Below are 282,701 nucleotides of genomic sequence, written 5' to 3'. Positions count from 1 at the left end.
GACAATTACTAAAGTCTTGGTGATAAGTAGATACTTATCCTCAATCAACTCAAAGATAGGCGCTCAACAGTTGCTAAAGGTTTTGCCTTTCTTAATCCCTGAATGATCGAATTTGAATAGATCCAAAATCTTAGTGTATGAAAAGAGAGGATTCATAAGTTCACATGCATTAAGTCATAGCCTGAACAGCAACGTATAGTCAAGAAGTTATTAGTCAAGAAGTTATTATTTGAACCCTTTTGGAATGCTCGCAAAAATTAACCATTGACTAAGTGGAGTAGGATCTTTTCCTAAGCTTGACTAAGATCAACCATTGACTAAGTTGAGTAGGAACTTTTCCATTCACAACGAGACGGGCATTCTAGCATACATCTAGTAACTAGAAAATAACAATTCGGCTTGTGAGCTTACAAAATACAATGCAAAGACACCGACAAAAAGGACAAATGCAAAAATTCTATTGTTGGAATGTAAGAACAAATCAACTATAGCAAAAGAGGGAAACATGGAAGTCTAGTGAAAATATATTGCTTTGACGAGAGTTTATGGCTTAGGCTTTTTGCAATCAATACAAAAATGTCAAGATTGGAAAGTAACGATAGAAATAACATGGCCAAAAACAGAACATGGAGAGTAGAATAAGAACAAATATCTTGAAAGAAAGTTGCAAGTGTTGAGTGTTGCGGCATAGTCTCTCAATGATTAGCTCATCAAGATGCTTGGAGAGATTGATTGAAGAGGGTGAAAGACATCGATTGCAACATAATTATGTAGTACAATAAAAAAGCAACCACCATAAGAGAAAATTATTGTAGTTATTTACTTGTGTAACATTTGGATGAATACGAGATCAACTTTCCAAATCCTTGCTTATAGTTGATTGCATAAAGGATAGGTTTTCCATGAAAGCAAGGTGCACAATTGAATTGAAAAGTACAATCCTCATTTCCAATGGACTAGTTTATATGAGTAGTAAAAGCAACAAATAATTGCAAATCCCACATGAATGTTAATCATGTGTTCTTTTACAAAGAATTTTTTAAGTTAGAAGTAAGAGTTTGTGTGTGTGCACCTGAAGGCATGTGCAATATAAATGTGTACATGCATATATTACATATACGTGCAGAAATAGACATAATTGTAATTTGATATAAATAATTGTGCGCGTGCACGGCGCACACGCTTTTACACCATAAAAAAAGTGTTTGTGTTTACAAATACCCAATTCCAAAAAATAAAAGTATACAAATAACTACCTACCTACCTACCCACACACCCACACACACACAAATGCATGCACATACATACCTACATACATACATACCTACCTACCTACCTACCTACATACATACATACATGTATGCATGCCTACATCATGTGTGTGCACACACATCTTTTTAGTGGGTGGATATAGCTCCTGAACAATTTCGTCTACATTGTAATAAGAGCTTATCCGATACATCATTTCCTTAGCCTTTTTGTGTGTAAATTGCATCATCACGATTCCTTACATGGTGCATCATGTCTTTGATGCTTTTCTTGTTTGGTGGGTACATTAACAATCAAGCAAATGTGCACATAGTTCAAGAGGTATGGAGAAAAGCGGTTGATTTCTACGTCCATGTCCTATGCCTTTTTTCGTGGGCACCATGACCCCTCCCCCATGGGGTCCATGATTCCCCTTTTGAGGTATGGGCTCATGTATGTAAAGTACTATGATTGGGTGCATGTGCATCCACATGCACGCGTGCGTGGACGCGCACACACACTTGCCCCACCAAAGTGAAACTGGGGGTATGCTTGAACATTATTGTAATATTATATTGAAAGGGCCTTTGATAAGGTACTAAGGCTTGGTTCAGACCGATTGATAGACATGGTACTCATTCAGGTTCAGTAGAGCGCCAGGTGTTTGTCTTCATCATCATGAGGTGGCCAAGATGTGTGGAGAGAGCCAGAGTTCTCCAAATTTCTGATAGCCTTCTTTCTCTTTCGACCAGCATAGGCATGATGGCATGGTAGAGCATCTTGATAGGTTTTTGGGAATCTTGCCACATGCATAGGGAGGACTTGGCATTATTGGCCCCAAGATGTAGAGGAAGCCCTTCCGGGCAAGGGGTACGAGGTCTCATCCTAGGCTTTGAGCCCTAGAAGCTCTTGGTCCAATGAGGTCTTCTCAAGAACACCCCCTGCAAGGCTGGACAGTGGCAAGAGTCCCATAGGTGGATTTTCTTAATCAGGGAAGGGCTTCCTGTTGATGCGGAGCCTTCAAAGGGTGTAGAAGCGGTTTTTTGGAGGTGTTTGAGAGGCAGCCACTTGTATGGCATCTGGAGGTGCATGATTGGGAGGAACTTATGCTAGGGCACGCAGTGGTTGGGAACAGTGGGACAATGGCCAAGCTAGGTCTTTTGGAACTTGGAGACACCTGCCGGTGGAGGTAGAGGCATGAGGGCATGCACTTTCCCATCTGAGGGGTAGGCACCCGAATGACAGACCTTGAGGCGGCGATCCCATAGGCATGGTGGGAGGGATTGGATAATGCCTCAGCCCCCACCACTGGTATAGTCAGTTCTTGAGACTGGAGTGCTCTCGAGATCCAAATTTTGTGGCAGTCCTGTGGCTCTTCTCATTGCATATTTTAGGCTGGGGGGCCTTCTCCAGCTTGAGACTATGAGAGACCTTGAAGCAGACAGGGTTTTAGATACGCTCAAGTGGCAGGGTGAATGAATATTGTGTGTGTCACTGCAAAATGATGATTGCTCATATGCATGCATTATAGTTTAATTACAGTCAACGAAACTGCTCAAGGACCAAAATTTATGGAAAGAGAGAAGAAATCACTTGCGATTGCAGAGATTTGGAGTGCCTAAACTCATGTCTCAGAAAGCACCGTATGTTTGAGAGCAACCCAGAATAAACATCAATTCAAGGAGTGTAAATAGATACATAGAGCCTTGAAGAATTCCACATCTCAACCTCAATTAATCTGCGAGTGCTCTACAAAAAGGTCAACATAATTACTCTGCAAACATGTGAAAACAGTTTTGATGGCAGCTTTAAACAACCTGCAAAGGTTATCCGGATCTGAGAAAGTTCACATTCAATGCCTTGACATAGGTGTGTGATCCTCTACCAGTGCTTGGGGCTCTAACTCACCTGAACTTGCCACAAATGCACAGCGATGCACAAAATCCTTCACATAGCGATATCAAAAACAATGTTTTCACAAGCACACTCTGGGGGGATCACAGTGGCATTTTCTTTATTACTCCTAGATACTAAACTTTATTACAAAGAATGAAGTAATATTTACACAATTTAATATTCTCATTTAGTCCTTATTGCAGATGGGATAGGCATAGGTCACTTTTACATGCACATATTTCATGAATATGCAATACAGACAATTATGTTGCCCAAGAACTCAGGTCACGTTTTTGTGTGGAGATCACACAGCTCATCAAGTTTCATCAAAATTTTATTCAGTATTTCTCCCAGCCCATTCGGTTGTGATGCATATGGGGCTGTGATCTGCATTTTTTAATCCTTGCACCCAAACTTGATGAATCTATTTCAAATCGTTACCAAAGCACAAGGTGGCCTCCCTTCATCAGCCATGCAACCATCCCCCAAGTGAAGTCTTGCTCCATCCTCTGCGTGCTTGGCCACAATGCAGAGGGCACCCAACCAAATCCTCTGGGGTGTCGGGCAGCCCCAAAGACAATGTGGAATCGTCTCCACATGCAACGATGACATCTACCATCTACCAACATCTATTCCAGCCACAGGTCAATGGGTAGTCCTCCATGTGCCACCAACTACAAGAAACAAGAAATATTCCAAGGCTTGTGGCTGGTCCACAATTGTGACCAAAAGCGGAAAATGACCTCCAAGGGAACCTGCTGCATGCCGCTCTCTAGATGGGGACCAGGATGCCGCCTCTAGCTATAGACGCCACCCAATCCGAGTTGTATATGAGAAAAAGGGCACCTCCTCTACCCTGTCTGACTGCCCTATCCATAGTGGCCAAAACCACTCCCCCAGATCCATCCCATCCTACCCCACTGAGACTGGGACGGTGTCAATGATCTAGCCCTTGCTCAAGCGGCCTATTAATCTGACCCTCTGCCACTTGAGCGTATCTAAAACCCTGTCCGCTTCAAGGTCTCTCGTAGTCTCAAGCTGGAGAAGGCCCCCTGGCCTAAAATATGCAATGAAAAGAGCCACAGGACTACCACAAAATTTGGATCTCGAGAGCACTCCAGTCATTGCGTAATGCCTCAGCCCCCACCACTGGTACAGTCAGTTCTTGAAACTGGAGTGCTCTCGAGATCCAAATTTTGTGGCAGGCCTGTGGCTCTTATCATTGCATATTTTAGGCTGGGGGGCCTTCTCCAGCTTGAGACTATGAGAGACCTTGAAGCGGACAGGGTTTTAGATACGCTCAAGTGGCAGAGGGTCAGATTAATAGGCCGCTTGAGCAAGGGCTAGATCATTGACCCCGTCCTAGTCTCAATGGGGTAGGATGGGATGGATCCGGGGGAGTGGTTTTGGCCACTGTGGATAGGGCACTTAGACACGGTAGAGGAGGTGCCCTTTTTCTCCTATACAACTCGGATTGGGTGGCATCTACAGCTAGAGGCGGCATCCTAGTCCCCATCTAGAGAGCGGCATTGGTTGGAGCAGTAGGTTCCCTTGGAGGTCATTTTTCGCTTTTGGTCACAATTGTGGACCAGCCACAAGCCTTGTAATATTTCTTGTTTCTTGTAGTTGGTGGCACATGGAGGACTACCCATTGACCTGTGGCTGGAATAGATGTTGGTAGATGGTAGATGTCATCATTGCATGTGGAGACGATTCCACATTGTCTTTGGGGCTGCCCAACACCCTAGAGGATTTGGTTGGGTGCCCTCTGCATTGTGGCCAGCACGCAGAGGATGGAGCAAGACTTCACTTGGGGGATGGTTGCATGGCTGATGAAGGGAGGCTACCTTGTGCTTTGGTAACGATTTGAAATAGATTCATCAAGTTTGGGTGCAAGGATTAAAAAATGCAGACCAGAGCCCCATATGCATCACAACCGAATGGGCTGGGAGAAATACTGAATAAAATTTTGATGAAACTTGATGAGCTGTGTGATCTCCACACAAAAACGTAACCTGAGTTCTTGGTCAACATAATTGTCTGTATTGCATATTAATGAAATATGTGCATGTAAAAGTGACCTATGCCTATCCCATCTGCAGTAAGGAATAAATGAGAATATTAAATTGTGTAAATATTACTTCATTCTTTGTAATAAAGTTTAGTATCTAGGAGTAATAAACTGTGATCCCCCCAGAGTGTGCTTGTGAAAACATTGTTTTTGATATCGCTATGTGAAGGATTTTGTGCATCACTGTGCATTTGTGGCAAGTTCAGGTGAGTTAGAGCCCTAAGCACTGGTAGAGGATCACAAAACTATGTCAAGGCATTGAATGTGAACTTTCTCAGATCCGGATAACCTTTGCAGGTTGTTTAAAGCTGCCATCAGAACTGTTCACACATCTTTACAGAGTAAATGTGTTGACCTTTTTGTAGAGCACTCGCAGATTAATTGAGGTTGAGATGTGGAATTCTTCAAGGCTCTATGTATCTATTTACACTCCTGAATTGATGTTTATTCTGGGTTGCTCTCAAATATACGGTGCTTTCTAAGACATGAGTTTAGCCACTCCAAATCTCTGCAATCGCAAGTGATTTCTTCTCTCTTTCCATAAATTTTGGTCCTTGAGCAGTTTCGCTGACTGTAATTAAAGATAACACATGCATATGAGCAATCATCATTTTGCAGTGACACATACAATATTCATTCACCTCATTCTTTTCATATGTATCTTTAGATTTGATTCTATGTGCACTTTATCTCTTGCTGTGTGAAATCTACTCTATTATCTAGAGTGGAATTTTATGTTGTATTGTATAAATGGTGGAAGGGTTGTCTAATCAATAGCTAGAATCCATGTGGGTGTTCCTGTCAGAAGGGCTTGTGAAGAAGCATAGTCTTTTGCATCTTCCGAGTTAGCTCATCATACTCAGTTTGGTGCTAGAATGCATGTGGTAGAAATGCCTTTTAGTGGAGTTTTATTGATGTTTCTTCTCTCAATTTTTAAAGGAGAATGCATGGAACATGTACTAGTTTCTCAACCATGTGGAGGTCCTTGGCTTATTTTTTAATTTTGTCAAAAAAATCTACACAAAATGTAGTTTCCTGAGTTGAATGTCTTATGGGAGGATGATTTCTCAGATTGATGCTTAGTCCTTGCTGTTCTGCCTTTATAACAAGCAGGAGGCTATATGAAGACAAGTGCAGAAGCTATAGCAAACTCCATAAGGAACCTATCACTCAAAAACTTGATTTCTCTAGAATCTGCAACTCTGGGAGGGCGATCTGATGAGGCAACGCCGACTCTGTGTTCAATGCAGCATTGACTATCCCCAATGCAGTTGCCATATGCTCAGATATACTGGTCGATTGAAACTTGGATATTTTGCTCAATTGAATACCTGATACCAGCTAGAATCTGCAAGCTTAGCCTATTTATTTTTGAACTGCTCGTTAACTCTTCAAATCTTTTCTAGACATCTACAACTGCCAAACATTCTACTTTGACATGTTTTTAACGTCCTCATGGCAATGGTAGTTCGTACCATTGGCGATGCAATTGGTGTCTTATGGATATAAGGGAGTATAATGACATGAAATACGGGTGTTCATGAGATAGGGGGCAACTGAAACTGCTGGCTGACAGTAGGTGTAATATTGTGAATTTTGAGGGTCAATAACTTGGTCTGCACAAGCATTTAGATTTTCCAAAGATTTGTAATGTGTTTTAGTATGCTGCAAGGCTATAAAACATGTAGGGATCTCATATAAGGATTGCTCTGTCGTCTACATAGAAAAGAATAGATATTGTAAAGTTAAAGTCTCTCTCTCTCCCAAGGGGTTCATATACAAAAGATCCTATTGCAACTCATTCTATGTCTCTATATGCCAAGAGGATAGTTTGAGACCATGCCTATATGGGTCATTTTATAGCGTTGTATAATGCCACTCTTGAACTAACCCAAAGCATATGACTGTATAAGCATTTGACTGTCATGTTCTATGTAAAATTAATTTTGGATGAATTTAAGAAAGTTGACTGCTTTGAGATCCTCTAGTATGCTGTGAAAGCACATAGGTGGTCTCAGCTACATGCTATATGCTTTTCAATTGCTCATAGTATCATAGTCAATGCGCTTCGCAAGATATAAAAAGAACCGCATTACTAGCTTGAATGGAAGACTAAGGTGGGAGATGTATAACAAATTTACACAACTCACAACTTGCATGAGTAGCAATTATGAGTAAAGATGGAACAAGCAGATAGCAAGCAATGTGTTGCAAAAGACATATTAAAAACACTCAAAGCTAGCAAACCTACATACACAACCAATGCAATTGAAAACAAGAATCCCACCCAATTGTGTGACAATTACTAAAGTCTTGGTGATAAGTAGATACTTATCCTCAATCAACTCAAAGATAGGCGCTCGACACTTGCTAAAGGTTATGCCTTTCTTAATCCCTGAATGATCGAATTTGAATAGATCCAAAATCTTAGTGTATGAAAAGAGAGGATGCATAAGTTCACATGCATTAAGTCATAGCATGAACAACAACATATAGTCAAGAAGTTATTAATTGAACCCTTTTGGAATGCTCACAAAAATTAACCATTGACTAAGTGGAGTAGGAACTTTTCCTAAGCTTGACTAAGATCAACCATTGACTAAGTTGAGTAGGAACTTTTCCATTCACAACGAGACGGGCATTCTAGCATACATCTAGTAACTAGAAAATAACAATTAGGCTTGTGAGCTTACAAAATACAATGCAAAAACATCGACAAAAAGGACAAATGCAAAAATTCTATTGTTGGAATGTAAGAACAAATCAACTATGGCAAAAGAGGGAAACATGGAAGTCTAGTGAAAATATATTGCTTTGACGAGAGTTTATGGCTTAGGCTTTTTGCAATCAATACAAAAATGTCAAGATTGGAAAGTAAGGATAGAAATAACATGGCCAAAAAGAGACCATGGAGAGTAGAATAAGAACAAATATCTTGAAAGAAAGTTGCAAGTGTTGAGTGTTGCGGCATAGTCTCTCAATGATTAGCTCATCAAGATGCTTGGAGAGATTGATTGATGAGGGTGAAAGACATCGATTGCAACATAATTATGAAGTAGTAGAATAAAAAATCAACCACCATTAGAGAAGATTATTGTAGTTATTTAGTTGTGTAACATTTGGATGAATACGAGATCAACTTTCCAAATCCTTGCACATAGTTGATTGCATAAAGGATAGGTTTTCCATGAAAGCAAGGTGCACAATTGAATTGAGAAATACAATCCTCATTTCCAATGGACTAGTTTATATGAGTAGTAAAAGGAAAAAATAATTGCAAATCCCACATGAATGTTAATCATGCGTTCTTTTACAAAGAATTTTTTAAGTTAGAAGTAAGAGTTTGTGTGTGCACACGTGAAAGCATGTGCAATATAAATGTGTACATGCGTATATTACATATACGTGCAGAAATAGACATAGTTGTAATTTGATATAAATAACTGTGCACGTGCACGGCGCACATGCTTTTACACCATAAAAAAAGTGTTTGTGTTTACAAATACCCAATTCCAAAAAATAAAAGTATACAAATAACTACCTACCTACCTACCCACACACCCACACACACACAAATGCATGCACATACATATCTACATACATAAATACCTACCTACCTACATACATACATACATGTATGCATGCCTACATCATGTGTGTGCACACACATCTTTTTAGTAGGTGGATATAGCTCCTGAACAATTTCTTCAACATTGTAATAAGAGCTTATCCGATACATCATTTCCTTAGCCTTTTTTGTGTGTAAATTGCATCATCACGTTTCCTTACATGGTGCATCATGTCTTTGATGCTTTTCTCGTTTGGTCGGTACATTGACAATCAAGCAAATGCGTACATATTTCAAGAGGTATGGAGAAAAGCGTGTGAGTTCTATGTCCATGTCCTATGCCTTTTTTCGTGGGCACCATGACCCCTCCCCCATGGGGTCTATGATTCCCCTTTTGAGGTATGGGCTCATGTATGTGAAGTACTATGATTGGGTGCATGTGCATCCACATGCACGTGTGCGTGCACGTTTACAGACACTTGCTTTGAGCCCCACCAAAGTGAAACTGGGTATGCTTGAACATTATTGTAATATTATATTGAAAGGGCCTTTGATAAGGTACTAAGGCTCAGTTCAGACGACTTGGGAGACTTGGTACTCATTCAGGTTCAGCAGAGCACCGGGTGTTTGTCTTCATCATCAGGAGGTGGCCAAGATGCGTGGAGAGAGCTAGAGTTCTCCAAATTTCTAATAGCCTTCTTTCTCCTTCGACCAGCATAGGCATGATGGCATGGTAGAGCATCTTGATAGGTTTTTGGGAATCTTGCCACATGCATAGGGAGGACTTGACATTATTGGCCCCAAGATGTAGAGGAAGCCCTTCCGGGCAAGGGGTACGAGGTCTCATCCTAGGCTTTGAGCCCTAGAAGCTCTTGCTCCAATGAGGGCTTCTCAAGAACACCCCCCGCACAGTTGGACAGTGGCAGCAGTCCCATACATGGATTTTCTCAAACAGGGAAGGGCTTCCTCTTGATGCGGAGCCTTCACAGGGTGTGGAAACGGTTTTTTGGAGGTGTTTGAGAGGCAGCCACTTGTATGGCATCTGGAGGTGCATGATTGGGAGGAACTTATGCTAGGGCACGCAGTGGTTGGGAACAGTGGGACAATGGCCAAGCTAGGTCTTTTGGAACTTGGAGACACCTGCCGGCAGAGGTAGAGGCATGAGGGCATGCACTTTCCCATCTGAGGGGCAGGCACCTGAATGACAGATCTTGAGGCGGCGATCCCATAGGGATGGTGGGAGGGATTGTGTAATGCCTCAGCCCCCACCTTTGGTACAGTCAGTTCTTGAGACTGGAGTGCTCTCGAGATCCAAATTTTGTGGCAGTCCTGTGGCTCTTATCATTGCATATTTTAGGTCAGGGGGCCTTCTCCAGCTTGAGGCTACGAGAGACGTTGAAGCAGACAGGGTTTTAGATACGCTCAAGCGGTAGAGGTTCAGATTAATAGGCCGCTTGAGCAAAGGCTAGATCATTAACCCTGTCCCAGTCTCAGTGGGGTAGGATGGGATGTTGGATCCGGGGGAGTGGTTTTGGCCACTGTGGATAGGGCAGTCAGACAGGGTAGAGGAGGTGCCCTTTTTCTCCTATACAACTCGGATTGGGTGGCGTCTATAGCTAGAGGCGGCATCCTAGTCCCCATCTAGAGACCCATCTAGAGAGCGGCATTGGTTGGAGCAGTAGGTTCCCTTGGAGGTCATTTTCTGCTTTTGGTCACAATTGTGGACCAGCCACAAGCCTTGGAATATTTCTTGTTTCTTGTAGTTGGTGGCACATGGAGGACTACCCATTGACCTGTGGCTGGAATAGATGTTGGTAGATGGTAGATGTCATCGTTGCATGTGGAGACGATTCCACATTGTCTTTGGGGCTGCCCGACACCCCAGAGGATTTGGTTGGGTGCCCTCTGCAATGTGGCCAACACGCATAGGATGGAGCAAGACTTCACTTGGGGGATGGTTGCATGGCTGATGAAGGGAGGCCACCTTGTGCTTTGGTAATGATTTGAAATAGATTCATCAAGTTTGGGTGCAAGGATTAAAAAATGCAGACCAGAGCCCCATATGCATCACAACCGAATGGGCTGGGAGAAATACTGAATAAAATTTTGATGAAACTTGATGAGCTATGTGATCTCTACACAAAAACGTGACCTGAGTTCTTGGGCAACATAATTTTCTATATTGCATATTCATGAAATATGTGCATGTAAAAGTGACCTATGCCTATCCCATCTATAATAAGGAATAAATGAGAATATTGAATTGTGTAAATCTTACTTCATTTTTTGTAATAAAGTTTACTATCTAGGAGTAATAAACAAAATGCCACTATGATACCCCCAGAGTGTGCTTGTGAAAACATTGTTTCTGATATCACTATGTGAAGGATTTTGTGCATCGCTGTGCATTTGTGGCAAGTGTAGGTGAGTTAGAGCCCCAAGCACTGGTAGAGGATCACAAAACTATGTCATGGCATTGAATGTGAACTTTCTGAGATCCAGATAACCTTTGCAGGTTGTTTAAAGCTGCCATTAAAACTGTTCACACATGTTTGCAGAGTAATTGTGTTGACCTTTTTGTAGAGCACTTGCAGATTAATTGAAGTTGAGATGTGGAATTCTTCAAGGCTCTAGGTATATGTTTAAACTCCTTGAATTGATGTTTGTTATGGGTTGCTCTCAAAGATATGGTGCTTTCTGAGACATGAGTCTAGGCACTCCAAATCTCTACAATTGCAAGTGATTTCTTCTCTCTTTCCATAAATTTTGGTCGTTGAGCAGTTTCGCTAACTGTAATTAAACTATAATACGAGCAATCATCATTTTGTAGTGACACATACAATATTCATTCACCTCATTCTTTTCATATGTATCTTTAGATTTGATTCTATGTGGACTTTATCTCTTGCTGTGTGAAATCTACTCTATTATCTAGAGTGGAATTTTATGTTGTATTATATAAATGGTGCAAGGGCTATCTAATCAATAGCTAGAATCCATGTGGGTGTTCCTGTCAGAAGGGCTTGTGAAGAAGCATAGTCTTTTGCATCTTCCGAGTTAGCTCATCATACTCAGTTTGGTGCTAGAATGCATGTGGTAGAAATGCCTTTTAGTGGAGTTTTATTGATGTTTCTTCTCTCAAATTTTAAAGAAGAATGCATGGAACATGTACTAGTTTCTCAACCATGTGGAGGTCCTTGGCTTATTTTTTAATTTTGTCAAAAAAATCTACACAAAATGTAGTTTCCTGAGTTGAATGTCTTATGGGAGGATGAATTCTCAGATTGATGCTTAGTCCTTGCTGTTCTGCCTTTATAACAAGCAGGAGGCTATATGAAGACAAGTGTTGAGAAGCTATAGCAAACTCCATAAGGAACCTGTCACTCAAAAACTTGTCTTCTCTAGAATTTGCACCTCTAGGAGGGGGATCTGATGAGGCAATGCCGAGTCTGTGTTCAATGCAGCATTGAATGTCCCCAATGCAGTTGCCATATGCTCAGATATACTGGTCGATTGAAACTTGGATATTTTTCTCAATTGAATACCTGATACCAGCTAGAATCTGCAAGCTTAGCCTATTTATTTTTGAACTGCTCGTTAACTCTTCAAATCTTTTCTAGACATCTACAACTGCCAAACATTCTACTTTGACATGTTTTTAACGTCCTCATGGCAAATGGTAGTTCGTACCATTGGCGATGCAATTGGTGTCTTATCGATATAAGGGAGTATAATGACATGAAAGAAGGGTGTTCATGAGATAGGGGGCAACTGAAACTGCTGGTTGATAGCAGGTGTAATATTGTGAATTTTGAGGGTCAATAACTTGGTCTGCACAAGCAGTTAGATTTTCCAAAGATTTGTAATGTGTTTTAGTATGTTGCAAGGCTATAAAACATGTAGGGATCTCATATAAGGATTGCTCTTGAATTGTCTACATAGAAAAGAATAGATATTGTAAAGTTAAAGTCTCTCTCTCTCCAAAGGGGTTTATACACAATAGATCCTATTGCAGCTCATTCTATGTCTCTATATGCCAAGAGGATAGTTTGAGACCATGCCTATATGGGTCATTTTGTAGCGTTGTATAATGCCACTCTTGAGCTAACCCAAAGCATATGATTGTATAAGCGTTTGACTGTCATGTTCTATGGAAGATGAATTTTGGATGAATTTAAGAAAGTTGACTGCTTTGAGATCCTCTAGTATACTGTGAAAGCACATAGATGGTCTCAGCTACATGCTATATGCTTTTCAATTGCTCGTAGTATCATAGTCAATGCGCTTCGCAATATATAAAAAGAACCGCATTACTAGTTTGAATGGAAGACTAAGGTGGAAGATGTATAACAAATTTACACAACTCACAACTTGCATGAGTAGCAATTGTGAGTAAAGATGGAACAAGCAGATAGCAAGCAATGTGTTGCAAAGACATATTAAAAACACTCAAAGCTAGCAAACCTACATACACAACCAATGCAATTGAAAAAAAGAATCCCACCCAATTGTGTAACAATTACTAAAGTCTTGGTGACAAGTAGATACTTATCCTCAATCAACTCAAAGATAGGCGCTCGACACTTGCTAAAGGTTATGCCTTTCTTAATCCCTGAATGATCGAATTTGAATAGATCCAAAGTCTTAGGGTATGAAAAGAGAGGATTCATAAGTTCACATGCATTAAGTCATAGCATGAACAACAACATATAGTCAAGAAGTTATTAATTGAACCCTTTTGGAATGCTCGCAAAAATTAACCATTGACTAAGTGGAGTAGGAACTTTTCCTAAGCTTGACTAAGATCAACCATTGACTAAGTTGAGTAGGAGCTTTTCCATTCACAACGAGACGGGCATTCTACCATACGTCTAGTAACTAGAAAATAACAATTAGGCTTGTGAGCTTACAAAATACAATGCAAAAACATCGACAAAAAGGACAAATGCAAAAATTCTATTGTTGGAATGTAAGAACAAATCAACTATGGCAAAAGAGGGAAACATGGAAGTCTAATGAAAATATATTGCTTTGAGGAGAGTTTATGGCTTAGGCTTTTTGCAATCAATACAAAAATGTCAAGATTGGAAAGTAAGGATAGAAATAACATGGCCAAAAAGAGAACATGGAGAGTAGAATAAGAACAAATATCTTGAAAGAAAGTTGCAAGTGTTGAGTGTTGCGGCGTAGTCTCTCAATGATTAGCTCATCAAGATGCTTGGAGAGATTGATTGAAGAGGGTGAAAGACATCGATTGCAACATAATTATGAAGTAGTAGAATAAAAAAGCAACCACCATAAGAGAAAATTATTGTAGTTATTTAGTTGTGTAACATTTGGATGAATACGAGATCAACTTTCCAAATCCTTGCACATAGTTGATTGCATAAAGAATAGGTTTTCCATGAAAGCAAGGTGCACAATTCAATTGAAAAATACAATCCTCATTTCCAATGGACTAGTTTATAGAGTTTGTGTGTGTGCACGTGAAGGCATGTGCAATATAAATGTGTACATGCTTTTTTTACATATACGTGCAGAAATAGACATAGTTGTAATTTGATATAAATAACTATGTGCGTGCACGACGCACACGCTTTTACACCATAAAAAAAGTGTTTGTGTTTACAAATACCCAATTCCAAAAAATAAAAGTATACAAATAGCTACCTACCTAACTACCCACACACCCACACACACACAAATGCATTCACATACATACCTACCTACCTACCTACCTACCTACATACATACATGTATGCATGCCTACATCATGTGTGTGCACACACATCTTTTTAGTGGGTGGATATAGCTCCTGAACAATTTCTTCTACATTTTAATAAGAGCTTATCCGATACATCATTTCCTTAGCCTTTTTTGTGTGTAAATTGCATCATCACGATTCCTTACATGGTGCATCATGTCTTTGATGCTTTTCTTGTTTGGTCGGTACATTGACAATCAAGAAAATGCACACATATTTCAAGAGGTGTGGAGAAAAGCGTGTGATTTCTACGTCCATGTCCTATGCCTTTTTTCGTGGGCACCATGACCCCTCCCCCATGGGGTCCATGATTCCCCTTTTGAGGTATGGGCCCATGTATGTGAAGTACTATGATTGGGTGCATGTGCATCCACATGCACGCATGCGTGCACATGCACACACACTTGCTTTGAGCCCCACCAAAGTGAAACTCGGTATGCTTGAACATTATTGTAATATTATATTGAAAGGGCCTTTGATAAGGTACTAAGGCTTGGTTCAGACCACTTGACAGACATGGTACTCATTCAGGTTCAGCAGAGCGCCGAGTGTTTGTCTTCATCATCAGGAGGTGGCCAAGATGTGTGGAGAGAGCCAGAGTTCTCCAAATTTCTGATAGCCTTCTTTCTCCTTCGACCAGCATAGGCATGATGGCGTGGTAGAGCATCTTGATAGGTTTTTGGGAATCTTGCCACATGCATAGGGAGGACTTGGCATTATTGGCCCCAAGATGTAGAGGAAGCCCTTCTAGGCAAGGGGTAGGAGGTCTCATCCTACGCTTTGAGCCCTAGAAGCTCTTGCTCCAATGAGGGCTTCTCAAGAACACCCCCTGCACGGTTGGACAGTGGCAGCAATCCCATAGGTGGATTTTCTCAAACAGGGAAGGGCTTCCTCTTGATGCGAAGCCTTCAAAGGGTGTAGAAGCGGCTTTTTGGAGGTGTTTGAGAGGTAGCCACTTGTATGGCATCTGGAGGTGCATGATTGGGAGGAACTTATGCTAGGGCACGCAGTGGTTGGGAACAGTGGGACAATGGCCAAGCTAGGTCTTTTGGAACTTGGAGACACCTGCCGACGGAGGTAGAGGCATGAGGGCATGCACTTTCCCATCTGAGGGGCAGGCACCCGAATGAAAGACCTTGAGGCGGCGATCCCATAAGCATGGTGGGAGGGATTACATAATGCCTCAGCCCCCACCACTAGTACAGTCAGTTCTTGAGACTAGAGTGCTCTTGAGATCCAAATTTTGTGGCAGTCCTGTGGCTCTTCTCATTGCATATTTTAGGTCGGGGGGCCTTCTCCAGCTTGAGACTATGAGAGACCTTGAAGCGGACAGGGTTTTAGATACGCTCAAGTGGCAGAGGGTCAGATTAATAGGCCGCTTGAGCAAGGGCTACATCATTTACCTTGTCCCAGTCTCAGTGGTGTAGAATGGGATGGATCCAAGGGAGTGGTTTTGGCCACTGTGGATAGGGCACTCAGACAGGGTAGAGGAGGTGCCCTTTTTCTCCTATACAACTCGGATTGGGTGGCATCTAAAGCTAGAGGTAGCATCCTATTCCCCATCTAGAGAGCGGCATTGGTTGGAGCAGCAGGTTCCCTTGGAGGTCATTTTCCGCTTTTGGTCACAATTTTGGACCAGCCACAAGCCTCGGAATATTTCTTGTTTCTTGTAGTTGGTGGCACATGGAGGACTACCCATTGACCTGTGGCTGGAATAGATGTTGGTAGATGGTAGATGTCATCGTTGCATGTGGAGATGATTCCACATTGTCTTTGGTGCTGCCCGACACCCTAGAGGATTTGGTTGGGTGCCCTCTGCATTGTGGCCAGCACGCAGAGGACGGAGCAAGACTTCACTTGGGAGATGGTTGCATGGTTGATGAAGGGAGGCCACCTTGTGCTTTGGTAACGATTTGAAATAGATTCATCAAGTTTGGGTGCAAGGATTAAAAAATGCAGACCACAGCCCCATATGCATCACAACCGAATGGGCTGAGAGAAATACTGAATAAAATTTTGATGAAACTTGATGAGCTGTGTGATTTCCACACAAAAACGTGACCTGAGTTCTTGGGCAACATAATTGTCTGTGTTGCATATTCATGAAATATGTGCATGTAAAAGTGACCTATGCCTATCCCATCTGCAATAAGGAATAAATGAGAATATTAAATTGTCTAAATATTACTTCATTTTTTGTAATAAAGTTTAGTATCTAGGAGTAATAAACAAAATGCCACTGTGATCCCCCCAGAGTGTGCTTGTGAAAACATTGTTTCTGATATCACTATGTGAAGGATTTTGTGCATCACTGTGCATTTGTGGCAAGTTCAGGTGAGTTAGAGCCCCAAGCACTGGTAGAGGATCACAAAACTATGTCAAGGCATTGAATGTGAACTTTCTCAAATCTGGATAACCTTTGCAGGTTGTTTAAAGTTGCCATCAAAACTGTTTTCATATGTTTGCAGAGTAATTGTGTTGACGTTTTTGTAGAGCACTCACAGATTAATTAAGGTTGAGATGTGGAATTCTTCAAGGCTCTATGTATCTATTTACACTCCTTGAATTAATGTTTATTCTAGGTTGTTCTCAAATATACGGTGCTTTCTAAGACATGAGTTTAGGCACTCCAAATCTCTGCAATCGCAAGTGATTTCTTCTCTCTTTCCATAAATTTTGGTCCTTGAGCAGTTTCACTGACTGTAATTAAACTATAATACATGCATATGAGCAATCATCATTTTGCAGTGACACATACAATATTCATTCACCTCATTCTTTTCATATGTATCTTTAGATTTGATTCTATGTGGACTTTATCTCTTGCTGTGTGAAATCTACTCTATTATCTAGAGTGGAATTTTATGTTGTATTGTATAAATGGTGGAAGGGCTACCTAATCAATAGCTAGAATCCATGTGGGTGTTTCTATCAGAAGGGCTTGTGAAGAAGCATAGTCTTTTGCATCTTCCGAGTTAGCTCATCATACTCAGTTTGGTGCTACAATGCATGTGGTAGAAATGCCTTTTAGTGGAGTTTTATTGATGTTTCTTCTCTCAATTTTTAAAGAAGAATGCATGGAACATGTACTAGTTTCTCAACCATGTGGAGGTCCTTGGCTTATTTTTTAATTTTGTCAAAAAAATCTACACAAAATGTAGTTTCCTGAGTTGAATGTCTTATGGGAGGATGAATTCTCAGATTGATGCTTAGTCCTTGCTGTTCTGCCTTTATAACAAGCAGGAGGCTATATGAAGACAAGTGTTGAGAAGCTATAGCAAACTCCATAAGGAACCTATCACTCAAAAACTTGATTTCTCTAGAATCTACAACTCCAGGAGGGTGATCTGATGAGGCAACACCGACTCTGTGTTCAATGTAGCATTGACTGTCCCCAATGCAGTTGCCATATGCGCAGATATACTGGTCGATTGAAACTTGGATATTTTGCTCAATTGAATACCTGATACCAGCTAGAATCTGCAAGCTTAGCCTATTTATTTTTGAACTGCTCGTTAACTCTTCAAATCTTTTCTAGACATCTACAACTGCCAAACATTCTACTTTGACATGTTTTTAACGTCCTCATGGCAAATGGTAGTTCGTACCATTGGCGACGCAATTGGTGTCTTATCGATATAAGGGAGTGTAATGACATGAAAGAAGGGTGTTCATGAGATAGGGGGCAACTGAAACTGCTGGCTGAAAGTAGGTGTAATATTGTGAATTTTGAGGGTCAATAACTTGGTTTGCACAAGCAGTTAGATTTTCCAAAGATTTGTAATGTGTTTTAGTATGTTGCAAGGCTATAAAACATGTAGGGATCTCATATAAGGATTGCTCTTGAATCTTCTACATAGAAAAGAAAAGATATTGTAAAGTTAAAGTCTCTCTCTCTTCAAAGGGGTTTATACACAATAGATCCTATTGCAGCTCATTCTATGTCTCTATATGCCAAGAGGATGGTTTGAGACCATGCCTATATGGGTCATTTTGTAGCATTGTATAATGCCACTCTTGAGCTAACCCAAAGCATATGATTGTATAAGCGTTTGACTGTCATGTTCTATGTAAAATTAATTTTGGATGAATTTAAGAAAGTTGACTGCTTTGAGATCCTCTAGTATACTGTGGAAGCACATAGATGGTCTCAGCTACATGCTATATGCTTTTCAATTGCTTGTAGTATCATAGTCAATGCGCTTCGCAATATATAAAAAGAACCGCATTACTAGTTTAAATGGAAGACTAAGGTGGAAGATGTATAACAAATTTACACAACTCACAACTTGCATGAGTAGCAATTGTGAGTAAAGATGGAACAAGCAGATAGCAAGCAATGTGTTGCAAAAGACATATTAAAAACACTCAAAGCTAGCAAACCTACATACACAACCAATGCAATTGAAAAAAAGAATCCCACCCAATTGTGTAACAATTACTAAAGTCTTGGTGATAAGTAGATACTTATCCTCAATCAACTCAAATATATGCGCTCGACACTTGCTAAAGGTTATACCTTTCTTAATCCCTGAATGATCGAATTTGAATAGATCCAAAGTCTTAGTGTATGAAAAGAGAGGATTCATAAGTTCACATGCATTAAGTCATAGCATGAACAACAACATATAATCAAGAAGTTATTAATTGAACCCTTTTGGAATGCTCGCAAAAATTAACCATTGACTAAGTGGAGTACGAACTTTTCCTAAGCTTGACTAAGATCAACCATTGACTAAGTTGAGTAGGAACTTTTCCATTCACAATGAGATGGGCATTCTAGCATACATCTAGTAACTAGAAAATAACAATTAGGCTTGTGAGCTTACAAAATACAATGCAAAAACATCGACAAAAAGAACAAATGCGAAAATTCTATTGTTGGAATGTAAGAACAAATCAACTATGGCAAAAGAGGGAAACATGGAAGTCTAGTGAAAATATATTGCTTTGACGAGAGTTTATGGCTTAGGCTTTTTGCAATCAATACAAAAATGTCAAGATTGGAAAGTAAGGATAGAAATAACATGGCCAAAAAGAGAACATGGAGAGTAGAATAAGAACAAATATCTTGAAAGAAAGTTGCAAGTGTTGAGTGTTGCGGCGTAGTCTCTCAATGATTAGCTCGTCAAGATGCTTGGAGAGATTGATTAAAAAGGTGAAAGACATCGATTGCAACATAATTATGAAGTAGTAGAATAAAAAAGCAACCACCATAAGAGAAAATTATTGTAGTTATTTAGTTGTGTAACATTTGGATGAAACTTTCTAAATCCTTGCACATAGTTGATTGCATAAAGGATAGGTTTTCCATGAAAGCAAGGTGCACAATTCAATTGAAAAATACAATCCTCATTTCCAATGGACTAGTTTATATGAGTAGTAAAAGCAACAAATAATTGCAAATCCCACATGAATGTTAATCATGCGTTCTTTTACAAAGAATTTTTTAAGTTAGAAGTAAGAGTTTGTGTGTGTGCACGTGAAGACATGTGCAATATAAATGTGTACATGCATATACGTGCAAAAATAGACATAGTTGTAATTTGATATAAATAACTGTGCACGTGCACGGTGCACACGCTTTTACACCATAAAAAAAGTGTTTGTGGTTACAAATACCCGATTCCAAAAAATAAAAGTATATAAATAACTACCTACCTACCTACCCACACACCCACACACACACAAATGCATGCACATACATACCTACATATACATACATACCTACCTACCTACCTACCTACCTACATACATACATACATGTATGCATGCCTACATCATGTGTGTGCACACACATCTTTTTAGTGGGTGGATATAGCTCTTGAACAATTTCTTCTACATTGTAATAAGAGCTTATCTGATACATCATTTCCTTAGCCTTTTTTGTGTGTAAATTGCATCATCGCGATTCCTTACATGGTGCATCATGTCTTTGATGCTTTTTTTGTTTGGTCGGTACATTGACAATCAAGCAAATGCGCACATATTTGAAGAGGTATGGAGAAAAGCGTGTGATTTCTACATCCATGTCCTATGCCTTTTTTTGTGGGCACCATGACCCCTCCCCCATGGGGTCCATGATTCCCCTTTTGAGGTATGGGCTCATGTATGTGAAGTACTGTGATTGGGTGCATGTGCATCCACATGCACGCATGCGTGCATGCGCACACACACTTGCTTTGAGCCCCACCAAAGTGAAACTGGGTATGCTTGAACATTATTGTAATATTATATTGAAAGGGCCTTTGATAAGGTACTAAGGCTTGGTTCAGACCACTTGACAGACATGGTACTCATTTAGGTTCAACAGAGTGCCGGGTGTTTGTCTACTTCCTGTGCACTTTTGGTCTCGTAAGTTGCCACAACATTAGCTTCATTTAACGACTATCCATTTGTGACAACATATCTGCATCTATCGAGTATTCATCTCTCTATACACACATGTTTGGGTGGCAAACATGGTCTGCTCTAAATTGATGGTTTCCTGAGTAACTCATAAATTAATATTGGTTAGCACAGGTGTCTTTCCCTGTACACATTTTTGCAGGTCTCCTTTTGTTATGGCTTGTTCTTTGCACAGGGCTTCACTCTCTCTTTGTATATATTTGATGGTGTTTTGTAGATAATTGGGTTTAAACCTTGCATACGTAGAAATTTGATGGTATTGGGTTTACATATGCAATTGTTATCTAGAACTTTGATGGGTTTTCCTTCCGTAACTTCTCTGTTACACACATAATCATGTAGAGGCAAATTATAGAGAGGCAGACAGTATCTTTATGGAGACCTATTAGGCATTTCTTTACGGGGGGTTTTGTCGCATTGCTTCAAGATTACACATTCACCTCTTATCATTATTGTCTTGTAGTTAATAGGCTACATGTCAAAGTAATTGTTCTTCAAAAAGGATGGTTTGAACGATTTACAATCCTATAAGGCAGAACCGTTTCTAGGCAAAATGATTTTTGTATTAAGATTGATTTCTAGAATAACAATTTTGCATTACAAATTTGTTTTTTCATTTGGAATTTCCTCACTTAAAGTCTAAATATATTGTCTTCTCTAAGGCTTGCATTATAGTTCATTGGTTCATTTTTGCATTAACAATCTTTTGTTTCTCATGCGGCTTATTAGGTTCTAATGTGGCAAGAGTGGCTTATTAGGTTTTGATGTGGCATACCCTTGTAATATTCTTGTATATGTCTAAGTGCATTTTTTGTTGATCCACGGTATGTTGGAAAGGAAAAGTCCAAATGAAGGATGGATATGTCTTGTATTAACAAGGGCAGCAATGATATTCATGGAATCAATGCTAGTTTAGAAAGGGACACAATGAATGAAACATGTCCTTTTACAATTCTCAATATGGCTAGATAATTAACATGAAGGTTGGAAAATGGGAGAAATAGCAATGCAAAACATATGTGTGGAACTATAACAATGATAATGTATACTTTAGAAAAAAGATTCCTTTCAAGATCATTAAAGGTGGTTTTGAAAAGAAAATTATGCTTGAGAATACTATAAGCACACACAAACTTTCATTGCTTGTTTTTTTTTTCTAAAACGGAGTAGGAAATTGTTTGTGATAGATGCATTGTGTTCCATAGTGAGACCTACTTTCAATATGCTTGACTACACAAAGATGAGAATATATTATTCACAGAGAAGAAATCAACTCTTAAAAAAATATTCTAGAAACTCAACACTAACCACCACAAAATCTAGTTTAGAATTTTACATTTGGGGAGGTGTCTTATACTCTCTTTTTTTGGGCTTTATTTATGTAGATTTGCAACTTTTAATATGGATGCAAACCACTCTCAATACCAAGTCACTCAAAATGAGGACTTCTAGTGCTCCCAAATGTTTGGTTACCCATCATTCTTTGGTTTCACTTTGTCGCATGCTAGCCTACCCCTTTCATTAGCCACATATAACTTCAGTGTAATGTTGACCACTCCATTATCAAGATCCTCTATGATGTTTCATCCAAATATGCTAGTGGGTGGATAAAAGCTTGCAAGTCCATGCTATGTTGGCCATAAGCCCCTGGTAATTTAGGGGTTGATTCGGCAATCTCTCTACCCTTGAAAGGGAGCAAGGCCTCAAGGACAAAAGCTTGACTCATGGATAATAATGTGGTGGAGGTCAAAAGCAAGATCCAAGAGTGTAAAAGAAATCCAAAGCCTCTTAAAAGAGGGTCTCAAAGGTAAATCTAGATGAGGACATTGTGGACAAAGACAACAAAGGGTCTAGTTTTTGGAAAGACTTTTGGTGAGTAGATCAACTAGTGAACATAGGGGTGGGATGCATAAGGAGTTTAATAATCCCCGAAAACTAAGGAGTGGATCTATGGAGCAAGGAGTGGATTTATGCAACACAATTAGCTTCTACGTACTATGATTTGGACAAAGATAGTGAGGCTCATCGAAAGAAATTGGGATGATTATACTAGCTTATAAGCAAGGCAAGGCACATAATGTAGCTTTTGGCAATGATAGGAATTACACATGTAAGTGGTATGATGTTTTGGACAAGTATATGCATGACAGAGCTCACTTTGTCTGTGTTAGCCATGATTCTTCCATGATAGATTGAGTGGTCCCTGATGGCTAGACACTACCAAGTGGAGGTGGTGAAAATGAGCATGCCAAATTTTCAAGTCATCCAACATCTAGACATTGGGAGAGCACACATGGGGGATGTGGCAATCACGACGAGATGACTCGTTGGGACAAATGGCAAAAACTAGTTGTGCACCTTTAGATCACCTTAAGGATTCCTCCACTCAACAAGAAGCATCAGAGACAAGGAGGCTATATATTTTTGAGTCCATGCACTCAAGAATGGTGGCATTTCTTGAGCATGCATAACAATCTTTTGATTTTCTTCATCTTCATCACATTGTTGTAACTTAGTTGGGGGATTGTGACATTGCCTCTACATGGATGTTGGTGTCACAGTTGGGATTGCTCATTTCCTTCTTAGTGTTTAATGAAGATATTGCCTCATTGATGTTAGTGCCACAATTGGAATCGCTCATTTCCTTCTTGGTAGTGCTCAATGAAGATGCTACGGAATTGTATTTTCGATATTTCTTGCTATGGAAATAATTTTATTTTAGTCAAGTGTGACTATGGCAAAGTATTCCATAGGAGTGCACTAGACGCGATGGGGGTCCTAGTGGATGCTTTGTGGGATTTAGTTGGGGATGCCTAACTACTTGTGTTTGGCCAGGCTATATGGTTAGTATTGTGGGTGATTCCATGTTAATACTAATGTCGCTAGTGTTACTGGTGTTATTGCAATTGGTCGCAAGGTGTGTATTTTGATGTCTGTATATCAAGCATACAATTGTGTTGGGATTAGTCGGTGTGATGATTCATCAATTGATTGTAACAACTAACACAATTGGCTACTTGAGTACAGATGATGAGTTGGATAACGAGGAACCGAGATGGTGAAGACGATTTGCATTAATCGAAGTATCTAATGGCTGTCAAAGGCCATGGGCCATATTGTAAAATAATAAAATTCAAGCCGTGGGCTAATTTATTTTAATTAATTGTGGATGAGGGCATATTAAGCCTTGTGATACTTTAAGCTCGTGAAGCTATGTTGAGCAATCCCTCTAATTATGGACAAGGTATGCTTTTGGATGTACTATTGATGGCTCTTTGCTTTTTGGAATTATAATTATAAATACTCTAGATGGGAAGCAAGAGCCACCATCTAGGGGAGGTAGATTGGACCCCATGCAGTGTTGCTCTCTCTTCCTATTCTCTCCCACTTGTTTCCTTGTTCTTGGTTTCTATGGTTTTGGTAAATCTTGAATTTGTGAGCATGTTTGACTTCAATTTTTGTAATTGTGGTATCAGAGCCTAGCTATGCTCTAGCTGACTGCGAGAGGCAAGTGACATGAGTTTCTGCAATCTGATGACATAATCGTTCTCAGAATGTTTTTTTTGATTATTTAGACTACTTGATCACTATTTTTTGAGTTTGTATGCAAAAGTTATCAAAGATGCTTTGAAAATCAATGCTATAACTACGATTGACAAAAAATGACCTGTGATGGCTTGTTCAAAGGGTATGCGCCGATTCTTTTGAGTGGTTGGATCAATGTATTCTGACTTTAGATAAGAAATTTATGGATGTTTCTTTTCAGTGCTTACTATTAATGAATTGGTAGAAGCATTCTTTGGATAGAAAGATGAACAGCCATGACCACAGATGACTTAACCTTAGGACATGAGGACTAAAAACATTCATATGGTGAGGTCACTATGAAAGAGAGGCTCTGCAAGGAATCTCTTTTGAACCACAAAGTTATAAGACTGATGATTTAATGAGAAGCGAAAGAAAGTTGATTGGGGCTGAACCAAGCAAGCAAAATTTTGGTATATGTTTATTTTCTCATATAGAGACAAGAAAGAATGGTATGGCGATGGAAGGGAACAATTTTATTTGAAGAATAGTGTTACATCAAAATAAAATAGCATGAAAAAGGGAATAAAATATGATAGCCTATATGGGATCTAGGATAATCTAGGTGAGCTAACAGTTTGTTATGATTAAATAAGCATGATTATGTGAGCTAAGAGTTTGTTATGATTACATAAGCATGATTATGTGCATTAATAAGGATAAGAAGATGTATATCCTGTGGTATGTATGAAATAAGAAATACAATTACTTAGAGGGCTTGTATCCTCATAGCTTTCTTGAGTAGATGCCAATCCTAGCTTAATTGTAGATAACAAAACTATAATTATGTAATACATATGGAATGCTTCGATAAAGTGTTATGTAAAAGTGAACTGAATTAGACAAAATTAAAGAGAAGAAAAAGCATATGACATTTTTGCTAAGCAAGAGGGAAGGCGTGATTGTTGGATGACAAGCTTTTTGCTTCGATAATTTCTTTATGGAATTACTTTTATAGATAATGAAAAACAGTTGGTATGTCGGATAATATCTTCTATGTATTTTCTAGTAGCTGAAGAAAATACATATTGGATCATTACTAGCTACTAAGTTAAATAAGAAACTTTGATGTGTGATTAGACAATGACGTATATATGCCTTCTGTTGATCATAGAATAGTATATGTCACTTATTGTTACTCACATCAAAAGGAAAAAGAATTATGCTTTGTATTTTTTATTATTTCTCAATATCATATTGGTATGGGAAGGTATAGATATTGAGAAATATGACAAATATAATGCTTGGACCTATAACAAAATAACATAAGCAATGAATAGATGTGGTATAGCACTTTCTCTTGGTATAGGATAAGAATACAAGTAATCTTTCATGAGTTTTGAACTGGCTAAATTCATTATCTCTTGGTTAATGAGAGCTTAAGATCTCTTGAAGAATTTTTTTAATCATGATGATACTTGATGAATATCCAAGAGATTACTCTTCACATCTCTACTCGTTGACTTGGAAATTCAAATACACAACTAAGGTCAGTTGCAATCCAAGCAAGAAGGATGTTACGGAATTGTATTTTTGATATTTCTTGCTATGTGTGACTATGGCAAAGTATACCATAGGAGCACACCAGACGCGGCGGGGGTCCTAGTGGATGCTTTGTGGGGTTTAGTTGATGACACCTAACTACCTGTGTTTGGCCAAGCTAGATGGTTAGTATTGTGGGTGATTCCATGTTAATACTAATGTCGCTAGTGTTACTAGTGTTATTGCAATTGGTCACAAGGTGTGTATTTTGATGTTTGTATATCAAGCATACAATTGTGTTGGGATTAGTTGATGTGATGATTCATCAATTGATTGTAACAACTAACACAATTGGCTACTTGAGTACAAATGATGAGTTGGATAACGAGGAACGGAGATGGTGAAGGTGATTTGGATTGATCGAAGTATCTAATGGATGTCAAAGGCCATGGGCCATATTGTAAAGTAATAAAATTTAAGCCATGGGCTAATTTATTCTAACTAATAGTGGATGAGGGCATATTAAGCCTTGTGATATTTTAAGCTCGTGGATGAGAAATCCCTCTAATTATGGACAAGGGATGCTTTTGGATGTACTATTATTGGCTCTTTTCTTTTTGGAATTATAATTATAAATGCTCTAAATGGGAAGCAAGAGCCACCATCTAGGGGGGGTAGATTGGACCCCATGTAGTGTCGCTCTCTCTTCCTCTTCTCTCCCACTTGTTTGCTTGTTCTTGGTTTCTATGGTTTTGGTAAATCTTGAATTTGTGAGCATGTTTGATTTCAATTTTTGTAACACAAGAATAATGCTTGTCAAGGCAATGTCATAATTTTATGATCCTTTTTTATCATCCTTACAATCAATGAAACATTTTATCGTAAATAGTTTATTATGTATTGCAATGTTGCTTGGACGATGCAGATTGACATGGACATATCCAGGGAACTTTCTTTGCATTGTTCATGGATGTGTTCTATTGTGATGGTTGAATTGACGGAGACAAGCTATGACCATGACGAGGCCATTTTTCACATGGATGCAATTGATTCAATACATTGTTCAGCCATTGAAGTGCAAGAAGACAATTAATCATCAGAGGGGGCATGGTAAATGTGTTTGTTGGCTTTCCCCCAACCACAACATTGTCTAGGGCATTACTTGCTAGGCTCTTATTCAGCATATATGTTCAAGAGGCATGTATAAGAGAGCAGGGAGACATTTCATTACATTTATGGAAGGCTTGATCCACATATTCAACCAAATACCGAGTGAACCATCATGGAATAGTGAGCTTGAAGAACCAAGTTAGCCTTTCTTTACATAGGCTTGCATCCGGTACATCATTCGAGGTTCTTGTGGATTTGTATGGATACACTAAGTGTACAGCTTGCAATATTGTTCTAGAGTTCTGCTGGGCAATCAAAAAGTTAAATTAAGGTATTTTTACATAAGATGTCCTATCAAATCCTATAGAGTGACACTTGGAAGATAACTTGAGTCACTCTAAGGCATACCTTTTGTAATTGGTGCAATTGATGGTTCACATATACCAATCATTGCACCAAAGGTAGACCATGTGGACTACTCCAATCGTAAGGGATTTCACTCTATTATATTGCAATTGACTGCATCTATAAACTCTTTGGTTTTGAACTATGATATGGGATGGCCTGGCTCAATTGATAACTCTATAAACTTCTCATGAAGTGACATTGGTCATAGGTGTGAGAAAGGTGACCTTGGAGATTATTGTCTCGTGAGGGATTATGTTTATTCCTCTCACCATTACATGTTGGTGCCATAAGGATGGTTATCACCTATAAAGTGCCATTGGAACTTCGTACAATCAAGCACCAGAATGCTAGTGAGGCAAGCATTTGGAATGCTAAAATCTAGATTCCGATTGCTACTTAAGAGATGTGACATGAATCTTCACAATGTTCTTGATGTCATGGCAGCTTGCCTTGTGCTATACGATATCTGTGTAGCCCATGGTAATGCCTGTGACTTAGATTAGGTGTATGAGGCTAAGGCTACTCTACAGATTGCTTCTTTGGAAGATGAAGATCAAAGTTGCATCAAGCTCAATGGTGTAATTATGAGTTGTCAGGCCAGTCCCATAAGATGAAGCAATTAAAGGTGACAAGAAGTGGGAATCCATTAAGGAGGAATGATTTTGCTTTGGGTGCCAATCGTCGTGATGACAATTTGGCAAGAACAATGACATTCCAAAAAGATGGTTCTTGTGGTCTTGGGAGATAAAAGCTCCTCCTCATTGGATACATCATAAATTGGTTAGGTATTTAGATTGTTTTGCAACATGTCTTTGGTGGTCCACTTCTATCATCCATTATTGTGGTTACAATATTGAAAGGTGTGTTTCTTGCCAATAAAATTGTGTAACAGTTTAGGAGTCTTCGAATTATTGAGAGTTCAAAGTATTGTTGTAACTTGTTGGTGACAATCGTAGTTTAAGAGATTAAAAATTATACAAGTTTTCTTAACATGACATGTCAAGTTTAATTACGCTTATTAGATTTTTAATATAATTAAGCATGTTCACTATTTGAACTTTTAATGAATTAACGAAGTACGTTCAATGTTTGAACTTTTAATATAAGTTTTGGAATGAAAGTTTTAAACATGTAGCTGAAACAAATTAACAATGAAGGTTTTGCACGAAAGTGCCATTTCAAATAGGAATGAACAGATGCTAGAATCAACAATGCAAGGATGAAGAGACACTGGAATGATAGAAAGTGCCATTTCTACTCGAGAAAGTGCCATTTTTGAATTATAAGTGAGGAAAAAAGAAAAATTTGAGGTGTGAGAAGAGGTAAAGTGCACCAAATGATTGGAGACTGTTCATATGGGTAGGCACTTGGTGTGAATGGACGAGCGCCCGAATGTGAATGTGCGATATGCAAGCAGGTGGAAAACCTTGGGTGCCAACTTGGTTGTCTGTCTGATGATGTAGATCCAATAAGAAAGACATCTTCTATATATATATCTGTCTATCTATCTCATTATTGATCTACATTCTCTATCTCCTATCTATATCTATATCTATATCTGTATCTATATCTATATCTATCTTATTTTCTGAAAGCAAAGGCGCCAAGCCCCTCCATGTTCCACCTTTCCTTGAGTTACATTGCCTTGCCTAATACGACAAGCCAGTAAATGATAAAGGAATGTGTTTTCAAAAAAATGCTCCTCACGTGGCAACATCTCGGAAGCCATTGTTAAGCCCCCCTCAATTGCTAAGCCCACCTCAATTGCATTTGCATGTTAGCCAACAACTATATAGTAGAGATATGTTGCTCCTCTGTGTGTGTCATCTGAGTTTTTAGAAATCGAAGCTCAACCTACACATTTTCTTGCTACCAAGAGTAGCAATAAAGAGTGCCCATATTACAAGGTGGAACAGATCGATGACTTCTCCCATTTTTGATTAAATCAAGTGGTGTGCTAAAGGTCGCATGACGCCTCATCATCAACATGGAAGACATCCAAAAGTCAGACCATATCAACATGGACAAAGCTTTATCTTATGATCCTAGTGAGTCTCCAACCATAATTGCTAGCAAGACACCAAATAATTCAAGCACGATGGATTTGAAGTTCAAGGGGTTTGGTTTCAAGTTGAAGAGATTGAATTTCAAGCTCTAGATCTCGAGGGCCTATTAAGAGATGAGCTGAGAGGGTGAGCAATGATGATGCAATTTTGGGATATGTTGAGTAATAAGGAGATAGTGGATGTAATCTAGGAGGCTCCAATCAAGACGATTGTAGGGAGAGGCATTGGTGGAGATAGTAGTGAGAGCATGGAGGCTCAAGTATCTATGCTCTAAGGTGGACAATTGGGCTATAGTTTGCCTCTATCTAAATGAGAATCCTTGCTAGGACCTAGTACAAAGGAAAAGAGCAAGAAGACAGAGATGGAGGATGATAAGATGGAGATGGATGGGGAGGAATGGACCCTGGTTGTAGCTCTCTAGATGTCCCTCGATCCTAACATGGTTACATATAGGGAAGTTCAAAAAGATGCACCACCCTTCAAGCACAATGCTGCGACATCGTAAGCATGAGCCACCATATGAGATGTTGAGAAGGAGCCAAGTCAAATGCGAGATTGCTTCTTCTTCTTCTAGATTTATGACACCCATTTTCTTCATCTATATAAAGGGTGGCTCCTTTAAATAATTCATCCCTCATGAGCCACACTCTTTGCAACTCTCTTCCTCTTTGTGACCCCCCACCTCTAATGGCGTTGTAATATGTTGTTTCCTATAGGAATCATGATGTTGCTGACTAGGTTTTCTCTTCTTCATCTGTGGTCCTATATTAAGTTCAGGAAGGACATGTTGCCCCATAGTGCTCATTCAACCATTATAGTTGGACTACCTACAAAAGTCAACATAGTGGAAGAATTTGATCTTAGAAACATGGAAAGCAACAAAGGGGAACAAATCAGATAAGAAAAATTTGTCATCACCTTCATATCTTTGATGAAAGATGGAACTCCGATGGACATGAAGCTCACAAACCCAAAAATGAAGGAGCCACATGATCCTCAAGCCAATGAGTGTTGGTGAGCCTATCAAGAGGGTCGAATGATTCATGTTGCTACATAATAAGGCCATTGTTTGTGATCTAGAAAGTCAACAAATCATTGTTGCTGTAGTTATAGAATGCACATACAAGAGAGCAGAAGACACGATCATGCATAGCCAAAATGATCCTTTCAAGGTGGCCTTCACTAGATTGAAATCAGAATCTATGCATTGGTAGAAGTGATTAGAGTGGTTCCTAAGCATTGAAAAAGGAAAGTCAATAGAGACAAATAACTACAAAATGGAAAGAATGACAACCATGAAAAACTCATAAGGAACTTTTTACCAATCTCTATATAGTGAATTGCTATATAGTGAACTTTTAACCAATCTCTATATAGTGAATTGCTACCAAACTAGGAAATTCATGATGCATATTTCCTAGATAGAAGGATTTTATCCTCTTTATCTAGAGAATTATATTTCCTATATAGCCCACATTGTGCTATTTAGGAAATGTGAGTTTTTTTATGGATAATGAAGTGGATTGCAAGTTTCCTGCTATGTAGGGAATTGTATTTCCTATATAGGCCAAGTATATTGCTATCTAGGAAATGTGAGCTTTTATATGGATAATAACGTGGGTTCTATGTAAGAAATGAGTCTTTATCTAGTAGATTAGCAAGAACGTATCTTTTCCTATGTAGTAATTGTAATTATATACATAGGGAACTAGTTGTATATCTAAGAAATAAGTAAGCACATTGTATTCTTCATGTAAGAAAACTTTTTGGGGAAAAAAAGCATTGAAAATTGCTATATATTTAGCATAAATAATAATCTTTCATATGAGAGAGAGAGAGAGAGAGGGAGAGAGAGAGTCTTTGAGAGACTAGACTAGTCTTACTCTAAAGAGAGATAGGCATCTATTATAGATTTTCAGTACTCAGCTGACCAATGACCTCAATAAACAACCTGCAATGGACTACTATGATATCAATGGGCTATAGAAGCAAGCTGCAACCTAATGCTTAACCCCACAGCAAGCTCAGTGGCCTAGACATGAGCACATGTAGCTGATGCACTATTGATCTCAACAAGTAAGCCACCAATCAAAACACAGTAAGCACTCAAGTGACTCTATGCAATAATACAGAACTAGATGCTAATTCAAAGCAGAATTCTAACAAGGCAAAGACTCAACAAACTCAAATAACAAGTAAGCAAAGGCACTTAGTACTACTTAGATGCCTACAGCATCAACACAACCACAACACATGACTTAACACTAAGATTAAGGTGGATACATAAACAAGCCCAACAAGAAACCGAACACGGGCTACATGTTGGGATTGCAAGCACACTACAAGCAAGAACTAATTTTAAGCACTCATGTATAATGCATGTTGGGAAATGTGGAAATATGCATGTCCAACCATACAAATGATATCCAATCCACATAAAACTTTGTAGGCAGAAGGATCTTAGTCTCATTAAAGTATGTGCACAATATCGTATCCATTAGACATATGCACATATGCTAGAAGCACACGAATGCATAGTGTTAGCACTGTGGATGTCGGATCATAAGAAATGTGGAAGCATCTAGACCCAATGATGTAAATGATGTTTGATCCACATCCATTCATATTTTTGTACTAAATCTATTTCAAAAGTACACTTTCTCTCTCATGAAGCTTGAATCCAATGATATGAAGAGATCATTGTGCTAGAAATGAATCTTTGCAGAGTGTATCCCATAGCAGAAGACTGATAGAGTATCCCTAGGAATTACACGCTAAAGTGTTTGACTACAGAATCAAATGCTTCTTTACTTGTGTGTACTTCACAACCGTAAGTGTGTATGCGAGCTAATAAATAGACAGAGATCCAAGAGAGATATAGCACCAACAAATGTATATTTTGGTCAACAAATGGCTATAATACAAAAGAGGCCTGAGTCCCATCAAACCTTAGTCCTCAGTCTTTACCAAAAGCTATATTACTATTACCTTGGCACTCCTACTAATCTTATGTAGACTCTCCGTTTAGTGATCTCTCCACCTTACTACACGAGTAGTCAGCCTAGGTGAGCATCTTTCCAAGTTCTTTGTTTGTAACTATTGGTTCCCTCCTTGACCTCCTAGATGTATGCCCAAGGTAAGGTTCTCTTGCTGCTCCAATCTACTAAGGATTGCTACTCTAGATGATGCCAATGAACGCCCCAAGGAACCCCTTTTATCAGGTTGTTACCCCTCCATATCACCCAACTAGCGTGTCCCAAATGGGCTGACCTACTAGTCGACTGCGTGGTTTGTAAATCCCATATGGGGGTACACATTTAGAGGGTTGAATGGCTCAACCTGGCCATGTGGCAGGCTATCACTAGACCAGGCATGTCTAGCCCTAAACCAGGCTATCACTAGGCCAAGCATGTTTAGCCTTAAACCACCCTTGTCCAAGGCCTATAACCTACCCAAAATTACTATGATTGAAGAGCCTTCCTACTGCCATAATTATGCACCTATCTGGACCTCTACTAGGCCCTAGATTGGTGGCTCTATGCTCAGCTTGTAGGTACCTGTACAGTGTTGACATAATCTGCCATCTCATTGCTATCTTTTCCTTATGGAATCCTTGTGCAATTTTGTCTCTCTATCCATGGATAATCTTTGGATCTTGTTGCCTCATATCCACCCACCTAGAGATGCCCTCTTTGCCAAGTACATCCCTTCTTGTCTTGTTTTTCTTTGTTTAACTACTCCACACATGGAAGCCACTATACTACCCATGTGGTAGCCTCTCCTCAAATGCACTCCTCATTTGGAAGGAGAGGTGACTTATACAAATCCAACACCCCCTCTCATCGACCCATCTTAGCTTGATCCCAATCCATCAGTGAAGATACTTTAGTAGCTCCCATGCCGTAGCCCTCTAGAACTCGGTCCATCTTTGGTAGCACATGATGGCACCACTTTCTTCAGTCATGAACCCACCCTTAAATTCGAGCACTTTGGGTACCAATATCCTCAAATTGTCCCCCTCATGATGGGTGAATAGCTTGACGTTCTCTAGGAACCATGCTCTTAGGGTCTGTCTTCTATCTATAGCACTTTCTTCAATCATAAACACGCCCTTAAATTCGAGCACTTTGGGTACCAATATCCTCAAATTGTCCCCTCATGATGGGTGAACAACTTGATGTCCTCTAGGCACCATGCTCTTAGGGTCTCTGTCTGGCTAGGTCTATAGCCAAATAACATACTCAAGATGTTATATTACAAGTGTGATTACCTAAACCATCAGTATCCTAGAATCCCCCTCCATGTCAGCAACATCAGCCAACCACCTAGATGGGTTTGGGAACTCATCACTATCTATCACCTTCACAAAAGTTTCCAACTCCTCTTTTGACCATCTCTCAATGTCAAACATCTTAACAGTATCACTGGGGTTCAAATCCCTAATCTCAAGAACACCCAAAGATGACACCAAGAAAAGTTCCTCTCTGGCCACCAACTGAGCTAATTTTTCTAGCATCCTTCTTCTTCTAATTAGCCTTTTTTTTCAATAGTCCTTCGCAAAATGCCCTGGCTCATCACAATAGCATATATTTTCTTTCTTTCTCTTTTTCTTATTCTCTCCATCTAAAGAGTCCACTCCTTTGTCATATTTGTACTTGGGCTTTCCTTTGCCAAGCTTACACATACCCTTGCCTTTGCTCCTATCCTGAGCTATTAAAACTTTCTCGTTGGTTCCATCATACTTCTTTCCTGAACCTCTTCTTATAGTAACAATGGAGCCAACTCCTTGAATATCACTAGAGGTGCCCTTTGCCTTGCAATCATTATAGTAACAAAACTAATTTAGCTTCAGGGAAGCATTCCTAGCGATAGCCTTGCCATCCTCATCGAGCTTATCGTTTGACCAACTGCCTTCCCAACTTATCCTGCAACACCTTTACCTTGGTGATGTGGTCTTGTATTAAATCCCCTTCATCCATGCTCATGCCATATAGCTCCATCTTGAGGTCCAAGATCCTCGCCTTGTTGTTAAGCTCATACATGTCCCTCAATGTTATCCAGGCTTGGAAATAAGTGTTTACCGTCTATATGTGAGGAAGCAACCATGGTACCCACAATGATAGCCAATACCTCCATATCATAGATCTGTCATGCTCTCACTAATATAGGGAATGTAAGTGTTAGCACTACTATTGTAGTTAATGTGGTTGGAGTAGTTACAGTGGCTTGAGGTATCATCTCTCTCTCCATCATCACAATCTCCCATGACTCCTTTAGCACGAAGTGGCTTCAAAATTCATTTTTCACAATGGGTAATTGGCTCCACTGAGCTTATCCATCTCACCAAAATTAGGGATCTGATAACTGTCAGCCATGATAATGAGCTTAAAAAGGATAAATTTAGAGTGACATAGAACTCAAGCCTCCCTTAGAGAGTACAATCCTTTAGATGTCACGAGGACGTCACCTGCCTAAACTTAAGCCTCACTCCATGGGTAGCCATGGGTACGATATCGAAGTCGATTTCCTCAAGTAATGAATCAACGTCGTCCTTGAGAAAGGCACTTGCCTTCAATGTCCACTTCCTGTGAACTTTTGTTAGGATTTTGACACCATGTTAGAAACAAATACCTCTAGAGGGAAACTTGCAACAGAATACTAATAAAGCATCCCCAAGGATTACATGTGAAAGTGTTTGATTATAGAATCAAATCCTTTTGTACTTGTGGATATTTCATAACACTAATAAGTGTGTGTAAGCTAGTAAATAGACAGAGACCCAAGAGAGATATAGCACAAGTAAAAGTATAATTTTGTCCACAAATGGATACAATACACCAGAGGCCTGAGTCCCACCAAACTGTGGTCCTCACTCCTCCTCACAAAGGTTGTTCCACTATCACCTTTGCACTTCTAGACCCTTGAGCCTGTGTGCTCTTACTAAGCTTATGTAGACTCTCCATCTAGTGATCTCTCCATCTTACAGAGACTGGTAGTCAGCCTAGGTGGGCAGTTACTACTACTAGTTCTCTTCTTCACTTCCTAGGCATAAGCCCAAGGTAGGGTTCTTTTGCTGCTCTAATCTACTAAGGATTGTTGCTCCAGATGATGCCAATGGAGACACCAAGGGACCCCTTTTATAGGGTTGACTACTTTGGGACACACATTTAGAGGGCTAGTTAACCCAACCTGGCCATGTGATAGGTTGCCACTACTATTGAGTAGTAAACCACCCTTCTCCAAGGCCTATAACCTACCCAAAACTACTGCAATTGAGGTGCCTTCATGTTGTCACAATTTCGCACATGTCTAAACCTCTATTAGGCATGGATCAGCTTTGTTCTCAACTTGCAGGTGTTCATATAGTCTGTACCCTTTGTTGATGTCATTTGCCATTTCCTTGCTTCCTTTTCTCTCTGGAATGCCTACAAAATTTTGTGGATAGCCTTTGGACCTTGCTTCCTCATATCTGTCTGGAGATTCCTTCTTTACTAAGTACATCCCTTCTTGTCTTGCTTTGCTATCTAACTACTGTCCACATGGTAGCCACTATGTTGCTCATGTGATAGTCTCTCAAACCCTAGGTACAACCCCTTGATGCACTCCCCATTTGGGAGTAGGGAGGTGATGTATACAAATCCAACACATTTGGGAGTAGGGAGGTGACATATACAAATCCAACACATTGATGTTAGAGTACTTCAAACATGGCCTCGATTTCTTAGTAGATATTTTAGACCTTTTAAGATAGAAGAAAATCAAAAGTTTGTACAATAGTGCCTAACTTACATCTGATGTGTAGTAAAGAGCATATTTACACTTACATAATCTTAGTCTTTTATAGATTGACATTGTGCATGCATTTTACAATTTTAATAAGAACAATAGATGGGTAAATGACACTACCAAAGTGATCAAGACTTTGATACAATGCTTGAGAGTAAGATCCAAGTGATCATTGGGATCAAACGTGTCTCTCTTAGAACATGTAATAGGTGAGTTTCACAGATGGAAAAAATTCTCAATACGTGAAATTCATTTACAATTCTTTAAAAAGTAAACCAATAGAAGCTAGAGACCTAACTATTTTTTCTAATGCTTGAATGATAGGTAGTGGAAAAAATGTTTGATTTTGTCTATAGACATGATTCTCATAATGAGTATTGGTGTTATGGATTCAAGCATAAATTGTCAATGTATGTGAACATAAAAACCAATAAATTTGAAAATGAGATATCATATGTTCACTATCATCAGAAAAAATGCTACAAAAGTGAGTGATTCAACAAAGATGAATAGCTAAATATGGAATAACAAAATATCTTCCTTTTACATGAAAATCAATATAAAGGATAACAAGCTATGACTTACCATACTTTCTACCTCTTACAAAAAAACTAGCCTTGTGAAGTTTCGTTGAACATATTTTATATCAATTCTATGTTTTATTTAAAAGGAAATAATGTATCTTTGAATTCCTTTTACAAAAAATCAATTTAAAGAACAACAAGCTGTGAGTTACCGTACTTTTTACCTCTTACACGAAAACAAACCTTGTGGAGTTGCATTTATTATCAATTTTATGTTTGATTTAAAAGAAAAAAATGTATCTTTCAAATATTTCTTGTTATGAAATATGATTTTTTAATTCTTTTCTAAAAGTTTTTGTTGTATTTATGACAAATTATTTGAAAAAAAAAACATTATGAATAAAATCTAGCTCTTTTGAATGAGATTGCAAAATTCAATATTAATGTGTCATTAATGTTAGAACTCTTATAAAAAGAGCTTCAAACAAGACCAATAAATTAAAATTGTTAATGTGAACACATTGCAATCTAGAAGAGTAAGTACCAACATATCACAATTCTCCATGCTTTCAATAGAAGAGATACCTTCTGAACAACGTTCCTTCATTGCTCTAATATTGGATACATCTTCTTATGAGCAAATTTTTAGTATTCTAGAAAAGAGGGATCATGACAAAAATATCATTTATGAAAAAAAATGTCAGCAAAGCACTTTGGTGATAAACACAAAATCTTTCTTAAAAATTATAGTATTGTCAAAGAATGATTTAAAGGACGCTCTTTAAAAGAAGAAAAGACAAGAAAAGTTAAAATGAGTTATTATGAGAATCATCATAAGAATTTTACCATCGATTGTGTGTGTATTTTAATAGTAAAATCACATGATGCATTTTTAGCAATGTGTGTATTTCAAGTTACCCTAGGAATTTCAATGATAAAATCTCATGATGATTCTCATGAATGATGCATTTAAAATTTCTTATTCCTCCTTTTAGTGCTATAAATTAAACCATCCTTTAACAATACTAATTTTTTTAGAAGTGCAGGATGCTGATCACCAACATGCTTTGCTATTGCTTTTATTTCAAGAATGATATTTTCATTAGGACCTCTATTTTTAGAGCATATTTTTTTTTCTCATAATAAGGTGTATCCACTATTGGAGCAATGAAAAAGCATTGTTCACAAGGCACCTCTGTCATTGAAAGTACAGAGAATTATGACATGTCCATACTTATGCTTCTAGACTGCTATGTGTTTGCATCAACACTTTCACTTTGTTGGTCTTGTTTGAAGCTTTGAGATAAGGTTTCCAACATCAATGACACATCAGCATTGGATTTTATGACTTATCAAAAGAGCTAGAATTTTATCCATAATGTCTTTGTATTCAACTAATTTGCCATAAACACAATAAAAACTTTTATTAAAAAAACTATTTGATAAGAAATAACATTTCAAAGATAAATTCTTTAAAATAAAATAAAACATGAAATTGATATAAAAAATATTACATGGAACTCCACAACATCAGAAAATTTATTTAATAACAAACAATATTTGAAAGATACGTTTTTTTTCTTTTAAATAAAATATAGAATTGACATAAAACATGTTAAATGAAACTCCACAAGAACTATTTTTGTATAAGAGATAGAAAGTATGGTATCTTACATCTTGTCATTTACATTGATTTTCATGCAATAGGAAGACATTTTGTTATTCCATCTTCAGCTAGTCGTTTTTATTGAATCACTCTTCAATTAGCAAGTCTTAAGGGATATGGGAGGCTAACCATGAGCTACTCGCACATAGCGATAGATGGAGGCAGCTGTGGACTGCGTAGGAAGTCTACTATGAGGCTAGAGCTTTGGGTTTAGAGCCTTAGAGATCGAGTCGATGAAGGTTCAGCTAAAGGCCTTGGAGCTATAGACCATGGCTGAAGCGTTGATGGTCTGCTTGGAGACTCAGGGCACTGTTTGAGAATGACGAGGGTGTCATCCAATATTTTGAGCACTTTCTGATGCAAAAACAAATCGCATCATCTAGAGATATTTCCATGGCTAGATAGTCTTTGATCAAAGATAGTCTTTGAGAATAGAAAAAGAGTCGACTTCTCTCAATATATCACATGTGTTGCAAAGTGTATCTTTACACATTTTTTTCTATCACTTCATGTGCACACAAGTGCCACCCCATAGGCACACCCTTTGCTAGGCACAGTCACTGCATGTGACCCCTTGAGTGCCATGTCATCACTGACCACATTTGCACCCTTTTTTGTCCCACCACCTAGATCAATCCGTATTTCTTGATCCAGGAAGAATTTGAGAGTGCTCTAAAAAGGAAAAACGCTTGATTTTTTATGCTCTACGCGCTCATCACATCATGCGCACATTTCGGTACAAGTATCACACACTTTTGATCTTCGCTTACAAATCCACTTCCTTCACGCACATCAGTCTCTACATTGATGCATCTGATCCAGCACCTAAAACTAACAAAGAAAAGGAATTATTTGCTGCTTTTTCATCGCTCGATGGTTGGTCTAGATCTAGTCCAGAGTAGATTAGATCATCCATAGTGGAGAGAACTCTAAAGCAGCCAATTAAAGCTAGGCAAAAAAATTCCTAAAAATAGTTCCTACTTGGAGTCAGTCCTAGTCCTCACATGTGGTTTCACATCATCACATTACCTAAAACTTGACGTTCCATAGTTCAATGAGCAGACTTCAAAGTGTTCAGAAACATTGACCGATTCTTCAGTGGGCAGATTGCACATGATTTGATTTCAAACACACATGCCATCATTGTAAATCCTATTTGGCTATTTCATAGCATTGTGCACTTTATGCAAGCCTTGTAAAGCCTCTTGGCTATTCCCAGCATCATTTGCCACAAGCCTTGTAATGGATTCTTACAGTTCTACCTTCATTGACAGTTTAGATTTCACTTGACACAGTCACTGTTTTGCAGTTGATTTTGACAGTGATTTCACAGACATGTTGAGTACATTTCTTGTGCCATGTCTACAAGTAGTAACCTCAATCTGGAGGCATCTGCTAAGCTAGACAACAATTATGGCACATGGAGAAACCGAATGGAGAACATTCTTGTACTTCAGGATAAATGGGAGTATGTCGATGGGTCTACACCTAGACCATTAGACGACCTAGCCAGCAGTAGCTCTACTCCACTTGTTGTCACAGCACTAGCATCAGCGGGATCTACAGTGGGATCTCCAGCTAGACCCAAGAACACTTCCAAGATTCTCACATTGAGAAACTAAATCAATCAGATTTTTTGCAATAGCAACAACCCGATCATGCTTACATACTCAGGATACAACAATCAACTTGCTAGCAACAGGAAAGACCATGAATCCAGCAAAAATGGTTCAAGTTATACCTGAATGGACTAGGAGAGGGATATGATAATCTAGTCTAGAGTATTGCCATCCAATGGCAAATTCCGACACTGGAAGAACTTCAGTCAGTTTTACTTGGTGAAGAACTCAGGATCCAAGCCATTCATGCACACAAAGGTTATTCCAATGATCAAGCACTCACAACTTTAGATAGAGGCAGAGGTAGAGGCAGAGGCAGATCATTCCAGCAAAGTGGTCATCATCAACAACAAAATTAGCATCAAATTCAGAATCAGCAAAAAGGAAATCATTCCAATCAAGAAAGATTCCAAGAACGAGGGAATGCATCCACCAATGTGTCAAACATTCAGTGCAACTACTGTCATAAGTTTGGACACTATGAAAGAGATTTCCGCAAGGCAGAATCTAGCACCAATCGAGGGAACTTTCGAGGAAATATGTGGTCAAATTATAGGTCTATCCACTGTCTTAAATAATCCAAAGGCAAAAGGCTTCATCCAAATTGACTAAGGGCTATAATGTTTTCAATAACTTTAAAATTTTCCGATTCACACCTACTTAGGTAGGGATATTTTGGGTGTCTAATTGGTTCTAACTTAAAACTCACAGTCCTTCCATCAAAACCCTTGCGAAAGAAAAGTTTGGTATTGAATATTTTATGTGCATTCAACTTGTAGCTTGTGTGCCAACATAATATTTAGCCAATTCCATGGTATGTAATAGGAGAGACATGCAACCAATGAATCAAAATGGCATAAATTAATTTTCCATGAGCAACAAAGCTCTTCTCCTATGCCATATGTAACTTTTTTTCTTATCAAGACAAAATGTTATGCAAAATTTGTTAACATATTGATTATAGCATAAATTAGTTTCCATGAGTAAAAATGCTCTTCTCCTATGCCATATGTTTGCACAGCCTCTTAAACCACTACAAGGAGGGGAATATATGCAACAAATTATAATACACTTTTTAAACCTACTATATTTCCATATAACTACATCATTGAAATTCTACCTTTGTATACCATCCCATTACAAGATCCTACAAGCGTACAATTTAATTTCTCGAGTACTTCTAAGTATAACCCATCATGAGACATCACATATAGACATGGGAAAAAAAGAGCATAGAACTCTAATTGGATCATAAGACATTCATAAGATTTAGTGTTGCTTAAAACTAGAAATATTGCATGAAAAAAATGAAAAATAATATTCCTATGTAGGTTGTGCTCATTATAATTTTTTATTCTAGAAGAGTGCACAAGGAATTGAGTTTTCATTCTTGTTGATATGTCTACATAGGTCCCTAAAACTAAATTGAAAGCATGCTCATAAAAAGAGAAGGACTATTATTAAGAAAAATTATTAGGCATGATTAGCCAATCAATGGTACTAGTGGGTATAGATTTTAAAATATCTTGAATACAAACACTTGCCTAAAGGCAAGGCAACTTAGTATCAAATTAATTACCTTTACAGTTGACTTCAACTTGAATCTTTGTACTTAACCAAAAATTAAGGCATCATGTCACTACCTAATGTTTCATCATGGGTTGTGGAAAGAACGAGATAATTAAGCATTGATGATGATATGACTGTCGTAGCAAAATATAGTGACTTAAGAAGATCCACCCAATGGGGTGTCGAAACCCCCCGGCCCCCTACAAAACACACACGTGCATCTGTGTGTGTGTGTGTGCATGCACGCGCATATATTGTACATACACACACACACATGCGCATGCGTATATGCACACACACACGCACACACACATAGGATGCGTCAATTTTACAAGCAAAAAGCTATGAGCAGTTTTATCCGAGTGTGTTTTTCAAGGGATTTAAAAAATTGTATTTCTTTAGGAAACATGGTTTTTAAGCTTTTATTTTCACTAGAACTAGATCCCTTCGTCATAAAAATATATAGACTAGTCACTCATTCATTTTTACATAACATAAATTTTCTTATTCATAGACATCCCTTTGTACCCCTTTTATTACCTAAAATAAGTGTTGAAAAATAATTCCTTTAAGAGACATCCATCATAATCACTCTCAATGTAATAATATTATACATATATAATTACTTATTAAACACATTTATATCATATGACATTATCTTTCTAGTGTTTTTATAGCATAAATAACAAGATATTTATGGACATGTTTCTAAAGAAGTTTAAATTATTATAAATAAGTATTAACTTGGGCTTATATATCACTCTCATAAAATAGATGTAATATTCGATACTATATGTGCAAGATTTTCCAAAATATAATTCCATATATGTGCTCAAATGGGGTTTTTCGATCAATTTGAGTGGCTGAATGACTATATTTGGACATTGGATGTGAAAGTTGGCACTTTTAAAAGTGTTGTCCACCTTGGAATTTAAAGGGGTTTCGCTGGCAAAACTACCTTGATGGCTTGCTTTAATGAGTTTTCTTTGGAGAAACCCTTTCATGAAGATACGTTGACAGAGGTTTTTCAATGTGACCTCCTATTAAGTAAAAGTTATAAGAAAGATCATAAGGGAATTTTCATAGAGAAGTTTACTCTACATGTGGGTTTCTTCAAAAGCCATCCCATTATGTTACTCACCATTCCCAAAGATTCACGTAAAGATTTTTGGATAAAATAGACTTTGCTATAATACTTTGCATATTTCTAAGTGAAACTATGTTTTCTTCCGATCCATTTTTGCCATATTTTTACATAGTTGGAAGCTTTTTTTTCCCTTCGCTTGGACACTCGGAAGATTTCACTCAGAAAATGCTCGTCCCCACACACACACACACACGTGCATGCGCACTCATACACACACACATGGAGAAAGAGAGAGAAAGATTGACTTTAAAAAAACCATTCTTATGCTAAGTAGAAAATGCAAATCTTCTTAAAAGCAAAAAAAAAAAACAATTTTAAAGCCTTTGCTAGTGAGACAATGCTAAGGAGGGAGAAAAAAGTTAAAAGTTTTCTCAAACACTCCTTGAAAAATCTTAATAAATAAAATTTAAAATCCTCTTTAAAGAATGGTTAAAATAATAGGAGAATATGAATGCTTGTAAAGTAGTGCCTCTTGAGAGAGAGCGAGAGAGAGAGAGAGAGAGAGAGAGAGAGAGAGAGAGAGAGATGGGGGGAAATGGGAGGGAGAGGTTAAATCATATTTTTAGTAGTGTTAGATCTCCATAATTGGCAATTGGAAAATACAATTTAATCAATATGTTTAAAAATAACACTTGGAAATTCACAACTAGAATGCTTGGCCAGCTCGGATGTAAACATGCACACAAATCCTATTGAATGGTACTAGACATGAGTGGTATGGGTTGTGTTCTTTACTAAAAATATGGTTGTAAATGTATGAAAGTAGAATAGTGATGAATATAATCTCATTTGATGTGTATCTTCCAGTGATCAATGTGACAAAATATGAAGAGGGGAGAGGAGAAGAGTGGAGATGAGGAGAGAGGGCACATCTAGAGAAATATGGTTGTAGATGTATGAAAGTATAATAAGAAAGTGTGACATGATGGATATAATCTCATTTGATGTGTATCTTCCAGTGTTCAATGTGACAAAATATGAAGAGGGGAGAGGAGAAGAGTGAAGATGAGGAAAGAGGGCATACCACAAATGACTAGTTAACTATAGACTAGATTTAGTTGAAAATATAGAATATATACAAACCCTCTTTGGGTTAGGGTTAGGGTATCTAACCCTTTCCTTTATAGCACTCTATTGGTTAGCGTTATGCACAATATTATCACATGATGTTGAGCATGATCTCTCAACACCTTCCCTCAAGATCAACATCATGAAGTAGGCCTTCCCTCAAGATGATTATATTTCTAGGGAATCGAAGAAGGACTGAGCATTACATTCCATCACACCCCTTTAATGGGAATGTCTTTCCTCTTCGTCAAACTAAGAGCTTGTCGGTGTTTCTCAAAAATGTCTTTACCGAGTGGTTTGGTAAAGATGTATGCAACATTCTCTTTGCTATCACAATACTACAGTGTGATGTCACCAAGTAATACTCTTTCTCTGATGAAGTGCTCTCTGACATCAATGTGCTTTGTCCTAGAGTGATATACTGGATTCTTGGCCAATGCTTGAGCCGATTGATTATCACAATATATCGTTGTTGGCTTTGATTCATCAAAGTAATCTATTTTTGACAATAGTCTTCTTAGCCATATAGCCTCACATGCAAGTGTAGTGAGTGCCCTATATTATGCTTCAATTGAAGACAAAGAGACAGTTGGCTGTTTGTTTGACAACCATGCTATAGCACCTTGACCATGGAAAAATGCATATCCCTGTGTCAATCTCTTGGTCTCATGATCTCTGACATCGTCATCATTGTCATAGTATCCACGCATATCCCTATGTCGATCTCCTGGTCTCATGATCTCTAGCATAGTCATCACTGTCACAGTATCCATGCAACCTTCGATGACTTCCTTTGTATTCTATCCCAAACTGTTTCGTACCTCTGATGTATCTCACGGATCTTTTGCTTGCATTCCAGTGAGATTGTTTTGGACTTGCCATAAACTGTACTAGTGAACTTACTGCATAACAAATATCTAGCCATGTGATAGATATATAAGAGATCCGATGAGCTGCCGATAGTACGTGTCATTGACTATAGGCTTTTCTGAATCTTTAGGAAGTTTCAAACTCTATTCCATGGGAGTGGCTACAATCTTGCAATCTGCCATATGAAACTTCTTCATGAGACTATCAACATATTTGAGTTGACTTATAAACATGTTGTCTGAATCTCTCCAGAACTCAATACCAAGACAATAATGCATAAGTCCAAGATCTTTCATGTCGAACTCTGCAGAGATAAGTCTTGTTTCAATTTCTTGATAAAGCTATCCTTGCTTCCAATCACAATTAGATCATCTATGTACAAAAGTGTAATAGTAATGTCTTCCCCTTTAACTTTGTAGTAAGAGTATGATCTGCATTGGATTTCATGTATCTAGATGAGCAAAATACTCATCGATTCTGCTGTACTAACTTTTGGATGCTTGTTGCTTTAAGCCGTAGAGACTTTTCTTGATATGGCAAACCTGATTCTCCTTTCTTGGTTCAACATAACCTGCTGGTTGTTGCATGTAGACTTCCTCATCCAAATAACCATTGAGAAAAGAATTCTTGACATCGAGCTGGTACACATTCCATCTGCTGAGTGTCACTAGTGATATCAAGAACCATATGGAATCCATCTTTGCTCTACTGCAGCATAAGTCTCATCATAATCGTAACCATATTTCTTTGCAAATCATTTTCTTTCAATCCTTCCATATGGATTGTACTTCACTTTGTATACCCATTTGTTTGCTATGGCCTTCTTTCCTGGTGGAAGGTTGCATAATTCCCAAGTATTATTCTTATACAAAGCTTTCAATTCTTTATTCATAGCAGTTTGCCATTCTAGCTTCTCAACTACATCTTCAAAGTACATTGGCCCTTCTGTAGCCATGATGATAGTCATAAGAGCGTAATTGGTGGTTTTAACCTAAAGTACTTTGCCTTTCTGAGCATACGTCAATCTGGCTAGAGGTTTGCTTTCCCTAGTAGACCGTCTGAGTTGTTGTGGTTCTTTTTGGGCTGCTTCTAGCAATTCTTACTCTTCTTCATCAACCTTTTCTATAGATGACTGAGTAATTGGTGCATTTATCTCCTGTGTATTTGAGGTTTTCCACTCTGATTCCTCATCAAATATTACATCTATGGAGATAATGACCTTTCGGTTGATGGGATCATACAACTTGTATGCTTTGCTTTCTTCACTATAGCCAACCATGATGCACTTACGTGACTTTGCATCCAATTTCCTATGATGATCATCATGTATGGGGGCATATGCTACGCAACCAAATATGCAACGATGCCTAATGTGTGGCTTGTGTCTAGTGAATGCTTCATAAGGTGTCATACCTTGAATCAGTTCGGTCGAAAGCCGATTAAGCAAGTAGTTTGTAGTGCTATTGCTTTTGCCCAATACTGATTCAGAAGATGTTTCTCACTAAGCATTTCTCTAGCACTTTCTGCTAAAGTAGCATTCTTCCTTTTAGCTCTTGCATTCTGTTGAGGAGTATCTGGACACATGAATTGTCTTTAAATGCCACGACTTTTGAAAAATTTCATGAATACTGAAGACATGTATTCACCTCCTCTATCTGATCTCATGACTTTGATCTTTTTGCTTTTCTGGTTTTCTACCATGGCTTTGAATTCTTGAAATTTGGAAAAGACCTTAGATTTCTCTTTTAGAAAGTAGACCCAATAATATTTGTTGTAGTCATTGATGAAAGTATAGTAGTAAAGTGAACCATTGATGCTGCAGGTCTGGGCATAACCCCATACATATGTATGAATCAAATCAAGAATACCTCTAGCTCGAGAGGTGCTTCTACCAAAGTTGGTTCGCTTTTGTTTACGAAAGCAGCATGCTTCACAAACTTTTCCTTGGAATTCCAATTGCCATATTCTAATTTTTGAGCTCTATCAGGCTTTTGAAATTGATATGTCCTTATCTCTTGTGCCATTTTGTGGAAAGTGGCATCTGTTACAATTGAGCTGACATAGCATGCAAATCTGGTACTGTGGCTAGCATTCTGAAAAAGCATCCTTTCTTGACTGCTTTTCCTACTAGCTGATATCCTCTGGATTTGTCTCTGATATTGCAATCATCTTCGTTGAAGATGACTCGGTAGTTGTGTTCCGTCATTTGACCTACTGACAAGAGGTTCTTGCTGAGCTTTAGAACATAAAGTACATCTTTCACCAATACTTTCGTACTAGTGAAATTGTTGATAGGGACAATTCCTTTCCCTTGAACTAGATTCGGTCTATTATCTACCGTGTAGATGATATTCTTCTGACCTTCTAATGGTTTCATCTTTGTGAACCATTCCTAATGCTTTGCCATATGAGATGATGCACTACTGTCGATGTACTAAGGACCTTCATCTGCTTGGTCGACTCGATAGCTAAAATCCTCTTTTGAATTGCAATCAGTGTCAAGATATACTGTGTCAGTCTTCTGCATATCCTCGCTTGCAAGGAACATATTCTCAGATTCATTGGCATAATGACTGTGACTAGAATGTCCACCACGATGATTCAAACATCTCCTGACACGACCCAAAAAATTGGTTGAATATGTTTAGATCCATCACACTCCTCCATTACCCTTATCTATTTGCCTAGCTCATATATGGTGTAACTTCTAGACCATGGAGTGTGTTGGAAGCATGATTTGTGCTTATGTAGTATGTATTGGCATTTATCCTACTATGTACAGGCATATTGTGGAAGTAGCATTGAACCATCAATTTTTTGCCTATCTTTAGATAGTTTATCCCTTCCCACGTTCACCTCAAGAGCTTTCATGATATTTCAACTTTCACTAACAACTTTGTAGGTTTAAGATTGCATGCAACCTTAGCTTAAATCAATGCATGTGCCTTATGCTTTTGCTAAACAAGGTTCTTCTTTTGCTAAAGAACCTCACAATTATCTCAATAATTTGGATGTTGGGATTCCATTGGGAATGAGAACCCCTTTCTTGCAAGAATAATATTTTTATATCTAAATGCTTGTCTCTTCTCACATTTCTCTATCAAATATTGTGACTAGTTTCACCTTACTTTGTTTTTGCTTGCTTAAAATTTGTGGTGTCTTTGATACCCTCCATCCTAATTTATGCAGAGGATGTATGTGGAGGTTATATGCAATAGATTTTTTAGACTATTATGGTCCATCAATTATGTCTACCATGTGGTTGTTCATGTGAGTTTGTGCTTGTGGTTCTACCACATGGTCTAATGATTATTTATTAATGTGGATTTTGCTTTTTTAATGAATGTTTCGTTGATGTGGCTTTTGTTTTTTCCATATTCATGTGTGGTCGTGTATTTTTAGAGTCTACTTCATCAAGAGTGTATCTACCATGTGTTTATTCATGCGAAATTGTGCTTGTGGTTCCTGTCTATGCTTTGTGGGGTGTTTAGTTGACGTGGTTTTTGTTTTTTCCATCTTTTTATGTGGTGGTGTATTTATTCTTGTGCATGTAGCTAGCTCAAGTAGCATATTTCTTGGTTCAATAATAGATTGTAATGGTAGCTTTTTCAGTTTATTGCACCAACCAAGCACTTTAAAAGGCTATGGTATAAGAATAATTGACCATTAAGCTATTTTGTCTTACTTTGTTTTGTTACTTGAAATTTTGCAACATTATCTTCTTTCACCTTATAGGATATCTAGTTACAACTTAAATTATTTAAATTTCCATTGTATTAGACTTGTTAGAGGCCTACTTGGCATAGAACTTAGTTTGAATTATTTAGCATAAAAAACTTGCTCATTATAGAAATTTATTGAGGAGAAGCATTTTTGAACTATTTAGCATAAAAAACTTGCTCATTATAGAAATTTACTAAGGAGAAGTGTTTACTATTCAAAATTATTATACACGTCTTGTATATTTGAGGTCAAATCTTGTCTCTTGACATAATTTATACTTATGCAAATACCGGTTTGGCTTTTTATCCCAAAAATTTTCTTAAATAATACAATTTTTATAATCACAAAGCCTCTTGGATTATTGAGTTTCCTTTCCATGAAATAATAACGAGTAATATATTTGTATTCCAAACTAACGAAAAATTCATGGTAATGGCTTACTATCACTTTGTAAGCAAAATCCTTGGTGATTCCTACTAGCACATTTTATTGCAACTTCTATAAAGAGAAATGTTTGCTTTATTAGACTTATGCCAAAATATGTAATATAACAAAGTAAATCCTAATTCTTGCATTTTTCTTAATGGTTTTAAAAGTCTTTTCTTCCCCATGCATCATGTATTGTACTAATCTAAGAGCACGAGAGACACATTATGATTGGGTAGATTTTTTGTGGAGTGGAAACCAATCTCTATGTGACTACAATATACACCAATTTTGATTCTTATTTCCGATGCTTTACATTGATTCCTAAAAATAAGCCATTTTTCAACTTGTGCGTCATAATAAACATTATTTCTAACAAAAGTTTAAAATGAATAGGTCTAAATAGCCTAAGGTAGAAACATAATGAGATCATCCATGACTTTGAAATTATTAGTTGAAAGTTCCACAAAATGATCTATCATTAAGGACATGGTTGATGAGAGGATCGAGCATTCTTCTCAAATAAATATGATAACAAGTCCACAAAAACTTATGATGATTTAATGATGGTCATCTTAATAAAAAGGAAAAGAATGGAAAATATGAACATAAATATAAGAAAAAACAAAAAGAAACAAGACAAACTTGATGATGAAGAAAAAAGACACTGCCACTCACTTGCCAAGAAGTGCTAAATCAAGAATGTAATGAAATATTTGAAATGGGATGCAATCCAATGAATAATGACACCTATTGTATGATGTGTAACAAACAAGATATAAAGCCCTTAACTATTAAAAGTTACCATGTAATATAGCTTATGTGATTGGCAAGATTAGAACTTAGATGATTATTGTATAAGAAGTATAAGACCTTGAGCATAATCTAGTTTTCCATCAAGGTGAGAGCCTCTGCATAGAAGCAATAAAGAGGAGCATGCCATTAATAAAGAAGACACTGATGATGCGATTATCCAAGATGGGTATCTTGACCCTTCTTCTCTTGAGGAAGATGACTATAAGCCACACAAGGACAAGACACGAGAGGATGAGCCCCATCATCCCCATGAGGAGAGACTAAAAGTAGAGGCAAACACTATGCTCTATGAAGGGGCAAGTGGGTTTTGTATTGCAACCATTCTTTGATTCTCATTTGCAAGCCAATGAAGATGGTCAAGAACAAGCCTAATTTTTTGTTAGACTTTATTTCCTTACACATGTGCCTTTACCTTGCATTTTGCAACCGTGTGTTGATAACAAACTACAAGTTACTTCAATATTGACTTCAAAAAGCAATACCATCCCATCATCAAGATATGAGATGAAGAAAATTTCAAGCACATCAAGAATGGCATTAACAAAATTCATGCATGTCCTAATTATTGCATCCTTGATAAGGGTGCATATAAGCATGCTTTAGTTTATCCAAAGTGTGGTGCATAATGCTACATGTAAGATACACAAGGTGAGGATGTATTGGAGAAGGCATTGCGGCACATGGCCATCTTGACATGCTTTAACACATGTGATATGCATCTTTGGATCAACTTACAATTTTCCATGCTCATAAATGTTTTAAGGATAAAAAATTAAGAACACCTATTGACAAAAAGGCATGGATATAAGTGAAGAAGAGGGACCAGAATTTAAGGATGAGAATTCCCATCTATATTTTGGATTGGCTAGTGATCTATAGATTGGAGTGGCGACAGATGGTGTGAATCCATTTGGTCATCTTGGAATCATGGTATACTTGACAACAAGTGGTGGTGCTAGACTATAATATTCTTGCATGACATGCTATAAAGAAGAGACCTTTGATGTTAACACTCATCAAGCAAACAAGCATAAGGTGAAGAGCATATTGTTCCTACCCTTTTGGTGGAGGAGCTCCAAAGTTTATGGAATATTTTCAGGTTTATGGAAACTCAAAGCTAGTTTCCTAATAAAAAATTTAGCTAAATAGAAATTTATTGTGGAACAAGCATTATAGTCTTAGCTTGCATTATTTCCAAGTTAATTACCTGCATTATTTCCAACTTAATTACTTTGGTCTTCAATTCTTGGATCATTGACATTGATATCTTAGATCTCATCGTCTTTGAATATTACACTTGTCATTCATGTGGATATTTAAACAGTTAGCACTCCAAAAGGCTTAGCAATGTTGTTATGCAAATCACATAAATTTTCCCTATCAGCTATGCATATCGCATTCATGCAAGCTTTAGTATTTGAATGAATTTGATATTCCTCCAATTATAAAATATAAGGATTGCACGAGAATTCGGATAGGCCTTGGCAACACATACCTCCCCTTGGCATTAGCAAACTCTCCATGCTTTATAACCTTCCTTCTTGGAAAAACTTAAAAGTCACATCATTTGGATGTAATGCATATTGTGGCTAAAAGTGGGCTAAAACCGTATGCAAGTATATGATTGATGATAGAGACACTATCAAAGCACACACAAACTTAGATGGGAATGTTAGCGAAGAGTGGCAGCTAATGGCACCGCTAGTGAACGTGCCATGGGTGTTTAAGGACATAGAAGAAATATGTGAAACGTGTTATAATTGCTATGAATACCCTAATAGGATACTAAATTAATTAAAGGATGCTTTCATAATGAATTAAGAACTAAGCAATCTGAAGTCACATGATTGAAGGGTGCTTTTATGATGTATAAAAATCTCAATGATCTGAAGTCATGTTATCCTCACAAACTATGTAGGTCTAATATTCCTTATAACCTTGTTCTTATTTAAAAATAATATTGGGCTCTTAATTGCCCATATTGAGACATTGGTCATGCAATAATGTGTACCCTCAATGGTGTTTCAAGGCTAGAGGGCATCATAAATGCCATCAATAAGTTGAGCATTTTTGTGAGGTATCATGTTGATATTATTTGGCGTATAATATTTTTAAGTTCATTATGCGGTCGTTCCACCTTGTCTAAGCTAGAAGAAATCATTCCTAGAGTCCCCACATTAACAAATAGAATCACACATGTGTAAGAGTTATACCAGAAAACTTTAACTTATTATGACTTTTGACTTAGGGAACAAAATGAGATCATTCAACAATCAAATTAAATGACATGATCTATTCAACTAACTCCACATGAGTGTTAAAGGAATTTTGAACCTTTTATCTAAATTTACTTCACTTCAAGGTGATTATTTATTGGAAAATATGATCAAAATCTCTATATTTTGAGATTATTTTGGGCATATAATCATGATGGCTACAAACAAGCATGGTGGTTGACCATTGATAAGTGTAGTGGTTGACATTAAGGAGTGCGGTAGTTGAGCATTGACTCAAACAACCGCATTGGTCCTCAATGGTTCATGGTGGTTCTTGCTGGTTTGCAATGGTTGACAATTGACCAAAATCTGCACAATGGTATTTAAGTATGCAGTTCAATTGAGAAAATATTTTGATACAAAAATTGCATTCTTCAATATGTTAGAGAATTGGGAATCTCCCAAGTACCACTTTCAAATAAGGGGTTAAGATTTGACCATGTGGCTGTATCTTAACCCTTGATTTGAAAGTGGGACTTGAAAGGATTCCATAACATAGTGTTTAGGGTGGATTCAACTTTCAAGTAAGGGGTAAAGATTTGACCATGAGGCCAAATCTTATCCATACTAGGAACTCCCAAATTCACTATACTATTCTCGTTCTTTGAATTTAGAGTCTCCTTTGTCTCTAATTCAATTTACATTGCAAGAGATTGTACTGCTAGGTTGTCATTCATAGGTACAAGCGCTCAAAAAGAGCAAAATTTAGGACTTTTTCACTCCTTTCTCCATTCTTTTACCCTCATCCCAATGGAATAGTTGTTTGCACATGTATGCTTAGCTTGGGCATAATAAGTCAAGCATTGGCTTGTTGGGTTAACGGTATTTTGTTGGTGTAGGTACCATACATAGTAGTAAGTGGAATTTGTGGTTAGATTGTACAATAATGGTTTAGAATGATAGATTTTTTTGTGGACCTTTGTCTTAATAAGACAAGATGGATCGTGTTGGGATAAGTGTGATCAAGGGCTTGCTCTATGGTGCATGTGTGTATCTAGGGGAGTCACATGTGTGTGTGTGTGTTATAGAGGCACATCAAGTGCTATGGTGTGTCTAGTGTGTGACCTAAGTGATGATGTAAGCCAAAGGCTCCCACATGGGAGGTTCCTTTGATTTAGGCCAATCCCATTTGATGTAGGGGCTGATTGCCACTGATGTAGGGAAGGTGCCTTTGATCTAGGCTACCTTCTCCCCATTTCTATAAGGGAGAGTCACCTTTCTCACAATCAATAGTGAACAACATTTTTTGTTACATCTTGTGCTCTCACTCCTCTTCCAAGATGCATCTATTCTATCCTACGTGTTCCTACAGATGGCACCAATTACTCCTTATGAAGTTTCTCGATTCAAAAATATGCTATTCTGCCAAAGTTTTATCGAGATAAACCCTATCTTACTCCTAATACACTAGCCACACCTAGCAAAAGCCAAGCTAAAGTGGTCGTTGGACCTACACGTAGAGTAGTGGCAATGGTTGTGGAGCTAGTAGAGAAGGTGGGATGCCTACAAGCTCTAGCCTTGATTTCTTCCCACGTTAGGTCTTACAAACTTCTTTAATATATGGCATGTCTTGTAGACAATATATCAGACTAAGAATGAGGTAAGGGTATCATTTCTCAAGAAGGATCCTAAGAGCTTGAATATGCATGAGAGAGACAATATGTCAGAGCATCTAACTCAAGATGGCATCTTCCTTTCTTCTTCACTTTGCTTGGTTCGTCTTTTACCTTGTCAAATGGCTATCTAGAAGCAATTTATGCACACCACTTTTACGCTTGCTTTTACTCCTGCTTGATTACTACCACGCCGATGAGGAAGACTTTTTCTTACTTGTTTTTTCCTCTTGCAATAACCTTACTACCCACAATTCGTATATGCTTGAGGGTGACCTGAAAGCTACTTTTCATTTGGGTGGTGAGTTCAATATGGTGATTCTTGTATTTTGGTTCCTTAGTCTCTAGTTCGGTAAACATGTAGTTGGTTCTAGAGAGGGAGTCATCTCACTTTGCCACTTTTCAACTTATGTTTTATTAATGCATTTTTTGGGATATAAGTTTGTAACAATTATAATCAATTTACTTTCTAATAAAGCCACCACTCCCAATATTTATGGGGTTAAGTGTAGCACCTTGTGATCATGTTTATTGCTTTATTCATGGGTGCATTATTAACAATGCAAAAAATGCATTGTATGTTCTAAGTTTAAATCTCTTTATCAATGATGCAAAAAAAATGTTATGATTTAACCATGTGCTTCAAGTTTCAATTTACTTAAAACTCAAAGGCTATAGAGCTCATATGTTAAATAATCATAAAGAGTATTTGCATTATTAGTCACTCAAGTTCATATGGTCTATTTCTTACCTCATTCAAATGAATGTAACTAATCAAATGAAAGCATTTTATTTCTACAAACTATACATGTGAACCAAGCTAGTGTGCTCTTCTAAAAGTAAATTATAAAATCAAGAGAATGTAATTCTTATTCTCAAATATTGCTGCTATTTACTCAACGATTTCCAACCTTCATTTAATGAAGGTGCCCACACATATCTACTTTTCGAATTGCCATGAGTAATGTTCACAAGCAAATGCGATGACACGAGGGTGTGTTGCCCCTAGTCTCATCCATATTGGAGTCACTAAGGGGGGATATAACACCTTGAGAATGTGAAGTTAACCCGCAGCATGAGCTAGACTGGACCTGAATGCAATCTAAGAGAAATGTGCGTAAAGGACTCTTAAGATGTCTGTGTAATGTTGTAGCAAACTTACAGCAGTCTGGAGATGGCTGACAGCACATAGTCCCGCTAACTCAGATGCCAATGGAGAGTTGAGTAGGTTTTCCACTTGCATTCCAAGCGAAGCGATGTTGCCCACCTTGATAGTGGGCGAGCCTGGAGAATGTGACCGATCAAGACTAGCCTGAAAGAGAGCGCTTTGAAAGAGAAGCAGGATAGGGATCGGGACACTTACAGTCCGCCATCGCCTTTGTGCAGAATTCGAGCTTGTCCAATCTCCAGGCGAAAGTCTCGGCTGTGTCCGGAGGACCGCAGATCCCAAGGATTTTTCTCAGGATGCTGCGATAGGATTTATTAGAGCAGGCCAATGTCCACGTATCACGGGCAGGTAGCCCCATCTGTGACTTCATGAATCGGAGAAGAATCGAAGCCTGCTGCAGCACCCGAGTTTTGGCGAAAAGGGGGAAAAAAACAGCTCTATCACGGAGGATCGAGGCCTCTTCTACGAACCCAAGGTGATGTATATCCTCTATGAGGCCAGCTCTTTCATAAGTTGCAATGCTCTGGAGAAGATCTTCGACACATGCGAGGACATTAGGGCGTTCGGGGTTGCTCTTTCGACTTATTTTAATCACCATCCTTTTGAATCTCGAGACATCCCTTAACCAATGAGGAAGGTTAGTCAGTCTGGCCTTTACGTTCTCAACGTATTGGTCGAACAGCTTTGTGGCAACGATGGAATTCCAATCGCTCGGAATGGTTTGTGGAAAGATGAAACATAGATCAGCTTTCAGATGTCCCAGAAGTTCCGCGGCGTAGAGGAGGCCATTGCTTGCCACTGTTAGCGGGCACAAAGTAGAGTTTGGGAGGCCCTTCTCAGCGGACGGTTCATCAGGAGTCGGAGTGGAAGGAGTGTCACGGTCTTTCGACTCTACGCTTGTACGCTCCTCGCATTCACAACGCTCCGTTGGGGCACAGGGAGGCAGTGCGTCCGTTAGCACCACCTGCGAGAAGAAAACTCCAAAATATGGGATCGGAGGCTGCGTGGGTGGTGGGCGAAGCCCGAGAGAGAATCTACATTTGCTGCGAAGGCGATGGTTGGCGCGACAGGCTTATGCACACGTACCTGTTGCTGAAGGGAGGAGGAAGAAGAGGGGCAGGCATGGTTGATGATGAGAGCGGGCGGGGGAAGGGAAGGATGATGGGTGGAGGGGAGGAAGGAAGCACAGCGAGAGCAGGAGGTGGAGAGAGTGAAGGCGGCGGAGGGGTGGGTGTGGATGAGTTTACGAACGGCGGCGAGGCGGGGGAAAGAGGAGGCGTCGTGAGGAAGGACGCTGCATCTCACAACAAGCTGTTTGGCACCATGGCTGTGGCTGCGGCTATGGCGGCAGCAGCAACAAGAGCAACAGCACGCCAACCTGGTTGCATCCGCGTCATCCTGCTCTTCCTCCTTCATCATCTTTCCTCGTCTCTCTCACCTTTTTTCCGTTTTTTCTTTCGCCCCCAAAAAATGCGTCCCCCCGGGGTCGCGAGTCGCGACCACTCATTTTGCCTTCGCATTTCGCTGACTCGTGGCCTTCTTGCGGGTACGAGGAATGCCTCGAAATGCTTGAGCTTGGGACATTCCCACTCTAGTGCCCTGTCCCAGACTTGAAATCGCAACCTCTAGTAGCTGAGAGGCATTTTGGTGCTACCTCCTTACAAACCTGTCAGAGACCCGCATCTCCAGGTCCCGTCATCTTCTCCTAACCTCCTTTTTGGCAAGGAGCATTGAGAGCTCCTATGACAAACACCTTCTAAATCCATTAGAAGGACTCCGGTTAATTGAGGAAGGTCACATTCTTTCCAAAAAAGTGGTTTGATTGGACAGGTGAGATTTAGACGACCTTAAAACTTTAAGGGTCAATGCACATGAGATCAAAAATGCGAAGCTGGTGCAACTCTCAAGTGAACTAAATTCAAGATGCCTTTAATGATCTGACTGAGCTCACTGGAGTGTCTCACCATCTGTAGGGAGCCTTGTGTGAGCTACATAGTGATGCAAACATGTAGGTGGCAAGAGTTCATTGGATGGAGAGAGCAAGCTATAAGCTACAAGAGCATTGAATGTAATGCTCAGAGCCACATGGAAAAAGCTAATTGGTTGGAGGAGCAGTGGCGCACCAACGCTCGAATTTGCACCCTACAAAATGGAGGTGCCAATTTGAGCATCAGTGGTGCTCAACATTGACCTTGGGAGATGTGCCAGACTCCAAAACGAGCCTCCAACCACACATTGCATGCTTCGTGTGTATTGAGCCTAAGATGCATTTGGGAAAAAAATGTAAACTGCTTTGTAAGATGCAAAAATAAATGCTAAAAAATCCAAAGAGGTGAAATAAAATTTCTAAAAAATGGAATTGCTAAAGATAAGGCTAATCATGAACGACGTTATCTAAGAACATCTTCTAACTTTCATAAAAGATTTACAAAGGACTATGCCTTGACTAATGAGTGAAAGGAAAGACCTTCACATGGCATGAAGTTGGGAATGAAATCTTTGAGGCTATGAAATGTATTTAGTCACTACATAGATGTAAAAAGTGGTAGATTCAAATTTACCCATTAGTTATGGAATCTAGCATTGGTGATTTTTATCATGAGAGTAGCTTTTATCCAACATGTGGTATCTAACGTTCGTGATTTTATTGTAGGAGTAGTGTTGATCTAAGGAGGGTGGCATGTAGCTTTTGAAATTGGCTACTAGATTCAACACACAAGGGTATTCTGCTTATGAGGAGGAGCTTTTCTTTTTTACCCATGATTTGAAGATATGGAGGCATTTGAAGGCAAATTATTGATATGGTCCTAGGTTTGATGAGGAAAGCATTCAATGATAAGAGTTACCATAAAAAATGGTGTCATTATTTATATGGTGCAAGGTTTCATGAGGAAAGCATTCAATGATAAGAGCTACCATAACAAATGGTGTCATTATTTATATGGTGCTAGATTTCAGATTCTTCAATAGATTAGAAAACCATCAAATGGTTCAAGATACCATAAGACTTCCTTGAAGACATAAATTAAACCTTGGAACATGATCAAGAAAGTATTAAATGAGTGCAAGGCACTGCCAAGATAATGAACATTACCACCGGTAATGTTAGTACTACCGTTAGTAGTGTCTTGTGTACCCACAGTGTTGTGGGTTGCAAATTCCTAGTTTTTGCATGGCCCGAGGCTATATATTGGTGGAAATGGTGATAGAGGCTCATCATTCAATCCGGTTGTGGTTCATATCTTGATAAACCCTTCGATAAGTTGGGAAAGAAAGTGAACCACGATTTGGATCTGAATAGTTGTAAGGCTAAGTAGGGGAGAGTGAGTCAGCATTCATCATACTTTTGAGTGTGGTTTGCTCCTTCGATTCCTTGCATCTTGGGGAAATTGTAGACCATGAACACGAGGGCTAGTGGATGCGAGTGTTTGTTGTGTGTTCTTGAGGCTGGTCTATACTCCGAATCCTTGCATTTTGGGGAACGTGTGGACCACGATCAGGAGTGCCAATGAATGAGATTGTTAGTGAGCAGAGAAGGGGGAGACGAGATGGCAATGCTTTGAGTAGAAATAGGGCATGTGTTGCGACTACAAATGCACGATCAAAAATGCTTGAAATTAGAAATGCTCATCCACAATCTTCAAGACGAGTTGTGACTAGGCAAACTATGGATGCATCGAGTCATGCCCATGCCAGTATTCATATGCCTAAAAATGTTCCCGGGGTTGAAGAAGGAGTTGCAGAAGAGGACCTCATTGTCAAAATAGGCACTACCCCAATGTTGATCCACCTTGTTGTTAACCAAGATACAGGGAGAGGATTTATACAGGTGTCCAATCCTCTCAAAGAGTTGTTTCACATGCACAAAGGGAGAAACGTAAGTCACATGGTCCAAAGTGGGACTTTTTTATTAATGTTCGTGACTACGTTGAGTGGAAATGCAAGTATTGTGGAATACAACAATCTGGGGGAGCACCTCGCATAAGGGGCCACTTGCTTGGTGACTCAAGAAAGAGCATTCAGCACTGTGCAGCCCTAGGAGCTACTATCGCACCTTGATAGAGAAGTTGCAAGCTTCTAGAAAAATACGAAGAAGATCAATTTGGGAAAGTTAAGGTATACGTGGAATAGAGTCTGTAAGCATACATGGTGATGGAAGTACAAGTGTTGTAGGCTCCCATGCCAAAACTCCTTGTGTGGACACTAGCATGCAAGATAGATCGCCACCTATGGCTCGTGAAGCTAAATCGGCAACTGCGACTCTTAACTTGAGGTAACCCACAATAGTTGAGAGCATCCGGATTCAAGATTTGGAGAATGCATAGTATGTACTTGGTAGATCAATCTTGCGGCCAGATATCCACCACGTATGGTCGATAACGATGATATGAGAGCTGCATGGAATTGCATTGCTATCTATGGGTCAGGCTTCAAGCCGCCTTCTTACCACACATTGCATACGTCATTTTTAGACAAGGCATATGCTGAAGAGAAAGAGCACATAAATCGTACCATATTCGAGCAACTGCATAACACCGGATGCGCAATTGTCTCAGATGGGTGGACAAGCATAAAACTCCATGCTTTATTGAATGTGATGGTTATATTGCCATGTGGGGAAGCCTTCCATACATCAATTGATGCCTCACATGTAAAGAAGTTGAGGACATATACGGCTGGTGTATTATCAAAGGTTATAAGAGAGTTAGGCCCTAAAAATGTTGTTCAGGTCGTAGAATATTGCAAAGGGAGTATACCAATCTATATGCATCTGCGTGTTGTACACATACTTTAAACAAGTGCCATGGTTCAAAGAGAAGGTTTGTGAGGCTCGAGAAATCGTGAAGTTAATACAATCAAAGCAACATCTCGAAGCAATCTTTTATGTCTTGTGATGGTTCTACCATGTTGCAATTGCCAGCAACCACGAGATTTGCTATGTACTTCTACACTTTGCAATCTCTGGTGAAAAATAAGAGTTTTCTTATAGAGACATTTCATTGTGATGCATTTGAACGATGGATGTTAGAGTTGATCGATAGTGCAACAAAAGAGAAAATGCATGACCTGAAAGAAACATTGGGATCCCCTACATTATGGAAACAGTTTGAGGATGTCGCTAATGCTATAAAACCTATTTTATATGTGCTTAGTGCTTTGGACTCAAAGTCTCCAACAATCGAAAAAGCATTGATGCACATTTGGAGTTTGGAGTATTGAGCAAGCTCTTATTTGTGGCAATTGTTAAGGCTATGAAGGGAGCAAGCTCATAATCCATTGCATAGTGTTGGGTACCTTTTAGACCCCGAGTGGTGGAATATGAAGCTCAAAGAGATCCCAATTGTTATGCATGACTTTCATAAGGTTGTGCGATAGTATTATCCCCACAACCATGAGTTTGCAAAGTGTTGTAACGAGTTAGCCAAGTATCAATGCAAGGAGGGGTTGTTTGCATCAAGGCGGCGATGTTCAAGCATTGGTAGAAACTACATCTACTTGGAAATGGTGGAACGTGTGAGCTTCTATGCCCGATTCCAATGAGGGTTCTTTCTCAGACATGCTCAAACTCGGGCTCAGAAAAAACTAGAGTCATTACAAGTACATTCATAGTACTTTACAAAATAGACTTCTAGAGGATCGAGCTGAGAAGTTAGTGTACAACTATGCCAATCATAAAATCCTGGAAACATTAGGAGATGTGGGATATGGGGAGAAAGTTCCAAAATGGACCCACGATATCCCGCTTGATGCTATACAACTTGAAGCAGTCCCATCGTTGCAGATTCTAGAACCCCAAGAAGAGGATGTGAAACTGGGATTGATGGTGCAACATCAAGGAGGATAGCGATGAGGAGGATGAATTTGATGAAGATGAAGGAAATAATATTTGCCTTCCACATGGGTCTGAAGATGAGGACATTGATGAGACGAACATGATGAGGATAGTGACTCATGAATTGTGGCAATGATGGCAATAGGGTTTTGAATGTCTCATTGTATTCTTAATGTGTTCTTGTTTTTTGATTGCAGGTTGCAGTTTAGGGTTGGATAAGAATTGTCTTATTGTGCATTGTAATTATCTTGTGTTTAGGGTTTGGGCTTTGTTTTTTTCGTGTCGCCATCGCATAGGCTTTTAGGTGGTAATGCCAATTGTTGTGCTCTTGACCAAGTTCAATTGATCAAGAGCATGGCAACTAGCATACCACTCTATCTCATATGTAATAGAAGGCTATGCGAGGATGTGTGAAAGAAGCATGGGCAAAGTTTAATTTCTTGTCTTTGGTAACATTCTTCTTTAATGACTTTAGCGATAAGTTTTAATTGAGAGAGAGAGAGAGAGAGAGAGAGAGAGAGAGAGAGAGAGAGAGAGAGAGCTTGTGATGAAAATGCATATAATTATATTTCAATGGCAAATAGAAAATGCTTTTAAAGTTTACTTTATATAGTTCGTCATGATTAAATTTTACTTTATATAATTTGTCTTTGATAACATTCTTTTTTAATGACTTTAGAATTTAATGTGATGGACTTAGGGATTGCATAGTGTTTTAAATTCCAATTGATGCATGGGTCTAGGTTTTAAGTATTAGGATGGATGCAAATGAATATAACCATTGGATTTTTTTTTTTTCTATGTTAAGTGTCAATTGACCATAGCCTTCCTTAAATTATTTATTATGAAATAATCTATTGACACTATTCTAAATGATGACTTTAGGATTGCATGTGACGGATGCATGTGACTTTAGGATTGCATATGATGGATTTAGGGATTGCATAGTGCAAAATGATTATGAACATTGGATCCATATAAATTAATCCCTAAGCATTTAAATAAATGAATTCCACTAGAACATATAGTACACCATCATAGAACTTCAATGAACTTAAAACAAAGGCATGTATTTTCATCATAGAGAGTATATACGTATATATTTCCATCATAAAGAGAATGTATAACTTCATTCAATGTCATGGTCCTGGATACAACTCAACACCATGTACAATGCCATTGATAGTTGGGCTTTACAAAGTGGACAAATTGATCTAGTTGTTGGCAAGTAATCTACTAGACAATAAAGATGAAATTTATGGTTGCAAGGCAGAGAGTAATAGCCAATACAATGATCAAGCAAACATTGGCATATTGGGCACAAGAAATTGTGTGGGCTATCAGAGGGAAGGGGTTGCACAACATATGGTTGTGAGGATGGATGATGACAAATAGCTAACCGTGCCTACACGCTTGCATCTCCGATTAGTGTTGCACATGCTTTGTGGGCCTCTTATTGCAACCACATGGTGAGGTCCTCCAAGCTCTTCAATTGAACACGTAGAGCAATAATCTCATTCTGCAGCTCTGGCTCAATTTGTGGTCTTTCAATTTCTAGGCATTGGACCTGCTCGAGCCATGTTCTCTATGGGAAGTTGCACCACTTGTTGCTCCAGTGGGCCACGTGCACCCTCCAATGCCCTAGACAATTGTGATTGGGTGATTGTCACTTCTATACGACCATGCGTATGCTTGTCCTTGTAAGAGGAAAAGTCCACCTGTATACCCTTAATGAAGTGCATGTACAAGAATTTGGCGAAGTACATCGCCACTTCATTATGGTATGGGGGCCTTCCATATAGCTCAATGTAGATTTGCTTGGCATTTTGCTGAATCCATTCATCGTGGCAAATGGCTATCTTCCACCTCTCATGCTGGTCTAAAGCTTGGGTTGGGGTGCTTCCATCTCCCTTTGTTCTTCTGCGTCTCCTCGCCTGGCTACCTCTTCATCTGCCTTTAAGGGCCAGATTGCCTAGAGCTCTTGTTTGGAGACCAGCTTGTTTACTTCTTTCCATTGCATGCTTGCAAAACTAATGCCCATGGTGTTGATTGCTAGTCAGATACTTATTGACAATATCTTCAAACAAAAATTGAATTATTAAACATATAGACCTCCAGGTTGAGTGCACATGGATGTACGTGTAATAGTCTCTAGCACATGCTCAGGCGCTACACTGGCATCCCTGCATAGCCACTCGAAGTATAACCGTTGATGCTTAGCATGGCTAGCCTCCTCTTCAGCCTCCTCTTTTGTCAATGGATGCTTGCTTGCTCTTTTGGACACTTCCTCCTCCTTGTCCGGAGGAGGAGTATACTCTCCTTGTGACATTAGTGTGGATACAGTAGTTTGGATAGCACAGTATAGATAAATGCTCAAAGTGCAGTATGCAAAGTCTGCATGCATCAAATTCAACATTTGTGAGTTCATCTTGTGTGAGATAGGACACAAGATGCAAATGTCATGCAATATCTCGATGAAAGATGAAGATGTTACATATGCTATAGAAAATGTACATGTTGCAATCTTGGATAAATGCTTTCAAATGTTGCAATCTTTCCATAATATAAATGGCCGTACATCCACAACATAAATGGCATCTTTTTGAATTATAAAATGCTTTCAAGCCCAATATTTTTTTTTTTGAACAAGAAGTTTTTCACGATAAGTTTGACAAACACATGGTGTCCCAAAAATTTTACACGGCAAAAAATGTGACTTATGTTGCAAGCCTAAAGGCGAGAGTCATCTCTTCCATAGGCCTCATAGCCAATTCTCCCTCACATTCTACTCTATTTAAGATATCATTGGTCTCTGCAGGTGGCTTTCTCTGATTGACAATAGGATGCATCATTTGTTCATGCGCATGATGCTTAATGGCATTAATAACATGAGAGGGAGGCATTTTTTGACCATTCTCAGGATAACCCCAGGCATATTCAAAAAATTGAATCATCTCAACAATGATCCATCCCAATGCATAGGTATCTGCGTGGCATGGATCTCTGCCTCTTAAGGCTACTTCTTGTAGCTCGGGTGTAAGCCACTTTTTTCACCCATGCTCTTCCTCTTTCTTGCAAACTCTCTCAACAAATTCGGCATCTATCTCGAAAGACTACTTCTTCAGATGCTTGAATGCCTTTTGACTCTTCGAGAAGTCCATGGCCATCCCCTAGTCTATGATGCCTACTTGGCATCTAAAATTTCCAACAAAATCCAATAAGATGTTGCCTGGGTGTAGGTCTATGTGTGACATCAAAAGAAGCATGGGATATGTTTGTAGCTCTCTACGAGTCCAAGAACACTTCCAGGATTCTCACATTGAGAAACCAAATCAACCAGAGTTTCTGCAATAGCAACGATATCGGCCATGCTTATGTACTCCAGATCAAAGACTACAACAATCAACTCGCAGCAACAGGAGAGACTATGAATCCCACAAAAATGGTTCAAGTCATCCTGAATGGACTAGGAGAGGGATACGAGAATCTAGTCCATAGTATTGCCATCCAATGGCAAATTTCGACATTGGAAGACTTCATTCAGTGTTACTTGGTGAAGAACTCAGGACTCAAGCCATTCATGCATGCAAAGGTCATTCTAATGATTAGACATTCACAGCTTCAGATAGAAGCAGAGGTAGAGGCACAGTCAGAGGTAGATCATTCCAAAAAAGTGGTCATCATCAGCAACAACAAAGCCATCAGCAAAGTCAGCTTAGCCTCAACATTAGAATCAGCAAAGCAAAAATCATTCCAATCGAGGAAGATTCCAAGGATGAGGGAATGCATCCATCAATGTGTCAAACATTCAGTGCAACTACTATCTAAGTTTGGACACTATGAAAGAGATTGCCGCAAGAATCAGTACACCAAGGTGGTCAATCTAGCAGTAATCGAGGGAGTTTCTACCACAGAGGAAAACATCGTGGTGGACATTCTAGTTAGAGTCATTTTGCAAATGAACATGGGAATATGTTTCTTGCAAACGAGGAAATGCACCAAACTAATACACTACAGTGATTGCAATCCAAAAGAGGATTTCAACTATCAACTTGATCAAGCAGATCAAGATCCTTGGTACATCAACAACGATGCATCATCTCACATAACAAATCATCTCAAGAATAGTTCACAGAGATGAAACCATTAGAAGGTTAGAAAAATGTCATCTACACGGCATATAATACACTGAATCTAGTTCAAGCGACATGCATTATCCCTATGAACAATTTCACTAATACAAAAAGATTGGTGAAAGATGTACTCTACATTCCGAAGCTCAATAAGAACCTCTTGTAGGTAAAATGATGGAACACAACTATCGAGTCATCTTTGATGGAGATGAATGCACTATCAGAGACAAATCCAGAAGATTTCAACTAGTAGGAAAAGTTGTCAAGGAATGATTAGCTACCTGCCACACCAACCTCATTGCCATGTCATCATATAGCTCATCAATGCCACATCAGCAAGCTACCACCTCATCACTCTGCTATGTGGCACTCTGACCCCCTGACAAGCACTCTTACCCCCTAGTAAGCACACACAATCCACTGCATGTGAACACAGGTGCCAAACCATTATAGAGTGCGGTTGGAGCCTTAGATAGCATCGCCTTGTAGAAGATGATACGATTCAGCCCCCTACAACTGGTTTAAGCAGAGCAGGTGAGGATAATCAGGCTACCAATGGGGCCTGGATCTCTGTTTAGCGAGGGGCTACCACCATTTTTGGCGGGGATCCCCAGGTCCACTGGTCCATGGGGTGTACTCATTAGTAACAAAGTATGAAGAGGGGAGAGGAGAAGAGTGGAGATGAGGAGAGATGGCATAACTAGAGAGCACACCACAAATGACTAATTGTACACTAGATTTAGTTGAAAAGTAGAATATATACAAACCCATAGGGCTAGGGCATCTAACCCTTTCCTTTATAGCACTCTATTGGGTTAGTCCTATGCACATATGATCACATGATGTTGAGCATGATCTCTCAACACCTTCCCTCAAGATCAACATCATGAAGTAGGCCTTCCCTCAAGATGATGATTTTGCGGAATTGAAGAAGGACTGAGCATTATATTCCATCACACCCCTTTAATGGGAATGTCCTTCCTCTGCATCAAACCAAGAGCTTGTCGGTGTTTCTCGAAAAGCTCTTTACCGAGTGGTTTGGTAAAGATGTCAGCAACATTCTCTTTGCTATCACAATGTTGTAGTGTGATGTCACCAAGTAACACTCTTTCTCTGAGGAAGTGCTCTCTAACATCAATGTGCTTTGTCCTGGAGTGATATCCTATATTCTTGGCCAATGCTTGAGCTGATTGATTATCACAGTATACTATTGTTGGCTTTGATTCATCAAAGTAATTTGTTTATGATAGTAGTCTTCTGAGCCATATAGCCTCACATGCACCTGTAGTGAGTGCCCTATATTTCGCTTCAGTCGAAGACAAAGAAATAGTTGGTTGTTTGTTTGACAACCATGATATAGCACCTTGACCATGGAAAAATGCATATCCCTATGTGGATCTCTTGGTCTCATGCTCTCCGGCATAGTCACTTTCACAATATCCATGCAACCGTGGATGACTTCCTCTGTATTCTATCCCAAACTGTCTTGTTCCTCTAATGTATCTCAAGACTCTTCTGGCTGCATTCCAGTGAGACTGTTTTGGATTTGCCATAAACTATGTAAGTGAACTTACTGCATAACAAATACCTGGCCGTGTGATACTCAGATATATAAGAGATCAGATGAGCTGTCTGTAGTACCTGTCATTGACTGTAGGCTTTTTGAATTTTTAGTAAGTTTCAAACTCTGTTTCATGGGAGTGGCTACAATCTTGCAATCCGCCATATGAAACTTCTTCAGGAGACTGTCAAGATATTTGAGCTGACTCATAAAGGTGCTATTTGAATCTCTCCAGAACTCAGTACTAAGACAATAGTGCATAAGTCCAAGATCTTTCATGTCGAACTCTACACAGATAAGTCTTGTTTTAGCTTTCTGATGAAGCTATTATTGCTTCCGATCACAATCAGATCATCTACGTACAAAAGTGTAATAGTAATGTCTTCCCCTTGAACTTTGTAGTAGAGAGTATGATCTCCATTGGATTTCATGTATCCTAGATCAACAAAATACTTGTTGATTTTGGTGTAGCAACGTCTGAGTGCTTGCTTTAAGCTGTAGAGACTTTTCTTGAGATGGCAAACCTTATTCTCCTTTCCTGGTTCAACATAACCTACTGGTTGTTGCATGTAGACTTCCTCGTCTAGATAACCATTGAGAAATGCATTCTCAACATCGAGCTGGTACATATTCCATCTGCTGAGTGTTGCTAGTGATATCAAGAACCATATGGAATCCATCTTTGTTACTAGAGCATAAGTCTCATCATAATCTTGACCATATTGCTGTGCAAATCCTTTTGCAACTAGTTTGACTTTCATGAATGCTGAAGACATGTATTCACATGCACATACATATCTACATACATAAATACCTACCTACCTACATACATACATACATGTATGCATGCCTACATCATGTGTGTGCACACACATCTTTTTAGTAGGTGGATATAGCTCCTGAACAATTTCTTCTACATTGTAATAAGAGCTTATCCGATACATCATTTCCTTAGCCTTTTTTGTGTGTAAATTGCATCATCACGATTCCTTACATGGTGCATCATGTCTTTGATGCTTTTCTCGTTTGGTCGGTACATTGACAATCAAGCAAATGCGTACATATTTCAAGAGGTATGGAGAAAAGCGTGTGATTTCTATGTCCATGTCCTATGCCTTTTTTCGTGGGCACCATGACCCCTCCCCCATAGGGTCTATGATTCCCCTTTTAGTAGCAAAAAATAATAACTTATTCAAAAGTCCATATGTTTCCTCAATGCTAGAAGGCTAAATATGCATATAACTTTATATAGCCACTAACACTAATTTCACATCATCCATGAGATAGTTTGTATGTTCAATTTCCAATTCATTGTTTGTATTTAAGACAAACAATAACTGCAATCAAGTTCTCTCTTTCCACTACAATAACTACAATCAAGTTCTCTCTTTCCACTAGAGTAATTGAGATCATCAATGCAACCTTCCACATAGATGGGGTGTTTCAAAGGACTCCTTGCATGGATTAGTCTAGATTCCATGCATATGTAAATGCTTAGCTTTTTTAACTCGGTTCACTCTTGGAATGAAACCCATGTTTCTTTGTTACTACAAAAATATCCTTCCCTAATTATTTATTCTTACCTCCCACTAATCTAACCAATGCAACAAATTAACCACAAACTCATAGTTTGGTACATTAAATTTTACTAGATGGTGCACAAAGACATGATAATCATCTAAAGTATGCCTTGCCATTTGATTTTGATATGTAACATGACCCTGTTTGGACTTGTAAATCAAAAGATACAAGGATGTGAAAATGTCCTCTTTTGGGCCAAAACAGGGACCGCATTCACATGTCCTCTTTTGGGCTGAAACAGGGAGTGCATTAACACGCTCCCTGTTTTGGCCCAAAAGAGGACATTTTCACATCCCTGTATTTTCGCAAGATGTCAACATATGATTTTTTTCGCCCAAAAGATGAGTTTTTAACATCCCTACATCTTTTTATTATCAAATATAAATGGCATAATGTTACATATCAAATCAAATGACACACATCTTTAACATCCCTACATCTTTTTATTGTCAAATATAAATGGCATAATGTTACATATCAAATCAAATGACTGTGTGTCATTTGATTTGATATATTTGACAATAAAAAAAAGTAGGGATGTTAAAAACTCATCTTTTGGGCCAAAAAAATCATATGTTGACATCTTGCAAAAATACACGGATGTGAAAATGTCCTCTTTTGGGCCAAAACAGGGAGCGCGATAACTATTTTGGCCCTATTTTGGTCCAAAAGAGGACTTTTTTGGCCCAAAAGATAAGTTTTTCCTCTTTTGGGCCAAAACAGGGAGCGCGATAACAATATCGTGCTCCCTGTTTTGGCCCAAAAGAGGACATTTTCACATCTGTGTGACAAAATATGAAGAGGGGAGAGGAGAAGAGTGGAGATGAGGAGAGAGGGCACAGCTAGAGAGCACACCACAAATGACTAACTGTACACTAGAATTAGTTGAAAAAATAGAATATATACAAACCCTTTTAGGGTTAGGGTTAGGGAAGCTAACCCTTTCCTTTATAGCACTCTATAAGGTTAGTGCTATGCACATATGATCACGTGATGGTGCTATGCACACATGATCACATGATGTTGAGCGTGAACTCTCAACACCTTCCCTCAAGATCAACATCATGAAGTAGGCCTTCCCTCAAGATGATGATTCTGGGGAATCGAAGAAGGACTGAGCATTACATTCCATCACACCCCTTTAATGGGAATGTCCTTCCTCTGCATCAAACCAAGAGCTAGTCGGTGTTTCTCGAATAGCTCTTTACCGAGTGGTTTGGTAAAGATGTCTGCAACATTTTCTTTGCTATCACAATGCTGCAGTGTGATGTCACCAAGTAACACTCTTTCTCTGATGAAGTGCTCTCTGACATCAATGTGCTTTGTTCTGGAGTGATATACTGGATTTTTGGCCAATGCTTGAGCCGATTGATTATCACAGTATATTGTTGTTGGCTTTGACTCATCAAAGTAATCTGTTTCTGACAATAGTCTTCTGAGCCATATAGCCTCACATGCACCTGTAGTGAGTGCTCTATATTCTGCTTCAGTCGAAGACAAAGAAACAGTTGGCTGTTTGTTTGACAACCATGATATAGCACCTTGACCAAGGAAAAATGCATATCCCTGTGTCGATCTCCTGGTCTCATGATCTCCAGCATAGTCACTGTCACAGTATCCATGCAACCGTGGATGACTTCCCCTGTATTCTATCCCAAATTGTCTTGTACCTCTGATGTATCTCAAGACTCTTTTGGCTGCATTCCAGTGAGACTGTTTTGGATTTGCCATAAATTGTGCTAGTGAGCTTACTGCATAACAAATATCTGGCCGTGTGATTGTCAGATATATAAGAGATCCAATGAGTTGCCTGTAGTATCTGTCATTGACTGTAGGCTTTTCTGAATCTTTAGTAAGTTTCAAACTCTGTTCCATGGGAGTGGCTGCAATCTTGCAATCTGCCATATGAAACTTCTTCAGGAGACTGTCAACATACTTGAGCTGACTCATGAATGTGCTATCTGAATCTCTCCAGAACTCAATTCCAAGACAATAGTGCATAAGTCCAAGATCTTTCATGTCGAACTCTGCAGATAAGTCTTGTTTTAGCTTTCTGATGAAGCTATCCTTGCTTCCTGTCACAATCAGATCATCTACGTACAAAAGTGCAATAGTGATATCTTCCCCTTGAACTTTGTAGTAGAGAGTATGATCTGCATTGGACTTCATGTATCCCAGACCAGCAAAATACTTGTCAATTCTGCTGTACCAACTTCTGGGTGCTTGCTTTAAGCCATAGAGACTTTTCTTGAGATGGCAAACCTTGTTCTCCTGTCCTGGTTCAACATAACCGGCTGGTTGTTGCATGTAGACTTCCTCGTCTAGATAACCATTGAGAAATGCATTCTTGACATCGAGCTGATACACATTCCACTTACTGAGTGTCGCTAGTGATATCAAGAACCGTATGGAATCCATCTTTGCTACTGGAGCATAAGTCTCATCATAATCTTGACCATATTGTTGTGCAAATCCTTTTGCAACTAATCTGGCTTTGTATCTTTGAATACTGCCATCTGGATTGTACTTCACTTTGTATACCCATTTGTTGGCTATGGCCTTCTTTCTTGGTGGAAGGTCACATAATTCCCAAGTGTTATTTTTATACAAAGCATCCATTTCTTCATTCATTGCAGTTTGCCATTCTGGCTTATCTACTGCGTCTTCGAAGTACACTGGCTCTTCTGTAGCCATGATGGTAGTCATAAGAGCATAGTTGGTGGTTTCCACCTGAATTGCTTTGCCTTTCTGAGCATATGTCAATCTGGCTGGTGGTCTGCTTTCCCTAGTAGACCGTCTGAGCTGGTGTGACGCTGATTGGGGTGTTGCTGGCAATTCTTGCTCTTCTTCATCAACCGGTTCTGTAGATGACTGTGAAGTCGATGCTTCTATCTCCTGTGTAGGTGAGGTTTTCCATTCTGATTCCTCATCGAAGATTACATCTCTGGAGATAATGACTTTGCGGTTGATGGGATCATACAATTTGTATGCTTTACTCTCGTCACTGTAGCCAACCATGATGCATTTGCGTGACTTCGCATCCAATTTCCTGCGATGATCATCATGTATGTGGGCATATGCTATGCAACCAAATATGCGGAGATGCCCAATGCGTGGCTTGTGTCCAGTGAATGCTTCATAAGGAGTCATTCCTTGTATCGGTTCGGTAGGAAGCCGATTAAGCAAGTAGTTAGCTGTAGCTATTGCTTCTGCCCAATACTGATTCGGAAGATGCTTTTCACTAAGCATTGCTCTAGCACTGTCTGCTAAAGTCCCATTCTTCCTTTCAGCTATTGCATTTTGCTGAGGAGTATCTGCACATGTGAATTGTCTCTTCGAATGCCGTGAGTTTTGCAAAAGTTCATGAAGGCTGAAGACATGTATTCACCTCCTCTGTCTGATCTCATGACCTTGATCTTTCTGCCTGTCTGGTTTTCTACCATGGCTTTGAATTCTTGAAATCTGGCAAACACTTCAGATTTCTCTTTCAGAAAGTAGACCCAACAATATCTGCTGTAGTCGTCGATGAAGGTCAAGTAATAAAGTGAACCATTGATGCTGCGGGTCTGGGCATAACCCCATACATCTGTATGAATTAAATCAAGAATACCTCGTGCACGAGAGGTACTTCTGACAAAGTTGGTTCGCTTTTGTTTGCCGAAGCAGCATGCTTCACAAACCTTTCCAAGAAACTGTAGCTTCGGAATCCCAATTGCCATATTTTGATTCCTTAGATCTAACAAGTACTTGAAGTTGACATGACCATATCTCTTGTGCCATTTTGCAGATAGTGGCATCTGTTGCATTTGAGCTGACATGACATGCTTATCTGGTACTGTAGCTAGCATCCTGTACAAGCGTCCTTCCTTGACACCTTTTGCTACTAGCTGACCTCTTTTGGATTTGTCTCTGATAGTGCATTCATCACCGTCGAAGATGACTTTGTAGTTGTGTTCCGTCATTTGACCTACTGACAAAAGGTTCTTGCTGAGCTTCGGAACATAGAGCACATCTTTGACTAAGCCTTTTGTACCAGTGAAATTATTCATAGGGATAACACCTGTCCCTTGAACCGGATTCGGTGTATTGTCTGCTGTGTAGATGACATTCTTTTGACCTTCTAATGGCTTCATTTCTGTGAACCATTCCTGATGATTTGTCATATGAGATGATGCACCGCTGTCGATGTACCAAGGATCCTGTTCCACTTGGTCGACTTGATAACTGAAATCTTCTTTGGGATTGAAATCAGTGTCTAGGTGCATTGTATCAGTCTGATGCAATTCCTCACTTGCAAGAAACATATTGCCATGTTCATTTGCAAAATGACTGTGACTAGAATGTCCACCACGATGATTTCCTCTTCCTCGGGAATTCCCTCTATTACTGTTGGATTGACCGCCTTGGTCATATTGCTTCTTGCGGCAATCTCTTTCATAGTGTCCAAACTTGTGACAGTAGTTGCATTGAATGTTTGACACATTGGTGGATGCATTCCCTCGTCCTTGGAATCTTCCTCGATTGGAATGATTTCCTCTTTGCTGATTTTGATGTTGCTGAGGATGCTGCTGATGCTGATGCTGATTCCGACTTTGATTTTGACCACTTTTCTGATATGATCTACCTCTGTTTCTGCCTTTGCCTCTGCTTCTGTCTGAAGCGGTGAATGCTTGATCATTAGAATGACCTTTACGTGCTTGAATGGCCTGAGTCCTGAGTTCTTCACCAAGTAGAACTGACTGAAGTTCTTCCAGTGTTGGAATTTGCCGTTGGATGGCAATACTCTGGACTAGATTCTCATATCCTTCTCCTAGTCCATTCAGGATTACTTGAACCATTTCTGCGGGATTCATAGTCTCTCCTGCTGCTGCAAGTTGATTGTTGTAGTCTTTGATGCGGAGTACATAAGCATGACCGGTTTCATTGCTGTTGCGGAAACTCTGGTTGATCTGGTTTCTCAAGGTGAGAATCCTGGATGTGTTCTTGGACTCGTAGAGAGCTGCGAACATATCCCATGCTTCTTTTGATGTCTTGACTGTGTTGAGCTGTGCTAGCATGACATCTTGCACATTCTGCTTGATCAGGTGATAGGCATACTTGTCTTTCTTATCCCATTCTGCTTGAGCTCGGGCAATGGCAGGATCTGCTACTGGTGCGGAAACTGTTTGTGTAGATGTAGATCCCGATGTAGATCCCATTGCTGGTGCTGTGACAACAGATGGAGTAGAGCTACTCGTGGCTGGATCGGCCAATGGTCTAGGTATGGAACCATCAACATACTCCCATTTGTCCTGAAGCACAAGAATGGTCTCCATTCGGTATTTCCATGTACCGTAATTGGAGTTGTCTAACTTAGCAGATGCCTCCAGATTGAGGTTGCTAGTCGACATGGTGCAAACAATGTACTCAAAAAGTGTCCTGAAGAAACTCTGTATGAATCAACTGCAAATACACTGAAGATGCCAAGTGAAATCTCTGTACCGTCGGTGAAGATAGAACTGCAGTAAATAAGATCTGACCTGTGTTACAAGGCTTGTGGCAATGATGCCGGGAATAGCCAAGAGGCTTTACAAGGCTGAAAATGATGTGCACGATGCCGTGAGATAGCCAAATAGGCTTTACAATGGTGGCATGTGTGTGTGAAATCAAGTGCTATCTGCCCACTGAATCAATCTGCAATGCCTCTGAACTCTGAAGTCTGCTCACTGAACTGATGAACGTATGGTTTCAGGTAATGTAATGATGTGAAATCGGATGTGAGCGTATGGACTGACTCCGAGTAGGTACTAGTCGGGAATTTCGGGCATGGCTTAGATTGGCAACTTGGGGAATTCAAAGCGTCCCCTCTATGGCGATCTAGTCTACTCTGATCTAGATCTAAACCAACCGTCGATCGATGAAAGAACAGCAAATAATTCCTTTTCCTTTGTTCTTTTTAAGTGCTGGGTCAGATGCGTCGATGTAGAGGCAAATGTGCGTGAAGGAAGTGGTTTTGTCGGCGAGGCTCAAATGTGAGTGTAACTTGCGCCGAAATGTGCGCGTGATGTAACGAGCGCGTAGAGCACGAAAAATCGAGCGACTTTCCTTTTTGGAGCACCCTCAAATTCTTCCTGGATCAAGAGATATGACTTGATCTAGGTGGAGGGGCAAAAGGAGTGCAAATGGTGCTCAATGATGATGTGTCACTGTGAGTCACATGCAGTGATGATGTGGCACTGTGCTTAGCAAGAGGTGTGCCAGTGAAGCTCTGTGCTGAGGTGGCAGTGCTGAGGTGTCACTAATGACGTGGCAATGATGACGTGGCAATGATGACGTGGCACAGGTGACGTGGCAGATGACGTGGCACAGATGACGTGGCAGTGCTGACGTGGCTGATGACGTGTCACTGATGACGTGGCAGGTGACGTGACTTGATGACGTGTCACTGATGACGTGGCAGTCGGTGATGACGTGGCAGATGATGTGGCAGTGATGACGTGGCAGGATGAGCTGGCAGAGGTGATGTGGCAGATAGGATTGACACGTGTCAGGATAATGTAGTGACGTGGCACGGGGATAGGATAAGGTTGCCACGTGGCACAAATTTGGCCAACCAAACCCAACCCAAGGAAACTTGACTATACCAACCTAGCAAGGTTACTTTAATCTAACCGTAGGTAAATGTGATCCGCCACGTGTCGCAAGGAGGGAGACCGGAATCGTTATCAGAATGTCTGAAATGCCGACGGAATCTCGAGATTCCGTCGTCTTCTCCGATGGAGGCTCTTCTGGTGTACACAGTTGGATGGCCGCCGATTAAGAAGAGCTTCCTGGGTCTCGCATCAAGTTCTTGTGCAGCGATGGCGGCAAGATCTTGCCCAAGGCCGATGGACAGCTGCGCTACGTGGGTGGCGACACAAAAAACAACATTAGTTTCTCAGAGCTCATGAGCAAGCTGGAGAAGCTCTTTGGATCCAATCTATGGCTCAAATACCAGCTCCCCAGCGAGGATCTGAATGCTCTTATATCCGTTAGCTGCGATGAAGATGTGGAGAATATGATCGAAACGAGGCTCGAGACGGAGCATCCAGACTGCGTGCTTTCCTTTTCCCGCGAGTTGGAATGCTTTCCAGAGGTGCAGTTTCTTCTTCAGATTTGTGTGCGCCACTGCCGCTGCTTGCCGCCAGACACCAGTTGAGGCAAAAAATGCTGCAGCTTGCAACAAAACTGCACCAGCTCAAACTACGTTCCTACCATGAGTTTGGGCTTGTGGATTTCCGCCACGCAAGAAACGGATTGCATCCAGCAACAACAAGCAGTAATGTCGGATGCCAAAAGGGAGAGATTGAGTCTCTATTGCAGCTCCATGAATTTAAAGAGCCGATTCAATAGCATCAACCATTGGAGCGGGCGATTGTTTTTGCTATTGATGATTGCGTTGAAGCTTGCGTGTAGTGCCATAAAAGAATTCGATGCTCTGGATAGACCTTTGCAGCAGAGGGGTATGTTGGAGCCTTTGAACTCTCTCCCTCTCACTCTCGGAATGCAATAAATCCAAAGTCTCTCTCTCTCACGAGGAGAATGAACGGAAGGAGGATTAACAAAAAATCTCTCTCACAGAACTAGTTCTCTCATAATCTCAATGCTCACTCTTTCTCACAAACACTCAAGAGAAGGAACTAAAATCTCTCAAGAATGAACGGAATTCCCTTAAGGAATGACAGAAATTCTCTCAAATGGACGGATGAAGATCTCTCACCGGAAGTGGACTCTCGCGGAGAACACTCAAGAGAACTCTCAATCTCACAATCTCTCTCACACTCTCAAGAATCTCAATGTCTCAACGGAAGACAAGGGAGCTCTGATACCATGACAAAATATGAAGAGGGGAGAGGAGAAGAGTGGAGATGAGGAGAGAGGGCACAGCTAGAGAGCACACCACAAATGACTAACTGTACACTAGAATTAGTTGAAAAAATAGAATATATACAAACCCTTTTAGGGTTAGGGTTAGGGAAGCTAACCCTTTCCTTTATAGCACTCTATAAGGTTAGTGCTATGCACATATGATCACGTGATGGTGCTATGCACACATGATCACATGATGTTGAGCGTGAACTCTCAACACTGTGTATTTTTGCAAGATGTCAACATATGATTTTTTTGGCCCAAAAGATGAGTTTTTAACATCCTTACATCTTTTTATTGTCAAATATAAATGGCATATATACAACTCCATTTAGGATTAGGGTTAGGGCATCTAACCCTTTCCTTTATAGCACTCTATTGGGTTAGTGCTATGCACATATGATCACAAGATGTTGAGCATGATCTCTCAACAATTAGAGGTCATTCCCTCTCATTGCCATTGCAACGAGCTAAGGAGGAAAGAAGGAGATCACTAGGCAATAAGGTAAGGATGACTAGCCCACAGTGGCAAATCTGGAACCCATGTCATCCAAAATCTATGGAGGGTGAGAAATGATTTGGTATTCTGCCATATTCAAATCCCAAGTTCCATACAGTCGAATCTTCGAGGGGATTTAATTAGGAGTCTTGACTCAAACACTCTCACCTATGCATGCCATTGCAGTTTCTTTGCACTCTTGTATAATTCTTTTCATTCTTTTTGGCCTACCCCGATGGGGTAGGTCTTATTGGAGTTGTCGCTCCCTAAGAACCTAAAATTGGAGGAAATCAATTGAATTGTGATCGGTGTAGATCATGCCATGTGTTTGCAATACATGCGGACTATGTGACACTTGCTGCTTTGTTGTTTTGTTTGGGTGTTGGTCTTTGTTCCATGAATCGTGCTACTCCAACCACCTTGTTTTGTCGATTTCGTTGTCTCTTGCTTTGGTCATGAATTTCTGTACGCCAACCAATTTTGTGGTGCTATCCTTCAGTGTTACCTGTGGTGGTTTCCAAGTTTGTGGTGATGAAATCGATCATGGTTTCGTGTTGGTTTCGGTGGTTTTGGCTATGATTCTTTGCATTTCTTGAGCATGATTACATCATTTGCTAATTCTACATCGCTCGATGGGACGTTCAGTGGGATTTTTGTTGTGATGGAGTCGAGGGTGTTTACCAGCTATATAGGTATTCATTGTCCTGGATTTATTGATGTTGCTGTTGTTGCCTTTGTCTTCTCTAATTGTGTTAAATCAACAAAAGCATTGATGGTAGAGTTCCCAACGGGTACGCATTCATGCATGCAAGGTATCCATGGACACGAAGAGTTCAAATTTCCAGAAGTGTGCATAGATTTTCCATTCAGTTTTCAATTCTTTCTTTCATTTTCCCCTACTGACAGTTAGAATGTTGGTATTTAGAGCTGTTGAAGTTTGGTGATACTAAGAAACAAGATGTTATGGCTGACAACACAATTTGTTCTCTTGAGGGTATGCTTCTTCCATTTGTGTTCATGTGTTTGGTTGCTAGAGGCCCATTATTATGTCATAATCCCATGTTCGTTGAATAGGTCCAATGGATGTTGTTACTGACACTAAAAAGCAAGAGCAAGGAGAGAAGCTTGCTATGTTGGATTGAGAGTCCACCTAGTATGATGATGTCTTGTTTTGGGTGATGGTTTCATGTCTTGACGACTACGTTGTTGATTCTTTCATCGATTTGCAAGACACAAAACTGTGGTAGCTACCTCAGGTACCTATAACATTCAGACCTCCACTCCTCTGCCAAGCTTAGCTTCCCTCTCAAGCTAGTTAATAGGAAATGAGCACTGAAGTATGGATCTTCGATGAAGAGGTCTGCCCTAAAGAAGAAATACAATAGATCCCTTAGGAATGCTTTCAAGACGGTGGCACAACACGCATATGCAGAGGGTCAGCTATTTTGCATAGTTGTTCATTGTGTATTTTCATTGTCACACATAATTCTTTGTAAATAATGTGTTTGCATCCTTCAATTCGGAAGGTGTTGCATGATAGATCAAGAAGCCAAAAATGTGACTACCAAAATCAAAATCTACCTGAAACGAAAAACTCCAAAGGGACAAATCCATTGAGGAATTCATGCTAGAGCATTGTGATCGTGTTCGTCCCAATTTGCAGTTCCTTTCATGAAGTTTGGTGGATACTTACAGTAACGAACGAAGATTCAAAATGCTGCATTCTATGTGTAAAGTTTAGATTCTTCTAGATGCCTTTGCTATTGATAGGCTTTGTTTTGAGATTTGCAGGTTGTTTTCCAAGTTTCCAGTGTAGTTTTGTATAGATTCTGCTTCGATCATTATTTTTTGACAAAATTCCTACTTCGTCAGAATTGTCACAGATATTATGCAGAATGTATTGGTTTCCTATGTGAGGGAAAAGGGAAGGTAGACCATAGTCTAGTAAAATCTAGAGCAAGCTCCAAAATGTTACACCGGAGCAATCTATTGCCTGTTTTCATGGTGGGGGTTGCTTACGAAAGAGAGAGACAGAGAGAGTTGGAAAGTTGATTTTTCCTTGTGTTCTTCTCCCTTGCTTTGGCAATCCAACAGGTTCGAGTAGGATTCAAGCAAGTTGGTAGAGAGTTAAACTGTATCTATGTCAAGGTTGGAGGTCGCAAGAAATTAAATCCCAACCGTTGATCTACACTACCTTCTAAATCTACGACAGGTAAAATAGCTAGTCGAAAAAGTAAACTTCGATTTCAGTGCCCGTCAAAAAATGACACATAAGCAATTACTGAACAAGAAAATGACAAGTGACTCAATTACCAATCGCCATTTGTAATCTCCAACACAGTAAATCAAAAAAATTACAATAGTACAACAAAAGTAACTTTATTCATAAACCGGATAACCAGTTACATCACTTAACCAACCAGTCACAAGTTCATGTTACATGACTTAACCACCCGTTTACAAAATAAAACATCCAGGCATCGCAGTTACAAAAAAAACCACTCGGTTACATATTCGATTGTGCACATCTAGCTACAGGCATCGCAATGCCCCCTTCCACAATGAGATAGCAACTATGCCGCCATCCAACATACTACTTCTTAGAATAGGCATTGGAATGCCAGCAAAGAAATTAAAAACACAGTTCAAGAATGAACCAAAAACATTAACCAAATCCATCGAATCTGCAATGCAGTGTCTCTTGAAACCATTGCCTGCAACACATTGAGCCAAAGACTTCAAAAAAAAATCATCCTCCTGCAATAAAGCACCAAAATCTCTCACATCTTTCAAACTTCCAACATGCTGCATACCCAAAGGAACTGATACGTGAGCAACAGAATTTCTAGCACAACCTGAACCAGCACTGACTACCACAGCAAAAGCATTAGAATGAACAGCACCACAACAAGAACCTCTAGCACCATAAACCCCTTCAAATTCACTACCATACAAACCTCCAATAGAGCTTTGAAGAGCTCCAGAACTAACTGAAGCAAGCCCACCACTAGTAGTAGAAATAGGACAAGCACTACCCACAAATCTAGGAACATTTACTCTTGAAATAAAACCCTGAATATGTCCAAACATAGGAGCAGAATAAGGCATACCAACACCACAACCAAAATTTGTGATACCAGAACCTGCCATAGATGCAAAATCAGCATGAACAAAAACATGGGGGTCACTAGAAGATACACCACCTTGAATTGAACCTTGAAATTCACAACCCAAATAAGTAGAACCAAAAGCACCAAAACCCTTATCAAGACTACCACTTGAACAATCTGAAGAGCACATAGCACCTATAGAACGTGAAGAAACACCACAAGAAGAATCCGTAGACACTGAAGCACAAACACCATCAACTTTTCAGCATAAACCTGTGCACATTCCACAAGAACTTCCTCCCACATCCTCCTACTACCATTCTCATGATAAGGGCACGACACAATTGACTCACAAGCTGCAACCTGCAAGCTACCACTAGCATCATACTTCTGCAAACTAGACACACACTTGTGCTCAGTAAATTGCACAACAACCTCACTAGGAACACCAGCCATAGACAACCTAGTAATTGCGGTAGATCGAAGACTTTTATTAGTTAACTTCACAATAGAACCTCCAGTAGCACTCTAGACCATAGTAGAAACCAACCCCTTGAGTGTCTTCTCGCTAACACAATTACGGTTATACCAAACCTACCAAAACAAAACAAAATTTGAATACAAAAACAAACATTAAAGAAAAAAAAAACATCAAAATAAAAGCTCACCACAATACGAGGACTATTAATAGGCTGCAAGAACACATACAATAAATTCTCATCACCAGCTACAATAGGAGGCATATGCCGACAAAGTTGATCATATGTAAACACCAAATCCTGCTCATAAATCTTGACAAGCTTCCTCAAATGCTCAACAAAATATCACTTAAGGTTCAATTTATGATTCTTAGAAAGACGTTCATGAAACCTACAACATCAAATCAAACACTTACAAAACAAAACCAAACAAAATACAAAACAAACATAAAAGCTAAAAAAATACTTACTCCACAAAACCACCAAAAGCATCTGCACCACGAATAAATTGAGCTCGTTGAATACCATATAATTCAGAGCCACCACGAATAGCAAACCGCAGAAGGCAAAAAAATGAAAACTTCTTCTACAAGCCGCTAGGATAAAAAGGCATAAAATGTGGATCCTTAAGAACCATCAAGTCATCTCTCAAACCTATCACCTTAGACTTCTTTACATCTTGCAAACCATCCCTCTAAACTGTCCTATTCATTGCAATACCCAAAGCAACCTAAGACTTCTTGAACAAAGGACTTTACGAAGCATTAAAAGGCACTTCATCCACACTAGTAGAAGCAATACAACGCTCTTGCTGATACCTCAGAATTCGGCCAAAAGCCTTAAAAAGAGCCATAATAGTAGGAGGAATATAAAAACTACCATCATTTTTTGTAATCCACACAATGAACTTCTTCAACATAGAATCAAACACACGAACATCCAAATCTTCAATAGCAATAGATGTGTCAAAACCATTTGATCTTCTCCACAAATCAAACCTATTTCTCGCCCAAGTCTCCTTCTCCCTACTACCACCACCCCCATCCTCAATCTGCTTCTCAATCTCAGGGTCCAAATCAACAAATGGAGGAAAAATCCCTGCACCAAGTTTCCTAACACTCCCACTAACACCCCAACCAAAAGACTAACCAGACTGACCACCACCACAACAACCAGGACCAACACCATGACCATGCTAAGTAACACCTGAAAAAAAACAAAAACAAAAACAAAATCAAAATACACGACGCAAAAAAGTATACACAGCTAAAACACAACCTTTATAAAACACACAAAGAAAATACCTACCAAAACTATAGACTGACATCCACCAACAACTTCAAAACTAGCAGAACCACCACCAATACCACAATTAACTGCCACACTTCCTTTCTCCAAATGCTCCAACTCAACACTGCCCCCTAAACGAATAGAAACATAAATATTGCCACCACCATCATTTTCCAAAGAAGCATCCAAACCATTAACATGACTGTTAAAAACATCCACACCTTCGACAGTAGCTACATCAAAAAACAACAACTGCATTAAAAAAAGAATCAATAAATTTACACTTCTCAACTCATAACCATCGAAACTCCAAACTCCAGTCATCAACAGTACCAGGAATTTCAACCGTACATCTTACAGTCAAGAAAACCTCTCGTCAACCTCAACAGAAACCCATCTCAATAGCAGCATGCAACTCCCTACACTCCAAAGATGAAGCAGAAAAAATCTGTCTCGACCACATTAATAGAAATCAATCTCGACTGAAGCCTATGCAACTCCCTACACTCCAAAGAAGTAGTAGAAATCCTTCTCGACCACAGCAGCAAAAGCCAGCCTTGATCGCAGCATGCAACTCCCTACACTCCAAAGAACTCCAAAGAAGCAACACCACAAACACTCCACCGTAACAGCAGAAACCCGTCTCCACTGCAGCATGCAACTCCCTACATTGCCACAGTAAAAACTCAAAAATGTAAGAAACAAGTTACTAACACAAACTAACCCACTACTCGTGTGCAATTACAAGCCACTAACCCAAGCCGCTGTGCGCAATAAAACTTACCTCCATGTGTCAGCTCCATGATGCCATGTTGTGAAGATAGTGGGAGAGAAGGAAGGAGTCTCACTTGTGGCTCTCTCACATACACAATGGGGGAATACACACAAAGGTGGAGGCTGAAAACAGTTTTCCTCTTCTTAGTTGTGAAAGCCAAAAGAACTCTAGTACAAAGAAATAGAAGAACCCTATATGTGGGTCTCAAACCAAACTCAGCTAACTAAGGTGGCATACTAACTGAGCCACGAACTAGAGTACATAAGGATAGCTGTCATCCAGCTACTATTCATGGGCGGTGTACCAACCGCATCTGCAGCTAACAAGTCAGTGACATAAATGCACAACTGTCACCCTGGCATATCACGAGTGGAGCTCGATATCTCAACACTCCCCCTCGAGCTCAATCCCAATTCCTGCACACCAAGCAGGTCTCTGAACTTGTGCAGCTTCTCTGTGCCCAATGCCTTCGTGAATATGTCAGCTACCTGATCCTCTGTGCTGACATAAACTAGATCAATAAGACCTAGTAAAACCTTCTCCTACACATAGTGATAATGTACCTCAATGTGCTTTGTTCTAGCATGATAGACTAGGTTATTTGCCAAGTGTATACTGCTCATAATAAATGACAACTGGCCCATGTGTAGATTGATGCATATCATAAAGTAGCTTATGCAACCAAGCTACCTCACATGCAGCCATTGCTGCACCCCTGTACTCAGCCTCTGTGCTCGACAAGGCAACTGTAGGCTGTTTCTTGCTGCTCCAAGTGACTGCAGCACTCCCAAAAGAGAACACATATCCACTGGTAGATCATCTATCAGAAATACTACCAGCCCAATCAGCATCAGTGTATCCATGCAATTGTATCTGAACCCCAGTCTCATAAAATAGTCCATACTACAATGTGGACTTCACATACCTGAGTATGCGTCTAGCCGCATCCAAATGCGGTTTCCTTGGAGCCTGCATAAACTGACTTACCAATCCAACAGCATAGGTCAAATCTGGCCTAGTAATAGTCATATAAATCAAACTTCCTACTATGCGTCTGTACATAGCAGTGTCTTCCAAAAGCTCACCTGCATCTGCGCTCAGCTTCACATTCTGCTCCAAAGGAACTGAAATAGGCTTATAGCCTATCATCCCATATTTGGATAGCATGTCCAATCCATACTACCTCTGCAAGAGCCATATCCCACTTGGTGATCTAATCACCTCAATGTCCAAGAAATAACGTAGCTCTCCCAAATCCTTCATCTCAAACTTCTGCTTCAATAGCATTTTCACATGAAGGATATCTTCATCATTATCACCTGTGATGATCAAATCATCAACATAAATGACAAGCAGCATAATACCTTTCTCTGTTTTTCTCACATAAAGTGAGAAATCTGCCTTGGAAATCTGAAAGCCAATAGTGACAAGATATTGTCCTATCTTGTTAGACCATTCTCTAGGTGCTTGCTTCAAGCCATACAAGGCTTTCTTCAACCTGCAAACAAACTCAGGATAAACAACATGAACATAACCTGGTGGCTGCTCCATAAAGACCTCTTCTTGCAAATCACCATGCAAGAAGGCATTCTTTACATCCATCTGATGTAAAGACCATTGCTTTGATGCAGCCATAGCAATGACTGCTCTTACAGTTGCCATCCTTACAACCGGACTGAATGTTTCTTCATAATCAATGCCATATGTCTGTGCATACCCCTTGACAACTAATCTTGCCTTGTATCTGTTCATAGAACCATCTGCATTGTGCTTCACCTTATAAACCCACTTACATCCAATTGCATTCTTGTCTTTAGGCCAAGGCACCAATTCCCATGCAGCATTTGCTTCCAAGGCATCCATTTCTTCATCCATGGCTTTCTCCCATTTTTCTTTTCCCATGGCTTGCTCAAAAGAAGTGGGTTCTGGTTCTTGTATCACTTTGACCATATAGGCATAGTGAATGGCTGTAAATCCATCATATTTCAACCTATCCACAGGATACTTGGTGCTCTCAAAACATCCTTGGTCTTCCTTACTCTAGGTGTAACAACAGAAGGAATACCCAACTCATCATCAATGCTCTGTTCTAAGCCACTGGATTCACCATCCACATAAGAGTGACCTGCATTCACATCAAACATGGGCTGATCTACCTTCTCTTTTCCTTTTCGTGATACCTGCATACCACTATCTGCATTGCTTTGAGGAGATTCTCCTGATCTCAATCTGCCTGTCCATAGCGAAGTATGTGAACCACTGCTAGAGGACACTGCAGGTCCACTAATATTTTGTGATTACTGTTGTGAATTTTGTGCATCATTACCATTTTGTGCATCTACATCATCAATCACATTTACTAGTTTATACCAGCTGCTCATCTCATCAAAAACAACATCTCTGCTCACTGTAAACTTACGAGTAGAAGGGTTATAGCATCTATACCCTTTCTTCTGCAGAGAATAACCAATAAAGATACACTTCTCAGCTTTTGGATTCAACTTGGACCTCAACTCATCTGGCACATGAACATAGACAATGCAACCAAAATTTTTCAAATGAGAAATATCTGGTTTCCTACCAGTATACATCTCCTCTGGCGTCATGCCATGTATTGCTGCAGTGAGCGTCCTGTTCATTATGTAAATTGTTGTAGCAACTGGTTCAGCCCAATAATAATCTGGTAGGTCTTTTTCATTTAGCATGGCCCGAGATACCTCTCCAATATGCCTGTTTTTCCTTTCTGCAAGTCCATTTTGATGTGGGGTATGACTGCATGAATATTGCTACTTTATACCATGCTCCTGCAGGAACCTTGCAAACTCATTTGAGAGGTACTCTCCCCGTCCATTTGACCTTAGGCATTTTATTTGTAGGCCTGTTTCTTTTTCAACCATAGCTTTAAAAGCTTTGAAATGCCCAAACACTTCACTTTTCTTTTTCATAAAATACACCCAAACTTTTCTATTGTAGTCATCAATAAAAGTGACAAAATAATGACAACCTCCAATAGATGTAGCTTTAGTAGTCCACACATCAGAGTGGATTAATTCCAATGGCTTCTTACTCTCTTGAACATGTCTAGGAAATGGTTTCCTTGCCTGTTTTCTAAATTGACAGGCTTCACATACCTTATGCATTTCTGCAACCTTGTATTTAGGCAATCCTGCAACAATATTCTGGGCCTGCATTGATTTAAGTCGATGTACATTAACATGACCAATGCGTTTATGCCAGATATCAATATCTGCAACTACACCGGTCCCATGTGCAAACATTACTGCACTCAATTCAGGCATGTCCGCATCCAACGTAAACATCATGCCCTTCTTCTTTCCTTTTGCTATCAAGCGACCATTATTTTTCATATCCTCAACAAAGCATCCATGAGGATTAAATCTGACCTACAAGCCCTGCTCAACCATTTGGCCAATAGAAACCAAGTTCTTGGTGATATTCAGGACATGAAATACATCAGACAGGTATTTCTTTTTCCCATCCTGCATAGACAAAGGAATTTTACCAATCTGCATAATAGGATGTGCAGTATCATCACCAGTCTCCACAAATCCTAGTCTTTCCATTTTCCTTGCATCCTACATCCATTCTGCATGACCTGTCATGTGGTTTGATGCACCTGAGTCAACATACCACACATCATTGCTTCCTTCTGCACTTGTCACAGAATTGGTCATGTGCTGCATCATAAACAGATGCTCATTTTTGCCATCACCCTATCTACTAGAAGATGCATAATTCCCTTGCTACAATTTTCCATTCATGATGTCATTCTGCTTTTTATAGCAGTCTTTAGCCATATGACCCATTTTACCACAGTAGTAGCATTTAGCATTGCTGTTTGCATTTTGTCCTCTTTGCCATCCACCACGACCTCTTTGGCTCCCCCTGCCTCTAGAATTATCACGTCCTCCTCCATAGGACCGGTTTTCTTGAGTTTGCTGCATATTCTGATTTCTACCACGGCCTCCAGATCGGCTTGCTCTACCTCTGCCTCTACCTCTTCCACCATTTGAGTGGAAGACAGTTTCTTTTGAAGTTCCTCCTGAAGAAGATGCACCACCATTTCTCTGCTCTTTAGAAATTAGAAGAGCAAACAACTCCTCAAAATCAAGAAATTTTTCACGGACAGCAATGGATGTTCGAAACTGTGCATAATCCTTTCCTAGACCATTCAAGGTCACAAAAACTAAATCATCATCTTCCACTAGCGACCCAATGGAAGCAAGTGCATCTGCAATTTTCTTCACCTTCATGTGGTAGTCATTGATGCTCATATTTTCTCTCTGTACATTGTGCAACTCCTGCTTGAGCTGCATTTTCCTGGCTTGCGTATTTGTGCTGTACATTTTTGCCAAAGTATCCCATGCTCCTTTGGCGTACTTGCATCTTGAATATGCACAATCATAGAATCTGAAATACTGATAGACAGCCAGTACATAACTTTTTTGGCTCTCTCATGCCATCCTTTAAATGCCTGCATTTCGTGTTGATTGGGAACATTAGGAAGAACTGGTTCTTCTTCATTTCCTGTAATAAGGAAATTCGTGATTCTAAACTTCCATGCTTGGAAGTTGTTCTTGTCAAGCTTTTCAAGGACAATCTATGAAAGAGAATCAGACGCCATTACAGAACATTGCAAAATATTCTGTCACTGCAAAAAACCACAGCTTCTGCCTCACAAAGGGCAAATCTGCAAAACTGACGAAAGTGGTATTTGACCACACAGTCACTTCCTAGTGATGATTTTGCATGAACAGGCAATAAGGATGATTCTGTAACTCCCAATATCTCTACGCACAGGCATACGATGCAATTTCTGCGGCAACTTTTCACTTACCTGTAGAGCAGTGGTCGCACAGCAAAAACAGGGCCTTTTTCTCAGTGCTTGTGGAGAACTTCCGCCTCAAAAACAGGCCCCGAAATGGCCTCGAATCAGAAAAATAAAGTCACCTAGGGCTTCGCCCTATGCCCGTAGCATAAACTGCCCTCTCGCCACACTGCGAAGGCGTCTCAATCTGAGACAATGCACTCTTGCACTTTCCAGCTGTGCTACCTGCAGAGATTTGCTCCCAAACTCGAAAAAGGAAAGCAACACGGGTCCTCTTACTAGGAGACCGCAGACTTGGTTTGCTTTCTTGAGCTCCTTACCACGAACCAGGCTTTAATACCATGTGAAGATAGTGGGAGAGAAGGAAGGAGTCTCACTTGCGGCTTTCTCACATACACAATGGGGGAATACACACAAAGGTGGAGGCTGAAAACAGTTTTCCTCTTCTTAGTTGTGAAAGCCAAAAGAACTCTAGTACAAAGAAATAGAAGAACCCTATATGTGGGTCTGAAACCAAACTCAGCTAACTAAGGTGGCATACTAACTGAGCCACGAACTAGAGTACATAAGGATAGCTGTCATCTAGGTATTATTCATGGGCGGTGTACCAACCGCATCTGTAGCTAACAGGCCGGTGACATAAATGCACAACGGTCACCCTGGCATATCACGAGTGGAGCTCGATATCTCAACACACGTGTCCATCGTTCGCTGGTGAACCCGTTCCCTCCAGCCCTCGACGGCTGGGAAAGGTTCTTGGTCACCCTTTCTGGGTCAAGAAGTCTTCCCGTTGCTTCCCTCCCAGGAAAGGGCTCCCAAGGCCCTTTCTCTCCAATCTTTCCTACCCAGCAAATCATGAAATCAGTTCTGTTTACAGAGCATGCCTGAACTTCGATCGAGCAGCTTAGGCCAGGGCTATTTCGCTATTGGTTATAACAACAAAAACACTCACCCTCGAGATCAAATCGACGATGATTTGTGTGTCATAGGACAATGGCCTGATGATGTTACGGCAACTGCAACAACACTTAGCTCGATGTAGGACAGCCTTTGTTGCCTTGTTAATGATAGCTTGAATCTGTTAAGTTGATCTCTCATCGTGAGGGGGCGGGTGTTCTCTGTTGAGTGCCTTTCAACTAGCAGCATTGAGAGTTGTGATTAAATGCACAGTGTGGTCTTTGCAAATGGTTTTCCTACATAACATCATTAAATACCTCCTGTTGTAAACGTCCATACTCATACTCCCCGAAAATTTACTAGTAAGATGTGGAAATGTTTTCTCATACATTACAAAGGGTTCCGTCGTGACCGCATGAACCTATACTTGCTTTCAGAGATACAACACAAACATATCAAGGTCGACGAATTGATATTATAAGAAATAAGTCGTCTAAACACAACGGTCCCTATGGACATTCAATCGGGTTCAATTCCACAACCACCACATGAATGATTTCATCATACAAAGCCTCAACACAAGATCCATGAAGTCCCATTCTACAAACTTGCTAGCTTGTAAAAATATTTAAATATCATCAATACTATGCCTGCAAGAGACACATGTCTAGCCACAACAAGCTGTTCATTTACTATGATTCCAAATGGTTTCAACATCCACAGGCATTGGAATCACTATATATTTAAACCATAGTATGAAGCCCAAGAGATTTGCAGCAACGATTCAGATTGCCTTCTCACCATTATAAAAAACAACACGAAACACATAATCTCAATACTGAATTTTTACAAGTCACCAAGAGCTAACACAACATTCTTACAACATATAGAATCCTTGCTACACTCTTTCCCTGCTTCAACTTCAACATATATTGTAGGAGACTTCAAGAATAACTACAACCACCCCTAAACAAATAACACAAAACTACAATCCTTCATGTCCCTAAAGCACATGCAACAACTCATTAACATACCCACAACAATTCACGAGTCCACACTCAATCTCATTTGGACAAACAACAAAAATAACATCATTGATGGCACAAACTTCATATGTCGGTACGACCACTCTTCACTATATGCCATTGCATGCGCCTCCTCAATTTAATTCCACATTCAATCTGGTGTAGGCCTTTTGAATCCAATTCACCTTGTTTCTTCTTCTTTTTTTCTGCCACATAAAATGCCGGCTCATATTAGACGGGTGTCAGGCTCAAAAAGACCCAGTTACAAAAGTTGACCCAAAATGGGCAGAGCCCGGGCAATTCTTTCCTTTTTTTGCTCGCAAAAAGGATTCAAAATGTAAGTGGAAGCGAAACTTCAATCAAAGATCCCGATTACAGGCCGAAAATGGAAATAGCATTGTCATTCACGCTGTCCCCCGTCACACGTGGGGCTGAAATATCTGATCAGATTCCAGCAACGTGTAAATGTTGGGTGTTTCACTGAGAGTGGGGAGAAAACAGCAACAGCATGTTTGGCGGAGGGGAGGACGGGTGACGGCGGAATCCCGAATCGCCCGCGTCGCAGCTCCCGAATGACGTGCTGGTAGGATATTCGATGACGTCGTCGCGCGCATGCGCTTATATTAATACGAAACGAACAACGCGTAGGGCCCCGGATATCCATGGTCAACCGCCCTCGTGGCTTCAAGCGTAATTCAATGGACCCTGGATAATCCATAGTACAAATTTCAAAACGAAAACAGCGTATCATTCTCGTTTTTTCAACTAAAAGGGCAGCCAGTGGTTTAAAAAAATTTGTACAAATGCAATGTTAAAACTAGAAGCTCTAGCTACTAGAAAGTTGCTAATTTTGGTGCCCTTTGAAGTTTGAAAGCCGAACAACAACACTCACTTGCAGGAAGTGCTCTAGGCACGTGCGCCTTTTGATTTCGACCTTATGTACTTTTCAAGCTTTTCATATTCATTAATTAACAAGGATACACTCCCACCAAGGCGTTAGCAAAAAAATTGTTGAGCATATGAGAGGTCTCCCATTGCTAACCTTGAGCTTGTCTGTTTTTTTAGATGGTGAATTCAATCAATATCCTTTGGATCATTACTTAGAAAGGTATGCATAATTCAGTCATCCTTCAATACGTGCTAAAATGACTCGGACGCTTCAACTAGTCCATTGGGACCGAGCATTTTATCATACTCTAGTTCCTTGAAGGCAATCAACAACTTATCTTCATTTCAATTAACCCTAGTTCACCTTTTGAACATGTTTCAAAAAGGCACAAGACTCCTCGATCCATTATGAGTTTGCAGTAGGCGTCAAGCCAACAATGTTTTTCAGGTGGGAGAGAAACTCTTGAGTTGTTAATAAGTAATGGTGATCCCCTTATTTGTTCCCAAGCTCCATCTTTGTTAATGGATTGTAAACAGAGTTGAGAGGAGATGTCTCAAGCTTTCACCCATTTTATAGCTATCTTGTTCTTAGCCCTTGGGCAATGTGGAGCTCGTGCCAATACATACAACTTTCCAAGTGCCTTAAGAACTAAAATACGCTTGCATTATTAGACCTATTTCTAACATTCTTTAGATTGCACATATTTCTCCTTTCCAACTGCCTTAAGAACTGAAATACGCTTGCATTATTAGATCTATTTCTAACATTCTTTAGATTGCACATATTTTTCCTAAGTAACAAGCATAACCCTTGAACCCTTTGGTCGACATATGACCAATAGAAGAGCCAAACTTTATGATTGCATGAATTATTGCATCTATCTAGGTTGAGGATTAGCATTGCCTATAGGTGCCCATGATGTTGGAAAATGCCTATTAGTATTTGTAGCGAGATGGGTGAGAGCCAAATTAAGGTAAGGTGAGAGGCCAAATGAAGATAGGCTATAGGGATTAATGACATCTAAAGATTGATCAGAGGCACTAGAAGCCTCCAAACTGCCTTTGAATTCTATAAAGCCTCCTCATAGCTCATGAACAAATTGCCTTCGAATGCTATAAATCCTTATGACCACCTTCGATTTGATACGCCCAGCCCCAGTGCGAAGGAAAGCGCGCACGCACACACACACACACACAGATGTCTCCCTCTCAGTTATCAGCCTCCGACCCAAAGCTCTCAACACCTCCTAAAGTGATCTATTGATACATGAATTTTCTTCCAAAAATTAGGAATTCGTTAGCATTGCCTATAGTTGGGTGTTTCCAAGATATTGCAATCCCTTTATCAAAGTAAAGGAGAGAGCCACTAGCATATGATCTAAGACCATGCTTGTAGCATGAATGTACCTTTGACCAAGGAAATTTAGGGGGTCTTGCTAGTTATTCCACATAAACCTAAAGCCATGAAGCATAGTTAATCAAATCATACTTATCCACCTTGCACACCCAGGTGCTTCTAATTCAACCCTTCCTCAAATATAGATCATGGTTGAGACAAATCTCTCATAGACTTTCCCATGTTCTAGTCACCAAGCATCAACATGTTTTCCTATAGATTCAGTCATCCTAGAAAACCCTACCATCTTACTCTTTACCTAATTATATTATGGGCAAACATAAAGATATCAAGAAACTGGGAATTGTTGAATTGTACTTTGATTGTCATGACCCTTCCTTCTCGACCTTTGGTAGTCATATTAGCTTGCCGATTCTTCTTAATCGCCATTGTGCTCGTGACTCCTCTAGACCCTTGGAGAGTTATGTATAAGGACATGATGTCAAGGGACAAAGCATTGTGGCCAAATTATCACCTTCATCAATCTTAATGTCTTATAGGCATAACACAATGAATCTCATCTCTTTGACAACTTTTGTAGGAGCTTTTCAATTTTCTTAGCATAGCATACCATGCCTATCCAAAGGCCCTACATGCATAGTAGGTAGCTTTTCAATTTGCCTCTCCAAAGGCCCTAATTAGTGAGGATAAATCCGGCTAAATTGGGTTTCATGTAATGATGATTACAATCAAAATGCCACCTATGCATGATGAAGTCACCACTTTGGATGTTGATAGCATGCCGTTCTCACCGATTTTAGGATTATTCTTGGAGGGCAACAATTGAGTTGAGGAGCTATATTTGAGGACATTGGATTGTGCTAGATCCAACAAGATTCAATTTGGTCAATAAAGGTGCCACTCTAGCTAGATCCCTTGAGTCCACCTTGTGGCCAAACAACATAAACAGACACTCATGCAAATAATTTGTAGTCGTCCCCCACTAAGGATTACCATTTCATGGGAAAATAGTGAGGCTTTATGAACTCTAAATATTTAATATCCTTTGGGTCAACCTCTTAGAGCATAAATCGGTGGCAACATCAAGGGGGTGGGCTAGGGACAACAATTTAGTCATTGATCCCATCCCCTATCTCCCATTTACCTTTATGAAGCCCAATGCGTACTTTGCACATGTAATAAAGTCACTATTCATGGTTCTAGAATGGTATTAAAGACACATGCATGTGTCTAAAAGAAAGCAACAAGGTGGAAGAAGCACGTCCTTTGTGGTAGATAGATACATAGGCAATTGCAAACTTGATGTATCAAAGACAAATTTAAACAAGGTAGCACAAATTTATAGTAAGGTGAATAACAGTCAATTTGAGGGCTTTGGGACTTTGATGTTAAAATGGAAGCTTGCACCCTAAGACTCATGTAGCATATCCAACAAATGCAGTGAGGTCAAGGAGACAAAAGATAACGTTATTGCAACCATTTAATATCTGTATGAGGTTGTGCTATACAGTCAAACTTTTTAATTTTGAGAGAGAGAGATTAATAACGAGTCTCTAAGACTTCAAAATTCATAAAACTATGCATGATTTTTGGATCAAATCAATTGATTCAAGCTAAAGTCCAATTTTTCAAAGAGAATTCACAAGTACTAAATTTGTAACTTCATGACAACTATTTTTGAGTATGTATATATCTGAAATTTTCAGCTCAAAAGCAACCATCCTTTCCTTAATTCTCATAGTGTCCCTAGCCATCAGGTATACCAAAATCATGTGATAAGGTGTGCGATAAGGTGTGAATCGATCTTTATGATAATGTGTCTCATTGGCTTTTACTTTATGTAGATCTATAAAGCATGTGATAAGGTGTGAATCGGTCTTCTTTTTGCAGTCTACTGTCTCTCATTATAGTAAGAATTGTAATCATATATGATGAGATAGTAGGGCAATGTACTTAAAGTATTCCATCTAGCAAGTGCTTATGTTTTTTTGCATTGGTAGAAAAGGTTTAAGAAGTTGGGAGAATCTTTGGCATTTGTCGCATGTAATTTGTGGCTAATTGTGTACATTAAGTGGAATTGTAAGCTTACTAAGGTGGGCTTAGCTTTACTTGATAGGGCCCATAAAGATGAAGGGGAGTCTTGGCCCCAACAACACTGAAGTGCATGGAATTTGGAAACTTCTTGGGGTCTAAAGTGGTCAATATGGAAAGAGGCATAGTTTGGGAAGCTCAATTACTCATCTAGAGAACACAATGGGTAATTTCTCCATGAGAGACAAATAGAAATTGTTTCCACCTAGTGATATGCACGTGTAACCTTCCACCAAGGTGATTGCCCACTATTGCATGCTTGTTGTTGTGCATGCTTGTGGTCTCCTTGCAATTTGTCCGTGCAAGAATGAGATTGTGTTGAATAAGCTTAGAACTAGTATGATTATCTGATGTGCTTATAAGAACTAATCCATGATGCGACTACTTAGATCAAGGGCAAACTCGTTCTACCTTGAGTGGTGGCCAACATGTTCTACACTAGTAGAGTAAGGTCAAGCACACTCTTGCCCCATTTAGTTGTACCACCCCTCGTTCCCCTAAAAAGAGATTGCAAAACATGAGAGGTTGAGAGTCTGCCCCACGAACACCATCTCCCACATTCAAGTCCACTATCAGCTCCATAGGTTGCCAAATTTAGATGGTACCACACTCTTGCCCAATTTTGGTGTACCACCCCTCATTCCCCCCAAAAAACATTGCAAAACATGAGAGGGTCTTCTCCATGAACACCATCTCTCACATTCAAGTCCATTATCGACTCCGTGGGTTGCCAAATTATCCTTGTAAGTGTAGACATGGTGGCTGTAGGTGAATTGTGACCTTCCTTTAGCCAGCTCCAAAAATGTAGAGTTTTGAGGGTGCTTGAGAGCAGAACCATGAACCCTTAGTTTCCCTCTCTGAATGTGGAGGCTATGCAATAGAACATGTTGAACTCCCATTTCTCTAGATATGAGTGGTATGGGCCAGATGCTAGGATGAACCTAGGGCCCTCATCGTTCTGACTCTACACCAAATGGCTATTTATTCTTGTGTCTGTTGCTTAAATTCTATATCCTAAATACTTACTATGATTGAAAAACAATTTTATTTCCACACTCCTTCATTTTATAACCTAAAAGGCCTATGATGCGAGCAAAAGGCCTATGTGGGATCTGCTATAAGAGCCCATGCACATGAGCCCAATAAATAAAGTTGTTTCCCCCCCACCTACAACCTAAAAAAAGATGGAGGTTGACCATATCAAAATTATTGAGATGAAGTGGGAAATGTGAAAATAACTTGTCTCGCTAACTTAATACCTTGGGCTTCACGTTACTCAACAAACCACTTAACATCATTGCCCAAGGGGCATTAATGCTTCTGGCAACTGAGATAGTCTAGCTAGGGCAATCTATTTCTCTTTTGGAGGTGGAACTCTCAAGCCCCTCACACCTCAGCTAGCCATTTCCAACTATGCCACATAACACATAATTCTCTTTTGGGTGGGACTTTGAGGCCCCTCGCATCTCGACTAGGCAAAATCCTATGCCATGGTATATAATATAGCTTTCTCTTGCTAGTTTATTCTTGCCAAAATATCACCTAAACATTTTTTCAACCTACTTCTAGGTTGTGTTTGCACAAGACCAGATGCTTTTGGAGTAGACAACCTTAGAGCTTGAGCAATAAAAGTTTCCAATCCACTCGAGTATTCTATCTTGCCATTTTTTATGTTTGGCAAGAATTCTATTACAAACCTAATCAAACCACTGCTACATGGTAATGTCAATTTTGAGAAGGCACCTAGTTGCCAGAATATATTCCCATAATCCAATCAAATCCATACCTAGATAGCCAACCAAGTCAGTCCTTATTCGGCAATCGCATCACATTACAATAAGTGAGTCCAAGTTAAGCCAAAATTTGCCAACCTTTTCTTCATTTACCATTGAGAGTGCATAAGTATCATCAAGAGAGAGAAAAAAAAGTATCGTCAAGAAAAAATTGTAGGCCCATTGTTATCTTGATGGTAGTTATGTTTGTTAAGCACTTTTCACTCTCTCTTGATCGTTAACTAGACATATCAATGTCCTAGGCATGCAATCGCCAACCATTAAGTTGTTCATCCTTTTGGGAACAATTCTACTAGATCTCCATTAACATATCTAGGAAGAGAGTTCTCCAAGCATGCTTCATCAATTGGCTTGGTCAAGTCTCCTTTTAGCACATGCCAAAAGGCCATTATTATTGTAAGACCATCTAAACAATCTAAACACAATGTTAATCAATATGAACATCTTGACCTATTGCTGATGTAACATTCCACTAAACTCTCTTTTTTTTGTGCAACAAAAAAGAAATTAAATTTAGAGACAATAAGTACAAAATAAAATGAAGCAGCTTTATAACCTGAGGTTACAAAGCGGCCTCTAAGGCCTTGTATGCAATCTTTGGCTCAGTTTTCTTAGGACCAAATTGATTGATTAAGTTAATTAGCTCCATCTACATACTTTTAGAAAATTCATTCGATAACTTCCCATGATGAAACACTAAATAATTGTGCCATCTCCAAACATGCTGAATTGACTCTGCTCGGCAGCAAGTAAACCTTGTTCTCCCAAAAGTGCCATTTTCCATTTGGAAGGCATATGGATCTATGCTTTCACCATCAAATGATGATTATTCTCCACATGGAATGCACTATAATGGATGACCGGAAAATATGGAGGTGCATCTCTAAACAAGTCAAACACAAAGGGCATATAGGGGAGGTATCCTTCCATTTGTAATGCAATCTTTTGTTGGAAACTTGGCCATTGTCAACCTTCTAACGTAGAATCAAGACGATTCGAAGGCGTAGCATGCCAGATATAGTTCAGCTATTACGTAGCCCTAATACATTATGAATTAAGAGGGCATATAGGGGAGATATCCTTCCATTTTGCAATGCAATTTTTTGTTGGAAACTTGGCCATTGTCAACCTTCATACGCAGAATTAAGATGACTTGAAGACGTAGAGTGCCAGATTCGGTTCAGCTACGTAGCCCAAATACCTTGTGAATCATTAGGCGCATATTTTTGCAAGGTCGACTGAGTGATGTGAGGGACGTTAGCCGAGCAGGGCAAGGCAAAATCTTGGAGAGAGAGATGACAAAGCTCCTTCAAGTTGCCCTTTAGAGTATACCACCCCGGCAAATCAATATGACGTATCAAAACTGCACTAGTAGGCCAGCTCAATGACAACTTGTTAAAAGTGCATGAAATTTTTCTCTCAAATACAGAGATGAAATTGTGCGACAATTTACCCTCCATTGACCTTTTTGCTTATCCTGTGAGCTCTCCCATGTGTAAAGATCCCTATCATTGAGTTACTTGCATTGGGGCATGGTTGATAAATGGCCATCTATTGAGCCATATGTTCCACCTTAAAGAACCATCTCTACTAAGGTGAGAATGCCAACTAGGCAATGGTGAACATCACCCGATTTCGATTCTAGACATGCTCCTGGGTTTTTCGGTGCTTGAGCCTCGAGCCTCGAGCCTTCTGTTCATGAGCGACGCTCCCCGTTCTGATGTAGAAGAATGCTGGTCGAAGCACAGAAGGGCTCATACTGAGCTATTCCTAGTGTCTGAGGCTCTAAAGGTAGTTGGTGAGTGTTCTAAGGGAGCAGGAACCCCAAGGGGAGTTGCATCTGAGGCAAGCCCAACCGGTTGTTCGTCGTTGCTCCCAAGTTCCCCCCAGATTGTCCAGCCTCAACTGTCCCTCGGTGTTAATGTGACAAATCCTCAGGTGGAGAGACAGTCAGAGGATTCTTTTTCTGCCAAACTGAAAGGGGGGTTCTCCCCCTTGTCCAACGAAGAAGCTTGGAAGATCCTTCGTCAAGACGTGCAGGGTCGAGAGAAAGAACAAGCTAGGAAAGAACTGCGCGAGAATGGTAGGAAACATGCTTCTGTTTGCCGTTTGGAATTTGACACTGTAAAACCGGAGCTTGAAAAGCTTGTGCATGGAGGTGTTTATTTCTTCTTCATGGGTCGGGTGGCGTCTCTCCATGATCTGCGAGAGTTTATGGTCTACGAGTGTGACACATCGGCGGACTGCTATGCTGCGAGGTATCTAGAGAAGGGGTTCTTTCTATTGCATTGTGTGTCCGAGAAAGTCAGGGACTCACTCTTGGGTCGATCTTTCATGTTCCAGGGTGCTGCTGTCCTCTCCATTCCTTGGAGCCTGTCTTTCAATATTGACCAGTTCGTTTTTCACGAGTGCCCAATGTGGATGGATTTCCCTGGGTTGCCGGCATGGTTGGTTAGCTCTCTGGATCGCCTTGCTACCACCCTGAGGAGAATTCTGGTGATTCTTGCCTCAGCCTGCTTAGAGTTCGGCCTGAAAAGAGCATGGATCCTCTGGGACCGAAGTGCGTCGACCCTTGACTTCATCGAAGTCTTGTTGACAGACAACATGGTCTTCACTCAGAAAGCTTGCTTCGGCCCCATTCCTTGATGCCTGCTTCAACTTGCCTGCTTCAACTGTAAGAAAACGGGGCACTTCGCAAGAGACTGCCCAGATCGGGTGGTTAACACTCAAGAAGCTATTAGCCCAAATCAGCCCCGGAAAGATACATTTGAAGACAGCCTGGTGGAGATCGAGCTCCCTCTAGTGGGGGAACCGCAAATCCATAAGCAGCACCCTTTGGAAAGCAGCTCTACCCCACATGCAGAGGGACATAAGGGTCCCAAGAGAAGGGAGCCCCCTCCCGCTCATTCTCCCCCTAAAAAGGGTCTGGATCGTGAGATGAAATGAACGTTTGGCAATTGGTTGGCAGAAAAGGGAAGGCACAAGTGGTGGTTTTGCAAGGTGCGACATAGAAGATGCGGACGGTATCTAAAGCGCACAATGGGCCGTTGCAAGACATTGACGGGGAAGGTGATCTCTCCGGAGCTGACGATCCCCCGGTCGAGTCTCGGGATGAAGAACTTCCAGAGGCTAATCACAAGAAGCCCATCTTGGACGAGTGGGTGCAGAACTTGCACGTCAAGATGGCGAAGCAACAACCAAGAGGCAGCCTCCCTAAGCGTCTTAAAAATCTAGCAAGAAATGTGGGTAAGGATAGAAAAGAGAATAGCTTCAATTTTTTGCATGATGCTTACAAGGTATTTGGCCAATAATGGTAGCAGGTCTGCCACACTCACCAAACTCTCTGTGGTTTCATGGAATGTAAGAGGCTTATGTAGCAAGACAAAGCAGAAAGCCTTTGCCTTGGTGGTGAAGAGATGGAATGCGGAGGTCATCCTCCTTCAAGAGCTCAAGACAGGCTCGGATAACAGTTTGTGGATGGTGCTTAATTTGTAGGGATACTCCTCTTTAGTAAACTGTCCATGCAGAGGTAGGGGCGGGGCTATTTCGACCGTTAGTCGTGTGTGCTGAGATCTATTGGGATGATTTGGGCTCCCTGTTAGCTATGGAAATCTCTTATAAGGGGTCTGTTTTCAAGTTAGCCAATGTCTATGCCCCGAATTCGGGTGCTAAGAGGGCGGAGTTGTGGAATCTGATGGGAGAACAGTTGTCTGGTGATAAGTGGGTGTTGGGGGGGGGACTGGAACATGGTGGATCACTTGGAAGATAGATCGGGGCAGTCAGGGGGGATCCAGGGAGGTGAGGTTGAAGCTTGGGACTCTTTAGTGTTAAGTAAAGGCCTGGTAGATTACAGGGAGCTGGTGGACTTGGACACCCTATCCGGCTTTTCTTGGTATAACAAAAGAAAAGGAGAGGAGCTCCGAGCTGATAGACTCGATAGATTCTGTGTCCGAGGAGGCTTGGTGGATGTGTGCCCCAATGACTGGTAGATGGCATGCTCATGCATGTCTCTCCAATCACATCCCTGTGGAATGGAGCTTTTCCTTACCCGGTGCTGTCGGTCGGTCGTTTGACATCCCCTTCAAGCTGGACAAACGGTTGCTAGCTTCTGATCATTTTCTGTGCTGAGGTGAGTCGAACATGGAAGTCTGCCACTGAGGGGACCCTGGATCCTATCGGCAAGTGGGACCATGCCATCAAAGCAATGATGAGGTTGGCCAAAGTACAAGAAAAGCAGAAAAGAGGTTGGGTGCACAGTGTGACTAGGTAGGTCAAGGCTTGCTGGGAGAGTTTGAAGAGAGTAGTGGATGAGAATTTGGCCGATCCTTACCTGGCCACCCTGATGTTCAAGGCTGAAGAGGTCTTAAGAATGGTTGAGCTAGAGAGGGCAGAGAAAGCCAGAATTCAGAGCAGACTGACTTGGTTGCAACATGGTGACTACCCCTCCAAAGTTTTCTTTCAGGCAGTAAAGAAAAAGCAGACCAGGGAATGCATAGACAAAGTGGTGGATAAAGAAGGTAACCTAGTTACTGATTACTAGCACATCGTGCAAGTCTTTATTCGGTAGCTATCCAGTATAGTGGGGGAGCAGTCCATCTCGGACCAGCCCTAGCTGTGCAGGTCTCATGAGTTCCTTTCCCAAGTGATCCCTTAGTTGTTAGGTGCTAATAGGGCAATATTAAGCAGACCTTTCTCAGTACAGGAACTTAAGGAAGCACTGGACTGCCTCAAAAATGAGAAAGCTCCCAGCCCTGATGGCTTACCGACGGCTGAATTCTTTCAGACTTTCTAGGATGTGACTAAATTGGATTATACTGCCATGGTTCAACAGGCTGTACAAAGTGGGTCCCTCTCCTATGACGTGAATGTGGGTTTAGTAAAGCTATTCCCTAAAAAGCAATCCAGACTTCGGGTGGGTGATTGGCGGCCCATCACACTGCTGAATACCTCCTACAAGATCCTGTTGCCCTCAGAATTAGGGACAGTTGCTTGAGAGTGGTGGACAGGGAACAGAACGGGTTCATTAAGGGGAGAGACATATTTGAGAACATCTTGAACGTCTCCAAAGCGTTAGATTTTGCACAACAAACGGGAAACAAGACCTTGCTCCTTGGCTTTGATTTTGACAAGGCTTATGATCGTATGAGGTGGGATTTTATGCTTAGTGTCCTGCAAAAGCTTGGGTTCGGGGCAGTTTTCTATGGCTTCGTTCAGGCCCTCTTTGGCAATGCCTCACTTGTGCTATGTCTAAATGGTGGTGCTGTTGGTAGGTTCGACTTGCACAGGTCAGTCAGGGAAGGGTTTCACTGGCCCCTCTGTTGTACGCATTAGGCACAATCCCCTTAATCAGGGCCATCAAGGCCAAACTGGTCTCATCAAAGGCCTTTGTTTACCCTTGGGTGCCCAAATGTGCTCCCAGTTCTTCGCCGATGACATGATAGCCCTCATAGCAGAGGAAGAATCTTCACTCTCTACCCTAGAAGGGGTGCTTGAACAATTCTGCGAAGTTTCGGGCTCACAGTGCAGTTGGCCAAAAACATTCCCACTGAAGTCCCACCCAGATGCTCCTCCAAGCTGGCTGGAGAGCTTTAAAGGGGAGTCAATACCAAGGGGTGTAGTAACCAGATACTTGGGGGTCTAGGCCTGGGCCTCATGCTCAAGCACAGATTTTTGTGGTTCCTCAATAAGATCAAATTGAAACTCTTAGCCTGGGGTAGCCTGAGCTAGAATTCAAGGTTTATAATTCTAAAGCATGTCTTGTCGGCGTCAACCACTTACCTTGCCTCAATCTGGCATTTCAACAAAATGCAATGGGCCATGCTAGAGAGGTTGTTCCGCGCCTTCCTCTGGGCGAAAAACACTGAGAGACGCCACTGGCACTATATTCCTTGGGAGGCATTGAAGACTACGAAACTGGGAGGCGGGGTCTAGGGCTACCGGATGCTGAGAAGAAGAACACCGTACTGCTCTCCAAATGGCTCCCTCGTCTATTTGAATGCTCAACCCCATGGGTGGAACTTACCAAATGGCTCGTTGAGCACAGGTCAAGCAGTTCAGAGGGCAACTAGACTGGGTTGTCTTGGTATGTAAAAGTCTGCTCATCCCTTCCCTTCAAAATCCGGGGATCTAATTTGATTGCAGGGCTAATTAACACCTGGAAAGTTTGCGGGTCCCGGTTTAAATGGAAAGGGTGACCTGGGCTTTGTGGGGATGCAAGCCTCCATGAAAATATATGGTGGAGTCGCACAATGTCTTTCAGGAATGAACCGCTGGCACTCATGGATCTCCCAACTGCCAGGAGACTGAATAACCGGGGGCTGTCCACCTCGAGCCCACTGGAAATCCCTTGGTGAGGTCTCTATTGAATTTAACCTTAATGCTCGGGAGAGCAAGCTGATCTATGATGTTTTGTCTAGCTTGCCTGAGGGTTGGCCCACGAACACCATCTCTTTTGAGTCTTGGAAAGTAAACCAATGGTGTGTCAAAGCAGGCAATCTGAGGAAGGTGATAGCTAAGTCGATGTATAGAGAACTTGTCATGGGTAAAACTGTGTTCTTACACCTTAATACTAAATGGGGACTGAGGAGGTCTCCTACGTGGTGGTGACTGAAAAGCAAACTGATATGGAAAGGGAACTCTTTTGGCAAGTTGTCATTTCTCTTGTGGAAAATTATGCACCATTGACTCCCACTCAGAACCCGTTTGGCTAGATGGAAGGTGGTCAATACAGTGTGCCCCCTTTGCAATCGGCACACGAAGGATGTGCATCATGTTTTCTGGTCCTACCTCATGGTCAAAGGTATTTGGCTACGTGTTGCTCACGTTGTCTGCCAGGTGGGATTGTTTAGCAGTTTTCATATCCACTCGCGTTGGAAACTAGCCCTACTAGGCGACACTGAGTCTCTCCCCTCCACACTCTCGGCATGTTGGCCGTTCATCCGGTCTGCACTTCTACTGAGCATCTGATACATTCGAAATGAAGTAGTACTTGGAAAAGGGCTTAGCTGGGCGCACAGCATTGGCCACCAGTGTTCAAACTTCTCTTGCAGATCTTGGGTCGCTCCTTAGCCTTTCAAACTCGCTTTTGAGCCAAGCTCTTCTAGATATGCATAGGGTCCTGTAGCACTTGTTTGCTACAAGGTAGCGTAGGCTCTGTCAATCGGCCACCCCTTTTTGTATCCGGTCTTTTTTCTTAATACAAGTTGGCATTTTATTTTATTTTTTAGGTGAGAATGCCAACTCATGCTTTGCATCTATTTTGACTTGGGATGCTTAGAGTTCATGCAAGTGGAATACTATGAAACTTGTTACGGTAGGCAGCCTAGAGGGAAGTTTTGGATTTTTGATCTCTCCTTGAACCACGTGTTCAATTCTAAGCCCTTGATCTTGGATATCTCAACGGCCACAAGATTCTTCCGAATTTGTGATGCTTTTCTCATGAGAAAGGAAAAGCTTTAGATTTAATCCTCTTAGGATCCCGTCTCTCTCTCTTTTCTACGGCATCGTTCGCTCTCACAAAGCTTCAGAAGAACATGTACCACTAGCAAGGAGTATTCGCAAAAATGACATAATTGAGGTTCACTTGGCACGCAGGGGCAAGGCTGGCCACACGAGAAGGCTTGAGAAGTAAAGTTCCAGAGTTTTGATTGATGCACTTGCACGCTATCCGCCTGTTCCTTGGATTGTTATGCATCATTCCATCCAAATATTTCACACCTCCACAACAGCTCTTATATGGCTTGAGACCTGCACCTTGGGAACCAATGAGCCATGGGAGGCAAGGGGCTAAATTCTGTCGAACAGTATTTGCAATCAAGGGCAACAGGAATAGGAGACAATTGAAGAATGATGGAAGAGGCAAGGACAACGATCAAGAAGGCAGCAAAGAGTTTGAGGAAGGCCATAGCTACTGGTACAAGGCGAGAAGAAGATAAGCGAGAAGGCAATGATGTAGAAGATGGAGTTGGGGCAGTGCGGAATTTATAGATAGCTCCTTCACATACATTGGCATCATATCACGAACAGACTCACAAACAGACACCATGCCACAACTTCTGCTTTCTTCATGAGATATCAACGCTGTGTGGAATTGAATTTTGGGACTGTGATCGTGTGCCCGTGTCCAGAATCCATTTTCTCTACACTGTCATAGAGTGCTCAAAGAATAAAATGCTTAGGTAAGGAAACAAACGAATTAACAGCCGCAAATCGACAAAGGGAGCATCGAAAAGCGAGCTAGGGATCTGCGGCGGCGATCTCAACCCATCTCCAGCTTCACAAATTCCTTATCCCATCGATCGCGAGCCAGGCAGTAGCATCAATGTATGCTAAAGATTGGAAGTTTGCAAGCAACTTCGAAAAACATCCAACGTCCGACCTTGATTGTCATGTTGAGCTAGCTACAGATTTTGGAATGGGCAAGGAAGCTTTTCATTTTCTCCCAGTTGCTAGCTTTGTCGACCTGCTTTTGCAACCAGGAGGAGTAATTGCCTAGATGGTATTCCTTGAAGTGTGCATCTATGACGGTATGTCCCGTTCCTTTGTTTGTCACAACGAACGCGAATATGGTGAAGCAAAAGAGAAGCACGATGAGAAGGAACATGACAGTCAGGTACGTCCAGAGCAGGCAAGTGACCTGGTAGCAGGAGCCAAAGAGGCTTGCGAGAGAGACGAGGAGGATGAAGAGGCTGATCATGATGACGAGACCTTGCAGGAAGCGGACACAATCGGTGTTGTGCTCGATAGCGAGCACAATGCCAGCAGCAAGGACGGGGATAGAGAGAAGGACGGTAAGGAAGTTGAGGATGGAGATGAGGTGGTTACTGAGGCCCATATTGGAGAGGCAAAAGGGGGGGGGGAGGGAGAAAGCAGGCGATAATGAGGTAGCGCACAGGTGGAGGACGTGATGCAGTTGGGGATGAAGAGCTGGAGATTGAGCGGAGATGCAGATGAAGAAGATGAAGAGTGTGGCATTATATAGTATAAACGAGAGAGACATCCAAAAACGCTAATCCAAGTAAGAATAGATGATTGGGAGAAACCGAACGGCTCCCCTGATCGAGACGAAGAATCAACACATCAACTGCCAGCACCTCCTAGAAAGATGTTGCCTTTCTGCGGGCTTGAGTTGATCAACTTCATGCTGGAGACCAAGACAGAAGAGGCGGTCGCCGATCTGCAGATTGAAGAAGAATATGTCAATCTTTCAATTATGCTTTGTGCTCTCCCGCTCCCTCTCTTCCCAGGCCGCTGCTCTCCCATCACATGTCCTTCCTTCATCTCTTCCCACAGGGCAGTGAACGTCCTCTACACCGAAGGTATCAAGTTTCCCTGAGGCATGCCTCTGTTTCCATCGCGTCTTTGCCCTACCAAAGGACGGGAGAATGCAATACATGTGTGCATGTGGATACAGAGGACAAGGTGTGGGCGATGCTGGCATCACTGCATTGGTCCGATCTTGCAACTATCTCACCTATTTGGATTTGGCTCGGTGCAAGAGACTCACGGATCGAGGATTGGAGGAGGAGGAAGCAGCTATGACGAGCCGCGAAGTAAGGGCAGTGGACAACGGACGGGAGGCATGAATTGATGAAAGAATGGAGATGGAGAAAGTCAATGGGAGACATATAAAGAAAGGGAGCAGATGGGTTATCCATTCGTAGCAATAGCTACCCAAGAAGCAGCTGCCCAACAGTGGCTAAGTGGCGCAATGTAGAAGAAGAAGGTGGCATGCACCACTAGCAAGGTCACACAAACGGCCCCTACGATTGCGAATGGCCCCAAGAGCCAAAAACAGGCAGCAATAGAGTACTATAGATGTCAACTCTCACTAAGACATGGTGGAAGAAGGTGGCATGTTCCACTTTGATATTGCTTGCTTTGAAGAAAAAGAGATGCTTGCTTTGAAGAAAAAGAGAACTAGCCAATGCCATCGATTTTATGGAAGAAAGAGAGACGGAAGGAAAAAAGATTGGGGACAAGTGGTTGTAGATTGAGGAGGTAAGGTAGAGAAGTCCAATAGAGACGTAGTGATCGAGGAAGACACTTTGTTGAGGTACATAGTGGAGACTCAAGAGAGATTAGTTCAAATCAGAATTAGGGATTTTGATTGAGACACATGTTTATGACCTTGCCTCGAAAATGTCATTACATTCCAATACTACATGTAGCAATTTATATATATAAATTTGATAAAATCGAGACTAATGATTTGTTTTTCAATATACCATATTTTAATACTATTTCCATTTCGAGACGTGTTTTTTGCATCTTTTCAGAAAGTGAAGCAGACGTACATACTTGGTGCGTACACGAATTTGGATATTCAACTTAGAAGACAAACACGTCCATTGAGATTTAGGTAATGTGTCAATCTCTTACATATTTGCGATACTCAATCTCGACGCTAATATTCTCGGCGATTCTAATCTTGGCGCACAGGAAGGGCCCGTTCCCTCGAATTATAACTCTTTGGGGAAGGAAGCGCGTCGCCTCTCCGCCCACACACTGTGTGGTTATATAAAGTATATTATATATATCTATATATGTGTTTTGAATTCACCTTGTTTGTTGACTTTTGCTTTTGCATATTCTAAATTCTTGTCTGTTTCTGTGTTGAGATACTTGCAAGAAGGGAACACTTACACACGCGACATTTGCTCAGACCTACTATTGCTTGCTTAGTTTATAGTAAGGTATTTCCCTTTCTTGACTTTCAAAACTTACAAAAATTCTTTGGTTTTCTTCCATCTCCTTGAGTCACGTGTAGTGAATATGAACCCCTAGATTGATTTTAGCCCTTAGAATGATGAGCCCTTAGATTGATTTTAATGAATTTCAATCATGAAGGTTTTATTCAAATAGCATAAAAACTCGTGGGTAAAAGCATATCTTTGCTTTTTAAACGCAAAAAAGCAAAAAGCATACAATTTTGATATTATGAGCTTACTTTTTTCATTCCAATTTAAAACATCGTTAATTTAAATTGACTTATTGTAAATTTCTTAATTCATTCCATCTTCCCTTTAGGCGTCCTACTGCACCCTAGTTATGATTCATCATATGTATTCTCATGATAGTCTTCAAATAGCTTGTGTTTAGACTCGACTAGGCATAGCAAATCATCTAGCATATTGACCAACACATATTCAACTTGAAGACTTCTTTCGTAGGATCTTTTGGAATTTAAAAGAAATTTAAAGAAATGAAAAAAATCGCCTGGATGCAGTGAATATGTGGGTGAATCCAAGCATAGATACCATCACCCAAACTCGAGGCGGAATCTAAAGCCCATTTGCAATTGGCAATTTGGCACCTGCCCGTCCCTCCTACTTCTTTCCATTCTCGCTTCTACTTCTCCTTTCTTCTCCTCTTCTCCTCTCCCCTCCCTGCCCTAACTTCCTCTCCTGCTCTGCTCTGCTCTGCTTCCATTGCCAACCCCCCCTTCTCCTCTCATCCATTTTGCGCAAACCATGACCTCTTCCCCTTGCTCCTTGATCGAAGATGTATAGCAGCAGCAGCAGCCGCCGCCGCAGTAATTCCAGCACGGGGAGCTCCCACTATGGCCGCATCCAGCCCCGGGTTTAGGATTCCTCGCCCCTCTCTCTGAATCTGTTTCTCTTAGCTTGATTTCTTAACCTCCAGAGGAGATATGATGGTCTCGTCTCCCATGGAGCACCCTCAGCAGCAGCAGCACACTCAGTGTCCACCCGTGTGGCGCTCCCTCGAGACAACGGTGGCCTCTCCTTCCGACTCTAAATTCAGCGTAGACGAGAACCTGCTTAGCGAGCTCATGGATCTGGATGCTTTGGTGGCCGAGCCTGTGCAGGAACCTTGGTCAGCTGCCGGTGCCCTGGATTTAGGGCTCCCTTACTTCAGCAGTTTCTCTCCTTCGGCGCCTTCTCCTTCCTCGCAATCATCGCCTTCCCTGCCATTCTTCGCTTATCAGAGTCCCCCGCTTCCCTTTCCCACCGGACCTTTCACGTTAGACTCCCCTGTTGGAAATTCCCTCTTCCGAGCAGATCCTGATCAACGAGATCGATCGCCTGAGGATGTAGATGATTCGCAACAACAGGGGACTCTCTCTCTCGGACAGATGTACCCTGGGACACCCGCAAACCTATCCATCTTTTCACAATCCCTCCTTCCGCAAGAGTTGCAGGTGTCCATGGCCGATGCCGGCGCTCCTATGAGCTTTGTCCCCGCTACTTCAAGCACATGCAGGGAACAGAGGCTTGGAGGTAGACTAGACGAAGATACCTGCAATTTGGATGGGACGCACCATGGAGAATCGCTTCATCTTACAAGACCAGTAAGCATGGATCTGGTTGGTGGTGGCAGAAAGAGACCATACATCCATTTTCAAAAGGGTGGGAGATATGCCATGGACAAGGGCATGCCACAGGTCTTTTCAGGTGCTCTCAACGAACGTATTAAGCTGGCTCTGAGTCACTACCTAGGGCTGTCAAGGGGAGACGTGCTTGTTCAGGTTTGGTCACCTAAAAGGAGTGGCAATAAAGCAATTCTCACAACTTATAGGCAACCATTTCTTCTCCGTCACCCCACTGAGAGTTTATCGTCTTACAGAGAGCTTTCTACCAAGTACACATTCTCAGCGGACCAAGACGACCCGGAAGCATTTCCCGGACTTCCTGGCCGCGTTTTCCTGAATAAGACCCCCGAGTGGACTCCTAACGTCCAATTTTACCAGAGGAGCGAATACTTGCGTGTCAATGACGCTGAGCGCTGTGACGTGCGTGGATCGCTTGCCGTGCCGGTTTTGGAGAGGTCGACAGGGAGTTGTGTGGCTGTCATTGAAGTCGTCATGTCCCTAGAGAAGACTGAGTACAGATCGGAGATCGAGAGCATTTGCCGTGCTCTTGAGGTGATTTTCTTTAGAGGCTATATGCTATCTCCAAGGTTTGACCGTTACTTGTGGACGACCTTTACTAAATTTTTACCTTTATTGCAGGAGGTCAACCTTTGTAGTTCTGAAAGACAAAGTTTTATTCCATTGCAGGTAAATACTGCTGCTGGCTTTGCACTCTTTTTCTTACGGCATAGAAAATTGCGTTCTTTTGGTCTCGTCAAAAGTTAAAATTGTGTGTTGCGTAAACTAACCTGGTTGGTGATTTGCATCAGATTCGTACAGCAGGTCGACCAGCTGTGCTTGCTGAAATCTCAGAGGTTTTGACAGCAGTCTGCGGAACTCACAAGTTGCCGCTGGCTCAGACCTGGGTTCCTTGCCGTTTGAATAATAGCAACCAAATTGGATTGTGTACTGGGGATGGACCCTATTGTGTTAGCGATAGGGAAGTGAGTGGATTCCGGCAGGCATGCTCTGATCATAGTGTGGAGAAGGAACAGGGTGTCCCAGGTAAAGCGTTTGTCTCCAACCAGCCCTTCTTCTCCAGTGATATTAAAGAATACAGCAAATCAGACTACCCTCTTTGTCACCATGCCCGGATGTTCCAGCTGGCTGCAGCTGTTGCCATACGGCTACGAAGCGTGCATACTGCTAGCGATGATTATGTCTTGGAGTTCTTCTTGCCAAAGACATGTTCCGACTCTGCAGAGCAGCAATTAATGCTGAACGCCCTTTCCATAACAATGCAGCGTGTTTGTAGAAGTTTACGTACTGTGACTGATGGGGAATTGGAGGAGGTAGTTTCTTCTCTGGACCACTCCAGCAGGACTTGTGGTTTGGGTTTGCATCCCTGTTTTAACAGCACTAATGAGGTCCTTCCTGAAGTGCCAGGACCCCACATGCCTTCTAGATGTGATCTTGCTAGCCAACCAACGCTAGTGAAAGAGTCAATTGGGCAACAAGATCAACAAGAATATTCACAAAAAAACACCTTTGTGGTACAATCAGATGAGGCAACGAGTCAATCAGTACCCCACTACAGCCTTGGTGAACAGGAAGCACTGACAGGGCAGGAACAAGCAAGCACACCATATCAGGAGAGATTCTCAGGACCTTCGGGAGTTTACGGGAATGATGAGATAACCACGCTTCAGTCCGTACAAAATTTACAGGCTTCTGGCCAGGAGAACAATAATAACAAGAGGAGGCCTGATAGGAGGCGAGGCACTATGGAAAAGACTATCAGCTTGAATGTTCTTCAGCAGTACTTTGCTGGTAGCCTGAAGGACGCAGCCAAGAGCATTGGTGGTATGCTAGTCTTGATCTTTTGAATGATATGGTTTGGTGTGGACGATTAGTATGCTTGTTGTCTTCCCAGGGCATCATTTCTCTCTTTAGGAACAGAAACGTTGATCAATCTGGACAGGAAATGGTTTGCCTTCTTCTAAAGGATTGTTCTGACTGTGCAGTGTGCCCAACTACTTTAAAGAGAATCTGTCGGCAGCATGGCATCTCTAGGTGGCCTTCTCGCAAGATTAATAAGGTTAGCCGGTCTCTAAAGAAGCTTCAGGGAGTAATTGACTCCGTTCAGGGTGCTGATGGCGCGCTGAAAATTAATGCCCTCACAGGTGATCTTGCATCTGCTGCAGCCGCCGCAAAGGGAGTGCAGGTAGGTGGTGTCATGCCAGCAGTCAAAGTGGGTGGCTGGGCTGTCTCATGGGCAGCGGCAACAGCTAGTATCCCTAGTCAGCCTACTTCCAGTAGCTCTCAGGATCTTTCTTTGGGTCCTATGCTGCCAGCAAAAGAAGAAGAAGTCAAATGTGTTGCCTCACCACAGAGGTCACAACTTCCTCGGATTCCCTCTGCAGCTAGTTTCGGAGCCAACTCCCCTTTGATAGGTACCTCAGAGGCTGAAGCTGTTGGAAGCACTAACATTGAGAGTGTGTGTGTGGAAGCCAGTGGTCAATTGGTAGAGAATGTCAATGGTGAAAGTATGGTCACAGGTACAACGCTTCTGTTTCTTTCTGAAGCAAATGAGCTATCAGATAGAAACAGCAACCCCTTTACAGAACCTAACTCTGTGTTTCCACTGGTAGCACTGCAGTCGGGCAGTGTTCCGTTGCCAAAATTTGTGCAGAGCCCCCAAAGCAGTCCTCCAGGTGTGGTTAAAGTCGAACCCAGTGAACAAGCAAGTTCAGCTGCCTATGATGGGGAAGCACATGGTGGGAGACTTACATCAGAGTTTTGCAGTGGTGGTAATTCATTGTCTTCAGAAAGACGTGGGAATAAGTTAGACTACCGGGTCCATGGAGGCTTGGAAGCATTTGCTGCATTAGGCAGTATACCTGCAGATCATATTGTTCAATGCAGCAAGAGGGATCGGTCTTGTGGTCATGCTCGTTGTGTGGAGCTGGAGACAGATCCTGCAATTCAGACAATGGGACTTGGAGAGGAGATGTCATACCATGAAGGAAGCCAACAAAGTTCTCATGGGCTGGCTGTTTCTTCTCCCCAGTTTGATTCTCCACCATTGCAAGGTTCAGATTTTGGATCTCCGTCCTTCAGTGCGGTTGCCAGCTCCCAGAGGGGAAGGCAAGCATTGGAAGAAGCGGTATCAACAATAGTCAAGGCAAAATATGGGGATGATACTGTACGGTTTAGATTAGGTCTCAGTTCTAGCTACCTGGATGTACGAGAAGAAGTTGCGAAGAGATTCAAGCTGAAGGTGGATTGCTTTGATCTGAAGTACCTGGATGATGATGAAGAATGGGTCATGCTCTCCTGTGATGCTGATCTGATTGAGTGCATTGATATTCTCAGATCTTCAGGTGCTAATCACATAAAACTGACAGTACGCGATTCTACTACTCATCTTTCCAGTTCCAGTGGAAGCACAGGAGAATCATAATCATGAGCTCTTCTGCAAAAGAAAAACGTCACTGTGCTCTCTCTCTCTCTCTCTCTCTCTCTCTCTCTCTCCCCCCCCCCCCCCCCAACAAATACCTCTGAATCCTCCCTTGGTGTATCTAGAGGCTATATTTCATTGAGTGAGAGGACAATGAATACAGAAGTCCTTCTAGTCTCATTTGTAACATTTTTCTTGTAATTTACGCCCATATCTATCAAAGCTATTATGGAGGTCATGCCCCACAGCATTTCTTGATAGCGTAGTCAAACTTGCATCATCATGGTGGAGTATTGCAGAGCGAAGTTACTGCCATTTGGGATGGTACATTTAAAGTAGTGGACCAGCTTTTAATTCTGGGATGTTTGCCTTCGTAAGGTGCTCTGTGTGTGTGTTTTGGGGAAGGGGGGGGGGGGGGGGGGGATGTGGGGGGGGAGAGAGAGAGAGAGAGAGAGCCATTTTGGATCTGTGAGGCAGCCAAATTATAGAGAAAAGCTGCTTTCTGTTAGATCACCTACGAAGTACCTGAGAAGTTGTAGGTTCCCAGCAGCTTTTCCCATGTACTAGATGCTTCCGATGTTCTCTGTTAACTTTTTGCAAACCATGTTGTGTTCCTTTACCTGTGCGTGTGTCTCATACCGTAAGCCTTTGTGAAACTCCAAATTCTGTTCTCATTGTAAACCTTTGAATTATTTCTAGTTTCTCTTGCAATTTAGTTGCCAGAGACTGAGCCAGCTGGTCCATTTGTTCACCCATCTCCTTCTTGAGATTGGATACTTATTATTTGAAAGCTACATGCCCATGGTCAACTTGAGCTTGCATGGATGCTTGAAAAACCTTGATTTCTTGATATTAAGCTACATATTGAACAATTTTTAGTTCTTGGAAGATAACAAAACACCTCAGGGGTGGAATGAAGGAGCAAGAATCGGCTCAAGAGGAGTAGAACATTGTTTCTATAGGATAGGGGACCTCCTACTGTAGCAAGTCATCCTACACCTCGTGCCCCCCATGCTTCTTCTGGATCCCTGCCCCAACCCCCCATGCTTCTTCGGGTAAGGGCAAGGTTGTTCCTGCTCCCCCAGCCCCTCCCATGCTTCATTGTTTCCATAGGATAGGGGACCTCCTACTGTAGCAAGTCATCCTACACCTCGTGCCCCCCATGCTTCTTCTGGATCCCTGCCCCAACCCCCCATGCTTCTTCGGGTAAGGGCAAGGTTGTTCCTGCTCCCCCAGCCCCTCCCATGCTTCATCAGCCCTCTTCTCCTTTGCAGGACTCAACCTCTTCACGAGCACCAGGGGGAGGGGGCTCGTCCTCCTAGTCTTCTTCTTGGCGACTTCGTGGTGGACGCCCTCTTATCGAGGGACTTTTGGAGGCTCAGGCCGTGGAACTACCTTGAGGATTCGGACCTGTATCTTATGCCTCTAGAGCTGACGGTCTTGATATTGCAGCCCTTAAAAGGGGGCTCGATTAGTGTGGTTGGTTCTCGAACGCATCCTTTTTGGATTCATCAATTTGCCTCCATAGGTGGGAAGAAGTGGACGTTGATGATATTCGATGCCATGATGCAAAGGGCTCGTCCTCCTAGTCTTCTTTAAGGACTTTGTGCTGGACGTCCTCTACTAAGGGAGTTTTGGAGGGTCGGGCCATGGAATTACCCTAGAGGATCCGGAGGTGTATCTTATGCCTCTGACAATCTTAATGTTGCAACCCTTAAAAGGGGGCTTGATCAATGTGGTTGGCTCTCGCACGCATCCTTTTTGGATTCATGAGTTTGCCTCCATAGGCGTGGAGAAGTGGACTTTGATGATATTCGATGCCATGATGCAAGACCAGTTGTGTTAGTTGATGGATAAGTGGATGGTCCTATAGGGGTTGGATCTATGGCTTACTCATGGTGGTGCTGTTTCCTCTTTGATGTTGGTTGACTTTCTTTTTTTTTTGTTGATGCTAATATTGTTGTTGAAGTTGGCGTCCACCCTTATGCCATGAGCTACCTCTTCCTCTACTTCAGTTTGAAGCAGCAAATACTTGCTCAATTATTTGATCTTTTTGTGCTTGGAAGGACGGGTTGAAACAGACTCTCAGAGCATGGTGCTTGGAAGACTCCAGGTTGTTCACTCCTTATGAGGGGGACAACTGGAAGATCGTGACGGCTAGATTGCTCGAGCTCGAAGGTGGGAACGAGACTGAAGGGGAGGTGGTGCGAGGAGGTGCTACCAGAGATGGATCTATGTACCAGGATGGTGTGCGGAAGCGGAACCAGACGTAGTGGAGCAGGAGCCACTGGATGAAAAGCCAGGAAAAGATTTCGACATCAAAAAGTTCCGGAGGACGACCAGGGAGTTACTGGAGCATCATCATCGACGTGTTGGCATTGGGCCTAGATGTGTCAGTGAGAGGGGGTGTTGGAATGGTCACCTCCCCATCTATAAGCCCCCATATGAGGAGAGCATGGGGGGGTTGGACCTAGGGATGTATAGACTGCCACATGGGTAGAGAATGGGATTGCCACATGGGCAAAGAATGGGGCTGCCACATGGGCAGCACACAAGCTGCCATGTGGGAAGCAAGCAAAGGAAACACACTTGTAGTCAAGGTGGTTGCAACAGATGGTGCCATTAACAGGAGCAGATGGCAAGGCATTTAGCATCAGGATCTGGCCTAGAAGAGGTGGATTTGGAACAATAGACATGGCGGGGTGTCCCAAGAAAGAGGCACGATGATGTCAGCAACATTACGGACGGGTAAGGGCAGGACATCGAGCCGGTAAAGGGCTCCAGCATGGTGGGGATCTGAGGGCAGGTATACTGCCTAAAGAGGGTCTCCAGCAGCATCAAAGGGAAGCCTAATAGCAGCCTAAAAGGGCTTGGCTAGGGTCCTTATATAGGGCTGGTTGGCCAACCAAGCCGGGCAGCAAGCAGACTGGTCGGCCACTTTGGTCAGATAAAATGAGGCTGGCTGGTCAGTTTTATGACAGCCCCTTGGGGGCCTATAAAAGTAGGGCCTCCATGCCATCATTCCACATCTTCTAGAGCAGCAAACCTGCAGCAGACAGGTGCATTCTTGGACCTACTCCCAAGAGGTGAAGAAGACCTACAGAGAGCTGCAGACTGAGCTAGCAAGGTGCTGCCCACCTATGCTGATTCACAGGAAGTAAGGTGGAGAAGAACAGTCTAGACATAGAGTCTACATTTGCTCGCGGTGGAGCATGCAGGTTCAGAGATCTAGAAGTGCATGACATCTAGTAGGAGAACCTTTTGGTATTGTATCTTGTCCTACTTTGTGGATGGGCGGAAATATATAGTATTGCTTCTATACTTGTCTCTGAGCATTGTCTATTTACTAGCTTGCACATTTATGCACATTAAGTTAAGAAGTTTGTGATTCCATACCCCACACCGAACTGTGTGAGCTCTTGAGCAATACTATCAATCTTCTACTGTGTGTATCCTCTATTGGGTAATTTCTAACACAGATAAGGGTACACTTATTCAAAAGAAGCAGATTCAACCCTTGGCAGGGATTGAAGCTATGCTTGCAAATATGTTTGAGGATGATTGGAATGAGCTGGATGTATTAGCAAAGTCTAATGCTAGACTTCATCTTGCAAAGTCAGTCTATTTTACAGTGGTAAATGAGCAGACTACGGAAGATCTATGGAAGAAATTATGTGTCACTTATGAGAAGGAAACTGCCTCTAATAAAATTTTCCTCATGAAGAGGTTGTTTGAGTTACAGATGAAGGAAGGGGTCTCCAATGCTTCCCACTTGAATGAATTCAATATTATTTTCAGCCAGTTTCAGGCTCACAAGATGAATTTTGATGTAGAGACTAAGGTAATATTCCTCTTTTGTTCATTGCCATCCTCATGGGATACCTTCCTTACAGTTGTCAATAACTCTGCACCCGGTGGAGTATTGAAGTTTGATGATGTTGTGGGTAGCTTGTTAGTCAAGGAGATTAGACGAAAGTCTATGGATGGCAACAAGCAAGATGCAGCCTTAAATGTGTAAAGGGGCAGATCACAGTCCGGGGGGGAATTCCCAAGAAAGAGAAAAGTCTCGTAGCAAATCCAAGGCATGGAACATTGAGTGTTACCGCATATTCTCAGGATTGGATTTTGGATTTTGTTGATTCATTCCATGTTACTCCCCATAGGAAATGGTTCTCCACTTTGTGCGCTCCCTTCTTCCTCAAGGCCACAAGTTTTCAACCTATAAAAGTGGAAAGACAGGTTGTGTGCATCTTGGAAATAATTTTGCATGTGACAGTGTGGGAACAGGTGACGAAAAGTTTTCTTTTGCAAATGGTTTGCATTTGTTTGAAAAATATGACATATGTGCCTAAGCTAACCAAGAGTCTTATTTCAAGGGGTCAGTTAGATGGTGCTGGTTTTTAGACTTCCTTTGGTTTTTAGAGTTGAAAATTTCAGAAGGGCTCTATGGTTTTGGCAAGACGTGCCAAGTGTGAGACATTGTATTTCTTACATGCTTGAGAGGTATCTGATCATGTTGTTGCAATAACCAAGTAACCAAGTACTTTCTAGCATTGTCGGTTGGGGCACATGAGTTAGAATGAAATGAAACTCTTATCCCGTTTAGGTTATGTATCGCATTTTCAACTTTGAATTTTGTGAGCATTGTCTCTATGGAAAGCATACTAAATAAGCTCATAAAAGAAGGGAAAAGAAAGAGCTTGATTTGGCGCATTCAGACGCATGTAGTCCCATGCCTACACGGTCATTAGGCGCGGTTGAATACTATGTGACGGTCATTAGGCGGGGTTGAATACTATGTGACATTCATTGATGATGTAACTAGGAAAGTATGGGCTTATGCTATAGCTCGGAAGGATCAAGAGGGAGTTCACGTCCCCTCATACTCCAGAGCAAAATCTAGTTGTAGAGAACAGATGAAACGCACCATTCAGGAATGAATGCAATGTATGCTTTCCAATGCAAGTCTTTCTGGTGGTTTTTAGCCTGAGGCAATGAAGACTGTATTGCATGTGATCAATAGATCACCTAGTAAGAGTTTGGATGGTAGTTCCTAAAGAGGCATGGAGTGGCAAGAAGCCCTCTTACTCTTATTTGCGCATATTTGGATGTGATGCATATGCACATGCCAAAAGAGCTTCGAATGAAGGTAGATCCTAGGTCTAGGAAATGCATCTTTACAATGAAAGTGGAGAGATGGGCTATCGTCTTTCGGATCCAGAAGCAAAGAAGGTCATACAAAGCCATGATGTGATCTTCAAGGAGAAGAAGATGCATAAGACACCCATATGTGTTGTGAAAATAAGAATCACTTTCCAAGATGTGAATCCAGTCAATTATGTTGATAGATAGCAAGTTGTCCATGCACCAAATGTGTAGGAAATGGTTCCATCAAGTACTCCCACAGATACACAATCAAGGGCAGATGATGGATCATCTATTATTAGAAATGATGAGTCAAATGTGACTGATATACAGGCGGTACAGCAAGTTGAAATGCCCTTGAGAAAATCATCTAGAGTCCACGAGACTGCTTGAGAGATTTGTTCCAGGGGTAGACTATGTGATGCTTATTGATTTCAGGGAGCCTTCTTGCTACAAAGAGGCTATGATGTGCGAGGATTAGCACAAGTGGGAGTGTGCTATGCAATCAAAGATGAATTCACTCATGAAAAATAAGACTTGGGACTTGATTTCTTTGCCACATGGAAAGAAAGCATTGCTATGTAAATGGATCCACAAGATGGAGGTCACAGGTGATGATGTGCCTAAGTACAAGGCTCGTTTGGTTGCTAAAGGGTTCAAGCAAGAGAAGGGTGTGGACTTTGATGAGATCCTCTCTTTGGTTGTGAAGATGCACTTAGATGTGTACTTGGACTTTTGGTAGTAGAGGAAATGGGGCTTATGTAGATGAATGTCAAGACAACTTTCTTGCATGGGGATTTGCATGAGGAAATTTACATGGTATAACCGGAAGGCTTTGAAGAAGGGAAAAGAGCATTTGGTTTGCAAGCTAAAAAAGAGTCTCTATGGCCTTAAGTAAGCGCCTAGAGAATGGTATGAGAAGTTTGATGCTTTCATTTAATTGTATCCACCCAAAAAAAAGTTGATAAAAAGAATGCATCAAAACTATAACTTGGAATAGTATGGAGCAACCAAATATAAAATTGGTAAACTGGTAAACCTCTTTGGATCTATCTATGAAGGAATAAAACATAGATTGAAGATGAGGTGGATGAAGTGTCACAATGACTTAGTCTTCTAGTTAAGTTAAAAAATAATTAACATTTTTTGGAATTGTGCTAGCAAAGAAAGGTTCAAATGAACAAAACATAGATTGAATATGTTGATGATCCCAGTTGGAGAGAGGAGGTGACATGGGGTGGAGTGAAAAGGGGAGTCCTCACCTAGAGAGAGAGACATGGGAGTGGAAAAGGGAGGTCCTTAGTGAGAGAGAGAAACTGACAGGGTGAAAAAGGGAGGCTTCACTTAGAGAAAGTGATACCGGATGAAAAGGAGGTCCTCAGTGAGAGATGCATGGTCTACCATACCCCCATCATAGATGACTGCATGATCCAATGGCCTGCTTGCTATCACCCTATGCATGTTTTTTGCTTTGGGGTGGGCCGCTTGCTACCACCCTATGCATGTTTTTTGCTTTGGGGTGTTTGTGCATGCAAAATCACTATGTAGAGAATGCCATTTGCCATTGCCCAAGTCATGGACAAATCAAATGTGCCTGCCTGCAAAGCTATCTTACGAGGAGAGAGTAGATGCTGCAGCTCAATTTGCCATTTGGGCAAAAAATGCAAAAGACAAGGAGCTCAAATTGAAGAAAGCCAATTGATTGCGAGGAACCAGCCCCCTTTAAGAAAGGAGCAAGAAGGGCCGAGCCAACCCCCTTCAAGAAAGGAGCCATTAGTTGTCATGGAGGCATGTGCTAGCAGATTTGGCAAAATCATACTTTGATGTTCAATGTGTTGAATCTGTGCTAGGAGGGTTACTACCCTAGCTGCCTTAGCAGTGCTGCATTCTAGATCAAGCTGATAGGGAGCCCACCCCTATGAATTTTTGTATTATATTCAACCAGTCCAGTGAGCCATTCATCCATTCATCGGAGTGTTGCATAGGGCTTGATAGGCATACTATTTTGGCTATAAAATGATAAAAATGATATTCTCCATCCACATGGAGCCATCCGGTAAAGCTAGAAGAGTTGTTGTATATGTGAACAAAATCAACCACTTGTCTCGCCGGTTCAAGTGGCAAGGGAATCTATTTGCAACTGTGTGTAGGCCCATTGCCTAAATGTAGGCAACCTGGGAATGAGAGGTTGCTTGGGCTCTCTTCCTGCGACAATTGGCCCATTGTCATCAGCTCTTTGCAGCCCACTTGCTTGGTTTCTTTTTGTTTTTGCCACTTTTGTCCATCTTCCTTTGGAGGGATACACCTAAGGATCTAGGAATCCTACTGCTACTACTTCTACATGTGGGGGTTGTTGGGTCTTGTTCACTTGAGGCTCCCTCTACTATCTCTGTCCATCTTGCAGAGGGGGGGGAGGGGTCCTCTATTGCACTCCCTATCAAGGTGGCCCATTTGTAATAAAGGAATTGTCCTAGTAACCCAAATACCTCTATCCTCTGTCAAAGTGTTCCCCCCTCAAGGGTCTCAAGGAGAATCATCTCTGGAAAAGACCTTGGGTCCTCTACATCCATCCTCAGCCAGGGGACATTTTCATCTACCACAACTGAAGCTGTAGTCTCTATGGGTGACTCTAGTACAGTCCCAAAATCCCAATTTAAGGAAGGAAGGATGGCTCTATGCTCTCATGGGAGTCTTGGGAATCAAAACATCACCAATAAACAAGGGACATGGTGGGTTGAATCCATGTACTCCGCTGTGAAACTATGGTACCAAGGGAAGACATAAACCAAGTGGTGCCAAGGAGAATGGGGCTCTACTCCACAAGTTCCAAGGTGGTGTTGGGGGAGCTCCGTTGGAGGAAGGAGATGCCCCCCTCGTAGATGGTGATCTTCTAAATGTGGTCTCTTCTAGTGCCAAGCTTGCTTAGATCCAATGTCTCACCTATCTCCTCATGGGTGTGAGCTCGACTATTGTGCCCACTACTACCTAGTCCTAAAGTGACTGCATTTCTTGCTTCACCTGTTGCTTATCATTCATAGAAAGGAGAACCTTAATGGCTTGGGGATTCGAGGGTGCTACCATAGAGCCTCTTTGGCCAAACCAAAGGTCACCTCCATTAACCAAGAAAAACCATGCCTTGTATGGAGAGGAAAGAGGAAAAGGAAAAAGAGAGGAAAGGAAGGGAAAGGACATTGGCACAAGCCTTTAGCTTTTGATCAAAGGAAAAGCCCAAAAAACAAAAAAAAGACAACCTCCAAAAAACGAGCTCGCAGTGAAGAACACCCTGGCCGGCAAGCTCTTCACTGAGGGGGCCTGAGAAGGGACCCTATAACTCATAGCAAGAAGAGGTCATGCAAGAGGGGGAAATAGTTCTAAAGATATCTCAAGAGGCAAACTAGCGAAGCCAAGACTTCACGAAGAGGTACGACCTACAAGAAGCCAAGTGAGAGCTGCCACGAACCAAGCCTAAGCCTTGAGAAAAAGCTCCAACTAAATTATGCTTTAGTCTCTACCCCTCTCTGGGTCTGTAGAAGGAGACTTCACGTTCACTTTCTCCTTGAATCCCTTTTCAGATTGAGATTTCAAAACATGAATGTTTCACCAACTCATAACTTTACAACAACATGTTGCTATCAACCTATTGCTTTACTAATGGGTCTCCTAAACACACTAACTGATAACTTTATAGCAACATATCCAAATGAATCCAAACCACTTGCAAATGAAAGCTAATTTTAAGTACAAAATTCACAAACAATCACATTTTTTTTTTTCAAAGAACAAACAATCACATTTCATAACACCAGCTTTACAAAATGGTAAACCCATAGATGCATTTCTAAAAAAGTATTTGAGGCGCACATCTGCAACATTTCTGCCCTCCTGAACTGATACGTCTACTCTACATCTATCGGGTCTGGCGACTTCACTCTTGGAGCAGAAACCGCCTCTCCCATATCAAAGTACCTGCCCCTTGATTCAAGCACTCCCCTTATAAGCTTGTCTGTATGCAGATGTCCACAATCACCATCCATACAAAAGAAGATTGACCTCATATCACTTGGCATAATAGACACAGGAGACACAGGATCCACTATCACCCTCCATAAACATTGTGCTTGTTGCATGTCCATCCCACGTCTATGATAGGGGATTATCCATGATGCACACGGGTAATATTGACCACTTTCGAGCATTCTCACTAAACATTTACTGAACGGCATACCCAATCAACATTGTAGTTAGTATTTCCAAAAGAGAAAAGCCCTATCAAAGACATTTCCACTACTCAAAGAGACGATTTTTCAATTTCTTAGCACCAAAATGCACATAGAATTCCATGCCAGATCGTAGATCCTATGCGTTGATGTTCTTAGAGACCATCCAAAAAGTGTCACTGCCCCATATCCTTCAAACAGTACGCGAGCATACCGTGAAACGTATGCATGTTTTTTTGCCTTAATCCTTTGCACATGATCATTCCACCCACGGGCTTCTTCTTATCTCACCCGATCAAATTTTGAATTGCCTTGTTAACGGACTGGACACTCTTTGGAACCACCTTGCATACCATCTGGAGATGCAAATGATAGAGTGATCCTCCTCTCTCCATCGAACAAATACCACCATTGCAAAAAGTCTCCAAAAACTTATGGGCACCTTCTAACAGATTCGTATCAATATCTTCTCCATCTACGCCAATCATCACACTAACTTCAAACACTTTTGACCCTCCTACAACCATTCGTGGCATTCCTCTCCCTCCGTTGACCACTTGAAACCTGCATGCAACAACCAAACATAGGGCTAGGCAATCCCGCACTCTCCTTTGATACTAAAACCACACACCTTTCATCAAATCGCAAATTCCCCTCACCCACGCCATTTAATCATCCTCGCCTCCCTTCTCTACCGTGCACACAAGAACCTTGGCCTTCATCAGGGTGACATCCATATCCTCTCCATCTGCCATCCCTCTGATGAACTACGTTGTAACGTGTGCATATCTATTAATGATCAACCATCTATTAATGAATCTACCAAGGGGGCGTGCTAGCTACATGGCCACGTGTTGAAGATTGTGTGGACTTCCAGCGCTTTCTACCAGATTCTGCCTAATTAAGCCCCTAACCTTATCTAATTGACCTCAAATAGCCACTACCCTTTTACCACTCCACCCCGCCTTTCCCCCCCCCACTTCCACTAATTGGCCTGCCACATGGGTGGGCCTTAGTGAAGCTTGTAGGATGGAGATGGGAAAAATATTTTTGGGTTTATTCCTTCGCTGTGAAACATATGATCGGTCCACGTCGGCTCTGCATTCATCACTTGGCGGCTCTCAAATGTGGTGCCATTGTTATCGAGAACAACTAAAGTGCTGGGCATATTTTTGGCATTATGGGTCTGAGTGCGAACGACTTTGCAGATACTTATTGATGACCAGCCTGCAAAATTCCCTTGCTAGCCGTGTTGCTAGAGATGTCTTCTGTGGATGGGAATTCGTTGTGAATTCACAGAAGACATCAATTGGGTTGCATGCATTAAAACCATAATCTTGGAATTCGTTGTGAAGATTCTGGCGTTAATGCGATCGACATGCTCTGCATGCAACGCGATCGTGAGAAGGGTTCGTCTCATCATCATTCGCTATAAAGGGACGATCAGTGTAGATGGACGAGTGCATTTGAAATCGTTGTTTCTTGCTATGGTGAATAGCATTATAGCTGACTGTGAAGTTGTTGGCGACTCTGCTGGTGATCCTCAAATCGCAGGAGATTCAATGGCTAGAAGAGAAGGCTATCCTGTGTCGATGGACACAGGGAATAATACATTCCATGGGGGTTGACTCCTCCTTCTGAATTCTCTGTTCCCTTCATGTTCTTGATTCGCAATTCATTTTGGACCTTTATTGTTCGCTAGTAATGGTTTGAAACTCAATTCCTTTGCATTCCGCTCTGAATTTTTGAATCTCGGTCGATTCCTCCAGAAATGCTGAAGCGCATCAGTGGAAAAGCTCTATTGGACACGGACGATGACGCCATGTCCATTGTCAAAGGTAGTTCTTCTGGTAGTATTTGATGCTGTGCAGATTATCGATTACTCGCCTGAACGTGTAGAGCCAGGGCCTCACGTTGTTTTTGTACTAGGAGAAATATCTCTTACTCGCATTGCATGCATAGAGGCAGGGCCAGAGAACGTACGCGAAGCGAAAGTCTCTGCGACAATGTTGAGTTCGCCACTCATGTTGATGTCTGCTGCTGCTGGTAGGCCGCCTATGCAATCTGATCACTTGCTAAATAATTCTGCGATCAAGAAGAACCCTAAACGCTCACTCCGCAAAGCCTTTCAAGCGGGCAGTCGGCTGATTCAGTCTTCTGTGTTTGTTATTGTTTTTGTGTTGATTCTAATTTTACGTGCTTGTCTTTCAATAAAATTTTACGTGCTTGTGCAAGAGTTTTATATGGCAATGCTAGACTGTGTCGCTATTGCTGCAAGTACAGTGCATGATGCAGAGAGTTTTTGCTTTCATTTGATGACTCGAATTAGAGTGCGAAGAGAGTAGATTGTTTTGCGGGTGAACATTTGCAGTATCAGCCAATGATACAGTAATTTGGTCTACCCGCACAAAATTGTTTGCTCGTCAGTTCAAAAGAATCTTCTTTTTCTGCGCGAAGGCAATGAGCGGCGCACAAGATTGTTTGGTCATCCAACCAAAGAGTCATCCTTTCTTGCTGTTTACATGTTTCGTAATTGCTCATAGTCACATGAAGAAACTACATAGATTCTTTTTCTTTTCTTTTCTTTTCCTATCTACTTAAAATTTGTTTAAATGTTGGATTTATGATTTCGCTCAAAGATAGCTTTTTCATGGAGCCCTCTATACTTTTACACATTACTAAAAATGACAATGTCGCACCACATTGCTTGCCATTCACTTACTAATTGCAAATTTTATGGCATTTTACCCTTTGTATTTAGTAGTGTTGATTATTTCATATTAAGGCAAGAATTGTCAGCAAATTGAGCTCTGTACAAACTAGACTGTGGTGCTTAGGTCAAGTTAGTTTAGAAATTTTGCAATCCGTTGTAGTTGTCAGCAAATTGAGCTTTGTACAAACTCATGGTGTTTAGGTCAAGTTAGTGTAGAAATTTTGCAATCCATTGTAGCAGTGAAAGCTTGAGAAAAAAATTGAATAAATGTCATCTTTGTAGAGTTGCTACATTCTTATGGTTGTCAAACAAAACGAGACTTGTTGCACTTACACATTGTAAGTAAGTTGAAAAGAAAAGACACTAAGAAACCATGACAAATACCAATGAATTGCAATTCAAATCAAAGAAATGTACATTGCAAAGTAGTGCAACTTTAGTTTTGATAAGCACATGCACTTTTGGAAGGACAACTTTGACGTAGTGTGCATGCCATCAATTATTGCAGCAAGCAAGGCATCATCCTTGAAAAAAACTACATGCAACAAATTGGAGCAACCTGTGGATGCAAATGAGGTGACTTTAAACAAAGGCCATGAGTTTGTGGTAGACCCAAGGCTTTGGTGCTCATTCCAGGCAAATTCATAGGAGGTGAAAACACTTTGCCTATGCTTTACATTAGCAAGATCGTTGATGCCATCCCACATAGATTCGCATTTGAAGGAAAGCTCCTTGTGAAGTACAACACTTTCAAGGATAAGAAAGCTAGTATGCAACACGCTTGTGTGCTGATGTCAATGATTTGACTGACACAACTATGAGACTATTACTTTGATTAGCCCCCTTGCATTCGTCCAGCAATACAAAGACATGTCGTTGCCCAATTCTTTCTATAGAATTGAAGGTGCAGTGCCATGCAAGAAAGGTCAAGGCGAGGCAGGTAGTTGCTACTTTTATTTGCATGTTGATGCAATAACCTTAGTGGTGAAAGCTGAAGAGTTCGAGGGCGATGTCTCAGAAACATCAATAGCCGAGTTTTCACCTTTCGCATCTTGGGTGATAAGATGAAGCAAGGCATGATTTTAGCAATAATGGCCACTATAAGTATTGTTGTCATAAAGATGGACAGCAAGGGTAGTGTGGTGGACCAAATAGTTGTGGCAGATGACCCATGTGATGAAGACCGTGAACCAATAAGCATCTTCACTCCTTTTTGTCTTTTGAATGTTGATGACTACATGTTTCTAATGCTTTCTTTTTTGGTAGCTTTCCTTTGTCACAAAGAGGAAAAACATCCTCACCCGCCTAGTGCAAGAGTACAATGACGATAGGCTTGTCATGTACACCCTGAAAAATGTCTCCTACATGATGTCAAGAATGCTTTGGGTTTCTACGCCTTTAGCATCCTTGCAAAAATCCCAGGTGGTCAAAAGAAAGAGGAACTATGGTCAAAGAGTAAGCTCATGTTCCTTTGTGTGCTTCATTGCATGCACAATTTGTTATGATGACATTGTTTCTTTTGGCAAGTCGCTAGCGTACTACATTTTATGAACCTCCATGCTCAACTTGTGGAGATTTAGTGCAACAATTGTGGTGGCATGCATGTTAGTCATGATCCTACACATCCTATTGCTACACTTGTGCGTCCATCGCCAAGGTTCTACTTCTCAAAGGACAGACCTACCTTCATGATGGCTCGGATTTGACGGTGATGATCCATGGTGCACACGTGGACACTTTGCTTGGGTCCAAAACACCCTTTTTAGAGTTGTACGCTGAAAGTGTTTTGCACATGCGCTCAATGCTCGTAGGTATTAAGCCAAGCGGGAGCTCCATAATCAACAATTCTAGGCACTTGGTGGTGTTCGAGCCAAATGCATGAAAACCTTTTGTACCGGCCTAGACTTTTCAACAATGTGATTGTGCACTTTCATGGTTCCAATCTAGTAGTTGTTTTGCTCAAGATTATTTTGTTGCCATGCTTATGCGACAAGTAGGCATTCACATGATGGGTAAACAAGTCAACATACAATCCTACGGAGATAGCTCCACTAAATAGGCAAAACCATAAGTGTTCTTATATTCTTTGGGATGCGGAGCACAAGAGCTCATTGCAATCGTTGGTGCGAACAATGCTACACATTACCACAAAGGACATTGCTGCTCACTGCTTGTGCATGTTTCCCAAAGTCCAAGCACTTTGTGCAGGCTATTGTGAAACGAATGTACAAAACTGAGAAAAGACTTGGCATCCAAGATGGCATTATTCAGCAACACCCCCCTTGACGCCCAAGCACCCTGCATGCCTCTACTGCAAGCCCAACACATCCAAGAGCACTCAAACAATCACCAAGTAGCTTGCTCTACTGAAGAGGTAGTCCAAAGTAGCATCGTCACAAGGTACTTGAAGAGAATTGAAGATACACCTTCATTCCTTGTCTTTGTTGTGGAGTCCTAGAGGTCAACAGAAAGTTTATTTTTCAAAACAATGAAAGTGATGGTCGTGCATCCTCATCTTGGGTTTGCATGCAAAAAGGCCAACTATGCGGCCAAAGATTACATGTCAGGGAGGTTGCGCAAGACACAAACATTGAGCGGCTCTTGCAATCCCATATTGGCTTTTGCGACTTCAAATGCCTCCGCACTTTAGCTAACTACAAGCATAAGCTCAAGGAAAACCTCTTTGTGATGCTAAGGCAGTTAGGCCCCCCTACCTTTTTCTTAACTTTTTCGACTACTAAAAAAATGGGAGCCATTGCTCCACTGTCTTCACAAGGTCAAACCAGGAACCAAAGTAGCGCCATCAAACGTTGATAATTTGTGTGAACTTGTGTGTTCTAATCCAATAACAATTGCAAGGTATTATGTTCACAAATTTCAAGCAATGAAGCATCTCAATAAACAAGATGCCACAATATTGGGCACATACTTGACTTCTTATTTGTGATGTCTGAGTTTCAAAATAGGGGAAGCCAACACGATCCTGGACTACTGTGGATTGAAAATGCTCCTGTTTATGGCAAGTTCTTGGACTTTGAAGTTGAGGTCTTTGTGGACAAGCACATATGCATAGACATTTTGAAAATTGCCTTGGAGAAAAAAGACACAAGCATAAGAAAGTTTATTTTTCAAAACAATGAAAGTGATGGTCGTGCATCCTCATCTTGGGTTTGCATGCAAAAAGGCCAACTATGTGGCCAAAGATTACATGTGAGGGAGGTTGCGCAAGACACAAACATTGAGCGGCTCTTGCAATCCCATATTGGCTTTTGCGACTTTGAATGCCTTCGCACTTTAGCTGACTACAAGCATAAGCTCAAGGAAAATCTCTTTGTGATGCTAAGGCAGTTAGGCCCCCCCACTTTTTTCTTAACTTTTTCGACTACTAAAAAAATTGGGAGCCATTGCTCTGCTGTCTTCACAAGGTCAAACCAGGAACCAAAATAGCGCCATCAAACGTTGATAATTTGTGTGAACTTGTGTGTTCTAATCCAATAACAATTGCAAGGTATTATGTTCACAAATTTCAAGCAATGAAGCGTCTCCTTAAACAAGATGCCACAATATTGGGCACATACTTGACTTCTTGTTTGTGATGTCTGAGTTTCAAAATAGGGGAAGCCAACACGATCCTGGACTACTGTGGATTGAAAATGCTCCTGTTTATGGCAAGTTCTTGGACTTTAAAGTTGAGGTCTTTGTGGACAAGCACATATGCATAGACATTTTGAAAATTGCCTTGGAGAACAAAGACACAAGCATAATAAAACATGTAAAAAAAGGAGGGAGTTCATGTCGCTTCCATTTTCCACACCCTCCCATGAGGGCAACAAAAATTTTGACTCCACTCGAAGAGCCAATGAGGTTAAACTTGCACAAAACAAACTACAAAGAATCAGCTCTTTCATGGATGAACACTACACTAAAAGCCTTGACTTTGACAGCTTCTTGGGTGCCCTCTGACTAACAAAAGAAGAGTACCTTTCAACATTGTAATGCAGCATTGGCCAGCCAACACTTTACTTGCAAAGACACATGAAAGATGTCTACATGAACAATTTCAAGGTGACCATTTCCAAGCTATGGAATGCAAATACTGATGTGAAGTTTGCTATGAGCCCCATGTAACTGCATCCTATTGCACTTTATACATGACAAAAGTCGATTGTGCCCTTTAAAGTCATCATGCAAGCTTTGCACCAATGCTTGCAAAAGAGCGCACTAGTGAATGAGCGTATCCCATAAAATTGGCAATGCCATCTTGAACATACAACACATCAGCTCACAACAAGCAGCGTACTTATCATTATCCCTACCATTGACAAGCAGTACAAGGGAGTTTTTCTACATAAACACAAGCCCCCCTAAGGAATGAACTATGCTATCAGCTTGAGATGATGGATCTCCAAAGCACTGATGTTTTCTTCCTCGACATAATTGGCAACCAAGTACAAAACCAGGCCAAATGTATTGAATGATTTGTGTTTAGCTGAGTACACCAGTATGTACACTGTGTCTGCTCACACCATGAAGAAACAAAAATGCCCTAAGATCGTGTGATTCAACAATTATACTAAAGGCAAAGACCCTGAAAATAACTTTAGAGAGAGCATAGACTTTAGAGAGAGCTATGCTTGCTATTTTTATCATTCGGTGCTAAGGAGCCTAGCACAAGTGAAAGCTTCCCAACATGGCTTGACTTATACTATTATGAAAAACAAACAATTGACATTAACAAGAATAAATTAAACAGAGACGTCTTGCCTCACGACTACACCAATGCCACAACTCCACTCTCATTGTCCATGGACACACTTGATAACCAGCTGGATCATGACAATGACTTCGATTTGCACACTGAACTGGCAAGCCCTGTCAAGCAAAATCATTGCCACAAGGCAATCGACTTTACATACGTGTTCATGCCTAATAACCAATACCACCATGAGCTATGCAAAAATACATTAGGCAATGCATAAGAAAAACTCCTCAAAATGAGGTAGAAAATTACCAAGGTTGAGGCTAAAAATGCCACCTCAACACTATGGTAGTCTTGAGAAGAAGGGGGAGTCCCTGCAGTCTCGCTGAGGATAATAGCCCTGCTAGCAAAAGCTACCCAAGAGGATCCGTGCATACTCATCTAGATGGCCATCAATGCATGTATAGTGTCTACCCATATACTAGCCAAAGTGTGAGAGGGGTGAACCTGGGACCCATCCAAGCTTTTGTGCATCTGGCTCTCCAAATATGCCACATTGAAATGCTCACCAGTATCTTCCAAGAAGAGTCCACTAAGGCATGAACAGCCCTGAAAGGTAAGACTAGAACATCATCTAGAGAACATGACATGACCAAGTGTCGTCTTGCGATGCAGAAACAGTCAAAACATTCACGTTATTGCTATTAGTACAAGCCCTATAATGACATTACTCACGTGAGCTAATGGCCAATGCCGAGTTGCAAAAGGTTTTTCTCTTGGCCTACACTAGAAAGGCTACATATAACACAGGAGTTACAACTATACATTCAACCCTTCATTCGCCTTGCAACTAATTGTGTTCGATGAGATTTCCCTAATAGGGCGAAACACGTTCATTGTAGGAGACATGTGAATTCGTGAAATTAAACACAATCACTTGCTACCCTTCAGAGGAGTTGACATCCTCTTGTGTGGGTACTTGTGCCAAGAAATCCGTACAAAGGATAATTGGATATTCTCATGCAAATCTTCAGCATTAGCAATGTCGCCTTCTGTTTGGAAGGACAATGTTATGTACTACAAGCTTAACATGACCAATTCCAAATCCTGGAAAATGTTTCCAACATTTATTTTATTAGGACAAATAAACTTTCGACACCAATATCAATTTTTTATTTTAACAAAGCTAACAAGAAAAAATCATCCATGATTAAACTCTTCCTTATAGGCCGATAGAATACACTGTTAAGGTCAGCCTTGGTTTCACCCCATTCCAACCAGTGTATGGTTTGGATGTAGTAGTCCCATTGGATTTCATCATCCCCAGTCTATGGGCAGCCATATAGCAATGCCTTGCTGACAAAGAATCCATTGAAGCATGAACCCTCAACTTGAGAAGCACACAAAAACTTGATTAAGAGGAGTCTACCATGATATGAAAGACAATAGAAGTCATGGATTAAAAAACGCTGCATTCTCAGCCAACTAAGCTGCTTGCAAACAGGCACCCACACATTGGGCAACATCAAAACAATTAACATCTTGTACTATCGCCGACCACCTATTAAGGAAGAAGTGCCCCATCTTTTCTACACAAACGCAGCACAGGACATATATAACCATGACATCTCCTAAAAACTATCAACACATCCTCATTGCATCTCAACAAAAAATGTTAGGCATAAGACATGCAGGAAAACAATAAGGCTTTCATCATAACATTTGTTACAAACCTTTGAAGGAAAATTATTTTAGTAATGTGAAGATACTAATGCTTTGCTTTGGTGTATGCTCCCTTTTTTCAAAATTGAAGACCTAGGCCTATTAGGCTTGAGAGGAAGAAAATGTCGGATGACCATACAATGATACATATTCTTGAGGATGCATACATGCCAAAGCCAATAATCACATAAATGAAATCAACATTTTATTTTAAATGATTTTTCTTTTGGGAAAATAAAGGAATTATTTGTATTTAGAAATTACATGATTTTAGCTTTAATTACCAATTTATATTTATAAATATTCACACAATAGTACATTGATTTGGTTTAAAGAGAGGGTCTAAATTTATTGAAGAGCATTTTACGATGGAAATTGCAACTCTAGAACCAATTAATGAGTCATAATGCAAAGGAGTCAAGAGATGCAAACCCAAGAAGGTATGTTAAAGATATTAGAGCAACTAGTGAAGGCATTGCAATAGATTGCAAAGATATAGGATGCACAAGATGGAATGCATTCTTCACTTGCTAAGTTTTTATTGTCAAGGACCTACAAGAATGTGAATAAATACATGCCCAAAATGTATTGAGTCAACTAATGAAAACCCTAAAATAATGTCCCCTCTTGTAGCCAATTGCATGTAGAACTACCAATGCACTACATTGGGAAAAAGGAGATGCACCTTTGAGACCTAATGTGAATGTCCCCAGTCATAGCCAACTATGCACATAACTATTAAAGAAGGAAAGGGAGATGCACCCTTTAGCCCCTTGAGCAAGGATGTAAAAGAAAATTAATTGAAAACTTGACAGTTAGCACCATGATTTCTAGGATCCTAGTTTTGATTGCAAAAGTCAAGAACTAAGAATCAAAGGCTGGATCTATTGTGGTGCATAGGGTCACTACATTGGCAACGCCTTTCACGATGACAGTGACAAGCAGAGAGGACAAAAAGGAAGAACTAGGACTAAGGGTTCTCAAACACTTATTGTCGATGGTCATAAGGGAGATTGGACTTTTTGATGGGGGCTGTGATCAATTCTTGTGATGCATTTGGATCTATCTATGGTGTACAACTTACAATTGGGCCCTTTTAGAGAGGCCTTCATGGAAAAAAAAGTATGGTTTAACTGGCTAGAGAGGTGGGTAATGCTCAAATATTGGGGTTACCTTATGGGGGTGGGTATTCCACTGTGACTAAGGTTTGATTGGTGCTTCAAATGATAAGAGGTAAATTGAAAGTCTAAAGAGGTGAGATGTTAAGCTGGGGGCAAGGGTTATTATACTAAAGCACATCTTAGTAGCTTTGACAATGTTGACGCTTTGAGTATGGTTTAATTGGCTAGAGAGGTGTGGAATGCTCAAACATTCGGTTTACCTAATGGAGGCAGGTATATAATTAAAACTAAGGTGTGTGTCACATGATAAGGGGTATATTGAGATGTTAAAGAGGTGAAATGTTGAGTTGGGGGCCAAGGGTTATTGTACTCAAACACATCCTATTGGATTTGAAGGTGTTGATTCTTTGGGGAGACAAAGTAGGGGTGCTTTAGGTGTTTAGGGTTGAAGACCAAGGAAATAGGACAATGCATGTAACTAGCTACATGGCTGGGTATGGTACCACAGAAAGAGGAGGGATTTTATTTACCTAATAATGAGAATGGTATATTCTATGAGATGCAATGTGGGCTACTCCCAGGTACCATACAGGGGTGGTGGGTGAGAGTGCTTTCAACGAAAGTGGAACGGAAGAGGGTGAGAGAGAGGGAGAACCACACAAGTTTTGGTGGGTGCAGAACACCCTAATCTTTTATGTCATCCACATATATATATCCTGCACCGACTCCCTTTAGTAAGAAAACCTATCAAAATCTTGAGTATGAGATGAATTTAACAATATGCCATCATAGTGTAATTATTCAACTTAACATGACTGTGTTCTATACTAAAAAAGCTTCAAATATGTCTTTACACCTTGAAATTTGGGTAACACATGAAAAAGTTACATTAATTTGAAAGGAGATGGGTTTTCATATTTTAGTATATTTTTTGTTTTACCCCCCCCCTTGGGCCTCACAAATTATGAAAAATATGTACAAATCTCAAAATCTTGCATATTTTTCCCTTGCATATTTGAATTTTTTAAAGGAAATACATGCATATTATATATGGACCGTGTCCCCCCATACCCTGGATTTTGGACGAGGGTAGTAACATATTTCATATTGAGTTGGCACCCTAGGATATGTGTGTGTGTGTGTGTGTGTGTGTGTGTGTGTGTGTGTGTGTGTGTGTGTGTGTATTGTGCATAATCGGGGTTAAGGCACAGTGGCCTTTAACCCCCACAACCTCCCACTTAAAGGCCAACGTGCCTTTAAGGGACAGCAACCATTGGACATACTATCCAATACACGACAATACTCAAACTACTGACTAGGTAGACTCTTCGTCAACATATCGACAGTTTTATCATCTGTATGAACCTTGACAAGCTCTATGCGCTTGTCTTCAAGTACCTCCCTGATGAAATGGTACCTGACCTCAATGCGTTTGGTCTTTGCATGATAGACCGAATTCTGTGCTAGAAAGCTGAATAGCACTCATGGAATCACTATGCAATGTTGGCACACCTGTATGAATCCCCAAATCTCCCACTAGCCGATCAAGCCATATAGCCTCCTTGCAACCCTATATGACTGTAACATACTCGGACTCTATGGTACATAAAGAAACACACTTCTGTGTGTGAGACATCCACAACACTGCACCACCTGCAAGGGTGAACACATAACCAGAAGTGGATCTCCTACTATCCACATGTGCTGCACAGACTGAATCTCTATTCCCAAGTACACACATCTCTCCTCCGCCAAAGCAAATGCACATCTACTTGGTACCCTTTATGTAACTCATGATGTGCTTAACTCCCTCGCGATGCCTCTTTCCTAGATTAACCATATACCATCTAATAACTCCCACTGCAAATGCAATGTCTGGTCTAGTAGCTATCATAGCATACATAAGAACCTTGGCCATCATGGCCCTCTCCTCATCTGATTTGGGACTATCTGCCTGACTCAGTTTTACATATGGAGGCAATGGAGTACTTACTACCTTCCCCCCCTCCATATTGAAATGCTGCAACACTTTTGTAACATACTCCTTCTGTGAAAGCCAAATGAGTTTCCTACTCCAGTCACGCGTGATGTGCATACCAAGAATATGACCTGCAGGTCCCTAGTCCTTCATGTCAAAGGCCTCATGCAACTTGGCCTTCAATGCTCCTAGCTCAGAAGTATTCTTGCTAGCCAATAGCATATCATCCACTTGAAGTGCCAGGAGTATCAAGCTATTATCCTTAGCCTTTTTAGTGTAGTGGGCAATGATCAATCTCACTTCTTTTGAAACCCTGGGACCAAATGAAAGCATTAAACTTTTGATACCATTCTCTAGCCGCTTGCTTAAGGCTATAGAGACTCTTTTTCAGCTTGTAAACCAAATGCTCTTTGCCCTTTTCTTAAAAGCCTTCCGACTGTACCATGTAAGTTTCATCATGCAGATCCCCATGCAAGAAAGTTGTCTTGATATCCATCTGCATAAGCTCCATATCCTCTGCTACCACAAGTCCAAGTACACATCTAAGTGTGGTCATCTTCACAACTGGAGAGAAGAAATTCACACCCTTCTCTTACTTGAATCCTTTAGCAACCAAATGGGCCATATACTTAGGCACATCATCACCTATGACCTTGATCTTGTAGACCGATTTACATGGCAATGCTTTCTTTCCATGTGGAAAGAAATCAAGTCCCAAGTCTTATTTTTTATGAGTGAACTCAATCTCTAATTGCATAGCATCCTCCCACTTGCACTGATTCTCACGCATCATAGCCTCCCTGTAGTAAGAAGCCTCCTCACAATTAGTAATAAGCATCACATAGTCTACCCATCGAACAAAATCTATCAAGTAGTCTAGACACTCTAGATGATCTTCTCAAGGGCATTTCACTTTGCTATACCACCTGCATGTCAGCCTCATTGGGCTCATTGTTTCCATCAATAGAGGATCCATAATTGGCCCTTGATTGTGTATGTGTGGGAGTACCTGGTGGCACCATTTCTTGCACATTCAATGCATGGACAACTTGCTGTCTATCAACGTATGCGAGTGGATTCACATCCTGAAAAGTGATTCTTCTCATTTCCACATCCCTCATGGGTGTCTTATGTATCTTCTTCTCATTGAAGACCACATCATGGCTTCATATGATCTTCTTTGCATTTGGATCCTAGAGACAATCGCCCATCTCTTCACTTTCACCATAACCACTAAAGATGCATTTCCTAGACTTAGGATCTAACTTCTTCCGAATCTCTTTTGGCACATGCATATGCCTTACACCCAAATATACGCAAATGAGAGTAAGAGGACTTCTTGCTACTCCATGTCTCTTCAAGCATACCACCATCCAAACTCTTACTAGGTGATCTATTGATCACATACACTACAGTCTTCATTGCCTTAGTCCAAAAACCACAAGAAAGACTTGCATTGGAAAGCATACATTGCAACCTTTCCTAAATGGTGCGGTTCATCTTTCCTACAACATTTGGATTTTGCTCTGGAATACGAGGGGACGTGAGCTTCCTCTTGATCCCATGTGTATCACATAAATGCTGAAAGTCATGAGAGAGATACATAGGCATTTAAGCATTCTACCTGACTCATTTTCAATGAAAGCCAACCATTTCTAAAATACTTGGAACACATCACCTTTCCGAGCTATAGTAGAAGCCCACAGTCTCCTAGTTGCATCATCAATGAATGTCACATAGTATTCAACACACCTAATGACAACATAGGGATGGGACCACATACATCTGAATGCACCAAATCAAGCCTTTCATGCTCTTTCTTTCCCCTTATTTTATGGGCTAATTTAGTATGCTTCCCATAGAGACAATGCTCACCAAATTCAAAGTTAGAAAAACTCAAATGCGATACATAACCCATACAGGATAAGAGTTTCATTCCATTTTGGCTCATGTGCCCCAACTGGCAATGTCACAAAGAAGTACTTGGCTGCTCGGTTATTCCAACAACATGATCAGACACCCCTGATACATTTAAGGAATACAATGTCCCACACTTGGCACCTCTTGCAAAAACCATAGAGCCCTTCTAAATTTTCCAATTCTGAAAACTAGCATCATTTAGCAGACCCACCACGCTGAAATGAAACACTTAGTTAGCTTAGGCACATCTCTCACATTTTTCAAAACAAAAGCGTACCCATTTGCAAAAGAAAACTTTATGTCAATTGCTCCCACTATGTCACATGCATAGTTATTTCCAAGATGCACACAAGATGTCTTTCCACTATCATAAGTGGAGAACCATTCCCTATAAGGAGTAACATGGAATGAAGCACCAGAATCCAAAATCCAATCTTGGGAATATGCATCATCTGAAGTGGTAAGCCACTCTACAGGTATATTAGACATGAAGAGAATGTCATCGTCACTATCATTAGTAATTGCATTGATCTGCTCGATCTTCACTTTTCCTTTGTCCTCCCTTGGGCTCTCTTCATTCTTATTTGCACCCAAATTTGCATTCTTTTTCTTATCCTTTTGCTCTCTTTTCTGCTTGTAGCAATCCTTTTTCATGTGGCCGTTCTTGCCACAATGGCAACACTCAATGTTCTCTGCCCTGGATTTGCTACGAGACTTCCCTCTTTCTTGGGACTTCCCCCTAAACTGTGATCTTCCCCTTTGCACATTTAAGACTACCTCCTGCTTGTTGCCATCCATAGACTTTCGTCTAATCTCCTCGGCCAACAAGCTACCCACAACATCATCAAACTTCAGTACTCCACCACATGTAGAGTTACTGACAACTGTACGGAAGGTATCTCATGAGGATGGCAATGTACACAAGAGGAATATTGCCTTAGTCTTTGCATCAAAATTTGTCTTCTGAGCTTGAAGCTGGCTGGAAATAATATTGAATTCATTCAAGTGAGAAGCAATGGAGACCACTTCCTTCATTTGTAGCTCAAACAACCTCTTCGTGAGGTAAACTTTATTAGAGGGAGTTTCCTTCTCATAAGTGGCACATAATTTCTTCCACAAATCTTCCGTAGTCTGCTCATTTACTACTGTGAAATAAGCTAACTCTGCAAGATGGTCTAACAGTAGACTTTGCTAATGCATCCAACTCATTCCAATAATCCTCAGACATAGTTGCAAGCTTAGTTGTAGTCCCTTCCAAGGGTTTACCCTGCTTCTTTTGAAGAAGCACATCCCTTATCTATTTTTTTAAAAGAGAAAATGTGTCCCATCAAAATTTTTAATGCCAAAAAACTCCATTTCAAACATGGAAGAGGATGCCATGATGGAAATAAAGCAAAATCCCAAATGCTAGTGCTTGCAAGAAAGAATCCCACCAAATACCAAGTGCATAATATCACAAAAAAACTCTAAGCTCAAAGCGTCAAAATGCATCTGACTCATGTGCATATAACTATGCATCCATATGAGCAATTCTGGCCCAAAAGAAAATGCCAACTTATAATGACAAAACAATGGCAAACCCAATGCCAATAAGAGCTAAATGCCTCAAGAATAAACACCATTCATGGGCATAAGCATCAATAATGTCTCATCCAAGAGAGTATAGCACTATTAGTGCATCAACTGCTGCAATGTGTCAAAGTTATCCCTCAGTATAAAATAGCATCTGTGTGCTAATAAACGTCCATCAATAAAGCATCCCACAAGGCAATCTGGGCCTATCAGCGCATGCAACAAGGATTAAATGCATCCAAATGGCCTATAAAGCATCCACTATAACCCAATGCAAACCACAAATGAGTGCGTATGGCTCAAACTACAACTAGAGTGATTTGCATAAGGTATATCCAAAAAATTACGGTCTCACAGTAATGACTGCTATTGAAAATAGAACATGAGATGCCTCAAAACATGAACGTTACTACATGTTTGAACTCAATGATGCAATGTGCACATTTATCCTTTCTCTCGCAACTCCAAAATCTTATCCGATGAGAGAGTAAAAACCAATCAACCCTTGCAGTTGACTTGAAATTCAACCTTCGAATGATTTTCCAACACCGAGAAAAATGAGACAATTCGACTCTCAGAGAGATAGAGCTTCTCCAAATCTCCACGAGATCATGCATGAATTGATAGGTAGGGGTTTTCAGGCCTCCAGAACACAATGGAACAGACGGTTTTGGAAATCGTGCTCCAAATCACTGGATCCAACAAACAAATTGAAAAAAAAAAAAGTAGATTGATATGTTTGTAAACACCACCGAATTGAGAATGATGAGTAACACAGAAGTTTTATGACCTCTTGAATCCATCGAAACTTACAAATATACGAATGGTTGCTTCAAACTTGAGTTCCAACACACTGGCAGAAAAACGTTGAAGCAGAGACATTGAGTCAAAAATCTAATAAAATGACCCTAAATTCAATAATAAAGGGGTTTTTAAACTACCAAAGTGCAATGGACAGCAAATGCAAGCAATCATTGCCTCTGCAAGTCATTCCAGACTCTCAGTCACATCATCAAAAGAAATAGGGGAATCGTCCAAAAACGTCTTTTTGCTCCAAAACCACCTGCAAGCTTGCAAAAAGCCACTCAGAGACTTCCAAAAGCCACTTGTAGGATTCTACAAGGTTCACCTAGGAAGCTTAAACAAGCACACACATGCTTGCTCCATCCTCCCACAAAGCTGCAGCAGTAAACTTCAAACTCCGGGCACACACATGGGCTCAGCTAGAACACAACAAGCATCAGATAGACCACCTGGGCTCTGATATTAGTTGAGAGTGCTCTCAACGAAAGTAGAATGGAAGAGATGAGATAGAGGGAGAGCTAGAAGAGAGCCACACAAGTTTTGGTGGGTGCAGAACACCCTAATCTTCTCTGTCATCCATATATATGTGTGTGTTTGAGTATTATACATAACTAGGGTTAAGAGACAATGGCCTTCAACTCCCACACTAGGGTTGTGAGGGGATGTAAGCTTAGGAGAGGTATCTAATGGGGAAGAGCATAAGATCTCAACGGTTCTCCTTGTTTAAAAATGGATGATCATATAATCCATCCTTAGTCATCTAAAAGATTTAACATGGTATCAAAGCAGATAGAGGGCTAGGAGAGAGAGAGAGAGAGAGAGAGAGAGAGTCTCTTCTATGGAAACGAGAGAGAGAGAGAGAGAGAGAGAGAGAGAGAGAGAGAGAGAGTGTGTGTGTGTGTGTCTCTTCTATGGAAACTCCTCACTTGGAAGGAGAGGAGGATGCTCATGAGTGGGTCAAAATCTTGCTTTCTTCTATGACTTTCGTCGTAGTAAAAGGTGTCAAACTTGAAAGCTTGTTCTCTTTGCAAGCAAATATTTTATATTTTAAACACCACCGAATTGAGAATGATGAGCAACATAGAAGTTTTAGACCTGTTGAATCCACCGGAACTTACAGATCTGCGAATGGTTACTTCAAACTTGAGTTCCAACACAATGGCAGAAAAACGTTGAAGCAGAGACATTGAGTCAAAAATCTTGCCTCTGCAAGTCATTTCGGACTCTCAGTCATCATCAAAAGGAATAGGGGAATCGTCCAAAAACGTCTTTTTGCTCCAAAAACCACCTGCAGGCTTGCAAAAAACCACTCAGAGACTTCCAAAAACCATTTGTAGGCTTCTACAAGGTTCCAATACTACCTAGGAAGCTTAAACAAGCACACACAGGCTTGCTCCATCCTCCCACAAAGCTGCAGCAGTAGACTCCAAACTTCGAGCACACACATGGGCTCAGCTAGAACACAACAAGCATCAGATAGACCACCTGGGCTCTGATATTAGTTGAGAGTGCTCTCAACGGAAACAGAATGGAAGAGATGAGAGAGAGGGAGAGCTAGAAGAGAGCCACACAAGTTTTGGTGGGTTCAAAACACCCTAATCTTCTATGTCATCCATATATATGTATGTGTTTGAGTATTATACATAAGTAGGGTTAAGGGATAGTGGCTTTCAACTCCCACACTAGGGTTGTGAGGGGATGCAAGTTTCGGAGAGGCATCTAATGGGGAAGAGCACAAGATCTCAACAGTTCTCCTTGTTTAAAAATGGATGATCATACAATCCATACTTAGTCATCTAAAATATTTAACATGGTATTAGAGCAGACAGAGGGCTAGGCTAGTCCACAGAGAGAGAGAGAGAGAGTCTCTTCTATGGAAACTCCTCACTTGGAAGGAGAGGAGGATGCTCATGAGTGGGTCAAAATCTTGTTTTCTTCTACAACTTTCGTCGTAGTAAAAGGTGTCAAACTTGAAAGCTTGTTCTCTTTGCAAGCAAATATTTTATGCACTTGGATGCTCAGCATGGTTTTTCCCATGGCTAGAAGGATTTCTATTGTGAAGGAGTGTTCCTTCTCCTCATACTGCAGTAAGTTCTTTTGAAACTTTGAGAAGAGGTGCGCCATCTTTGTGAAGAATTGCAATCAAAGGGTGCTTTCTACAACTGGGTAACTTCCTTTCTCATATAAATTGATGGACTAGTCCATATTTGGTTTAGGTTGTTTCTCTATGTGATGGGAAAGAAACAGTGAGTTCTCTTTTGGGTATCGTTGCACTTTAGCGCCATTCTTTTTGCAACTAAGTACGTGGTACGGATGCTTCATCAAGAGAGAGTGTTGTGACATGGATGATCATAGCATCCGTACTTAGTGATTCTTTGTGGGAGATACATTCTAAGTGGGTGTCTATGTTCTAGTCACATGCTAGGCTTGAGACACCTGTCAATGCTATGTGGCAACACCTTGTAATCAACTTCTTGCATGTGATACAGTTGGAGGTGGAGTGCTTAGTGTAGGACAAGTGGACTCCTCCATTTGCCTATTTAAGGTCTTGTACATGAGCGCGTGAGACATCTATGTGACTTGTATTCTCTTTATGAAGATAGTTTTAGCTTGGTACTCTCAAATTTTTAACACTCCTTGGTCCTAGTGTGTTTACAAAGGGTTAGGAGGCTGAACAATTGAGGGGTTGTCCATTGGAAAGATTTTTGGTGTGAAGATGGTAGCCTTTTAAGGTTAGACAAGAATAAAGAATTTGGATAGAATATTGTTGGAGTGGGCAATAGCAAGGGTGAGTTGATGATTAGCCCGCAAATATCGTGTTTAATGGAAGATGGAGTTTGCGTGGGTGGAGACTACCATTTAAGATATTGATTCATAAAACTAAGGTTTTAGATGTGTATAGGAGCCTAATAGCAGATGTTGCATGTTCACAAAGGCCGACTAACATATGGTTGACCAGAGACGACGTCATAGTTTGGAAGAGAAGATGCCAAAGGGTATTGCATTCAAGGTTTTGTTTCGAAAGCTATAGCATCAATAGCTATTAAGGTCTAGAGTAGATTATATTTTTTGCTGTGTGTGCTTTTTTTGTGTGTTATGTGAGGGGCAAGATGGAGGGACTCTTGCATAAGACAAATCCTATGTTCTCATAGAGGGAAGTGGAGGTGCGTCTTGTTTGGGGATATAAAGGGGTTTGTAGCGGAGTTGTGGCTAGTTGTTTGTGGATGTGTGATGAGCTCCATGGCTTTTGTGCAATAAAGTGGTATTTCCAAACACTTGGTCGAGGGGTAGGGATGTTCAGTTTGCTTGCGACTCTATGTGAAAAATTTTAAATGATAAATAGTTGCAGGAGGAAAGTTTGCAATTCAATTAATGGTGGCATGATTGAGAGGTGTCGAGAAGTTATCGTGATGAGTTTGCTTAAGAAGACTTTATGTGTGGCTTAGTAAGGTAGATTTTAAGGCTTGAACCCCTCAAAATAAAGTGTTAGAATTGTCCCCTCCCTTAAAAAACAAGATAAATTCATTCATGTGGTTTGCTCGAGATGGTGCATGAAAAGGGGGGAATTGAAAGTTGAGAGAGAGAGAAGAAGAAGAAAAAGAAGAGAGAGAGAGCGAGAGAGAGAGAGAGAGAGGGGGGGGGGGGGAGGGGGGAGAAAAAGGTGGAGGATTTAAAGGGATACAAATAGCAAGTGGAACTAAGCCCAATCATAAAAAATCAAATGAAAATAAAATAATTCCAAATTTTAACTTTCTCTAATGTGCATGGAAGATTACTATACCCTACCCATTAAGGGAGGGTGCTTGATTCATTCCTTCTCACTTACTTATTTGATATCACTCTTTTTGGCCTACCTTAGGGAATAGGGGTAGGCTTTTTGTGATGGGCTACTTAGGAGCTACTATTTTTAACTTTTTTATGATTGCTATTTTTGTCCCCATTTTTTTTCCCCCTTTCTCTCTCTCTCTCTCTCTCTTCTTCTTCTTCTTCTTCTTCTTCTTCTTCTCTCTCTCACCTTCAGGGCATGCCCTTTTGAATGTATTCAACTTGTTTTCCCCCTTTCTGTATCCTTGTGCATTTCGAAGTGGTTTGCTAGTAGATCACACACATAACCTACATGCATCCTAAACGCCACATTAGTATAGTTGTACGTGAAAATCTCATAACCTTCGAGGAAGAAGAAAGAATGAAAGTATGGAGTGAGGATTGGTTTGGAACGTAAAAATTGCAGACGAAATTGCTGACACGTGGCATGCTCAATCTGCCACGTGTCTCGCTAAGATACAAATATCGAGAGCGTGCGGCTTTATCTACTAAAAGGGGCAACACATGCCACTGGGAGTCCCATGAACGAACGATGGTCCGAGATTAGGAAAGCCAAATCTAGGAACGAACATTGAGCAGAGCAATGGGCACGCTGGAGCGCGTATCGCTCTTCTCCCCTGCCCTTGTTCTGCCACCCTGCCCTCCTCATCGCGTCCTGCGCTTCGAGCTCTTTTCCGCCAAGAACTTAGTCCATAACTTCCCGCTCTCCAAAGAGAGACAGTCTCTTTTCCTTCCTTTACAAGCTGCTCAGGTGGAGACTGCCCTTCCTACCTCCTTGCCTGCCATGAAGCCCGGGACTCCTCCCTTTAACGTCCTTATTACCGGCTCTTCTAAAGGTGAGACGATGTAATGTGCCTTGTCGACGACGTGTCACCTTTTATTTGGTTTCTTTTTCCCTGTTCATACTGCTTTTCAACACTCCAGTGCAGATACTTAAATAATGTATTAGTGAATAAAGAAACAGCTTTCGTACGAACCATCCCACGGGCTTCACCTATGACTCGAAAACGTAACCTTACCTGTTTTAGAAGAGTTCGTCATTCCGAGTGCTCGCCTCAGGAAGTATTTTTGAGCTTCCTTCTGTCCTTGACTATCAGCAAGGAGGGGAACACTTCCCTTCTTACCATACCCTCTCTATGCGAGAAGAACTTCAACGGCTGAGGGGCCGTTTGCTCTTGGGCCAACTGCTGTCTTGGCTGTGGGATAGTCCGCTTGTGCTATGTGGCCTGAGACAAAAGGGGCCCTTGAGGCATTGTGTAGAAGGACTGCTCCTTGATTGCAGCTTGAGGTATTCTTCTAGTTGCCTTTGCACCTCAGCTTCTTCATTAAAACTTAACCTGTATGGAGGCCTATTAATAGGTTTTGCCCTTGGGGTAAGTTCAATCTTGTGTTGAACATTCCGCTTTGGAGGTAACCCATAAGGTAACTCATTCCTAAAACGGCTAGAACTCTTCTAAGATCAAATCAAATCAACCAACTTGGCCATTTTCCCATCTTGGGTAGCCTTATTGTCACCCGAAGTATCCTTGATCGACTCTACTGATGCAGTACAAAGAAATGAAAACTCTTCCGGAGTTTTTCAAACCTCCATCATGGAGACTAGGGATCCTTGACGTAAATCGTTTTCACTTTGTAGAACATATTGCATATCGTTCATCTTAAACTGATAAATGTGCTTTCTCCAATCGATAGCTGGATTCTTCTTAGAATGCCATGGCATTCCTAGGGCTATATTTGAGTGAGCAAGCTTGGTCAATTTCAAATTCTAGCTTCTTCACATAGTGTTCAATACAAAGCTTAAATCGGTAGCTCTTTGGTCCCATACTTCAATAGAACTTTCTTTGGCTATGTACGCGTAGTCAGATGAGCTGGTTTTTAGTTTCAGCTTCGTTACGAGCTTGGAGTTAATTATGTTGTGTGATGATACTCAGTCAAACAACACAATGACATCATGATTGGCTACTTGTCTTTTCATCTTAACTAACTCATATATCATTAACGACTATATACCTTGTTGCTATGGGCTTAGATAAAATGTCATGAGGTACAATATTTATTAGCTTTAGCAGCGGATACACACAATAACATAGGTATTGACCTCTGAGAAGATCCCGCTAGCTGTAGTCTTCTCTAGGACTCTCATGCATTTCCACGATGTATTTTGACACTACCATCTCAGCCATTCGACGTTCCTTATTACGTTCCATTGATAGGCTAAAGGCATCCAAAGCATAGGCCTTTTCTCATTGCCTTTTTTGCCTATTCTGTGGGCCAAAGGGGATTTCGAACGAACTCAGGTGCTACTAGAGTTACTTCCTTTCATTCCAACGGTGGTGCTTGGTTTAAAGTGCCCGCGATCGGCTTCACATGCTTAGCTTGACCATTGGGCTGTGAAGCACTAGGCTTTCTAATCCACCTCTTTTGAAACTCACTTTTCTTTGGGTTACTAACCCCTTGCCTAGCATCTTCATAGTTCAGGGCTATAGCTATTGCTTCATCCAAGTGTTTGTAAACTTAGTATGACCTTCCATCTTGGTCTTTGTCTAGAGGCAAGAAATGCTTTCTAAATCTCCTTTCAAAACCTTCCCAGGTTGTGAATGCTATTTTATCCTTCCGTTGTTTTATCCACCATCTATTCGCTGCCTTAGTAAACATATGTGTGGCCTCACGGATTTTCTTGATGTCATGCTTGATTTCACAAACGGCGAATGCTTCATCCCATTTACAATAGAGCTACGGTTTGCTATCTGACTAGAAGAATTTTCAGGTCCATAATTTGCAATATTAGGCACTTTAACATTCACAGGTTTGACCGTATGCACACTAGAATCTGGCTCCATCAGAGCCGTCCTTTGTCTCCTCTAGACGATCTTTAGACAGCACTTGAACCATCCTTCTCAACTCTAACTATGCTAGATTAGCATGTAGCTGCTGGGTCGTAATTTGCTGTAAGGCTTCGTTTACGACAGCAATCCTACCATTTTGTGTATGGGCCGTAGGTGCGACACGTGCTGTGCCGGATGGACTCCCGATGCTATGCTGTGAATTTGTATGCTCTAAGTATTGTGTTTGGGCAATGGCAATGGAACATGGTGGCTGTATTTTGGTGTTGTGAGATAATAGTGTCAGATATACTGCCCTTTGTCAGTCAAAGGCCGGTTACAGCTTCTATCTGGGTGTGCCCGCCCAAAGAGAGGTGTAGTAATAGGGTCTTTTCTCAGTGTATTTATGCACGTCAGTTGGGGGTTTGGCCAGGGCACATTGCCAGTGCAAGTAGGCCTGTAGGCTTGGTACAAGGCTAATTTAGGCCTGGTAAGAGCCCACAGTTGGAGCCAGTAACCTTGATGGTTTGGAGGCAGAAATGACCTGCTTGGTACAAGGCTGATTTAGGCCTGGTAAGAGCAAACAGTTGGAGCCAGTAACCATGGTGGTTTGGAGGCAGAAGTGACCTTGACCAGGGCCAGGTCAGCCGATCTGACGGTTGGGTCTGTTGGCCAGTTCAGTCGGCCAGTTCAGCTGCTCTGTACGGCCAGTTTACTGCTAGGTCCCCCCTTTTAAGTAGGGTCATTTGGCCCTAGTTTCCAGCCAATGCTTGGCATCCATTTGGAGGTGCAGTTCAGCTTCTATTCAGGTGCAGTTCTGCCCTGGAGTTGTGGCCTGATTGAGGTGTAGTTTCTTACCTCAGTTTGAAGTGTGCACCGGCACAGTTCTAGCCTTGGGATTGTACCAGTTTGTAGGCGCAGTTCAGTCTACTCAATTTCCAGGCGCAGTTCAGGCCTGGGGTTGTGAGTTAGAAAATACCCAACAGAGGGTACACGCAGCGGAAGACTTATAGTAATGCCCAGGAGCTCACACAGTGTGCGGTGTGGGTGTGGAATCACAGACTTCTTTACTTATGTGCATACAATAGGTGTGCAGACTCTTCAATAGACAATGAACCAACGAGATAGAGAAACCACCAAAATATATATTTCCGTCCACAAATATGGACACAATACAAAAGAGACAGATCCAGAGTCCCACCAATGGTGTGGTCCTCTGATCTTACCACAAGGTACTTCTTCTATCTGCTGGCTATCTCTAGACTTGAGTCCGCGTGCTCCACCTGGAGCTTCTGTAGACTTTCCGTCCAGATCACAACACCTTGCTGCCCTGAGAGACAGCCAAGGTTCAGCCCTTGAGAGCTCAGTCTGCAGCACACCTTCTACTCTCCTTCACCTCCAAGATGAGGCCCAAGAAAATGTCTTCTGGCTGCTCCTGTCTGCTGCTGGTTCTGCTGAACTGTTGGATGTGAAATGAGGCCCAGGGCCTCTCCTTTTATAGGCCCCAAGGGGGATGACAAAAAACCGACCAGCCTGCAGCAGACTGGCCGACCAGTCTGTGGCTGGTCCAGCCCTAAAAGGGCACACCACCCAGGGCTTTTGGCCCAAACTTTCAGGGTCCTTTGGCCCTCCATTCAAGGCAGGGATCCAGCCTATATAAGGCCTGCCTTCTGCCCACTGACAGCCATATATGCTGCTCCATATCTGGGCCTGCACATCCTGCCATATCTGCGCCTCTGCTAGGTCCTCTTCCCAGCCCAGTCGTGCGCTGTACACCTGTACATCCTGCTGTCCTGACCTGCCTGTACTGCGCCATCATCAGGGTCTGTTGCAGGCCCTTCACCTGCCCACTACCCTCGCCATGCTAACGCCATCTGCAGGTTCCAATCCTGTGAGGTGCTGCCCATGTGGCAGCCCCCTCTCTTTCTTCTCTCTTGGGCACATCCTGCCCTAGGTCTCCCTCCCCCACGCACTCCTCATTTGGGGGCTTACAGATGGGGAGGTGACCTTTCCAACACCCCCTCTCACCGACACATCTCGGTCCAATGCCAACACGTCGATGACGATGCTCCAGTAACTCCCTGGTCGTAGTCCTCTGGAACTTTTTGATGTCGAAATCTTTTCCTGGCTTTTCATCCAGTGGCTCCTGCTCCACCAGGTTCGGTTCCGCTTCCGCACACCATCCTGGTACACAGGTCCATCTTTGGTAGCACCTCCTGGTACCACCTCCTTTAGTCACGTTCCCGCCTCTGAACTCGAGCAATCCAGTTGTCACGATCTTCCAGTTGTCTCCCTCATAATGAGTGAACAACCTGGAGTCTTCCAGGCACCATGCTCTGAGGGTCTGTTTCAACCTGTCCTTCCTTTGGCAAGGTCTGCAACCAATGAATATTTCCAGATAACCTGGACCATGAACTCTCGCTGAGTTCTCAAGCAGGTACTCTTCTGGCTTCAGTACTCTTTGTCCATCACCTTCTAGCAATCTGCGTCCAAGATTTGAAGAAGCACCAATACTTCCCCTTCTGCCTTCGAAGAAGGCCAATTTCTTCCAATCTCTTATCATCAGACTCTTGTACTGCCTGAATGTTCGCTCTGAAAGCAAACTCTCATTGAGGCACCCACCAAGCGCTTGTGTAATCTTGTATTGTCCCCTTCTGAACTCCAGCATCCATCTGACCATGAGATCCTAGGGCCTTCCATGGAATCCACCCTCATGTCAGTGTCAACAGCCACACACCTGGAAGGTACCAAGCGCTCCATGCTGTCCTTCACCTTCACAAAAGCATCTGACTCCTCGTCGACCCACATCTCTATGTCAGACATCGTTACTGTGATTTCTGGATCAACATATCTGACCTCGGTAACACTCGGTGATGTCACCAGGAACAACTCTTCGAATATCACACTGAATTTGAGTCAGACTCCTTGTTGTTTTTCAAATCCGCCTTTTTCTTTCTGCAGTCCTTTGCAAAATGTCAGGGTGTATCACAATAGAAACACTTCTTCTTGTGCTTCCTCTTCGAAGTTCTCTCGTTGTCAGAGTCGTCTTTCTTGGACTTGCCACTGTTAGGCTTGCCCTTTTCTTTGCCAGCGGAATCCTTCACCAGCATCGCCTTGTCATCTTTATCCTCGTTGTAGAGCGTCTCCCGAGCTTCCTCCTGTAGCAGTAATGGACACAACTCCTCAAACGTCAGAGGTTTGGTCCTCTGTCCTGCTGTCACAGCCGTAACAAAGCTCTTGAAACTCCGAGGCAGTCTCCTTAGTACTATTAAGGCCAGATGGCATGAGTCTGTCTTCTGACCAATTGCTGCCAGCTGATCCCTCACCACCTTGACCTTGGTCAAATGGCTATGTACCGTATCTCCTTCTTCCATATCAAGATTGTAGAGTTGATGTTGAAGAAGCACAATCCGGGAGGTGTTGTCTGTCTCGTACAGATCTTTCAGGGTGGCCCACGCCTCTACTGACGTCTCGGCCAGTTGGATATGCGTAAGAACGGAGTCCGCTGTAGTCCCTATGATTATTGCCAGGGCATGGGCATCTCTGTCTTCCCAAGCTTCAAGCTCCTGTTTGTCTACTGCCATGAGTACCTCCCCTTTACTGTCCACCATGTCCTCCGGCTTCGACTCCTCTCCCGTGGTCAGCTTCCACAACTTCCGAGCCACTAAATGACTCCGGATCTTCACTTTTTAGATCGGGTAATTAGTCCCGTCTAGGTTCCCAGACTCTCCAAAATTAGGGATAGTGAAAGAGAGAAAACTGGGGGAGGAGGAAGGGAAAGCAGGGGCTTAAGAGGCTGTAGAGGTCGACATCTCTGCTGTATATACCACACAGCAAAGTCAACCAAACTCAATTTCAGTAAACCAGAACTCTAAACGCACCTGACTGAACCTGAGTCACTCTCCTTCTCGCAAGGGCACAATCCTCCAGTCGTGGAAGTCGATTCCCTAGAGCTTCTGAATCAGGGTCGTCCTTCAGCAAGGTCCCTGCCTTCAGGCTCCCACACCTGTGAGCCTCCTACTTGGGCTCTGATACCAAGTTAGAAAATGCCCAACAGAGGGTACACGTAGCGGAAGACTTATAGTAATGCCCAGGAGCTCACACAGTGTGCGGTGTGGGTGTGGAATCACAGACTTCTTTACTTATGTGCATACAATAGGTGTGCAGACTTGTCACGATGTGTGACGTATTCCTTTCTCTATTTCTAGACTTATGGATGGTTTTATGAATGGACACTTGTGGAAGGGTATGCCCTTTCGATGGGACACTTCCTATGAGGCACAACCCTTGCCCTTTCGACGGGACACTTCCTATGAGGCACAACCCTTTACAAGAGACACTCTATTGAAGAGACATTTCTATTGTAATGTACCCTCTCATCAAGGGTCACACCCTTCACAAGGGGTACACACCTCTTCATGCACACATACTTTGGAGTACACACCTTTTCACGTGTGACTCTTCACTCTCTATATAAGAGAGGCCCAATTGTATGGATGACACAACGGATACCCTACAGACATTCAAGCAATACAATTATTCCTTTTCTCTGCTATTTCAGTCTCCTTTTTGATCCTTGGCACATTTCTAAATATAGTAAATCTAGGATTTCTTACATTGGTATCAGAGCAAAATTCGCTCCTGCCTGTAGGAAATGCCCCCCAGCTTCTAGCGCCGATCTGATACATCTTTTCCGCTAGAAGGACATCCGTGCACATTGTGCATGGAAGAGATGGAGAGGATGAGCGTAAAAATTTTTAGCGCCAACCTTGCCTAAAGTCATCAATGGCCTCTCCATCTCCCACACATCATGAGTTGATGTGAATGGACATGACAAAAATCGTGTCTTTTCAGGTGCTTGGGCTGTCCCAAAACCCATGGACGCACTTTTTCCACCATCGGACACACCTTGTGATGAAGAGTCTCACCTACTCACCCAAGGGACATACCCCATCGTGGACAAAAGGACACACCTATTCATGTAGGGACACCCCTTTTAAAAACAGGGACACACCCCTTCATGAAAAGGTGCACCTATTCCAAGGGTCACACCCCTTCGAATAGGCACACCCTTTAGGCACCAAGCACTTATAAAAGGGTACCTAGAGGGGTTAAAATGGAAAACCCAGCCCCAAACCTTAGGTTTACCCTAGCTACCCTAGGGTTAAATAAACCCACCCTTTAATTTTTGGGCAACCACCCAACCTAGGCAGCCACAAACGAAAAAGGGACGCACCCTTTGACGTCCGTACGGATTTGCACGCAGGCTCGCCTCCATCGTACGGAATCTGGTCACGCAGGATCTGCCCTCTTTCCTCGCCATATGCAGCCCCTGCCTCTTGCCATTTCGCTGCCAGCCCGCGCCGGTTCGCTGCCAGCCTTGCCTCGCCATTTCGCTGCCAGCCCGTGCCATTTCGCTGCCAGCCCGCGCCGGTTCGCTGCCAGCCTTGCCTCGCCATTTTGCTGCCAGCCCGCGCCATTTCGCTGCCAGCCTTGCCTCGCCATTTTCGCTGCCAGCCCTCGCCATTTTGCTGCCAGCCACCTTGCCATTTGCAGCCCCGCTGGTTTTTCGGCCTGTTCCTTGCCAGCCTGCAGCGTAAGCACAGCGCCAGCCAGCCCTTCTGTCGCTAATCAGCCTGCAACCAGTTTGCGCCATTGAGACCCTGCTCTCCTTGGTTCGCTACCTTTTTTCTGCCAGATCAGCAGCAGTTTCAGCCTCCTATCGCGATGAAGATAGCCTATTAAATGCCAGGCCCAGATCTGCTCCTCGCCACCGATTGTAACATGGACCTCCGGACAGAAATCTTGTCATTATCAAATTACAGCAAATGAAAGACGTTTTCTTAAAGCATGGAAACGCCTAGTAATTCACCCGGCATTTCAAGGACACCTCAGGCATCATCTACCACACAATATCGTGTTCAGATTGCCCAACCAGCCCATTTCGGAGCTTTTGCATCGTGGGTCTTCTGTGTCACGTGCCCTCCTAGTGATTTGGACCACATCCTATATCTTCTGTGTGAGGCACCTCAGTTACATTACTTCCTTAGCACAGTCCAGGTTGTGTTCCACGAGACACGAAGATACCCAGAACCTGATATTCCTCAAGAGTTTGCTGTCCATCTTTGGAGAGAATTTTACCCCTCACCTTCAGCATCTCCAGGGTACTCTCCACCTCCTTCAGCTCCCAGATATCCTCCTATACAGGTTGTACCTTCCCCAAGACAGTATTTACACTCCGAAGGCACTCCTTCTCCTGGATATCCTCCACTTCCGACAGCAGCTCCTTATACCTTCTCAGATCCGTGGACTCTGCAACCTACTCCTGTCCTCTCACGAGCAGTAACACCACTTTCGGCATCACTAGTGTTACCTCATACAGGACCTCCTTTACCAGACTTACACGGGTGGTTCCATCCTGCCTCGCCTGCCCCCTCCAACATGAGCAACATCAGGGAGCAGTCCGAATCTTCTTCTAGAAATGGTACAAACTAGAGCGCAAGTTCGCGCTTTTCTCACAGGGATCTCCGATATGTCGCAACGCTCGCGTGAAGCCTCTCCAGAGATCAAAGACTCAAGTCCAAAAAAGACCCCTGAAGTCAACGTACAAGGCGAAACACTACTGCAACTTCAAATTTCCCAGCTTCAGGACAGCATCTCCGACTTGGTCCAGAAAGTCCAACAACTTCAAGATTCTCCAGTACCACCCATACAGAGGATGACGTGATGCAACCAGACGACTATGCGGATTCATTCCCACCAGAGGTAGAAAACACTGAACTACGTGCCCTCTACCGTTTACTTCAAGCTTCTAAAACTAAAAGACTTGACATCAAACTTCCGAAAGCGTACACTGGTCAACGCAATCGCGGAACAGTTGACCAATGGCTCGCAAAAATGCGCATGTATTTTGATACTGTTGACCTCACTAAAGGCAAAAAGATCGCCTTGGCAGCCTCCCTCCTTAAGGATACAGCTTTTCTATGGTGGCAAAGACGCTTAAAGGATGGCAAAAGTGTGTTAACATGGGAACGTTTTGAACACGTGCTCCGTAAGCAGTTCGTACCTGCCAATGCGGACTTCCAAGCACGTTTAAAACTCCGACAGTTGGAGCAAACGGGCTCCCTGTCTTCCTACATCTCTCAGTTCACCACATTGGTGCTGGAGATTGATGGTTTAATTGAGGATGATCGCCTTCATGCTTTCATCTCAGGCCTAAATCCCTCGTTACGCATTGATGTCCTTAAAGCAAACATCACCACCACAGCTGGCGCTATTGCTTACGCAGAGCGCATTACAGATTTCCAAAACACAGGGAAGCAGAGTGCTAATCGCACACAGAACTCTCCTATCCCTAGAAGATTCAGAAATCATATGTTGGATTCCAACAGAAGCACTCCTCCAAGGATCGCGCCTTTTCTTCCTCACAAAGTCATTACCGACATCCCCAACATAAAGGTGCGGCCACTGACAAGAAGAACAACTCCAGCACAAAAGGACTTTGTACCATCTATACAGGCGACCATAGATGGTTCGATTGTCCCAAGCGACCAAAGCAAAATTCCAATATGGAACCTAGCACTTCCCAAACAGAAGATGCTACCCCAGCACAAGACAAGAAAGGCAAAGCTGTTCGAATGGCAAATACCATCCACCTGAGCCTTGCCAGCAATCCCGAACCTTCCCTGGCCACTCAAGTACTTTGTGTTCAAGGATCGATTCGTGGAACAACGGTTACTATCCTCATTGACAGTGGCTGTTCTCACAACTTCCTCGCTAGTTCTATGGTCGACAAACTTCGGTTGACCACCAGTCCTAGTCTCATGGACTATCAGATTGAACTCGCAAATGGAACTACTTTCTTGTGCAACACCAGGATCAAAAACTTATCTTTTCGCATCCAACATTATACGGACAAGTTGAACTTCGACATCATGCCTCTTTCTCGGTACGATGTCATACTCGGACAACAGTGGCTCTACGACTATGATCCATCAATCAGTTTTCGCAGCCATACTATCCAGTTTGTCCACTAGGGAAAACTTATTGAGCTAACTGGTTCTAGGGACTCTCCTTCAACCCCAGTTGCCTCTGCCCTACAAGTAAAGAAGTGGGTTCGTAAACGTCAAGTAAAGACTTCACTTCTGTTGGTTACGGCAGTCGAGGAGACACCAACTAAGGATCCTCCTGAATACCTCAACCAACCTTTTTTCCAGCCTTACCTGGATATTTTTCCACAGGAATTGCCAAAGCAGTTGCCACCTCGACGACCCGTGGATCACCCAATCGAACTTATTCCCGGCAGTAATCCACCGTCGAAACCTCCTTATCGGGTTTCTTATACTCAAAATGAAGAAATCCAAAGACAGGTGACCTAGCTACTTGACAAAGGTCACATTCGGCTTAGTCGCAGCCCTTTCGGATCTCCTGTTCTACTTGTGGAAAAAAAAAATAAGTCAATGCACCTCTACATCGACTATCGAGCCCTCAACAAGCTCACTATAAAAAACAAGTATCCATTGCCTCGCATCGATGACCTCTTCGATCAACTTCTACATGCAACACAATTCTCAAAGATTGATCTTCGTTCAGGTTATCATCAAATTCGCATACGAGAAGGCGATAAGTATAAGACAGCTTTTCGAACAAAGTATGGACACTATGAATGTTTGGTCATGCCCTTTGGGTTAAACAATGCCCCGGCCACATTCATGATACTAATGAACGAGATCTTCAAGCCTTTCCTCATGATAAGGACTTCGGCACAGCAGTACAAGTTCTTTCAAAAGATCACCCTTCGAGTTCCAAACAGAAGATTTTCTCATCCTATTATTATACGGACGACCTTCTGTACTATCAAGATCGCGTCTGTGTACCACATGACAAGGATGTTCGACGTCTTTTGTTTAAAGAGCATCATGTAGTTCCTTATGCTGCCCATCCAGGCATCAACAAGACTTATCGGTTACTCAGTGCAACATACTACTAGCCTCAGATGAAAAGCAACGTCATCAAAATGGTTACATCTTGCTTATCTTGTCAACAAATGAAAGCAAGCCGATGACTTCCAACAGGACTTCTTCAGCCTCTTCCAGTTCCAACTGAAAGGTGGGAAAGTATTTCCATGGATTTCATTAGAACACTACCACGATCCTCCAGAGGTAACACTCAGATTATGGTAATTGTTGATCGATTGTCCAAAATGGCACACTTTGTTGCTTGCAAAAGCAGTGCCTAGGCTCTGGACATAGCCAAACTCTTCATACAACACATCTTCTGACACCATGGATTGCCCAAGAATATCATATCCGACAGAGATCCTAAGTTTACCAGTCACTTTTGGATTTCACTGTTCGAATCTTTGGGTACAACTCTACTGTTCAGTTCAGCCTACCATCCAGAATCAGACGGCCAGACTGAAAGAGTCAACCAAGTTCTGAAAGAAATGCTTCGACATTATATTCAGTCACGCCTAGCAGCTTGGGAAGAGTATCTCCTTGAGTTTGCTTATAATAACTCTTTCCATAGTGCCATCAGCATGACTCCATTCCAAGCAGCTTATGGACACACTCCGATTGTACCAACGAATTTTGTACTTCAACATCGAGTGGCCCTAGCTGATCAACTGGTTCAAGAAATGCAAGACATTCTACTTCAAGTCAGGGATCATATGCGAAAAGCGCAAGAGCGGTATCAACGGTCTGCCAACAAACATAGACGTTACGTGGAATTTGACACTGGTGACATGGTGCTATTATTTGTAGCCCCACATCGCTATAAGACGGTTAAGTCTGTGTTTCCTAAGTTGCGACCAAGATACTATGGACCTTTATGGATTGTCAAGAAAAATTCACCTTTAAGTTACAAATTGGAATTACCACCATCATGGGGTAAAATCCATCCGACATTTCATATTTCTTGGCTAAAGACGTACATTCCAGGCGATGAAGCAGTTCCTCCTGCAGGTGATTATGTCCCAAAAATCGAAGACGACTATGTTCTCCTTATTCCTGAACGTATTCCTGACCATCGACAGCGAGAGACTCGACATCGACTTATCACGGAATTCCTTGTTCTTTGGCGAGATCTGGATGACTCCGACGCTACTTGGCAATCTGATGAAGACTTACAGCAGTACCCTGACATTTTACAGCAGTATTTTCAGAATTTACAGTGATATTTTCTACATCAGTTCATTATCTCCACCAGGGTCTTATTTTGAGTGGGAGGGGATGTCACGATGTGTGACGTATTCCTTTCTCTATTTCTAGACTTATGGATGGTTTTATGAATGGACACTTGTGGAAGGGTATGCCCTTTCGATGGGACACTTCCTATGAGGCACAACCCTTGCCCTTTTGACGGGACACTTCCTATGAGGCACAACCCTTCACAAGAGACACTCTATTGAAGAGACATTTCTATTGTAATGTACCCTCTCATCAAGGGTCACACCCTTCACAAGGGGTACACACTTTGGAGTACACACCTTTTCATGTGTGACTCGCCCAATTGTATGGATGACACAACGGATACCCTACAGACATTCAAGCAATACAATTATTCCTTGTTCTCTGCTATTTCAGTCTCCTTTCTGATCCTTGGCACATTTCTAAATATAGTAAATCTAGGATTTCTTACAAGACTCATCAATAGACAATGAACCAACCAGACAGAGAAACCACCAAAATATATATTTCCGTCCACAAATATGGACACAATACAAAAGAGACAGATCCAGAGTCCCACCAATGGTGTGGTCCTCTGATCTTACCACAAGGTACTTCTCCTATCTGCTGGCTATCTCTAGACTCGAGTCCGCGTGCTCCACCTGGAGCTTCTGTAGACTTTCTGTCCAAATCACAACACCTTGCTGCCCTGAGAGACAGCCAAGGTTCAGCCCTTGAGAGCTCAGTCTGCAGCACACCTTCTACTCTCCTTCACCTCCAAGATGAGGCCCAAGAAAATGTCTTCTGGCTGCTCTTGTCTGCTGCTGGTTCTGCTGAACTGTTGGATGTGAAATGAGGCCCAGGGCCTCTCCTTTTATAGGCCCCAAGGGGGCTGACAAAAAACCGACCAGCCTGCAGCAGACTGGCCGACCAGACTGGCCGACCAGTCTGTGGCTGGTCCAGCCCTAAAAGGGCACACCACCCAGGGATTTTGGCCCAAACTTTCAGGGTCCTTTGGCCCTCCATTCAAGGCAGGGATCCAGCCTATATAAGGCCTGCCTTCTGCCCACTGACAGCCATATATGCTGCTCCATATCTGGGCCTGCACATCCTGCCATATCTGCGCCTCTGCCAGGTCCTCTTCCCAGCCACGTGTCGTGCGCCGTACACCTGTACATCCTGCTGTCCTGACCTGCCTGTACTGCGCCATCATCAGGGTCTGTTGCAGACCCTTCACCTGCCCACTACCCTCGCCATGCTGACGCCATCTGCAGGTTCCAATCCTGTGAGGTGCTGCCCATGTGGCAGCCCCCTCTCTTTCTTCTCTCTTGGGCACATCCTGCCCTAGGTCTCCCTCCCCCACGCACTCGTCATTTGGGGGCTTACAGATGGGGAGGTGACCTTTCCAACATTGTGATGATTCATTGGAGGTTTTCTCAGCAGTTATATGTGAGGTTTACTTGTATTCTCTTGCACAGTCTATCCTCTCTCTAGTCTGTCTGTCTCTATTCGCAGATCTGCTCTCTGTCTGTTTGTATATTCTGCTGCACTTTGACCTGGTATAAGAGCCCGAGGTCGTCTAAAGTCTTGGATCAGGAGAGCATGAGCGGCAGATGGAAGTTGCTGCTGATCTCTGAAGGCATGGACAGCGCGAGAAGAAGGTGAACAGTGATGAATGTCTCCCTTTCACAAGACAAGGTTCCCCCCCTGAGATGGCAAGTCCACGTGAGATGGCTGAGAAGACAGTGACGATTCCCGTATTACCTATATTCCAGGCAGACCGTACGGAGTGTTGAGCGTGATGATGGAGTCAGTGTTGCAATCTTGCGACCTGGCTGATTTTATTCTTGTTGGAGTTGTAAGGCCGGATCCGGAGGAGGATGATCTTGGAATCATGGATTGGAAGGAGCGAGAGATGCAATTGCGGTAATTCGATCATTGCTCGAGTCCGTTCCTTCATCTTCGTGAGTTGTAGTGTCAGGTTATAAACCATGTGAAGCACATGATACTGACTAGAAGTATATGGGAGCATTTGGCATCACTCTACAACAAGGTCTCTCCAATGAAGCACATCTCCTTGAAGTCCAGATGCGAGTGTTGAACCCACAAAGTCAGCTACAATGTGTGGCACCTCAACAAGCTGCAAGCTCTTCAACAGGAGGTCCTTGAAGTTCTCTTCGGAAGACATGGCCATCTCTTTGCTCTGTTCCATCTCTCTACACAGTACCCAACGTTCTCTTCATCCCTGATTCGAGTGGAAGGCTGAACACTCTCATGTGGGAGGAGCTTGTGCCTATGGTGTTGGACCAAGAGGAGCAGCTTGGCATCCCTCCACAGGATTGAGGGTCGCCTCCGTAGGCGAAAGTCTGGAGCACGACGACAAGGGAAAAGGAAAGTCTTCTGACAGTTTTTTGGAAGATTTTGTTCTTGACTTGCTTGTTTATTTTCGCTTAGTCACCTGCTTCCTTTCTTCTTTATTTCTTGTTCTCTTTCTCTTTTGTTTATTTGACGTATTTTAGTAAGCACTGGGTTTGCCCAAGAGACTCCGTGGGTCTTTAGAAACCCAGTATAGCTGCTTATGCTTGGGCACTGATGACAACATAAGTGTTGCTTTGCTTGCTAAGTATGTCTTCCTTTTGTTTTTCATAAAAGTTTTTTGTTTACCTCATTTTTCTTCTCTTTCATTTTCTCTTTTATTTTCTATGTAGATTTTTGATCTTTAGAACAACAAAAAATCTAAATTTGTATGATTGGACTTATTCTAGTCTTACAAATGTACATCCCGATTCTATGGGATCCACGTGTGAGGCTCCTCCTTCAACATCACTTTCTACTATTTTACCCCTATCCATAGAATCTCAAGCTGTGGGTCTAAATAGTTTACTAGGGTTTAATAAATAAATAAATAAATTAATACACACTGTGCAAAACTGCAATTACAGTCGCAATAAACCAGATCCCCAAAACTACTGCTATAAACGCATAATCAAAATACTCGAAACTGTCCAACACTCCAACCTTAAAGTTGTAATTTCACAACAACTAAGGTTAGTACCCTTTCCCCATACTAGGGAAATACTTGCAATTCAAAACAAGTATAAACACCTAAGACTGCAACTTTAGAAAGCAGAAATTTGAAAACTCTACCAAACTGAATTCAAGAGGGAATAGAGACCTGCTTGATCCAGTTTCTCCCGTGCACAGCTTCCGTACTAACACTGGAATTTGCAGGCTGACTTGTGAAAGGAATTTAACCTGCTACTGCTCTTGCACCAAACTAAACTCTCAAATGCACCCCGCTTTCTTGCCTGTCACGTAGTGCTAGACAGTCAATCCCCATAGATGATCCACAGCTAATTCCAAAGAGCCTATTGGCACGCTGTCACTAGATCATTGCTCAATTATCCTGCGTGCCAAACTCAAATATGCCATTGTTCAGAACTTTGCGCTCCCGATCAATGGTTGAACAGCTTGCTGATATTGATAAACTCCTGCTTGATAAGAATGATGCAGATGCCAACTTCTACCGTGACGATGACACACCCTTCTTATTTGACAACTCACTGCTAGACATGCTATTGCTGTCTATCGTGGCAAGTTCTCATATATCCACAAATACAACGTATGCACAGCACACTGCCATACATTACGGCCTCATATAAGTTACAGGTAAACCTTCCGCTGATGGATTACTAATGAACATAATTGTTGCTTCTTAGAATGTGCACTTTTGACCACATGTCTACTAAAGACATGCCAAGGACTGCTCTGTAAAGCATGGTTTTTCTGGGCTGATTATGTTCGTAAGTTATCATACCCTTGGACTGATGAAAATGCCACATTTGTGAGGTGCTTTTATGAGGCACATAAACCCTGTATTTTAATTTGCTTCTACGAGTACCCCCTGAGGGATGCTGTGCAAATTGAAGAAGGGAACACACGTCAGAATGAAACATTCTGAATAGAAGCTAAGGGAGCTGTCCAATAGTTGTATTTGTAATATGGATATGTACAAACCACTATTAACTTGATAACGGTTGCATTTGAAGTTAGAGGTATAAGGTCTGTATGGAATCGTTATGCTGGATCTGCACGTAGTTGCATCCTCTTTTGTATTTAATTAAAAATACAGTAATACATGAAACAGCTGTTCATATTGTGTGAAAATTTTGTATGAATGATTGGCCTGAATGTTAAGTGAGCTGTATGAACTGTACCAAATGTGTGATATTTGTTATATAGATGAGTTATAGAATTGTATGGCTATATGAACGCTGTTATGTCAATTATTTTGTTCAAATTTATGCACTATTAAGCTAGAAGATGAAGGCTATAGAAGGAGATATACTGGCTACTGGCTGTACTATGTATGACCTGTGAGAGCAACCAATAGAGATGATGAAGCAACTTTGATTCGGAAAAGAGAGCATAACTAAGGGAACACTCTGAGACCGCTGCTGCATAGGTCTCCTTTATTTTGGCTGGGATGCATCAGCTGTGTGAGGGGCTAGGCTGGAATGAACACTTGGAGACACATCTCAGTGGGGAAGAAGACTTGAAAGCTTAGTTTTGTGCCAGAAGGCCTTAGAAAGTAACAAAAGGTGCTTTATTGATCGGTGTCGTAGGACAAGAATGTTGAACTACGTAATACCTGAATGTAAATTGTAAAAATACCCCTTGCCCTATTTGAACCTGTTGTTGGGGAGTAGATATCACCTCCCCACTTGTGAGCTCCCATATGATGACATAGAGAAGGATGATCCGCAGTAGGGAAGGGAATCAGAGGGAGGCCTCGGGGGCTGAATTGATAGAGAAAAGAGGCTGAGGTTGTGGCTGCCATGTGGGCAGCAGCATAGTAGGGCCTGCAACTGATCCCCAGATGGCGGGCAGAAAGCTCCACAGATGGCAGATCCAAGGGTGGCAATGACCCTGAAAATAGGGGCTTTTATACCCCAGGACAGACGGCAGTACAAAAGGGGGGAGTGTCGGGCTGACTGGTACGGATTTTCACAGACTCGTCAGCCAGATCTAGAGCTTCTCAGCCCTATAGCAGGGCCTCGATTGAGATGCCCCAGCACTCAGGAATGCTCTCCCCGGCCGCAGATTTTCAGCAGGAAGAAGAGCTGCAATGAGAGGTGTTGGGACATGACTTTGCCAGCCCACTGACGCTCATTGTGAGCATGCAGGTTGATAAGGTTGAGAAGCACCTGAAGGAGGTAGAGAGCAGTATTCTGGAGTGCCTAACAGTCCGCATCTAGGCAGCACTCAGGCTGCTAGATGGTGGTAGGTTGTGCATTATATTTTCTATCAGGGTTTGCCCATTTTGGTGCATTCTATTATACATGTTTTGGCTGTTCTACTTCATGTGCCTGCCGCAGCTCTTTGTTTTCTGACACCTGTAACCCTATAAAACCTAGACTACCTGCAGCCTTATGATAAAATTGTTGGTCTACCTTTATGACGTCAAAAACTCACCAGAGCTAAATCCAAGTTGTTTAGGGCTTCTTTATGATGCTTATTGAGACCATGTTCCCTCAGCTAGGCAAACAGTCATTGGCAGAAGCAAAATATTGCAATGAAGGATTGGAAACTGAGGAGATACCAGTTTATTATGTCACAGCAAGGAAGAAGAGATGAGACTGATTTCATTCAATTACTTTTATTTCCAGAAACCCTTAGAATATAACTAGAACCACTTTGCTAAATGGGTTTGACATATCACATGAAATGTAGTAGTGCATACACACTTAAGAAAAAACAAAAATCCCAAAGCCTTTATGTAAGGCGCTGCCCATGGCTTTATGTTATAACTGCATAAAGAGCAGTTTTTTTCTCTGAGTTTGGAAAACGTACTAGAGCTAAAGCTAAGTAGTCGTGGGTTCCTTAATGTCACTTAGTCCCTGGAGATAAAAATTGTTTTTATCAGCTTTCCCATGACTGATTTGATATCAAGGAGATTGATTGTGTGTAAGCCTAGTCTTAATTTGCAGGAACTAGCTATGTGCTTGTAATCAGCTTTTAGGATGGGGTTAATTCAAGGTCTGGACTCTGAATATGCAGGAATTGGTTATGCGCTTGCCAAGGAGTTTCTTAGGATGGGGGATAAGGTTTTAATATGCTCACGATCAGGCATGTATTTTCTATGTAACTGACTTCTTTCTTGTATATGTTGTCGTTCTCTTTGTGGTTGTGAAGATTCAACCAATTTTTTGGGTCAAGTGTCAGGAGATGTTTGATTCCTTTGCCAGGCAAGGTGTGTGAGTATATTTGAGCTTTGTTGAGCGTTAGTAATCTCTATACTAGATTATAGGAACTGTAGATTTGCGATTTTGTTTAATTTATGAAAAAACATATGATTTTTCATCAAGTGCGTCAATGCATTCCTGGCATTCTCCAATTTATCTCAAAGTTAAGTATCTATTTTTAAAGACTAGTCGAGGAAAAAGAAATCTTTAATAAGATACTGCCATTTCATGGGTGTGACCCGGCCCTGAATGACTTGTGCCCCATCTGATGGCGCACTTCTTTTCATTCAAACGACCTAGCTAATCATAATTATGTATCTTCTTGTTGTTTGTGGCTTTTCAAGGTTACAACTCTCTAGAATGGTGCACCTTTCAGGTACACACCCCTTATGCATACGAGCAATATTGTTGCCTGAATGATATAGGTGATTTGTGTTGGGTTTTAGGGGTCATCTCCCCACCTGTGAGCCCCCAAATGAGGACATGGGGGAGGTAGACCAGGAGCACATGGGAGATGCCTTGTGGCATAGGAAAGGACTGCCAAGGGGGTGGATCTGGAATGCAAGGCAGGGGTGCCACATGGGGCTGCCATGTGGGCAGCATGCAGGCTGCCACATGGCCAGCATCAACAGCTAGGACAGGCTGCTGACAAACCCCAGATCGTGGGCAGAAGGGTCCACAGGTTGGGGCAGGTACCAGGACCAAACAAGCAGCAAAGGCTTCTGTCAGAGGCTTTAGAGCTGGAGCTGATACCCGCATAGGAGACAGCAGCAGATGGGGTGTTGCAGGTGCGGGTTGGAGCAGAAGTACAGGTTGGAGCAGAGCAGAAGACAAACACAGACAGGAAGCAAGGGGCAGGTATGGGGCCACCTCTGTCTGCGGAACTGGGTCAGCCAGTCTGCACACTGATCGGTTGACTTCTAGGGGCCTCCATCCCTTTAAAAGGGGCCCTAGCCCTGGGGCTTATTCATTCTACATAGCCCCTACTACTGGCTGCCTATCAGGGCAGCAGAAAGGCCAGGGACCATCAAGAGATTGGGCAGAACAGTCTGCAGATCATCTACAAGGTGAAGAGCAGTACCCTGTCTCAGATTGGCTGCAGTTCCAGCAGCAAGCAGATCCGAGACTGGTAAAGCACTCAGTCTGCAGGTCTGCACACCATTAAGCACTGACTGACAAGCACGCTGGAGAGCACGCTGGCTGATGAAGATTGAAGGTGCCAACAGGAGGTGAAATGACAATTTTGGGTGGTCAGGGGTCCACATCTAGGCAGAAATCCGTCTGCTAGATGGTGGCGCACTTAACACCTTCTTTTGTATCAGGTTTTATCCATTCGCTTGGAGCAATTTATAAATACATGATCGACTGCTCTACTCCACTGTTGCATTGTTCAAAGATCTAAGTTTGTATACGTCTCTCTGTGCACTTATATACACATTAAGGAAAGAATTGAGATTTGAAATAGCACTGTGGTTTTTGGGCATATGCTTTTACAATCTTCCGCTGTGGGGATCGTTGGCTATAGCAAGCAACCTCCGCCTCTGCTTTCTAACATGGCTTCTACGTTTGAAGGATAGGTGCCCTGCGCCCATCCCAAGCTTTGGGGAAGCGTGTAAGCTCAACGGAAGCAGCTTCCAGATGAAGACCTGGACCAACCTGGTGGTTCTGATGCTCTGGAAGATAACGATGGGAGTGGAGCTAAGGCCGCATGATATAAAAAAGACAGCTAGGGTAGTAGTGACACCAACAGATCCAAATGCAGTCAGAGAGTGGGTATTGTGAGATGCAGAGGCCTTGGCCATAATTATCGGCACAATTCCGAACTTGGTCCTCCCTCACATTGAACTGGCAGACACGACGTCTTCAACATGGACCACGTTTAAGGATATGTACGAAATCAACAATGCAGCCAGAATCATCGACTTTGAAATGGAACTCTACAACATTAGGATAGAGGAGGGGGACACAGTGGAGAATCACATCACCAAGATGTTTTGGGTGTTCAGGGGTCCACATCGAGGCAAAACCCTGTCTGCTAAATGGTTGGCACAGTGAACACATTTTGTTGGAGAAATAGGGTCAACGCCCCCCAAATGAGGAGAGTTCAAAGGGGTTGACTCCTCAGCATGTATCAGAGTAGATGAACCTGTAAGGGGATGGGCTGAGGCTGCCATGTGGGCAGCAAGATGACTGTGACATGGACAGTAGACAGAGACAGTATTTAGGGTTTATTGGGGCAGCCCAAAGGGCCACCGAAGACTACCTTCATGGGCTGGCTAGGGTGCCTCCAGCCATGAGCCCAGTGGAGGGCACACCATATGCAAGAGAGAAATTACCTGGTCATAGCAGGTATAGCAGCCTGGAATAGATGTGGAGCAGTACGGCAACCGATACAGCATCTGTGGAAAGATGAATGTGTTAGAAAACAGAAGGAAAGAATCACTCTAACCTCCAGCCAAGATCTCTCCCGCTCTAGCAACACTCAACTCAGATAACTGATCACAGATACAATACTCACTCAGAGAAGACTTAGGCAGAGAGAGAATATATTCATCCAGCGGATGGTGGGCAGAAAACTGGCTCGAGGGGAGCAATACAAAACTCAGTCAAGTGCTGAGACAAACTGAAGGAATTCTCTCTGTCAGAAGATGCCAAATCTGAGTGCACAGCACAGCCTAAAATAGAGGCTTTCTGTCCTGCACTGGATGGCTGAATGAAGGGAAGTGTGGGCCTTTTATAGGCACTGCCCAGGCCTGTTGGTATGGCCGACCAGCAGGGTCGGTTCCCTGACTGGGGACCGACCACCAGGGTCGGCCCTGGTCGGTGGCCCTGGTTCTGCAACAGGCCCCTATAAAAGGGTGCCCTCTGCAGCCAGTCCATTGCATCTAGGAAGGCATGGAGCCCCCCCCAAATTGCTGCTGTTTGCTGAGTCTCTCTTTCCCATCCCTCCTTACCCTCACTGCCCCTTGTCCCCACAAAACGGGGGCTCACAGGTGGGAACGGTGAGTCTCTAACACCCCCCCTCAATGTCACAACTATGGGCCAATCCCCATGCGTTTGATGAGGTGCTCCATCTGTTCTCGAGGGAGTGCCTTCGTGAAAAGGTCGGACAAATTGTCGGCGGTCGGGCAGTAGATAAGCTCGATCATGTCGTCGATGATGAGCTCTCGAACAAAATGATAATGAACTTCGATGTGTTTGGTCTGCGCATGGTACACTGGATTCTTGGCAATAGCTATGCAACTCTGATTGTCGCACATCAGCACTGTCGCATTCTCCCGACACACATCCATGTCCTCCTGAATCCACCGCAACCACAATGTCTCACAAGCGGCTGTACACGCGGCTCTGTAGATGAAAGGGATACTGTGGGTTGCTTCTTACTTAGCCAAGAGATGGCTCCAGATGCAAGTAAGAAACAATATCTTGTCGTCGACCTTCTGGTGTCCACATCACCTGCCCAATCACTGTCACAGAACGCGCCTAGTTCAATGCCTTTGGTGTAGCTGATTCCAAAGGTGCAAGTACCCTTCAGATACCTCAGCACACGTAAACCTGCATTCCAATGATTCTTCCTGGGAGAAGCAGAAAACTGACATAATAGCCCAACTGCATAACAAATATCAGGGCGCGTATTGGTAAGGTAAAGCAAACTTCCTACCAATCGTCGATACAAAAGAGTATCAACCAGCTGAGATGTGTCGTGAACACTTAGCTTCAGCCTGACCTCCATGGGAGTTAATGCTGTTTTGCAATCCTCCATCTGAAATCTGTTCAGAATTTCTCTGCAATATTTCTCCTGTGAAATGAAGATCCTGTCTTTAGCCTGCTTTACTTCAATCCCAAGGAAGTAATGTAATAACCCAAGGTAAGTCATCTCAAACTCAGACATGAGTAGCTCCTTGACCTGTGAAATCTTCTTGACATGATCACCTATCAAGATAAGATCATCAACATAGAGGATGAGTACTAATCGCAATCCCTTCTCAATGAACAAGTAAAGGTATTCCTCAGAAGGACTCCGACTGAGCCCAATCTTCTGAAAGAATATATCAATCCTTTGGTACCAAGCTTTGGGGGCCTGTTTCAGCCCGTATAACGCCTTCTTCAACCTGCAGACCTTTAATGGGGACACTGGATCCTGAAAGCCCGGTGGCTGCTCCACATATACCTCCTCCTCCAGGGTTTCATTAAGGAATGCGGACTTCACATCCATTTGAAAAATAGGCCATTGGAATTGGGCAGCAAGGGCAATCACTGTCCGGATAGTAACCATGCGGGTTGTGGGAGCAAAAGTTTCATCAAAATCCATTCCTTCAGTTTGAGCAAAACCTTTCACAACCAACCTGGCTTTATACTTATCCAAGCTGCCGTCAGATTTGTATTTGAGTTTGTATACCCACTTAGTGCCGATGACTTTCCGTCGAAGGGGCCTGGCCACTAAGTCCCATGTATGGTTCTTCAGAATAGCATCCATCTCTACCTGCATGGCAGCTTGCCATTCAGGATTGTCTTTCGCCTCCGCAAAGGTTCTTGGCTCAACAATCTGAGCCACCAAAGCAACATTCACGGATGGGGTCTTTTGAAGACGTTGAGACCGACGCAATCCGGAACTGCTACTCTCAGGTAATGAGGTGACACGAGACTCTTCCAATGTCCGGAGGTACCATTGGGGCAACTTTTTCTGCTTCTCTGTGGGAGGAGGAACGGGAACTTCTGCTTGAACATCCTGCTCTTCCTGAGTATCGGGTGGAATATCAGCTTTTGATTGGGTAACCTCTTGAATGGTCAATCTGGGACGGGGTGGGATCGGGGGTTGAACAATCTCCTCCTCCTCAATCTGAGGCTCCTTCTGGGGTTCAGGTTCTTTTTCCGCGAAGACAACATCACGACTGATGAGTATTTGCTTCTTTACTGGATCGAAGAGGCGGTAGGCCTTGGATTCTTCACTATACTCAACAAAGATACATGGTCTGCTTCGGGAATCAAGCTTGGTCCTATCTTCCTTGGGCACATGCACCCACGCGTTAGAACCAAAAATGCGGAGATGAGAAATAGAGGGCTTCTTACCATAAAATGCCTCATATGGAGTCTTGTCCTTGACGGCCTTCGTCTTGGTCCGGTTGAGAATGTGTACCGCTGTATTGATAGCTTCACTCCAATAGGCTTTAGAAAGATTTTTCCCTCGGAGCATAGCAAGCCCTGTCTCAGTGGTGGTTCTATGCTTTCTCTCGGCTACCCCGTTTTGTTGAGAAGCATGTGCCGTGGTGAGTTGTCGCTTGATCCCATGCTTGCGACAAAATGTATTAAACTCACTTGAGGTGAATTCTCCCCCCCTGTCTGTGCGAAATGTCTTGACATCTTCCCCTGTCTCCTTTTCAACTCTAGCCTTCCAGTCTTTGAATTTTTCAAAAGCCTGAGACTTTTTAGCCAAACAATATACCCAAGTCATTCTACTGAAATCATCCACAAAGAGAAGTGAATACCTGGATCCTGCCCATGATGCAGTAGACATTGGACCACAAATGTCGGCGTGAACCAACTCAAGTGGTTTGCTGGCCCGAAACGAAGCTTCTTGTGGGAACTTATCCCTGTGCTGCTTGCCTTCAAGACAAGCCCTACAGAGATCATCCTTGCCTGTAATTGGTGGAAGTCCATCCACCATCTTCGACTTTGACATTTCAGCCAAGATTCCATAGCTGACGTGACTGAAGCGCTCATGCCAAAGTTTGGACTTTCCGTGATCATCATGAACCAACATTGCACTGAGACGGTACAGTCCATTCTCTTCAACACCCTGTGCCACCACTTGCCCACTCCCTTTGGATGTCACGGTGACCTTGCCATCTTGAAAAAGAACTGCCATGTTGTTTTTTGTCCATCTGACTTACAGATAGTAAATTCTTGCAAAGGTCGGGTACATAAAGTACTCCAGAGATATCCTTCTCCTCACCCGCCGTGGTAATGAAAGGAATGCTACCTATGCCCTTCACAGGACATGTCCGGCTATCCCCAACAGAAACTTTGGAATCCGGGTGTGTACTATCCATGGTTTTGAACCACGTCCTTCTGTTGGACATGTGCTTAGAAGCACCGCTGTCAACATACCAACCTTCTTTACCTTCACTAACTGCATAAGCTGAACAATGTTCACTGAGTAAGAATAACTGTCCAGTTGTCACATTGGCAGAATCACTCTTAGGCTCTTCTTTGTTTTTGGCTTCTCTTTTCCGCTTTTGATCCGCCTTCTTCTTCCGGCATTCTTTGGCAGAGTGGCCAAGCTTTTCACAGTAAAAGCACTTCATTTTCTTCTTACGTTCAGCGTCCTCTGATTTCTTGGAATCCTTTGACTTGCCTTTGCCAGGCTTGTCTTTGGCAACCAATGCCTTTTCGTCGGTTTGCGTAAAGAGTTTCTCTCGGGCCTCCTCCTGAAGTAGGAGTGGACAAAGCTCCTCAAAGTTGATTGGCTTTGTCCGTTGACCCGCAGTGACCGTAGTCACAAAACTTTTGAAACTCCGTGGCAACTTGTGGAGTGTGAGTAATGCTAATTGACTCGAGTCCACCTTCTGACCAACCGCTGCGAGCTGGTCCCGCACAACTTTCAGATGATCATGAACACTATCACCCTCATTCATATCAAGGTTATAAAGCTGATGCTGCAATGTGATGATACGAGTTGTATTATCGGTTTCATACAACTCCTTCAGTATGGTCCACGCCTCTGAAGACGTTTCTGCCAACTGGATATGAGGAATAACAGAATCTGCTGTCGTGCCTATAAGCATTGCTAAGGCCTGAGCATCCCTCTCCTCCCATGCACAGAGTTCATCTGCATCTGCTTCAGCTAGAACTTCACCTCTCTTGTCCACAATATCCTCCGGCTTTTCTTCAGTCCCATTGACAATCTTCCACAACCTCCGTGCCAACAGATGGCTTCGGATCTTGACTTTCCAGATTGGAAAGTTTGTACCATCAAGCTTTCCAGCTTCACCGAAATTAGGGATAAGTGAAGAAGGAAGATGACTGGAGAAGGAGGAAGGACGAGCAATGGATGTAGAGGTTTCTGATCGCTGATCCATCTCGGTGAATAGCTACAGAACTTGAAAAACTGAAACAGAAATAAATGAACTGACCTTCTGTACTGAACTGAGCTGAAAACAGAGTTGCCTTACAGCCAAGGAACTCCTTCCTTCAGAGAGTGTTATTGATGAGGAAGAGTCGGGAGCCTATGGCTCTGATACCATGTTAGAAAATAGAAGGAAAGAATCACTCTAACCTCCAGCCAAGATCTCTCCCGCTCTAGCAACACTCAACTCAGATAACTGATCACAGATACAATACTCACTCAGAGAAAACTTAGGTAGAGAGAGAATATATTCATCCACCGGATGGTGGGCAGAAAACTGGCTCGAGGGGAGCAATACAAAACTCAGTCAAGTGCTGAGACAAACTGAAGGAATTCTCTCTGTCAGAAGATGCCAAATCTGAGTGCACAGCACAGCCTAAAACAGAGGCTTTCTGTCCTGCACTGGATGGCTGAATGAAGGGAAGTGTGGGCCTTTTATAGGCACTGCCCAGGCCTGTTGGTATGGCCGACCAGCAGGGTCGGTTCCCTGACTGGGGACCGACCAGGTCAGTCTGGAAAACCGACCAGGGTCGGCCCTGGTCGGTGGCCCTGGTTGGACCGACTGGTCCTGCAACAGGCCCCTATAAAAGGGTGCCCTCTGCTGCAGCCAGTCCATTGCATCTAGGAAGGCATGAAGCCCCCCCCAAATTGCTGCTGTTTGCTGAGTCTCTCTTTCCCATCCCTCCTTACCCTCACTGCCCCTTGTCCCCACAAAACGGGGGCTCACAGGTGGGAACAGTGAGTCTCTAACAGAATGGGCTATCAGAGTGGGCAGCAGGTGCAGCACCAGAAGCAGCCCACATGGCTGCTAGGGGCTGGTTATATAGGTCCCACAAGAAGTCGGCTGATGCAGACTGGTTTGCTGGTCGGCCAGTCTGTTGGTAAAGGTTGGCTGGTCTGTGGAAATTCATATACTGACCAGTCGGCTAGTTCTGGGGTCAAACAGCCCTATAGTAGCCCCGTTGTGGGGGCAGTTCACAGCACACTGAAGCAGTTCATACACGAGCAGAGTCCTATCAATTCAGAGCACATCAAGGTGCATACCTGCACATTGTAGGAGAGCATAAGAAGGCGCACAGGAGGGAGCTCTGCTAGCAGTGAACTCAGGAGCAGAATTTTGCAGGAGTGCTCAACCTAGAGCAGCTACTGAAGTCTCTTATGGACACGTGATGATCTAGGAGGGGTCTACTGCAGAAGATCAGCAAACATAGCTGTCCTTGGTGACTTTCTTCAGTGCATGTTTGCTGAAGGTGTTGTCACAGTTTCTGGGTATATTTTGTACTGGGCTATTACTCTATTTAGGAAATTTTGTTTGGCTGAATATGTGTCTGTATTCTCTCCATATCTAAAGTGTTCTCTCTATCAGCACATGGAGTGAGTTGTGTTCCATATTAAGTGGTTTGAGATCTCGGGGTTCATCTGTGTTGGTCCTAAGCAAGCAACCTACCTCTACGTTTTCTAACCTTATTTTGTATAAGTACACGATCTACGGTTCTCTACTGTTGCATGTACGCATCTCTCTATGCTCTTGTGTACGCATTAAGGAAAGAAGTAGCACTGTCTGGTTTCTTACAGTCTTCCGCTGCGGGGAGGGTTGGCTGTAGCAAGCAACCTCCACCTCTTTTTTCTAATAATTTGGTCTTGCTTGCTCATTTCTGAATACCTACATAATCTATCATAAGTTCTACTTCACTTAACAACATCGGCACTTAAAAACATCATGAATACCAATAGCGGCACTTAACAACATTTTTCTTGACTTATCAGAATAGTTTTGAATTTAAAGCTTTGCATCTACTCTATGTGTGTGAGCCAATTAGGATTAGAGCAGATTCCTCTATGTCCTTTGATCATGATCCACCCTTCCTCAGAAATTTGTTTAAATATTGTATAGCCTACGTGTTGCTGTGGCAGCATTTACTTGCAATAGTGTCCATAAAGGCAATTAAGAATGCTGTTCTTAGTTTTGATCACATGCAAGACATATGTTGTCTAAAGGGTGCTGCTATTGAATTTCATGATCTTGGTCTATACGTTTAAAACCCTGCATTAATAATTTGTTTCAGATCGGCATAATTGCAATGATATACTGACATGATCATGTCTCCCTTCCATGTTCAAAGTTAGAAATGTCGAGAGCTAAAATTGCACCTGCTGGCCAATCCAATAGCTCTTATCCGTCTTCTTGTTCGATAATCATGCCTTGCATTATGCCTATGTCATCCTTACATTATCCTTGCACTAGTTCAGGTTTGAGACTATTTGCTTGGTTGGCATGGTCTACTTGGTATTGCAAACAATGATTTCATGATTCTTTAAATGCTGCCTTAATTCCTACGCTATGTCTATGTAGTATGGAGTTGTATACAAGTATGTCCTCCATTTCATTTCTTCGCAAAAATTGTCAGTCCAGGTACTTTAATTGTCCTCCATGTAGCCTTCACCCCAAAAAATGGTTTGATTATGGTCATGACTCAATTAGTGGGTTCTTGGTTAGTCATATGGTGGACGTCAACGTAAGCATCTGGAATACAATCCAAGGCCAGGATATAGCTCTTGTACGATAACGCACTCTTGAACATCTATAAAGCGATACCTAGCTTGAGTTGTGGCAAACCCAAATTGTAGACCATTGGATAGGTCTTTCTCATTGAATTTCTTGTTAATGATTGATACCAGACTAGGGGTTTGTACTTTGAAGAGATATTTGGCAAGGGAAAAGACCCTATGGTTCTGATCCTTCATAGAGTCCATAGTGCCCAATAGCATTACTATGTAAAGAAAAGATCATATCTAGGTTTGACTCGGAGGATCCCAAATAACCAAAATGCTTGCCAAAGCAAGCACCAGTGAAACAAGCGTGAAGTCTTGGTTGCAAGAAAAACAAGAAGTCACAAGTGTGAGAGCAATGGCAAAAACAATGAGACGTTGATTCCTGATAAGATAGACATTGGTGAAAAATATCCGGAGCAATATGTGTGCGTGCCAGTTTCCAAAATTTGTCCAAAAGACATGACCCCAAGCAAAACTCGCCAAAAAAAAGCTATTGTTGATGAAGAGGGATTTTGAAATCCCAAATTTGTTGAACCTTTTTCTCCACCAGCAAGTAGGACAATTCATAGATCAAATCTGGTTTGCATGAGCAGAAGCCCAAGGTAGAGGGATTCACACACTTTTCTTTTTTTAGTGAAATCTTTATATTTCTCTGTGGGAAACCTCAAAAGAGGTAAAAACTCACCAATAAGTACAAGGAAAAAGTTTTACAAGTAAAACCTCAGAGCAAAAGTCCTGAGGTAGCCAAGTTAAAAAGTTACATATCAAGCTGGAGGAGAATCAAACACAACATCCTCCAGCTTCAAATTGTTGCTCTGTAAAACTGATGCAGTGATGAAACTACACCATCAATACAAGCTGTTTTTTGCCCTTATGATTCTTCTTGATATAGGCTGGTACCCGGAATTTTTGAATCAAAGGGTCAAAAATCTGTTGTAACATGGGATGGAAAGATTCCAGTAAAAAAGTTACTTCTGTATCCCTGACAGAAGAAGACTCTGAAACAGGCATCAAAAGCGTAGGAGCTAACTCAACATCCGGATCTTCCGATAAAGAGGCTACATCCGATGAAATAGGGTTCTGCATTTGAACTTCATTCAGGGGATCAGACTGAATAGGAGCAGGGGCAGTATCCTGAGAGATAGCATGCATCGCATCCTGTAATTTGCCCTCACATCCGTATCCTGAGGGATTCTCACACACACACACACACACACACACACACACACACACACACATTTTTTTTGGTGAAATCTTATATTTCTGTGTGGGAAACCCCAAAAAAGAGGTAAAAACCCACCAATAAGTACAAAGGAAAAATTTACAAGTTAAGCCTCAGAGCAAAAGTCATGAGGCAGCGAAGTAAAAAGTTACATATCATGCTGGAGGAGGATCAAACACAACATCCTCCAGCTTTAGATTATTGCTTTGTAAAAACTGATGCAGTGTAGAAACCACACCATCAATAAAAACAAGCTGTTTTTTGCCCTTGTGATTCTTCTTAATATAGGTGGGCACCCGAAATTTTTGAATCACAGGGTCAAAAACCTGTTGTAACATGGGATGAAAAGAATCCAGTGAAAGTGGCACATCTGCATTCCGAACAGAAGAAGACTCTGGCATAGGCATCAGAGGCAAAGGAGCTAGATCTGTTAGAATTATAGATATAATTCAGTAGTGACCAATGTAATTTAATAAGCTAGTTAGGGGCACTTTTTCGTCTTTAAGAGGTTTTTCCCCCTAACCGCAGTTAGTCCACTAACTATGGTTAGTGACTACTAAGGTTTTGTCACTAGGACAAAACCTTATCTCTCACTCTTTCAGTTGTACTCTCACACTCTTCTATTGCAACTAAGCTTTCAAGCTTTCAGCTCTCAGCTCACTCTCTTGCTCTCTCTCTCCCCAAAATCTTACATTTGGTATCAGAGCGGGTTCAAGAGCTCTATGCTCCCTGCTCCCTTCAACTCGTGCTCTCTGCCTCCAGCTCCAGCCCAACATCTCCCTGCTCCAATCGCTCGCTGTCCGTACTAATCTGTCGTACCTGCGCTGTTCGTACTGATCATGATCGTCCCTACTTGCTGCCTCCGTACCTTTCGTACCTACATTCTCGTAGTACTGCGCGACTGTACGGCTGTACAGCTCGTCGCCATACAGCCCTGTACGTACCTGCTCCGCAAATCTGCTTGCCCGTACTGTACCTGCATTGACGCCCGTACCAGCACCCTTGCATCATCGCCGTACACGCCGTACAGCAGCTCGTCGTACTTGCTTCCGTACATTTCTGTACAGTTGCATATAAATCTTCCGTACAGCACGTGGCGATGTACACTTGCAGTTAATTTCGAGCATCTACCGTACACTTCTGTACAAACTGCCGTACAGTTTGAAGGTGGGCTTGGAATTTTACAGCTTTGCCGGACTTTTGAGCAGGGATCTACTTGCAAGGTTCATTTGCAGGCAGATTCAGAGGTTTAGCCCAAAAATTTGGGGCTTTCTGCTGAAATTGTGAAATTTGGGGCTTTCTGTGCTTTTGCCCCTTTCTGGTTGCAATTTCAACCTCGAAATTTGGGGCTTTCAGTTTTGCAGTACAATTTCTTGCAGAAATTTGGGGATTTTGTGATTACACTGCAATTTCGCAGTGAAATTTGGGGCTTTTGCAGACAGAGCGCAATTCTTGCAACATTTGGGGCTTTTGATCAATTTGCCCCTTTTTGGTTGCAATTTCGGGCCTATTTTGGGGCTTTTGTGTTGGGAGAGCAATTTTGGAGATTTCAGTTCATACTGCCTTTCTTGAAGTGTTTTGCAGCACTTTTGGCAGATTCTGGAGAGTTTTTGATGCTTGGACAGATTTCTGACAGTGCAAGTGCAGAAATCTGAGTTGCATTTACAGCCAGTGCTTGGCTGTGTTTTTTTGGGAGTTGTGCATTTCATTCCCAGTAAGGGAATTCAGTCTTGTATCTGCTAAAATCTCTTTCTCAGATATGGCCCAGCAAAATCAGAATGATTTCCAGTTCGATGGTCTTTCACAGGAAGACAAGTTGGATGGTACCAACTACTCCCTCTAGAGTTTTATGGTACGCAATATTCTGATTTCTCGCAATTTATGGGATTATGTGAATGGGGGTGAGATCCGACCAGCAGGTATGGCACCTAATACCCCTCCCCAGCAAGGAGGTGGAAGAGGTCGTGCACAGGGTGAAGCTGCAGAACAAGTTGTTGGTGCAGCTATAGCCACTACTCCAGAGCAGAAGAGATGGGATTCACGGGATGCCTTAGCTTTGTCATGCATCTCTCTTTCAGTGAAAAGATTTATCATTCCGTATATCCGGTCGTGTAAGACCTCGAAGGCAGCATGGGATATCTTAGAAAGCATGTATGCAGCCCGGAATGATGCAAGGGTATCTTTCTTGAAAAGAGAGTTAAGTAATACACATATGGAAGAGGGTGACTCCATGTCAGTCCACCTCACAAAGCTACAGGATCTCAGAGAGCAATTATTGAACATAGATGAGATTATTCCTGATTCAGAGATGATTACCACCACTCTGAATTCTCTTCCTGAGTCTTATCTCAGCTTTCATACCTCGCTGAACTTATCATTGAGGGGGGTGCAAATCCTCTCACTTTTCATGAGTTGATAGGACTTCTGCTTCAGGAAGAGCAGACCAGGAAAAACTTGGCTTCACGTGCAGGTGAACAAGCTATGCTCTCAAAGTTCAAGTCAAAAACAAAGGGACAGGCAAAGACATCAGTAAATCAGCCGTCCAGTGGGTCAGGACAGCCTTCACAAAAGGCTAAAAATGATGCAAGTAAGCCCAAGAAGAAGGGTTTTTGTCATTACTGCAAAAAGCCAGGTCATCACATTGCAGAACGCAGGAAAAGGCTTGCAAAAGAGAAGAAAAACAGTTCCGGTATGGCTGTTTCAGATTCAGCTCCTCATGCATCTGACAATGGGGATGCTGCAACCAACTTTGTTGGACAGGATTATGCCTTTTTATCTTGCATTTCAGATTCTAGGCTGGCTGTTCCAGATGCTCGGGATAGTACAGCCACTTGTAATGATGATACATATGCCTTTTTGACTTGCAGTTATGACCCCTCTATGGATGCATCAGCTTTCAGTGTCAATGAAACACTGAATACTTGGTATTTTGACAGCGGTGCCTCCAAGCATATCACTTCTAGGAAGTGTCTCTTTACTTCCTTGCATCCACCTCCCGTTGATAAGAAAGTCACTTGTGCCAACAACTCGTCATATTCAGTACGTGGCACAGGAGAAGTTGAGCTTACCGCCATTGATGGCTCAGTTTTCAGACTTTCAGATGTCTTGTATGTGCCTGGTATCACCAAGAATCTCGTTTCAGTGTCCACTCTTAACAGGCCTGGATTTCAGGTCATCTTTGAGGATGACAAATGTGCTGTCCGAGATAGGGAAAATGATTATGCCTTGAGATTATCTGGTACTCTGCTGCGTGGGCTTTTTCAGCTTGAACTTTTTGAGAAAAGAGCAGACCATGCTCTTGCAGTTTCTACTCCTACTGCTGCCATGCAGAATGCAGAATTATGGCATGCCCGATATGGCCACATGCATTACAGCAGCTTGATGACACTTCAGAAGCACTCTATGGTTGATGCATTGCCACCTCTTGAGATACCTCCTCCACATGCCTGTGAAGGGTGCATTTTAGGCAAGATGCATAGATTCCCCTTCAAAAAGGATGGTTCAGTTAAAGCTATCCAGAAATTACAGCTTATACACAGTGATGTCTGTGGTCCCATGAGGACTCCATCATTGGGTGGTCATCTCTACTTTGTTACTTTTATTGATGATTACTCCAATTTCACTTGGGTCTTTGGACTGAAGCGCAAATCAGAAGTGTTCATGGTGTTTAAACACTTTTCAGCCATGGTTGAAAATGAAACTAGACTCAAGATACAGACATTGCGCACAGATAGAGGTGGGGAATACTTGTCTGCAGATTTTGATGCTTTTCTGAAAGGCAAGGGTATTGTGCATCAGCTCACAGTGAGGCTGACCCCTCAGCAAAATGGCAAAGCTGAGAGGAAAAATAGAACTCTTATGGAGATGGACAGATGTATGCTGAAAAGCAAACACATGCCTCACAAATTCTGGCTTGAAGGTCTAATGTGTGCTAACTACATCTTAAATCGGGCTCCCACTAAGGCTTTGAAAACAAAAACTCCCTATGAGGTCTGGAATGGGAGAAAGCCTTCAGTGGATCATTTCTGAGTCTTTGGATGCCTTGCATATGCTCATGTGCGAGTTGAATTTCGGCATAAGTTGTTAGATAAGGCAATTAAGTGCATATTTGTTGGGTACAATGCAGAAAGCAAGGGGTACCGTCTCTACAATCTTGCTACATGCAAGATCATTGTCAGTAGAGATGTAATATTTGCAGAAAATTCAGCTCACACTCAGGCTGAATTTCATTTGCCTTCTTCTTCAGAGGATGTTTTTGAGGGGTTGCTACCCATTGCCTTGGGTTCCTCTGCTGATATTTCTGATGCAAATCAGAATTTACAGCCACCTCCCGATGCTCCAGTTCAGCCACAAGATGTCTTGCCACCTCCACAGGCAGTGGAACAGGTGGTTCAGCAAGAAATTGCATACATACATGCAGCAAAAACAGTCCCAAACTGGCTGTTAGAGACTCTCAGGGAGAGTAAGATTGATGCTCCATTACTTGGCAGGACTCGTAGTGCAGCAAGGCACATGGAAGGTGCTAATTCAGTGGAATCAGCATATGCAGATACTCTTCTCGATGAGGAGCAGCCTGCAACATTCGAAGAAGCAAAGGACAATGTGCATTGGATGAATGCCATGCACGATGAGTTGCAGTCCATTAAGAAAAATCAGACTTGGGATGTTGTAGACTTGCCATCAGGTAAACATGCCATTGGCACACGATGGGTTTTCGAGGTGAAACGGAAGCCAGATGGCTCCATTGACAGATACAAGGCAAGGCTGGTTGCTAAAGGCTATGCTCAGAAAAAGGGCATAGATTATGAGGAGACTTTTGCTCCTACATCCCGGATGACCACCATCGGATCTGTTATTGCAATGGCTGCACATTTTGAGTGGAATGTTCATCAGTTGGACATAAAAACAGCCTTCTTAAATGGAGACTTGTTGGAAGAGGTTCATGTCAAACAACCTCCAGGCTTTGAAATTACAGCAAATGCACTTCAGGTATGCAAGCTAAACAAAGCTTGGTATGGGCTGAAACAGGCCCCTCGTGCATGGTATGCCAAGATTCATGCCTTTTTGACCAGCAAGGGGCTGCACAATAGTCCTACTGAGAGCACCCTCTACATCAAGATGGATGGGGGGGAAATTTTAGTCATCCTTCTTTATGTCGATGACTTACTGCTGACAGGGTCCAATGAAGATAATATTGCAGATTTCAAAGCTGATTTGCAGACCAACTTTGACATGTCAAATTTGGGACTGCTTCACTTTTATTTGGGGATCCAGTTCTCTCAAAAGAGACATGGCACTGTTATGTCTCAGTCCAAGTATGTGCAGAAACTCTTGGACAGATTTAACATGCATGATTGTAAGCCCATAGCCACTCCCATGGAGCCAGGGCTGAAACTCACAATGCATGATGCAGGAGAATTAGTTGATGCCACACTTTACAGTCAGGCTGTTGGATGCCTCATATATCTCTGCAACACTAAACCTGATATTCAGTTTGTAGTATCTCAGGTGAGCAGGTATATGCACAGCCCAAAAACTATGCATTGGCAGGCAGTTAAGCGCATCTTCCATTATTTGCAGGGCACGAAGTCTTTTGGCTTGTTATTTCCCAGGGGGGGTGACTTGCAGATGCATGCCTACAGTGATTCAGATTGGGCTGGTGATTATGACACTAGGCAGTCCACTAGTGGCAATTGTTTCTTTTTGGGTAAATCTTGCATTTCCTGGCTGAGCAAGAAACAATCTACAGTGGCTAACTCATCAACTCATCATGTGAAGCTGAGTACAGGGCAGCTTTCACAGCAACAGTTGAATGTGTCTGGCTGCGACGTCTATTTGTTGCTGATCTTCATCTGTCATTGGAGGGTCCTTCTCCAATTCTCACTGATAGTCAGAGTGCCATTGCAGTGGCAAAGAATCCAGTGTTTCATGCTCGCACGAAGCACATTGAGGTTCACTATCACTACGTCAAAGAGAAGTTGCATGCAGGAGAGATCAATATGATCTTTGTGTCCACACATGACAATGTTGCAGATATTTTCACCAAAGCACTACCACGTGAAAAGTTTGAGGCATTTCGCAGTGCCCTGAACTTTTATCCGTTTGGTGATTAATCAGCCTTGTACATGACATTGGCACTGCAGGGGGGTGTTAGAATTATAGATATAATTCAGCAGTGACCAATGTAATTTAATAAGCTAGTTAGGGGCACTTTTTCCTCTTTAAGAGGTTTTTCCCCCTAACCGCAGTTAGTCCACTAACTATGGTTAGTGACTACTAAGGTTTTGTCACTAGGACAAAACCTTATCTCTCACTCTTTCAGTTGTACTCTCACTCTTCTATTGCAACTAAGCTTTCAAGCTTTCAGCTCTCAGCTCACTCTCTTGCTCTCTCTCTCCCCCAAATCTTACAAGATCAACATCTGTATCCTCCAACGAAAGAGCTACATCTGATAAAGCAGGACTCAGCATTTCAGCTTCACTCTGAGGATCAACTTGAAAGGAGCATGTGCAACATCCTGTATGATCCCCTCTGCAAGGGGCACATCCATATCCTGAGGAGAAGAGGCTGATGATGCTCGATAGGAGTCGGATCCTGAACTTCTTTAGCAAGAGAAAGATTGGCCTGTGATTTTTCTACCTTCCTCCGGTAATGCTTCGAAGCAGTAAAAGAAGGCTTATCCAGTAAAGCCTTAGCAGAAACCGGAGGAGGAGGAGGAGTAACCTTCACATCTGAAGAAGGAGTAGGAGGAGTGGTCATGGAAGCAAAAGGGCAAGCACGTGCAAAATGACCAACCTGACAACACCGATAACAAGGTGTAGGAAAAGAAGCAAAATGTAGCCTGATGCGCATTGGATGAGCAAATCCCAGATCAAGATCCAGAGTAGATGGCACGGGCTGTATCATATCCCATAAAATACAGAGCCTAACATCACGGGTAGCCTGCAAGAAATCCTGTGTCGGAACATGGAGAGGCCTGCCCAAAAAAGCTGCAAGAGTAGGAAGATGCTGAAGAAGAGGCACAAGCAGAGCTTTGAGAGTAATCCAAACCAGACAGTGGGTTAGAAGAGAGGCAGACGGATCAAATAAGGAATCCCAGGGCATCACATAAGCAAAAAAGCCAGCTCTCGGAACACCAGCACGAGTGACAAGTCGCTCTACCACCTCAGTCGAAGAGCAGTGGGCATAGTAAAATCCTTTGCCCAGAAAGACAAAGGAAGAAATACAATCCAGACCCACTGCAACATCAGCCCAATGACGAAGCTGAGCTGAAGATAAAACCCTTCCCATAAAATAGAGGGGCACACACATACGTTTTTTTAATTTTAAGTGAAATGTTTTATTTCTGTGTGGGAAACCCCAAAAAGAGGTAAAAATATACCAATAAGTACAAAGAAAATATTTACAAGTAAAGCCTCAAAGAAAAAGTCATGAGGCAGCCAAGTAAAAAGTTACAAGATCAAATTGGAGGAGGATCAAACACAACATCCTCCAGTTTCAGATTGTTGCTTTGTAAAAATTGATGCAGTGAAGAAACTACACCATCAATAAACACACACTTTTTTTTTTTGTGGAATCTTTGAGTCATTATATTACAAAAAAAGCTATCCCAAAAAGGGAGAGCTATAATACATCAAGAGAAAATCTCACTGTAGGACAAATATACATCATGATCAAAGACACGAGATTGCAAGCAATCAAAAGGCGATTGCTGCCAAGAGTGTTTGAAGAAAGAGAAAGTGGAAAAAACAAGATCACCAATGACCCTATGATTACGATCCTTCCAGAGAGTCCAGAGTGCCCAGTCTTGAATCCAAGCGAAAAAGAAATCAAACTCCTGTCTGGGTGGATGTACACCAAAAAGCCAGAAGAACGTGCCAAAAGCAATATGAGAAAACTGAGCTCTCAAAATCTGTCCAAGGAAGTCCAAGAAAGCACGAGAGGAAGGACAATGCCAAAAGAGATGAGGCACAGTCTCTCTCGGAGCCAGACATCTGCAACAAATAGAAAGCAATATGTCGTCATGCCAAGAGCTGTCCATGAGGAAGAACACGCAACAAAGCTCTCCACAAGAAAACCAATCTTAGAATGGCAAATCTGTCTCAAACGTTTCTGCCACCATTTCATAGGACGATTAAGATGCCAAAGATGATTTGCCTTTTGTGAGATAAAGCGGAGGAAGTAGAACTTTATAAAGAGAAGAGACAGTAATATGTGCAAACTGTAGAGGACGGTATGACAAGCCCACATAAGAAAGTGTCCAGTCTTGAAGATGATCCTGTAGATGCAATGGAGGAACCGGCTGAAAAGGTTGGAGCATCAAAGTAATCTTATGCCAAAGTGGACGATAATGCATTCCAAGGCCAAATTTGACAGCAGCCAAAGGAAAAGTAAGGGGAATTCCAGCATCATCATCAACAACATCTTGAACCAAACGAATCCCCTTGAGACTCAGAAAATACGAACGTCGAGGCTCTTGCAAAGCCAAAGGAAGGGCGAACACTCTAGACCAATGTATAAAGAGTTGCCCTGCAAGGAATCATTGCCATGCCAATCCAAGTGAGAAAGGATATGTTTCCAATCCATTAACAAACGGGAAACCAAAGGACAGCCGGGGATTTTTCCTGTCACAAAACCAAAAAGAAACTCCCACTGGGAAAGCTGCCAATGACCAAAAGCTGGAGATTTAATGCAAGAGTAAATGACGAATCATGGCAGCCCATGGTTGAGAACCTTGCAAAACCTGCAGCATGAGTTTCCCCTTATGAGCAAGATTGTGCAGATGGATATTAAGAATATTTAGACCTCCATGCGTCTTTGGAGAACAAAGCTGTTGTACCGGAAGCAAACGCAGGCTTTTTTTGCCATAGCGAGAACACCAGAAGATTTCCAGCACCTCAGACATAAAAGAGGCAAGATCAGCCTTGCTGAACATAATAAGAGGCAAGTAGAATTGAATATACGCCATCAGAATAGATTGCACAATTCGAAGACGAACAGGCAGAGGCCAAGTTGCCAATTTCTAGTACTCCAGCTTTTTCTTGAGAGCTGCGAGAATCCAATCAGGTTGTTGACGAGGTGAAAGTGTCCAACTCAAAGGATAGCCAAGATGACGAACCAATTGAGTTGGTGGGATGATTTCTCCAAGCCATAAAAGAGAGTGCCATTCCTTGGAATGCAAAGGCAACAATTTTGATTTCTGAAAATTTACATGAAGCCCAGCAGCTAAAGAATGAAGATCCTGCTCTGTACTGCGGGGAGTGAAAAAAGAATCATCTGCATAAGCTTGAGCAAGCAATGGTTTACTGTCATGAATTTCCAAACCATGTAGCTTATCTGCAGCTATGAGATGATCTATATACTGAAGCATGGCTATAGCATACAGGAGCGCACTAAGTGGACAGCCTTTACGCACCGAGCAACGAAGAGTCCATGCTTCAGAGATATCCCAAGAAAGAATGCAAGCAGCTTGACTGTCACTATAAAGCCAGTATATGATATGCTGCAATTTCTGCCCAAATCCCAAAGCATGCATTGTCTGAGAGAGGAAGTCCCATTGAACAGTATCAAAAGCCTTGGCAATATCAACTTGCAGTAAAAGAACATCTTGCTCTGTGTATTTGGCATACTCAATTCCAACATAAGCATTTGTGATATTTTTAGTGATATGCCTGCGAGGAATAAAAGCATATTGTGCAAGATGTAAACCATCATGCAAGTATCCCATGCAAGTATCCTTTAATACGATCAACTACCATTTTGGTGATGATTTTATAAATGACAGGCATAAGAGTAATGGGTCTCCAATCATCCAACGATTCACAAATTTGCTTTTTGGGAAGAAGCTTCACTAGCCCTTTTTTCCAAGAAACTGGCATATGTTGCTGTTCCCAGGCAATGGCATGGTTGATCATACGTGGCAAAATGGGCTTGAGAAGATCCTAGTATGCAAGAAAAAATTCCACTGTAAGGCCATCCCATCCCGGAGATTTCCATTTACCACATGATCGGATAGGAGTGGTCAATTCTGTTTCAGTGAAAGGGTCAAGCTCAAGAGCTTGTGCATGAGAAACAATAGGGAAAACATGCTGCAGTAATTGAGTCGGGGCTGCGAATACTGCCGGAGGAAGCGGATCAGCCTGTCCAAACTGCCTAGAAAAATGAACACAAGCTGCAGCAAGTTGAGCTTGAGAGGAAGTCCAATGTCCATCAGAAAGCAGAGTACGACAAATACTGGTAGCTTGTCGCTTATGATGTAAGCTCTTAAAGAAACCCTTCGACGAGCAACCTTTATCCAAGAAAGCTTGTTGACGAGCTCTTGTCTCCCATTTGGCAATTTTTCTATGATCATTAATTTGCAAACAATGTCTAGCTTGGCATAAAGATGTGCTTTCTTCAAGAGACAAAGACCGAGTTCAGTCAAAGACTAACAGGTAGATTTTGCCCGAGCAACCATATCCCTCAATATTTTGAGATAATTTTTGCCATAATCCCGAACAACTGATTGCATATGAGCAACAAATGCATCCCAAGCATAATTAGTATCAATAAAACTCTGAGGTGAAAGAGGCTGACATGCATCATACACCATGGCCTTAAAATGATCATGATCCAAATAGCTATTGTTAACCATGAGGAGCCTTCTGTGTGGAAGCCGATCATCCGGCATGTCATGCAGAGAAATCCTCAAACATAGAGGTGCATGATCAGAATGCACAAATGCATAATCAACTGACAAGGTAGTAGTAAAAGTATTAGATTGCTGAGGATCAACTCTGTACCACTTGTCTAGTCTAGCTTTGTATGTAGATTGAGCATTGTACTGGAAAGTAAACCCAGGCAGCAATGGATAAGATGCTGTCCAAAGATCAGCAAAATTGAAATCAAGCAACAATTTAGACCAGCTCTGCCTCTCAGAGGCCAACATATGTGTATGACCTGATGTATTATCCCCTGGCTGAGGAGCATTGTTGAAGTCACCACAAAGAAAAGCATACGGCCTCCATGGATACCTCTGCATATCTTCCCAAATCTGTCCTCGATGACGGGAGGATTGAGGAGCATAGAGAGATGCAAATTCAAAGATATCACCCTGCACAATGCATTGCATAACCATCCATCTGCCTTGTGAATCATTGAAGGCCACAAAGGGATGAAGATCATGCTTGATCAAAAAGACCACTCCCGGAAAGGAATGCTGTCCAGTATAGAAAATCCCATAACCATGAAAATGACCATGCTGTCCAGCATACACATGCTGATTATGTTCCTGCAAAGCTACCACATCTGGCTGTAAGTGATTGAGATACCCCAAGATCGTCTTCCATTTAGAAGCATCACACAAACCGTGTACATTAAGTGTCAAACATATGAGTTTCGATAGCATATTTATAGATTATGTACAGCAGAGGGAGAACTGAAATCAGGCCTGCATATGAACCTCAAGATCTGGACCTCGGCCGTGAGGTATCACAACTGGTTGAGAAGTGGACAGCAAACCAACAATATCTTCTTCGGGAAAGAGAGTCCGATTGGCTGTCACAGCTGCCCATGTAACACCCACTCCTGAATTTTCTTCAGGAGTACGACCAGTCGAGGATGCACCATTCCAAGTGCGAGAAGGTAAAGGTCGTCTAGCTGTGACAGTTTTCGTGGGAGTCTGCCAAACCTCTTGCAAAGTTTTGTCTTTCCCTTTGGGCTGAGAGGTGGAAGGCATAGAGGGAGAGGCATTCCCATTGGACACAACAAGTGTTTTGTCTTTTTCCTGAGCTGGAGTAAGAGGCTTGACACCCTTCTGTTTGAAAACAGGCTGACCCATCATTTCTTTAGTAGGCATCTGAGAAGGCATATTTTCCATAGGCCCTTTGTGCATAACAAGAGGGCACTGAGAAGCCATGTGGCCAAACTTCTTACATTCAAAACATGCACCTGCAAATAGGCCCCACTTGAGCTTGTAAAAAGCACAGTGGCCCATATCCACCTGATTCACCGTAACAGAATAGGAGTCAGGAGTGGGATGATCAGTATCCCACAAAATGCAAAATTGGTTGGAGTTCCCATTTGGCCGCGGAGGGCACACTACCTTACCCAATGATGCTGCAATTTTGGGTAAGAGAGAAGCCAAGCACTGAGGGAAGTCAACCACTTCCACCCATACCGGACAGCGATGGCAAATTAAAGCCTGATAATCCTTGGTGGGCGACCAGGGCAAAACATGCACCATCTGCTGCCCATAAAACAAAGGGGAGTGCTCAAGGAGCATCTGTTTGTGCAGTTCATCTGTCATAATAACCCCAAAAAACCCCCGAGCAGCATAATGCACTTTTCGAACAAAACAACCACCCGAAGTCCTAGTGAGCCAATTTCCCACATTTGCTGCAACAGGCATGCGTCCCGGGAGAAAAATAATAATAGCATGCTTGGTGTATTCATGCACGGGATCAACAATGTCATCCACCTCCACCATGAGCCCAACAGTGGGAGCATAGTCCTTCCAATCCCGGCGTGTGTCTTCAAAGCCCTCATGCATAACATCAAAAACCAGTTGAGCCTCAAGAGAGGCATGCATCGAGTCATCGTGACCCGAGTCCTGTTTTGCTTCTTGTGCATGTAGGTCTTGACAGTTTCCATGGGAAAATGAAAAGAGTAAAAAGGAGATGCTGTATGGGAAAGACAAAAGGAGACAGAGAGAGAGGCTGAGAACAGCAGCAAGCAAACGAAACGTACGGAAAGAAGGGAAGGGAGTAGTTGAGGCTGTATGGACTGACAGGGCGTGTACGGATTTTTGACAGTACAGATTGTACGGAAAATTTGACATGATACGAAAAATTGTACGGAAACTTGACATTGTACGTATTTTTGTATGGAAAACTGACACTGTACGGATTTTTGCACGGAAAAACTGACACTGTACGGAATTTTGTACGGGAAATCTGACACTGTATAGTGTATGGGATTTTTGTACGGATTTTTTGACACGGTATGGATTTCCGTACGGGGAAAAAACGAGAGAGTATGGACGAGCAGAAGCAGCGTGAGAGCACGAGGGCTGGCGCGAGAACCAAGAAAGGGTGCAGGAAGCCCTAACAAAGGGCGCACAGAGTGTTGGCTGCAAGCAAGTCTCCTCCATCGCTCCTCTCACCTCTCAGAATCATACCACAAACACACACTGCTTCTTAACACACACACACACAAACTTGGCATGACCCTTAACGGATTTTATTTTATTTTTTTCACACACACACACACACACTTACACTTTTTGGTGAAAATTTCATTGCTTTATATTACAAGAGAGCTTCCCAAAAAGGGAAAGCTGGACAATACATCAACAGAAAATCTCAGTATAAGAAAGATATACATCAGAATCTATGAAGTGAGTTTGCAGACAATCAAGGAGAGATTGCTGCAAAGATCTGCGGAAGAAAAAGAAAGTGGATAACTGAGGATCACCAAAGACCCTATGATTGCGATCTATCCATAGAGCGCCCAGTATCTAACCCAAGTAAAAAACAAATCAAACTCCGGTCGCCGTGGATAAATGCCAAAGAGCCAAAATAATTTTTCAAAAACAACATTTGGAAAACGAGCTCTCAGATACTATCCAATGATACCCAGCAAATCATGAGTATGCGGACAAAGCCAGAAGATATGAAGCATAGATTGCCACATAGCATGACATCGTTGACAAACATCAGGAGCAATATGTATGCGTGCCATAAGCTGCCGAGACGGGAAAACTCCCAACAAAACTCACCACAAGAAAATATTTTGCCAAAGAGGAACATTAGAATCCCAAATATAGTGTAGTCTCTTCCGCCACCACTCTGCAAGTCGATGCATATGCCAAATCTGATTTGCTCGGTCTGAAGCCCAAGGTGAAGGCAACAGAACTTTATAGAATGCCGATACCGTAATATGAGACAATTTCAGCGGACGGGATGTGGACACAGAAGGCTGAATAGTCCAGTCGTGAAGCCTGTCTTCAATCTCGAGAGGAGGAACCGGAAGAAAAGGTTGAAGCATAGAATCAATGGTATGCCACATAGGACGATAATGCACCCCGAGACGATATTTTGCAGCTGCCAAAGGAAAAGAAAGGAGAGTACCATCATCATGGATGACATCTACCACCGAATAAATACCTTTGAAAGTGAGAAAATAGGAGCGTCTAGGCTCCTGCACTGCAAGAGGCGGATCAAAAGCTCTAGACCAATGTATGCTTTCAGCTCTCAAAGAGTTGCGTTGCAGAGAATCACGACCATGCGATTCCAAATGGGAAAGAATGTGCTTCCAATCCAATAACAGGTTGGAGACAAAAGGACAGCCTTTGACCTTGCCCTCAATAGAACCAAAGAGAAAATCCCACTGCGTGGGCTGCCAATGACCAAAAGCAGGGGTGGTGATTTGCAAAATCAAGGCTGAACCCCATGCATGAACTGTAACATCAATTTCCTTTATGAGCAAGGATATGAACATGAATATTCAAAATGTTCAAGTCCCCCATGCATCTTGGGTGAACATAAACGAGACATTGAAAGCAAGCGTAAATTTTTCTTGGCATTTTTGGAACGCCTCAAAGTTTCCATTATGACGGACATGAGAGAAGCAATATCTGTCTTGCCAAACATGATCAAAGGCAAGTAGAACTAAATGTATGCCACCAAAATAGATTGCACTATCCCGAGCCTAACATGCAATGGCCAAGTCGCCAATTTTCAATATTCAAGCTTCTTTTTCCATTTTTCAAGAACCCAGTTTGTTTGTTGATGACGGGTCATCATCCAACCCATAGGATAACCCAAGTGACGAACTAATTGAGTAGGCAGAAAAATCTCCCTTGGCCAACTATGCCAGTCTTTAGCATGCAATGGTAAGAGCTTTGATTTCTGAAAATTGACATGAAGACCAGCAGCCATGCCATATATAGAGAGAGCATGCATAAGGGAGGAAAGGTCTGTCTCAATATTCTTTGGGGTAAAAGAAGAATCATCAGCATAAGCTAGTTCTTCTCGTTGGGGACTTCAACGCCAAGACGAGCACGCGCCAGGCACCACTCCTGGACTTTCGAGATGACTCTATCATGTAAACAGACATGGACCTAGACAAAGCAGGTATGATCAGGACCTCATCGGACCGACACCAGCCTGTTACACCATATGGATACGTGCTCCCTGATCTGGGCAGGATGCATGATCTCATCATCTACTACGGGCTCGACCTATGGCCCTCCTCAAGTGGTTTTACTTGCTTCCCACACTGGGGGGACACTAGTGTAGTAGATTACATCATGGGATCCCCTACCTTCACTTCATGTATCACCGACTTCACCGTAGCACCACTCCCTCTAGGAGCTGATCACACATACCTATTCTTCACTATCGCCACCCCACGCTTAGCCACACCACACACCACATAGGAAGCACGACACCTACCACGACATACACTTTGATCACAGCCTCTCACCGGCCTACTCTGGACGCCTAAACAGACTCCTAACCTAAATCGATCACATACCACTCATAGAGGACCGTGCTGCCCTGATTAGTCGCACACTCCACGAGGCTGCCCTACAAATCTTTTCCCACACCACACATCCACTAGACCACCACCTCTTGGTTCTGTACCTTGCAACAATTAGTACGATGCGGAGTGCAAGGCTTATCGCCGACGGCTCCGATTTGAAACCAGATGTCACCTCCTGAACACACTAGATACGGTTCGCAAGTACTGACATCTCGTACGTCGGAAGAAGCAGGCATTTCTTTGTCGAAATGAGGAGGAGCTGTTGCACATCTTGTACAGCAGCAACTCTAAGGATTTTTGGCGGAGATTCCTTGAGCATAGGTCCCCATCACCCCTCACCGACACGAGAGTCTGACACACGTATGCACACCATCTTTATAATGTCCCACACCAGCCCACTCCAGATCTCATACACAAACCTCGCCCCACACCACTTGCACGCTGTTCACCAGAGGGGGAGTCAAGGACGCGACATTGAAACTGCACAATGGCCGAGCGAAGGATCACGAGGGGCTATGTACTACATATGGGATTGACACGTTAGCCCCGATCCTAGCAAAGCTATTCAATGACGCTGTTTGCCTTGGCTTCCCTCGCACCTAGACACTCAACACCATCACCCCCATCCACAAGGCAAGGGATCCCATGGACCCGAGTAACTACAGGACTATCATGATTGGACATGTGATGTCCAAGATCTATGCAGCTGTATTGGATGCATCGGTCAGCTTGTTCGCAGAGATGAGAGGGCTCAGAGCAGAGGGTCAGGCCGCTGTCAGGCGAGACCATGGGACTATGGATCTCATACTCACACTCAGGACTGTCATTGAGGAGGCCAGATCACGGAAGGAGAGGGTATATTGTTGCTTTGTGGATTTTTGCAAAGCCTTTGACACAGTACCTCGAGCTCGTCTCATCACACGCCTACAGACACTGGGATTTGATCAGAAGATCATATGGGCAGTCATGGCACTGTATGAGAGAGTCTCAGGCCGAGTTCGGACAGGCGCAGGTTGGATAGATGAGATCCTGAGTACCATAGGGGTCAAACAGGGTTGTCCCTTATCACCGACCCTGTTTGGCCTCTACATCGATGAGCTTGAGACTTTCATGGGGGTATTTGGAGGGATCGGTTGCTCACTTGCCGGGATCATCATCAGGATTCTTCTTTATGCAGATGATGTGGCACTCTTGTCGTCCACACCCGAGGGGCTCCAGCAACACTTGGATGCACTGCAGGCTTTTTGTTTATCCCATGATTTCGGCGGGTTTCCAATTGAGATCGTATCCTCATACACTTACTTGGGGGTCATCTTCTCCGGCTCGATCTTCACGATGAGACCAGCGATGCAGGCCAGACTGAGTAAGGGATACGCCTCACTGACTCGGCTAGAGAGACAATGCTTTCACTCCCACTTCCAGGACCCTCGGACCAAGGCTCTTCTCTTCGACTCCTTGGCCAGTCGGTATGTATGGCAGTCCTTGTTGGGGGCCTGACATGTCAGAGATAGAGTGGACACGGGTGGAGCGCCTGCAGATTCTGCTCTCACGGATGATCCGGGGGAAACCGTCTATACCACATCACATCATTCAAGCCGAGTTTGGTGCTTCTCCACTCCAGCTAGATGCAGCCTTTCAGACCATCACATATCTACACCGGGTTAGATCATATGGGGACTGAACATCAGGGAGACAGAGGTTGCCATGGTTGGCTCTCGATTCCTCCATGAGGTTGGCAGCAGAGGGAGACGAGCGATGCTGGTATGCACGGACTCACGGATGGTTTGTGAGACTAGGGTTCCACATCAATAGGATATGAAACGAACTTTCTACTTACTACAGCAGATCAGAATATCCTCCCAGCCAAATCCTTGCTAGAACATGAGAGCTCAGAGAGAAATCGAAAATCCAAAATCACATGAAGGTCCATTCTCTCTCTCACTAACTCCAACAAGCCCCATCTCCCTAGATGGATCTAGATGCCACATGTCATCATCATAGGGCCTTTCCTAATGCATCTTTTCACCCCTCTCTTGGGATACTTTAATTTCCTTTGCCCCTAGGCACATTGCTTGCATTAGGTCCTTAGCCTTAGATCCACCTAGTCTGGTGCTATCAGCCCTCACCTAGGACCTTGACATTAATTCCCTCCCGATCATTTACATGAAGCGCAAACAAATATATTACAAACGTAGATCCTTAAGGGAAATGTCGACTGATTCTTCCGAGGTCATGCCACCTCAGCTAGAGCGTAACATTCCTTCCCTCTTCAGACATCAGCGTCCTTGATGATAAAGTCTGGGAACACTCTCCGCAATTGGTATACGGATTCCTAGGTAGCTTTTGATAGAGGCTGACCATGCCATGCAACCAACACCGTGGGTATCTTCCGATTTCGCACTTGCATTGTTCCTCGGTCCAGGATTCTTGTTGGTTTGCTGCATTATCCTCTATCTCCTGAAACAAAACCACACCTTCGATTAGTGAGTCACCTGTATGTAAAAATTTCTTTAAGCGCGAAACATGAAAAACCGGGTGTACCTTGAAACCCTGTGGCAATTCTAATTTATAGGCCACCTTGCCTATTCTCTTTAGAATTAACCACGGCCCACAATATCGATGTGATAACTTAGCACACTCTCCTGAAGTTAACGACTTCGAGTGCGAAGGAACTCTGAGAAAAACTTCTTCTCCTTCTTGAAATTCTCTTATAGACCGGTTTTCATCCGCATACGCCTTGGCTCTATGAATAGCCTGGCGGATATTAGCTCTCGCAAGTGCTAGCATCTCCCGCATCTGAACCACAAAGTTTGCGGTACTAGGCACTCTCTGAGGTATTCCAACTGTAGTTGGATTTTCTAGTCTATAACCATAATTCAATTCAAATGGACTAAACTCCGTAGAGGATGTAACAGAAAGTGAGAAATATATACAAGGCAACCAAAAACTGTTCAAGATTGCATGTCAATCTCAAGATTTGAAACTCTTCCCTGAGATGAAGAGACAGCCTGAGGAGAGGACAACAAAGTAGCAACTTCCTCTTCTAGGAAAAGAATGCGATATGCTGTCACTGCAGCCCATGTAATGCCAGTGCTCTAATTTTTTTTAGAAGTATTACCTTTCGATGACGCACCATTCCAAGTGTGAGAAGGCAAGGGTCTCCTGGCTGAAATCATTTTCCTAGAATTTTGCCCAACATCATTCAAATCCCCCCCCCCCCCTCTCTCACTTGTGCTAGAGAAGGTGAAGGTAGGGAAGGGGATACATGTGCAGTAGAGCCATTAGAAACAATTGACGCTTTGCCTTTGTCTTGTGCTGCAGAAATCTGCTTATTGTTTTTATTTTTGACCACATAAGACAAACCATTATCTTTAGATGGCATCTGCACAGGCCCATATGGGTTCTTGATGCATTTTCTGCACACGTAAAGGACATTGGGAAGCCATATGACCAAATATTTTGCAAGCAAAGCAAGCTACTGCAAACAAACCCCACTTGAGTTTGTAAAAAGCACTTCCCATGTCAACATTATTCACAGTGACCGAATAAGAATCTGGCGTGGGATGATCAGTATCGCATAAGATGCAAAGACGATTTGAATTCCCATTCAGCCGTGGAGGGCAAACTACTTTGCCCAAAGAGGCTGCAATTTTGGGCAAAAGGGAATCCAAACATTGAGGAAAGTCCACAATCTCAACCCAAATTGGACAATGATGCCGGATGAGGGCTTGGTAATCCTGGTTTGTGACCATGGAATCACATGCACCATTTGTTGCCCATAGATAAGGGGAGAATGCTTCAAAAGCACCTGCTTATGTTCTTCATCTGTCATTATAATTTCAAAGAAACCCCTTGCTGCATAATGGACTTTACGAACAAAAGAGCCACCAAGAGTTTGAGTCAACCAATTACCCACATCTGCGGCAGCAAGCATACGTCTTGGGAAAAAAATAATGACAGCATGTTTGGCATAGTCCCGCACAGGGTCCACAATGTCATCCACTTCGACAATGAGACCAACTGTAGGGACTGAATCTTTCCATGCTTTACGAGTGTCTTCAAAACCCTTGTGCATGACCTCATAAACCATCTTGGATTTAAAAAAAACATGAATAGGGTCATCCTGACCCACAACCTGCTTTTGCTTTTATTATGGCCCAACCTGTCCTTTTGAAAGGTCTTGTAAAATTCATATCCATCCATCTCGAGCTGATAAGAAGAAAACCCTGAATTTGAAAGGACTAACAAAGAGCAAAATGTACAGAAAAAGGGAAGAAGGAAAGAGGCCAAAAACAGCAAGCTTTTGACGGAGGAAACTGTACGGAATAAAATAGTATGGACACCGTACGGCTGTACAGAAGGCAGGCCAACGGGATGTACGGAGGGCAGGCGTAGGATGGCAAGGGCTGGGCTGCAACAAGCTCTACGTAGCCTGTACGGCCTGTAGAAGAACACACACTGGCTATGGAAAACGGATCTCTCTCTCTCTCTCTCTCACACACACACACACACACACACATATTTTTTTAGTGAAATCTTATATTTCTGTGTGGGAATCCTCAAAAAGAGGTAAAAACCCACCAATAAGTACAAGAAAAAAAATTACAAGTAAAGCCTCAGAGCAAAAGTCATGAGGCAGTCAAGTAAAAAGCTACATATCAAGCTGGAGGAAGATCAAACACAGCATCCTCGAGCTTCAAATTATTGCTCTGTAAAAACTGATGCAGTTATGAAACCACACCATCAAAAAAAACCAGCTGTTTTTTGCCCTTGTGATTCTTCTTGATATAGGCTGGTACCCGAAATTACTGAATCACAGGGTCAAAAACCTGTTGTAACATGGGATGAAAAGATTCCAATAAAAAAAGCACTTCTGCATCCCGAACAGAAGAAGACTCTAGCATAGACATCAGAGGCAAAGGAGCTAGATCAACATCTGTATCCTCTGACGAAAGAGCTGCATCTGATAAAGTAGAACTCAGCATTTCAACTTCACTTCGAGGATCAACCTGAGAAAGAGCATGTGCAGCATCCTGTATGATCCCCTCTGCAAGGAGCACATCCATATCTAGAGGAGGAGGTTGATGATGCTCAACGGGGATCGGATCCTGAACTTCTTCAGCAAGAGAAAGATTAACTTGTGATTTTTCTACCTTTCTCCAGTAATGCTTCGGAGCAGTAATAGAAGGCTTATTCAGTAAAGCCTTAGCTAGAAATCGGAGGAGAAGGAAGAGTAAACTTTACTGTTGAAGAAGGAGCAGGAGGAGTGGTCATGGAAGCCGAAGGGCAAGCACGTGCAAAATGACTAACTTGCCGGCACCGATAACATGCTGTAGGAAAAGAGGCAAAATGCAGCCTGATGCGCATCGGATGAGCAAATCCCAAATCAAGATCCAGAGTAGAGGGCACGGGCTGCATCATATCCCATAAAATACAAAGGCGAACATCCGAGTAGCCTGCAAAAACTCCTATCTCGAAACATGTAGAGGCCTCTCCCAAAAAGCTGCAAGAGTAGGAAGATGCTGAAGAAGAGGCAGAGGCAAAGCTTTAATCCAGACGGGACAATGAGTCAGAAGAGAGGCAGACGGATCAAATAGTGGATCCCAGGGCATCACATAAGCAAAGAAGCTAGCCTCATGAATACTAGCACGACTGACAAGTCGCTCCACCACATCAGTCGAAGAGCAGTGGGCATAATAAAAACCTTTGCCTAGAAAGACAAAGGAGGAAAGGCAATCCGGACCCACTGCAACTTCAGCCCAACGACGAAGTTGAGCTGCAGATAAAACCGTGCCCATAAAGTAGAGACAGACCCCAAACTGCTGAGCTTGTCGAAGACCGGAAACCAGAAGGGCAGAGTCCAAAGAACAAACAAGCTGTGAAGCCGATGAAGGAACATTTGTGACAGAAGCAAAACACATCTGGCGAAGAAGGTCCAGTTGAAGAGAAGTCGAAGGACCATCCGGGATATCCAACTTTGCCGATTTAACCAAGGTGGAAGGAGGCAAACCACCACGCTTCTGCCGAAAGAAGACACGTGCAGGAGGAGCAGAGGCAGAAGGGGGGGCTGAAGCAGAGAAAACGAAAGAGCCATTTGTTGGAGCAGCTAGAAGAGGGGAGGAAGAGACATCAGGATAAGACTGTACAAGACCCGGTGTGAGAAGAGCAAAAGGCTGCAGAGACAGAGGGGAATACGAATTTGGTATGGAATTTGGCTGTACGGACATGGGAGCATGTACAGAAGAATGAAAAAGGACGGGTAAAGAAATCTGTACAGACGGGGGAGCTTGTACAGACGACCGTACAGTGGGTATGGGCAGCAGCGGGTCTGGGACGTATGCAGACGGAAGATGTACAAGGGCTGATAAATGGGGTACGGATGTAGGCGCAGCAGCAGTAGCAGACTATGGGCAAGGTATAGGGACGGGTGAGGGAGGGGTTGAGCTCGCCATCGCTCCTCCTACACACACCTCAGGCATACATGTTTCTCGCGCGCGCGCACACACACACACACACACGCGCGTGCGCGAATATCTATCATTATATCTCTCTCTCACACACACACACAAATATTTGTTTTTGGGTGGAAATTTTTGTTGCTTTATCTTACAGAGTTACTATCCCAAAATGGGATGTGCCAAAATACATCAAGAGAAGATCTCAATATATGACAAGTATACATCAGAGTCTATGTACTGAGTTTGCAGACAATCATAGAAAGATTGCTGCAAGGAGTGCCTGCAAAAAGAGAAAATAGAAAAAGTAGGATCACCAAAGACTATGATTTATGTCTTTCTATAGAGTCCAGAGTGCCCAGTAGCGAACCCAAGTGAAAATAAATCAAACTCCTGTCTCGGTAGGCGAATCCCAAAAAGCTAGAAAAACTTCCAAAAGAAGCATTTGGAAATTTGGTTATCAAACGTTGCCCAAGGAAGCTTAAGAAATCACGGGTGTGAGAGCAATGCCAAAGAAGATGAGGCATTGATTCCTGCGGAGCCAAATATCTACGGCGACATTCGGAGCAATATGTCTGTGTGCCAAAAGCTGCCCAGATGGAAGAACTCCTAGCAAGACTCTACACAAGAAAAGCTGTTGTAGAAGAGAGATTTTAGAATTCCAAATCCCTCGCAGTCGCTTTGGCCACCATTTTGCAGGACGACTCATTTGCCAAAGATGATTTGCCCTCTGTGAAACCCAAGGCAAGGGTAAAAGAACTTTATAAAAAGAAGATATAGTAATGTGAGACAGCCTCCCCAAGCAATAGCTTGTTGTCTGACTAGTACCACCGTCACTTCGATAGTCGGTCTCTGGGGTCGAATAGTAAAGAAGAGATATTTGGGATCCTCATTTGTGAATCAACTCCTCGGCGAGTTTGCCATGCCGTGTTCTTTGAGTCCTGGCAGCATTGTGTCCCATACTGTCTCTTCCTCGGGTCACCAGGGAGTGATTGCCCTGCGATTGGACTCTGATTGGCCATGGTCTCGCCTCTAGGGACAGAGGAGTTGGTCTCTATGACATTTGGCCTCAAGTAGGAATGTCGCCACGCATTATTGCTGATTAAGATGGTCTAAGAAACCTGAGATCGGTGGTCCAAATCTACTCCTCAATAGATGATAATGTTGTCGACATATCTCATAGTACACAGGGCATTTAAATGCAAAGTCCTCTTTTGTCTCAACTGTCCACATGTCGCATAGAGTACCGATCCGTCTTTCGTGTGGAATGCCCTTTGCTCGTCCCATCTCAATCGGTAGCCTGTGAGAGGATGTTTAGAACTGCCCAATCGAGATCCTCAATGCACGTGGGAGATATCACGGGGAGTCCATAAACCCTCCTCTGAGATCTATAGGCATTGAGTTTTATCGAGAGCTCGTTTGATGCTAGCTACGTCCTATACGTGGATCGTTTGCCAAGAAGGCTTATCACTTATTGCTTCCATGGCCTTGGATTTAAAACCATGGAAATGGCTTTTGGCATGTGAATAAGTCTCTTTCCGGGTGGAGGGCTTATCTTTGGCGCATTTAGAGGGCTTCTCTTTGGAGTAGTAAGCTACCTCTCAAGCAATGTGTTTTCTTATGGCGTTTGGTTGGGGATTTACTAGTGGGATCTTCTTGGCTGCCATGCGTATCGCTTCTTCGGCCTGCCCCACTTGTTCTCATCTGCGGGAGATGGTCTTACATTTATTTTGGACCTGTCCTCTAGCTCGTGGATTTTTTTTAGATTGACGACTAGTCTTCGTATTTGTTTTCCTAGGATTTCATTTGCAAGCCATTTTGGTTGTTTGACAGACATGTTGCTATACTTGACTATGATCACTTCTTCTCCTGCTATCTCGCTATTGGGCTCTTTGGTCGTTGTATGAAATATCTCTTTTACCCAAACAAAAAAAAAGCATGCATGCGTGTATGCGTGTATGCAATTTTATGTATCTATGTGTGTGTCTATGTATGTGTGTATATATGTAGACAGGCACACATGCAAGTATATGTATATAGGAATTTTAAACATTGAATATCCATCTTCAAGAAAAAAAATCAAACATTCTTAGGTGAATTGGTGACTGTTTTAATTTTCCCCTTCGGCATACACAGGGGAAAGTGTTGAGAAAGTGGTGGAAGAGTTGACGCAGGAGTTTGGTGAGCAACGCGTATTTGTATGTCTGCAGTTCTCAACATTTTCATTCAAGTACAAATTCGAGAGTAGCTATTTGGATAAACTGTCTCATAGGTCCTTGGAATCAAATAGCACTAATTATTGAACCTCTTTCGTGATGCTTTTTTTGAGTGTTGTTTCAGGGAATAGCTGTTGATGTTAGAAATGGGCAAAGTGTAGAAGCATTGGTTGTGTATGCGCAAATGAAGCTTGGATATGTAGACATTTGGGTATGTGGTTGTGACATTTTCTTTGCGGTTGTGACATTTTCTTTGCAGCCGTATGATATAGACATTATTCTCACACATTTCTTCCAATTTATGGACTAATGGACAAACAATCTAGTATTTCTTAAATTGCCATCACTTTGGAAATTTCTATGCATTTTGTTGATTGAAATGACTTTAGCGACGGGTTATCATCGTTTCAATTCTCATCACAGATGCTTGTTTGAATGTAGGTGGCTTATGCATACCATTTTATGTAGAGCATTATCACTTTTTAGAAGTGATGGAGTTTGTAGGCCATCTTCATAGCCCTCCATGTAGAGTGACAAGAAACGAATTTCACATTTTGAAATATGAAAGTACCTTCATCCTCCATCGTCCGTTCCACAGCTCGGAGTCGTACCTCCGTACCTCCCCCCGTCAACACCTTTCCATACCTCCCGTCCGTATCTAGTCCTAGTCCTCCCTAACCTCGAGTTGGGCTCAACCCCCAACCCAACCCGGGTGTTAGGTTAAGCTAGGGGGTTCAACATACAACCAATTATGGACTGGCCTACCCTCTCCTCCAAGTCCCCCTCAACTCCCTCAACTCCTTCAACATCCATCAGGACTCGGTACTCTACAGTTGCAGCCATGACACGCTCTCCATATGCACGGAATTACCAACAAGAAGGCTCAAAACGACCCATCCTCAGGCAACAGGATCAGATTTTTTATCTGCAGCAGGCAGTGAGAGAGCTACGATTGGAGCTGGCAGAAGTAAAGGCCCGACTTCACATTCTGGAAGGGCGTGGTAAGCAGGCAGTAATTGATGAGGCTGTAAAATCTTGGAAGCATCCCCACCCCTACCGCGCAGCTAGTCTCTTCAGTCAAAGATCTTGTTTACACTAAAGTACAAAGTGCTAAGAAGGAAATGATTCTGGAAGTGGACAACAAAGCAAGTAAGTTTGATATTCAAGCAAAGATTAAAGAACGCGAAGCTAGATGTGATAATGCGTTGAAGATTTCCGTTCTAGGTATGAAAAAGAATCTGATTTCTATCTCAGCCATCTCCCTAAATGGCTTCAGGGTTCTTTTTTATGGTTATCGTTGTCCCGTCTATGACAGCCGGTATGATGACTGCATTGTACTTATAGGGTCACTTTTCAGTGGGCTGTACCATCTTGATGCCTATGAAAAATAGCTAGCTTTAGAAGCAAATTTGGTCTCTGAATCTGTCATTTCAGATACACATTTTAGATTGGGGCATTTGAATTACAAAAGTCTTGAAAATGCATTCGAAGGATATGGTTGTAGACCCCTTCTCTACACCCCTTCTTATCAAAAGGCAACTCCATCATGTTGAAGTTACCTCCTATGACGCATTAATATGCAATGGGGATCCAAGAAAGAAGTTCCTTCCACAGGACACGATTCCCTCGATTATTAGGGGCATAAAGGTTGAGAAAACCAACCTTATGTCCCTTAATCAAAAGAATGATTGAGGGGATAATAATACAATGTCTAACCACTCGGGGGAGAAAGGAATGTGAAAGTGAAATGCATGTCTAACCACTAGGGGGAGAAAGGAATCCGAAACTGAAATGCATGTCCCCCCCCCTAGCACCCAAGGCAGGTGACCAAAACGTGTGACCTGAAAGCAATTTACCCGACTTAGAAAAATCTCTGGCATCCAGCTTGTGCTCCTGAATCGAAAGAATGCCAATGGAGCCCCCTGTAATACCTGGATGGGGGTGAGTACAGATATGTTGCCTACCGTGGGCGATGAGGTATATCATCGAGGCCCTGTATGTTCCAATTGACAATCCTCATTAGGGGGAGGAAGTAGCATGGAACACCTTACCCGACCTAGTGGGGGAAACAAACCCCTCAATGGGGGAAGATCTCATGCTTGAGGAGCGAGGAGAGAAGCAAGTGGAGGAAAATCCACGGGGGGAAGGACCACATCCACTTGAGGAGGGAGTCAGCCTAGGATCGAAAGGAATGCCTCACCAAAGGCATGAAATCGAAATCCTCATCCAGAAAGTCTGCTAGATCTCCCAGGTTTGAAAAAGAATTCTTGAAGTTCAGGCCTCGCATTTGGGTACATAAGATGCGTGCAGTTGAAACTGGAGAGATAGTGGCTGCAACCCCCTTCTCTCTGTCCAAGAGGGAAGACACGGACGAAGGATGAGCCCGCTCGTAAGTGTTGGAATGTGAAAAAGAACTAGAACTAGAAAACTAGAAATGGAAATGAGATGACAAGACTGAAAGATAAGAAATACCTTGAGAAGAGTGTAGACAAGACACAAGCTAGACAGATAGATTAGAATGATGTGACCCATTGAATATATGGGCCAAAGTACAAGACATAATGCAAGAGTGTTTATGGGATAATTGTAGAAGTGCCACATGGCACACACTCAAGACATAAAGACTAGACTTAGACTTAGACTTAGACTAGGAAATAGTACACTTAGTGTGCACTTATCTCCAACACCCTCCTTAAGTGGACACTAGGAGTAAGACAGAAAGACAAGACTAGAGGACAGACATAAAGACTGATAGACTGGATAGAAGACATGATAGACAAAAGATCCTGAGACACCCCTCCTCAAGTGATATCCTCATATGGGTCCACAAGGGTAGGGACAAGATGGATCTAAAACATAATCAGACAAATAGACAGACAGACAAGACTAGATAGACAGAAGACTGACTGTAGACAAATAGAAAGACCAAGACACTAGAACCCCTTGACCTACATCATCGGTGGTCAAGGTGGTAGACAAAACATAGAAGTAATCAGAAAGCCCATTTTTCATCATGTAAGGAAGGAACAGCAGGATCAGCTGATGGAGATGTTGCAGCAACATGGGCTGAGGTAGATGCAGGAGCTGATGTAGAGGTTTTGGAGTAGCAGTCCCTCTCCCGGTGATTATCACGGCCACAAATGGTGCATGGATGAGCCTTGAAACAGTCCTTCTCCACATGATTAGTCTTGCCACAATGGTTGCAAGGCTTTCTTACCTTAGAACTGCCTTTCTTTGCTAAAAATGCAGTGTCAGTTACCTTGCGTTGTTGAGTTCTTTCTTCCTCTTGTAGAGCATTGATTATACCCTCAAGAGAAGGATTATTATGATACTTGAAGGTAGTGACAAGAGTAGTATAGGAGTCAGGTAAGCTTTTGAGAAGCACAGCAATAGCAATATCTTCGGAGATGGGAGACTTGACTGACGCAAGCTGAACCATAAGACTGCGAAGATAATTAACATGAGAGGCTATAGTAGCTCCTTCCTGCATATGTAGATCAAAGAATGAGATCATAAGTGCAATTTTAGAGTTTTTAGATCGGGCTCCAAAAAGAGTATCCAGAGTGATCCATGCTTGAGGAGCAGACTGTATGTCGGAGATGTGATGAATGTAATCATCTCCAAGGCCAAGCAATATGATAGCATAGGCTTTGTCGTTCTTGGCAGTAACAACTTGCTCAGATGGACCTTCGGGGGCATCACGGTGAACAATGTCCCAAAGGCCTTCTTTCATAAGATGGCACTTGATTTTGATCTGCCAAGTATGAAAGTTGGACCCATTGAATTTGTCAATAGACATGAGAGAATGAGAGGAGGATGCCATGTGGGAAGGTCTTACCTCTTGCTAGGATGCAAGGGCAGTGTCTATTCCCTTACAATATTGTAGAAATAAATGAGAGGAAGGGATCCTAGAAGCCAGTTCTCTCACCACTTTGTCAGGGCCATAGCATATGACAGCCCATCGAAGCAGGAGGAACCAGCAGTTTGCAGATATGAGGATTAACAAAGACTGCTCAGCAAACTGAAAGAGACAATGTACAGTACCTTAGCAAGAACTGAATGCAGAACTGATTGCAGGTTGGGCAGAGAAAAACTTCAGCTCCTCCTTTATTTCGAGCAGAAAAGGTACGGGCAGCAGCTTCAGAAAGTCGTGGGCAGCTCCTTCAGCTCACGAAATCAGGGCAGGCAGATCTGCAGCAGTAGAGGCCACCTGAACTGGGACATCGGGTGCAGGTACAGATTCCGTACAGTCGTACGGACTGTACGGACGCACGGACGGCGACGCAGAGTACGGCGGCGTACGGACGGAGTACAAACGGCGTACGGCGGCAGACGGACGGAGTACGGACGGCAGAGGATGCTAGACTGTGCAGATCTGACGTGACAGCGGATCTGGCACTCAGATCTCGCTGAGCTGCGCAGATCTGGCGCAGGGATTTGAAGCGGGCGGAGCAGGCGTGCACGCAGATCTGAGCGCAGATCTGAGTGGAGACTTGGAGCAGGCGGAGCAGACGTACACGCAGATCTGAGCGCAGATCTCAGCGCAATGGCGGGGCAGAAAAAAAAAAGGCAGATCTGGGAGAAGAGGTGGCCAGCAGAAGTGTAGAAGAGGACGGTGTAGAGGTAGAGGTAAACTGAAAGGAGAAGACGAAGCTATGGCTACAGCAGAGTGAGAGAAGAGGAGAGGGGATCTACATGCTCTGATACCATGTTGGAATGTGAAAAAGAACTAGAACTAGAAAACTAGAAATGGAAATGAGATGACAAGACTGAAAGATAAGAAATACCTTGAGAAGAGTGTAGACAAGACACAAGCTAGACAGATAGATTAGAATGATGTGACCCATTGAATATATGGGCCAAAGTACAAGACATAATGCAAGAGTGTTTATGGGATAATTGTAGAAGTGCCACATGGCACACACTCAAGACATAAAGACTAGACTTAGACTTAGACTAGGAAATAGTACACTTAGTGTGCACTTATCTCCAACAGTAAGAACCCTGACCACGAAGATCTGCAATAGGGCAGGTGAGGGAGCTGTAATCGGAGCAGCATTTGGAGCAGAATCCTGAGGTAAGCAGGGTGTATCCTCAGGTATCACTGGGAGTGGGACTAAAGACTGGGCAGTCTCTTGATCAATAGCCTCCAGAAGTGCAGAAGATGTAGCAATGGAGGTCCCAACATGAACAAGAATAGTAGCCTCAGTGGTCCATAGGCTCAATGGGAGTGGCCTCCAAAACAGTAGCCGAGTGATCTATCGATATTGGAGGTCGGACCGAGGCCGAAGCCCATTGAAGGACAACAGATGCCATAGGTGTTGGCCATGTAGAATGTGAAATCGGTGCTGCAGAAGCACTCTGTCGAGGAGGAGTTGTACCAACACTCTGTCGTGGTGGAGCACTCTGAGGAGGTCAAGGAGAGTTGTACCAGGTGGCTTTCTAGGCCTCTTCTTCTTTTTGGGGCAATCCCTAGCGAAGTGCCTAGAGATTCTACAGATTCTGCACTGGTCCTGTCTGCTCTATCAAAAAAAGGAACCATCCGAGCACTGTAGCATTATATGTTCATCAGCTATGTTCTGATCATCAATGATGACCCTAACTCGAGGTATCCCGTCTGATTTGATTGTCTCTGTTGTAGTCGAAGGCAACCCAAGATCTTAGTGACAAAACCGAATCCCTCTCCAATGAGAGCAAGAAGGTGATGACAAACCCGAGGAAGTCCGGGGAATCTGATGAAGAGGGAAGTACCAAGCCTATCCTCTTCTACTGGGTCATAGCCCCCTAAGCCCAATTGGAGAGGGCTAGCTATGAGCAAGGTGCTCATAGCCTCTGGAGAATCGAAAACTTCGTGGAAAAACCGTCATTCCAACAAGCCAACATCTTAAGGTCGAGGGGCGAGGTTGGTAGGTAAAGCCGCAAGCATCCATTCTCTGGCGTGTAGCATGGAGGGATGAGATCCATAGATGCATGCAAAGAGTGTGGTAGATCTCTCAAGCTCCACATCTTTCTTAAGGTGTTGCAACTCGTCTTTTGAAAAAGTGACGGTTGTTGAGGCCGGTGGAAGCGGTCGAGGATTGGAGTCCATTCGTCAATCGAGGATGGAAGGGCCAATTCAAAGACTAAGAAGCTTTGTCCAACAAATCCCTACCGCTGCGGGAATGCTAAAGGAGAAGGGCTGAACTTCTTTTTCTCTTTTTGGGAGAAGGGAGCTAAGGGGGAGGAGTGGAGGGAGGTAGGGGCGAGGAGGAAGGGCAAAGAGGTGAGGCAGAGAAGGGGAAGGAGGAGGCAAAGCGGGGAGGCAGGGGGTAGGCAGCTTGGGGGGGGGGGGGGCAGGCTGGCAGCAGCCCACCAGGGGGGAAAGAGAGCCCGTGGGGGCAGCAGAAGAGCCCGCGGGGGGGAGGTGCAGTCCGGAGGGGGCGAAAGCAGCCTGTGAGGGGGGAGAGAGCCCAAGGGGGGGAGGAGGAGCAGAGGAGGGGGAGGGAGAGGGAGAGGGGGGAGGGCTGAGAGGGGAAGGGGAGGCGCTGAGGGGAGAGGAGGGGCTGGGGGGAGAGCTGAGGGGGGGAGTGGGGGGAGGAGCACTTGACAGAGAACAGACCTTTCAAAAGGCAAGTTTATGGTGGCTTTCATAACCCTACTTCTTTGAGGGAACAACTACTTTGGTGGCAAGCTATGGAAGCACAAGGTAAAGGAGTACATACAATGCGTTCAAAAACATTTTCTTTCGCATTTAATATGGACATGAAAGCTCGTGAGACTTGGTTTGAGTACAAGGACTGAATTTTGCAGCTTTGCTTGAGATCGAAGACCTTTGATCTAATGTCCATGGAGAAGCGAACTTTGAAATCCTGCTCTATTTGTGTCACAATCTTCTTCTTCCTATACTACAAATCATGGGAGCAGCACCAATTCTTTCCTCCCAGCCAACCTTGCTGAAGCATACGAGTCGACAGAGAATTACGAATCAGAAAAACATACGTAAGTCACACATTCTCTTCTCTCTCTAGCTTCAACAAGCCCCATCTCCCTAGATGGATCTAGATGCCACATGTCATCATCACAGGGCCTTCCTAATGCAACATTTCACTCCTCTCTTGGGATGCATTAATATCCTTTGGCCCTAGGCACATTCTTTGCATTAGGCCCTTAGCCTTAGATCCACCTAGTCTGGTGCTATCAACCCTCACCTAGGACCTTGACATTAATTCCCTCCCGATCGTTTACATGAAGCGCAAACAAGTATATATTACAAATATAGATCCTTTAAGGGAAATGTCGACTGATTCTTCCGAGGCCATTGTACCTCGGCTAGAGCGTAACATTCCTTCCCTCTTCAGACATGAGCGTCCTCGATGATTAAGCCTGGGAACACTCTCCGCAACTGGTATACGGATTCCCAGGTAGCTTCGGATAGAGGCTGACCATGCCATGCAACCAACACCGTGGGTATCTTTCGATTTCGTATTTGCATTGTTCCTCGGTCCAGGATTCTGGTTGGTTTGCGCCTCGCATTATCCTCTATCTCTTGCAACAAAACCACACCTTCGATTAGTGAGTCACCTGTATTAAAAATTTCTTTAAGCGCGAAACATGAAAAACCGGGTGCACCTTACACCCCTGTGGCAATTCTAATTTATAGGCTACCTTGCCTATTCTCTTTAGAATTAACCACGGCCCATAGTATCGAGGTGATAACTTAGCACACTCTCCTAAAGTCAATGACTTCGAGTGCGAAGGAACTCTGAGAAAAACTTTTTCTCCTTCCTTAAATACTCTTATAGACCGGTTTTCATCCGCATACACCTTGCTCTATCCATAGCCTGGCGGATATTAGCTCTCGCAAGTGCTAGCATCTCCCGCATCTGAACCACAAAGTTCGCGGCACTAGGCACTTTCTGAGGTACTCCAACTATAGTTGGATTTGCTGGTCTATAACCATAGTTCAGCTCAAACGGACTGAACCCTGTAGAGGAATGTTTTCTATCATTGTAGGCAAACTCTAACAATGGCACATGTATGTTGCCTCAATGACACATATGCCCTCAGCATATCCTCTAAAGTCTGGTTGACTCTTTTCGTTTGACCATCCGTCTCAGGATGATCCCCACTACTCATTCCCAACTGAGTCCCTAGTGTCTCAAATACCGCTGTCCAAAAATGACCAGTAAATCTGACATCTCTGTCTGACACTATGGATCTAGGCAATCCATGCAGACGAAATATATGTCTAATGAATAAATCCGCCACTTGCGGGGCACTAACAGACTCCCTAGTCGGAATGAAGTGAGCCACCTTGGTTAGACGATCAACCACCACAAGGATAGAATCATACCCTCCTTGTATTGTAGGCAGCCCTACAATAAAGTCCATGGAAATACTCTCCCACTTCCAAGGGCTGTAAAAGTCCAGGTGGCTTCACCCGCTCGGCCTTGCTTACTTGACACGAGAAACACCGTGTCACATATTCATGAATATGCTTTTTCATCTTTGGCCAAAAGAAATCTCGCTTCACGAGATCATATCTCTTCTCGACTCCTGGATGACCCGCACATGGGCTATCATGGCACTGTCGAATGACTCTCTGCCTGAGATCATTCTGACTAGGTACTTCCACCTTGCCATTTCTTTTCAGCATACCATTCCTTATGGTATATCTTGCATATGTTTGGCTTTTTCTGGATGCCAGGTCATCCTTTTCATTTTCCCCGCGTTTTAACACATGAGCCTTAGGCCATAAGCTCTGGACAAACTCGTCCACCTTTTGAGTTTCTCTAATTTCGGTCATTAGAGCACTCTCTAATACCGTGAAACTCAGGTTGTGCATAATGCGAGACAACGCATTAGCAACCTTATTATCTTTTCCTCTTCGGTACCGAATTGTTAAATTAAACTCTTGCATGAGCTCTGCCCACCTAGCTTGGCGGCCCCTCAAGTCAGGCTGTTTACAAAAATGTTTCAGAGTATCATGATCCACATCCACATAAAACTCTGAACCATACAAATAATGCCTCCATGTTTTCAAAGCATGGATAACAGCATACAACTCCAATTCATGAGTTGGCCAATTCCTTTGAGAGGGAGAAAGCTTCTTGCTTTCAAAGGCTACTGGCCTTCCCTCTTGAAGGAGAACTGCTCCTACCGCAATGCCACTTGCATCGGTTTCCAGGAACAACGGTTTCTGGGGATCAACTATTTTTAACACCGGTCCTGTGACCACAGCTTGTTTTATGGTGTTAAAACTTTCTTGTTGATTTTGTCCCCATATAAAAGGTACTTTATCTGAGGTCAGATCAGTCAATGGCGATACTATTTGCACTTCTTCCATTTCCTACAATGGATGCATTCTTAGTATATGAGGCTTTGGGTAGTGTTGTTCCTTGGAAAGCAAAATCAATGAGTTGTGTGGACAATGTCAATGGAGCTATTGTACCAATGAATGATATAACATCAAATACCATTGAGGTTTAGCCTCTATGTGAATATGATGAGTTTTCCATTCGAGAATCATGGAAGGACAATAAATTTTTAATATGGGATGAGCAAAAAACCAAGAACATTGCTGAGGGTGTTGTTTTGTATGTCTACCCATTTGAACCTATAAATTTTGAGATGCTTGGTAAAGGTAATCTGGGTGTGGGAATTGAAAAGTATCATAGTGACATATCACACATTGTCATTACCATCCACCTAATAAAATGGCCCATTGCACAAATAACCTTTTTAGATGGAAATTCATTAAGAATCATGCCTTCTATAAAACTGGACAAACCCCAAGAATGATCGCAACAACGCGGTCAGACTCTGAGGGATTGGCCAAGTTAGTATCGCAGCCACTTTCTTCGGATCCATTTCGACCCTGTCTGGAGTAATTATGAATCCTAAATATTCAAGCCTAACCATACACAGTATGGTTTTCTTTTTATATACATAAAGACTGGCTTTCCTCAAAGTACAGAACACTATTCTCAGGTGTTCACGATGCTCAGTAATACTTTTACTGAATACTAGAATATCGTCAATAAAATGTACTACAAACTTTCCGATATACGGACGTAGTAAATCGTTCATAAGCATGACGAAGGTAGCCGGAGCATTGGTAAGTCCGAAGGGCATTACCAAAAACTCATAATGACCAAACCTGCTTCTGACAGCGGTTTTATGCACATCCTCGGCTCTAATCCGGATCTGATGGTAGCCACACTTAAGATCTATCTTGCTGAAAATCACGGCTCCATGTAATGCATCTAGCAAATCATCAATCTGAGCCATCGGATACCTGTGCTTAACAGTGATATTATTCAATGGTTTGTAATCTATACAGAGGCAAAACGTATCATCCTTTTTCTTCTTTAATATCACTGGCGAAGCAAAAGGTGAGAAACTTGGTTGAATCTGCCCCAACTTGAGGTATTCTTCCAGTTGTCTACGCACCTCCACCTCTTCAGTAAAGCTCATTCTATAGGGAGGTCTATTTACAGGTTCTGCCCCCGGGATCAGCTCAATCTTATGCTGAACATTCCGCTGTGGAGGTAACCCATAAGGTAGTTCATCCCTAAAACATTCAGAGAACTCCTCTGTTATAAGATTAGCCAGCTTGGCCATCTCACCACTTTGCGTAACATCAGTGCTAGCCGAAGAATCATCAACCGGCTCTACCGATGCTGTGCAAAGGAATAAAAACTCTTCTTGAGCTTTTCGGATTTCCATCACGGAAACCAACGGTCCCTGAGGTATATCTTTCTCACCTCGCAAGAAATAAAGCACATCATTCATCTTGAATTGATATACGTGCTTTTTCCAATCAATGGCTGGATTCTTCCTAGAATGCCACGCCATACCCAGGGCTATATCCGCATGAGCAAGCTTGGTTATTTCAAAATCAAGCTTCTCAGCATAGTCCTGAATTCGAAGCTCCAATTGGGTAACCCTTTGGTCCCATACTTCAGTTGAACTTCCATCTGCTATCCTGACTGTATACGCATAGTCAGATGGACTTGTTTTTAATTTCAGCCTCTTCACAAGCTTGGAGTTAATCACATTGTGAGTTGACGCCGAGTCAAACAACACAATGACATCATGATTGGCTACTTGCCCTTTCATTTTAATTAACTCCGTATGATTGGTATGATTAAAGGCTGTATACCCCGTTGCTGCGGGCTTAGATAGGATGTTATTAGGTGGACTCGTTACTAGCTTAGCAACAGACACACATAACAAACAAGGTACTAACCTCTGAGAAGATCCCGCTAGCTGAATCTGCATCTCTTCCGCTCTGGGACTTCCCTCCATCTCCACGTTGCATTCTGAGATCACCATCTTAGCCATCCGACGATCTTTGTTACATGGAGAATCCTTCCACTGATGAGGCTGAAGGCAACCAAAACATAAGCCTTCTCTCCTCGCTTTTTCCCTTTGTTCTGGGTTTAAGGGAGACTTAGACCAAGCCCGGGCTGCCATTGGGGTTACTTTCCTCTTCACTCCAATGGTGGTACTTGGTTTAGGAGTTTCAGCCGGTTTCGCCTGCTTGGCTTGACCACTCGGCTGAGAACCACTCTCTACTAACCTACTAATCCATTTCTTCTTAAACCCAGATTTCTTCGGATACCCATGCTGGGTTCCGACCTGTGCAAACCCACTTGGCCTGCTGCCCTTGGCATCTTTTTGTTGCTTAATCCACCACCTATCCGCTGCCTCACTAAACATGTGGGTGGCCTCGCGGATCTTCTTGATGTCATTTCTGATTTCACAAATGGCGAACGCCTCGTCCCATTTGTGTAACCAGGTCTCAATGACATCGGAACTACGGTCGTTCATCCGACCAGAATACTTTTCTGGCTTGTAATTGGCAATATTTGGCACTTTAGCCTTCCTAGGCTCGACCGTATGGACACTAGACTCCGGTTCCATTGGAGGCAGTGCGGGATGACCACCAAACAGACACGTCTGTTAGCTCGAAATCCGTCCCCTCTCTAACTCCTAGCCTTGGGCTTTGATACCAAATGTCACAATCTTCTTCTTCCTATACTACAATTCACGGGAGCAGCACCAATTCTTTCCTCCCAGCCAACCTTGCTGAAGCATATGAGCCGACAGAGAATTACGAATCAGAAAAACATACGTTAAGTCACACATTCTCTTCTCTCTCTAGCTTCAACAAGCCCCATCTCCCTAGATGGATCTAGATGCCACATGTCATCATCACAGAGCCTTCCTAATGCAACATTTCATCCCTCTCTTGGGATGCATTAATATCCTTTGGCCCTAGGCACATTCTTTGCATTAGGCCCTTAGCCTTAGATCCACCTAGTCTGGTGCTATCAACCCTCACCTAGGACCTTGACATTAATTCCCTCCCGATCATTTACATGAAGCGCAAACAAATATAGATCCTTTAAGGGAAATGTCGACCGATTCTTCCGAGGTCATGCTACCTCGGCTAGAGCGTAACAATTTGTGAGGGGGTAGAACTTTCCCACCCTATTAATTTAAGATCGCTTGCATGTTGGCGACCTCGCTACACGCAGTTGTGGATATTTGCGATGGCATACATTGGCCTAACGGTCAAAATGCAAGAATAGGGTTTCAGCCTTTAATTCCAAGTGTAAAGCCCCAACAAATCTAAATAAATAAAGGTTGATCAGACAACAAAAGAGAATCTAGAAAATAATGGTTGCACATTAGGTGTGATGGAGCACATAACGTCTTAGGTAGTCCTTGCAAAATGGAAGAAGGTGAAATTAATGGCAACAAAGATTAAGAAGTCGATCCATGTGGACAAAGCTTAGTAGGCAAAGGAAGATCCATTGCATACATTGATGAAGCCATAGGGATTGATAGGAGAGAAATCAGGTTCATTCCTATTTGATATGGGTACCTTGCACAATATTATGTAGATGGTCTCTATTGTGTGATTACAACAACTTCAAAGAAAAAACACCAATTATTTAGAGCATTTTAGGACGAATCTTGTATTAAAGTGTCTCCATGGTTGGAAGTTTCTGTGTTCATCTCTAAGCGTGCCTGCATCATGTCAACTTCCTCGTGGCTGTGATTGGTCTTAGCAATGCATTGGGAATTTTTAATGGATGTGGGTAGAAATATTTAAAACCAAGAAACTACGACGGACCTTTCTTTGACAACTCGTTGTTTTAGCAAAGATTGAACTAATCATCGAGAGCATTGAGACATAGTTTTCAAATCAGCTCTTCATAATGAAGAGAAATGGAGAGGAGAGATGACATGGTTGAAGAGGAAAGCTGAAATGAATTGCACACATTTGAAATACAAAGGAAGTAACGGGTTCGCAAGAAACCCTCCACCCTACCTAGCATTCAATCCTAGTGTGGCTTGTGGCTTGTCACACGTATGGTGCTCAAATTTTTATCGAGCCATAACGTAGAGACGCTATATACCTTTATTGATATGGGTTTTCAAATTAGACGCCCTGATGTATAAGCCATAGGACCTTAAACAGTGGTTACACAAGTGTGGCTCCTACCGACCAAAGTAGCCTCATGTTGGACACAAATATAATAAGATGATTACAACCAACTAGGCTGATTTCCTAACATGCTTTTTCATAATGTAAAATGCTGGTAATGACTTAGTTATGGACTGATCTGCATTTTCTACAAAAGTCACATCTCTACTGACAAAAATCCTTCTTCTCTGAGGGTTGTAGAGACAGTAAGCCTTGCTCTCACGGCTATAGCCAACAAAGATGCATTTAATTGCCTTATCATCTAGCTTGCTTCTCAACAGACTAAAAAGAGTTGACATGAATTTATTTTTAGAAGCATCTTAGGCATCGTCAATAGGAATTAAGTCGTCCTAGGTACTAAGTAGATGCATATAAAGAAAAGACTGCTCCTTTGCCAAGCTTCTCGAGCTGTGCACGATTGATCTAGGGCTGCTTGGTGAAAAGAAGATAGCTGAAGAACAAAATGAGATTGTTGAAGCTCCCTTGGGTTGAGTGTAGCTTCACTTGTTGATTCCTCAAGTGTGCACTGTACGTTTTTTGTAATATTCGAAACTAAAGGGTGGCTCTAATACTGGTTAATGGAAAATAGAGTTGAGAAAGCAAACAGGCAAAAGCACAAAGCTGAGATGAGTTCCAAAATGCACGAATGTGTGCGTTGGGGATAGATACTTTTCATTGAACACCAAATGCATTTTATTGGTGACCTCGGTGAGAAAGCGCTCAAGAAATGCCGTAATTGTCCTTGTGCAGGTCAACAAAGTTACGCCTTCTACTCTAGTGTAGTGTGAGAGCTTTCCTATTGGCCTTAATGAGAAGGATGTTTATGCATATGCATAATTGTTAGTAAGCTAAATACAAGAGAAAATGTCCAAGCTTACTTGAGCATTTGCGAGTGTCCATTGATCCTTAAAAACATCAGTGCTATGGATTTGGTGAATTGTAGTAGGAAATTCATAGAGTCATGACTTAACTTTGACCATTGTGGAAATGTAAGCAAGCTCATTTTATTCCCTGCTTGCAACATCCGAAAGCAATTGATTGCATGCTTTTTTTCATCATGGCAATGTGAAATCTATAGTATAAAATTAAGCAAGTTTACCATTGAAAGTTGGAGAGCTTTATGTGGTTATTTATGAATGAAGTTAGGCTTCCATATCCAAATGGATGGGCAAAATGAGTCAATCAACAAAGTGTTGCTTGAACTTTACAGAAGCTATATTCATGATCGCCAAGCATCAAGGAAAAAGTATTTGCTATGGTGGACTTTGTTTAAGATAACATGGTTCATTGTTTAATTGAACTTTATTGAGTTGGAGCCAACCGATTGTTGAGGAGGAGGATGTGGGTTACAGAAGTATGCAAGAGCACATGAGTTAATCATAGGAACGATCATAGGAACACTAACGTATGAACACAAGACCTTAGTTGTGGATTGTAGTGATTAGACGATGCTGGTATTTAACAAGGGAAGAGTTGGGAATTATGTTGGAAGCATGCCTTCTATATTGAGCCTACTTTGAGATATCATGGACCATTCTAGATTCAAATACGTGCTACGACCTTCCATTTATATGCTCCATCTCATTGGCAAATTCACAATGCTTTTCCTGGTAGAACAATTATGTGGGTTATCGTTGAGGAACCCGGATTTGGATGACAATTGAAAATTGAAAGATGGTCATTGAATAACTATTGTGGAGGTGATCTTTTGGCATATAGATGCTAAGTACTAGAAATTCAGGTAATATGCCACTATAAAGATAAATTGGGAGATAGACCTCACTAAATTGGCTGAGATTGCTGAGAGGAAATTGAATCCTTGTAAATCCTTCAACAAAGGAAAGGAGAAAGCTATTGTACAAAATGTTAACAGCCAATCACGTCCTGGATGGATACCATTTCCTTCCATGACTAACGATGAGAAGAAAAAGCTAATTAAGGAGGGTAAATGTTTCGGATGTAAGACATCCGCTTACAACATGATATATACTCCAACGTTTTTACTATTGGCATATTTTAGATGCTATACTTTTTTTTTTCTTTTGCGGGCGTAATTTTTTAAAAATTCTCATGAAAAAGACTTGTTAAGTATGAAAACACCCCCAAAGAGCAAAGTATTCAAGGCATCAAATATACCATGCACTGCATGAGAAAGCGTGAGAGGGTCAATCCCTACTCAAATGAAAGAGCTAGAATTGAGGCTGAAAGTGCCACCTCAAACGTGTAGGGACATTAGAGAGGAAAGGACAGCCTCTCCATTGCCCGACGAAAATAGTCCTCCTAGTAGTAGCAGCCCTGGAAGATCCCTACATGCTTAGCCAGATGGACATTAGGTATGTACATTTTCCCTTCATTTATTGGCCAAGGTGTGAGATGGGTGGACATGGGATCCATCAAGTGCCTCTATGTACCTAGATCTCTAGATATGCTAGGTTGATACTGCTCACTATGATCTCCCAACAAGTGTCCACCCAGAGTGTCAAGCCCTACGCAAATGAAAGAGCCTGGATTAGGCCGAAAGGCATCTTGAGAGGTGCTGAAGTAAAAATCCACCTGTTGCTATGCATCCAATCACCACGAGGAATGTGTATTGGACCCAATGCATCGAAAAGAAAATCCTTCCAAGGCTCCTATCTTGGCAAAGTCTTCTTATTACAAGGGAGTTGGTAAGAGAGGGCAGTCTCTCTTGCTATGTCATTGCTTATGATTACCTTCCCTTGGTTATAGGGGCCATCAGCTAGTGATTGTGCCACTTTGGCTAGCATCCTCTCATATAGTCTAAGCGTGGCTTCTCTAAGTGCTTGGGGGACTTGCAGCTTTTCCCATAGTTTTTTCTGTGGTACTGTGTCAAATACCTTCCTGTAGCCGACAAAACAGCAGTACGTGGGCAGCTTTTCTAGCCTTTCCCACAGTTTTTTGCGTGGTACTGTGTCAAATGCTGAAGTCTACAAAACAGCAATACGTGGCTTTCTTCTTATTCTTGACCCCCTCTGTTGCAGCCCTTATAGTGACCAAATGGTCCACTGTTGAATGTTGGGCAGGACTCTGCCTGGGATGGTGTCCTTACTCCTTGTTCCTCCACCAACTTGCTGATTTTCTACTGGAGGATGGTGCCATACAGCCAGCAAACTACTCACCATGATGGATGCCCATATTAAGTATGGACAGCCTTAAACTTTTTTGGTTTTAGGGACATGCTTTCTTCTAATCAAGGATGATCTCATTGTGTCACCCATTATCTGCTTTGTACCTGAGGTTGTCTATTGAGGCTTAAACCATGAAAACTTCATGTGCTGAGGCATTTATCATCGGAGCCTTCAATCAGTGAGCTACTGCAAGTGAAGGGTTCAGTGGAAGTCCCCATAGGCAGTACACTCTGTTTACATACATTTAATTATGAGAATAAGCAGATTATAAATTTTGGAATGGAATCGACCATATTTTTTTGTTAAGTTCAAAACTCTTGCACTTTTCTGATCTAATGGTAGCTGCTTTACTGACATTTCTGGTCATCTTTTTTGCCTTCGTTGGGTGGATGTGAACCATGTGCATTGCTACTGTGGCTGATCAAGTATCTAACAACTGCCTGCCAGTGTTTATGGCAATGGATGACAGATAAACAATGCAGGGTCAAATGCTTACACTTACAAGCCATTGGTAGATACCAGTGATGAAATCATTATGTAAGCAATTGCCATGACTCTAGCTTAAAGTCTTATCTTCAAGAATACAGTTCACAGTTCAGTAGCTCCATTACTTTCCCATGAAGTAGTTTTTTAGGATGCCATAATCTTGCTGCTGTGCAGGGAAATAGTGGAGACAAATACTATTGGTGTGATGATATGTTGCAGGGAGGTAATCTTATATTCTTAGTGAGATGAGGGCCGGGGCATGTTTACGAAAATGGTGAAAAGCTCTGAATCTGGCAGTTGAGTGCAGAATATAGATGTGATACAATCTGACTGTCCCATCCAATCAGGCAATAAAGATGATGATGGGGCAAGAACGAGGTGGCCATGTGTTCAACATGGATGGTGCTGGTGCCGATGGAAGGCCTACTCCAAGGTGTAAACAAAAAACCTTTGTTCTTTATGTTAAATTGTGAATTTTGGTAATGTCTTGCACTAGTACGTATCAAGTATTGGATCTCTCTTCCTTGTTACAAGAGGTTAAGTGAGGGGGTCCCTCTTTTTTTCGCTTGGTCATCAAATAGTTGCGAATTTCTTTTCCATATGCTTTCCCATTCACAGGCCGCTGTAAGCCAAGGGCCATGCTTTTAAAGAGGAACTTCTTGTAAGGTAAAGTTTATAATTATGTCCTGAGTCTTATGCTGATAGATTTGCAGCATATGGAGCAACAAAACGGAGCATAGTACAGCTTACAAAATCACTGCAAGTAATTGCTTTCATTGCGCTTTGGTGCAACAATTTAGAGGCTCTGAAATACTCCAGTATCAATTTCAGCAGAACTTTTTGACGAAGTTACATATTGCATTTGGATTTCATAGTTTTAAAAAGAAATAGCCTTTCACATGACTATCTTCTGCTAAACGTTGCAGGCAGAGTTGAAGATGCAAGGGATAAACAATGTTATAATTCATATGCTTTCGGTAAGTTCAAATTTATTACTTAACTGTCCTTACCATCTTTCCTTTCAACAACTTCAAAATGGTGCTTCATGCCCAAAGCCTTCAATTTTTTGTAAAATTTTTTACAGGTCTTTCATATTAGGTTTGAGGGAAAACATCAATGCCTAAGGAAGTGTGGCCTTCCATTGATTAGGAGGCCTTCTCCGGTTCTCTGGAATGATTTGGAAAACAGTTCTTGACATGGTGAATTCGGGCAAAGGCATTAATAATAATGACCTCAGATTCATCTGGTCGAACTGGTGTGAGGTGGCAACAATCTGATAATTCCCTGATTAAACTGCCATTGCATGTAGTGAAAGAGAAAAGGAAGACCAAACAATGACCCCCGATCATATTCTTGGGGCAAGAGTGCTCACGGACAGTGAGTCGAGGAATGATAAAAGGATATGGCGTTGAAGCTAAAGGAATCTTCTTTCAAAGTTCACTGAATCAGCTGACACGTTCAGACATTGGAGTCTTAAAAGAGGAGAGCAGGGAAACCTTGTATGAGGATGTTTATAATGATATATGTGTCACATGTCCTCTGATGGAGTAGCTTCAATCGTGTGGATGAATAGAGGGGGCATGAGTTTTCTTATTGGATAGACTTGCATGAGGGATATGTTATTGAGTGCTCGTCTTCTTCAAAGAAACATGCCAATTCATAGTTCTCATCAAGCCTTGATTCATGGCTGGTGGATCCACAGTCTCTTCACATGACACATCCAGGAGGGATTGGTTTACTTGTTTGTACTCGGATCTCAGGTTGAAAGATTCTACAGTGACATGGAAATGGTCAGAAGCTGGTGATTAAGGGAATTGGTGGCATTCAAACCAGTTTGCCAAATGGTGACCTTAGATACATCTACAATGTGTGTATGTGCCAGGCTCATGAGTCTGCCAGAGAAGTGAGTAGGGCAATTTATCTAGGTTGTGCACTGATGTAATGACAGCCTATGCAGAGAATGCATGTGAACTGTCAGGAAGAAGAGTATTACTCCATTCTAAATCATCGAACGTGGGAGTAATGTAAGTACCATGGGGTAAATCGGCCATAGGCTAAATGGGTTTATGGAATCAAGAGGGGTTCTGTTGCACAAGCATGACTGATCAGAGGCAGGCTTCTTTAGCAAGGCTACACAGAGAGAAGGCTTCCAAGCACAAGTCCAGCATGTTAACATGAAGTCACTTCTCGACTGTCTAGTCCGACCAGCAGCTCTACATGTGGGGGCTGTTGGAGCAGTGGATCTTCGGGAACATGAGTGCCACATTTCAGGTCATTGCTTACTTGGATCAAGTCAGACAGGTTCGGTGGACTGAGGCAGGTCAGCAGAGACTACCATGGACAGCCCTCTCATCACCTATGCAGCTTGCAGCCGAGGGAGATGAGCAGTATTGGTATGCATGAGTATCCAGATAGTTTCGATCTTATGGTATGTCTGCTGATCATTTACCACCATACCAGTAGTCATTAGACGCCCCTTTTCTCTGTCTTTCTCAGCAAGTGATAGATCAGATCATACGGATGATCTATGACAAGTAAGCATCCATAGGACATGGATGCTCCACTTGAGTGAGGACAGATTCATCTAGTCCATGGTTGTTAAGATTCACATGTCTTACAGTGAAAAGTCCTGTTTCACTTTGCTGTGACCCATCGGCTGTAGTGGAGGGTATCCCTTTGTTCTGCCTTCCTTTTCACGTAGCAGCAGGCTACTTGCTTTTTTTTGAAGATCAACCTTGACAGTGACCCTTGGTCTGGTAAGAGGGGCTCAAATGGCAGCACCTTCGACTCCCAATACTGTTAAGGTTTTGCTCTGTTCGGAGGATAAGCAACAGGTTCAAAGTGCAGTGGAGGCTCTTCAAGACAGCCCCATGGTAGGCTGGGTTGCTGGGCTCACCCCCTTGAGGTGATAGATTCGGGATTGGCTTCAGGCGAGTTTAGCCCTAGGGGATGACCATATCCAGGAGGTCACCATCTATGGGAGAGGGGTCTTCCTTCTCTAGCTGAGCTCTCTAGAGACCACCTTGTCACTTGTGGAGCAGAGCTCTATCTTTCTTGGTCCTCATTTGGTCTTCCTCTTCCCTTGGTACCATGGCTTCAGAGTGGCGGACATGGACATAACTCATCACGTACCTCGCGTCTCGGTGACAATCCGCTATCCGGGGCTCCCGAAGGAGTATAGATCCATTCTCCAGTCTATTGGAGGATGTTTTGGTACGGTGCTGGAGTCTCTTCCTCCCTCGGCAGTCACAGTGGTCGCAGATGATGGGGTCCCTAGGCTCAGAGTGATTGTGGACACCCCTGAGACGCTTCTTGAGGAGATCCTTCTGGAGACGTTGGATGGAGGTGAACTACGTTAGAGAGTGGAGGTCTCTGGGCTTCCAGGCCAATGCTTCTGATGCGGACAGATGGGACACTTAGGTCGGGACTGCATGAGAGGCCAGGGTAGGGATCCTCCTCATCCTAGATAGGAGCAGGGGGCAACGCTAGACCACATTTTTACTTTGAGGGCTATCATTGAGGAGGTGAGGTTCAGACATCAGAGAGTCTACACATGCTTTGTAGACTTTCAAAAGGCCTTCGACACTGTTCCACGATCCGGCATGATCAGGAGACTACATGAGATGCATATCCTAGAGATGCTGATTTGGGGTGTGATGAGCTTATATGAGTCAGTCAGAGGTAGGGTTCGGTTTGTAGGCGGCCTATCAGATTGGGTCGAGAGCACCATTGGGGTGAAGCAGGGCTGCCCTCTTTCACCGACTCTCTTTGGACTCTACATTGATGAGATCACATCTTTCATAGATCGCCTAGGTGGCGAGGGCTCATTACTAGGGGATCTCCTCATACAGATATTGTTATATGCTGATGATATATGCTGATGATATGGTCCTTATATTGTTACGCTCAAGTCGAGGTAACATGACCTCGGAAGGGTCAGTCGGCATTTTCCTTTAAAGGATCAATGTTTGTATTATATTTGTCTGGGCTTCATGTAAATGATCAAAAAAAGGAATCAAGGTCAAGGTCCTTGGTGAGGGTGATATGGCACTAGACTAGGTGGATCTAAGGCTAAGGGACCTAATTGCATGAAATGTGCCAAGGGGCAAATAGTTTTAATGATATCCCAAGAGAGGGGTAAATGATGCATTAAGGAAGGACCCTAAAATGAAGGCATGTGGCATACTAGATCCATCTAGGGAATTTTGGGGCTTGGTGGAATTGTTTAAGCAAGAGCTTCACGTAACGATTCTAAGGAAGAAAAAAAAGCTGACTACTACCACCGAGATTTGGTTGGGAGGTGATTCTACGTGCCAGCGCTCGTGATTCGATGTAAGCTAGGAGTAAACAAGATTTCGTGTGATATATATCCTCTTCAGCTAGGGGCTGCAGAGAGATTTGGAGGCTTTAGAGGGGTTTTGCAGAGAGAGAGATCTGACGGTCAACCTTGGGAAAACTAATGTTATGATTTGAGGAGGACCAGGAACTCCCCACCAAGACCTAGTTTTATCGCGACCACTTCCTGAGAGTATCAAAGGAGGGATTCATTATCAAACCCCAGTATCTCGAGGATAGAGGAGTATCTCATGCACTGAGGATCGCCATTGGTCAGATGGGGGTTTCATCCCATTAGCTGAGGATTGAGGCAGGTAGAGCAGTGGGTATACCTAGAGAGCAGCAGGTCTGCACGCTATGTACGCTGGGGGCGGTTGAGACAGAGGAGCATTTTCTTTGTGTTTGCCGAGCCTACTACAAGATTCGGGGCGCTACCACTGTCTCTACCTAGAGGGGAATGGCTTCGGTTCTTTGTCACGACTGATCCATTTCCATGACCAGGTCTGTATCGGGCTTTATCTGATGGAGATGCGACGGCAGCGGGAGGCACTTCTACGATAGATAAGAGAGCAGCAGGGGATGGTCAGACCACTACAGGACAGAGAGTGACGAAGGAGAGCGGCACGTCATAGACTTCTATACATTCGAGTCAGCCGGTGGACACAGTTGAGTGGAGGAAGAGGAGCTAGCCGATATGAGAGCAGTCTGAATGAGTAGCCGGCACAGTACTGCCGAGAGAGGGGCGCAGAGGCCACATGTGCGACAGAGAGCCCCCAGAGTACACTCTATTGACCCCCGACCTATCACAACTTACCTCAGGGGAGACCGACAGAGACGAGGGGTCACTCTAGACATAGCCCAGAGAGTCCAGAGAGCGAGGAGACCGTGCCCCCCACCGCAGTGTGAGACAACTCGACAGACGTAGATACGAGATATTTTTGCAGCTCACCAGAGAGCCATCATTGTACTAGGCTTTGGTTTCGTCCCAGCGCCTGGATAGATTGATTGATATGATTATGACTATGATTATGATTCTGTTAGCATAGATTAGTACTCAGCAAGGGTCCTTGCGTAGCCTTTGCTTCAGGCCATTGAGGCTTGTATGAGTTCGCTTTTCTGTGCACTTTGTCCCATAGGCTCGCAAGATCTCCTGTGGACGATAATATTTCTTTCTTTCTTTCTGGTAGGCATCGAGCCACTTATGCCCTTGGTGTGACACCGTACTGACACAGATTACTCCCCATCTAAACCCGCAGCGAAGTCCCAGAGGTCTCAGGTTTCAGTATAGGCTCCCACTCATAGGCGAGCTTTGCTCTCCACTCCCCCCACCTCCCCATGAGTTGGACCATGGTGAGTTGGAATGTACACGGGCTTCATGACCGCGCGTGTCAGCAGCCGCAACATCTGTTACTTCGACAGGAGTTGCAAAGGACAGTGGACTTCCTCATGATCTAGGAGCATATGTTTTCAGCCGCAAATGTTCGACGTAGACGGCACCTCCTTCCGGGGAGAGGCCCTGAGGTATGGTCCCCGCGGTTGGCAGGAGTGGGGGGGTTTGCTTTTTGGTGTCCCAGTCCGTTGGAGCAGATGTGTACGATCAGGGCGAGCTCATCCCAGGCAGAGCAGTATGGATGGGTTTGAGGGTTGGGGACTCCAAGATTGGGGTTCTCAATTTGTATGCCTCAGCTTGTAGACAACAGCGACCCGCCTTCTGGAGGCGGTTGATGGAGTCCCTCCTGGATGTGGACTCGTGGATTGTTGGAGGCGACTTCAACAATCTCGAGTTTGAGGAGGACAAGCGCGGGGGTGCTTCTTATTCCGGGATGCCGGGTTCGGAAAGAAGCACCTGGGAGCAGTTCATTTTTTCGATCTATAGTCAGGACCCCTGAAGGGAACCGGAGTTCTCTAGGTTTCCTGGAAGTCTCAGTTTCTACTTTGGGCAGTGGCGGCAGGATGGTCAACTTGAGAGACTAGACAGATTGTATGTCGGAGATTGGGCCATGCATAGGGATGGAGCCACCGGTATTCTAGCAGGGACTATCTACTCCTCTATCGTTCTTCACCTAGAGCAGCCCCGTCTTGCCTACCCAGAGAGAGGTCTGCATTCCAGATGCTTTGCTCCTGGAGGAGGAGGTACAACAGAGTAATACAACGATTTGGCAGTAGCTTGAGGCCCCCCCGCAGGGAGGGTGGGCCGTGTGGGCAGCTGAGGCGATTCAGCAGAGCAGTGAGGAGCTTTGCACCCATGCTATGCAGTGCCGTCATAGTCTTCAGGAGAGAGAGAGGGCTTTGCGGCGGGACTTGGCGTCCATTGAACGTCTTCGGGAGCAGGATTCAGAGTTGCAGTGGTTAGCAGACCGGTATGAGTGCGTTCGCTTGGAGCTTTAGGATACTAAGGTGAGATAGGCTGAGTACTCCTACCACTCCTCTAGATCTGGGTGGGTACATCAGCGTGATAGGATGACCAGGTAGTTCTTTCAGGCCACTGGCCCTAGATCAGTTGGCACACAGTTGCAGAGATTGAGAGACTCTAGTGGGCAGATGCACTCGGATCCGTAGGAGATCTTGGAGTTGACCTCCGATTTCTATTGGCGCTTGTTCTAGGTCGAGAAGGGATCCCCGCAGGTTTTGGCAGCCTGAGATTTAGTTTGGGCACACGTTCCGGGGGTGGTCTCTCGGAGTGTGAGTAGCCAGTTAGATGCGCCTTTTTCGGATGCGGAGCTTTGGGAGGCCCTTTAGGTTGTGCCATCCTAGAAGTGTCCTAGGGAGGATGGGCTGTCCCCGGCTTTCTTTAGGTGCTTCTGGGAGTGCATTCATAGCCCCCTCCGCTTGGCTTTTCAAGAGATCTTGGACTCGGGATCTCTCCCTTCGACCCTGAGTCGACTGGATATGCCTGATCCCAAAGGGGGGCCCTGTGTACAAGCTCCATGCCAAGGTCTTGAGCTTGCGGCTTCGCCCTCATCTAGTGGACATCATCCATGACACGCAGATAGGTTTTGTCCAGGAGCGTAGCATCTTGGACAACATCTTTACTTTCTAGGAGGCACTGGATTGGGCTAGAGAGGAGTCTCATCCTCTCGCGATCTTGCTTTTGGATTTCAAGAAGGCCTATGACAGAGTGGAGTGGTCTTTCTTGAAGGGCAGCATGCAGAGGCTTGGCTTTTTGGACCGTTGGAAGATACTTATTGGTGGCTACATGGCAGAGGCCTTTTCGCTTTCCCCCTTGGTTTGGCAGGGATGCCCCCTTGCCCCTTTATTTGGTATCAGAGCCGAAGGTCGAGTGAGTTGTGTTGGGCTTGGAGAAGCTTTCAGGGCACAAGGATCAGCCTTGATTTGTTGCGCGGGTGTAGGTCATCAGCAAGCTCCTGTGAGCTGATGGTCTGAAAACGGTTCTGTCAATGCAAATGCCGGTGGACGTAGAGCACATGACTTTTGGTAAATGTCGAGTCTGGATAGAATTCCCTCTGTGCTCACATCGCGTTAGCCTTTGAGGAGGAAATTCGGATTCCTATTTGACGTGGTGCAAATCCCAGGGAGAAGACTCCTATTACGTTGTGTGCGCAAGCATGTAGAGTGATCTAGGGATCTTTCTCAGTTAGAGAGCGCAGCTGGTTGGGTTCTACAAAAAGTCTATGAATGTTCAATGAAGTTCCCGATGTCAGTAATTGCATAACGCCATCACATGGGCTGTAATTGGTTCGTAAGCGCTCATTGCTTAACCTATTTGTCAAAGGAATTTATTTTGCTCTTGGTTTGTCATTGGACGGGTGACTACAATCGTTGATGAGTCGATACGAACCTTTGACTCTGTTGTTCATGAAAGCTTTGGCGTTACGAGAGCTCGTGAAAAGGTGCAACAGTTTAACGTCACTTTACTCGTCTATAAGGAAATGTTGGTGCACATAGATTTATTGTTGTTGACCTATGCTCGAGTCCTTCTATCCAAGCCAAAGAAAGTATCTCACCACGATCTCTGATCCAGTGTATTTTAAATAGTTAGATTGGTTGGCTGCTCAAAAAGGAGCGGATGGTTGTCTGAGTGCGTAGAACTGGGCGTGATGTTCACTGTTACGACATGGTTACTTTGCAATGATGTAGCGTCCAGATCAGATACTCACAGAGATTTGGTAAAGGAGATCCTGGGAGCAAGGCAACCGTTTGAACGGTTGTATTGACAGAGGACATGCCATTTAAGGTCTTTGGACCTTGAGGGAAAAAAAAAAACCCCACATCATCCATTCAGGATAGATTATAAATGCAGATTGGGAGTGGCTTACAGTGACAAGTTAATCTCTTCATACGGCAGAAATATGACCAGGGAGCTTTCTATACCTGTTAAATTTTGCTCTGGTATATGCTAATTTATTTGCCCCCGGTATTTGAGGTTTTTGAGATTGCACGAGTTTCCCTAGTATAGGGAAAAGTGATTTTGGTTGCAGTTTGATACATGCCTGGTTAGCTGTAAATTTGGGAGTTGGGTTTTCAGTTGTGGATACAATTTTGGTGTGTTTAATTTTAAAAAAAAACACACACACACACACCCATCGACCTAAATGGAAGTAGAAGAAGAAGCTTCTAGGGTGGATCCCGTAGAGTCGGGAGTCCGGCAGACCCCGTAGGTGTCGCGCCCAGCAAGCCATACACTATCTGATAGAAATGCATTATTGGAGGATGCCTTGCAATAGATTTTAGCGCAACAATTACAAGCAAATGTAGGGCAATCCGAGCTCAGGAAAATGGTTCATGGTATGTCTGCTAGACCATCTCGTGAAGAGAAAGGTAAATCTCCAATGCAGCTTGAAACTAGTGTTCATACGGTCGAGCCTAGGAGGGCTAAGGTGCCTAATATTGCTAATTATAGGCCAGAAAAGTATTCTGGTCGGTCTGACTGTAGTTCTGATATCATAGAGACCTGGTTACACAAATGGGACGAGGCCTTTGCCATTCGTGAAATCAGGAATGATATGAAGAAAATCCGCGAGGCCACTCATATGTTTAATGAGGCAGCGGATAGGTGGTGGATAAAACAGCAGAAAGATGGAATGGCATCCACTACTTGGGAGGGGTTTAAAAAAGAATTTAGAAAACACTTCTTACCTCCTGACGAAGCATCCCGAGCTTGGGATCAGTATCGAAACCTTCGTCGGAGAAATTTATCAGTGGCGGAATACACTGATAAGTTTAGAGAAAGTGTAATGAAAGTTTATGAACCTCCACCTCAGTCAATCCAGGTAAAAGATTTTATCTTTGGATTGAATGATCGGAGCGAGATGGAAGTTCGGGCTAACTATGCGAACACGCTAGATGAAGCCATTGCCCCTGAACTATGAAGATGCCAAAGGGAACAGACCAAGTGGGTTTGTGCAGGTTGGGACTCGGTATGAGTACCCGAAGAAAACTGGGTTTAAGAAGTGGATTAGCAAAGGGAGTGCCTCACAACCTAGTGGTCAAGCCAAGCAGGCTAAGTTAGTGGAGACTCCTAAACCAAGTAGCACCATTGGAATGAAAAGAAAAGTAACACCAATGGCAGCCCGAGCTTAGTCGAAGTCTACTTTGAACCCGAGCAAAGAGAAAAAGCGAGGAGAGAAGGCTTATGTTTTGGATGCCTTTAGCCTCATCAGTGGAAAGATTGTCCACAAAACAAGGATTGTCGGATGGCTGAGATGGTGATCTCAGAATGCGACGTGGAAATCGAGGGAAGTCCCAGAGCAGAACAGATGCAGATTCAGCTAGCCGGATCTTCTCAAAGGTTAGTACCTATTTTGTTGTGTGTGTCTGTTGCTAAGCTAGTAACCAGTGCACCTCATAATGTCCTATCAAAGTCCGCAACAACGGGGTATACAGGCTTAAATGATACAGAGTTAATTAAGATGAAAGGACAAGTAGCTAATCATGATGTCATTGTGTTGTTTGACTCAGCATCAACGCACAATGTAATTAACTCCAAGCTTGTAAAGAGGTTGAAATTAAAGACTAGCCCATCTGACTATGCAATACAGTCAGAATGGCAGACGGGAGTTCAACTGAAGTATGGGACCAAAGGGTTACCTAGTTGGAACTTCGAATTCAGGACTATGCTGAGAAGCTTGATTTTGAAATGACAAAGCTTGCTCATGTAGACATAGCCCTGGCTAAGGCTTGGCATTCTAGGAAGAATCCAGCCATAGATTAGAAAAGGCACATTTATCAATTCAAGATGAATGATGTGTTGTATGTCTTACGAGGTGAAAAAGATATATCTCAAGGACCATTGGTTTCGGTAATGGAAGTTCGAAAAGCTCAAGAAGAGTTAGTTTGTTTCTTTATACAGCATCGGTAGAGCCGATTGATGGTCCTTAGTCTAGCACTGATGTTACCCAAAATGGAGAGATGGCCAAGCTGGCTGATCAAATAGCAGAGGAGTTCTCTGATTGTTTTAGGGATGAGCTACCTTATGGGTTATCTCCAAAGCAGAATGTTCAGCATAAGATTGAACTAATCCCGGGGGAAGAACCTGTAAATAGACCTCCCTATAGGTTAAGTTTTACCGAAGAAGCGGAGGTACGAAGACAACTGAAAGAATGCCTCAAGCTGGAGTAGATTCAACCCAATTTCTCACCTTTTGCTTCGCCAGTGATATTAAAAAAAAAGAAAGACGATACTTTTCGCCTCTGTATAGATTACAGAGCATTGAATAATATCACAATTAAGCAGGTAGCTCGGATCGATGATTTGCTAGATGCATTACATGGGGCCGTAATTTTCAGTAAGATAGATCTTAAATGTGGCTACCATCAGATCCGTATTAGAGCCGAGGATGTGCATAAAATCGCTTTTAGAAGCAGGTTTGGACATTATGATTTTTTGGTAATGCCGTTTGGACTTACCAATGCTCCAGCTACATTCGTCTTGCTTATGAACAATTTACTACATTCATATATCGGAAAGTTTATAGTATATTTTATTGACGATATTCTTGTGTTCAGTAAAAGTATTGTTGAGCATCACGAACACTTAAGAATAGTATTTAATACTTTGAGGAAAGCCGGTCGTTATGTAAATAAAAAGAAAACCGTACTGTGTATGGTAAGACATGAATATTTAGGATTGATTATTTACTTCTGAGGGGGTAGAAATGGATCCAAAGAAAGTGGTTGCGATACTGACTTGGCCAATCCCTGAGAGTTTGACCGCTTTGCGATCATTCTTGGGATTTGTCCAATTTTATCGAAGGCATATCAAAGGATATTCCGAAATAGTATCGCCATTGAGTGATCTGACCTCAGATAAAGTACCTTTTATATGGGGACATAGTCAACATGAGAGTTTTAACACCATAAAACAAGCTGTGGTCTCAGGACCGGTGTTAAAAATAGTTGATCCCTAAAAACCGTTTTTTCTTGAAACCGATGCAAGTGGCATTGCAGTAAGAGCAGTTCTCCTCCAAGAGGGAAGGCCAGTAGTCTTTGAAAGCAAGAAGCTTTCTCCCTCTCAACGAAATTGGCCAACTCATGAATTAGAGTTGTATGCTGTTGTCCATGCTCTGAAAGCATGGAGACATTATCAGAGTTTTATGTTGATGTTGATCATGATACTCTGAAACATTTTTGTAAACAACCTGACTTGAGAAGCTGCCAAGCTAGGTGGGCAGAACTCATGCAGGAGTTTAACTTGACGATTCGGTACCGAAGAGGAAAGGATAATAAAGTTGCTGATGCGTTGTCACGCATTATGCATAATATGAGTTTCACGGTATTAGAGAGTGCTCTAATGATCGAGATTAGAGAAACTCAAAACGTGGACGAGTTCGTCCAGAGCCTTTGGCCTAAGCCTCATGTATTCAAACGTGGTGAAAAGGGTGACATGGCATCCAGAAAAGGCCAGACTTATGCAAGATATACCATAAGAGATGGTATGCTGAAAAGAAATGGCAAGGTAGTAGTACCTAGTCAGAATGATCTCAGGCAGAGAGTCATTCAGCAATGCCATGATAGCCCATGTGCGGGACATCCAGGAGTCGAGAAGACATATGATCTTGTGAAGCGAGATTTCTTTTGGCCAAAGATGAAAAAGCATATTCATGAATATGTGACACGTTGTTTTCGTGTCAGGTAAGTAAGGCAGAGCGGGTGAAGACACCTGAACTTTTACTACCTTTGGAAATACCACTAGGTAGGTGGGAGAGCATTTCCATGGACTTTATTTTAGGTCTGCCTACGGTCAAAGGTGGATATGATTCTATCCTTGTGATAGTTGATCGTCTTACCAAGATGGCTCACTTCATTCCAACTAGAGAGTTTGTCAGTGCCCCGCAAGTGGCGGATTTGTTTATTAAACATATCTTTCATTTGCATGGATTACCCAAATTCATAGTGTCAGACAGGGATGTGAAATTTACCAGTCATTTTTGGACTGCGGTGTTTGAGACACTAAGGACTGAGTTGGGAATGAGTAGTGGGGATCATCCAGAAACGGATGGTTAGACGGAAAGATTCAACCAAATTTTAGAAGATATGCTTAGAGCATATGTGTCATTGAGGCAACATACATGGGACAAGTGGTTGCCATTGTTAGAATTTGCCTACAATGATAGAAAACATTCCTCTACAGGGTTTAGTCCTTTTGAGCTGAACTATGGTTATAGATCAGCGAATCCAACTACAGTTGGAGTACCTCACAAAGTGCCTAGTGCCGCGAACTTTGTAGTTCAAATGCGGGAGATGCTAGCACTTGCGAGAGCGAACATCCGCCAAGCTATGGATAGAGCTAAGGCGTATGCGGATGAAAATAGATCCGTTAGAGAATTTAAGGAAGGATAAAAAGTTTTTCTCAGAGTTCCTTTGCACTCTAAGTCTTTGATTGCAGGAGAGTGTGCAAAGTTATAACCCCGATATTGTGGGCCGTGGTTAATTCTAAAAAGAATAGGCAAGGTGGCCTATAAATTAGAATTACCACAGGGTTGTAAGGTGCACCCAGTGTTTCATGTTTCTCGTTTATAGAAATTTTTGCATACTAGTGACTCACTAATCGAGGGTGTTGTTTTGTTTCAGGAGATAGAGGATAATGCAGGACGCAAACGAACAAGAATCCTGGACCGAGAAACAATGTAAGTACGCAATCGGAAGATATCCATGGTGTTGGTTGCATGGCATGGTTTAGCTCTATCGTAAGCTACCTGGGAATCCGTATAGCAGTTACGAAGAGTGTTCCTAGACTTTATCATCAAGGATGTTGATGCCTGAAGAGGGAAGGAATGTTACGCTCAAGTTGAGCCAACATGACCTCAGAAGGGGTCAGTCGACATTTTTCTTTAAAGGATAAAAAAAGGAATCAAGGTCAATGCCTTTGGTGAGGGTGACATGGCACAAGACTAGGTGGATCTAAGGCTAAGGGGTCTAAATGCATTAAATGTGCCAAGGGGCAAATGATTTCAATGATATCCCAAGAGAGGGGTAAATGATGCATTTAGGAGGTAACCTAGAATGAAGACATGTGGCATACTAGATCCATCTAGGGAATTGGGGTTCGGTGGAACTTTGCAAGCGGGAGCTTTCACGTAATTTTGGTATTCTGAGTTTTGCAACCACCGAGGTTGGCTGGGAGGATATTGTGTGTGCCTATGCCCGTGATTTACAAGAGAAAGTTTAGGCGTAACAGTTTAATCGTAATACCAAAGTCTAGAATGTGCAGTTGAAACTGAGATTTACCATGCCTAAACATGCGGGTCCACTTTGGGAGATGCATACTACTATGCTAAACCCTGGGAAGAGTTCTCTTTTCTTTTTAACAGCCCACTCCTGTTGCACATTCCTTTTGATCCCAAATCACGATTGGAAAACCAGCTCAAGTTGCAAGAGAACTAGAGATAGCCTGTAGGTAGAGAAACCTGAAAGAAACGGACATTGAAAGCGAAATTGCATTCAAGCACAGTCCTCCCAATTTCAACATCTGCCAACATGCTAATGCTCTGTCAGCCAAGACTGTGTGGACAATGTACTTGGTAAAATCCCCTGCTTCTTTTTCAAGTAGGCGTTGCAGTGGGTGATCATGAGGATGTAGCAAAAGCCGTGCCCTCTTGCCTAGCCCCCTTCCCTGCATGACAAGAACTAGCAATAGCACTGCAATCAGTATCCATGGCATCACCGAGGTTGATGGTGTCAAACCCCAACAAATCCTCCTCTTGCAAAAGAGCAGCCATAGTACCAGGCCCACAATAGTGTTTTGCGTTCACTCTTATAACTTCTTGTGTAATCTCAGCAAGAACTGCAGGACATGCACCAATGAACCTACCATCAAGACTAGACAAGTGGCGAATAAGACGTGTCTTGGAGCTCACAGATTCGTCGCCACAAAAGTTGTAGAACTCACAGATTCCTTGATCCGTACAAAAGTTAAGGAACAAGTTAAGCACAAGGTAGCTCGAGTGCTTAGTATATTGCCATGCAAATTTTAAGAAAGCTCAAAAACTTGGCAGATCTAATGCAGGTTAGTTGAATCTATTGTCGATGTCACGTGATAATGCATGGATCATACTATCATGACATATGTAACACATATTACATATTTAGTATAAACAGTAGCAGCTAGTGACTAGCATGTATGTAACATCAATATTGAACACATGCTTCTAAACTTTGTTACGGGTGGATCCCATAAGCATCAACATACCCAAGCTGCCCACTTTTGCTACAATTGAAGCTGCTGAGGAGGAGATATACACAACTAAATAGATAGAAAGAAAGTTTATTAAAATGTCCTTGGAAGCTCAAATGTTCGAAGTCATCAAGAGTGCAAAGTCAATAATGCTGAGTGCTTGACGCATGGTGGCCTGTTTGCATCCTTTGGAGAAATCTGAAAAGAAATGGCAGAGTATTTCCAAAGATTTTTGTGGTAGAATTACCACGAACCTCTCATGGACATGATGCAATGTAGGTGATCATGGATGAACAGACCAAACTGTCACGGTGCATACCTACCAGAGAAATTCAGCCACTGAACTTGCCCACTTGTTTGCGAAAAAGTAGTTTAGCATGTATGGCTTACAGAGAAACAGATAGTGACAGATGCTATGTTTACTAGCATTCTTGGATAGCTGTGTTCACGAAATCGGACACTCAACTCAGTATGAGTTCGGATCATCATCCTGGATCGGATGGACAAACTGAGAGGGCCAATAAGATATGCTGAATCTTTGAGACTAAAAAAGGACATGAAACAATGAGCTGAGGGGTGGAGCATCTAAATTGGCATCAACACCCATGATGAACACGAAAAAAACCAATGATCATAGCAATACCAATACTTAAAGAGAGAGTACCTCTCTAAGCTCATGGAGAGGGTGACGGCTGATGGCACTGTGATGACCATCTGGGGAGGGCTGGTGGAGAAGTCGAGCGTAAGAGGGGGTTGGCAATGTGTGAGGGTGCTGTGGCCACATAAAACTTATGATGAGACATTGACTGCTCCCAGTACTAGCAACGGCCCTACGGACGAACCAGTGTCATTGTCCCACCAATCGGCCATGTCTCCGATCTGTTGAGCATGGAAGAAAGGTCCCCGAGTTTCCTTTGTGTCTCAACCGGCTAGCGAGTCTGATGTCCCTCCCCCTCTTGTCCGTGGCTTGCTGTCTCCCTGACCATTGCTGGTCAGTGTTGTCTGGCTGGAAAAACTGAATGATCTTGCTCTGAGTGTAGTCTGGCTGTACGTCTTGGTATCGCCTCTGTGATATGAGAAAATGCTCCCTATGTCCGACGATCTCATGGATGAAAGCCACCAAGGACCTCTGATCTGAGTATGACAAAAGGATGGATAGATTCCAAAACCATTCCTGAAAAGGCAGTGATAGCGAACACTTATCTCATAATACACCTGGCATTTTAAAGCGAAATGCTTTGGCTTGATCTTTGGATGATTGCATAGGGTGCACATGCGACCCTCTCTTGGTGTACCCTCTGCTCATCTGCTTTCTATGATATCATCAAGGAGTGGGGGAGGTGGATCCATGTGTACCTTGGTGGATGACTAAAGCCCTCTACTGAAACAGCAGGCAATGGTCTCAGTAAAAACTGAGCTTCACAGGGAGCTCCTGGGGTGCCAACCAGGTCCTAAATGTGTGTAACAGTAAAACATCCTCTCAAGTGACTGGTTCACCTTGTGATATGTGAGCGGGATGGAGGGGGACTCAGTGTTGTACTGGAAGGGAGGTAACCTGTCTATGCGGAGCCCAAGATCCAACCAAGGAAGCCTACGTCACCTTGTGTCATATTGTCTAATGCAATAGAGATATGTGATAACCTGACATGCTGCATGGAGCTGTAGTGGGATGCTTCAGACCCAGCTAGGACTATTTGATGTGGGGCAGAAGGCTTACAGGGAACCATCCGTGAAAAATTGAGAACCGGAAGCCTCTCAACTAGTCCTATATGTCTCTGATAGGTCTACCCCCAAGTTCCAACAAGGGCTGCCATACATACCCGCTGGACCAAAGAGTCAAAGAGAAGAATCTTGGTCCGAGGGTCCTCAAAGTGAGAGCTAAAGCATTACTGCTTGAGTCTAGCCAGTGCATCGTATCCCTTGCTCAACCAGGTTTGTAATGCTGGTCGCATCTCGAAGATCGAGTTGGAGAAAAGGACCCCCAAGTACATGTAGGATGCAACCACCTCCACCGGCAACCTATCCAAGGTAAAATGCTCTCTGTGCATGGCTGCCCATGACGTGTTGAAGATCCTGACCTTGGTTTTTGGAGACCCTCAACCGAGGAAGAGAGTAGGACCATGATATCTGCATACAAGAGAATCTGGAGCAAGGATTTGGCTAGAGAGCTACCAGCCCCTCTTGGGGTCCCAATAAATGTCTCACGCTCATCTATGTAGGGGCCGAATAAGGTTGGTGATAACGAATAACCTTGTTTGACCCCAATGGTGCTCATGATTTCCTATGTCTGCCCTGCACTTGCTTGAACCCTACGCGATACTCTCTCATGAAGTGCCATGATTGCCCAGGAGATCTCGTGATCGTATCCTAGCACTTGTAGACATCTCATGAGTCGGGCTCTCGGCACAGTGTCAAAAGCCTTGCAGAAATTCACAAAATAGCAATAGACTCTCTGTCTCCGTGCCCTGGCCTCCTCGATGACCCCCCTGAGTGTAAGTATATGATCCATGGTCCTGTGTCTATCCACAAGCCTACCTTTCCCACATCTCTGAATCCCTTTGACATGACTCCGTAGGATCTAACTCTATCACTGACCTCTGACCTCAACAAACATGACCAAAAATAGGTATAGGCAATCTCGACTCCGTAGGATCTGAATCCCCGTGACATGACTCTGTAGGATCTAACTCTATCATTGACCTCTGACCTCAACGAACATGACCAAATATAGGTATAGGCAATCTTGATCCACCCGGCCACCCCCAAGCTCATGGGTTGCAGCAAGCTCGACTCATCCATAGATTCACATCTAACCCAGGCACTTGAGCCTGCCCAGAGGACCTTCGATGCTCTGCCACGTAGTTGGCCAAAGTCTCGGCCACCACTGATCCAAGCTAGACCCTTAGTTTAGGAGCGTTCAACTGAAGTAATCCACAATAGCTAGGGCCTCGCATATATAGAAGGACACCTAGCTAAAAATAGCATCATGCTATCAATAGTTCCCTCTATAAAGCAAGCTCTCTATATAGAATCCTCTATATATGTCCGTCCTAGCCAAAAATAGCCCTTTGGCCCTTCGCCATCATCCTAACCCATGCTAGCCTTCTTCTAACCTTAGGTGCACCAGGCACATGACATACTCCCCGTCCTCTAAGATCTCACTCTTGAGTTCAAAGAAAATCCAAGAACTTCTCTTGAAAGGGCAGTAATTGTGTCCAACTAACTCTGATGCTCAGATTGAATTAGATATCCTTTTCATGAGTCAAAACTGATATGAAAATCTGCAGCCTATAATTCCTGACTCCGGGAAAGCAATATAAATTTCAATCCTTGAGTCTGCCATGAGACGCTAACAAATAATGATTGAATCAACAGAATTAGTGGATTCTTCGTGGTAAAAATCTTTGCTCCGAGAGAATAAGTTTGTCAACTCTTTCTATTGAATTCCTTTGTATTCATGAGAATATCACTCAAGATGAATACCCTTGAATTCAAAATCTTGAGTTGAAATCGTTCATAAGCAATAATTTGTTGGCAATCCTGTCTATTGAATTCCTTGTTATTCGTGAGAATATCCCTCAAGGTGAATACCCTTGAATTCACAATCTTGTGTTGAACCACATGACATTCTTTCCTTCAGAATAATCTAATATATATATGAGTATCTACTGCCAAAGGACTCGTCCTTGAAAGATACTCATTCTATCAATATGATTCGGGTTTAATCATGAACACCATGATAGAAAATCTAGTATAAGATCTTTATTCGTTGGGGAAGGAATCTTGTCATATTAAGTTTCTGTTGGGCACAAATCCAAACCATTCATATGGTCCTTGGTTCATCCATTTGGTCTCTTGGAAATATTGAAGAATATTTCCACCAAGCTGTGATTCATCCTCTTATTGCCCAATCCAAGGATAATCAAATGAAGATGTTGCCAACTGTACACCTGTTCATGGTGAACCATACGGTCAACTATCATAGGAATAACACCCTACGACATCCAGAGATTTTAGAAATATGTCATTCTTCATCTCTGTATTCCAGATCCACTGGGTATCCTGTATTAAGCTTGTGCACAAAATAAACCGCTCGTCACAGGATCATCCAATACTTAGGATCTAATATAATCATGTCCTAATCCAGGACCAGACTGACAATCATCACGATAAGTGATTGAAAGCCTGAGTATTGGTCTAACTATGGAGCTCCCTGCTTGGACTTGTCACACAACTCATAACAGAGCTATGATTCTACATGGTTTTCCTCAGGCCAAATAGAATAGTCAGTCCGTAAAATCTTTCCTCAATTCGATGCACACTACTTGTGTCCCTTCCTAAAAGCTCCTAGATTACCGCTTCAGTGTGGTCAATACAATCACATCAGAGAAACATAAATGCAACATACTATTGCGCCCCATACCACTAAGAACATCACATTTCAAACCCCTAGTGGATAATAAGAGTGAATCTGGGTAGCCAATCCTTCTTCAACTCCTACCATCCCAGATTGTGTCAAGGTGGCTAGTCCGTTCCCAATCCTTGTCTGGATGTGATTACACATCCCCTTGCATCACGGCTCCCTAGCATATAGGAGGAAAAAACAAATAGGTACGGCTCAAGTGACTCCTAAGTCTCAAGATTGTTGATCTATTCCAGAATTGTTCGAGGACCTTACTCTAATAATCATCTCTTTCACTTGGACATAGAATATACCCGCAAAGTGATGAGGTTCTTGCGGGATAATCTAAGTTTGTCTATTTCCAAAATGATAAAAGCAATCCATCATTAAAGTTTAGAATCCTGTCCTCAATAAATTAGGTCACAATCAAGGAGTTACCATTCTTTGTTAATTTCAACTTCCCACAACTGTTCCAAAATCTCTCAGTTATAAACTTGCACAAAACAACTTCTTATTTCAGCATACATCTAATTAACTGGAGTTAATTCCTAGATATATGTGAAAAAAAAGAGAACCATATAATTTGAAATATGTTTGAAATATTGGCTGTTGAAAAGCACCCGGTAGTATTGGAAAGCGTTGGCTGTAATAATAGCTTTTTTTAATAAAAACTACTGCTTTTGGAAGATGCAGATTTCCAAAAAAACCATCTTTCTTCAGCCAAATCTCGTGGCTTTACAAAAACTACTGCTTTTGGCCGGAAAGCATAGTTATAGCCTTCAATGCTAGAAAGAGCTAGCCGAAAGCACGTGCTGCACTTCCTGTCCCTCTCTACGCTTCAGCCCTCCATCAGTACCCGACGCCATATCTAAGCCAGCGAATAATACGAATGGCCTATCCAGGCCCTGCCTAACAGTTTTCAGTGCCTAGCACTCCCCTGCTAACCCCATTCGTCTTCTCAAATCCTTGCTTTGCAGGCCTGAAATCATAGCCCTATGTTCTCTTGCCCCCAAATTCTGAATGAATCTCTAGCCAGCAAATCAAGACCCAAAAATTCCGATTTGCAAAGGTAATCATGAGAGCATACCTGGATATCTCGATTCCAGCGTACTTTGCGACACCTTGCGTTGTGATAGAGCTGCTTTGATACCTTATGACACGAGTCCGCAGGATCCAACTCTATCACTGACCTCTGATCTCAACGAACATGACCAAAAATATGTACAAGCAATCTCAATCCACCCGACCACCCCCGAGCACGTGGGTTGCAGCAAGTTCGACTCATCCATAGACTCACATTTAACCCAGGCATCCCATACCACCTGAGCCTGTCCAGAGGACCTTTGATGCGCCAGCCTATGCTCCGTCATGTAGTTGGCCAAAGTCTCGGCCACTGATCCAAGACAAACCCTTAGTTGAGGAGCGCTCAACTGAAGTGATTCATAATAGCTAGGGCCTCACATATATAGAAGGACACCTAGTTAAAAATAGCATCATGCTATCAAAAGACTTCCTCTATAAAGCAAGCTCTATTATAGAATCCTCTATATATGTCCGTCCTGGCCAAAAATAGCCCTTTGGCCCTTCGCCATCGTCCTAACCCACTCTAGCCTGCATCTAACCCTAGGCGCACCAGGCACATGACACCCCGAAGCTCTTTGACTAGGCTAACCTCTGTGTCAAGTATTGATGCATAGATCTTGGACATGACATGTCCAATCATAATGTTCTTGTAGTTTTGAGGGCTTATGGGATCTCTTGTCTTGTGAATTGGAGTGATGGTGTTAAGGGTCCAAGTATTCTTGTAGTTTTTCCGGGCTCATGGGATCTCTTGCCCTGTGAATGGGGGTAAGGGTGATGGTTTTGAGGTCCAAGTGTAGGCTGAGCCTGTGCAAACCGCTTTGTTGAATAGCTTCGCTAAGATCGAGGGCAAGGTATTTATTCCATATGCAATGAATGCAGTATGTAGGCCCTCATGATCTTTTGGTTGGCCATTGTGAAGCGTTAGGGTTGCGTGTTTAACACCACTAGTTGTGAAAATTGTGCATGAAGTGGTATGTGGTATATGTGAGCAATCGGGTGCTGGTTGGTTAGGGACATTATATAGAGTGCGTGCATAGGAGTGCCATGTTTTGGTGTCCATGAGAGGGTATGGGGCTCACTGCTCAAGCGATCTTTGCCAGAAGTCTTTAAAGATGTTACTAAACAAAATGTGTATTAACTCCTCCTTGTTCCGGCGAATAGAAGACTGCTTCTTTCGGCTAACCATACTCACCTATCGTCTTTGCCTCACTAGGAATATGATGCTTAGTTTCGAGTCAGAGTTGTGGGCATAAAGCCTTACAGTTGTCATCATACCAGCTATCGCAGGGTACTAAGCTGAGAGGTGGGGGACGTGTGGATCAAATGATGCGTGAGAGAGTGTGCAGGGCGGCCAGCACTCGGGTTTTAATTTGTATCATGGTAACAACTGTGTGTGAGTGGTGTCATAGTGTGCGATGTAGACAGTGGTATGGATATACCAAAAAACTTGTGTTCTGCTTCTTGGGGTGGTTGTGAGACGGAAAGGTCAGTACTATGTGAAGTGAAGGCAGGAGAGCCCATGAGATAGTCAACTACGTTAGAGCCTCCCCCCCCGCTTCCGATGTAGGAAACAAGTGAACCCGCTTGAGGAGGGCCAATGATCTAGGCCATTATAGATGATAAGATCATGTATCTTGCCCATGTTTAGTAGTGCATGTCCATAGGATGTGATTGGGGCTCGTCTGTCGGTGGTGGCTCGAGACATCCCAGCCTCATCTATATCAACATTTGGTAATCAGTTAAACGAGAGAAGCTCTTATCCTTCGCTCCGAAAGGCGCCCAAGCTGGCCTTGTGTGCCCATCCAGAGATCTACTTAGATGAGAACCTTAGACCCCTACAGGTGGACGAGAGGCATACCCTCGTACAATAGCAAGATGTCACCTCCAAGTGGGAAGTGGGTAGAAGTCCGAGAGGGGTGGCTCTTGATAGGTCCCCGATAGGCACTGGTGGCCCCCCTACATAGGGAGACGGGGCCTATGAGATTCAGAGCACTGAGACCTTGACCTAGAGTGTTTGGAATTGCAAAACGGTACTTGTGGTCAGATCCAAGGAATTTCTCAGAGTCTTACACAAGTCGAGACATAGCTTTTACACAGAACACCTGAGTTCAGAGCGCCCTTTGCCAACAGTCATTGGATACACATGGGAGGGGTTGAGACTCGGCAAACAGGAGTCGTCTGAGGATCGAGAGAAGTGGTAGTACTATAATATCGATGACAATAGTTAAACCTTGGAGGAAAGTATCTTAAACTCCTAGCTAGCTAGGTATGTTGTATTGATGAGCACATCTAGAAGGCTGAAGGAATAGCTATGTATCACTTGAGTTAATAGACTTAAGGGGGTGTGTGTGTGTGTATACGTACAACAGGTTTTTGACCCTGTGATTTAGAAATTTCGGGTGCCCACCTATATTAAGAAGAATCACAAGGGCAAAAAACAGCTTGTTTTTATGGATGGTGTGGTTTCTACATGGCATTAGTTTTTACAAAGCAATAATCTAAAGGTGGAGGATGTTGTGTTTGATCCTCCTCCAGCTTGATATGTAACTTTTTACTTGGCTGCCTCATGACTTTTGCTCTTAGGCTTTTCTTGTAAATTTTTCCTTTGTACTTATTGGTGGGTTTTTACCTCTTTTTTGGGGTTTCCCACACAGAAATATAAGATTTCACAAAAAAAAAGTATATATACACATACATAGATACATACATGTGTGTGTGCATTGATATGGACACCAAGGATTATTACTTTAGGATTATTTCAAGTGAGGACAGCCTTGGATTATGTCTTCATAGCAAGCCAAAAATTACTGCTCGGTGGCCATGCCCTTCTAATAATGGTTAGGGTTTCTTAGTCTTCTCTTTCATGAGAAATTGTCAAAAGTTCAGTGGAATATACAAACATATAGAGAGCAGATCTGCGAATAGAGAGAGACAACAGAATAGACTACGCAAGAGAATACATGAAAACATCTGCATAAAGTGCTGAGAAAACGTCCAATGTACGATCACAATCCCAGGGCTGAATTGCGCCTTTGGTTGATTGGTAATTGAGGCTGAACACCTCAAATGGAGCCACAGATTGCACCTAACATGTGTACAAGACCAGGGTCAAATGACCCTATATATAGGGGGAATTAGCAGTGAACTGACCAACTAGGTCTGCTCTCCTAGTTGGTTGAGACCCAATGTCGGGTTAACCCACCTGGTTGGGTCAGCTGACTCGACCCTAGTCAGGGTCCCAAGGTGGGCTCAAATTGGCCTGGTTAGTGGCACTAACTGTGGCCTTTAGCAGGGCCCAAACCAGTCTCAACCATGCCCACTAGCTTAGCCTCTGACCTTGACATTGTGCCTTGGCTAGAAGCCCACCTAACATTTAGAAATACAGTGAGAAATGATCAATATACTAGACCTCTCTCTCGGCAGGCACACCCACGTAGAACCCCTCTCTTTGTTGTTAGAAATATTATTTCCAAAGGCAGTGGCCGATGTAACAAGGGCCTAGGCGTACTTTTTCTCTTTATAGGGTTTTCCCCTCCTTAACCTCAGTTAGAGATTTGGTTTGTGGGTGAGTTAGTCACCACACATGTTTTTACCCTAGTTAGGGCCCATCCTTGGGTTTTTTCTTTGACTATCCTAGTGTACTCTTTCGTTGTTGTTGCTGCAATTCCATTTCAGCTTCTTTTCTTACACCCTTGCTTCCATGTGCAAGGTTTGGTATCAGAGGAGGCTGCCCTTGCTCGTCCAGCTCCTCTGCTGCATCCATGGAGTATTGCTGTCCTGGAAATCTTGCATTTCATCGTGAAGAAAGTCTGCAATAATTCCATTTTTTAGCATCCATTTGCATTTTTTAACCTTAAAAGAGCTTTAGGATCTGCTCTCAAGGTGTCCAATGATCACAATCCCAAGGCTGATTTGTGCCTTTGGTTGACTAGTAAGTAAAGTACACCTCAAATGGCTAGTAATTTGTGCCAAGGCTGATTTGTGCCTTTGGTTGACTAGTAATTGAGGCTGAAGTACACCTCAAATGGCTACACAAATAGGTTGTAGACTGCACCTAACGTGTGTACAAGACTAGGGCCAAATGACCCTATATATAGGGGGGGACTGGCAGTGAACTGCCCAACCAGACCTGGTCGACTGACCCAACCAGGTCTGGTCGGGTCAGCTGACTCGACCCTTGTCAGCCTCAACCATGCCTACTAACTCAGCCTCTAACCTTGGCATTGTGCCTTGGCTAGAACCCCACCTTACTTGCATGAATACAGTGAGAAATGATCAATTTACTACACTTCTGTCTGGGCGGGCACACCCACATAGAAGCCCTCTCTTGGTTGTTAGAAATATTATTTCCAAAGGCAGGGGCCAATGTAATAAGGGGCTAGGGGCACTTTTTCCCTTTATAAGGTTTCCCTCCCTAAACCTCAGTTAGAGAGTAAGTTTGTGGGCGAGTTAGTCACCACACATGTTTTGATCCTAGTTACGGCCATCCTAGGTTTTTTTAAAAACTATCCTAGTGTACTCTTTCATTGTTGTTGCTGCAATACGATTTCAGCTTCCTTCAGCTTTGTATTTTCTTGCACCCTTGCTTCCATGTGCAAAGTTTGGTATTAGAGCAGGCTGCCCTTGCTCCCCAGCACCCGTGGAGCATTTCCGTCCCGGAAACCTTGCATTTCATTGCGAAGAAAGTCTGTGAGAATTCCGTTTTTGAGAAGCCATTTGCATTTTTTCTTTAGAAGAGCTATAGGAGCTGCTCTCAAGGTAGCGTACTGCCTGTTCCAGGTGTCTAATCTATGGTTGTGAGCTATGTTTGGTCAGATTTCGCCTTATGCCAGGCTTCTGCAGCTGGGTAATTCTTCATGGAGCAGATTCGTCACATTTAGAGACTATTTGGAGCAGTTTCCATGCAGGTCGGCCTTTCAATGGCTGTTTTTCTCAAACCCACAGCTGGACACACTCTCTGTCAGCTTCTTGTGCTGTTTTGCGGCGGCTGGGCAACCTGTTTGTGGTGATTTTCCTGCCCCAGTGGGCACTGCTGTTTGGAGCCGTCTATTTACTGTTTTGGGCAGATTTGTGAAAGAATAGCTCATTTATTGCACTCCTCAGTACATGAACAGCTCATTCAGTTCCTGGAATTTACTTTTTTAGTCAAAATAGAGTTGAATTCCAGCAAGATAAAGCTTGACCAGTCGAGGTTTGCTTGAGTGGAAGACACATGTTGCGTGGAGAGCAATTTTCATTCATTGTTGGGACTGTTTTCAGAGTCATTGCGCTGCCCATTTCTGAGTATATACAGTTGTCAGTGGGTACATTCCTTGTTGGACCCAATATTGGCTAGTTTGGGTAGAAATTGTAAGTGTGCAATACACATCCCAGCAAGGGAGTCTTGTGGACTGTTTTGAGGTGCACCCTTAAGCCAAGTATTGGCTTTGAAAGTGGGCATATTGTTGTTTGTGCAGGGTTTAATAGCATGCGGACATTGTGCATTTGCTTGGAAATGCATTATTTTAGTGTTTTTGCCCAGGAGTACAAGTTGGATGGCACCAACTCTCTCTGGAGTCCTATGGTAAAAACTCTTTTGGCTGCCAAAGGACCTTGGGACTATGCCACAGGCGATGCTTCCCATCCTGGTCCTGTACACCACGAACTCCTCCACGGCAAGGGAGGTTTTGGTGGTGGCGCAGGACGTTGGCAACATGGTCAAGGCAAACACTTGCAGATAACTTTCCTGAGCAGAGGAGATGGGGATACTGGCGGAGAACAGGCCTTATCCTTGATCTCACTTTCAGTGAAGTGGTCTGTTATTCCTTATATTCAGTCCTATTGGACTTTGAACATGCTTCGGATATTTTGGAAGCTATGTATTAAGCTCGTAATGAGGCTAGAGTCTCATTCTTGAGGCGAGAGCTTGACTTGGTGCACATATATGAAAGAGATTCTATGGCAGACCATGGCTTGAAGATTTGGGGTTTGCGTAAGAAATTCTTGAATATCTATGACACCATTCCAGATTCATATCTTGTTTCCACTACTTTGAACTCCTTAGTAGAGTCTTATATCTCCTTCCATACGTTGCTCAATTTATCTATGAGGGGAAATAGAAATCCTCTCACTTTTTAGAAGTTGGTAGGACTCTTGTTTGCAGGAGGAGTAGGCACAAAGGACCATGTCGACAAATATGCATAGTGGGTAGCAGGCTTTTGCAGCAAAAAATGAGGGCAAAGGAAAAGACAAGCCCAAATATGATGCAAGTCATAGTTCTGGACATACTTTTAGACACGCTTGTGGTAAGGATAAAAAGGATACCCCTCAAAAGAAAGGAAAATGCCATTATTGTAAAAAGCTGGGTCATCACATTAGTGAGTGTCCGACGAGGCTCGTAAAGGAGAAGGTAAAAGAAGTTGGTATGCCTGTTTCAGGCTCAACCATTAATGCAAAAAACACTACTGAGTCAACTCTTCTTGCGGAGCATGATTTGGGATTTTTGCACTTGAAGTTATGATACCTCTTGGGAGTCACACATCTTCAGCGCGATTAAATTGACGAATGCTTGGCATTTTTATAGTGGCCATCCAGGCACATAATGTCCAAAAGAGACTTGTTTGACATGCTCTCATGTGCACGTGTTGGCAAGAAAGTCTCATGTGTTGACAATTCTTCTTATCCTGCTAGAGGGATTGGAAAGGTTTTGCTCACAGCCATGGATGGCTCGGATCTCCAGGTCAGGGAACGCTTGCATGGCCGTGGTGTCCTTTTTCACTCGATGGATATATAAGGTCATTTCTAGAGATGACAGATGTATGGTCAGTGATAGAGAGAGTGATTATGCTTTGGTTTTTACAGGCACATTTTGTCACGATTTATTTCAGTTGATAAGAGAGCTGCATATTGTGCACAGCTTCTCCATTTATCTCTACCATGCAGGATGCAGAGTTATGGTATTGATAGGGGAAACCCGATTTCTAAAATATAGAGGGGAAATCACTAGTGTTTGCAATCATTTTTCTGCCAGCCATGCTCAAGAGTCACAACTCACAAAATTCCATGTCTCATTTTCAGCTCACGAGATTTTCTTTGCAAAGCCCCCATGTCAATTAAGTAGATGCCCCTTTTACCCCTTCTTGGGATACATTAAAATATCTTGCCCCTAGGCTGTAGGAATATAAAAGCAAGAACTAGAAACTAGAAAACTAGAAGTAAAATAAGAACAAGATTGAAAGACAAAGAAGTACCTTGAGAAGAGTGTAGACAAGACACAAGCTAGATGGATTGCAATGATGTGACCCATGAATATATGGGCCAAAGTACAAGACATAAAGCAAGAATGCTTATGGGATAATTGTAGAGGTGCCACATGGCACACACTCAAGACACAAAGACTAGACTAGACTAGACTAGACAAATGTAGACTAGGGAAATAGTACACTTAGTGTGCACTTATCTCCAACATAGGCATATTTGTAAATCAGAGTACCTAGCCTTAGACCAACCTAGTCATTCAAATCACCCTCACCAATGACCTTGACATTGAATCCCTTTGACCATATACATAAAGCACAATACACATTATTTACAAAGGTCAGTCCTCTAAAGGATCAAATCTAAATGGACATTTCCAAGGTCATGCTACCTCAGCTTGAGCGTAACATTGCTTACCTTTTTAGGCATCAATGTCCTCGATGACAAATTCCCTAGACAAACTTAGGGAATGCTCTGGGCCTCTGGTATACACATTTCCAAGTCGCCTTAGACAAAGATAAACCATGCCATGCAACCAACACTGTGTGTATCTTCCGATCACGCTCTTGTATTGTTTCTTGGTCTAGGATTCTTGTTGATTTGCGCCTTGCATTGCCCTCTATCTCCTGAAACAAAATAACACTCTCGATTAGTGAGTCACCTTGGTGCAAATACTGTTTTAAATGAGAAATACAAAGCACTAGGTGCGTCTTAAGCAGACATGTAAATTTCACCTTGTAAAGTTTTCGTCCATGTTGCGGCCAGCAGGCTTTGCAATAATTCTTTCTATCTTTAGTGGTGCGCTGCCCTATCAGCTAGATTTAGATGCTCGTTTGGGAGAGACTAAAATGAAATGTTTTAGTCCTCACAAGCGGTAGTAGCTTGAATGAAGAGATTTTGGACTCCCTTTTAATTAGCCTTCTCCTTTAGTGCTAGCCTTCGCCATGGCTGAGTTTGCCCTTTACCTCCAGAGTGCCGACAGAAACTCAGTACAAAGACTTTGTAAAAATGGATGCTCAAGTATGTGTGGGTGTGTGGATTTGTATGTATGAGAGCATATGTTTATACTATGGTCTACACCCATTGTTGGGCGTCGATGATGTCATTGGGGATGTCATAGTAGCTAGTCCCTACTATGCGTGATGGAGTTGTGGCTTGTGGGTTTTGTGTTAATTCTTTCTATCTTAAGTGGTGCGTTGCCCTATCAGCTAGATTTAGATGCTCGTTTGGGAGAGACTAAAATAAAATTGTTTAGTCTTCACAAGGGGTTGTAGCTTAAATGAAGGGATTTTGGACTACCTTTTGATTAACCTTCTCCTTTAGTGCTAGCCTTCGTCATGGATGAGTTTGTTCTGCACCTTCGGAGTGGCGACAGAAATACGTGATGGAGTTTATGGTTTTCAATCTTATGAGAGACTCTCGTGAGATTGAAACTGCACTATGTTGTGTACGAAGACTTTGTATAAATGGATGCTCAAGTATGTGTGGGTGTGTGGATTTATATGTGTGAGAGCATATGTTTATACTATGGTCTACACCCAATGTTGGGCATTGATGATGTAAGTAGGGATGTCATAGTAGTTAGTCCCTGCTATGCGTGATGGAGTTTATGGTTTTCAACCTTATGAGTGACTATCATGAGATTGAAACTGCACTATGTTGTGTTTTTAGAGTATGAGTTTGGACATGTTCTTGGACTCATCTAGGTATATGCTTCTGTTGTATTAGCAAACATGCGAGTTTCACCTTGTGAAGTTTTGGTCCATGTTGCGGCCTCTTGGTTTTGCGTTAATTCTTTCTATCTTAAGTGGTGTGTTGCCCTATCAGCTAGATTTAGATGCTCGTTTGGGAGAGACTAAAATGAAACCGTTTATTCTGCACAAGGGGTTGTAGCTTGAATGAAGGGATTTTGGACTACCTTTTGATTAACTTTTCTACCCTTCGTCATGGTTGAGTTTGCCCTTCACCTCCGGAGTGCCGACAGAAACTCAGTACAAAGACTTTGTATAAATGGATGCTCAAGGTGTGTGGATTTGTGTGTGTGAGATCATATGTTTATACTATGGTCTATACCCACTGTTGGGCGTTGATGACGTGAGTGGGGATGTCATAGTAGCTAGTCTCTGCTATGTGTGATGGAGTTTATGGTTTTCAACCTTATGAGTGACTATCATGAGATTGAAACTGCACTATGTTGTGTTTTTAGAGGATGAGTTGTTCCTAGACTCATCTAGGTATATAACTATAGTTCAACCGGAACGGACTCATTCCTTAGAGGAATGCTTTCTACTCTTCATTCATCATGTAGGTGTGGATTTAGAGATTGATATTGAGAAGAGCTCCAATGGACCTTTGTCGTAAGCAAGTGGACATTCTTATGCTATAGAGGATGCTAGGTATCGTTGCTCTTCTTGTATTCTAATTCCAAAGTGGGTCGGCTTGACATATATTGAGAAGAGCTCCAATGGACCTTTGTCAGAAGCAAGTGGACATTCTTATGCTATAGAGCATTTTTGCTAGGTATCGTTGCTCTTCTTGTATTCTAATTCCAAAGTGGGTCGGCTTGACATATATTTCTCCAATTGAACATGTCGGTTGTCCAAAGAGGCAATTCCTTCTCTTGATTTACCATTTCATGAAGCTAGGTTATACCTAACCATGATCGACGTTGGTTGACAAGCGTCTCTTAGGACTGGGTGCTTGTAGTAAAAGCCATACTTGGTGAAAATTTTAAGGACAATTTCTTTTCTAAAAGCTAATTAGATGAGGACTATAGTATTGAATGCAATAGCAAAGAAAAGGCTTTCAAGTTTGATCGTGGTGAGTAAGAATGTAGATAAGCAGCTTGTAGAGAATGTCACGACTCTATGTCGTTCAATATATGAAGTATGAAAGACAAACATGCTGGAAATCCGATGAAGATTTGTTTGCCAAGTGCCAATTAGATGAACAATATAGTGCTGAATGCAATGGTGAAGAAAATTTTTGCGAGTTTGATCAAGGTGCATAAAAGTTTGGAAAAGTAGCTTGTAGAGAATGTCACCACTCTACTATGTTCAATTTATGAAGCCCTAACTTCAACACTTGTATATAGGTATAATTGTGAGAGGATTTAGGCGAGGGAAAACTATTTATATATCTCATAGAATCACTTGACCACACCAAATATAATTGCCAATATATCTCTCGACATGTGTCATCAATCTAGCAGAGAAAGGCCAATCGGAAAGCAATTTGCCACAAATAGCTGCCAACAGACTTGGTTGACAACCCTTGCCAACCTAGGAAGATGGCTAGTTCTACGATAAAGAAGCTTTTGGTGGATGATACCCTTGACGAGTCTACATTGCTAGGCATTGGAAGCATGGACGACGAACGTATAACAAAATCTAACCATGATCGAAAGAAAATACTTGCTCCAAAGGTATGGGATGTTGCGGACTCACCCTAAATGTGGGTGTTGTAAGCAAACTAGCACGCAAACCGACTCATCAAACTTCGTAGTATTTCCACCCTTCAAGTTGGTTTTAAGAGCCATAGCCAATATTTGACAGTGTGGATGGGCTGGAAGGACAATAATCAGCAGTGAGAAGAGAGATGTTCATGACTAAAAGTAAGGAAGAAAAAGACCGAGGAAGGTGTGCTGGTGGGCTGAGGATTTTGCTAGGATGAGGTGGGCTTTTATCCTTATGTAGTTTGTTGATAATTTTAGAGGGCATCCAATGGGGGATGAAAAATCAGCAGTGGCACAGTAGTGCTGAAGACTGGCTCTATAGACCAAGAGACTGCCAACAGAGGAGTCTATTGAAGTCTCAAATTCCTGGCAGTGTCTTGTACACTCAATGTAGACTTTTAGTACTCTGAATAAGAAACATTGGGTCACATATCAATCTGTAAGCAATCCACCAAGTAAACTTGAGTCCAAAAATCAGGTGTAAAGAGAGGAGGGTACAAGCTTGCAGGGTTTGGAAATAAAAGCAAATGAATGAAATGAGTTATTAATGTCTGTGGTAGACCCAACGGAATGTATGAGACAAAGTGGAAACAACATGGATCATTGCAGCTGTAGAGAGCTATTCTCTATTTTAGGCCATTGAATGTACAATCAGGGAGAGGATAAAATATCAAGTTTTCTTTTCTTCTAGCTCCTTGAGAACAGTCCAAGGCCTTATAAATGCCAGTCCAATGTGGTTGGATAAATCTCTAGTTCATGAGAGCTAGTCCTTATCCTGCTTATGCTTCAAGGATACTCTTTTGCATACTCCTCTTCTCTATAAAGGACCATGCGCTTTTATTTTTTTAGTAGAATGCCATTTTCTCTTTGTATTCCAGCCTCAGTTGTAACATCATCTGAGCTAAAACTAGGTTCTTTATGGCATCCTGTCCTCCTGGCAGGGTTTTCTCATCTGCCTCTCCATACAATAGATTTTGTCCCTTTAGCATCCCTTTTCCTTCGTTGCCTCTGATAGTCTTTTGAAATTTTCTATTTGTTAATTTTCGTTGTTGCCCTGCTAATCATAAGGTTCTCTTCTAGCTGAAGTATACGAGAGAGAGAGAGAGAGAGAGAGAGAGAGAGAGAGAGAGAGAGAGAGGTTTGAAATAATGGTGTTCATGCTTTTTGGCATAACAATGCTTGGATGTCTATTTGGCCAAGGGTAGCCTGGAATGGTGACAACAGATCTTTTGATGTCCGGTAGTGATACCCCACAGGTAAGAATCTTCAAATCGAAATTCAGTTCAGACTTCTGGTTGAAGAATTTGCATTTGCAGATGATAATGCATGGAGAAGTTTTATGACTAACTAGGTTACCCTTGCATGGCCTCAAAGTGTTGTAGCACAATGCAACGTCCAAGCCTTCCAAAATCATATAATGGTTTGCGTAAACATGGTTGGTTGCATTTGGCTTTGTATGTCTAGACGGGGTGCTTGCTGTGATCAAAGCATAGATCATGACAGCAGATTGGGAGAACGTGCACTATTAAAGACTATACTAATTGGCTCTAAGGTGGTGTGTTGTATTTGGCTTAGCTTGTGATTAATCGTAGGTCACTGACATCAGTGATTTGCATATGCTAACATGTCATTGGGGCCTTGACCACGATCTGCTATGCAAGATGGGTCTGATCCTATGTATGGCCCCTAGTGTATAACTTTAGAACACCTTAGTCTAATTAGGAATGCCAGGTTGGTGACGATACCAATCCGTGTTCAAATGGGCTTGATGTGTTCCGATGGTCCGTGGCCCTGCAAGCTACTTGGACCTTATCGTGATGGTTGTGTTTGGCTTACCTTAAAGGTATGCCACTTGGCTCTATGGTGGTGTGGTGTGTTTGGCTTACCTTAAAGGCTATGCTACTTGGCTTAAGGTGGTTTGTTGTGTTTGGCTTACCTTAAAGGCTATGCTACTTGGCTCTGAGGTGCTGTGTGGTGCTTGGCTTACCTTGTCATTAATTGTAGGTCAGTGATAGCAGTGGTTTGCATATGCTAACATGTCATTGGGGTCTTCACCATGATCTACATATGGCCCCTACTGTATAGATTAATAACACTTTAGTCTAAGTAGGAATGTCAGCTTGCTGGTAATACCAATTTGTGCTCAAATGGGCCTGATGCATTCTTCTGATGGTCCATGGCTGCAAGCTCATATGCCATTTTAACACATTTCTCTGTATAAGAATGTCAGATTCATGGTGTTACCACATTGTTGGGGTATAGAGATGGGTTGATTGACCTTCTTTTCTTTTTGTGTTCAAAGTTAGAGGCATATTGCAGAACTTGATGAAAGTTTAACTTAAAACATCAGTTTTTAAGCGCTTCTTGAGAAATGACGCTATTAGGACAGCCTAGCAGAGATTGAAAATCTATGAAGAATTTCTTGGAAAAGGTGTGGCTTGATAAGAGTTTTGGTGTGAAGTAAAAGCACAAGTTTTCATGAAAATTGCAGCACAGACTAATCCTTTTGTGAGCTTGATTTTCTCCATAAAAAACAAGCGCTCAAGTATATGAAGTCGACAAATTCACTTTCAATCAAATCATTGTATATATGGATAATTGGACTAAACACCAGACTGGTTTCAATTTCTAAAAGAATTTTCTTATGCCATATGCTTGTACACTAGAGGGGACATTGCCACGGTGTTAGACTGCGTATTTATATTCGTCCTCATGTGAAGAAGTACATTGGAGTAGTATCAGGCTTCATCATTGGGCCACTTCACATGGTTTCTGAGAGGTTCCATGAACAGACTTCTAAGATTCCATAATGAAAAGTATTATAGCCCTTGCACACCTCCTTTGTCCTTAACAGCCATAGACCTGCTGTTGAACTAGGTTTTACTGGTCACTATGTTGTGTGTGGCTTTATGTATCAGCTTTTGACTTTTCTAGCATCAAGGAGATTTGCACATGCAAAATTTCTATTGAGTGTCAGAGATGGTTCTTAGGACAGTAGGTCTAGGATTGCTTGGGATACACTAGGACTCTCGACTGAAGATGGAGGGATCTTCTACCCATAGCGCAAGAACGAAGACTTGATGGCTAAGGTCTTTGTTAAAATAGACTCCAAGCCATCTACCACCTTTTTTTCTATTCTGTGCTAATCCTTGGGGAGAGTGATTCAGATTTGAGAGGAGATCATGAAAGGGACAGGGGGCCTATTTCAAGCTCTGTCAAAGAGATTAAAAACTGCCAGGCAGCCACCATTTTTTAACTTATTCCAGATGAAGAAGAATAAGATTTTTTTTAACACGAGGCATCCAACTGGACTGGAACGGAGCAACAATGGGCGTAGTGGATAGAAGGCTGGTATCAATTGGCATGGTTTTGGCGCATTCCCTGGGAGTTTACTATTCAAGGAAAGCTGATCACTCAATGGACGTTTTTACTTTCAGATAGAGGTACAGAAAGCCATCCCTTAGGATTTGAGACAACAGTGGTGCTATCATTTCTGTTAGGTCAGCTTGTTCTGCCTTGGCGATTGCCATTGGGTGGATTGAGGCTGACCTGTCTTAGTGGGAGAGATTGGTTGGTGGCTTCGGACCCTTGGCACTTTGTTGGATCAAGTTGACATAGGTCTGATCTATAGTGGAGACATCATATTTTCAAGTGTCGCCCAAGCTCTAAGATTTGTCGGGATCCTAAACGATGGACACATTAGATCTCCCACTAAGCCCTTAGGTGACACCATTTGTCCTTAGGATGAGGAGTTTTCGAAGGAAGGCTCATTGCATCTCACGGATAGATTTTGAGGTGGCCTGTGTAAGCGGTAGTGTACTGTGCTACCAACATACATGGTGTGTTGTCTTGCTAAACTAATTAGATATTGCATACTGCTTGTGTCAGTTCCCCTGCTGCTGTCAATTCCCCTGCTTGTCTGTGCAATCCCCAGGAGGTGGTCTCTTCCATGTGGTTACCACCCTTCATGTTTGTCCTTCCAATCGCATGCCTCTGCAAGCTTCACATCCTCAAGTCATGGCTTTTTTACCCATCTACATCGCTCCAATCTTCTTCCATCATACTTCTGCTAAGTCAACCATTGTTATATCTGTTTTTCCCTTTATTTAAAATCTGGGCTGAACCTGAAAGAAAAAACATAGCATTTTAAAGAAAAGACTTCCACCAACTGTTTGTTTATGCAGAATAAAATTACCTTCAAGATGCAATCTCAATCCATAAAAGGCAGATATATGCATGTAAGAGTCTGCTCTTCTAAAACCTGAAACTGCAGGTGGATTAACATTAGCCAAGAAGATCGGATCTGCAAGTGATTCACACGAACATTTGGTAGATGATGAAGGTCAGGCACTGCTTTATAGCAGCAACCGTGAGCACATAAGAATTGAGTTTGACATTCAGGACTTGCAACTTCTTACTCTTTAAAATCCCTTTTTTCCCCTTTGATGGAAAAGACTTGTATTAACAGCCCCAAGAGCAAAGTGCTCAAGGTAGGGATGCATCATGCGTAGCATGAGAAAAAAACCGTAGAGGGTTGAGCCCTACTCAACAGAAAAGCATGGTACAGACAGGGCTGAGGCTGAAATTGCCACCCGAAACCTGTACCTCTGAGAAAAAAGGACAGTCTCTTCACTCCCCGAGGAGAAAAAGTCCTCCTGGCTGAAGCAGCCCTGGCAGACCTCTGCATACTCGACAAAGTGACCATCAACGTGTATATAGTCTTGCTCCAAATACTGACCATGGTGTGAGAAGGGTGGACCTGGGAACCATCAAGTGCCTCTATGCATCTAGATCTCCAAATATGCCAGGCTGAAATGTTTGCTATGATCTCCTAGCATGTGTCCATTGAGGCATGTGCAGGTCTATAATGGAAAGTTGGAACAACATCTAGATAGCATAATTCAACCAAATGACTTTGAACGGAAAAAGCCCAAGAAAATCTATGCATCTCATAACACTTTAGGGCCGAGGCCTTGGCAAAGAGAGCCAAGCCGTTGAGCCCTAAGTGATGAAAGAAGAAAAGGTGGGGGGGTTGTGTGCAAATCTACTCAAAAGTTCTGCAAACTCCTTACAAATAACCCTAGCCTATATGCAATCCCAAAGGCAATGCTGATTGGACTCCTCAGTAGATAGGCGGCACGAGCATGAAGAGGGAGCCCCAATCTTTGACCTCCACTGATTTCAGGGTTGATTTGGTGTGCGCATCTAGCGGTAAGATTCTTGTTGGATCCATTCGATGTATCTAACAAGTTCAGACGGGGGATTCAATTGTTGTGAATTTTTGGATGCAAAGCTTTTCGAACAAGGCCGCATGTGAATCGTATTGTACAAAGCATTCTAGAATGCTTCAAATCGCTGTGTTCGTCTATGTACTGTTTAAAAAAAATTTAGACCTTACCACACCACGTCGCGCTGCGCCTGGTAAACACTTATTTTGCCACCTTTTGCTCTCTGTTCTGCTCTCAAACCCTGCTGCTGCTGCTGCATTGCTGCTCCTTGCTTGAGCCTTGAAGCTTCTTATGCTTATAAGGTCTCTCTCAGCCCCTCTCTCCTGGCTGTGCAGATCCTCTGCTCTTTGGGTATGCCTGCAGCTCTCCCTGCCTCAATTCTCAGCTGATATGACGAGACTTGCAACTGACCGATAGCGATCCGCAATGCATGTGAGACTCTCCTATCCTTGAGGTACTGAGGTCTGATGACGAGACCATGTTGTGAGACCCTCAGCAAGTGGTCATGGTGGAACTAGATCCTTGTGGGGAACTCCTCTCCCCCCCAAGCTCTCGATGTGTGGAGTTGGAGGAGGTCCAACCGTATGATACGGTTAATCTCATCTCGTGGGATCATCTCGGGTGGTGCATCCATGCTGTACTGAAAGGGGGGAAGTCTGTCCATCTGAATGCCGTGACTACCAAACCATGTGGATACCTGTGCATACCATGCTGTATCAACACTGCTCTTCGCGAGTCGTCTGGAAGACTCCAGTGCTAACCTCAGTAATCTCCATTGAGGTAAGGCCTAGACTCTATGGAGGAAAGTCACTGTCTGAAAGATGGCATTAACCCAGAGAGGAATCATGGCGAACTCTGCCTGTATGCTCTGATGGGGGAGTGAGGGCTTGCTCTGAATCATCCTGGATAGCCACTTGTAGCCTCTCAAATGTCTTCCACTTTGTTGCTGAAATATCAACCCCCGAGAAAGGTGCTGCATATATGCCACTAGGTCTCACCAGCGTGTCAAAAAGACAACCCTTTGGCGGAGGGTCTTGGAAGTGTGTCTGGAAGCACCGCCTCTCTAGTTGGGCCAAAGCACCCCGTCCTCGTGTGAGTCATGTCGTACCTGCATGGGTCATCATGAAACCTGGCCTATTGAACACTATCCCCAAGTATGTGTAAGGCTGCACTATCTCCATTCGTCTCAATATGTGAAACTATGGCGGTGGGACACCATCAAGTTAGCCAGAAGTGAACCCTCTCCACCTAGGCGATCTACAATGGAAGTGATCTCATCGATATAGAGCCTGAAGAGAGTTGGTGAGAGGGGGCAGCCTTGTTTCACTCCAATAGTGCTCTCAACCCAATCCAATAGATCTCCTGGGGCATGTACCCTCTCTCTAACAGACTCATATAGACTCATGACCCCCCCCCCCCCGATCATGATTCCTGGGACTTGCAACTCCTGTAATCTTTTGATTAGGCGAGAACGTGGGACAGTATCAAATGCCTTACGAAAGTCTACGAGGCAAGTGTAGACTTCTGATGCCTCGACTTCGCCTCCACACACGGACGCACACCCGCATGCATGCACGCACGCGCACACTTTTTTTGGGGTGAAAGAACCCATTAAGAAGAATGTACACTCGTAGCTATCTCAAAGGAGACAGCTACTACTCATGCGCTGAAAAAGCTGAGAAGAAAACATATGATAGCGGCTACAGTGAAGAACAACTAGTACAAGAAAGCTAAAAACAATGAAAGGATACTTTTAGTTGGGCCGCAGGAAGTTCTCCCATGGAATGCGTGTCCTCAAGGGAGCAATGCAGGGAGGAACGGAAGAAATGATAGATATCCATAGTGGAGTGTCCATAGATCTGAGAGCTATGGACATGCGGCATGATATAAAGACTACTGTGCCCCATAACGACACCAACTGGAAAATTGAACATAGAGGCATGTCTCCCAAACAACCAAAATTGCCTCTGAAAAGCAATGTTAGGAAAATTGGGCACGAAGCCAAGTCCCCAAAAACACACTTTTTTTCTTGTGAAATCCATGTATCTTTATATCCAAAAAAGGTTTGTCCCCAAAGTGGGGATCAACAAATACAAGATGCCGTTTACATGTTCGCCTAAGAATAGTCCAATCGATTTTGGTGGCATACATTCAGTTTTACCGCCTCTGCTCCTCCTACTCGTGTTTTTCTTCGGCGGAAGCATGGTGGTTTGTTTGCTTCACCTTCGATTAAAGCGGCAAAGGTGGATGTTTTTGATGGCCCTTCTTCTTCCCCCCAGTTGGATCTTCTTCGCCAATTGTGCTCTGCCTCTGTCACAGAAGTTCCTTCATTGGGTTCCCCACTTGTTTGTTCCTTGGATTCTGTCCTTTTGGTCTCCGGTCTTCGACTGGCTCAGCAATTTGGAGTCTACCTCTATTTTATGGGCAGGGTTTTATCTTCAGCTCATCTTCGTCATTGGGCTGATGTTGCAGTGGGTCTGGATTGTATTTCTTCCTTTGTCTTTCTGGGCAAAGGATTTTACTATGCCTACTACTATTCGACTGAGGTGGTAGAACGTCTTGTCTGTCGTGCTGGTGTTCCCGGAGTTGGCTTTTTTGCTTAGGTGATGCCTTGGGATCCCTTATTTGATCCGTCTGCCTCTCTTCTAACCCATTGTCCGGTTTGGATTACCCTCAAAGCGCTTTTTGTGCCTCTTCTTTAGCATCTTCCTACTCTTGCAGCTTTTTTGGGCAGGCCTCTCCATGTTCCGAGATAGGATTTCTTGCAGGCTACCCGTGATGTTAGGCTCTGTATTTTATGGGATATGATGCAGCCCGTGCCATCTACTCTGGATCTTGATCTGGGATTTACTCATCCAATGCGCATTAGGCTGCATTTTGCTTCTTTTCCTACAGCGTGTTATCGGTGTCGTTAGGTTGGTCATTTTGCACGTGCTTGCCCTTCTGCTTCCATGACCACTCCTCCTGTTCCTTCTTCAGCTGTGAAGGTTACTCCTCCTTCTCCTCCGGTTTCTGCTAAGGCTTTACTAGATAAGCCTTCTTTTACTGCTCCGAAGCATTACTGGAGGAAGGTAGAAAAATCACAGGCCAATCTTTCTCTTGCTGAAGAAGTTCAAGATCCGAAACCTGTTGAGCATCATGGATGTGCCCCTTGCAGAGGGGATCATACAGGATGTTGCACATGCTCCTTTTCAGGTTGATCCTCGGAGTGAAGCTGAAATGCAGAGTCTTGCTTTATTAGATGCAGCTCTTTCGTCGGAGGATACAGATGTTGATCTAGCTCCTTTGCCTTTGATGCCTGTGCCAGAGTCTTCTTCTGTTCGGGATGCAGATGTGCCATTTTCACTGGATTCTTTTCATCCCATGTTACAACAGGTTTTTGACCTTGTGATTCAGAAATTTCAGGTGCTCGCCTATATTAAGAAAAATCACAAGAGCAAAAAACAGCTTGTTTTTATTGATGGTGTGGTTTCTACACTGCATCAGTTTTTACAAAGCTATAATCTTAAGCTGGAGGATGTTGTGTTTGATCCTCCTCCAACTTGATATGTAACTTTTTACTTGGCTGCCTTATGACTTTTGCTCTGAGGCTTGGCTTGTAAATCTTTCCTTTGTACTTATTGGTGGGTTTTTACCTCTGTTTTGGGGTTTCCCACACAGAAAATATAAGATTTCACCAAAAAAAGTGTGTGTGTATGTGTGTGTTGTGTGTGAGAGAGAGAGAGATGAGTTCTGTTTCAGCTCTACAAGGCTCCCACTTTCCTCAGGTCGTCTCCACACATATGCTCAGGGCATCCTGCCATGGCCTAGAGGGTCGTTTGCTCAGTTCGTGCCATTCTATTTCCGGAACAGTTTAGATACAAAGATGTATAGACAGCACAAGGGAATATGGTGAGGTAGATAAAGAAGAGAAGGTGCCTAATAAAGGGTAGAGAAATATGAACAGCAAAGAAAGCCTGAAATCCGAAAAAAGAGCAAAGCACGAACATGCGAAAAAAAGGAAAGTTGAATGATTATGTTTTTCCCATGTCGTATGCTAGTTGCAGCAAATGTGGGTAAGTGGTTGACAAGGACATTGGGCGGCTGTTTTGTTTGTAAGGTGCACTATGCAACAAGGGGAATCATAATGGTGGATGAGTACTAAGGCCAAATGGCAATTCTAATAGGTTCTGCATTTTGTGGAATACGGATAACGCCACTCTAGAATCTTACTCTGTCACAATAAATAATGTTGCTATGACGAGTGCTTTTTATATGGTCAAATGGGGTTTATTTGCAGGAGCATGTTTTGAATGCAAAAAATTAGGGCATATGGCTTCACAATGCCACTTGGTTCTGCATAAAATGCCTCTGGGTGCTATGCCTACTTTGATGCAAAACATGGATGCCAGTGGGTCTTTTGTGATAAAAAATAGAGGTAATAAACCAATGATTGCACCCCCAAGATAAAGGGAAAGCACAGATTGTCTTAAATGGGAATGCTTCTACCTCGATGCCCTCTATTTCTTAGTCTAAAGTCAGGGAAATTTTTTCAAAGACTCCAAGGAAAATTGTATCAACTAGGAGATCTCTACCTCCTCACACGTGGAATGGTACATCTTCCAATGGTCATACTCGTGAAGAAAATTCAGGAACTGGTATCACATGGGCTGCTGTGTCAGCAAGTCCTACTCTTTTCCGTGAAGAAGAAATTGCTGGTTTGCCTTCTCAATAGGCTGTTGTGTCACCTCAGGGTAGAGGCCCAGATGTTGAGGTGGATATGTAGACTTGATTTAGCTTTCTCTGAGCTGTACATAAACGGTAAATATGCTGTCACAAATTAAATGCTTGACACTTACGTACAAGGTTTATGTGATGCAAGGAAATGCAAACGCATATGGGTGTATCTCAATAAATTGCAGCTAGATATAGTGGCTTTGCAAGAACATAACCAACATATGTATGTGGGACGCCAAGGTCATTTTGCTAGGTATGATGTCTTTTATGAGGGACATCACTCTTTCTTGGGTGTAGTCTTTTTGGTGAAGCATGATCTTTAGCAGCCTGTTGCCCTCAATGACAACCAGGGCAGATGGTTTATTATGCAGTGTCTTATCCAAGGAGAGAGATTTGAATTTGCCTCAGTCTATCTCACGCTTTGCAATGGTATCCTTGGAGACATCATGCTTTCATTTGTGGAGATTTTAATAATGCCCCACATTAGGGAGATAATACTTCTGGCAATACTCATATGTTGGCCTCTAAGAGACATCATTGTTCACAATTATTGCTTCAGCTCAGCCTTGTTGATCTTTGGAAGGAATCACAACCCATGTTGCCAGGCTATACTTTCTAGCATAATGCACAGTCCTCTTATCAAGCTCGCTTGGATCGTTGGTATAGGGTTAATCCACAACATTATGATAATCTTACTTGCGGAATGTGGGCTGACTTTGCGTTTACTCATTCGGATCATGCCCCTTCATGGTTGAGGATATCTCTTCATGAGGTTGTCACAAAGAAGACTTCTCATTGTTAATAATAGTTACTTGGAGCATGATACATACAAGGCAATGGTTTGTGATGCCATTAAGCCTCTTTCACATCAGAGACATATTGATATTGATTATGCATGGGATAGCATGTTATTTACATTTACTGGTTGTATAATGACAATAAAGATGCTTATATATTTTCTGGAGATATTTTTAAAAATTGGACTCTCTGTTGTTCGGTTCACCAAGGATGTCCACTTAGTGCGCTTTTATATGCGATAGCCATGCATCCAATGCTTCAATACATGGATCATCTTGGGGCTACAAACATGTTGCATGGATAGGAGATTCATGGAAGTCGCACTATGGTTGCTCAAGCATATGCTGATGATTCTTTTTTTTACTCCAAAGAATACTGAGAGGGATCTTTCTTCCCTTATGCATGCTCTATCATTATATGGCCTAGCGGCTCATCTACATGTCAATTTTCAGAAGTCTGAGTTGTTGCCATTACATTCTAAAGACTGACATAGTCTTTTATGGCCGAGGGAAATTGTCCCGCCTACTCAGTTAGTTCGCCATCTTGGTTATCCTTTGGGCTGGATGATTACTCGCCGCCAACAAACTGATTGGGTACTTGCAAAATTAAAGACAAAGCTTGAATATTGGAAATTAGTAACTTGGTTGTTGCATGTTTGACTACGGATAGTCCCAGTTCTTTAAGATAGGCTTGAAGATTGGACTCTTTATTCCCCAAGTTCCTCATCCTGTCCCTTGAGGTTGTCCCACATTACGGTACCTTCTTTGGATAAAGTTTTACTTCCCTCACCTTGGCTTTTGAATAAGGCAAATCGACTTTGGCACATGAATCGCCTTGCAAAGTGGTGGCGGAGGAGATTGCGGCAGCTTTGGAGTTCCAAAGTTCCTCTTCGACAGCACGTTTTTTTGTGGCAGGTGATGTTGGGAGTATTTTTGTGTAGGCACCTCTTGACATATTGATCCAGCTATTTGTTTGGCTCCATGCGAATTTGTGCCTCATCTCGTTTGGCATTGTCCACACACCCGTGATTTCTTGTGTCCCCTTCGGCAGCATTTGAGAGCTAGATTTCCTAACGCTATCTTTGGGAAGCATTGCTGGCTTTTTGGGATTCACCCACGTAGACAGCGGTTTCACTTGGTTTTGTTGTTGGGCACTTTGGACTCTATGGAAGAATAGAATTCATAGAGTCTTTGGTGGTCCTACTCTTTCGACGCTCTTTGTAGCAATCTTTTTTTGATTGTCTGCAAACTCATTACATAGACTACAATGTATACTTGTCATATAGTGAGATCTTCTACTGATGTACTCTTGTGCTCCCCATTCAGTGGAAGCTACTGTATAATATAAAGCATCAAAAAATTCTCCCAAAAAAAAAGTGTGTAAAATTGCACGCCTCTTATGCATAAGAGACATGCCACAACACCCCTAACACCCCTATGCATGCTCTTGATGAGTCTATGAGCCATTATGCATGCTCTTGATGAGTCTGTGAGCAAAGTGTGTGTTGAAACTTAGCTGCTTGCAATTCCTTTTGGTTTGAACGATACTTGAACACTCAGTTACGCCACTAATGAGCCTAAGGATAGGTGCTTCTTGCATTTTCTTGAGAAGGAGGGGCGAAAACGGAGCACAGATTTTCTTAGAGCATCGGCTCAGAGGGTCTTCAATTTGACAATGTCTAAATTGATAATCTCGGCTCCAAAAATGGGTCCTTCCAGGGTTCACCTTGATGGAATCAGTCATGGGCATCTCACATGAATCTTGGCTAGAGGGCGATGCGATCTGCCTATTTACTTGCGTGGGCTTGGAGATTAGATCTTGCATCTTGGGTCACCATTGAAGGGTTTTGCAATGCCTTTGGCATTGAAGATGGGTAGTTTTGGATCAACATCTTTGAAGTTGAATTACCAATAACTTTTGCCAGACTGTCGGATCTTATCATTGAAGGTTGATCATGAGGATTCAGTGTATGGGTTCGAGGCATTGGTTTCGACCATGAATTCGATGGCCAGATCTCGGCCATCTTATGAATGTGGCTTTCGGATGTGCTTAGGAGGATGGAAACACTCGAGGCTCTTTAAAGAACAACTGTTAAGCTAGATGGATGTGGCTTCGGATGTGCATAGGTGGGATGGAAACACTCGAGGCTCTTTAAAGAATGACTACTAAGCTAGCTCCTTATGGATACAAACTTGGGCTTCTTCAATGGTTGGCTGGCAAGTGGGATTCAGGTGGCCAAAGTTTGCTTGCCGAAGTTGGCTGTTTTTTAGGTCGCCTTGGATTGGGGTTGAGGTTTTGATGGCAACTCACACTCGTTCTTCAAATTGATTGCGTGTGGTGGGTGGCACTTTTGTGCCAGCATTTGGAGACTCCTTGGACAACCTTGTCTCGAGATTTGAACCCCAAAATACCTTGATCCTTTGGGCACATGACCCTTCGTTTTGGTCTTTAGTGCCAGATGAGTTAGCGCATGCTTGAGAGAAAATCATTGTACCCTACAGGCACTTTACCATGAATGCATTTGCTGGTACTTGCATTACTCTCTGCCTTGGCCTGATGTAGGTACTTTGCATCAGCATGGCCTTTGCATTTGATTTAGTCCATTCAAGCAAGATGTCCACAATATGTTTCAGGCCAAAGGCAGGCTGCTCTTCGCATATTACCATCGGCGGTTGAATTCATGTAAAGTTGTCCGAAGCATGCTTGTGATGCCCAATGATCTACCACAACAGTTTTTTTTTGTTGACATTCAAAATTTTGACATAATGGAAACCAGCCAGGAGTTTCGAGGCGCAAAGATCATGATCATTGGTATTCATTTCGGACTTGTGTGATGACTAGCATGGAATCCACTTGTACTTTTGACCTCGAAGCTCTAATTCGGGATGCTAGGTGAGTCCAGATATGAGAGCCTTCCACTGTATTTGGTATTCATTCTGGACTTGCTTGGTGACTAGCATGGAGCCCACTTGTACGTTTAACCTTGAAACTTTGATTCGGGGTGCTAGGCATAGTCCAGATATGAGAGCCTTCCACTCTACCAAATTAATGGTGTAACCTCGGCCTTGGTACAAGCCCTTTGTGATTTTTCCCTCTTTGTGAGTAGGACCTTTGATCTTTCATTTTGACCAAAGAGTGGCCTTATATTTTGTCACTATCACGAGAGCATGACAAATTGGGAATCTTGCACCGAACGCCTATATCTTGCATGCAACACGCCACACATATGTACACAGAAAAACAACAGTAATGAACGTAGCAGAGCATGTAGATATACGGGTATGCAAAATCAAACTACATCAAGGAAAACAACAAAGTATATACAGACTTTTGGGGAACCCTGCTGCCCTTGAGGCAGGTGGCATCCGATCAGGCAGGGCTTAGTTTTCTCTAGGTTTATTTGGATTGGGAAAAGTTCCCGGGAGAATTGCATTAATTGGTTCGTGTTGTTCTTGTCCATGACAACTATTTTCACCCTTCCTTGCCAAAGCCTCTTGTGGGGAGGAACTCATGCTGAGAGTCAAAGAAGAGCAGTAAGTCCCCTGCCTTGAGCTGGTAGTCCACAGCCCTTTATCATGATAGATCCTTTGTTGTCTTTTGGGGCTAGAGCATTTAAGGGGGTTCTCTCTCGGGCTGAGATTTGATCAAATTTTTTTCAAAGAATCAACTCTCCTAGGTTATGCTCAATAGTTGTCGTAAGAGCTGAAATCGTGGTTTCAATAGACTATACTCTCCGTTCTGGAGACTAGGAAATATGGGGAGAACTAGGTCTCCTTGTAGGTGAGGTTACATGCCCATATGGCCTACGAGACCTTTTGATCCGAACTTCGGGGGTAATTTCTGGAGAATAGTTCGGAGAACTTGGTTGGTGCTTACAACTTGCTGGTTTGCTTTTGGATTGTAGGTGGTGGCTTCCCGACTGACAATGGAAAGACACTCAACTAGCTTCTTAACAAACTTATTGGTAAAATGGGTGCCCTTGTCTGTTATAATTTCTTAGGGACACCAAGATGGCAGGCCACTCTGTCTATGGAGAACTTGGCCACTATGACTGCATTGTTTTTGGAAGTAGCACTGCCTTGGGCCATTTTGTAAAGTAATCCATGGCCACTATGATATACGCTTTTTTGTGATAGATGGAGGAGGGGAAATGGGGCCGGCGAAGTCAATGCCCACTTGTCGAATGGAAGGAGGGTTAGAATAGGGAGCAAGGGCTGGGTTTAGTTCTCTCTTTGACTTCCTCATTTGCAGGTGTCGCAAGTCTAGGTTGTGTAGCTGTCCTTTATGATAGTTGGCCAGAAGTAAAAAGGCAGTAGGATCTTCCAAGGCTGTCATTTGGTCCACGAAATGACCCCTGCAGCTTGAATCGTGAAATTCGAGGGGGATCTCATGGAGACGATGCATCTTGTGAGGATCCCTATGGACCTTTCCAATAAAGGGTTCCACCGATGGTGCTATACTTACAGGACCAGCAAGACTAATTTCAGTTTTTGATTTCGGTTGCCTTCGTCTTGGACATATGTCAGTCTAGAGGTAGGTCCCTATGACCATGTACCATTCTGGTATGGTGTCGATCTGGAATAGGTCAGATTGAGCATTTCTTAAGGAGACGTGTGACTCCAAGAGCCGCTTTGTAATCTATAAAGTGCCGGTAATAGCAACAATATGCCTAGAATGTACATAAAAGGAATCAGCTTAATTCCTTGAAGTGTCACAACGTGACCCCTTTAGTCAATTTCACTTTTGTTTTTATTAAGGAAGAGTTGAAACTCCCTAGGAATGAGTATCATGCTATGTAGACGTGCTTTATGATCCTTTTCATTCTTGCTAAAATATTAGTCTATATTCAACGAAGATCACAACAAGCTTGTTGTGTTAAGGTACGTCTTATCATTCTACAGAATGTACGAAGGAGCTCCAAAAGCAGCCTCTGTAGTGCTCACGTTTTGGTTGGATACTCGGGTATAAATAAGTTTTCATGAGGATATTTTGCAGACAGGAGAATCCTCCTATGTTCTTGTGGCAGCGGTGTTGTCGAGAAGTAAAGATCAGATCCTGAATTCCTGTTCTGATTAGTAGGTCTGTGGTTGATGTAGGCTTCATACAGGAGTTTCCAAGAAGCCTTTAAGAGCAGGGGAATCTTGAATCCTATTCACCCTTAAGTCCATGGTCCTTGTGTTCAAGGTCGATATAATTTGCAATGTGTGCGTGACTAAATTGGTTTCCTGCACTTGGGGTGTAGGCTTTGACTTAGAATTTGCATGTTCTGTGCATCATACCAGGGCATATCCAGATTAGTAACATCATGAGTTCATGCATGCTCATGATCGACAATAATTGAGGTGCCATTAGTGGCTGTGTGGTATCTGAGAAGGCATTCAATATAGGCTTGGTTTCATGGTTGCACCATGAGGTGGGATGCTACTCGATATGATGTCTGCATTCTATCACAGATTACTGATGGCTGCATAGATTCATGATGATAAACCGGTTTCTTTCTGTACGTAACGTGGGTAGTATCATGGTGCTCTTGAGATTGGTTGAAAATACCCCATGGATAGGAAGGAAAAGGCTTAGAATTGTTGGGTTTACAAGTCAGAGATCACATGGGTTGTGAATACAAGGCATGTCTGTTTGCAATGATTCCCAATGATCAACTTTTGTTGGATTTTGCAGGCTAAATTCTTCATCAATATATTGGCAGAACAGCCGCAAACAGTAATTTTACCCATTTCATTGCCTTCATGTCTTGTCTGTATATGTTGGTTCTCTTCATATACTAAAAATTCATATTGTCTTTAGGTTGCAAAATTCTTGGTACCTAGAATTCGTGCTGTTTCAATGAATCCAAAAACAAAACCCACATACATTCGCTTTCTTACAGGATTCAAAGCTTACTCTCAAATACTTGCGGTGAGTTTCCATCCTGTTTGTTTTTTATTCAGAGTATTGTTTTGAACAAATTTGCTCCTTCATGACTTTACAAACACACTCCCTCACTCTCCCAAATGTAAGTGGCTACGTCTATGTACGAAATGACATTAATATACATTGTTATGTGCACTGCATATTTCTTACCCTTGGCTGTCTTTTCTACTGTTGCCAGAGACTGCTTTTCAACTCAAGAAAGAATCGACATATCCCTGAAGATTGATTGTTTTCAACTCATGTGTTCACCTTAAGTCATCTTACGATTTTGCTAGCACTTGATCATCTTTTTCAATCTCATTTTAAGCAGGATGCGCTTTTGGGATATTCGTAAATAGGCTTTGTGGTATTGGTGGATGTCAAGCCCATTGCATGTTAAGCTAGATGCTTTACTTTGAAAATTGTCGCCCAAAGTGCAATTTGTGTAAATTGATATTCATTTTATAAGTTTTTATTATGTCCCATTTCTTTGATGATGGGGTGATGGCCCCTACAAGAATGCTTTTCTGTTCTAAACATTACATAGATGAGTGCCTAGAACATCTCTTCAGAAGACCTTTAATAAAGTTGCACCGATGGTGGAATAAATGCTTAAAACAAGGAATTAGTTGTCAATCAGTCTGTTTCAGAGAACCTAGCTCTCTGCATGGGGAGGCACCGATGGTGGAATAAATGCTTAAAACAAGGAATTAGTTGTTTCAATCATCCGTGAGGCACCGATGGTGGAATAAATGCTTAAAACAAGGAATTAGTTGTCAATCAGTCTGTTTCAGAGAACCTAGCTCTCTGCATGGGGATTTGTGGAGGAATTTATATTAAGCGAATGCCTAGCTCAGTAAATACATAGAAGACACATGCCAAGCCTTGCAAAACGTGCCCGCCTCTTAGCAGTCATCTGAGATCTTGATGTCCCACTCTCCCATATGGCGTACAGGGTGTAGATAATGGCTTGCCAGATCTCAACTAGGGTGGCTACTAGGTGTACCCAGTGACTTCCCATGGCCAAGTTGGAGTGGGTGGCACAGGTGTTCCAAGCAGTGATACTAGACCATCTCCTATAAGCTGGACTATGTGGCAATGGCATAGGGCACGGTCTAGAAGAGGCGTCGGCTTGCACCTCTATGCAAAAGACTCCCCCCGTCAACTAGTGAAGGTCGGGTCAATAGAGAAGCTGTGCCCCTCACCTTGGTCAGCCTTGCAACTATCTCCCAAATCTACTATATCCTCTACGTCTTGGCTACGATCGAGAGGGTCCCTAGTTGCAAGCGAGCTCCAAAGACAATACGGAATCGTCTCCATATCCCTATTCACATCGTGCTAGCGCCTCCCATTAATGAGTATCTGCTTCAACTAAGGACCGATGGGCATTCTTGCATGGGCAACCATCCAGAAGAAATATGAAGTCTTTTGTGGCTTGCGGTTGGTCTCCCTCTAGTCGAAGGCGACGACTAATGCGTGCCGTGCTTGTGAAGGCCAACCACTCTCTCGATCCTTGTGCACCTCGTGAAGAGGCCTCCCCTCGCATAGCCAAAGAGGCCACCACGACCCCTCCTTGGTGTGACTAAAACTTGATTGACGACGGTCACGTCCTTGCCCAGGCGGCCTGCTACCTTGATACTCCCTAGGATACTCCCATGGCAAATGCCAAAATTTTGTTTTGACAAGATGGGAGTTAACCTCACTTGAGGCAGCGTGGAGGGTGGGTAAAGTGGATACACTAGCAAGACCATTAGTGGTGAGATTTTGGAATAAAGAGGACAGGTCTACTTTAATGAGCATGAGGGTAGCATTGAAAGGCATGAAAACCTTCCTAGATCATGATCACTCTCTTGCGGCAAGAACATCAAAGGGAGGCAGTGGTGAAAGTAATGGCAGCACAACCAGAAGGGAAATGGGTTGCATACAGAGACGGTAAAGTTATCATTAGTGACAGAGCGGATAGTAGAAAGAGAGGAGGAAAAGAAAGGTGAAATGAACAACACATGACGGTGTCGGGGCCTTGAGATAAGAGTGCAAAGTAGAATACAAATGGCAGTGTGGACTTGCAATGGAACCCTCTGCACTAACAGAGATGTGATTTTTTACACAGACCCATGAGACACTTGAGAGGGGACTGTCTATTGTGACAAGGTACATGTGGGAATCAACCGATAGAAAAGAGATGAGGAGAGACAGCAACATATGAGGATTAGGAGGGGTGGTAGTCCTTTTCAGGTCACACTTGAGGCCTTATATATTTGTCATGAGGAAAGAGGAACATGCATGGCACATGTGAGTACGGATTCAGTGACCTAGTGCATGCTTGATTTTCTTTCCAGTAAGCTACTTCCCTCTAGATACATCATCATACACAAATGAGGTTGCCACAAAGGGTCATAGCCCATATAAGACGATATTTAACGATATCCTGGAGTTCTCAAGACAAGGGGAAATCCTACTTTTGGGTGACTTCAATGTGTGTATGGGGATAGACAGGTGGGTCTACTTGACTTCGAGATTGATCACGTGCTCAGAGATAGATTCGATAAAGCTTGGAATTGCCAAATGTCATCGTGTACGGTCGCCATCTATTGGATATGGGAGCAGTTCACAATCTAATTATATGCTACGGTCTTCTTAGATGGCCATTGTTTGGGGCGCTCACCTACTTCCCAGATGGAGAAGGATCAAGTACAGTGGATTACCTTTTGGGATCCCCAACTTTTGTGTCACATATACATGATCTCACTATGCCCACCCCCCCACTAGGTGTTGACCTCTCCTATGTGCTCGGGTCTAGGTACATTTTGTGTCTTGGACATAATGTACATGAGTAGCCTATCTCATGAGCTGCCAGACTCTTTGGGACTATGCAGACCTCGCCCAGCCTCCTCAGATACCCTAGTATCAATGGTTCAGGATGCTGTAGTCAAATCTCCCCACATCTCGATCTACTTCACGCTCCCTAGGAGGAAAGATGCCTTAGAATCCATGGTTCGATGATGAGTGCTGCGATATGAGATCTCATGCCATACGGGAGCAGGCCTTGGGCCGTATTACAAGGACTAAGGTGCAGCAAATGCTATGCCAGGTGAGTCGCCAAAAGAGACGAGCTTTCTCTCACATCGGATGGATCAAGTGATCAGGTCTTTTCGAGGAGGATATCCCACCTTTGCATGGAGGCTCCTCTCTGAGGGTAAGTCACCCATCCCTATCATTGATCTAGGAGTTTGGCACACATATGCAACCTCACTTTATGATGTCCTGATGTAGACACCATCGGACGTGTCTTCCTTACCCATGTCCACCACGTCCTTGTTCATTGCATAGAATGTACGGGTTACGTTACGCTTGCTCCACAATTGGAAAGCCATGGACCATGAGGGGTTGAGGACGGAATACTTTGCACATGGGCATGAGATCCTAGCACATATGTTTCATCATGCGGTATGTCGTAGCTTCCCTTCTGCTTGGAAGAGCACCACTATCACTGTGCCTACACACAAAGTAGGAGACCCAATTGATACAGGGAACTACCTCACACTCATGATAGGCCATACACTGGCCAAGATATATGGATCAGTGTTAGAGCGAGAGATCAGTTCCTATACTGAGGCACATGGGTAGCAAGCACTCGGACAGGCGGGTTTCCAACGACAACACTCCACCCTAGATCAATTTTTTACCTTACGGGCGGTTCTTCAGGAGGTGAGGTCCAAATCCCAGAAACTATGTGCCTACTTCGTAGACTTTCGGAAGGCTTTTGACACAGTCTCAGGAGCCCCATTGATACGTAGGCTTCAAGAGTTTAGATACTAGTGGACTTGATTTGGGGCATGATGAGCCTATATGAGTCTGTTAGAGGAAGGGTACCTGCACATGAGGGTTTGTTGGGTGGGGTTGAGAGCACGTTCGGGGTGAAGCGAGGATGTCCACTTTCTCTTACCCTCTTTGGGCTCTACATAGACGAGATCACAACATTCATTGACTGCTTAGGAGGTGAGGGATCCCTACTTGCTCCTATTGTATGCAGATGACCTTTCTCATCTCCTCCTCTGCAACGAGCTTACAAAGGCATCTTGAGGCTCTACAAGTATTTTGCAAAGAGAGAGACCTGACGGCGGTTAACCTTGACAAGACCAAGGTTATGATCTTTAACACCTCACAAGTTATATTCCGGCAACACATCTCACGTATCAAGGGGAGCCAGTGGAGATAGAACAGCATATCTTATAGTAGTTTTTGCAGGGCCTATCTTCTGATGACACATGTAGCTAGGGCACAACTCACACGATGGGTAGGGAGCCTTAGCTCAGTTGGAGAGACAATGCTTTCAGGCAAACTTCCAGGATCCCTTGACAAAGGGATGGCTTTTTGATACACTAGCGAGACTGACAGCCATGTACGCACCACCCTTTTGGAGATGTGATTTACCGTCAAACAGGACCTGAGTGGCAGAGTTTTGAGAGGCTGTTTTGAGAGGCTGCAAGCTGTCATGGGATCCAAAGTAAGCTGTGGGTTCCTCACGAGATCAGACACAATTGCATATTGATGCCATCTTCCAAACAGTGACATAACTACATAGGGTATGTGCCTTATCCGATGGAGATTACACCCGATGATATAGGGTGAGTTCACTGTGACGCCATTGCATATTGATGCCATCTTCCAGACAATGACGTATCTACACAGGGTTTGGGCCTTACCCGATGGAGATTACACCAAATGATATAGGCTGAGTTCATTGTGACACCATTGCAGATTTATGCCATCTTCCAGACAGTGACATATCTACACAAGGTGTGGGCCTTACCCAATGGAGATTACCGAGGCTGCCATTGGAGTCAACTAGACGACTAGCTGAAAGCGGGATCAGCACAACAGCCTGGTATGCACATATCTCTAAATCAGGGCATTTAGATGGACCATCTTTGAAGGATAGGTGAGTCAGGTCTTTGAAGGATAGGTGAGTCACCCATGCATTGAGGATTGCTATAGGGCAGATGCGAGTCTCGTCTCACCAGTTGAGGATCTAGGCAAGGAGGGCAGCAAGCACACCTAAAGAGCAGCGGATTTGCATGTTATGCACATTGGCAATAGTGGAGGCAGAGAAGCACTTCTTATGCTTATTCTGAGATCCAAGGACGCTGCCACTACTTGATACCACAAGGGGTGGAGATTCGTACCACTCTCCTGATTGATCCACTTTCATAATCAGATCTATGTTGGCCTCTTTTCGATGGAGATGCAGTGGCTCAGGGAGACTTTGTTACACAATATTAGCAAGAGGAGACAAGATCAGACAGCAGGGGGAGATAATACCACGAGACACTGATTGAGCACAAAGACATGTCACTGATTTTTATGCCTTTGAGTCAACTCCAAGACACATCAAAGTAGAGGATGAGGAGATAGCCGACATGAGGGTTGCTTGGATCAGTGGCTTGAGACGACATAGGGACGAGGATCATAGCACGCATGATAGAGGTTCTAGCCCATCACTACTTTACTTAGAAGAGACCGACCGACCTGAGGTGTCACCCTTGATGTTGCCCATCGGATACAGAGATCCCGGAGACCATGACCCCCACCATGACAGGAGACAGCTTGATAGCTACAGATACGTGACACCTTTGCCTCCTATTGGAGAGATACCACGACTTCTGGATATGTCATTCAAGCTTTTGCACTGCCTATTGGAGTCTCTTGAGAGCTTGGGAGTGTCTTTCAGTGTTTTTGAGATCATTAGCTTAGTTTAGCACTTAGCAAGATTTTTAGCGACCCCTTTGCTTTAGCCTATGGCGGCTTGTATGAGCTATTCTATTGATTGTACTTTGTCTCATAGACCCGTTCAAAGTTGTTAATATATCTCTTTGTGTGTGTGTGTGTGTGTGATGCGGCTTGCATTCTTTCTAGGGATATCTCTGTTGAGTGGACTCTTTGTTGTTCGGTCCGCCAGGGATGCCCTCTCAGTGCTTTACTGTATGCCATTGCTACTCATCCTATGCTGTAATATATTGATCATCTTGTGGCTACAGGATCACTTCATGGCTTGGAACTGAATGATGCTAATCGCAGCATGGTTGCTCAAGCTTATGCTAATGATTCTTTCTTTACCCCGAAGAATACGCCCCATGATCTTGGTGCCTTGATGCAGGCCCTCTTTGTTTATGGTTTGGCAGCAAGTCTTCATGTTAATTTTCAGTAGTCTAAGCTGCTCCCTTTGCATTCCAAAGACTGGCATAGTCTCTTATGACCTAGGGATATCATTCCACCCACTCAGTTTGTTCGTCATCTTGGTTACCCTTTGGGATGGAAACTCACTTGCCGACAACAAACTGATTGGGTTTTGGCTAAGCTTCGAAAAAAGCTTGAGTATTGGAAACTGGCAACCTGGCCTTTGCACGTTCGTCTTTGAATAGTGCATTCCATCCTTATTGCATATATTCAATTTTACTTTCCATTGATCATGTTCACTAAGGCACATCTTACATCTTTCATGTTTGTCTTTATGGAAATCTTTTGGCAATCCAAACATGGCAGAAAAAGTCTAAGGCTGCTTTCGATGCATCACATTTGTTTTCCTAAGATGCATGGTGGATTGAACATCACGGATATTCACGTGCATATCCTTGTCCACAGGGGGAAAATATTGCTGTAATTTCTGCAACGTGATCAGCCTTGGGCTCTTATGATTGGATCTTTGGTCACTCATATCAGTATTTTCGCGTTTGGTCATTGGCACTCAATCAATGGGATTTCCTTTTTAGTTGCATTGATGGCACTTTACCTAGCTGCCCTTTTGTCTCACTGCTTCTTGACTGGAAGCATGTTCTTTCTCATATGGAATGGAATGGTCGGCAGTCTTTGCTAGGGAATTCTTTGAGGGTTAAAAGCATTCACTGGCCGAAAGTCTTTTAGCCTCCCTTGGCTTTACAGAAGTCTCGACGTTCCTACTTTGTCTCGTTTAAAGGCATCACTTGTTGAGAGTTCACGCTCAACATCATGTGATCATGTGTGCATAGCACCATCACGTGATCATATGTGCATATCACTAACCTTATAGAGTGCTATAAAGGAAAGGGTTAGATCCCCTAACCCTAACCCTAAATGGGTTTGTATATATTCTATTTTTTCAACTAAATCTAGTATACAGTTAGTCATTTGTGGTGTGCTCTCTAGCTGTGCCCTCTCTCCTCATCTCCACTCTTCTCCTCTCCCCTCTTCATATTTTGTCATGATATTAGAGCTCCCTTGCCTTCCGCTGAGGCATTGTGATTCCTGAGAGTGTGAGAGATTGTGAGATTGAGAGTTCTCGAGTGTTCTTGTGAGAGTTCACTTCCGTAGAGAAAAGTCTCCATTCATTGCATTGAGAAAATTTTCGTCCATTTCTTGAGATTTCCTTGTGAGGTTTTTAATTCATTATGTGATTCGATTCATTGCTAAAAGAGAGAGGAAAGATTTCTCTCTGTCCTTCTGAGAGAAAGAGCCATTGAGAGAAATAAAGGAGGTAGATTTAGGGCTCCTCGGCCTTGTCCTTCCAAACTTCATTCAAGCTTGGCCACCTCTGTTTCTTGTTGGAGCACATGTCTGCTCAGAGATCGTCTTCATATGATCTTCAAGGCCTCTCAAGGAGACTTCCACATCAAGCATGAAGCTCCTCCAAAGTGCTGCAACCGCTTCAGCACCATAGCCTACGACTCGTAGCTCCAACAGTCGCCTCCAGCGACGCTCCACGCAGAGCAACCCATGCTCCATCGCCCTATGCTCAGCTACCTCTATTCTCAAAGACAACGCTCTATTCAAGCTCCTAGAAGTCGCTCCACGGGCGACGACCTTCAAGCCTTCTAAGCAAACGCCATTTCACCTTCGACGGCGAGCCACAAAGGTTGCCTCTACCACAGCGCACGGCCAACCTCCAATAGCCAACTTCTGCCCGAGACTCCTTCAGCAAACAATGCCATAGTCTTGCATCAGCGGGTCCATCCTCGGGTTGCTCCACCGACTCTAGCAGCACACGAACTGCTTTATCTACAAGCGGTTGAGCCTCACGACGATCGTCTGTAGGAAGGATGGTGGGCTGCAAGGTCGCGAACTTCTCCAGAAGCATCCGACTCTGAGCAACCGAGCTGCTGGCTATGCCTCCCAACAATCGCAAGCAACAGCCAACAACAAGCAACAGCCAAGCAGCATCAACTCCATTTGCAAGACGAGATCTACGAAGGAACGCCCACGACACAATTTTCATGAACAGATGAATTTCGTCAACGGAATCTCTGAAAGATTCTGTCACTCCAGCTTTCAACACGTGGCATCTATCCTCACACCCAAGGTCGCCCAACCTTATCACCAAGGGTTGTCAATTTGTTGACACGTGGCAGATAGGATTTAACCTCAAAAGGGTTGGATAGGGTTGGTCAGCCTAACCCTAGTCAGTTCACCAGATAAGGTTGGTCCCTAACTGTGGTTAAACAATTATGGTTAAGTTAAGTGAACCACGATTAAATCTGTTAATTAGAGTCTAGCCACGTGGCACCCTTATCCTCACTGCCACCTCACCTGCCACCTCATCACTACCACATGGCAATCCCTTGACAGGCACAGTTATCCCTCTGCAAGCACAGTTATCCCTTGACAAGCACAGTTATTCCTCTTCACAGTCACTACATGTGACCAGTCTTGCCACCTCAACACAGGGCTTCACTGGCACACCTCTTGCTAGGCACAGTGCCACATCATCACTGCATGTGACCCACAGTAACACATTATCATTGAGTACCATTTGCACTCCTTTTGCTCCTCCACCTAGATCAAGTCGTATCTCTTGATCCAGGAAGAATTTGAGGGCGCTCCAAAAAGGAAAGTCGTTCGTTTTTTCGTGCTCTATGCGCTCATCACATCATGCGCACACTTCGGTGCAAGTTACACTCACATTTGAGCCTCGCCGACAAAACCACTTCCTTCATGCACATTTTCCTCTACATCGAGGCATCTAACCCAGCACTTAAAAAGAACAAAAGAAAAGGATTTATTTGATGTTCTTTCATCGATCGACGGTTGGTTTAGATCTCGATCAGGGTAGACTAGATCGCCATAGAGGGGACGCTTTGAATTTCCCCAAGTTGCCAATCTATGCCATGTCCAAAATTCTTGACTAGTACCTACTCGGAGTCAGTCCATATGCTCACATACGGTTTCACATCATTACATTACCTGAAGCCTTACGTTCATCAGTTTAGTGAGCAGACTTCAGAGTTCAGAGGCATTGCAGATTGTTTCAGTGGGGCAGATAGCATTTGATTTCACACACACATGCCACCATTGTAAAGCCTTTTTTGCTATCTCACGGCATCGTGCACATCATTTCAGCCTTGTAAAGCCTCTTGGCTATTCTCGGCATCATTGCCACAAGCCTTGTAATACAGATCAGATTTTATATACTGCAGTTCTATGTTCACTGACGGTACAGAGATTTCACTTGGCATAGTCAGTGTATTTGCAATTGATTCATACAGAGATCTTCATGACACTTTTGAATACATTTCTTGCACCATGTCGACTAGCAATCTCAATTTGGAGGCATCTGCTAAGTTAGACAACTCCAATTACGGTACATGGAAATATCGAATGGAGACCATTCTTGTGCTTCAGGACAAATGGGAGTATGTCGATGGGTCTACACCTAGACCATTAGATAATCCAGCCACCGGTAGCTCTATGCCATCTGTTGTCACAGCACCAGCAACGAGATCTACAACAGCATCTACAGCTACACAAACAGTTTTCGCACCAGTAGCAGATCTTGCCATTGCCCGAGCTCAAGCAGAATGGGATAAGAAAGACAAGTATGCCTATCACTTGATCAAGCAGAATGTGCAAGATGTCATGCTAGGATAGCTCAACACAGTCAAGACATCAAAAGAAGCATGGGATATGTTTGCAGCTCTCTACGAGTCCAAGAACACATCCAGGATTCTCACTCTGAGAAACCAAATTAACCAGAGATTCCGCAATAGCAATGAAACCGGCCATGATTATGTACTCCGCATAAAAGACTACAATAATTAACTTGTAGCAGCAGGAGAGACTATGAACCTCGAAGAAATGGTTCAAGTCATTCTGAATGGACTAGGACAGAGATACGAAAATCTAGTCCATAGTATTACCATCCAATAGCAAATTTCGACACTGGAAGAACTTCAGGCACTCCTACTTGGTGAAGAACTCAGGACTCAGGCCATTCAAGCACATAAAGGTCATTCTAATGATCAGGCATTCACAGCTTCAGACAGAAGCAGAGGCAGAGGCAAAGGCAAAGGTAGATCATATCAGAAAAGTGGTCATCATCAGCAACAAAATCAAAGTCAGCATCAACATCATCCTCAGCAACATCAGAATCAGCAAAGAGGAAATCATTCCAATCGAGGAAGATTCCAAGGACGAGGGAATGCATCCACCAATGTGTCAAACATTCAGTGCAACTACTGTCACAAGTTTGGACACTATGAAAGAGATTGCCGCAAGAAGCAGTACGACCGAAAAATGTCGTCTACACAGCAGACAATACACCGAATTCAATTCAAGGGACAGGTATTATCCCTATGAACAATTTCACTGGTACAAAAGGATTAGTGAAAGATGTGCTCTATGTTTCGAAGTTCAGCAAGAACCTTTTGTCAGTAGGTCAAATGACGGAACACAATTACAAAGTCATCTTCAACGGTGATGAATGGACTATCAGAGACAAATCCAAAAGATGTCAGCTAGTAGCAAAAGATGTCAAGGAAGGATGCTTATACAGAATGCTAGCTACAGTACCAGATAAGCATGCCATGTCAACTCAACCGTAACAGATGCCACTATTTGCAAAATGGCACAAGAGATATGGTCATGTTAACTTCAAGTACTTGTTAGATCTCAGGAATTAGAATATGGCAATTGGGATTCCGAAGCTATAGTTTCTTAAAAAAGTTTATGAAGCATGCTGCTTCGGCAAACAAAAGTGAACCAACTTTGTCAGAAGTACCTCTCGTGCATGAGGTATTCTTGATTTGATTCATACAGATGTATGGGGTTATGCCCAAACCCGCAGCATCAATGGTTCACTTTATTACTTGACTTTCATCGATGACTACAGCAGATATTGTTGGGTCTACTTTCTGAAAGAGAAATCTGAAGTGGTTTCTAGATTTCAAGAATTCAAAGCCATGGTAGAAAACCAGACAGGCAGAAAGATCAAGGTCATGAGATCAGATAGAGGAGGTGAATACATGTCTTCAACATTCATGAACTTTTGCAAAAGTCACGGCATTTGAAGACAATTCACATGTGTAGATACTCCTCCGAAGAATGCAAGAGCTGAAAGGAAGAATGGGACTTTAGCAGACATTGCTAGAGCAATGCTTAGTGAAAAGCATCTTCCAAATCAGTATTAGGCAGAAGCAATAGCTACAGCAAACTACTTGCTTAATCGGCTTCCTACCGAACTGATACAGGGTATGACTCCTTAGCATTCACTGGACACAAGCCACACATTGGACATCTCCGCATATTTGGTTGCATAGCATATGCTCACATACATGATGATCATCGCAGGAAATTGGATGCAAAGTCACGCAAATGCATCATGATTGGCTACAATGATGAAAGCAAAGCATACAAATTGTATGATCCCATCAACTACAAAGTCATTATCTCCAGAGATGTAATCTTTGATGAGGAATCAGAATGGAAAACCTCACCTACAAATGAGATAGAAGCATTGACTTCACAGTCATCTACAGAACATGTTGATGAAGAAGAGCAAGAATTGCCAGCAACACCCCAAGCAGAGCCACAAGCAACTCAGACGGTCTACTAGGGAAAGCAGACCTCCAGCCAGATTGACATGTGCTCAAAAAGGCAAAGCAATTTAGGTTGAAACTACCAACTATGCTCTTATGACTACCATCATGGCTACATAAGAGCCAGTGTACTTCGAAGATGCAGTAGACAAGCTAGAATGGCAAACTGCTATGAATGAAGAAATGGATGCTTTGTATAAGAATAATACTTGGGATTTATGCAACCTTCCACTAGGAAAGAAGGCCATAGCAAACAAATGGGTATACAAAGTGAAGTACAATCCACATGGCAGTATTCAGAGATACAAAGCCAGACTAGTTGCAAAAGGATTTGCACAACAATATGGTCAGGACTATGATGAGACTTATGTTCCAGTAGCAAAGATGGATTCCATACGGTTCTTGATATCACTAGCGACACTCAGTACATGGAATGTGTATCAGCTCGATGTCAAGAATGCATTTCTCAATGGTTACCTAGACGAGGAAGTCTATATGCAACAACCAACAGGTTATGTTGACCCAGGAAAGGAGAATAAGGTTTGCCATTTTAAGAAAAGTCTCTACGGCTTAAAACAAGCACCCAGAAGTTGGTACAACAGTATCGATAAGTATTTTGCTGATTTGGGATACATGAAGTCCAATGCAGATCATACTCTCTACTAGAAAGTTCAAGGGGAAAACAATACTATTGCACTTTTGTATGTAGATGATCTGATTGTGACAGGAAGCAAGGATAGCTTCATCAGAAAACTGAAATAAGACTTATCTGCAGAGTTCGACATGAAAGATCTTGGACTTATGTACTATTATCTTGGAATTGAGTTCTGGAGAGATTCAGATAGCACATTCATGAGTCAACTCAAGTATGTTGACAGTCTCCTAAAGAGGTTTCATATGGCAGATTACAAGATTGCAGCCACTCCCATGGAACAAAGTTTGAAACTTACTAAAGATTCGGAAAAGCCTACAGTCAATGACAGATACTACAGGCAGCTCATCGGATCTCTTATATATCTGACAATCACACGGCCAGATATTTGTTATGTAGTAAGCTCACTAGCACAATTTATGGCAAATCCAAAACAGTCTCACTGGAATGCAGCCAAAAGAGTCTTGAGATACATAAGAGGTACAAGACAGTTTGGGATAGAATACGGAGGAAGTCCTCCACGGTTGCATGGATACTGTGATAGTGACTATGCCGGAGATCATGAGACCACGAGATCGACACAGGGATATGCATTTTTCCTTGGTCAAGATGCTATATCATGGTTGTCAAACAAACAGCCAACTATTTCTTTATCTTCGACTGAAGCAGAATATAGGGCACTCACTACAGGTGCATGTGAGGCTATATGGCTCAGAAGACTATTGTCAGAAATAGATTACTTTGATGAGTCAAAGCCAACAACAATATACTGTGATAATCAATCAGCTCAAGCATTGGTCAAAAATCCAGTATATCACTCCAGGACAAAGCACATTGATGTCAGAGAGTACTTCATCAGAGAAAGAGTGTTACTTGGTAACATCACACTGTAGCATTGTGATAGCAAAGAAAATGTTGCAGACATCTTTACCAAACCACTCGGTAAAGAGCTATTCAAGAAACACCGACTAGCTCTTGGTTTGACGCAGAGGAAGGACATTCCCATTAAAGGGGTGTGATGGAATGTAATGCTCAGTCCTTCTTCGATTCCCCAGAATCATCATCTTGAGGGAAGGCCTACTTCATGATGTTGATCTTTAGGGAAGGTGTTGAGAGTTCACGCTCAACATCATGTGATCATGTGTGCATAGCACCATCACGTGATCATATGTGCATAGCACTAACCTTATAGAGTGCTATAAAGGAAAGGGTTAGATCCCCTAATCCTAACCCTAAATGGGTTTGTATATATTCTATTTTTTTAACTAAATCTAGTGTATAGTTAGTCTCATTTGTGGTGTGCTCTCTAGCTGTGCCCTCTCTCCTCATTTCCACTCTTCTCCTCTCCTCTCTTTATATTTTGTCATTACCTTGGTTGCTAATGTTATTTATGATGCTGATACTATGCTTCCTTTTTCTCTGTCAGCCACCAGATATGGATTGGGCTCTCATTATCATCCTTTGTGGCAACAAATTACTTCTGTGCTTTTGCTTTTTGCTCCGATTCCTCCTTTGGAACTCCAAGACCGGCTAGAATATTGGACTTTGACTTCTCCAGGGTCCTCTTCTCGTCCTTTGAGGCTATCTCAGATTACTGTGCCTGCATTGTACAAAATACTTTTGTCTCAACCTTGGGTTTCAAAGAGAGGTGATTCTGTTTGGCGAATGCATCGCCTAGTTAAGTGGTGGAGGAAAAGATTACAACAACTTTGCACCTATAAAGTACCGCTTTGGCAACAGGTTTTCTTTTGGGAGTGTTTCCATCTGGACAGCTATTGAATCATGGACACATTGCTCTTACACTTTGCCACAGATGTTCTGCTTCTTCGAAGATTATGCCTCACTTGTTTTGGCATTATTCGTGCTCTCGTGAGTTTTTTGATCTACTTCGACAACAACTGCACGTGAGATTCCCATCTATTTTGTTTGGGAAGTGCTTCTAGCTATTTGGGTTTTATCCATCCAGATCGGAGTTTCATCTTTTCTTCATTTGGGTTCACTACTAGGCACTATGGACTTTATGGACATATAGAAATTGTAAGTCTTTGGTGATCCTACTTTCTCTCTATTTGGCTTTTTCAGGCGTTCTCTCCAGCAATCTTTCTTTGATTGCTTGCAGACCCGCTGCATAGATCATGAGGTCTTTTTGGCATATATTGAAATTTTCAGTTGATGTAATTATAGCACCTTGTTTTGAGGTTGCTACTCATGTAATATAATCAATCAAAGATTTCACCAAAAAAAAGAAGTGTATGTGTGTGTGTGTTCTCTAGAGAGAGATGATGTAAAGTGTGAGCCTAGAGCTCCTTAGTGATCCTCTTAATCGCCTCTACTACCGAAACCGTCCATCCCCCCCTAGGGGCTCTCCAATTTTTGCAAGATCTCTGCTACCAGGTGTTGCACCTCCTTCTCCTGTAATAAAGCATCGGAACTGAAGACCCTCTTTTGTGGGATTCGATGATGGGGCTACTCTAAGGGCATGATGATTGGGAAGTGATTCCACATTGCCATCCTTGCCAAATACTCATGGCTCCCTTCTGTGCATCGCCCAATCTCCCAACTAAAATCTATCAAGAGGCCATCGTACCATTGCTGATCAAAGGAGCAACGAAAGCTATCTAGAAGCATGGAGAACTCTACCTCCCTTTAGGTGTCACGACCACTAACCACGCAAAGATAGAACTTACTCTACTAGACAAAGGGCATCGTTGAGAAAGAGGCTCCACTCTTCTTATCCCTCCTCAAACTCCAGATTGTTGAAGTCTCTTCCAACAATCCAAGCATCTACTCTCGAAGGCTCTCTATAAGCTGTCTCCAAAAAGAGGGGCACTATTGTCGGCAAGCAAGGGCATAATCATTCACGATCTCAATCATGGGGTTATGGTTGACACGTCCGATCACATTCGATATTGAGTGTATGTTCGATGGTACATTCAATATCCCCCCAAAAAAAGACATTTTAGAGTTTTAGAGTACATTTTAGATGAAGGTGGAGGTGGGGGAGATGAAGAGGGAGCTTGATGAAGATGGAGGGGGAGCTTGATGCACAGGTAGGGAGCTTGATGAAGAGGGAGGCGAAGCTTGATGGAGAGGGAGATGGAGACGGAGAGGAAGAGGAAGAGGAAGAGGGAGATGGAGATGGAGATGGAGAGGAAGAGGAAGAGGCGTTGAGAGATGGAGAGGGATGTTCTTGGAGGGAGAGGGAGAGGGAGAGGGAGGGGTGGGCTGCTTGGTGGAGAGGGAGATGGAGAGGGAAGAGTGCTTGGTGGAGAGGGGGAGGGGGGAGAGGGGTTTACATGCAAGTTTCGAGGAGAGGCAAAACGGTCAACAACGAGCAGAACACTGGTAGACAATGGCCGCTTTTTGAAGCTGCCTGCAAACCCTAATCGACCAAAAACCCTAATCACAGGCAGAATGTATGAAACAGTATGTTTAATATGTTGAACGTAGGCAACCTTGCATGGGCTCTCATCTATAGGCGGATCCAAACCACACGCCCTCCACTAAGCTCTCATGAAGATCAAACATGGGCTACTGAAATGCAAACCTGCCAGCGCCTACCCACTATTGGGACCACATGTTAAGTCCTCTCCCTAGGAGAGGCTGTCATGTGAAATAGGAGCTGAGGAATTGACCATGGGGAGAGAAGGAGCCTGTTGTCCTAATGAGGGACCTGTCCGATGTTGCTGAGGGGGAATACCTATAGGAGTTAAGGAATTGCCCACCATGGGGAGAGGAGGAGCCTACTGTCCTAATGAGGGAGCAACCACTGCACTAAGAGGACACTGGAGGCCCAATGCCAAAGAAAGATCAAAACCACGAGATGCCTGAGACAATGGTGCCCTGTAGGGGGAGAGTACCTCCACAGACTCAACGAGTGGTAGGAAAGTGGAACACGAACTGGTCCTTGGAGGAGGCCATGGGAGCTGTAGAATCATCATGGATGGAGGAGGCGATGATGGGATCACAAACTGTACATATAGGGGAAGGGATGTGCAATGGCAGTACAGTCGTCTCTGATCCTGATCATGTGCCCGCTGAGAGAACTGGTAGTACCTAGCCCCCTGACCCCATTGAAGCAGTATCTGGAACATCGATCACCTACTGAGACACCCCGATGGTGGAAAAGTGGGGGATGTCGAAGGGGAGGGATGGACAGGAGTGGATGGAGGACTGGAGGTAGGAGGCAGGGCAAAGGTAGGATGGAGAGTATGGAAAGTAAGATGGAAGAGTGGGGGAAGCTGAAGAGCTGGAAGGAACAGTAAGGGAGGAAGATGGGGGAGTGGCAATAGCTGTCGGAGATGTAGAGGTCGGAGGTGAAGAAAGAAGCCATGTCAGAGCAGAGGGGTAGGTTGTACTCCACTGATGCAAAAAGTATGTGAGATGAGGGCCACATGTGCAATTGCTGAGAACATGTGCTCCTGAATCAAAAGGATATCTACTGACTGTCCCAATACAGCCGTCTCCAAGTCTTGACAAAGTTTCATTTGTTATTGCCATGCTAATCATGAAGGCCATGTGTTTCCAATTCACCATGGTCCAACTCATGGGGAGGGGGAGGGGTGGGGAAAACAACACCTTTCTATGCATGGAAGCCGCAACAACCCTGGACTTAAAGTTTAAGTAGGAGGTTCCGATGGTTTGTAGTTTGTGTCCATCTTTTTGCCTATTTTTAATGCCCAATGCAACAAAAAGGAGGTCTCCAAGCCTAGCTGGCTGGCCCACTAGTTCAACTACTATCAATGTGCAACCTATCTGATATGCTCCCTCAGACCTTAAAAAATCATTGCCGTTGCAAGGCCCAAGCCTAATCATCAAATCCAACGATAAGTGGTGTCACTGCTCCTTCCGAGTGGAAGCAAAGTTGAAGCCCCTGAAAGGATGGGACGGGTTCCCAACTATAGCAACAATGAAGTCCCATTTAGTGCAAGCACGTAGTCATTCGGAATGTCAAAATAGTTTAGGACCCTAGCCCCGCCGACGGAAGGAGTTGTCCTACATGGGGATTTAGTTCTGAAGTCCGAGAGAAAAGGGAAGACTCTTGCATTCTCCCGAGGGATTCATGCCCTACCTTTGCAAGGAGGAAGAGTAGGACTAAGAAACACATCAGCACTCTGGTCTAAGGGTCTGGGAAAAGCAGATGCTAAGTGGCTAGCGAGGTGGAGAGGGGGGGAAGCAGGGGTTGTGAGAAGGGGTGAGGAAGAAGAGGCGGTAACATGAAGAGGGGGGGGTGAAGAAAAGGTAGGATGGATGGTGAGGGGGGGTGAAGAAGAGGTAGGATGGAAGGGGATGGGTGGTGAGGGTTATTCCCGGCTTCATGGGAGCGGAGGGAGACAAAAAGGGAGGGGGGGGACGAGAGGAATGAAGGAGGGGAGGACAAAGAGGAAAGAAGGGGTTGAAAGAGGGAGGGGACTGAGGCGATTTGGGACTTTAAGGGGGGGGGATCGACACCTCCCTTAGCCTAATCCAAGAGTGTATGCATGAATCGATCGAGAGCTCTGGGGGACGGTTAGCAGAACAGGGTCCCCCTCAAGTGTTTGAGGTTGACTTGTGGGGCTCCCTTAGTCTTCTCCTCCTGAAACATGGGATTGGTTAGGGTCTCACCCCCTCCTGCTAATGACAACATGCCTTGAAATCTGTGATTCTTTGTACCTTGCCTATTCAATATTCTTCTATCCACTCAAGTCCAAACCCCCTTGAAAGGCTTAAGCCAACAAGTCTGTGTCTCATGCTACTACCTATTTGTGTGTGGAGGTCTGACTACATGGTCCTTCCTTTGTTGTCTTGCAGGGGTAGCCCTCGCAAGATGCCCCATTTGTGTGCAATGAAGGGACTTTCCTGGAAATCATGAAAATTTAACCTTGTGTGACAGAAGAAGCCCGCATCCAAGGTCTCAAGAAATATCTTCCTTCAGGTACTTTGCTATTACCCATAGTCGAGGGACCCCATCCTTTGATAGAACTAAGGCAGCCATGGGCAAAGACTCTAACACTATGCCAAAACACCCTTTGGAAGGATGGAGCGATACTCCTTCGGAAGGTCAGGGAAGTTGAGGGTCAATGGAAAGCGTGGCACATGGTGCGTCGAATCCATGTCATTCACTGTGAAGCCATGGTACCACGGTATGAGGGCCTAGGTGATATTGGGGGATCTTACCTCAAGAAGAAAGACATCTCTTCCATAAATGGTGATCTTCTGGATGTGGTCACCCTCAAGGACCAATCTCTAACCTCGCTCCTCAGAAGCATCTATGATACAGCCCACCAATGCTCTGTCCTGCAAGGACTCAACTACAATTTGCACCTTCTACTTGTCCTTTAGGACGACAAAAAGAAAGAAAGAAAGAAAGTTTATTAAAGTATATTGAAGACTGATGGGTCTATGAGACTGATAGAAAACCTAATACAATAAGAAAAAAGGATGGAGCTACTAAATGAGCATCCTAACCCCCTTCTTGTCCTTCGGGGAGAAAGAAAGAAAGAAAGTTTATTAAAGTCTACTGAAGACCGATGGGTCTATGAGACAAAGAGAAAACCTAATACTATGATCTTCAGGTCGAGAACATGGTAGTCCAGGTAGTAAATCCACTAAGAAACAATCAAAAATTTGAGAAAGAGACTTTTGGTGTGTAGGCTTAGTGTTTGGCTGAGTAGCCGTTACCGTATTCACCAAAATCAGATATGCCTTCTCACGTTTCCTAATTGCTCTTTTGGCTTGTGTGTGGTTGAGTAAAGGACTGATCTCAGGTTTCATTGAGCTTTTTAGACATATTTCTTGTTTGTCCTTCTCAATCCACATCTGATGTGAATCATAATCTATCTTAGGATTATATTGATGCCTCCATGGCATTCCTAAGATGATGTCCACTCCCTGTAGGGGTGCCACTAGAAAGTCTCGTGTATCCTTGTAGGGTTTGATTGAGATTTCAAGATTCTTGACTTCTCTAGTGCATGCAATTGTACTTTGTTTGGGTAAAAGTAGCTTTGACCTTATAGCTAGATGGGAAAGACTCTAGGTTTAGCTTTGCTAAGGCTCTTTCCGAAATGAAATCATGTGTGCTACCATCATCATGCAGAATAACAACCTCTTTGCCATTAATGAAACCTTTCATTTTTAGAAGAGCATGACAATTATACTTACCTCCCTCTTGCTTGGTTGCTTTGTCATCAATCATGTGCACTTTCGCCGTCAGGGTCTTCTTTCTTTCGAGACACTCAGTCCCTCTTGCTTGGTTGCTTTGTCATCAATCATGTGCACTTTCGCCGTCAAGGTCTTCTTTCTTTCGAGACACTCAGTGGCTATGTGTCCCACTTTGTTGCACTTGAAACACCTTATTCCTTTCTTTGGAAAATTTCCACCATTTCGGCTTCGAAGAAGGATCTGTCTTCTGTGGAACAAAACCATTTTTAGATTTAAAGAAGGACTATTTATCAAATCTCTTTTTCTTATGGAAGCGTACATGCCATTCTGAATCTTTTCCTTCTTTTGGGATCTCATTCTTTATTTCACAATTCATTGCAAGAGAAATTGTAGAGCTCAGTGAGCGAGGATGAAACATGTTAATCTCGGTTCTCAACCTGGACTTTAGACCTGCCACATACTTCTTGCGTTGATCTCGCTCATTAACTTTCTCTAAGAACTGTAATTGGTTCAACGTTTGCCAAAATCTATCAGTATATGTGGAGATCATTTCCTTATCGAACTGCCTGAAAGTATCCCACTGTTGTCTGGTTTTTGCTTTGAAATGTGAGGGAAGGAAATCTCTCTTGATGAGCTTTTGAAAAGGCTTCCAAGATTTTGGTCGCCTTTTACTATGCTTAGTGATGTTCCACCAAAGTGCACCACTCTCTACTAAATGATTTGCAGCACATTCAATCTTATCTTTTTCAAGGAATTTCTCCCCTGAAAAATAATCGTCTAGCTGACTAATCCAAGACAAGACAGTGCGTGCTTCTTTCTTTCCATCGAAATTTTGAAATGAGAAAGCTTTTCTACTTATCTTACTCTCCTTTCTCGAATTTTGTGCTCTTAGTGTGGCTTTGACTATCCTGATAATAGTATCATCGTCGAAATCATTGTCATCGTCAGATGAATGTCTCTTCCTTTTCTTACCATTGATTTTCTTTTCCAATCTCTCCCTATGCTCACGCTTATTGGCCAACTATGCCTGAAGTGCGTCTAACTGCTCTTTGAGCATGGGCGGTTGTCGTTGATGTGCCATGATAATGCAATAAGTACAAATAAAGCGAAGCGGAGAAAGATAAGGATACTAAGTGTATGAGAATTAAACATATGAAAAAGTGTAATTCGAGTGTATGGTAAGAAATGGATGGCGGAAGATACTAAGTGTATGAAATATAAAGCAAAAGAAATCACTTATCTCACTCTTTGATCGGAGGTGAAAAGGACTAGAGTGGGAGATATGTGATCGATGATGTCGCTCGTAGTCGTCTTTGCACTCGACTGATCTCCAATTAATTGCTCGGTGATTCATGGTTCCAATCACCTTGTTGATTCAAGCATTTAGAATTGTTGGCTATGGTCTTCGCACTTTGTTGAGCTCTGATCACCTTATTGAGCCTCGTAGCTTACTGCATTCTTCTCTTCATCTTTCTTTTTTTCTTTTTTTTTCTCTTTTTTTGCAAATAACAATAATATTTTTTGTCTTTTGTTTTTTTTTCTTTTTTTTTAAATTAAAGGAGTGCCTTTGAACCTTGGGGTCCCTTGCTTTGTAGGAAGTCAAAGGAATTTCCCTATATGATGGCGGTGACTTTTGCAGAGACTACTTCTCCAAGGGCGGCACTGTGGTGTTTGCCGCTGTTTGCAATGATAAAGACCGCTTGCTTCAGAATTCGGAATTCAAGAGGGCACATTAGTCAAAAAACTGTAGGCTAGTAGAAGCTAATCAGGTTTGCAATGCGACAAAGGCACAGCAAGCTGAGACATACGCAGCGGGAGTCTCCCGAGGTAGAGGCGATTGTTTATTGCATGGTCAGGTCTGCAGAGGCGGCGTGCGCGATGGCTGGCTACTCATAATGGATTAGGCCTTTTTGGTGCAACGTTTTTTTTTGCAATTATGCGAGCTAGCACGAAATCTCGGAAGGCTAGAGGCATAGGGTAGCCAGCGATTGACTTTCCTTGCAAGGCAGCTTTAATGCATGCCTACTCTGGAGTCCGCGCACTGAGAGCTCTGATGACTTGGGGGGCGATGGGTTGAACTTTTCGACGCCCGAGGTAGAGAGAAAGGAAAAATCATGGCCTTTGTTGCAATCCACAGAAGGCTACTGGGGTCTAATGCGTAGCTTGGTACAGACTTCGTAGCGTATTCGCCCAAGACTAAGTGAGACTTTAGTTTGTTTTCTTTTTGGGTATCAAATAAGGAATTTTTAGACTCCTTTAGAGCTGCAGAGCTTTAAGAATGGCATAGCCAACCGGGTTCCAAAACACAAGCATGGGTACATCCTTCGATGCATACTATCTCTCTCCCACGAACTCTTTTTTTGCTTATGTGTCACGTAGTCCTTTTGAATCCTGATCCCTCCACACTCCACAGGACTTCTTTTATTCTTTCCTTCCCATGAGCGTGACCAAAGCTCTGATACCACTGAAACCAAAAGGTAATTCTTTTCACACAAATTCACCACTTAATCAATTGGCGAAGAAGAACACAATCATGCCACGAAAGCGACAGCAGACTGGGTACAATCTCCCCCCCTAGATGAGTGGCTCATGCTTCCTCATGTAGAGTATTTATAAAAGCGCCAAGGAGCCAAAATTATCCCTCTCATCCAAAAATGAGGGATTTGCTTTACATAGCCATCTTAGGGCCCAAAATGAATTATGTCCACTACAAAATATATTGCTCAAACTTGCAATAATAAAACAAATACAAAATTGGCCCATGGCCATATATAAGGCGATGTGCGACACCTCGATCAGTACCCTCGCACTAACTCCAATCCTCACTATGAGGTCCATCACCTGTACTCGAGCCGCCAACTACATTAGTTATTAACAATCGATTGAACGAATCACCGAATCAACCGATCCCAACATAACCGCGCTCAAAGCACAATAATCAAGCACAACACCAATAACACTAGCGACATCAGTATTAACATGGAATCACCCACAAAACCGACCATCTAGCATAGCAAAACACAAGCTAGTTAGGCGTCCCCAACTAACCACACAAAGTATCCACTAGGACCCCCGCCACGTCCGGTGTGCTCCTATGGAGTACTTTGCCATAGTCACACTTGACTAAAGTAATAATATCCAAAGCAAGATATATTAGAAAATATAATTTTCGTAACATCCCTCTTGCTTGGATTGCAACTGACCTCAGTTGCATGTTTGATTATAGGAACTAATAAGGTCTGGGAAAGTTCGAAAGAACTGCTCAGGCATCCACTCATAGTCACACTTGACCAAAGTAATAATATCCAAAGCAAGATATATCAAAAAATATAATTTTCGTAACACAATCTCAACCAGTGATCTGTCAAAAGTAAACTGCTCTTTGTGCATAGCTGCTTGGAAGATGTTGAAGGTCATGA

General features: G+C 42.7%; 3 protein-coding genes across 4 annotated transcripts; 2 read left to right on the top strand and 1 right to left on the bottom strand.

Annotated features, from left to right (window-relative positions):
* Nucleotides 1–54,811: 54,811 nt before the first annotated feature.
* Nucleotides 54,812–56,296, bottom strand: LOC147898937 (uncharacterized). Its single transcript, XM_087378142.1, has 3 exons — nt 55,964–56,296; nt 55,073–55,841; nt 54,812–54,993 (listed from the first exon to the last, which is right to left on the bottom strand). Exons 1-3 carry the CDS (start codon nt 56,294–56,296, stop codon nt 54,812–54,814), a joined length of 1,284 nt encoding a protein of 427 aa, XP_087234268.1.
* A 50,242-nt stretch (nt 56,297–106,538) lies between these two features.
* On the top strand, nt 106,539–110,802 carry LOC147898936 (protein NLP9-like). Of its 2 annotated transcripts, none has more exons than XM_087378426.1 (4): nt 106,539–107,808; nt 107,896–107,943; nt 108,066–109,095; nt 109,260–110,802. In XM_087378426.1, the coding sequence occupies exons 1-4, from the start codon at nt 106,576–106,578 to the stop codon at nt 110,696–110,698; spliced, it is 3,750 nt and encodes a 1,249-aa protein (XP_087234552.1). In that variant the 5' UTR covers nt 106,539–106,575; the 3' UTR covers nt 110,699–110,802. The 2 variants fall into 2 exon arrangements, with proteins under 2 accessions (XP_087234552.1, XP_087234551.1); XM_087378425.1 differs by having other exon boundaries at nt 108,066–109,098.
* Nucleotides 110,803–140,918: 30,116 nt separating this feature from the next.
* On the top strand, nt 140,919–260,234 carry LOC147898935 (chlorophyll(ide) b reductase NOL, chloroplastic-like). Its single transcript, XM_087378476.1, has 13 exons — nt 140,919–141,247; nt 159,463–159,531; nt 194,665–194,726; nt 194,869–194,955; nt 211,840–211,907; nt 212,031–212,079; nt 212,204–212,289; nt 212,562–212,619; nt 212,783–212,833; nt 244,204–244,254; nt 259,417–259,458; nt 259,543–259,653; nt 259,847–260,234. Exons 1-13 carry the CDS (start codon nt 140,995–140,997, stop codon nt 259,892–259,894), a joined length of 1,035 nt encoding a protein of 344 aa, XP_087234602.1. The 5' UTR covers nt 140,919–140,994; the 3' UTR covers nt 259,895–260,234.
* The last annotated feature ends 22,467 nt before the right edge of the window (nt 260,235–282,701 follow it).

The sequence above is a fragment of the Dipteris shenzhenensis genome, chromosome 8 (genome assembly GCF_047967505.1).
Source record: "Dipteris shenzhenensis isolate YYH24624 ecotype China chromosome 8, Dip_SZ_1.0, whole genome shotgun sequence".
NCBI lineage: Eukaryota > Viridiplantae > Streptophyta > Polypodiopsida > Gleicheniales > Dipteridaceae > Dipteris > Dipteris shenzhenensis.
This window is presented reverse-complemented; position numbering and strand designations above follow the sequence as displayed.

Bases quoted from the DNA above. Each gene is read 5' to 3' on its own strand.
- LOC147898935 (XM_087378476.1), top strand. From the start codon at position 140,995: ATGGGCACGCTGGAGCGCGTATCGCTCTTCTCCCCTGCCCTTGTTCTG. The intron at 159,532-194,664 runs GCATGTATTTTC...CGGCATACACAG, and splicing joins TTTAATATGCTCACGATCAG to GGGAAAGTGTTGAGAAAGTG. The intron at 212,834-244,203 runs GTAAGTTCAAAT...GGCCAAGGGTAG, and splicing joins TTATAATTCATATGCTTTCG to CCTGGAATGGTGACAACAGA.
- LOC147898937 (XM_087378142.1), bottom strand. From the start codon at position 56,296: ATGATGAAGGAGGAAGAGCAGGATGACGCGGATGCAACCAGGTTGGCG. The intron at 55,842-55,963 runs GTACGTGTGCAT...TTCTTCTCGCAG, and splicing joins CCTCCTCCCTTCAGCAACAG to GTGGTGCTAACGGACGCACT. The intron at 54,994-55,072 runs GTAAGTGTCCCG...CACATTCTCCAG, and splicing joins CACAAAGGCGATGGCGGACT to GCTCGCCCACTATCAAGGTG.
- LOC147898936 (XM_087378425.1), top strand. From the start codon at position 106,576: ATGATGGTCTCGTCTCCCATGGAGCACCCTCAGCAGCAGCAGCACACT. The intron at 107,809-107,895 runs GTGATTTTCTTT...CCTTTATTGCAG, and splicing joins GCATTTGCCGTGCTCTTGAG to GAGGTCAACCTTTGTAGTTC. The intron at 107,944-108,065 runs GTAAATACTGCT...GATTTGCATCAG, and splicing joins AAAGTTTTATTCCATTGCAG to ATTCGTACAGCAGGTCGACC.